The sequence below is a fragment of the Vipera ursinii genome (assembly GCF_947247035.1).
Source record: "Vipera ursinii genome assembly, chromosome: 9".
Classification (NCBI taxonomy): domain Eukaryota; kingdom Metazoa; phylum Chordata; class Lepidosauria; order Squamata; family Viperidae; genus Vipera; species Vipera ursinii.
Genome location: NC_139523.1, coordinates 9,158,273 through 9,446,630, shown reverse-complemented (window position 1 = coordinate 9,446,630; position 288,358 = coordinate 9,158,273). Strand labels below are relative to the sequence as shown.

The 288,358-nt window shown below is 42.0% G+C and overlaps 6 protein-coding genes across 12 annotated transcripts; 4 read left to right on the top strand and 2 right to left on the bottom strand.

Annotated features, from left to right (window-relative positions):
* Positions 1 to 20,693: 20,693 nt before the first annotated feature.
* On the bottom strand, positions 20,694 to 21,569 carry LOC310644257 (UPF0500 protein C1orf216 homolog; the record flags this gene model as incomplete). The annotated part of the gene is made up of 1 exon (XM_083369091.1): positions 20,694 to 21,569. One exon carries the CDS (start codon positions 21,567 to 21,569, stop codon positions 20,694 to 20,696), a length of 876 nt encoding a protein of 291 aa, XP_083225217.1.
* A 55,169-nt stretch (positions 21,570 to 76,738) lies between these two features.
* Positions 76,739 to 116,277, bottom strand: CLSPN (claspin; the record flags this gene model as incomplete). Its single annotated transcript, XM_083370104.1, has 25 exons — positions 76,739 to 77,475; positions 79,611 to 79,772; positions 80,850 to 80,932; positions 82,886 to 82,988; positions 85,511 to 85,641; positions 86,908 to 87,029; positions 87,146 to 87,310; positions 87,777 to 87,901; positions 89,479 to 89,566; positions 91,079 to 91,187; positions 93,635 to 93,849; positions 94,526 to 94,680; positions 96,164 to 96,369; positions 98,158 to 98,222; positions 98,617 to 98,816; positions 99,878 to 100,077; positions 103,929 to 104,120; positions 105,881 to 106,422; positions 108,069 to 108,177; positions 110,840 to 110,912; positions 111,105 to 111,182; positions 111,481 to 111,648; positions 112,492 to 112,853; positions 113,830 to 113,959; positions 116,239 to 116,277. The coding sequence occupies 25 exons, from the start codon at positions 116,275 to 116,277 to the stop codon at positions 77,365 to 77,367; spliced, it is 3,933 nt and encodes a 1,310-aa protein (XP_083226230.1). The 3' UTR covers positions 76,739 to 77,364.
* Positions 116,278 to 125,638: 9,361 nt separating this feature from the next.
* Positions 125,639 to 149,263, top strand: LOC310644586 (protein argonaute-4). 2 transcript variants are annotated; one of them, XR_014493315.1, is made up of 19 exons: positions 125,639 to 126,089; positions 130,986 to 131,151; positions 131,398 to 131,518; positions 132,311 to 132,492; positions 134,259 to 134,395; positions 134,493 to 134,627; positions 135,505 to 135,592; positions 136,832 to 136,979; positions 137,058 to 137,177; positions 137,534 to 137,662; positions 137,879 to 138,012; positions 138,906 to 139,090; positions 139,310 to 139,469; positions 140,255 to 140,570; positions 141,866 to 142,000; positions 142,853 to 142,954; positions 143,486 to 143,685; positions 144,658 to 147,010; positions 147,049 to 147,188. XR_014493315.1 is itself a non-coding variant. In XM_083369743.1 (18 exons), the coding sequence occupies exons 1-18, from the start codon at positions 126,071 to 126,073 to the stop codon at positions 144,764 to 144,766; spliced, it is 2,586 nt and encodes an 861-aa protein (XP_083225869.1). In that variant the 5' UTR covers positions 125,639 to 126,070; the 3' UTR covers positions 144,767 to 149,263. The 2 variants fall into 2 exon arrangements, 1 of the variants encoding a protein (XP_083225869.1); XM_083369743.1 differs by having other exon boundaries at positions 144,658 to 149,263.
* Positions 149,264 to 153,855: 4,592 nt separating this feature from the next.
* Positions 153,856 to 216,767, top strand: LOC310644584 (protein argonaute-1). 2 transcript variants are annotated; one of them, XM_083369740.1, is made up of 20 exons: positions 153,856 to 153,985; positions 189,150 to 189,339; positions 191,461 to 191,581; positions 192,450 to 192,631; positions 193,060 to 193,196; positions 194,642 to 194,776; positions 196,167 to 196,307; positions 198,308 to 198,395; positions 198,847 to 198,994; positions 200,988 to 201,107; positions 202,502 to 202,624; positions 203,598 to 203,731; positions 205,003 to 205,187; positions 206,065 to 206,224; positions 206,514 to 206,604; positions 207,052 to 207,246; positions 209,567 to 209,701; positions 210,887 to 210,988; positions 212,527 to 212,726; positions 214,211 to 216,767. In XM_083369740.1, exons 1-20 carry the CDS (start codon positions 153,961 to 153,963, stop codon positions 214,317 to 214,319), a joined length of 2,721 nt encoding a protein of 906 aa, XP_083225866.1. In that variant the 5' UTR covers positions 153,856 to 153,960; the 3' UTR covers positions 214,320 to 216,767. The 2 variants fall into 2 exon arrangements, with proteins under 2 accessions (XP_083225866.1, XP_083225867.1); XM_083369741.1 differs by lacking the exon at positions 196,167 to 196,307 and having other exon boundaries at positions 214,211 to 216,766.
* A 7,604-nt stretch (positions 216,768 to 224,371) lies between these two features.
* AGO3 (argonaute RISC catalytic component 3) lies at positions 224,372 to 267,755 on the top strand. 2 transcript variants are annotated; one of them, XM_083369745.1, is made up of 19 exons: positions 224,372 to 224,708; positions 236,395 to 236,566; positions 244,615 to 244,735; positions 246,924 to 247,132; positions 249,551 to 249,687; positions 251,658 to 251,792; positions 254,619 to 254,706; positions 255,232 to 255,379; positions 256,105 to 256,224; positions 256,438 to 256,560; positions 256,736 to 256,869; positions 259,577 to 259,761; positions 260,894 to 261,053; positions 262,005 to 262,095; positions 262,893 to 263,087; positions 264,577 to 264,711; positions 265,275 to 265,376; positions 266,305 to 266,504; positions 267,584 to 267,755. In XM_083369745.1, the coding sequence occupies exons 1-19, from the start codon at positions 224,690 to 224,692 to the stop codon at positions 267,690 to 267,692; spliced, it is 2,583 nt and encodes an 860-aa protein (XP_083225871.1). In that variant the 5' UTR covers positions 224,372 to 224,689; the 3' UTR covers positions 267,693 to 267,755. The 2 variants fall into 2 exon arrangements, with proteins under 2 accessions (XP_083225871.1, XP_083225870.1); XM_083369744.1 differs by having other exon boundaries at positions 259,559 to 259,761.
* Positions 267,756 to 272,257: 4,502 nt separating this feature from the next.
* TRAPPC3 (trafficking protein particle complex subunit 3) lies at positions 272,258 to 286,690 on the top strand. Of its 4 annotated transcripts, none has more exons than XM_083369829.1 (6): positions 272,258 to 272,906; positions 273,405 to 273,511; positions 284,432 to 284,529; positions 284,742 to 284,841; positions 285,440 to 285,622; positions 286,418 to 286,690. In XM_083369829.1, coding segments are annotated over exons 3-6 (405 nt in total). In that variant the 5' UTR covers positions 272,258 to 272,906; positions 273,405 to 273,511; positions 284,432 to 284,527; the 3' UTR covers positions 286,538 to 286,690. The 4 variants fall into 4 exon arrangements, with proteins under 4 accessions (XP_083225955.1, XP_083225954.1, XP_083225953.1 ...); XM_083369826.1 differs by lacking the exons at positions 272,258 to 272,906; positions 273,405 to 273,511 and adding exons at positions 280,585 to 280,751; positions 283,412 to 283,459; XM_083369828.1 differs by having other exon boundaries at positions 272,258 to 273,511.
* Positions 286,691 to 288,358: the final 1,668 nt, after the last annotated feature.

Genomic DNA, 288,358 nt, shown 5'->3' with positions numbered 1-288,358 from the left:
TCGAAAGCACTGTGGCCTCTTTAAGATTAATAAACTGGCTGTAGCCCAGTTTCCTTGTGAATTGGTGGCCTATGAAAGACCTGGTGAAATAATTTTTTGCCACCACTTTTTCCTTACATTTTAGCTATTTTATAATATTATAATTTTTTATTTTTAAAAATACTATAAATCCCATTAAAGATGATGGAAACTTTTCATTTGCACAAGAAGAAAAAATGTAAAGCATTGTGGGTAGAACTGGCATGGATGCACACGCTAGATTACTCAGGACTTGATTTCTCAGGATTTGAGTGTCTGCACAACTAGCCTCAAATGAGTTTTAAAAATACATATTCAATAGTGATTCCGGTGCTTTGTTATTTCCCCTGAGCAAAGCTTTCAAATAGGTGATTCTGCATAAGGCAATTCAGTGGAATTGAACTGAACTTCCAAATCAAACCTCTCAAGTAATTTACACTGAATTGGGTCCTTCAAATTTCTACAAACTTTTCAAGGAGTATTCAAGCGTTTTCCCCTTGGTGGGATCCTAAATGTTGCCACTCTGGTAGTGTCCTGGCCTCTCTGAGGCTGACACTGTAGTGATATGTGTAGTTTGCCAATGAGTTTTATCACCTCTGCAAACCCCGCCTAGCTTGTTTGTCATTTAAGTTTTACTCTTTTCTTAAGATTTGTTTAGAGTAGTTGTTGTGTAGCCGGTTCTTTGCAGGCAATAAGCGAGATGGAGGGTTGCAAACAGGAACATGCTTTATTGAAGTAAACAGGAACAGAACTGAAACAGTGGCTGCTGGCAGCTACTTATATAGTTGGCCACTAGGCGGCGGCCAATAGGTTTAAACTTTAAAGGAACTCATTCCCGCTTCAAATCTACCAATGATTTTCTTGGAGACAACAAGTCTGGCTTAGTCAGTGACCGTTACACAGACACACCATTGAGCAACCTTCAAGCAGCATTTAAACAGACACGTGAATCAGTACAAGTAAAAATCCCAATACATTATACCCCTACCCCCTAGAATGTACACACATTATTTAATAACGTAATCTTGAAGATATTTTGGTGGTCTACACGACCGTTCAGAATGCCTGGGGGTTCCAGGCAACTCCCAGTATACCTGCTTGCTTGCCAGGCTGGGTAGACCAGGACTCTTAGGTTCATGTGAGTCGAATTGACTCAAGTTCCTTTGGCTAGCCATTCCTTGTTGGCCCAAACCAAAGTCCAGTGTGGTAGCTGGGTCCGCGGAGCTGCTGCCCTGTTTGGGTTGCCCTTCCCCATCTGGAGACCCCATTTGCACTCCCGGACTGTGTCCATCTATGACCACCTCCCCGTTGTAATGACTGAATGAGTCCTTGGAGTGTGCGAACTGCTCAGTTAGGCTGCCGGCTGCTAGCTGTTGTTGCGGACCCTCTGTGGAGTCCTCGCTTAGTGACTGTTCAGCAAAACACCACTGCAGCTGATCAATTTTACCAGGCAACCACAAATTCCCATGCCCATAGTTCCGGGCCCACACCCCATCACCCACTTGCAACCCCCTTGGTGCCTTTGGACATGTGGTGTCTGCTGCTACTAGGTCAGGGTGTAACCTGTCCAGTTTTGTGATGAGTCGTCTTCCCCAGCGGAGTTCTGCTGGGCTTTTGCCCATTGCCATCCATGGTGTACTGTGCTGGCATAGCAAGAAATCAGCCAGTCTATGGTGCCAATCCCCTGAAACAATGCACTTTAGCGACTCTTTCGTTATATGCACCATGCGTTCAGCCTGCCTGTTAGTCAAGGGGTGAAAAGGAGCTGACATTGCATGCCTTATAAGGTTGGCCCTCAAGAAGGCCTGAAATTCAGATGCTGTGAACTGGGCCCCATTGTCCGAGACTAAGACATCCAGCAACCCATGTCTAGCAAAAAGCTTCCTAAGCACCTGGATGGTCCTAGCAGTAGTCATAGTGGGTATAGGAATTACTTCCAACCATTTAGAGTGGCTGTCGACCACTATCAAAAACAGCTGTCCCGGAAAGGGCCCAGCAATGTGAATCCTTGACCACGGTGTATGAGTCTCCTCCCATCAGTGGACAGGGGCCTGCGGCATCTCTGGTCTGGACTGTTGACACGTGTAACACCTGTGTACTTGGGCCTCGATAGCCTTATCTAACCCTGGCCACCAAAGGTAGCTCCGTGCCAGTGCCTTCATCCAGACAATACCCGGATGGCCCTCATGCAGACTGAAGCACATGGTGCCTTAATGAACTGAGGACAATAACCCTGTTCTCCCATAGAATGCAAGCTTTATGAGCTGAAAGCTTGAGTCTACGTTTGTAATAGCTCTGGAACTCTGGTCCCAGGCTATTTTCCAGCCCTCTGGTGTGAACCCAGGACAGCACCCTGCTTAAAATTTTGTCTGCGGCCGTTTCTGCAGCCACATCCCCAGCATGAAGGGGAAGTTCAGGCAAATCTTGAATTGACAAGATGTGAGTGGCTGGAGCCGGATCTGGCTCCATGTGTGGCAATGGCAACCAGCTAAGACTGTCTGCGTGTTTGCCGTGTTTGCCGGGTTTGTGAACCAGCCTGTAGCTGTAGGCTGACATAAAAATGCACCACCTCAACATTCTGGGGGAAAGTATTTGAGGCATCTGTCTGTCTGAGGTAAATAACCCCAGCAATGGCTTGTGGTCAGTGAAGACCGTGAATTTGTGGCTGTACAAATAATCGTGGAATTTTTTAATCCCAGCCACAATGGCCAAAGCTTCTTTGTCAATCTGAGCGTAATTGCACTCAGCCGAGGACAAGGTCTTTGAATACTAAGCAATAGGGAACTGAGTCCCATCATCTGACAAATGGCTTGGTACAGCCCCAACCCCATAAGGGGATGTGTCACACGCAATACAAACTGGTAAGTTTTCATTAAAGTGTGTGAGCACTGAATTGGAGGACATTAGTGATTTTACTGCCTTAAAACTGTTTTCCTGGACCTTGGTCCACTTTCACGGGGTGTTCTTATCTAAGAGCCAGTGTAACAGCTCTGCTACTGCGGCCTTGTTAGGAAGGAATGCATGTTAAAAATTCAGGAGACCCAGGAATGCCTGAAGCTCTCCTTTATATCTTGGCCTTGGTGCCAGTTGAATTGGCTTCAGCTTGGACTCTGCAGGATGGATGCCTTCAGCATTAATACAGAACCCCAGGAATTCTGTGGAAGGGACCCCAATTTTACATTTGTCCTTCTTCAGCTTGAGTCCTGCTGTGTGGAACCGCTGAAGAACGGCCTTGAGCTGCCTTGCCAGGACCTCTGTGGACTCTCTGGAGATGAGTACATCATCAAAATAGGGGCAGACCCCCAGAATACCCTTGATTGTACGCTCCATGACTCCTTGGAAGATTCTTGGGGCTACGCTAACCCCGAATTGGAGGTGCTTGACCCTAAAAGCCCCCCTATGTGTCACAATTGTTTGTGCGGCCGCTGTGGCCTCATCAACTGGTAACTGCTGATAGGCCTGTGCCAAATCTAACTTAACACAGTAACCCCTTGCAGTGATGCCAAAATGTGGCTAACGAGTGGCACTGGGTACATGTGCTGCTGCAGTGCCCGGTTAATGGTGCACTTGTAATCAGCGCAAATCCTGATCTCCCCATTGGCCTTAAGTGGTGTAACAATGGGAGTTTCCCACTCTCCCCCATCTACAGGCTGTAGTACCCCGACTGACTAGCTTGTCCAGCTCTGCATCAATTTTGTGTTTCAGTGCAAAAGGCACATGATGGGGCTTAATCCTAATTGGTGTTATAGAAGGATCAAGCTTAAAGGCTATCGAAGAGCCCTTGTATTCTCCCAGGCTTGTGTCAAAAACATCTGCGAATTCCTTGCATACTGACGCCAAGTTCGCCACTTGTGTCCGGTGGATTCCGGTTACTTGAATGCCCAGTGCATCAAACCAATCAAGCCCAATAAGGCTTGTTCTCTGGCCATCCACCACAATGACATCTAGGCCCCCCCAAAACCCCTTGAATTTTACAACCAAAGTGGCTGCTCGGGAATTCTGGAAGTCAGTTAGACTAATATCAGACAGCCAAAACTCGGCCCATCTCTTGCTGCGGCTGCACACAAACCAAAAAGTCTCAAGGGAAATAATGGATACAGCTAAACCAGTGTCCAGTTCCATCCTGCAAGGAACGCTTTGCAGCTCGACTTGTACTCAAAGTTTTTGTTTAAGGGGGCGGCGAGCTCCCATGCGGTAGACACTCCTGAAGCTGGAGCAGAACCCTACTCTATGCAGCCCCGGGACCCTGATACCTCTCCTGAACGACTCATCCGATTGGCGGTCCTTCTGGCGACCTCTACAGATGGCTGTGATGTGGCTGGACTTCCCGCAGGCCCAACACATGGCTGTCCTGAATCTGCAGTCCGCTCGTTGGTGACAGCCGCCACAGCTCAAAAATCGAAGGAAGGAAACTGCCTTGTAAGGGGGTCTCTGCTCCTTGTCTTGGTGTCATTGAATCTTGTCAACTTCATGGTAAGAGTTGACATCTTCTTGTTGCTCGGGGTCCTTGTGGTGGATGTCTTCTTTGTGTGGTGTGCTTTTGGCAAGCCACAACGCCTTTATGGCCCCGCCGGGGGCTTTGTCTGCCATAACCTCTTTCAATGCTTCTTGGAGCGAGAGTCTCCTTCGCGAAAAGTTTTTGTTGGAGCTCTCTACTCCTGAGTCCACAGACAAGACAATCACGAAGTGTTTCTTCCAAGTCTGTGAACTGACAAAGATGAGATGCCTGCCTCAACGCTGAGATGAACTCTGTGGCTGTCTCGCTAGGTTGGTGTTCTTGCTGTTCAAAAGCATGTAGTGTTTAATTTTTTATCACTCAGTGATACATCTTGCTCATCTCTGCTGTCCCAACAAGCAGGGTGAGAATATTGCTTGTTTCAATAGTCTGGAGTATTTTTACCAATGTTTTACTGTTATTGTTTTTTTTTAATTCACAGGCTGTGTTAGGACAGTCAGTCACACCAAGCATGTATTTTAGGAAGAAAGGGACATTCATTTCCAAGAATTTTTGGTGACACTTTTCCTCAGAACCCATCTGCCTTTCTCACAAGTACAGGTAGTCCTCAACTTCCATCAGTTCATTTAATGGCCGTTCAAAGTTATAATGGCATTGAAAAAAGTGAGTTGTAACCATTTTCACACTTATGACTTTTGCAGCTTCCCCATGGTCACGTGATCAAAATTCAGACACTTGGCAACTGACTCATATTTATGACGGCTGCAGTGTGCTGGGGTCATGTGATCACCTTTTACAACCTTTTGACAAGCAAAGTCAATGGGGAAGCTAGATTCACTTAACTAGGTTACTAACTTTATAACTGCAGTGATTCACTTAACAGCCGTGGCTCGAAAGGTCATAAAATGGGGCAAAATTCACTTAACAAATGTCTCACTTAGCAACAGAAATGTTGGGCTCAGTTGTGGTCATAAATCGAGGACTACCTGTATCCTGCAGAATTGTTAGCTCATCCCAGCAGTAGAAAAGGGAAAGAGAACAAAATAGAAGTAAAAAAAAATTAAAATATTAACTGTTGAGCCAGTAGCAGGAGAAAAAAACCCCTAGTATCTTATTCACTGTGTGATACCAAAAGCCAATTTTCCAAAGGTCCTCTCCCATCTGAATGTCAATGAAAACAAATCACACACACTCACCATTCTGTGTTTCCAAATGAACTGCTTTTACTTAATATTCTCCCACCCGAGGCGTTTTTCGCCACACGTGACAGCATTTCAAACAGAATCATTAAAGAAAGCAGGCTCAAACTGTGTTTTCATCAGATACTGTGGCCTTGTTAAATGCTCAGTGTCTTACCCATTATAATGTAGGCAAGGGAAAAAAGATAATAAAAACGCTTTGGACTGCTCTCAAAGAGGGGCTAAGGCTTCAGATGTCAAGGAGAGCTTCAGATGTCAAGGAGAAGCAATCTTGGCCTTCCCTTCTCCAGCCTGTCACCCTATAAATCAGAGGTCCCCAACCTTTTGAGCACCAGGGACTGGTTCTGTGGAAAGTTTTTTTCCTGTGGACCGGAGGGGGCCTGTTTCATGTACTGCCTGCATCCCGCAGATGCGGCTTTGTTTGCTTGCGCAGCCCGATTTCTGGCTTACCACGGCCCAGTGCCAGTCCGTGGACTTCCCGGTTGGGGACCCCTGCTATAAATGTCATAGAGTCTAATTCCCATAATTCACAACCATATGATCTTTTCATTGGGGATTAAAAGGCAAAGTCAAGCTTAAGTCCTGCTGACTTCATGGACACATTTGTGCAATTTTCTTAGGCAAAAGTATGCAAATAGTTTGCCATTGACTTCTTGCAAGATGTTTTCTAAGTGCCCTGGGATTCCCTTGGAGGGGTCTCTTCCTCTCATTTCCCTTTATTTTGTTTATAAACAACTCAAGGCAGCAGACATATCTAATATTACTTCCTCCTCAATTTTCCCCACAGCAACAACCCTGTGAGGTGGGTTGGGCTGAGAGAGAGATTGACTGGCTGACTGGCCCAAAGTCAACCAGTTAGCTGTCATGCCTAAGGCAGGACTAGAACTCACCATCTCCTGGCTTCTAGCCTGGCCGTTTAACCATTAGACCAAACTGGCTTATTGAGATGGAGAACAAATGTATCAGCTGGTCTGCAGGCTGAAGCACTACCTGCTTCTTCCCCACCTTGCCCAAAGGTTTTGAGGACAGCTCCTGAGCTTTACAAAGGTATATATTTCGACAAGAAAAACTGTTTAAATCCATGGTGGGATGACTGCATTAATTTAATACAGTCTTTCACAATCTTGACAAGTTTAAGATATGTGGACTTCAACACCCAGATTTCTCCAGCCAGCATTGCTGTCTGAGGAATTCTGGAGTTGAAGTTCACACATCTTCAAGTTGCCAAAGTTGAGCAATGTTACTCTAGAGAATAAGGAGGATGACTTTGTTGGAAGAAAGCAAGTTCTGCTGACAAAGGGTAAGAATCCAGAATATGCAGATCACATTTGGAAGACAGACACCTCCCTAATTCACTGAACCATAAGGAGGTGGAGGAAATACAACACAATCACATTTGCAAGATTCTGTTATTACAGCCAATCTCAATAAAAGCAGTTTTAGGTTTCCTATGGAGTTGATTTCTTGGTCTGATCTACCTAGGTGGGCTGATTACATACATACATACATACATACATACATACATACATACACACACACACACACACACACACACACACACACACACACATGTAGTCCTCAACTTTTTTGGTCTGGGTCCACTTAGGCGGGCTCATTACATATACAACAACATATATGATTATATATACAACAGCACAGCTCCTGAGGCTAGCCAGCATTGGCAGTTTGTTCTGGGTAGGGATGCCTGCAGGAGGTAAACATTCAAAATGGTAGCTAAGGCTGCCATCTTGACTTTTTGACATTCCCCTATGAACACCCCTGGCCCTGTGTGGGCCTCACCATGGGAGGCTGGCAGGAACCTTTTCTCCAGATGTCCTACCTACAGAATGTGGTCCACCATAGTTGTTTGAAATGTTAGACTGGATAATCATTGGTTTGATCAGGAAAGATGCTATATATTTGTGGCTGGAAACCCATCATAGGTAAACTTGTATAAACAATGTTCATCTGAATAAAGTTTTAACAATGTCCCTAACGCACCCTTTATTCCCCCTTTCCTGGAATCTTCCTCCAAACACAAACAGACAGACATTCAATCTTATTCTTGGAAGCCAAGGGGTTGCTTATCATGACAGTCACAACTTTAATAGAAGAGGTGCCAAGTTATTCTTTAGCGGCTTGAGAAAATATCCAGAATTCCCTGGTAATATTTGCATTGGAAGCAAGTACGTGAGTTGAATGTGTGAGTGAAGCCAGCAAAATGATCCCATTCTTCTCCTCAAGGAGAAATCAAGCCCTGGATGAGATCCATATCTAATCTAACTTTATCCCAGACACTCTCAGCCCAAGAACAATAAAAAGTAAAACAATCCACTGACCAAATTAGATCAACTTTTTTTTAGCTGGAGCCCCCCAGAGGGTCTTGATCTTCAAATCCTATAATCCCCACCTAGCAACACAATTTGAGGAAAAGCTGAAATAAGATATTGGAATAGATTGGTTAGATTGTGACAAAGAACCTAACCATCTTTTCAACCTGGAACAGATTCATGGAAGCTCTCCAGAACAAACTGTAGCTTTTTCTGTAGAATCAAGACCAATGATTTCAATGGGATTTCTTCCAAAATGATGAGAATGCAGCAAGAATGACTGAACCTGAGATGAAAGAGAAGCAAGGTGCCCCCCCTCTATCTATCTATCCATCATCTCTCTCTCTCTTCTCTCTCTCTCTGTCAAAACTCTGTAATCCTGTAATCCTGCAGAGGCAAACCACAAATATTCTAGGATGATGCATTGGTGAAGATGTTGGTCTATGTAGCTTATAGAAGATGTTCTTGATGGAGAGCCGGAAGGCCCATTACAAAGGCAATGATCAGATAAACGTCACTTAAGTCATTATGAAGACGGGGGGGGGGGGGGTTTAAGAAAACACCTAAAGCAGGTACTCCCCTAATTTGCATGAAGATAAAAGAGGAAGGAAGGGAATACATTCAGACTTGCAATATTCTGTTTCTTTAGCCATTCTAATAAAAATAGGCCGGTTCTTGATCTGGACTACCTTGTAGGGCTGACAGACTACCGGTAGGAGTGGGGAGAATCAGTTTCAAGTCCAAGCTCCCTGCGTGACCTTGAATAAGACCCTGCCTCTAGCCCAGGGGTAGGCAACCTTGGCTCTTTTATGACTCGTGGACAACTCCCAGAATTCCTGAGTCAGCTGGCTCAGGAATTCTGGGAGTTGAAGTCCACGAGTCATAAAAGAGCCAAGGATGCCTACCCCTGTTCTAGCCCAAGGACCAACATGGCTCAGTGATGAAGATACTGGGCCAAGAGTGGAGAGACCCAGGTTCCATTTCTCTCTCGGCCATGGCAGCTCTTTGGGAGACTTAGAGCCAATACTCTTTCAGCCTAGTCCCGTGGTGGCAAACCGTTGGCACGCAGAACCCTCTCTGTGGGCACACGTGCCGTCGCCCCAATCCTAGGCCTTCAGCTGGGTTTTATAAAACCTTTTCACTTTAGGCCTCCGCCGCCATGTGCAAAAAAAAAAAGGTTCAGTCAATCAATCTCAACTTCTCGCGGGGGAAAAAAAGAATCTCGCAAAGTTGGAATTGATTGATTGAACTTTTTAGTCCCACCCAGTCTGCCATTACCACTGCAGCTACGCCCACCCAATGGGCCACGCCCACCCAATGGGCCACACCCACCTGGCACCCGAGCATACATATGTGGGTTTTGGGTTGCAGTTTGGGTACTCGGTCTCTAAAAGGTTCGCCATCACTGGCCTAGTCTATCTCACAGTGTCGTTGTGGGTGAAAAGAAGAGCGTGGTGTATGCCACTCTGACTTATTAAAAGAAAGGTGGGATCTGAATCCAAGGATTAGATTATGTCTATCAGTTCAGGGCAGATGATCAGAGAGTAAGGAAATATATTGGCAGATCTTTGTCATATGCTGGTGAGCAGGGACCAAGGGCAAAGGTTCAGACCCACTCTGCGGTATAGATGGTGGCAGAGACTGGTATGTTTCGTTATCAAGAAAACAATTATCTCAGTTTTCTTGTTTTCAGAATTATTAGTTTATCAGAACATAAAATACAAAGAAAATGAAAACAATGTGAAACTAGGAGGAAAAGGACAAAGTGTGGGGTAGAAGGGGAAAAAGAAAAAAAGGAGGTCTTTTTTTCTTAAGGAAAAGTTTAGTGTTTTAAAATGGATGTAGAAAAAGAATTTGTTCCTTTTAAGATGAAAGACTCTGAGACAGTATAGTAAATTTTGTTAATAAAAATGATGATATTTTATAAAGATTAATAATTGTCAACAGAAATATATATATTATTTCCCTCAGCAAGAAAAAAATTGGTAAAATTGATTGCTTTATTCAAAGAAAAAAAAACATATCTAATTTTGTGCCCATTTGGAAACTATTTCTGGATTTTGTGCTTGTGATGGAAAAAAATGAAACTTTGATTTTGGTTTTGCTGATTAGATAGATTGGTTGTTATAGAAATGGTTAGTATATATATAATTGTGTAAAAATAAAAGGTTGAGGCTGTAATGTTATCTTCTACTGTGCTAAAAGAGTCAGAAGTCAACTGCCAAATATCTCCCTTTTCTGAGATAGATCTCTTCACTCTTTCAGTGGCTTCCAAGATGATCTAATAGGCCACAGGAATAACTTAGAGGAAGTACTGCAATTAAGTCAATGGTTAGATCTGAGTCCAGGGCAGAAATGTAATTTGAGGAAGTGTCTCAGATGTGACCCTCTTTATTTCTTTTTAGGAGAATGGCAGAGAAAAGGAAATTGCATTCAGACTTTCAAGATTCTTTTAATGCAACCTTATTATTTATTTATTTATTTATTTATTTATTTATTTATTTATTTATTTATTTATGGGACTTATATCCCACCCTATCTCCCGAAGGACTCAGGGCGGCTAACAACAATAACATATAACAGAAATTAAGATAAAATTAAAATTAAAGTCATCTGTGCAATAAATTAAAATTAAAAATAAATTAAAAATTGTAAACATAATTAAAATGCCTGTCAGTCCAGGTCAGCCAGGTGGAAAAGGAGTGTTTTGAGGCCGCGGCGAAAGGACCGGAGATCTTGGGCCATCCAAAGCTCAGGGGGGAGCTGATTCCATAGGACTGGCGCTCCCACAGAGAAGGCCCTTCCCCTGGGGTTCGCCAGCCAACATTGTCTAGCCGACGGTACCCTGAGGAGGCCTTCTCTGTGTGAGCGTACTGGGCGATGGGAATTCGCAACCTTATACAGGTAGTCCGCGACTTACAACAGTTAGTTTAGTGACCGTTCAAAGTTACAACGGCTGAAAAATGTGACTTATGAACATTTTTTCACTGTTATGACCTTTGCAACATCCCCATGATCATGTGATGCTTGGCAACTGGTTAATATTTATGACCGTTGCTGTGTCCCAAGGTCATGTGATCACCTTTTGCGGCTTTCTGACAAGCAAAGTCAGTGGGGAAGCAGGGTTCAGTTAACAATCGGGTTACTAACTTATCAGCTGCTGTGATTCACTTAACAACTAAAGTCATAAAATGAGACAAAACTAACAACAAATATCTCACTTAAGAACAGAAATTTTGGGCTCAGTTGTGGTCATAAGTTGAGGACTGCCTGTAATAGTATTAGCTTTTGCTTTCCTAGCCTGGTCTACCTCAAAAGGCCACCATTAGGGGATCTCCACATGCATGTGGGGCAAAGTCAATATTCATGTTATAGAGGCAACTTTCATATTTTTTATGATACATGACATGAAACTGCAAATAACACAGAGTTCTTTGAACAGTGACACCATGATGGATGTCCCATCATTTTAATGTCACTGTGGCTTTTTTTATTGATGGTCTGAATATGTGTCACTGCACATCTCATCATTCCCAGACAGCATAGCCAATCTAGTCCAGCACATCTGAAAAAATGGAGAATCTACTACTGGCACAGTTTGCTTATTTAATGGATTCAGTTTACATAGCTGCCCACTGGGTGGCCAACAGCATTAAAAACAGCCAAAGAAATGCAAACAGTAGAAAACCAGGAAGGAAAAATGACACCCCCAACCCCACAAATACCCACAACATTGCGGTCAACATTCACTTCACATACATGTAACCTCGGAGGTAAATTAATTTAGGCTTCCTGTGCTCCTCGTGAAATTTAGTGCTCCTCATAAAATGTCTACTTTGACATTCCTCTTTTCTTGAGTGTTTTTGCTGAGAGGATGCCAAATTGGAAGAAAAGATACTTTTTCAACAAGATACATATCTGTAATGAAAACACTATATTATAACCACCCACCCACCCATCCATCTTCTCTCTCTCTCATGCACACAATTTCAGAACTAAATCCTCCTGTTTTCCAAAAAGAAATGAGAACTGTGGGAATCGACTCACTCAGTTGTTTTTTAAAAAACTGACATTCTACCCACCAGGTTTATTTCCTAATTGCCCAAATATAAATTGTGTTGCTGGCTTGAACAACCTTGAATCTCCCTGGCTGAAGGGGGGAGGGGGGAGGAAGAGAAAGTCCCAAAGAGGGTTCAATAGCCAATTTAATCATGGCAACACCTCTGGCAGACTCAGTTTCAAGTCACAGGTATTTATAGCTCTCTTTTGTCCTCTAGCTCTTCTATACCTGTTAACCAACAAACAGCCCCAGGGAACTGACAGTCAGAGAATCTGAAGAATTTAATCTACTGCTGCAACTCTCTTCAGAAGCTGTCCACCATCCACCTTTTAGTCTTCTAATAGCTTTCCCCACTCAGATTGATTCACTCACAAGGGGAATACTTGTTTTTTTTAAAAAAAAAATATTCATAATTGTCAGGTGCAAACAACCAGAGCCCCTTGTGAATAGTCTTAAGCAGAAGCTTTATTGTTGGTCACCTATATTACAAGAATCTCACCAGATTAACTGCATTCCCTTGGGAAAAGTCAGATAAGACTCCAAAGATTCTGGGGGAGGTCAGCCCTGTGCCACTTTCTACAGTGCAAGGACTCTAAGCTAAGCCCCATCTTATTAATTCCCTCCAATCTAATTGAAGAGTCCATCACAATAATAGGATAATAGGACGGAGGATCCAAACAAACAGCATCAGTCATAGCACTTCCTTTTCCATGTCCACCAATACATTAAAATAAAGAGCAGCACTAAGGGACATTCTAAAGGAATGCTCAGCTATTACCCTTTAGCTAATGGCAGGTACAAACTCAGTTCATGTGGCTAGTTATTGGTTCAGTGCGTCGCGAAAACCCAGAAAACTGGGTTGAATGAACCATGGTTCAGATAACAAAGATGTTATGTCAAGACAGTTATTTAGAGATCAAGTGACAAAGACTGGGCCTGTGTGTCCTATCTTTATTGTCCAATCCTCCCTCTTGTGCTCTCCAACCCTCTGGCTTCCATCAGTCCCACTCAAGTCAAGGAGAGGCACCAGGAAAGTAGATTTTGCCCACTGGCTTTTTTCAAGATGGAAAGGATGGGCAGCTTTGAAGGTTTATAGAGTAACAGAGAGGTGGCCCCCCAATAATCAGCACCATCAATATTTTAAGGATGTCTAGGTTTGTATTGGTGGGGGGGAAGTAGGCATACATCATAGGTAGTGAAGATCTAATAAGAGCTTTCTCTTTCTAACATCTGAAGTTCTTGTCAGACTGACGGAGATTCTAAATCAGGAGTGGAGCGAGATCAGATAAAGAAGATGGAGAAATAACTGGGAAAGATTGGCTGGAATTGAACTGAGTAATACAATACATGCTCTTAAGGACTAGAATTGGGTACACATATACAGGTAATCCTCGGCTTACGACCACAATTGAGCCCAAAATTTTCATTGCTAAGCAAGACATTTGTTAAGTGGGTTTTGCCTCATTGTACGACCTTTCTTGCCACCATTGTTAAGAGAGCCATTACAGTTTGTTAAGTTAGTAACACAGTTGTTAAGTGAATCTGGCTTCCCCATTGACTTTATTTATTTTATTTTATTTATTTTAATCCCATTTATATCCCACCCTTCTCCGAAGACTCAGGGCGGCTTACAATCTAAGCACAAATCTTTGCTTGTTAGAAGGTTGCAAAAGCTGATCATATGAACCTAGGACTCTGCAACCATCATAAATTTATGTCAGTTGCCAAGCATCAGAATTTTGAACATGTGACCACAGGGATGCTGCAATGGTTGTAAGTATGAAAAACAGTCATAAGTCACTTTTTCAGTGTCTTTGTAACTTCGAACAGTCACTAAATGAATGGTTGTAAGTCAATGACTCTGTATTGGTGGTGAGAGCCTCACAGATTTCTGAGAGTGGATTTGCCAAATGCTTTGGCCACAAATTCTATCCCAATGGCAGAACGGAAGTGTCTTTCTGATAGCATTTCCTTTTCCACCTTCAACAATAAATTAAACTCAAAAGCATCACTAAGGGACATTCTAAAGGAATGTTCAGGTGCTCCAAGCAGAAGATAAAAATAAATAACCTTTTTTTGGCAGGGAAAGAAAACATCTGAGAAAATGCCAGGTAGATTTTTAGCACTGTGTTATTTTGGAGAAGTTAATCTATTTCCAATTAGCATACGTTTTCTTCCTGGTAGGTATCATTATATCAACCGTTTTTATCAACATTGCCTTTAGAAACAAAAACAGTGATCTGGCAATGTTTTAGAATTAAATATTGTGCAATAGCATTCACAGGAAATACATTATAACATTATTTAAAGCAGAGAATAAAGCCCTTTTCTTTTTCCTCTCTTTTTTTTCTTTTGCTGCCATTTTAGATGGGTTGTTTCTAAACTATCCTAAAATCCTTTCCAAATGTTAAAAGCTTTGGCAGTAACCGCACTGCATATTATATTTTCAATCAGCCCTATCTCTGGTTGGATCATGGTTATTTAAAGTATTAAAAGCCGTAAATGCCAGAAAACAATAAAAACAGTAGCACGAGTGAAAAATATTTATTTCCTTATATTATTTTCAAACTTTATGTGGATTCAAAAAATAGTTCCATCCTCTGGTAATATTGTCTTTGTTTCTTTTAAATTAAGCATACTAGAAGAATTGTCTTTTTTAACACTGATCTCTATTAAATTATAAAATATCCTCTATTACTTGTAGTCATTGATAGATAAGGCAATGCATTCAACAGCAGGCTGCTTTTGAGACAGAAGGGCTTAGTGAATTTAAGGTTTAGAGTAGTGTTTTTTAAACATGGTAACTTTAAGATGTGTGAATGCTGGCTGGGGAATTCTGGGAGTTGAATTCCACGTAACTTAAATGTTGCCGAGTTTTTTTTGGCTTAGAGTCTAATATCAGCATTTTATACATTAGTGGTGTTTTCACATCGTCTTTATTGCACAAGTGTCCCATTGTAGAATTTGGGGGAGGGTTGCCCAGGCGTATAGAAGATATAGAACCATAGACTGGGGCTGGAAGGGACCTCAGAGGTTTTCTAGTCCAACCCCTGCTCAAGGCAGAAGTCTTACATCATCTTAATCAAATGGTTGTCCAGTCTATTTTTGAAAACCTCCAGTGACAGAGCACCCACAACCCCAGGAGGCACACTATTCCATTGATTAATTGCTCTCACTGTCAGAAAATGTCTCCTAGATTGGAGATGATGGGTAGCTGAGAGAAATCATGGAGATAAACAACAAGAAATGGAATTTGTTGGTAGCTAAACTCATAAAGGAGACCTAAGAGCAGGTGGCCAGAAATCTGGAAAAAACAATAAAAAATATTTCAAATGATTCTGCCTCAGTGAAATGACTAATAAACAAGGGTTGAAAATTCATTTATAAATTCACGATTCTGACTTTGTCCCTAATAGTCCCTTATGTTTGGCTTACTAAAGCCCAGCTAGGTTCAACCTGATAACACCATTGCCTGGCATTTTCTGTCCTTTGGTCCCCCCTCCTCCTCCTCCACCTCATCATCATCAAATTGATATCCCACCTTTCCAATAAGAGCTCATGGGGTAATAGGTAGCACTCTTTCCTCTGATTCCCCCCTCCCCCGTGAAGATTGCAGAGATAATAATGAGCCAAAGCTACCCAATAGGCTTCCATTCTCAAGGTAAATTTTAGACTCTCCACAATCCTGCCCAAACAGCCTCAGGAATGCTCCAGGTCAAAGCATCCTGGCTGGTTGAGGTCAGAGAGAATGACACAAATGAGCTCTGAGCTTTGGCAGAAGCCTTAGGACCTTGGACAGCTCCCTGCAGGAAGTCACAGGATGCCCAGACACCTGTTGCTCTACCAGTATTTCTCAAACTGGCAATTTTAAGACATGTGGACTTCAACTCCCAGAATTCCCCACTCTGTCCACACGTCTTAACGCAGCTAGCTTTGAGAAATGCTGCTCTACCACAGGCCTATCAACAGCTAAGGTCTTAAGACAGCAGATCCTGGTGAGCCTAGCTATGCTCCTGCTGATTGCTGAGTGTATGCCAGCTCTTCAAGTTAGATCAGACTAAGAAACCAATGCTACAGTATGTAGGCCATGCTATATAGGCCAACACTAATTTCATTGTACAATTAAAATAACGGAATTTTGCAACTCTTAATGCGCTCCTGTAATGGCATGTGGGAAAGATTCACTCTCCAGGGAAAAGTATTGTCTTTTCCTGCTTCAGCATCACTCCCCAAAATTCTGAGTGAGACTTTTTATTTTAAATTAAAAAACAATAAGCCACAGATATAATTGCACATAAAAAACAATCAACATCCATAAATCTAATAACACTTTTACCATTTAAAGGTCCTAGCTTCCAGGAATAAATCCCAGGAATTGTAGCTGGGAAAAGCACTATGGTAGAAATCTGAGAGGCTGACTCTATCCCAGGATTCCCCAGTAAGAAGGACTGTGAAAACAATTTAGAGCAATCATATTGACATTAATGCAAATTTTCCTTCACTTTTACCAGTGCCATCTACTATACCAGGGTCAGCAAACTATGGTCTGCAAGTCAAATCTGGCCTACCACCAGCTTTGCACGGCCTACAAACTAAGAATTGAGGGGCAGACAGGTGGCAGATTGCCAGATCTGAGTCTCAGCCAAACTCTTGGGGGAAAGGTTGGGGCCAAGCCATCCTGGGCAGGAGTATTCTACCAGCAGCCTCCTTGATGGCAGGTCAGCATCTTCTAATACTGTAATTACCATGCTCCTTGGCCTGCAGACCTGCCATTCAGAGTGGTAGAAGAGAGACAGGATCTGGCCTTTTACAAACCCGGCAACTGTAAGACTTGTGAGCATGAACTCCCAGAATTCCCGAGCCAGGCAAACAGAAGAGGTTTGGGTGAACCCTGTCTAAATTATAGCAATCTCAATCTTCAAACGTAAAAAACAGTAAAAAAAATGCAATCAGTATGCCCAACAGCTTCTTTCCTAATAAGGAAACCTTACAGTACAGGTAGTCTTTGATTTATAAACATTTAGTGACCATTCAAAGTTATGATGGACCCTGAAAAATGGACTTATGAGCCGGATTCAAAGTTCTGATGTCCCGTTCTCACATCTCCCACAGTCACATGGCTACATTTTGGGCACTTGGCAACCAGCCTGCATTTATGGTCATTTGCAGCATCCCCAGTTATGTGACATTTTTGCTGAAAACCAGTGTTTATTTCTAATTCCTGGCAAAAACCATCTCATAATGAACAATGGGTTTGCTTAATGACTGCAGTGTTCACTTAGCAACCATGGTGTTTGCTGTTCAATCACAGTGCTTGCTTAATGAACAGCACCAAAAGGTTGTAAGATTGGGCATGCTCACATGGTGACCCACTATATGACTGAGAACAAGAGCTCAATTACAGTCATAAGTCGAGGAGTACCTGAATAGTATCTGCTTAGACACAATACAAACAAAATCCATGGAAATTTCACATCCAACACATTGTCCTCTGCATTCCCACTGTATAATCTTATTTCTTTTACCCACAAAACACCTTAGGTACTAGCTTATTAATCAAGATGCAATATTTGTCTCCAAATACAAATATTTTTATATTCTTTCAAAAAGCATGCATATCACTCCTGATTTGGACTCGTGACAGCAGTAATCACCCAAATACTACAATCAGTAAAGTCAGTTAACATTATTATCCTATATTATACTTTGTAATACATTTCTTCTGTTAAAAAATATAGAAAAGCAACAGACAAGTCTCTCTACACTGATGAACCATAAATGTTAAAGCTTTTTTTTCAGTTTGAGAAGGACCTCTGCAACATGAAATCCATCACTGGAAATGTACATCCGTATATTTGATTCTACGATTCTATTACTGATGGAATCATCTGCAGGAGAGGAAAATTAAAATAAACATGATGTAAAATATTTTAAATAATGAATTTTACTTCCACCCAAAAGATGCTGGGTGAAATATATAAGCCTTGAAGGTAACTGGAACCAACTGAGGTCAGCAGATGACATTGAAGAACTGGGGGATGTTGTTTTATACTAACTTTGACATAAATATCACATCCTATGACACCAAAGAAATAGCACGTAATCAAATTGGGTTTGGCCAACTGGCCAAATATTTTCATATTATACTCCCTAATTTAGAAATTTTGGAAAATGTCAAACACTCCCAGAAACTTTCTAACTCATCTTAAGAGAGGACCTGGTTTTGATAGCAAGTCACTCAGTTTGTGTTCACCAAACACCATAGACTAGAAAACAGTACTTTGTAGCTGAGTGTGTTACTGCAAAGCTACCCACAGGACTAGATATCTCTTCAATGTATTGTTAAGAGCTGAGCCAAGTTGCTTGAAGAAAGCATCATTCTGTTCATCAAATGTGAAACGTCAACCGTGTTTTACAAAGACAAATACATATATATATATATATATATATATATATATATATATATATATATATATATATATGCTTTGCAAGCAGGAAACAATATTCTGCAAGCAGCTATTTGCACTCACATAAATCTGACAGACATTTAGTTAAATTTCTGTAGCCTTTCTGGGTGTGGAAGACAGGAATTATTCTTATGAAAATAAAATTCAAGGAAATATAGCACACTTGTTTAAAAAAAAGGCAGTGGGATGTTAATATTGGGAAGTACGATTGAGAGGCACAAGGATGAGATATATGTCTCTTTTTTCCAAGAGAATGAACAGATTAAGGGGAAAAGATTTTGAGAAGGGGAAAAAGGCCACTTAGGGGAGAATGAAGCTTTTTCCTTGTTAATCTTGAAGAAAAAAGAAGCTAAAGATTGGATGGAAGGGTTGCAATTTGGGATTTCCTGGGTGGAATCCCAAACTGGGAAGCTGGAAAAGCATCTTGTAAGAAGGCAATTCCCTATGGTCCTCAACTTACAACCAGTTGCTTAGCGACCAAAGTTATAATGAACACCCCCAAAGTTACTAATTGGTTCTAAAGTTCCAACAGCTGCCCCCCCCATGCAGTCACATGACTGCATGTCAGGCACTTGGCAGCTGCTCATATTTACCTATCTGCAGCATCCTGCAGTTACTGCAATTTACTGTGTTTTTGCAAAAAAAGTGGCATTTACTTCTGGTTTGGGGCAAAAATGGCCCATAATGAATAATGGGTTCACTTAACAACCACAGCATTTACTTAATGACCATCAAAAAAGTCATAAAATTAGGTCAATCACATAGGAGACCTTACAACCATAAGGCTCCATTACAGTTGTAATTTGAGTAGTACCTGCATTATTTCTTCACTTATGCGAAAATTTATAGGCTTCAAGAGGCTACTAGACTTTCATTTTAGCCAGGGGTAAAGAATTTTTGGAAGTTAACATACAACTGTGTTAGTTTGAAAGTTACAATATTCAATACTGCTTTTTTCTTTTAAATTTAAAGAAACATACATGCAGTTTTATTTAAAATCTTATTTGGTCTCCAAGGTGGATACACTCTTGGAAAGGTTTGGTTTATTTGGAAGTAAAGTGAAACATGCTTTTGCTTTTAATTTAAAGAGGTCACTGCCCCAAATGTAGGACACAAGTCCCTCTTTCTTAAATCAACCCAGGCACAGAACTATATGTTGACTTCCAAACCTTGTAAAGTGGTTCAACATACATCAAGGATCAGCTGAGGAACAGGAGATACAATTTGGATTTGTGGGTTGGTTACATTCTGGACACATGTTGATTGGTTCACAAAATCAGCTTCAATTCAGCATCATCCCATTTTGATAAGTTGATGAGGGAATCAGATGTAGATTACCCAAATACAAGGCTGGGGAGAAGAATCCTGCCCATTCTAAAGCCTTCCAGATCTTTGGTTTCAAGATTCTTGTTTTGCATACTGATAGGTTTAAACTTTAATGGCTGAAAAAGTTGTAATCTCCAGGAAGCAGGAAGTGAGCTAGGATAGAAAGCTTGGATAGCAAACCAACTCAAAACCCATCGTTCCTGGCAACAAGGATGGAGCTAGCATGGGTGATAAATAAGACAAAGTATGGAAATGGCCAGGAGGAACAGAAATTTGACAGTTTGGGGTGGTTATGAAATAGTGGCACAGAACTACCTCTTCTGTATCATAAGTTGTATCATGATACAACTTGCCATGCAAGTTGTATCATGGTTTGAAGCATCTGACATTCTATCCACTTAGTAGCACAAGACTTGATAACTGACTCACAAAGTTCCCACTTCAAGCTTTTTTCCATCTCAGATGCTTAGCAAGTATTTTATAAGTCTATATGCCCATGATTTTTTGGTTTTTCTCCATGATTATAGGCTCTACTCATCATAGTACCATCTGCATCTCTTATTTCATTTCACTGTAAGTAGTATTTACAGTATATTCACACTCAGAAGCGATGCACCCTGGAAAATATCTTTTTAAAAAGTACATGTCCACATAAAATAATATTCCTTGGAGTGTCTATGATTAACTGATAACCTTCTGTGTTCTGGGAGGAACAGCAAACATGAGAAAAGTTCACTGGGGCAAACTGCAAACACACCATGATCGTGATGACCCTTATTTGGAAGGCCAAGCTATGAAATGAAGAGATGGAAGGGGGCCTGTTTTTTACAATTCTCCCTAAGTTGGGGTTTTAGTGTGCACCATGTCTTGCTCGACATGTCGAATAAGTTCTTTGCGGTTGTCCAGGATAGTGTCAAAGCTCTCCTGCAGTCGATTTTGCTGGTCAGCAACCTCCTGCTGGAGGCTGCGAATCCAGCGGAGCAAGGCCAGGCGGCGATACATCACTAAATGGACGTGATGTTTTTGTTTCTCCAACTTCTTCCTCTCCTGCATGGTCCTGAAAGCATCTGCCAGTACTGGGGAGATGATCTCAGAACTAGAGGAAGAGCTGTCAAAATCACCATAGGGGGCTTGCTGCTCAGCATTACATGTCCAGTCTTCATCAGTGACAGAAGGTATCTTCCAAGCATTGGTGCCACCAGTCTCAGGGCTATCAACACTTAGAGGACTGCTGGAATAATCATCTTCTAGAGGGGAGCTGGCCAGATTCCCTCTTTCCTTGACCTTCACCTGGTGTCTGGTCTCTTGTTCTGGACTTCTGACCTCAGCACCTTCAGGTGGTCTACGGATGCCCTCCTCTTCTCCTTCCTTTTCCTCCTCTAAGCCCAGGAAGTTGTCATCAGACTTTAGGTTCTGAGAAATGTCTCTAGAGCAATTCTTTGCTTTCTGTTGGTATATTAGATCAGTCAGATTCTCAGATACCTTCTTTATCCCATTGTCATTCAGTTGTTCCCATTCCTCTGGCATCAGCATCTTTGATATGGGTCGGCTCCAGTTTTCATTGCTATCGTAGGACTTCTCATCCACAAAGTTGAGGTTCTTGTCTGGATGGGAGTCCTTTTTGTTACAGTAGACCACATCCTGCTGTGAATTTTCCTGGGCTTCATTGAGCTGTGGATGGAGGGTGAATTCCGGCTGGCACATGGCAAACATCGATGTCCCCACCCAACTGGGAAAAAAGAAACCAGCAGAGAAAGAAATGTAGACGTAAAGACAATATGCAGAAAAATCCCAACACTCCTAAGTGGTCTTTCTGAAATTCATTTATTTATTTAGTTAAATTTCTATACCGCTCTATTCCCGAAGGACTCATGCTTTGGATCCCAGGCCAATCTCAGCATTTAGGCCTGTCTTAAAGCCTGGATCATCAATTATTTTTTTAAAAAAACTGTGATCAGTAACCATGTGAGCTGACTGACCTTCTTCAGGACTTTGCTCCTATAAGGACATTCTGCTTCTCTAAATCCTGATTTATTCCATTAACTCAATTAGGCAGGTTCATGCAACACTAAACTAGCAATTGACCAGCCAAGCTGAATTCACATAGCATACAGTACTGACCTACAAATTAACCACAAATTGATCCAGTGAGTTGTGTGAAGCCAACCCTATTGGTTCCTAGAGCCACCAGTGCTTCTTTTGCTGGCGGGGGGTAGGTGGGGAAAGAAAAGATAACTTCATGTTATCCCCCCCCCCAAGTAATTCACAAACTGGCCATATTTCCCTCTTTCTAAGCATGGATGACTATGTTGTATAGCCTTTTTCTGGCTTAAAGTCACAATAGTCCTCTGAATGCATGTTGGGCTGAGACTATCGTGTCACTCTAAGTGGACCCTGGATGAGTACTTTAGCTGATCTAAGTTTTACTAAAATTAAATGAATATAACACAGAGATCAAAATGAACACAGAACATAGAATAATAAAGTTGGAAGAAAACACTGAGGTCTTCTAGTCCAATCCCCTGCTCAGGCAGGAGACCTTAACTCAGGGGTGTCAAACTCAATTTCATTGAGGGCCGCATCAGCATTGTGGTTGCCCTCAGGGGGCCTGGTGGGTATGGCCAGGGTGGGCGTGGCCTACTAGGTGGGAGTGGCTAGAGTGCGTATGGCCTACTGGGTGGGCGTGGCCAGCTCTACATCGTTCGCATCAAGGGTGCCTATGGGGGCCTGGGCAGGAGTGGGACAGATCTGAGGGTCTCTGGCAGGAGGAGGGTCTCTGGGCCAGGGCCAAGGCAGTGGGGGCCGTTCCCTCACTGTTTCCAGGATGGCTTCGCGGGCTGCATGAAACCACTTCGCGGGCCGGATCCGGCCCCCGGGCCTTGTGTTTGACATGTCTGCCCTATACTATTCTGGACAAATGGCTGTCCAGTCTCCTTTTGAAAACCTTCAGTGATGGGGCACCCAATAAAGCAGGGGTGTCACACTGCCGGCCAGCGGGCCAGATGCATCATAGCAAAACGGCAGCCACCCCATTGCTGGCAATGGCAAAAAAGTCATGACACGTCACGTGACGTTGCAAGTTTGACACCCCTGCAATAAAGGAAATTATTTGTAGCTCTGGGTTGAAATGAGGGGTCCTTTGTTGCCCTCTGAGCTTGGTTGTTTTCTTGCAAGTGCTTCATTACCCAAACTAGGTAACATTATCGGTGCTAGTCACAATGACTTCCCATATATTTAATCCCCCTTTCCCCCTCTTCCTCCCATAATGGTTACCTTGAAAATACAGGCTTAATCTTGTTACCAAAATAATTTTGACAAGACTCATAAACTGACCAAACAAGTTGCTTGCAAAAGGGGTAAAACTAACTCCCTCACTGCACCCAAGTTAACCTAAACAGGCTCTGCAAGTTATGCAAAGCCACCCTTAGGCCTTTAACACTTTTGTACATTGTGCACAAACACTGGAAGGCCCACAACGTGGCAAGCAGAGATTACAGGGCTCTACCACCCTGTGTAGTTCAGCTGTAGGTCAAAGGAGGGCAGATCGGGACCAGACAGCTGGAATATAATAAGCCTGGACAAGCTGGCAGAAAGGGGAACGCTTATCAAGTCCCCGCAAAAACAGACACCCAAAGCAGGTGAAACCAACCAACCAACCAACCAACCAAGAGCCAATTCCCAGACAATCCTATAAAAGATACCAAGATGGAACAAGGGGGGGGGGGTTTCCAAAATCTTGACTCAGCATTGCTAACATCTGTGGGCTCCCCTCCCCCCCCTCCATTTTCCAAGCAGCAAGCTCCAGAAAATATTTCTTTCCTTTCCAGGCTGAGAATGAGGCTGTCCTTAAGCTTTCCTCTGTCGGGGAGGTGGGAGAAGGCTGGACCTATCTGCCGTTTTAGGACATGTGATTTGGGGGTGGGGGGGTGTCAGGCGCAGCGTCACTGGCCGTGCTACCAAACTGCAGGCAGGTTGCAGCAAGGAAGGAAGGAAGGAAGGAAGGAAGGAAGGAAGGAAGGAAGGAAGGAAGGGAGGGAGGGAGGGAGGGAGGGAGGGAGGGAGGGAGGGAGGAAGGAAGGGAGGAAGGAAGGGAGGAAGGAAGGGAGGGAGGGAGGGAGGGAGGGAATGGAGGGAAGGAAGGAAGGAAGGAAGGAAGGAAGGAAGGGAGGGAGGGAGGGAGGGAGGGAGGGAATGGAGGGAAGGAGGGAGGAAGGAAGGAAGGAAGGAAGGAAGGAAGGGAGGGAGGGAGGGAGGGAATGGAGGGAAGGAAGGAAGGAAGGAAGGAAGGAAGGGAGGGAGGGAGGGAGGGAATGGAGGGAAGGAAGGAGGAAGGAAGGGAGGGAGGGAGGGAGGGAGAAACTGGGAACCGCTCATGCTCGGGGGTCCCGCTAAAAGGAGCATTGCGCCTCCCCCTCCCCCCCCCGGAAGCCCTGGCCGCGGGCTTGGCACTCACCGCTGGAGCCTCGCAAGAATCAAGCTGGGAGGGGCGCCCGGGCGCCAGCTGGCGGGGGTGGTGGGGGGGGGGGGCGAACGGCAGGATTTGGGCAGCCGACCGTCGCTTCTGCGGAGTGAGACGCGGGAGGGGGGCGGAAATGGCACCGATGGGGAACGTCGCAAGGAAGCCCTGCCCGCTTCCTGGAGGTGCCCAGACGGGGGGGGGGGGCGGCGGGGGCGATTGCAAAGAGGGAAGGCGAGGAGAGAACAGGTGACCCCGGGAGATCGATGCGACACGAACGGCTCCTCCCTCCTTCACACACACGAGCCCAAGTCCTGAAATGATTCCCAGCAGCCTGGCTTGACGACCGACCACGCTGGCACGTTCGCACGACCAATACGTGGAGGGTGGACAAGACGCGAGGACGACTGGGTTGGTGACGTTTTGTGGTGGGAGGGGTGGGTTCGTGAGCAACATCTGGAGGAGGACTCGGCCTGGGGAATCCGTGGACTTCTGACCCTTTCTCAAAGCTGATGGGGCTGCGAGACAGGCAGCCGTTGTTCTCTGCTTTGTCAAGCTTGGGGGTGTCCGTGCTCGGAACCATCCAACACCCCACCCCCTTCAGCCAACATCCAAAGATTAATGTAGGATTGAGGGCGTTCTGAAAGCTGAGTTGGGTTAATTGAATAAACTGTGTTGAAGCTAATCACAGGCATGAGTTGTGCAAATAGGGTGGTGGAGAATGCAAAGAAACTTGAGCATGGCTGTCCACTAGTTTTAAAGTTGCCAAGGTTAGACACCCCTGCTCTAAATGTTGACTATTTTTTAAAAAAATTCCATTTATATCCCGCCCTTCTCCGAAGACTCAGGGCGGCTTAGCCTGTTTAGTAGGAGATTACCCTTGGTGATTAAATACTCTGCGTGGGGAAGAGGAGTATATGTATCATGATGTCATCAAACAGTGTCATCACACCTGTGACTTCATTGTAGCATGTAGCAGGCACTTGTGCTGCCTTGGTCCATATTTGAATAGCCATCAGTGCAAAAAAAATAAATTGCATAATAGTTGTGTTGTTGCAACATATTAATCCATGGTTAAGTGGACCATTGTTTTTCTGGGTTTGGCCATCCAACAGAACTATCAATTAACTATCCAAACTGGGTTCTCATATGCTAAACTAAGCCATTGTGAGTCAATTTATTATATGAATCTAACTAGTGGTTCAAAACAGTGGCTATCAATTCCTTCAAAGATTGTTGGATTACATTACATCACATATTGTTAACCATATGTTACTAAACCAAAAGATTGGGTTCATGGAACAAAACCATAAACCACAGTTTATAAAGCAGAAACTGAATCGCTTCAGTGTATCAAGGCATTCTGATTTAGCATCTTATATTATATATATAAATCCAACCAAATATGACTACAATGTTTGCAGTTTGGTGTAGTGTTTAATGTGCTGGCCTAGAAACCAGGAGACTCTGAGTTCTAGTCCCGCCTTAGGTTGATTTTGGGCCAATCACTAGAAGACTAAGTTTTAGTCCCATCTTAGGCATGAAGCCGGCGGGGAACTTTGTGCCAATCACCAGTGATGGTGAGTTCTAGTTCTGGCTTAGGCATGAAAGCTAGCTGGATGACTTTAGACCAGACACACACTCTCAGTCCACCATAAAGCAGCCAGCTTAGCATGTGTGAAATCTGCTTAGAACTTACGCTCAGCTTTATATGTTCAACCATGGGTTATCAAGTAAATTACAAGAAAATCTTCATCAAAGCTACCTTCTCTGGCTGGGGTTTAGCTGCAGTGCAATGGTCTACCCTCTGACATGGCTTTGCCCCCATGTCTTGGGCCTGCCCTTATTCTTTTTCAAAGCTCGGTTCACACGCGGCATTGTTTAAACCTTGGCTATTTCTCTTTCCTGACAGAAAAGTGTTAAAGCAATAGGCTTTTGTGATGCAGAAGCAGCTGAGCAAAATCTTTAGGCCTCTGCTGGGAACAATTTTGTTCAAAGGCTGGGCGAGATCGGTCAATGGAAAACAACAGCAGATGAAAAGCAGGTGGCTCTAATGGCTTGTAAGAACCTGGGATCGGGCCCCAAGTGCCCAACCTCACAATCCAGATGTTTGGGGTTTCTGCTGGAACTTCATCTCAGTTAAAATAGCCCTACTATATCAAAACTGCAAGAAATCAAAGAATACTCTGAGGAAGTAGATTCCTAAAGTAGGATGTTAAAGCAAAATATGATTGTCTTGCAGTAGCTTTGTGGTCTTCCAATTGGATTCCAGGCTCAGCCTGTCCCAAACCAGCCTTTTCCCTGATGTGTTAAAATTGCAACAGTTGTAATTCTTATTTGGCTTTCCTTGCCTGGAATCTTCAGTGGCTCTTGAGCTGTTTAGAAACCCCATTTTTAGAGCCATGTTCAGAGCTGTGGTGGCAACAGTAGTTAGAATGCAATATTGCAAACTCTCCTGCGGCCAGGAGTTCAATTCTGACCAGCTCAAGGTTGACTCAGCATTCCGAAGTCAGTAAAACGAGGATCCAGATTGTTGGGGGAAAATATGCTGACTCCGTAAACTGCTTAGAGAGGGCTGTAAATCAAAATGAAGTGATATATAACTCTAAGCGCTATTGTTATTGCTACTCTTTGTTTACATATTGCTGTCCCTCTCCCATCTCTGGTTCAAGACTAAATGGTCTTACCCAGTGTTTCTCAACCTTGGCCACTTCAAGATGCATGGACTTCAACTCCCAGAAATCCCCAGCCAACCTAGTTAACTGGGGGATTCTAGGAGTTAAAGTCCATGCATCTTAAAATGGCCAAGGGTGAGAAAAACTGGCCTTACTCTTCTGGTTTGTATTTTGCAAAATATCTATTATACAATCATATGTAAATCACTGCAGTCTCATACACAACTTTGAGATTTCCATGCCGGATGTTGTTGGTGTAGAGGGGTTGTTTGGATTTAGGAGTTAGGGGAAAGCATAAAATAAAAATTTTAAAAACATTCAACCCATCACTACCCACAGCCAGCAACATGTTTCTTTAGTCAGACAGAAATGAGAGGAAGCTCAGCATAGGATTACACCACAACAGCAAAAAATTGGATTGCATAAAGCTAATTTATCCTGATAAGTCTTTGGATGAAGCAAGAAGCATTTTGGTCCAAAGCAAAGTAGCCCCATTGTTGTTCTAACTGTAACTGAATTTCTGATTTATTTATTTTTTTAAAAAAGTTGTTATCCATCTCCCAGAGTTACCTTTCTATGCGCTGGGTGGCTATTTTAAACAAATAAACACAACATAAACAAAATTTATATTCTCCTCCCCTGCTCAGCTTCCCTGAGCTGACTGGGAAAGAAATGTTTTGTTTGCAAATGTGCCAAGTGTTAAAGGGAGATTTGGGGGTTTGGGGGGGGGAATCTTTCCAACTGCATTTTGCTCATTGCAATTTTCTTTTTCCCTCTCACTATTTATTTATTTAAATATTTATTTAAATATTTATTTATTTATTTATTTATTTATTTATTTATTTAATTTTATTTAGCTTCATCCCCACAGAAGAAGCCTGTCAAGTATCCAACATTTGTGGCCATGCATGTGACGTGAAGTTTTCTATACTTTCTGTTCTTCAGTTAGCTTCCCCAGAGCCTGGATTGATAAAATAAAAGGTCTTTTATAACAATATTGTGCTACAGAAAAAGCACATGTGTTTCTTACAAAGCACTGGAAGACACAAACTAAAAAAACCTGTGTTGTAGCTTACATATCCTGCTAAGTCAGGCTTGACTAAGCCATAATGGTTAGATTTGAGAAAAGCTACATTATAAATCAGGAGTCCCAAACTTAGGGACAAATAATAATGGTGGGATAATAGATAAACACATTTGTGGTGGAATGTAGTCCAGAGTTGAAGGAAGGAGGGGCTCTCTCTCAGGGGGGGGCAAAGATATAGCCGAGCTTGGAGTGGCTGGAGGACAAGAGAGCAAGGTTGGACAGGTAGTCCTCGGCTTATAAGCATTCATTTAGTGACTTCTTGAAATTCCTTCATTGAAAAAAGTGCCTTATGACCATTTTTCACACTTATGACTGTTGCAGGTTATTTGATCAAACTTCAGATGCTTGGCAACTGACTCACATTTAGGAGGGTCGCAGTGTCTCGGGGTCATGTGATCACCTTTTGCGACCTTCTGACAAGCAAAGTCATTGGGGAAGCCAGATTCTCTTAACAACCGTGTTATTAGGTGGCAAGAAATGTGAGGTCTAGTTCCACCTTAGCATGAAAGGCGGCTGGGTGTCTTCGGGTCAGTTACTCTCTCTCAACCCAACCCACCTCACAGGGTTGTTGTTGTGGGGAAAAGATATGATGGAATGCAGTCAGGAGGTGAATTCCTAGGAGGAAGGAGCTGCATTCTAGAGGAGTAAAAGGCAACTCAGGAGAGATATTATGTGTGAGAGAAAGAGGGTGAAGACAGATCCCCACTAATAGTTCCCAGATAGTAGAGTCCTCGGTCTGGCAAGATTTTGTCTATAGGTCTGAAACAATAAAGAACTCTATTTCGATTAATCACTGCATGTCATTCTTGGTATTAGGCCTGACAAATAGGGAAGAAGGAGCATTTGGTATGTTCACCACTTTGAATTATTTATAAAAATTATAAAGGGAGGATTTTTAAAAATCTAATACATACATACATACATACATATTTATATACATATACATATAAATATACATATAAAAGGTGTTCTGTGCGCCTTTGGCATCTAGTCATGCCGGCCACATGACCACGGAGACGTCCTCAGACAAGCGCTGGCTCTTCGGCTTTGAAACAGAGATGAGCACCGGCCCCTAGAGTCGGAAACAACTAGCACGCATGTGCAGGGGAACCTTTACATATATATACCGTAATTATATGACTATTTAGATTACCTTGCTAGGCCCCAAACATGGGACAAATCTTTATTTCCTGTTTCAGCCTAACTGAAAGCCATCGACAGGCAGTAGTCACAACAGTGACAGATCATATTTGATCTGTCATATCATATTTGATCTATTTGTCTAAATAGTTAACAAGCATTTAATACATATCTCCCTTGCTTCTCAGCTAACAAAGTGAGATAGAGCTTGTGGCCTAGAGGTAAAAACAACTGCCTAATGTGCAATCAGCCCAGGTTCGAATCTCAGAAGGGTATGGCTGACTGATGAAAACAAATAAGTTTGAAATGCATATCAGTCTCCCTTTAATTCTTTGTTAGCAATCTAAATTTTTTTTACATATATATATATAGTCATGCTCGAAATTGTTGGCACCCCAGAAATTTTTCCAGAAAATCAAGTATTTCTCACAGAAAAGTATTGCAGGAACACATGTTTTGCTATACACAGGTTTATTTCCTTTGTGTGTATTGGAACACAACAAAAAAAGAGAGGGGAAAAAAGCAAATTGGACATAATGTCAAACAAAACTCCAAAAATGGGCCGGACAAAATTATTGGCACCCTTAACTTAATATTTGGTTGCACACCGTTTGGAAAAAATAACTGAAATCAGTCGCTTCCTATAACCATCAATAAGCTTCTTACACCTCTCACCTGGAATTTTGGACCACTCTTCCTTTGCAAACTGCTCCAGGTCTCTCTTATTGGAAGGGCGCCTTTTCCCAACAGCAATTTTAAGATCTCTCCACAGGTGTTCAATGGGACTTCAGAACTCTCCAGTGCTTTCTTGCCATCCATTTCTGGGTGCTTTTTGACGTATGTTTGGGGTCATTGTCCTGCTGGAAGACCCAAGATCTCGGACGCAAACCCAGCTTTCTGACACTGGGCTCTACAGTGCGACCCAAAATCCTTCGGTAATCCTCAGATTTCATGATGCCTTGCACACATTCAAGGCACCCAGTGCCAGAGGCAGCAAAACAACCCCAAAACATCATTGAACCTCCACCACATTTCACTGTAGGTACTGTGTTCTTTTCTTTGTAGGTCTCATTTCATTTTTGGTAAACAGTAGAATGATGTGCTTTACCAAAAAGCTCTATCTTGGTCTCATCTGTCCACAAGACATTTTTCCAGAAGGATTTTGGCTTACTCAAGTACATTTTAGCAAACTGTAATCTTGCTTTTTTATGTCTCTGTGTCAGCAGTGGGGTCCTCCTGGGTCTCCTGCCATAGCGTTTCATTTCATTTAAATGTCGACGGATAGTTTGCGCTGACACTGATGCTCCCTGAGCCTGCAGGACAGCTTGCATTCCTTTGGAACTTGTTTGGGGCTGCTTATCCACCATCCGGACTATCCTACCTTTCATCAATTTTTCTCTTCTGTCCACGACCAGGGAGATTTGCTACAGTGCCATGGGTTGCAAACTTCTTGATAATGTTGCGCACTGTGGACAAAGGCAAATCTAGATCTCTGGAGATGGACTTGTAACCTTGAGATTGTTGATATTTGTCCACAATTTTGGTTCTCAAGTCCTCAGACAGTTCTCTTCTCCTCTTTCTGTTGTCCATGCTTAGTGTGGCACACACAGACACACAATGCAAAGACTAAGTGAACTTCTCTCCTTTTTATCTGCTTTCAGGTGTGATTTTTATATTGCCCACACCTGTTACTTGCCCAAGGTGAGTTTAAAGGAGCATCACATGGTTGAAACAATTTTGTTTACCCACAATTTTGAAAGGGTGCCAATAATTTTGTCCGGCCCATTTTTGGAGTTTTGTTTGACATTATGTCCAATTTGCTTTTTTTCCTCCCTTTTTTGTTGTGTTCCAATACACACAAAGGGGATAAACCTGTGTATAGAAAAACATGTGTTCCTGCAATACTTTTCTATGAGAAATACTTGATTTTCTGGAAAAATTTCTGGGGTGCCAACAATTTCGAGCATGACTGTATATACATATACATATACATATACATACATACATACATACATACATACATACATACATACATATATATATATATATATATATATATATATATATATATATATATATATATATATATATATATTTCAAATGTTAACTATTTAGATTACCTTGCTAGGCCCCAAACATGGGGCAAATCTTTATTTCCTGTTTTCAGCCTATCTTGAAGGCTATCGAACAGGCAGTAGTCACACCGGACAATTCATATATTTGTGTAAATTACTAATTCTTTAATTAGTAATTTAATTCTTTGTTAGTAATTTATATATTTTGAAGCAGTAGTCGGACACGACTTTGCAGCTAACAACAAATATAAATATATAAATGTAAATATAAATATCATTAGTTTTCATTCCTTGCTCCAACAAGTCAGAATCAAATCTTTTTGATTCAAATCTTCTATGCAGTATGAAGACCAATTTTCCCAGTTTTGAAATAACAGGAGAAAAATGCCCTATAGGCATTTAACAACTATGAAAGCCAGCTAAGAATAAATTTCAGTTTTCACATTTAAGAGAAACAATATTTCTCTCCATAGTATAAAATGCAAACTCATTGTAAGACCATTATCACATATTCTGATGGAGTTTTAACTTTTGGGCAACATAATACCATAGTACAGTAATGCTTTTGGACTAATTCCTATGAAAAATAGACTAAACTGTCAGAATGTATATAAGATCCAAACAGAAATAATGAACTGGGCTGGTTCTGTGGATCTCTTTGCTGGAGAACAATGTTCCCAGGTCAAAGGTTCTCTCCATTGAGATGATTATCACCAAAAAGGATATCTTTCCCCCAAAAAGATACAAATGGGAGACGCAGCAGAGAATCAAACATGGACCACAGGAAGGATAATGATAAATCATAAGAAATTTCAGAATAACACTTCTTAAGAACGAGGTATGAGAACTTGGAGGGACCTCCTATACAACTGGCAGCCCTGATGAAAGATCAATTCTAGTAAAGTCTTTATTGATTAGCCCTTGGGCCAAAATAAAGTGCAAAGTTCCAGCAACAAATTGTTACTAAAATTTGATAAAAGCAGTTTAAAATGGAATTTGATAAAATACAATTTAAAATGGAATTAGAATAAATTACAATTTAAAATGAAATGGTAATAAAATACAATCTAAAATGAAATTGTAATAGTGTACAATAATTGAAGATATAGATAAAATATGATAAAATTATATTTCAGAGTCACCCTTGCAATCTACCCCAATCAGTCCCACATATGCAGATCTCAACCGAACCATTTTGTTTAAGTACTGTGCTACGTTAAATGTTATTTTCAAGTTCTGGCCGGACATAAGGTAAGTTATTTTGATATGGGGATCCCAATGGGTCATTTGTTTGGTATATAGACCAAGATACCTGTCTCTCACCCTCTTATACAGGCAACAAGAGAACAATTCTATTTTATTTATATTTCACACTTCTTGACTGCCCATGCTCTGCAATATGTTCTAACTAATTGGGAGAAGGCTTATAAAACAGATCTTAACATGGAGAGGGTCTTTTCCTATAAAAACACTCCAGATAATCTTAGATTGAGATTTGTTTGGATAGGAGGGTGGCAAAATCAAACCTGGCCATAACCTAAGTAGACTTCCTGGCCCTGATCAATATGAATGTGACTGGCTCTAACTATCTCAGGTCTGGATGTCAAAGGTCCACTGAGGCAATAGATCTTGGAATGAGGAAGAATTCAAGAAACATGGGATCAGATCTGAAAACCAGATGTTCTAGGTGCCAGGCTGTTCTCCAGAGCACCTGAGAGCAGGACAAGAAGCAATGGATGGAAACTAGTCAAGGAGAGAAGCAACCTAGAACTAAGGAGAAATTTCCTGACAGTTAGAACAATTAATCAGTGGAACAACCTGCCTCCAGAAGTGGTGAGTGCTCCAACACTGGAAGTTTTTAAGAAGAGACCGGACAGCCATTTGTCTGAAATGGTATAGGGTTTCCTGCCTTAGCAGGGGGTTGGACTAGATGACCTCCAAGGTCCCTTCCAACTTATTATTATTATTATAACAAGGAGCTATCCATATGTATCCAGCTTATTTTCAAGGCTTATTTAAGTTTTCTGGCAAAGCGGGCCATCCCATCCTTTCAGGCTAGCATATCAGCCATTCATATCTTGAATGTTTTGATTTCATGATTATCAAATAAATGCCATGCCTTCATCTCTATCCAACTTCATCTTCAGATACTGAAGATCAAGGAATGAAAAAAAGGCATTTCACTTATCCTGATCGGGAAACCTACAGGGTGAAGCCATTCTAAGTCACCTCTAGATGAGATGGGCAGCACATAAATCTAAATATATACGTAAATAAATAAAATTTTAAAAAAGTTGGATTAAACAATTTTTAACTCAATTGAAGGAAATAATCAGCTTATCCAGATCCATAGGGTTTCTTGATTTTTTAAAAAAATGAACCAGGCTACTTTAATTCTAATAAAGACTCTAGGTCAGGGGTAGGCAACCTCGGCTCTTTTATGACTCATGGACTTCAACTCCCAGAATTCCTGAGTCAGCAGCTGACTCAGGAATTCTGGGAGTTGAAGTCCATGAGTCATAAAAGAGCTGAGGTTGTCTACCCCTGCTCTACATCAAGGGTGTCCAATCTTGGCAACTTTAAGACTTCTGGACTTCAGATTCCAGAATTCCCCAGCCAGCATGGAAGTTGACAACTTCAAAGAGATCCATGAAGATTGTGGCTGTAGATGATAATTTATATACCACACTGGTTGAATTTGCTTATTATCTTAAGACAAATCCAAACAAACCATGTATGAGTTGTAAATTATGGTTTACATCTTAGCATTATAGGTGAACTAGGTTACTGTCTTGTACCAAACCAAAGCCTAATCCAGTATGCAAACACATCTCAAATGTTCATCTGGTTCTTGTTAAGATAGTTATTTGTGTGTGTGCGCGCGCGTGCTCGTGTGTGCTTTTCCTTGCATTTTGTCTTACCTTTCAATTGTTTTATTAGCTGACATTTGTTCCTGCTCATATTTCTTCTCCCTTCCTTTCCTCTTGTCTTCTTTCTCCTGGATTAATTTGCTTATGCTAGCCTATGTCCTATTAGACTTATCTTTTCATCTTTCCATTTTTATTTCAACTTTACTTCTGTCTAAATTAAATTTAAAATGGATCTGCTTCTTAATTTTAAAATTATTATTTGCTGAGTGGTTTATGAGTTTCCTAAACAAAGCTTATGAGGATGAATCATAAATAGGCTGAAAAGAGTCCTCTGCTAGATCAGGGTGCAGATGTTCCCTGAGCAAAAAAAGTAACTAGTTCATCTTCAAGGGGATGCACTGATTATCCACTTTCAAAGGATTTTATAGGATTTTAAATTAGGATTGTTGGAAAAATCCCCCTACACAGCCTAGAACAGACTGGAAAGAACAGATTAGAAAAACAACAATTAAGTTTTGCCTTTGCGGTGATTTAACTAAGTAAATATGCAGAAAGAAATTTTAAGGGGACATTTCATTTTCAGTTGGTGGAAAAGGCACAGTCCATAGGAAGTAGGTTGGGAAAACTGTTCTAGACCTTTCCCACAATTCAGTTTGCAAAACATGTTCCTTAATTTGGTCAGCCCTAAGGCTAGAAAGCATAGGAATCTGTTGGGTTCAACAAATGTACTTATTCACTGAGGAGGTAGCAGGCCCGGAAAATCTTTATGGATATGCAAATTATTAATTAAATTAACTTGATTAAATCATGGATATGCAAATTAAATCAATTATGAATATAGATACATTCCATAATATGGAAAGGAAGGGAATTGGTTTCAGTTCAAGACCAAAATCTCATTTATCGGCTAGTGGAAAAAAAGAGAGGCTAACTCAACTGTCCATTGGACATTGGATATCTTCATACAATATGCTTAACCAGGATAATTAAAAGATCCAGAAGATCCATTCACACAATCAAGCTTGATTTTCACTATGAAGATGTAAAGTAGATGGTTTCAGGAAGGGACTGTTCTAGGGAATACAGGATTATTCACTTTTTTCTTCCAGACGTCCTCAATTTTTTCATCCCCTTCTCCATTCTTCCCCTTCCATATTTGCTTTGGAAGAACAATAGTACATTCCAGGATACCTTGAAATATTTGCTTTCCCAATAGAACATTTTGTACATCCCTAACTCAGTGGGTTAGGATGCTGAGCTTGTCGATCAGATGGTCGGCAGTTTGGCGGGTCGAATCCCGAGTGCCACGTAACAGAGTGAGCGCCTGTTACTCGTCCCAGCTTCTGCCAACCTAGCAGTTCGAAAGCACGTCAAAATGCAAGTAGAAAAATAGGGACCACTCCGGTGGGAAGGTAACAGCGTTTTGTGCACCTTTGGCATCTAGTCATGCTGGCCACATGACCACAGAGATGTCCTCGGACAAGTACTGGCTCTTCAGCTTTGAATCGGAGATGAGTACCAACCCCTAGAGTTGGAAACTTTACCTTTACCTTTTAATCAGTATTTGTTTGGGGATTGACTGTTGTGTAAACTCCAGCTATTGGTAAGCTTATGATTTAGTGCATTGGACAAGCACAGAAAACTGGTTAGTTTAGTAAGCAGGTTAACCAAATTGTATAAATTCATCCATCTCATAGTTTATAACTCATTTTTTCTCTCCAAGAAATTCAGTGGTATTTAACTGCCGGCTTCCAGTGTTAGGAACATCTGGGAACAATATCTAAAAAGGTTCTCCATCTAGATTTTCCCAAACTTTGTCTAACAAACTATTCAAAAACATTCAAATGGCTTTTGTATTTATCCAGTGTCAAATAGTTATGCTACACAGATATTTTAGAAAGTTTTTTAAGTTACTTGAGCAGATATTATGATGATAAGTTGATTCCTGCTACGACTTCATTTAAAGTGTACATAGGTGTAATCCTCAACTTATGAATGGACTCTTAGCAACCATTTGCACTTCTGACAGACAGCTACTTATGACCTGATTTCAAAGTTTGCATGATCACATTTTTGGGATTTGTCAGCCAGTTCATCTTTGCACTGTTTCTTGGTCACATAACTGTGATTTTCTACTTTTTTGCCAGTTCATTTTATTTATTTATTTTATTTGCTGCCCATCTTGTTTCAAGCATCTTTCCCATTGGGTAAAATCGATTTGTTTAATGACCATGTTTATTTAATGATTGCAGCATTTGCTTCATGACTGTGACCTTCACTTAGCAACTACTGCAAAAAAATTCATAAAATCAGTGCAGTCATATGATAGACAAATTCATGAAGGTTATCAAAGGCTCTTACTCTTTATGGCTATTTACTATTTGTAAAATCAGAGGCAGCATCCCTTAAATTAGTGTTTTTCAAACTTGGCAGCTTTAAGATGTATGGACTTAAACTCCCAGAATTCCCAAGCCAGCCAAGGTTGAAAAACACTGCCTTAAATGCTGGTTCCAGGAGATCAACACTGCTTGGCCTAGTGATTAAGGCACCAATGTAGAAAGCAAAATATCATAAGTTTTAGTCCCACCTTGGCAGGTAAACCAACTGGGCCAATCACCAGGAGACGGCGAATTCTAGTCTTGCCAGCATGAAAGTAGCTGGGTGATGTTAGGCCAATCACCAGGAGATGGTGAGTTCTAGTACCACCTTAGGCATGAAAGCTGGCTGGGTGACTTTGGGCTAGTCACTTTCTCTCGATCCAATCCACCTCACAGGGTTGTTGTTGTGGGGAAAATAGGAGGAGGAAGGCATGTTGGATATGATCACCACCTTGAGTTATTCATAAAATAACAAAAGGTGGGATTAAAATAATAAAATAACAAAACAAACCCTCTTGACTATGATTGCCATCATACTAGCCATGTTTGCAGAGACTGCTGGTCTGCATGCGTTGACCCTTGGACCGATCCAGCAAGACTCTTCTGATATGCTCAGTCAGTTTTTCAAGGAATTAGTCATCATTCAAAGGGGAGGTGCAGTAGGGGGACTTTGCATTGCTCATTTTCCATGCATTTCGGCCATTTGAAAGTCAACTGAAAATGGCAGTGGAGACACCTCCAAAGTGATCCCTTCTTCTCCCCAATGGGTTAAAGCTTTGATTTTCTTTTTTAAAACTTTCCCTGGACTGTGTGTAATCCAACCTTCCCCGACTGCCTCATCTGAATTTAATAAAGCAAGGAGGGGGAGTTGGAGAAATCTCCCAAAAAGCTTTCATAGAAATTAAAGTAAACAATGCCTTGACCTCCATCCCCTCCTTGCCCCACTGCTGACTTGGGCCTGTTGTTACGGTTACAGACGGTTTGGCGTTTTTTGTTTAATTGTAAACACATTTGTTAAATGCTGCCAGGACTTGGTGGTGGCTCACAAAGAGCACAGGTGAAGAACAGCAGGGGGAATGTCTCCTGGATAGAGAGAGAAAAATATCCTATTTAAATGGACACAGAAAAGGAGAAGCAACAGACACAACTGAGGAGGCCAAAAGTGGCAGCACAAAGTACTTATTAGAGCTGCCATCTTGGACGGAGCTGTGAGGAAATATGTGAATTCAGACTGGAAGTTTCCACTGTTCACAAGATGTGATGGTGCTGGAGCAGAGTCCTAAGAGCATAACCTCCAAACAATGAATTAAAAATAGAATATCTATGGCTTCATAAGAGCAGAGATTGGTTGGTTGGTTGGTTGGTTATGAGTCATCCAGCTGTTTTTCAGTTCCTAGTAACCACATACTGTAGATAGGTTTTTCCCCCCTGATCATCTATCCTTAACCTGGTCTTCCAAGTCTCCAAATGGTCTATTCATCACCACTGTAAGCGAGCCTATATATATATATATACACAAAGCTGCTTGTCATCTTTTTCTTCCCTTCCCTTCCACCTTTCCCAGCATCAGAGCCTTTTCCAGAGAGTTGCATCTTTGCACAATGTATCTGAAGTAGGATAATTTGATCCTACTTAATTTCATTTGTGCCTCAAATGAGAACTCCGGGTCAAGTTATCTGATGATCCCTCTGTTTGTTTCCTTGACTGTCCATAATATTACTACCTGTATCAGGAGTCTTCTGCAACACAGAGGTTCGAAGCATCAGGAAGCTTCTTTGTGATTTGTTTTATCTGACATGCGGCTACAAAAGGGGGAAAAAAAACGTAGAGGCCCAATTTCCTCCCTTCCATTAAAAAGGGGTCCAAAGGGGGGGTGGAAATAGGGGTGGGTGAAATTCCCCATTTCCTCTTGCATTGTGAGTTGCTAATAAACTCCAGACAGAAAGGTCTGATTAGGGAATGGTTTCAGAAATTGAAAGGCAGAAGAGAAGGAAAAGAAAGGAGTGCCTGAACCAATGCTGTGTCCCCGGCAAGGAGCGAGCTGGGTTTCACATGTAATCGTGCCCTCCACTTTTCTCCCTTGCCATGTTCTGTCTGTGCCATCATCTGTCAGGGAGAGAGCTAAAGCTGTCCTCTGAATGGGTTGCTTCCAGTCTATTGTTTTTAAAGGTGCAACTTCTCTTGGGGAGAGATTGCCTTTTCCTGTGGGAAGCTTTCCTTTCTCTGTTTCGCTCTCTGGGTGCTTGAGAACATCTTGCAGACTTCTTTGGATGGCGAGCTGATTTTATAGCTGGGGAATGAGGAAAGCGTAGTTTGTTTCCCAGCATCTCCCAGCTTTCTCTGTAGAAGACTCCCTGGCTGCTCACAGGTCTACATTTCCTAGTCTGAGAAAGGTCCAGGGAATTGCTCCCTCTGCAAGGATTGCATGGAGGCAGAGGAATCCAGGGAGGCTGCAGTTCCTACAGAAGGAATGGCACGCTGAAGCATAGCAATCCCTGCCCCTTGGATAGGCCTCTGTTGCTAGGTAAGTGGCAGAAGACTAGCACTTCTACAATGGGATGTGGGAAAGGCCTTGGGAGACAAAGCAAAGAGATGCTGCCAAGGGAAGAGTCAGATAAGAGACAACATGGCTGGCAGCTGTACGGTGAACAGGGCAAGAGGCTCAGAAGAGACCCTCCCTAGTTTTTCTGGTGGTAGAGGAGATTGGAGTGCAGGAGAGTTGTACTTGCAGACTTGCCAGAGTCTGCCAATGTAGCATGATAATAAAGCGGAATTGGTTTATTTGGTTGTGATTCTTATCTGGTTTAACCCTGCAAAGTTGACAGAAGGGCCCTGCTTCCAGAATAAAGGCCGTGTCTGGATCAAACGAGTTGCTTGAAAGCACAGAAATATTGCAAATAAACTGATAAACGAATGTTAACCCAGGTTTATTTAATTAACCTAATTAATATGTCACATTATACCCTATCTTAGTTAAATATTGTGGTTGTGTTCATCCTTGAAAAAAGGTCCTTTGAAATGGGTGGGAGCCTATCTAAAGCACCTCCTTCCAAATTGTTAAACCAGACACATCTTTTTTAGATTCACATAATTCCTTTGAGAGCTGTTCCAGGTTGTTTCCAAAAGAATATGCTGGCAACAGCCACTTCATTTTGCATTTTGATCTGAAAAAGTAGCTAAACCAACTCAGGAAATAATTAAACAAGCTATGATTGTTTAGACTGAGACTTGTTTCAGATAACAAGCTAAGCCCTAATTTAAACTTGGCTTGTAGACTAAATCACAATTGGCTAAATTTGAAGAACACATAATGCTGGAATGTGGTGACTTTGATTTGGTTTAACGTTTCATGTTCACCAAACCAAATTCTGGTTCATTCAACAAAGTTACTCCAAAGATAATTGTTGAATAATTCTTTTCACCACTTGCCCCAAACTCAGTGTCTTCCATGGTGGACCTACATTTTCTCCAGCTAACCAAAGAAAATTTGTTTGAACTTGGAGCTCACAAATACAGTGCAAAGCAATGTATTCTGACTTGAACATAAACAAAAACCTTCATTTCTAGTCAAAAAGTTATTTCTAGTCACTGTACAAAATTGGCACAAACACTAAATTCCTCTATCTTCATTTAAAAGGGAAAAAGTTTTTTTTAAAGGAAAAAAGAGTGCATAGATTGAAAGAGAGAGAAGTTAACAGTTTGTCAAAACTATTGTGTCAAAAGATCAAAAAAGTGGCCATGAACCCGCTCTGAAGCTTCACTTCCATTTTTATGGAGGTCTTTGAAAATGATTTCTAAAGCAAACCCTCTTTCATCAGATTGAATGAGAACTGATAAGAAAAAAATGCAGGAGAAAACTTCTGCCCAGCAACCGTATTTAGGGCTTCAGTTTTTAAATATGCTTTCTATCCTTTTCTCGCCATGTATACACACACATACACACAGGCACACAGAGAAAGACACATGCCGTGTTTACACCACATGCTAATCACCTAAATTAAAAACCCTGATACTGTAGCTGCACTTACCTATGTGATTTGAAATTACCTTTAACTTGTGGTAAGGCTTTTTGCAATTTAATAGATTGCACCGATCCACTTCTTAGCTCATTGTACTGTGCCAGGCCCCAAACCAAGAATGGCATCAAGAATTCTTTCAAGCTGAATTCTTTATTTATTTTTTTCACACCTGCAGGTAGTCCTGGTCTTACAAACCTTCATTTTAGTAACCAAAGTTACAATGGCACTGAAAAAAAGTGACTTATGAGTATTTTTCACGCTTATGACTGTTGCGGCATTCACATGGTCACATGTTCAAAATTTGGACGCTTGGCAACTGGCATGCATTTATGACGATTGCAGTGCCCCGGGGGCATGTGATACCCTTTTGCGACCTTCTGACAAGCAAAGCCAGTGGAGAAATCATTCACTTAACTGCCACAGTGATTTCATTTAACAGCTGTGGCAAGAAAGGTCATAAAATGGGGCAAAACTCATTTAACAGCTGTCTTGCCTAGCAATAGAAATTTATTTTTTTTATTTTTTTATTTTTAACCCCATTTATATCCCGCCCTTCTCCGAAGACTCAGGGCGGCTTACAATTTAAGCACAAACCAATGTGCTTAGCAATAGCCTTCATTCTATGTATATGCCTGCTTATTAGCCCCCCCCCCCAAGCGGCATTATTACAAAGTCAGCTTATTGCCCCCAACAATCTGGGTCCTCATTTTACCTTCCTCGGAAGGATGGAAGGCTGAGTCAACCTTGAGCCTGGTGGGATGCGAACCTGCACTAATTGCAGGCAGCTGGTGTTACTTAAGGAGGTGTTACTTACTTTAAGGCTCAATTATGGTGATAGACAAAATCTCACCAGACTGAGGATTATCTACTATCTGCATCTAAAACATATTCTGGGAACTGTTAGGGAGGGACTGTCTTCATCTTCTTTCTCTCACACATGACATCTGGGCTGCCTCTCACTTCTCTGGAATGGACCACCTCCCTCCTGGGGATCCACCTCCTTTACTACATTCCATCTTTGTTTTTACTTTACTTATTTTATTTTGTTATTATTTTATTGTATTATTTTATTCTGACTTGCATATTGCCCATCTCTCCTAGACGTGACACATACTATGAGAATGCAGAAAGTGGCTGCATTCAGTAACCATCTTAAGCATGCTGTATAAACACAAAGCACTGCCACAAATAGGAAACATGATTCCTGTCGGCACTTATGCACCCATGACCTCTGCCATTGGTATCGATCGGGTGCCCTTAGCCCCTGATAATTTGCTTCAGTTAGGCTAGCAGATCTGGGCTGGAAAACTCCAGAGCACCTCAGGATGGCAGCAAAGAGGACAATTGTAACTTTTGCTGCCACTTAATGATCATCTGGATTTGGCAGCTCTGGCATATAAGTGCATGTTTAAAGTTTTTGTGACTGACAGAGAAATAGAAATAAAAAGGATGCTCAAAGCATTTCCCTCTGGCGTCATTTTTAATTCTCCAAAATTGGCCATTGCCTTTTCTCTGGAACAGATAGGCCCCATTCCAAACAAAACTCTGGGCTGCAGCAAATAAGCATTTTTCATTTCAAAGAATAAGAATGAAGCTAAGTGGGCCTGAGGGCATTTTTGGATATCAAAATAACATTGAAAATTGGTTCACGGCAAGTTCCTCCTCTGCTTTTCAAATATTTCTAAGTCATGTAGTTGCCAAGTAGGCATCAAGAAAGGCAACTGATGGTAGTGGTGACTATGTGAACCAAACTGAGAGGTTATAGTTGCACAGAATCAACAAATACGAGATAGAAATTTCATCAAAAAACTGGCTTCCTTTTTTTTCCAGAAGGTTTCTGTCTGCAGTATATATATAAAAGACTGAAGCTCTATAACCAGATATTCTTGTCCTTGTCAGAAAAATGTCAGTACCAAGATTTTTTAAAGAGGAAGCTATGCCAAACAACAAACTTTATTACAGTGGTTTCAACCCACTTCATGCCCAGTTAAGCATGGAGTTCCTTTAGGCAAGTGGTTAACCTAGTTGCTGAGTTTACCAATTTTCTGGGCTTGCACAAAACATTAACTAAATGGGTTGGATTCACAGAGCATGCAAAACCAGAGGAAATCAAATCAAGGTTAAACTAACCCAACTTAGCAGGTGGAATGGATACTGCTGTTAGTTTTAATTGGCCTGGATGGACAAGTTGAATGGATTTAACCTTTGTGACATCCATGTAGCATGTAAAGCAAAGCCAAAATGAGATTGGGTATTTTTTTTATCCAGTCCTTATCTCCATATCATGTTCAAACGTCATAAAGCTTATCCGTTTCACCACGATCTATTATGTGTGTGTGAACACAGTCATTGTGTTTTGCTAGCTCAGAGGCTTGTGTAAACACATCCATTGTCTCCCCCAACTTGACAGTCTCCAAATGGGATGTAGCTGCCATTCCCACCAAACTCAGGTAGTGTGGCCAGGTCTCCTTGGCTTCTTATTTCTCCAGGACCTTGGAAAAAATACCTGCAAAAAATCACTAGCACAATGTGTCTTCTTCAAGGCAAAGCTTTTATAAGCCTCTCTTGAGTCCTCTTTATGCTCTAAGGCCAACTTTCAAACTTTTATAAAAATGAACTCCTGAAGAAGTTACAGTGCTCCCTAAAGAACAGCCTCGGAGGAGAAGGAAACAGCCAGTTTAGACCAGGAGATCACTTCTAATGTCATCTCCATGTAGTCTTAAAGGAGTAAAAAAAAAAAAGGTAAAGGTTTCCCCGCACATGCATGCTAGTCATTTCCGACTCTAGGGGCCGGTGCTCATCTCCGTTTCAAAGCCGAAGAGCCAGCGCTTGTCCGAGGATGTCTCTGTGGTCATGTGGCCGGCATGACTAGACGCCAAAGTCGCACGGAGCGCTGTTACCTTCCCACCGCAGTGGTCCCTATTTTTCTACTTGCATTTTTACGTGCTTTTGAACTGCTAGGTTGGCAGAAGCTGGGACGAGTAACAGGCGCTCACTCTGCTATGTGGCACTTGGGATTCGACCCTCCAAACTGCCGACCTTCTGATCGACAAGCTCAGCATCCTAACCCACTGAGCCGCGAGTAAGTCTACCTTTAAAACTTCAGCTTCTGTCTTTGCTCACTTGTTTCCTTGGTTTGGGAGAGAGGGGCTAATATCAATATAAGCAACCCCAACCATAGCTACAAACAGATTGGTGCTGTATAGGATTCCTCTCAAAAGTATACTAATAATGTGCCAAAATTACTGCTAAGCTTGTAAGCCGCCCTGAGTCTTCCGAGAAGGGCGGGATATAAATGGGATTAAAATAAATAAAAATAAAAATAAAATTTCATTGAGTCCTGTGGAAAAGTCTAGTAATATAACTGTGGACCTTCTGATTTTGTAGCCAATAACCCCAAAACTGTTCTGAAAAAAACTATGTACAACATGACAGTTTGGAGCCCTGAAAGTGAGTGCTCATATTAGAAAGTCAGATTTCAATTGAAACCCTGTGCTGGGCTTATTCGGGAAAATAGATTTAGAAAGTAGAAGAAAAAAATTCCAGAAGGCAGTGACAAACCATTTCTGAAATGTACCAAGAAAATATGTAAAAACAGTTGTATTTACATACTTTCCACCTCACTACGAAGGACATTTTAATACTTACTTAAGTGGTAATATTCAGCCTACTCTGGCTTATCTTGAAAAACAAGTAAAGTAGGATCTGATTATCCGTAGCGATTCTCAGTTATCAGGTCATAGTTGTCTCAAAAGTGTTTTTTTTCTTCAGAAGGCAACTGGACTGTTTTTTCCTTGAGGAAGAAGAAATCATTTCACTTCTCACCCAAGATCGTATGGCAGGGGGATCCTTCCTGCCATCTTTCCATCAATCCCCCATTCTGAAGGGGGGAAAAGGCACCTTTAGGATCTGATTAGTAATGGAATAAGGGACCCACCACGAAATCCTCAAACAAGGCAATGACGAACCATTTCTCTATTGTTATGAGTAAACTTCCTGGATGGGTCTATAAGGTCACCAGAGATCCAGTTCAGTTTCAAGTGGATTAGTGTTGTTATTATAAAAAAAGAATATAATGGCAAGTGGCATTTAGATGTTATACTACTAATATCAATAACAATAATTAATGCCACAATGACACCAGGTGCTAGCTTAGTTACTGGAAGTCCAATTAGGCAGGTCTTAATAGAAATATTAGACTGTGAGACCCAAAACCATTTGTTATGTTGAGTAAAAAATTCTATATTAAATATGTTGCCCTTCAGGTCAACTAGGACCTCTTCTGGTGTAAGAGCTCCTGAGTATCAGCCAATGAATGGGCTACACTACAGAACTCATCTGGTCAGAATAACAGAATTGGAAGGGACTTGGAGGTCCTCTAGTCCAATCCCCTATTCAGGCAGGAAACCCAGACAAATGGTTGTCCAGTCTCTTCTTAAAAACCTCCAGTGTTGGAGTATTCACAGCTTCTAGAGGCAGGTTGTTCCACTGGTTAATTGTTCTAACTGTCAGGAAATTTCTCCTTAGTTTTAGGTTGCTTCTCTCTTTGATTAGTTTCCATCTGCTGCTTCTTGTTCTGCCTTCAGGTGCTTTGGAGAATAGCTTGACTCCCTCTTCTTTGTGGCAACCCCTGACATATTGGAAGACTGCTATCATGTCACCCCTGGTCCTTTTTTTCATTAAACTAGACATACCCAATTCCAGCAACTGATCTTTAAATGTTTTATCCTCCAGTCCCCTAAACATCTTTGTTGCTGTTCTCTGCACTCTTTCCAGAGTCTCAACATCTATTTTACATCATGGCGAGCAAAACTGGATGCAGTATTCCAAGTGTGGTCTTACCAAGGCATTATAAAGTGATATTAACACTTCACATGATCTTTTGAATCTATCCCTCTGTTAATGCAACCTAGAACTGTGTTCGCTTTTTTGGCAGCTGCAGCACACTGCTGGATCTTATTTAAGTTCACTAGGACTCCAAAATCCCTCTCACAGTTACTAGTTTTGAGCCAGGTACCACCTACACTATACCTATGCATTTGGTTTTTCATGCCTAAATGTAAAACCTTACTTTTTTCATCACTGAACTTCGTTTTGTTAGATAGTGCCCAATGTTCAAGTCTGTCAAGATCGTTTTGTATCTTAAGCCTATCTTCTGGAGTGTTGACTATTGGTGTTTAATCCTTCTAAAAATCAAGGCAGCCAGTGGTCAAGTGAATGGAACACCCAACAAGATTTTTTAAAAAAGGGGGTCAGTTGAAAAAAATATTCAAGAATGCATGCACTGCCATTTCTAATCAAACTCTTAAAAACAGGAGCCTTCAAAACAGAATATTTGACTTTTGGAGAAAACCACAGACTCAGAAACTGATGAATAAACAAGGATAAATTCTTAGAACAAAAGCTTTTATGGATACTGTACTGCATGAATTGTAAAAAAACAGCTGCGAATACAATAACATTGATAACAATACAAATGGAGAACATCAAACAGATGGACTTTTGGAAAAGCAACATCACATTTTATTAACTTCTGAGAGATATAACAATGACGATGAAAGATATGAAAATATTGAATAAAAGAATGTTGAACACCAGCTCTCTGGCAGACAGATGGAATTGAAAGGAAAAATGACTGAACATATAAAAAAAAACCCTTCAACTATAGGGAAAGCCTTTCTTCCAAGAAAAGTAGAAAGGGACAAAAGATGCAGATTGGAGAGTAGAAAATATTGAAACATATACATGGGGTGAAATTACTGTAATTTATGAGCCCTTCAAAAATAATCATATAACATTAGGATACATTGCTATAAAACAAAAGGAAGAAAATCAATCACTAAAATGGAAAATTCTATTGGAAAATGAATCAATGAATTGCAAGCTGATATTTGAAAAATTTGAAGGAAATAGATTCAGAAATAATATCAAGGAGGCTTTACAGAAAAAAATCAAAGAGAATCAAAGAAATCTCAAAAGAATTAAAACGAGTCATGGCTGTTTTAAAGAAAATTAAATGATATGAATTTTGACAAAATCAGCAGTTTTGAACAAATCAGCATTTGCTTTATAAAAGTATTGCTGGGAAATATGACAAATACACTGTAGATGCTTGCCCCAATAAAGATGAAACATTATAATTTTGGACTAACATCTGGGATAACACAAAGTAACATAATAAAAATGCAACATGGATAAAAGAGATTGAGAAGAAAGAACATTGGCTCGGTCAAAATGGATGATATGGTCATAACATCAGAAATTGTTGAAAAGAAAACAAAGAAGGTTTAAAATTGGAATGCATCAGGAAATGTGAAGAACATCGATTTTGGCTCAAACATCTGACAACATTCTAAGAAAAATTGGCTGTTTAATTGGAAAAGTGGAAGAATGGATGACAATTGGTGGAACATTCTAATAATAAAAGACTGAAACAAGGGCATAATTGCAAGCAACTACAAATTAATCACTTGTGAACAATACTGAGGCAGTTAACTAATATATTGGCACTTTCTATTTTGAATTATAGCTTCAAAAATGCATGATATCTACCTGAACAAAAAAGATAACTGCCAAGTAAGTCAAGGACTACCTGAAGTCCTCAGCTTACAACCATAATGGGACCAGAATTTCTGTTGCTAAGCAAGGTAGTTGTTAAGTAAGTCATGCCTGATTTTATAAACTTTTTTGCCATGGTTGTTAAGTGAATCACTGCAGTTCTTAAATGAATCCCATGGTCATTAAGTGAATTGAGCTTCCCAATTGATGTTGCTTGTTGGCAGTCAACAGTAAGGTCACAAATGGCAATCACATGACCTCGAGATACTGCAACCATTATAAATACATGCCAGTTGTCAAGCACTTGAATTATGGGAGTGCTGTGATGGTTGTAAGTGCAAGGATCAGTTGTAAGTTACTTTTTTCAGTGCCACTGTAACTCTGAATGGTTGCTAAACAAATGGTTGTACATCAAGGAATACAAACAAATGTGAAGTAATTAAGGACTCCACTTGTAAAGAAAGAGAGGAAATTGTAACACATAATTAGTGGATGTTACAAAATTGCTCAGATGGACTAAAAACAACATCACAACAGAGTAAGACACTATGATTCTTTGGCATCTGAGCTAAAATTATGTTAGAGTTTTCAGAATAATATTAAATTAAAAAAATGATTGAAATATTATGGGATTTTCACATACAAATGTTAGGCTGTGCCATTTGACAACAAATGAAAAGGAAAGATTTTTTGTAGACATGGCAGTACCCAAGGACAGCAGAATCGAGGAAAAATTTCTGGGGAGAAAAACTCCAAAATACAGAGATCTAACTAATAGTATGAGTAGATTGTGGAGATTATCTCCAAAATCACCCCTACAGTTATTTGTGTTTTAAGTGAAATAGCAAACAGATTAAGCCTTTTTTTACAGAAACAAAATGTTTCAGCTATACAACTGCGGACTAAAAAAGCATTTTGCAGACACCTGTTTATATCTGACAACCACAGTTCACAAACTGTGCATGTGGCATCCTGGGGTGCTACAGAGTATTAATAGGGCTGCAGGATATTTTACTCTGCAATAAATGGAATTGTTAGTGAATTTGCTTTGTGCCCTGGTGCATCACCAGGGATGCTGTGATCCAAAGCCAACAAAGTTTGGGAACTCTGCCTTATAACATTACTGGATAATTCTTAGATTCCGGCCTGGAATTCATTTTTGTTTTTTTTTAAAAAGCACCAGTCAAAAATGGATTGTTTTGTTCTTTTTACAGTACTGTGTTAATCCTTAATGAAAGGAGTAGTAATAACAATGCCACATGCAAGTTATTATATTGTTAGCAAAGCTCAGACTCTACAATTCAACACTTGCATTTGATCTGCAATAATTTCCCATTATTTTCATGTAGAGAGAAAATCGTTTTTCTTTATTAAACATAAGAGGAAATAGATACTATATGCGTAACTGTAGGTCTCAGTTCAGCTCAGATTATATCAAATGGCCCAACCTGATTTAACAAAATGGTAGCGAACACACTATGTAACATTATGTGATTGTGGGGATGCTGCAACGGTTACAAGTGCAAGGACCATTTATAAGACACTTTTTTCAGTGCCACTGTAACTTTGAACCCAAATGGATCCCAGCCTTCATCTTTCATTTTCTATCATTCTGTTCTCCCCTTTCTCTATGGTATGTACCGGTACGCATGTATGTATGCTTTTCTCCCCTACCCTCCACATCGCCTCACCCCCACCTTTAATTGTTAAGAGGATCAGGGTGGGAATCGGCCTCCCTTTGGCCGCAGCCTCCTATGGCTGACTTTGAAGCCGTCAAGGAGAAGGAAAGACTGCCCTTCTCCATTTGCGGAAACATGGCCTTTTAGCAATTATGGCAACATTCCGCCCTCAATTCGTACTTCCTGGTGACAAGTTTGTTTCCATTAAGTTGTTCGGGCTGGGGAGTAAATGGATCTCTGTGGAGCAGCGGCTGAAATAGTTTGGTAAATTCTCTCTGCATGGGTGAAATTCCCGGCGCTACCAGGGGTTATTATCTCTGTACAGGAACTAACAATATCCTTTTCGTCGAGACGCTAATTCAGACAATGTGTTCAGACCGAAAGCCAGGCAGAGAGGGGAAGGGGGGGGAGGAACTTGGCTGCTCAGGGAACCTTTGAAAATTTGCGGAACAGACTGAAGCTCAAGGAAACTCACAGCTGATTCATTTTCCTGTATTTCCTCCTCTACCCCTTAAAAGCCAAACTAGGCTGCATCTAATCTCTCTCATGAATAAGAATGGCCTTGCCGGATAAAAACAGAATCGGCCTGAAGCTTGCCATCTTACTCAATTTGTTTAGTCCGCTCTTACTTGATTTTGCCATCTTGCTTTCATTCTTTTTTCCTCAGAAGAGATTACATATTATTTATCCTTAGTGGGTACCTCTTTCTGGCGTAAAGGAGAAATCTCACTTGACCAATAAGTATTGAAATAAACATGCCACTAGGGTGTTCCTGTCATGCACAGAGGGGAAAATTGGATGGCACTTTAAAGGCCAAAGTTATCAAGACATAAACTGTTCTGGACTGTTTGGAAACTGGGCAATTTATTTAAGACATTTTTTAAAAAAAAAGAAAATTAAGGTACGCCAAGGCATCTTATGAAAGCCAATTTGATTTAGTGGCGAAGGCACCAGGCTAAAAACAAGGCGTGTGTGAATTCTAGCCAACTGGGTGACTTTGGGCCAATCTTTCTGTCTTAGTCTAGGACAGGGGTAGGCAACCTCGGCTCTTTTATGACTCATGGACTTCAGCTCCCAGAATTCCTGAGTCAGCTGACTCAGGAATTCTGGGAGTTGAAGTCCATGAGTCATAAAAGAGCCGAGGTTGCCTACCCCTGGTCTAGGAAGTAGGCAAGGGCAAGCAAGCCACTTCTGAAATCTTGCCATGAAAACTGCAGGGACTTGTCCAAGCATTTACTGTGAGTCAACAGTGACTTAAACAGAGACCAAATAAATAATAAAATGGCTTCTTTCTGGAGAAGTCATGGTGTTAGGCAATGACATGAAACTATCTAGGAAGCAAAGAGATAGTGTGGATGAAGTGATCAGAATTTCCCAAAGTAAAACTCTCCCCTCAGAATCCCGAAAGGCGGGATTCTATGTCCCATGACAGCAGATCTTTTTGCCATCTTGAGCCAGCCAAGTGATGCTGTTAATATCCTGTCCCAAAGCCTAAAATCTGTGCAGCTTCGGATGGGGAGAAACTGACTGGCTAATCCTACAACCAAGACTAAGGTGCTGGGGATTTCAGTCCCCCAGCCAAATCTGGGTTCTTTCCATCTTTAATCTTGGGGCAACCTGGGGTTCTTTTTGGATTCATGTGTCCTGCTCGGCGAGCAGGTGGCAGCTGTGCCACAAAAACCTATTGTGCAGTTCCATCTTGTGCACTACTTGCATCCCTTCCTAGACCAGCAGGCCTTTCAGACAGTTACTCATGCTTCTAATCACTTTGCCTCTTGACTACTGCAATGCATTCCATAGGGAGCTATCTCTGAAGACCCTGTCCAGAAGCTTTGCCTGGTCTAGAATTCAGCAGTGCAGCCATGATGGGTATGATTTGGTATGCCCATGTGACATTACTACTTCATGAGATGCAATTATAGTGTGATCCAGGTGCAAATTCAAGGTGCTAGTTATCACTTATAAGAGTCAGTTTGGCACAGTGGTTAAAATACTGGCCTAGGAACCAGGAGATGGTGCGTTCTAGTCCTGTTTTAGGCATGAAATCTAGCTGGGTGACTTTGGGCCAGTCCCTCTCTCTCAGCCCAACTCACGTTACAGGGTTGTGGGGAAAATAGAAGCAGAAATGAATATTATAAGCCAGTTGCCAAGCATCTGAATTTTTATCTTGCGACCATGGTAAAAGGTAAAGGTTCCCCCGCACATGCATGCTAGTCGTTTCCGACTCTAGGGGCCGGTGCTCATCTCCGTTTCAAAGCCGAAGAGCCAGCGCTTGTCCGAGGACGTCTCCGTGGTCATCTGGCCGGCATGACTAGACGCCAAAGGCGCACGGAACACTGTTACCTTCCCACCGTAGTGATCCCTATTTTTCTACTTGCATTTTTACATGCTTTCAAACTGCTAGGTTGGCAGAAGCTGGGATGAGTAACAGGTGCTCACTCTGTTACGCGGCACTCGGGATTCGACCCGCCAAACTGCCGACCTTCTGATTGACAAGCTCAGCGTCCTAACCCACTGAGCCACCGCGTCCCTCTTGCGACCATGGGGATGCTGTAATAGTCATAAGTGTGAAAAAAGTTCATGTCACTTTTTTCAGTGTTTTAACTTTGAACAGCCACTAAATGAACCATTGTAAGTAGAGGACTACCTGTACTACCTCTTTGCTACCTTGAGTTATTTATAAAGTAATAAAGGCAGGATAAAAAAATCTAATAAATAAAATATAAAGCTCTATATAGGTTAGGTTGACAAATTACCTATCTCCAATGATTTCTGCCTGCCTGGGAAGAGCTGGCATAGTGGGCACATTACAGATCCCTATAAATAATGGCATCCATCAGGACCCAAACATCATGGTTCTTTGTCTTGACGTCTATTCTTTGAAATGAAATTTTCCTTCAGAGATCCATTTGGATCCCACCCTGGTGGAATTCCAGAAGGCTTTGAAAAGTTGGTTGTTTTTCCCAGCCTTGGGATAAGTTGGATGCAATTCCTCTTTTAAATGGCTTTTGGATTTAGTGTATGCTGTCCAAACAGATACTGATTTTTTGTATATGTCATATTGCAGATTTTATTTTGAAATGATTTGTGTCCAACTGTGAGCCTTCAAGAATTGTTTGGAGTTGGGCAGTGTCTAAATCCAAATAAATAGGCTTGTTTGAGATCTGAAATCTGAATTTTTCAGTGCAGTAATAATGGGGAGAAAACTGTACAAAAGTGTGCTTATTTACTTAAAACAATATCAATAAACTGCCTAATGTGAAGGGCAATTCTATGAAAACAACAATATCTTTTGGAAAAGTGCAAACCAAAAAATATACCTGACTTTGGAGAATATGTACAAGAATATATACAAAGTTCAGTGTGAAAAGCTTCTCAAGCTCAACAAACCAAGTTATAAAGACCAAAAAATTGGAGAAAAACTGACACCGATTGTACAGGTAGTCCTCAACTTACAACTGTTCATTTAATGACAGTTCAAGTTACAATGGCACCGGAAAAAATGACTTATGACTCTTTTTCACACTTACAACTATTATAAAATCCCCATGGTCATGTGATCAAAATTCAGATCCTTGGCAACTGAATTTATGAAGGTAGCAGTATCCTGGGGTCAATGGAGAAGCCAGATTCACTTAACATGTTACTAACAACTGCAGTGATTCGCTTAACAACAGTGGCAAGATTGTAAAATGGGACAAAACCCACTTAACAAATTTCTCACTGAGCATCTGGGCTCAATTGTGGTTGTAAGTCAAGAACTGCCAGTATTGGCTCACTCCTAACCGAAGAAAAGCACTTACAAGAGGCAAGATCAGTGCACCACTTCAACAACCTTGGGTCCCAAGTCCCTTTCTCTGATCCTGTGCTCCTCTAAGTCTAATTCTTCAACCAGAACTGCACGTCCCCTACCTGTGTGTTCTACCCAGTCAGAAATACAGAAAAGAAAAGCCTCCCCCTTCTGCTTTGCTGGAGTATTGAGCCTTAAAACCACAATTTCCATACAGCTGGAGGGTGCAATAAGAATGCTTTTAGATTTGTTTTGTCCTAAACCACAAATTAACTAGCAAGCCAAAGCTAAAGCTGCATAAACTGTTCAGAACAATAAACAAAAAGTTTCATTTCTTTCCTTGCAATCAACGCGGGAAGGCTCGATTGAATCTAAAATATGCAAAAAAAGGAAAGATATAACAACTTCTAGTCAATCTGATTTGTTGCTCGTAGAGCAGTGAAAGGGTCTCTCCTGCTATGAGCAGGGGACTTCCTAGGAGCCCGGGAGATATGAGAGGATCGCTCCCAGAAATGCTTCATGTAGTCAAGGAGAAAGTGACCCATTTGCACATCCCAATATTTAATTATTGCTCGTTTTTTGCCACTGTTCTTTTATTTTATCTTTAATAAATCCCACTGCAGCATTAGGCCTCAGTGCATGGGAGCTTTGGACTTTAACTGTGACAGTGTAAGTCATCCAGGACTATTTTTTAAGAAAGGAAAAGCATCTCTCTTCCACACCAGAAAACAATATCATACCAAAGCAGAAAATGCCTCTGAGCATAGATAAAGTCCCTTTCCTTACTCAAGGAGAAGTGGCCAATGGAATCAAATTATATAGCTTTGCTATCTGCATGGATGCCCACCAACTGAGTTTTGGGCAATCTTAAAGGGCCAGTATTCATCTAAAAAGCTCTCATTGCTTTGGATCTCAGAAGAGATATTATTTGTTGACACCACTCTATACAAATTTGAAGAAGTCTTCCACCATATTTCTCTGATCACAAATGTGAAGAATGTCAGAAGACCACATGCCCAAGCCCCTTTTCCCTGATTTAGCAGGTAGCAACATCTGAACAACCTTGTCTGTGCTCAGAAATTAAATAATTAAGTTCTGATTACTTGATTGGAAGACCATCAGAAACTTCCAGAGTTATAGGACTTTATATATCTTTCTTATATAGAAAAATAAGGGAATTTAAAAACCAAACAAAGAAACCAGAAGATGGCAGTGTAAAGGATGAGTCGATTTTGAGGAAGATATGAAGAAAAGGTCATTAAGGATTGTAGTCGTAAGTAGAGGACAACTTATATTGGTTTCTTCTCTGGACTACTTTGATGTACTTACATCAGATTTCAAACCATTTAGAGCAGGGGTCCCTACCCCCAAGTCCATGGACTGGCACTTGTCCGTGACTTGTTTGTAACCAGGCTGTGCAAGTGAGCAAAACCCCATCCACACACACACAGAATCCAGGCAGCATGCAAAACCATGCCTCACCAGTCCATGGAAAAACTGCCTTCCATGAAATAGGTCCCTGGTGCCCAAAAGTTTGGGGGGCACTGACTTAGAGCTTTATGGGCTATCCTTATCCTGGCAGCCATTTTGTATACTACGTAGTCCTCGCATGAAAGCCATTTCATGACAGCCTGTTCATATGATCTTAGTTTTCTCAAAAACTGCTTCCCACCCCCCCTCAGGCTTTTCTATTTATGGACTAGATAAGTGTGGATAGAACAACACAAAGAATAAACAGTGCACTACTGTATTTTTAAAAATGTAAAATAGGGCTTCTAAGTTTGACCACCCTTGAAGACACACACACACACACACACACACACACACATATACATGTAGATATATATATATATATATATGTATACATATATATACATATATATATACACATATACACATAATACACATATACACAGGGCTTTTTTTCTCATAGAACGTTCAGAACGGAGTTCCGGCACCTTTTTTGGATGGAACCTTGTAGGGTAGGCAAGGCGGGTTGTATGACATGTGTGAGTTCCGGCACCTTTTTCTTTTACAAAAAAAGCACTGCATATACACATACACATACACACACACACACACACACATATACATACATACATATATACATATACATATACATACATACATACATACATACATATATATATATATATATATATATATATATATATATACATATATACATATATACATATATATACATACATACATATATATATATATATATATCTTCATGACCTTCACTGGTCAGTAAGCAAAGAAAAGCTGAAGGAAGATCATATCCAAACCTGGAACCCAGTCCAGGAACCTTCTGGGAACATCCTCCCCAATTGCTTCTGGCCTTGACCCAAAATGTCAGGAGATGTATGCTTCTGAACCATGTGGGAAGATGCTTTGCTCCTTGAGGTGGGAGGTTTTCACTTGCTTTCCTGGAACTTCTGCAGACCCTTGTGGTCTTGGCCGGCTCCATGGGCCATTATAAAAAATCCAACGATTCACATTGAACTTGTAGGGGCTAAGCTGCTCCCCATTGTCCTGTCCCCAACCCGCCACCCCCCAGGTTGGCAGCTGGTTGAGTGGAGACATAATCACTCCTTCTGTTCAGAAGGAGGGCCATCTTGAGGAGGGGGACACACCCACCCTCCTTGAGTATCAATGCAACAACCCACTTGCCTTTTTCTATGCCGCGTATTGAACTTCTGAAATCGTTCTTTGACGATTACAATGTCAGTATAGCTTTTCATAGACTTTCAGACTTCTTTCTCCCCCGCCGACCCCTGCCGTGGGGCTGCTGCACACACACAGACACAAAGACACACACTTAACCACTTAACCCTGGTGACAAAAAGAGCAGTCAATGAGCTGTTTTCAAGGCCGCTCGTGCAAGAGAGCAGATCTCAATAGGATTTGGGGAACTGGGTGTATATAAATTTCCATGCCTCATGGCTCATCAATGGGAAACTTTGGGTCGAAGTCTATGCTGTGAAAAGGTGGTATGAATACAGAGGGTGGTGTTCCACCTACTTAAAAGCAGCTGCTTCCTTTTAGGAGAACAATGATTTATTCATACCCATTTGGGGAGGGTGGAATATATTGAAAAACATCCTTTGGAGGGGAGAGAGAAGGATTTAACACCATCCCTGTCCCTTTTCTCTGTCTTGCTTTTGTCCTTTGGCACCTGAGTGACAATATGATCCTGCAATTGTTTCCTAAACAAGGCCTCTAATAGAGACTTCCTGAGTAGAACAAGATGGTCTCAGGGTGAGATGAAGTGGGCTTCAAGAGCTTAGCAAGGTTTCAGAAAAGGCAACTTTAAGAGGAGGCTGATCTCTCCAAGAGGCTGCAGAAGTCCTTGAGAACAGACACCAAGGGCTATCAGCCAAGGTCTCTGTAAGAGATCATTTTATTCTATGGGATTTTCAGGGTAAGGTGCAATTGTCCCCAAAGCTGAGGCAGCAACAGATGGGAACATGCACAGACCACTAACCACACAAAGAAAATCCACATTGATCACATGTGATTGGATCAAGATTTTCTTCCTGTTCTTCTGGGTCTGCTTGGAAATTTGCATCCCAAATGAGAAGCAAAGGATACGTTGGAAAGAAAACAAATCCTTTAAAACCTGTCCATGGGTGAAGGTAGGATAGAGAACCAAGGAGAACTATCTATGAGCTTTGATACTGGACTAGATTTTTGGCTGGTCACACCATCAGTGGTGGCTAGTGATATATGAAGTTGATGGTGTCAATAGAACCCATCTGGATTTTTTTCAAGCTACTACAACACAAATACATTGGGGGTAGGTTGTTACACCATCTAGGATAGGTTATGTTTCAAAAGCAGCAAAGATTCAAAGGGTCGAAGCACTACATCTGTGTGAACTTAGTGCATATATATAGACAATTGATATTGCTTATCACAGCACATCCACAGACCCAGAATTAGCAAAAGAATCCATGATAGCATTACCATAGAGCACACCTGGCCTAACCAAATACACCAAGATTGAAATATTTAGAATCATGGACCTCATCAACCTTAGCCTGCATGCTTTCAGTTTGATGGACAAATATACCAACAAATGAAAGGAACACCCAAGGGATCGCTGCTTTCAAGGCTCATAGCAGAGACTTTAATGCAACACAGAGATGATACCTTTATCATAACAACATAGAACCTATAATGGAGACTTTGCTGATTTTCTGGCTGTGACAAAGCAAAAAATATCTGTAATCTAGACATATAATATTGTGTTTATAATAATATTTCATATTTTATATTTTAATTCTTGTGTTTTATCAAAATGTCATGTGAAAGTGCCATACAATACATAATAATGTCATTAAAAACATCTAGAGAAAACGAATAAAACTATGAACATCTTCAAAGGAATAAAATTCACAAGGGAAGGAGAAAACAATAATATGCTACCCTTCCTGGATATCTTTAGCAGCAGAGACAATGATGGCAAATTAGAAACACACAAGTCTATTGTAAAACTATCCCCACCAACCAAGTGCTCCACTACCAAAGCAACCACCCAACCTCCCACAAGAGAAGTTGTGTAAGAACACTATTTAGATAAACATAAACACACTGCAGCAACCCTGAATACCAGGAAAATGAAACAGATCAACTATACAACATCTTCCAACAAAATGGATTCCCAGGCAACTTGATCAAAAAGTGCCTGACCACTCAACCCACTACAGCATAACACAAGCTGTGAAAAGAATAACATACATCAAAAACATACATCAAAACATACATCAAAATAGCATACATCAAAAACATCTCAGAAACCACTAACAGACTATGATGATCACATGGCATCACTGTAGCAACTAAAGCCCTCCAAAACATCCTAAGTAAATCAAAAGACCCAACATCAAAGAAGAAAAACCTGTCATTACGCTGTATATTGGGGACAACACCTAACAGCCACTATACAGGACAAACAGGCAGAAGACTAGCACCAACTAGCAGTCAGAAGACATAATGAAAACTCCTTAATTTCACAACCCATGGATGGACTTAACAATGGTTTCTAGTGAGAAACAGCCTCCCATCCACAAACTCTAGAGAATTCATGGAAACCTGGTACTCAAACAAATCAGCCATCAACAGGCACATAAACAACATCTAAATATCATTCAAGAGAGACAATCAAAACTCCAAAAAGACCATAACATCTCATCAGCAATCAACACTCAGATAAGCAGATATTCCTAGATTAAAACTAGGTGAACAGTCAAGAAGTAAACAATACCCCAGTCAAGGAACAACCAACTCAGACAAACAAGCTAACAGCCTAATCAAGCAGCCACCAAGAGCATTCCCACAAACACTTGGCAGGGCAAGAAAACAAGCAAGCTCAGAGAGCACTAAAGAGGCTCCATTGCCTCCTACAGTACTAAGCTGTATTACAATATCTTTATCACGGTTCATGAAATCATCTTTAAAAAGAATCCCTTCACCATCAGCACACCAATTTAATAAATAATAAAAAGCACCTTTAATGCTCAGAACTACAACAAAAGCTCTAATTTTCACTGCATTGAACGCCAATTCCCCTAGTTCTCCACGGTAAAATCTCTTCTACTACAGCACACACAAATATAAAAATACAACCATGAGTCTTACTTTTGCAGTCTTCCGGCGAAGATCTGAATAGCCAACAACTTCCAATTTCCATACGACTGCCCTGAAATTCCTAGCAGGTAATCTTCATTTATAAAGAACTGCTGTCCAATATCCTTTCTGATGAGGAAAAGTCTTTTTATTATAATTATCCATACACTGTGTGATTTATTTTCCCAGAGACAACATATCCAAGACATTAAGTCTGACCTGTTTCTTAGTAAGATTTTTATTGCTATTCAGTCGGAGAAGCTTTTTTTTTAATTTCAGCATTGGAGGTATTAATTCAGCAGCCGCTATTTGAAACTTAAGAGCTTTCCTACTTTTTAGGTAGCCTTGTATTCCTCTCTTTCACTTTTTCATTCAGATGCTTCAAGGCAAAACATCTCTTATTTGTATCCAAAATGTTTTCATTCCCCCAGAAAAGGAGACAGCATATTTATCCAAAACAGCCCCATGTTTTGGAATGTCTCATATCTGAGCATGCCAGTTGGGTGTCCATGAGCCAGTCACTCTCTCTCAGCTCAACCCACCTCACAGGGTTGTTGTGGGGAAAATAGGAGGAGGAGGGAGTAGTATTTTGTTTGCTGCCTTGAGTTACTTATAAAAGTAATATAGGATAAAAAATCAATTCAATATCCAAAGTGGCAGCTTCAATCATGTGGTTGCAACCATTTTTTAAAAATTCTCCACAGACACTCCTGCTTCCTGGACCGACCAAGGGAATTCCCAGTTATTTACCTCAGCTCTTCTTGGTAAATCAGTCTGGCAAATGAGTCCATTTTGGGCTGAGGGATAGCTTCTCCTTTCAAAAACAGGCATACTTGTATTTAGTCCATTCCTACCTAAGTTAAAAAAATAAAACTGTGATTCTGCAGAGAAAGGTATAGAGAGGTTTGGACTGCAGTTCTTGTGGCCTGTTTCAGGCTGAGCTCACATCTGGAAAGTGAGAGAGACAGCAGTTGCTGTGGGGAAGCATTCAGTCCAAAATGGAAGCCAATTCGCCTATTCTCAATCAACTATAACAATTTTCACCTGTAGGCCCAGCAGCTCCAACACACTAATGGTGGTTAAAAGGGATGGAAAATTTACAATCTCAGGGAGGACAAGAAGTGCAGATGGTGGAATAAGTTGGTCTTAAAAAGAGGGAAAGGGGAAGATTAACTGTTGAAAAACAAATGGCATTTGAAACTAATTCCAAAGGGAATTGATGAAGAGATTCTGTGTCTTGATAATGCTGCTAATTTTAATAAGCTATAGGCAGAAACACTACTAATTGCTCATCTTTGATAGTGATATTGGTTAGTGTTTATATTAATGGTTTTATTTTATTGCTTTTAAAGTAACAAAGGAAAAAGAAATAAAACAATTATGCAGATAAGTATTTTCTCAAAAGAAAGCAACAGGTGAAAAGTGCTTTAATAAAAGTTACAATATAATTTTATGTTACAATTCCAAATAGTAAATATAGAAACATATACATCTAAATGTAATTATTTTAACTGTTCTTAATTTTTGTAATTGTTGTATTGTTATTTTAAAAAACCTTGTGAACCGCCCTGAGTCCTACGGGAGAAGGGCGTTATATAAGTCTAATAAAGATAAAGATAAAGATATTCAAATAAAATGTACCACCCATTTGTATGACTATCATTCAACCTTATTGTATTTTGTAGAAATGAGTTCCATATTTCATTATGCTTGTCCATGCCAAGTTCTATGTCTATAGGCAATCTGCACCTAGGTGGCCAATAATCAGGTCTTTTATTCATTGAGCAAATGGGGCCAGTCACATATTGATATTAATGTTTTAGAATGGCTGAGTGACAAGTGAGCCAGTTTGATATACAGGTGGTCCTTGACTTAGGACCACAAATGAGTTGTTTAGTGAATTTTGCTCCATTTTATGACCTTTCTTGCCCTAGCTGTTAAGTGAATCACTGCAATTGTTAAGTTAATAACATATAAAGTGAATCTGGTTGCTATATTGACTTTACTTGTCAGAAAGTTGCAAAAGTTGATCACACGAGAGGGCGAAGGTTCATTCTTCAAGCTTGTGGGTTTGTTTCCAAATGTTTAGTTACCAGACTAGGTAACATCTTCAGCGGAGTTTAGGGATCACATGTCCCCAGGTCACTGTAACCGTCATAAATATGTTGCCAAGCGTTGCCAAGTCACAGTCCTGTGACCGTGGGGATGCTGCAATGATTGTAAGTGTGAAAAGTAGTCATAAATCAATTTTTTCAGTGCATTCAAACAATCACTAAATGAAAGGTTGTAAGTCGAGGTCTATCTGTACTGGTTAAGGCATCAAGCTAGAAAATGGGAGACCATGAGTTCTAGTCCTGTCTTGGGGACAAAGCCAACTGAGTGACCTTGGGCCAGGCCTAGCAAGCAGGCAACAGTAAACCAATTCTGAAATCTTGCCAAGAAAATCACAGGGACTTGTCCAGGCAGTCACTAGGAGTCAACATTGACAATAATAATAAAAATTAGAAACTCCCTGGAATGTATACAGTATAATAAAAGTCTTACCATATCTGGAGTGCAGCACTCTGGATAACCACTAGATGTTAGCAGAGAGATACAGAACACTTTTCATTCCCTGCCACCATTGAGTGATCATCTGGATTTTTGAATCTAGATATACTGGCTTTAGAAAATATCACTCTGATAATTCTTGGCCTCTTTCTATAGGCAGGATATCTCCTGTATAGCATGCTTATTAATTTCTATACTCATTTATATTGTTTCTAGTGCAAGGTTTTGTTTTACTTTTTTGTCTTTTTGCTGTAAAGCCTCAGCAAGCATTCTGCAACTGCTTGGAAGCCACATCATTTCCTTCATTCTTTAAAAAAAAAAGGTATAATTCTCTAACCACATAAGAACCATCCGGACAAGATTTAAGACCATTAAAAACATTTTAAAAATAACTTTCAAAGCCAAATTCAAGAGATGTGTCTTAGTATCACTTTAGAAAAGCCAAGATTGTCAGCCGGAAGTACTTATTCTCAAAGTAGGCATGGCTCCAGTTTGAGTGAAACACATTCCCCCCCCCCCCGCTCCCCCTCTTGGCCAAAGCCCAATCTCTTTTCTATGGATTGGTCATGACCTCCACTTGTTTTTCCTTCATTAGCATTAGTCTAAAACACAGTTTCTCAAAGCTGGCCCCTTTAAAGTCTATAGACTTCAACTCCCAGAATTCTCCATCCAGCCTTGCTAGCTGGGGAATTCTGGGAGTTGAAGTCCACACGCTTTCAAGGGGCCAACTTTGAGAAACACTGGTCTAAAACATCACTTGAAAATGTGAAAGTGTGGTCCATATTTCCCAGTTTTTTAAGGAGAAAAACAACAGCAGGTTTTCATTCCTACCAGGATGTTTCCAAAAGTTCAGCCAAGCAACACTGACCCATCTAATGCATTGCATAAGGAGACACGTTGGTTTCGTGAGTTAGCCAGACTGACTTCTTCTCTTCGCCATCATCACCTCAGCACACACCGGAAAAAGAAGCCCATCTCTCCAGATGCATGACCATAGTTCTTGGCTCTTGTAATATACTTCCCAAAAACAGATGCAATAGGAGGGAGCAAGATGAGAGAATGGGGCTATCATAACAGGCCAGATCTGGCTTTTGATGTCCTTGTCTCAGGAGAAAAAGCTTTGCTACAGGATCATTTGAAGACTGCTCTGACCCTCAGCAAAAGCACAACGCAGAACACATGTCTTCTCTTGCTTTAATTAACTTTGGTTGAATTGTTATTTCTCCTACGATTGCCTTTGTTCCCGTGACATGAGTTAATTTGGTCTCTGCTCCAAAAAGTGCACGTCTCTTTTCATCCTACAGCTGAACCAACTATAGAGAAGAGCTTTTCCCAACTTGGTGCCCTCCAGATACCTTGAACACCAATGGAAACATATTGAGAAAAGTATGCACGGAAATACATATACATTTTATGACAAAGGCACTAACTGGACAGGTTCACAGATAGAAGAACTAGAAGAAACAGAAATAGAAACAGTTGTCTTGTTGACAATGTTTATTGTACTACTGATGGCAGGGAAGAATGGGACAATCCTTGTGCTAAATGCATGAGCCTAGTAGAAGAGCAGGAAGAAGAGAGGTGATTGATGCATGGCTGATTATGTGCCAACAAGCTGGTGTCAACTCTAAGTGACCAATTGATTTTCTCCCTAATGATCCATCCCTAACCTGGTCTTTCAGTTTTTCCAATGGCTCCCCATCACCTTTCTAACTTGGTCTCTCCTCCTTGTTCTTGGTTGTCTTCTTCTTCTCTTTCCTTCCACTTTGCTATCATTGGAGCTTTGTCTAGAGAGCTGGGTCTTCACATAATAAGATGGATGGACAGACAGACAGACAGGCCATCAATTTAAGACTGCATAGACGGAGCTTTTCATGATTACCTGTCTTTAACCTGGCCGTTCAGGTCTTCAAGAGTGTCCCCATTGCCAGTATAACTGAACCCTCCACCTTGCTACTGACCATCCTCTTCTTTTCTTTTTCCACCTTTCCCTGCATCAGAGCTTTCTCCAGAGAGCTGGGTCTTCACATAATATGTCCAAAGAAGGATAATGTGATCCTAGCTAGAAGAGATAAGAATGCCTTCTTAAATGAACAGTGCAAAGAAATAGAAGAAAACAATAAAATAGGGAGGACCAGAGATCTTTTCAAGAAAATTGGAGATATGAAGTTAAAGTTTCATGCAAAAATGGGCATGATAAAGGACCAAAATGGCAGGGACCTAACAGAGGCAGAAGAGATTAAGAAGAGGTAGCAAAATTACAGAGAAGAACTATACAAGAATGAGCTTAATGTCCCTGATAATCACAATGAGGTGGTCACTGACCTCGAGCCAGACATCCTAGAATGTGAAGTGAAGTGGGCCTTAGAAAAGCTGAGCAACAACAAAGCTAGTGGAGGTGACAGTATTCCAGCTGAGCTATTCAAAATCTTAAAAGACGATGCAGTAAAAGTTCTACACTCAATTTGCCAGCAAATTTGGAAAACTCAACAGTGGCCACAGGATTGGAAAAGATCAGTTTACATTCCAATTCCAAAGAAAGGCAGTGCCAAAGAATGTTCAAACTATCGCACCATTGCACTCATTTCGCATGCTAGTAAAGTTATGCTTAAAATCCTACAAGCTAGACTTCAGCAGTATGTGGATCGAGAACTACCAGAAGTAGTTGACTATTGTGTGGATCATAACAAACTATGGCAAGTCCTTAAAGAGATGGGTGTACCAGACCATCTTATTTGTCTCTTGAGAAACCTATATGTGGGCCAAGAAGCAACAGTGAGAACTGGACACGGAACCACTGATTGGTTCAAAATTGGGAAAGGAGTCCGGCAAGGCTGTATACTGTCACCTTGCCTATTTAACTTATATACAGAGCACATCATGAGAAAGGCAGGGCTAGATGAATCAAAAGTTGGAATTAAGATTGCCGGAAGAAATATCAACAACCTAAGATATGCAGATGATACCACTCTAATGGCAGAAAGTGAAGAAGAACTAAAGAGCCTCTTGTTGCGAGTAAAGAAGGAGAGTGCAAAAGTTGGGTTGAAACTTAACATTAAGAAAACCAAGATCATGGCATCTGGCCCTCTCAATTCCTGGCAAATAGATGGGGAAGAAATGGAGGTAGTGACAGAGTTTATTTTCCTGGGCTCCAAGATCACTGCAGATGGGGACTGTAGCCAAGAAATTAAAAGACGCTTGCTCCTGGGGAGGAAAGCCATGGCAAATCTAGACAACACACTAAAAAGCAGAGACATCACCCTGTCAACAAAAGTGCGTATAGTCAAGGCTATGGTCTTCCCAGTTGCAATGTATGGCAGTGAAAGTTGGACCATAAAAAAGGCTGAGCGCCAAAGAATTGAGGACTTTGAACTATGGTGCTGGAGAAGACTCCTGTGAGTCCCTTGGACTGCAAGGTGATCAAACCGGTCAGTCCTAGAGGAGATCAGCCCTGACTGCTCTTTAGAAGGCCAGATCCTGAAGCTAAAACTCAAATCCTTTGGCCACCTAATGAGAAGGAAGGACTCACTGGAGAAGAGCCTAATGCTGGGAAAGATTGAGGGCAATAGAAGAAGGGGATGACAGAGAATGAGGTGGCTGGATGGAGTCACTGAAGCAGTAGGCATGAGCTTAAATGGACTCCAGAAGATGGTAGAGGACAGGAAGGCCTGGAGGAACGTTGTCCATGGGGTCGCAATGGGTCGGACACGACTTCGCAACTAACAACAATAGTCTATGTATCTGTACTAAAAGTAAGCACTCTTCTGCCTTTCAGATCTTTTAGACCAGAAGTGTCAAACTGGCGGCCCATAGGCCGGATGCATCACGTGCAGGCCATACCCACCCTGGCTCCACTAAGGCAAAATATGTTGTGATATGTCACGATACGTCACATGACGCGACCAAGATTGACACCTGTGTTTTAGATTATATTTTCTTCACCATTGTCCATTCTGACCGGGGTACTGAAGTCAAAATATATAGGCCCTGTTTTTTAACATGGAGAATTTAACGTGGAGGGTTTCTATAACCTTTTCTGCTAATGCTCGTTGACGGTTCCTTTTGCTCCATAAATTTATCCAATTACTTAATGGCACAGATAGCACTGTAGCCTTGATTGAAAGCAAATGTGGCTTTTCCTCAACTCAAGCCAGATGAGATACTTCAACCACCTTGCCAAGACAGTTAACCCAAGTTCCGCTTTTGTTTTCAGGAAAAGAAACTGACAAAGGAAACCAGGTAGATCTTAGGAGGGCCTCCTGGATTGGTGAAGAAGTCCGGTTCTCGCCGTCTCCTCAAATCAGGCTTCAAAAGGCAGAGCCCCCTCAAAGTCAAACTCAATCCATGTCAAACTCAACAATATGGAAGTGATTTGTCATTATTATCTTCCAGGACATTTTTTTAACTTCTCAGCCCAGTCCATAGCTCTGGGATTTTGTGGTGGGCTCCTATTCAAGTACTAAACAGGCCTGACTATTTTTTGTTTTTTAGATCAGCCAAGGTTAGCTAGATGCTGCCACCTAGCTGGGCCAAATGAAGCTACAATGAAAAATAACATGCAACTCGTTTTTGGGGAATCTGTGCACTTCATTGCTGCTCTCACCCTGAGACTGTTGCACCAGATGTTCCGGATAAGGTTTGGTGATTCCTTTTAATTAATCACAACTGTTCTCATTTGTGTTTGGTGTTCTGACTGCTGCATTTGCTGGCGGTGGAAGTGCATGGACCATGGCACCACTTCCCTAAACCAGGTGGCAAAATTCTGTCTTGGACTCTCTAATTCTTTCTACACAACCAAAAAGTCTGAACTTTATTTTGTGTATAAATTTCAGCTGAAGACACCCCTCTGAACAAGTTCCAGACTCCTTAGCTATAGACTTTTAAACCATCCGTCTTTTTTCTTCTTTTCTTGGAAGCTGCATTATAGCAATATTAAAGTTGGTTCTCAAAGCTAGGAAGAGTGCCAGAAATTAAGGCAAGATCTTGAATGAATTATAGCATGTGAATTGACAGCTCTCTATCTCTACTTATTTCTACCTTACAATTTTGTGGTGAACAAGTGTAGGTTTCTCATTGTGTATTAGTCACAAACGGATAAACACCAAGAAATCCAGATATTTGCTCAGCTCTAGTTTGTGGTTGGGAGTAATCAAAATGAACTAATTCAAATTTTTTAAAAAGGAGTGTTGATTCCTACCTTCTTGTCCGTTGCTGCTTGAGCTGAAATCCTCAAATGAAATAAGAGTTGGTAATGCAAATGCTATGTTCGTGCAATGCTTTCTCAGCCTGTCCTTAATGGTCTCCCTCTGGGCCAGAAATGTCTAGCAAACATGGACTCTTCCCTACCTCTAGTACAATTTCAGAGTCCAGGTTGTCTCAGACTTACAATTATTCCTTTAACGACCATTCAAAATTACAACAGAACTGGAAAAAAAAGACTTACAACCGGTCCTCACATTTATGACTGTCACAGCTTCCCCACAATCCTGTGGTGAAAATTTGAGTGCTTGGCAATGGGTGTGTATTTATGACAGTTGCAATGTCTTGGGGTCATTTGATCATCATTTGCAATCTTCTCAGCCAGATCCCAACAAAGTCAATGGGGGAAGCCAGATTTGCTTAACAACTGCATGGTTCATTTAAACAATTGCACTGATTTGCTTAACAACCATGGCAAAAGTCGTAATATTGGGTGTGGCTCACTTAACAACCACCTTAGAACATAAATTCTGGCCCCAATGGCGGTCGTAAGTTGAGAATTTCCTGTACTAGGTACACCTTTTACTTACCTGTTCCTCAAGGTTGCAAACTATGGATGAAACTTCCTTCTTGTTCTACTCCCCATCTTTCCTTGCTTACCTCCTCCTTCCCCACAACCTGCTCCTTTTCTCAGCTGTTATCAGGTATTCAGCTAAGGAGACAAAACAAGCAAGCAAAGAGGAACAATAATTATTTTCCATTGCTAGCGTATGTGTACCCATGTTCCCCTCCCTAATAACAAGTCCTAGCAGTCAGAATAATGCAAGATATATTTGCATTTTTGTCAAGGGTCCAGGCACACTTGCAGCCCACAAGCATCTTTCTAAAGCGCATCTGGTTCCTAAGCTTGGGTTGCTGTATGCCAGCTCTGAAGGTTGGTGGTGATATAATGCTGCTATCTAGTGGCCAAAGAGGGGAATCTCCATCTGGCCCCCATGGGAAAAGAGAGGTGTTAGTCTAGGGTAGCCCAAAACATCTGCTTGCCCTCTTTCAGTCTAACCAATGTTTTACTTTAAGGCGCAACTAGTTCATGAAAGTTTACACCTTAAAGTCCAACTTGGTTAGTCTTGGTTAACAAATTCTTGATTGTCATCTGACATTGTTTAGCAGTTGTTGCCAGGATGTGGGGCAGTCTCTGCAGGCCTTCTAACCTATTTCCACTTTCCCAAGGCTGGATCTGTGATGAATGTCCTGTTACTAATCTTAGTTCTTTTTATATGTAAATTTATTATGCTACTCTAACAAAATACATGCAACACTGCTGATGAAAGAATACAACTTCAGGAGGAGGAGGATCTGGAAAATTAATTTATAAACAGAAGCTTTATTTTTTAAGATACCGTATCTCACCTTTTATTCAGAAGCTCAAGCTCAAGGATCAGGACCGTAGATTAAGTTATAGCACAGAAGATTTATTCAAGAATCTAGTCAACTAACAGTCAGCACTAAATTAGTCCTAGATAAGGATCAATAGACTTGGATCATTTGTGGCAACGTAAGGACTCTTAAGTTGATGACATATTTAACACCACGCCCTTTTAAAAAATATCTTCTGGGTCGCTTTTAATTAATCATCTTTCTCAGATTTGTGTGTTAGCTAATGGCAGCTGGTTTTACTCCAAGGGGAAGCCATCACTGTGGCTGTTCTACAGGTAATCCTTGATTTATAAAGCCCCAAATTTCCATTGCTAGTTGTTAAGATACTTCTACTATCTTTCTGGCCACAGTTGTTAAGTGAATCACTGCAGTTCTTAAAATTAGTAACACGGTTGATAAGTGAATCTGGCTTCCCCATTGCCTTTGGTTGTCAGAAGGCCACAAATGTTGACCACATGACCCTGGGACATTGCAGCTATCATAAATACATGTCAGTTGCCAAGCATCCGAATTTTGAACACGTGACATGGGGATGTTGCAACGGTCATAAGTGTGAAAGTGTCAGTGGCTCTTTAACTCCGAACAGTCACTAAACGAATGGTTGTAAGTCGAGTTGTATTCTTTCTCCAACTTAATGGACTCCTATCTATAGCTTAGAATCAACCTCTGTGCCATTAGATGAACTGTAGTCTACTAGAAGCTTATGATATAATATCTTTTTAACCTTTCAGGTGCACCAACACTTATTTTTCCAAGGCTGACTCTAACGACAGCTAGCCAAATGCTAGGTTTGCTGCCAGCTTCAGGCGAGAGTGCAGAGAAAGACATCAGCCTGTTCAATTTCAATTTTCCCTTTTATCTCCAGGCCATTTATTAAAACGCATGCACATACTGGGAGTCACAAAGGGCCCCCTTTTGACACTGCGTTAACTTTATCAAGGCTGCAGTACAGGGCAGTGATAAATTGAGCTGCCCTTTGGTCTGTCATGGGGAGATTAATACGAAGAGCTAAATGGACTTTACATGGCTAGGAGGCCAGGCGTTCTGTAGTCATTGGAAGTCAGGGATGGAGGAAGCCGTACCCTGAAGCATGGAGTTCTTCTTTGACACACAATCTTTTCCCCTGTCCCTCCAAAAGACAACTTCTGGGGCCCACCTTTCTGTGTATATTTAATGCAGTCTGGATACGGCAAAAAAAACCAACCCTTTACTTGACTAGAAGAATAATGTATAATCACGCTCTCCTATAAATTAACCAAACATGGCTCAGGAAAGATCCAATAATGGGAGAGGCGGTACATTTTCAGATGAATCCAGTGGGGATTTTCAGAGACTTTGGGATCCAGTGAGGCAGGTCCATGTTTGAAACTCAAGAACTTTTTATTATCGAAGTAACAGGATTGCATCTAGGCCAGAGATGTCCAACCTTGGAAACTAAGACAGGTGAATTTCAACTTCCAGACGTTCCCAGCCATCCATGTTGGCTGAAGAATTCTAGGAGTCAAAAGTCCACAAGTCACAAAGTTGCCAAGGCTGGACACCCCTGATCTAGGCTCAAGGGTCTGGGAACCACAACTAATTCTAGAGGTATCACATACTCTGTGTGTGTGTGTGTGTGTGTGTGGATAGATAGATGATAGATAGATAGATAGATAGATAGATAGATAGATAGATAGATAGATAGATAGATAGATAGATAGATAGATAGATATAGATAGATAGATAGATAGAAATAGATTAGATATAGATTGATATAGATAGATATAGATTGATAGATAGATAAGATAGATAGATAGATAGATAGATAGATAGATAGATAGATAGATAGATAGATAGATAGATAGATAGATAGATATAGATATAGATATAACTGGTTTTTTGAACATTCTATTTTTTCTTGGACTTCCACTTTTCCAATCCTACCGTTTTCCTATTAGATCACTAGGTTCTGGAATTTAGAGATGAAATAGACTTTAGGCATTGTTTGCTCCTTGGAGAAAATCAGGAAATAGCCATCTGATATGATTGATTGTTACTTATATTTGTAATTTGTAATCACTGATTTACCTTCAGTGATCAGATTCACACATTATACTATCCCATGATGTTGCTTGCTTTTGGACCAGCCTGTTGTGTGAACCTAGTCCTGGTGGTTTGTAAGCAGTGATTTATGGTTTAACATGAGTAAATCTATGGCTTATTCAATTCATGGGTTTTTCGCTTATTCAGTTGTGGTTTATTCCAATCCATAGGGTGATTAATCGTGAGAATTCAGCCATGTGGGTGAGAAAAGGCCAAAAACTCCTGCTAGCTAGGCATAAGACAGAAAGACTGCAAACTTATAAGGCTGCACAAATATCCAGCTCAGAGAGTCAATGGTGATTCAGTCCAGTCTTCAAAGCAGATTCCCAAGTTAGCAGAATGCAAATTAACTTGACAATCCCAGCTAAACTAATAATTTGGATCAATGTTGACCAGACATCCTCAATGGAGGTTGCTAAGGTATCTCCTGATGGGGCAAGAAGTGTGAGGGAAAGGAGCAGAGCCCCATCAGTGAGGAGCAAATGTTGCTGACACCTTAGAAAGAAGACAGCAAGGGATGGTGGATAGAAAACCATTAAAGGAGAAGCATTATTCAACAGGAAGTTGATGAAAATCAACTACTTTTCCTATTACTTGCATATTTTATCCATCACTAATTTCTGAAGAGAAAGCCTGACAAACATGACAAAAAACAGGGATTGATTTTTATCAATGAGGGGATCAGGTTATCAGGTGCTCCATTCTGTAATTTTAAGAGAAGATATATTGAAGAATATCTTTGAACAATGGATCCAGAAGTTAATTTTAAGAGCGTCTGTCCAGTCTGATAGATTAAAGTTGTTATGGAAGAGGAACAAATTTTACCTGACAAGATTGGGACTAATCTGAATTTAAAAATGAAAGGCTACAAGAATAATGTGGAAAAAGATGCTACATTGCAGATATAAAATAAACCAGCAGTCTATACAATTAAAATGGATATACAAATAAAGCAAGAGAGTGATCTGGATAATTTTCCTATATTGGATTTACAAAAGAGGCTTGTTAAAGCTTTGAAGAATTTTGTGAGAGAGCACAAAGAACAAATCAAAATAAATCAAGTACTAGGACATTATTTAAAGGGACTAATGTACAACAAGATTGTTAAAAATAAGACGAAGGAGTATAAAGTTGTTCTTTTTTATCAAAGTTACAATAAATATAGGTAGTCCTCAACTTACTATGGTTCATTTAGTGACTCAAGTGATTCACTTAACAACCGTGACAGGAAAGGCAAAATAGGGCAAGGCTAACTTAACAACTGTCTCCCTTAGCATCAGAAATTTTGGGTTCAGTCAAAGACTACCTGTATTTGTTATCTCTGGTAACTTTTAATGACACCAGGATTGAAATGACTAAGTTATATGGAAGAGATGGGACTGGGAAGAAATCATTGGTTGCATTTTAAGAGCAGGCAATAAATTACTGAAATTGTTTATACTTGTTGCAATGAAGCAGGAAACTATTTATTTTTTCTTTATAATATTCTCATTTTTTTCTTTTGTTTCTATTTTCCCCCCCTGTTTGCATTAGTTTTTATCTTTTAAACCGTCACGCTTAACAAAATTACTGTATTAAAAAAATAACTAAGAGGTAATGAAAAGAGCTGGCATAGAGGGGAGCAAGCGAGCTTACTACTCCGAGAGCACGGCCAGCCCGCTTCCTCTTCTCCTCCACTCTGGAGCCATTTTTCACACTCTGAAAATAGAGATCGCTTTTAGCCTGGGTCCATCTGGTTTCTCAAATAGCCTGTCTCTTTGATAAATAACATAAATTAAATTAGACAAGACAAATAAATAGGGTTTTAACCCCCTTTTGCTTCCCCCCTCCTCCCCTTTCCCAGCATCTACCTTCAACTCTCCCTGGATGGAAAACAAGAAGCAAATAGAATTCAGCAAATGCCTCCAGCCCCCCCCCCCCCGAAAGGCCATCTCACCGTTGCAAAATTTGAGGGTGGGATGATTGCAAACGTGTCTGAAATGTTAACCACTTAACACAGACCGCAGGACACCCACATACCTTTTAAGCTCTTTTTAAGTGCTGCTGACAAGGCCAACGAGTTAGCAGAAACCCAACTTTCTAGCGTTTCCAGTTCCTTACCCTGCAAGGTTGGTTTTTTCCCCCCAGCAATTCTCCATACTTGGTCATCATCTCGCTTGCTTGCTATCTCTCTGCTGTTGTAGCAAAGGTTCACTGAGAAAGGCTATATCCCAGCACAAGGAGACTGGGCCAGTCTTCCTAGGTTCCAACCCACTTAACTAACCAGCACCTCTATGTTTAAGAGCAGTCTACCCCAAGGATTAGTTCAACACAGTGCAACTTAAATCCCGCAATGTCCCAAAGGTGCTTTTTCCAAAAGGCAACTGGACTTTGTGGTTTTTTTTCTTTAAAAAAGTTTTTACTTCTCATCCAAGAAGCTTCTTCAATGAAAAGCAAAATCTTTTCAACGGAAACAATAATCAAGAAAGTCCAGTTGCCTTTTGGAAAAAGCGCCTTTGGGACAACCATGACCTGGATGATTGAAAATCTCCATAGACATTGAGTCCCACAAGCTATATCCATCCTCCAACAGTTTTGGGTACACCCTCCATAATCCCAAGTTGATCCAAATGTATAATCAATAGTATAAGAAAACATTATTAAATGCCTGGAGAGTCATCTTCAATATTTATACCATTTATTTTCAATGAACTAAAACTGGATTTGGCCCTGCCTGCTTTTTCATCTTGGCATACCATTCAAAGACCAACGCACCATTTCAATCAATCAGAATAGAGCTGGAAGGGACCTTGGAGGTCTTCTAGTCCAACCCCCTGCTCAAAGCAGGAGACTATACATTTATTGGATGGCTTGCCCAGAGTGTCCTCTAAGGGACTACAGATTCAGCCACCTTGCCTGCACACTTCCCAAAGGCAGAAAGTTATCCTTGAGTGATCCACCAGGATTCTTGACCATTATTGCAAAGCTTAGGGATAGAGCTCCTAATATACAAGACAGTCAATAGTTAATTATGGTCATTTATTGGCATCTAAGGCCTGGGCGGCTAAGGAATTCTGGGAGTTGAAGACCACAAGTCTTAAAATTGCCAAATTTAGAGCCCTGATCCAAGGCATGCATTTATGGGTTTCTCAAACTTGGCAACTTTAAGACTAAGACTACACATTTTAAAGTTTCCAAGTTTGAAAAACACTTGATTTATATTATATACAGGGGACGCGGTGGCTCAGTGGGTTAGGACGCTGAGCTTGTTGATCAGAAAGTCGGCAGTCTGGCGGGTCGAATCCCAAGTGCTGCGTAACAGAGTGAGCGCCTGTTACTCGTCGCAGCTTCTGCCAATCTAGCAGTTCGAAAGCACGTAAAAATGCAAGCAGAATAATAGGGACCACTATGGTGGGAAGGTAACAGTGTTCCGTGCACCTTTGGCGTCTAGTCATGCCGGCCACAGGACCACGGAGACGTCCTCGGACAAGCGCTGGCTCTTCGGCTTTGAAACGGAGATGAACACCGGCCCCTAGAGTCGGAAACGACTAGCACGCATGTGCGAAGGAACCTTTACCTTATATTATATACAATTTAGCTTGCATAAAATGTTACTTTGTTTTGGTTCAGTATCTTACCTGAGCTAGCCTTGGGGCTACATAAGCCATGTTTTCCCAGTGTGTGAATCCCACTACTAAATTGTTTAATTCTGTTTGAAGTAATTTGGTAGCTGGATTCACACATAACACACCACCACAGTGCCTTTAGGAGCTGGCTTAAATCTGTTGCCTCATTCCAGTCATATTGCTTATTCAACAAAGATTGCTGAAGAAACCGTGGTTCTTTCATTGTATTAACCCAGTCATTATCTCTTTAGTGATCGCTTGAGATGTATAACACATTAGATAATTAAATCAGGATTCACCAAGATTGTAACACATTTCAAAGCAGTAAGTGGCACATGGGGACCGAGACCATGCATGTTAAGCCTTTTGGATGGCTCTGTTTCATAAAGACAGGTCAATTTGTGACCCTATCATTGTCTGTTGTTTCTATTGCTTAGGATGGTTTATATATGTTTACGATTGGCTGGAATTTTACCTGTGCATGCTGCGTAGGGTTGCAGCTAATAAAATGATGACACGATTACATGAACAAATGAGACTGACACCTGGAACAGACTTACTTTATCTGCAATCATTAATGCTTTTTGTCAGGAAGTCTTACCAGAGATCAAACGATGAGAGCCAATGGGCACGTGAGAGACATGCATTTCATTTTTAAGGCAAGGGGGGAAAAATGCCAAAGCACAGAGTTGCATGCGAAGACCTGTCAACAACTCTGGAAGCAGCAGAGTCCAGTGAAAGCCTGTCCTGCTGTGTGAAGGCACTCTGTGTAACGTTTTATTCAACTCAACATCAGACATGTTCTTTAACATCAAGGAATGAGGGGTCCCAAGACCTCCGATTGCTTTCCTGCTACATGGGTGTCCACAGGGACAGGATCACACGAGCAACGATGGGTGCCAGATTCTCACCACCCAAATCAGCAACTTGCATGCAAGTAGCCTTCGATCACAACTGAGGCCAAAATTTCTGCTGCTAAGCAAGACAGCTGTCAAGTGAGCTTTTTTTCCCATTCCTTTCTTGCTACTTATTAAGTGAATCACTGCAGGTGTAAAGTTAGTAACATGGTTGTTAAGTGAATCTGGCTTCCCCACTTACTTTGCTTGTCAGAGGGTCGCAAAAGGTGACCATGTGACACTGAGACTCTGCAGACGTCATATATATGAGTCAGTTGCCAAGCATACAAATTGTGATCACGTGACCATCGGGAGGCTGCAATGGTTCCAAGTGTGAAAAATGGTCCTAAGTCACTTTTTCCAGGGCTGCTGTGTGTTTGAACAGCCACTAAATGAATGGTTATAAGTTTGCAATAGTGGCAAATATCTGCTTATGGTTACAAGTCAAGGACCACCTGTACTTGCCTAAGATGTCATCAGTGCTTCTCAATCTCAGCAACCTTAAGACGTCTGGACTTCATCTTCCAAAATTCCCCAGGCATCGCTTGCTGTGGTTGAGAAACACTGATTTGCACAACTGTGCCCTTTTGGGCAATGACCGCACATCACAGGGGTCACTGTTTTGAGCTCCCCATGGCTTTTCATGGACACTGAGAAGGCTTCTAGTGCAAAGCTTTGCACATTACAAATATTCGGGACAAAGCGGTACAGCAGAGAGTTATTTTACGTTAGCGCACTCATTGAAATAAAATGGCATCTAATATCTGCTTTTAATTCCTTGGCCCAGATAAGGGCGCTCCTGTTTCTCAACTACTCCTTCTGACACCTGAAAATGAAACAAAGGGAGAGAAGGGGAAGGACTGAGCACCATCCACGGCAATCCACTTTTGTTTTAAGATTGCCACCAGCAGTGGGATCCTTGTGTAAATTATCCTAACTGTTTCCACTGTTGGCATGACAAGTCAAACAAAAGCTATTCATTTGCAGGGGAAGGGATGAGCAACTGTGTCCTCAGCTCCAGTTCAGGGCAAGAAAACAAAGAGGTGGGTGGACACCTGGTGTTTCTCAGAATAATCAGGATGCCAGGCTGAAGTTAGAAGCAATAGGTATTTCATTGGAATGAAAAGAGAAGAGTTATTTTATTTTTTATTTTATTTTTATTTTTATTCCATTTATATCCCGCCCTTCTCCGAAGACTCAGGGCGGCTTACAAGCTTAGCAGTAGCCTTCATTCTATGTATATGCCTGCTTGTTAGGGCTTTCACACACACCCCAAGCGGCATTATTACAAAGTCAGCTTAATTGCCCCCAACAATCTGGGTCCTCATTTTACCTACCTGGGAAGGATGGAAGGCTGAGTCAACCTTGAGCCTGGTGGGACTCGAACCTGCACTAATTGCAGGCAGCTGGTGTTACTTAAGGAGGCATTAGCCCACTGCTCCACCAAGGCTCTTTATCTGATGAAGCAGCAGATTGATGGCTAACATATGCAAGGAGAAATTCAGCTACTCCCCAGGACCCCTTCCATATTGGGCTCCTCTTCCAGGAACATCAATAGGACGGCATGCCATCTTTTCTGAAAACTCACTTCTGTAGCAAGGAATGCATCCAAATCCTTTAGTCCTCTCTTCATTTCCTCTCATGCCCCCACAAGAGAGGCAGATGTCTTTCTCGTAGGAACACACTTAAAATATATATTTTCCCCCCAACGATTTGAGGGGCCCAGAAAGTGTGGCAGTGAGGTCATAACACCAGTGGAAATGGCAGAACTTCTTTTTGGGGGATTTTTGAGGATGGGGTGGAGTGTTTTAGACCAGTGTTTCTTAACCTTGAAAACTATAAGATATGTGGACTTCAACTCTCAGAATTCCCCAGCCAGCCATGCTGGCTGGGGAATTCTGGGAGTTGAAGTGCACATATCTTAAAAGTTGCTAAGGTTGAGAAACACTGTTTTAGACTATCAAAAATTTAATGTACTATTTTAACTTAACGAACAGTAGGGGGAAAATCACACAAAGGATTTTGGTGTGTAACCTTGGAGGATTTGCGGGTAAAAATAAGAGGGCTCAGGCAAATGCATGTTCCCCAACCCCCCTTACCAAAATTGCAAGTGCCTGCTTTTATCCTTCGGTATGCTGATGCCATAAAGAAATGAATTGCAGCCACAAATGGAGGGTAACACCCACCTTTCTCTTAATGGGAAACAATGAATGCACCAAGGTTGGGGCATTATCCAAACTCACATTGCAGCTACCTTGTTGAAAGAAACAGATGTGGGTCTGATCAATGGATAGTTTGCTGAGGAACAAAGTTGGAGATAAACAATACTATATCTTCAGATGATAGTTCCAAATGCATATACAGAAAAAGAATTCCATTTTCTACACATATCAAACTGCATGTATCAGCTTCCTTTGAAGTCTTTATTTCTGGCATCATTTCTTCTGCTTCTTCCCACAATTAACAAATCTGCTTATTATGAAAGCCTGACTGCAGGGCCTTATGTGGATGTTTGTGTGTGTACAAATATGATTCATTTATTTAGTGCTTACAGAACAATTTGCAATCTGGGATCACGGCCAAGAGACTCTGGAGGAATTGACCTTAGACGAATTAACACAGAGTTAAGTGACGAACCAGGCACAGTCCTGCTGAAGGAATGTCTTGGGAGGAACACCTGGAAAAAGTAGCCAGAGGTTTGCTGTATAATCCCATTTATCCTCCAGATTTCAAATGGAACATGGTTGTAAACATTTCACCCAGACTTTCTTTTCTCTCTCCATTTTTATATGCTTTAAAATGTGCATATTACATAAAGAGAATTATAATTTTAAAGAAGTGGATGCTGCCCTCCTTCTGTTTTGTTCTTGACTCAAATTCAAGTTCCTTGTTTATTTATAAAAGATTAAAATGCCAGCGGGAGATGGAAGCACAGGGAACAACAACAAATATATATACTTTCCAAAATACCGAGCGGGGAAAAAAGTTATATATACATATATACACACAGCCTCCACGCTGATTTTAAAGCCCAGATAGGGAGATCGCAATGCTTCAAAGTTGGCCCCAAAATAAAACACTGTCTTAAGAACGTGACTTAGGTCGAGTAAAGTCCCAAAGAAAAAAAAAAGAAATAATTAAAAAAATGAAGGCTCAATTAGTGCTGGAGTCAGTACTGTAACGAGAGAGAACAAACAAAATTATTTTTTCCTGTTTCCCAACTTATACCTGAGGTTTGGGGAGGAATAATAATGTGCCATATGTTCTACAATGTAGATATTGCCCATCCAGCATACTGTAGATTTGTGCGTTGTCTTTACAGCTCTGCAAAATCCAAAATGTGGCTGGATGAGACCATGCAAACTGGCTTTTTTTTTTTTACCTCTCCAAATACTGGAATATACTTCGGGTTTCTTGAACTGACGTGCTGTCAAGTCGCAGTCGTTTAGGAGAAGGCAGAGAAACAGGAGGCAGAGTTCTTCTTTTGACCTAGAAAAATGGCAAGAAGTAGTTAGTTCCAAAGATTTCTAGATCCCCAGAATCTCATTCATTCAATGAATCACTCAGTCATTGGCTACCACAAAAGAACCACCGTGTTCTTACGTAGTTAACAGAAGGATCTTTACCTATCTTGACTCTGAGCTTTTTATTTGCCTCTAGTCAGCTGACCAACTGCTCTCTCCAGCTCTGAATAACACTACCCAAGCCTAGTCCAAAACATTAGAGAATTTCTAGAAGCCTGACAAATTAGCTATCAATTCATACATAGATACAAACAATATCTATTTACTATATAAGCGAGACAATCAACAATCCAAAAAGGGAACAAAAAAACCAAAACACCTCCCCACCAGCAATCAGCACCTGGATGAGCATAGATCAGGGGTCTTCAAACTTGGCCCTTTTATGACTTGTGGACTTCAACTCCCAGAATTCCTCAGCCAGCTTTGCTGGCTGAGGAATTCTGGGAGTTGAAGTCCACAAGTCATAAAAGGGCCAAGTTTGAAGACCCCTGGCATAGATGAACTTCAAGATTTACATCAGAACAACCATCAAGTAACCCAGGGGTCTCCAACCCCCAGTCCGTGGACCAGTACCAGGCTGTGGCATGCCAGCAACCGGTCTGCACAAACGAGCAAAGCCCCATCTGAGAGATGCAGGCAGCACACAATACCACACACCCTCCGGTCCGCGGGAAAACCTCTTTCCACGGAACTGGTCCCCGGTGCCCAAAAGGTTGGGGACCTCTGAAGTAAACAATATTCCAATCAAGGAATTGCCAAACAAGCCAACAGGAACACCAACCCAATCAAAGAACCTCTAAGACCACCGCCACCAATTCTGTCAGAGCAAGCCACTAGAGCAGGGCTTTTCAACCTTTTCACCCATTGTACCACTTTTAGGATATGGCAACATCCGAGGACCACCAGTCGCCTAGCAAGGTGTCAAAAACTTGATGACCAAAAGGAAAAAAAAAAGTGATGAAGTACAGGTAGTCTCGACTTACAACAGTTCACCTAGTGACTGTTTGAAGTTACAATGTCACTGAAAAAAGTGCCCCCCCATGCCACAGCTGAGCAAGACACCTGCCTGCTCGCCTGGCGGCGCTCTTCCTCCTGTCCGAGGTTTTCATTGTTGTGAGCATTTCTGTTGAGGATTGGCAGCAGGGGTGGGGTGGGGGGGGTGTTTGGTTTTTATTCCCCCCATCTGCTGGGTGGTTGCAGCAAGTTTTGGTCACTTCACATGACCCCAGGACACTGTGACCGTCATAAATATGAATCAGTTGCCAAGCATCTGGATGTAAATCACAAGACCCTGGAGATGCTGCAACATTCCAGCTGATCGGCACTTCTTCTGGGCTCAGAAGCGCCAGGATCAACGCAGAGCTCCAGCTGGATCCTGGCGCTTCCGCTGAGCCCTGACAGCCCTGCAGCTCCCGCCATCTCTCGCTCAGGCTTGTGCGATGCTACCACCAGTTCAGCTCATTCCCCTCTCCCGCTACCACTTTTCTAGGATGGTCGCGTACCACCTGCCAGGTGCCAATGTACCACAGGTGGTACCCGTACCACTGGTTGAAAAGCCCTGCACTAGAATACAAACTGAGAGAAAACCCCAGTCCTTAGTAGCACTGATTATGTTACCTAGTTTGGGTAATAAAACTTCTGCAAGAAAGCCACCCAGCTCAGATAGCATCAAGAACCCCTCACTATTCAAGCCTTACAACACTGAAATAACTTTTCACTGGCTGGCTGGAGAATTCTGGAAGTTGAAGTCCACACGGGCTAAAATTGCTGAGGTTGAGAAACACTGGCCTAGAGGGAGAGAAGTGAGGAAAATGGATGGATGGATGGATTTCACAAAGCAGGGTTAGGCAACCTTGGCTCTTTTATGACTCGTGGACTTCAGCTCCCAGAATTCCTGAGCCAGCATGGCTCAGCTTGGAAACCTCTCCCCTTTCCCCTCAGCATGGCTGGCTCAGGAATTCTGGGAGTTGAGGTCCACGAGTCATAAAAGAGCCAAGGTTGCCTACCCCTGTCCTAGAGGGATGGATGGACAGATATAGAATAAATAAGAACAAAACACACGTTCAGTAACAGATTCCCTCAAATCAATCAGATTTCTACCTGGGGTTTGGCTTTCTCCATCGCGTCCTCGCTCTTAACTGGGGACAGGGTCTGGAAGACAAAGTTTCGCGAATTCCTGGGGGCATTCGGGTTGAGATCAGACATGGCTGCCAATTTCTGCAAGACGGCTCGCGGCTGATTCAACAAGGATCCATTCTTCAGCTGTCAGGTGAAAGAAAAAAGTTATCTAGGACTTGTATTCAAGTAACACGACTGCACATCGCTTCAGCCTTCAGGAGCGTAGACAGCCCTCTTTCTCCCGTCTCACAAGCACAGTAAATAAGGAAGAGCAGCACTTCAATTAATTTCTCCCTTTCTTAATTTACACAACCCATAATGGAAACATGTCAGGAACACATAGGTTGTGCAGGAGTGAAAGAGGGAGCAAGTCCATTCATTCATTTAGCTTGGTTTATCTACCCCAGGGATCTCCACAATTGGCAACTTAAACACTTCTGGACTTCAACTCCCAGAATTCCTCAGCCAGCCAGAATTCTGGGAGTTGAAGTTCACAAGTCCTCAAATTGTCAGGTTTGAAGACCCTTGGTCTACCCTTAGGTAAAATAAAGGTAAAGGTTCCCCCGCACATGGGTGCTAGTCGTTTCCAACTCTAGGGGCCGGTGCTCATCTCCGTTTCAAAGCCGAAGAGCCAGCGCTTGTCCGAGGACGTCTCCGTGGTCATGACTAGACGCCAAAGGCGCACGGAACGCTGTTACCTTCCCACCGTAGTGGTCCCTATTTTTCTACTTGCATTTTTACGTAGTTTCGAACTGCTAGGTTGGCAGAAGCTGGGACGCGTAACAGGTGCTCACTCTGCTACGCGGCACTCGGGATTCGACCCGCCAAACTGCCAACCTTCTGATTGACAAGCTCAGTGTCCTAACCCACTGAGCCACTGCGTCCCTTTGGTCTACCCTACTAGCGGCAATTCTCCAAGGAGTACCTCCTGGCTGAGAGATTATGTGACTGGACAAAACAGGGTTGAACCTGGGATATTTTTCACAGGGAAGTGCAAGGCTCAGCCCCAAACAGACAAGCTTCCCCATACAATCAAGGCCATCTGTGACAGCCCAACCCCTGGCTTCCCCATACAATCAAGGCCATCTGTGACAGCCCAACCCCTGGAGGCAACCTGGTACCTATCAACAGAGGAAGAAAGCCCGCCTCTATTCTAAAGAAAGCTTGCTACTGGCGATATAAATTTAAACCAGGAACCGTCCATCCTCAGATGACACTAACCTGTGGTTTGCTGCCAGGCTGGAAACTTTCAAATGGATTTCTGGGTAGTGATTTAATTTCCTGCACAGTTACGGCAGAGGGTGCTAGGAGAGCAAAGGAAAGAAAAGGGAGAGAGAGAAAGGAAAGCTTTTCAGAAGACAAACCAACAACAGGAAAAGTTGCATTGTCTGCTTCTTTGGCCATTCAGACAGTGTAGAAGCAGAGAGATTTCGGGTGTGGGGAAGCTGCTTCCCATGTTGGCACTCACAGGTCAGTCAAGGACAACCTGGATTCGGAAACCATCCTTGACCATTTCAGACGTGCTTTGTGGACAGTATTCCATTTTTGATGGGTTTTGCCAAAACTCAGCATTTACTTACAGTTTTCAGTAAAACTGGGGCGTAGTGAACCACTGATTTTCTTTAAAACCACTGTATGTCACTTTTATTTTATTTTTATTTATTTTAATTCCATTTATATCCCGCCCTTCTCCGAAGACTCAGGGCGGCTTACAAGCTTAGCAGTAGCCTTCATTCTATGTATATGCCTGCTTGTTAGGGCTTTCACACACACCCCAAGCGGCATTATTACAAAGTCAGCTTAGTTGCCACCAACAATCTGAGTCCTCATTTTACCTACCTCGGAAGGATGGAAGGCTGAGTCAACCTTGAGCCTGGTGGGATGCGAACCTGCACTAATTGCAGGCAGCTGGTGTTACTTAAGCAGGCATTAGCCCACTGCTCCACCAAGGCTCTAAACCTCTGAATATTTTAAATGATTTAATGACTTTTGGTGGCTGTTCTTAACATTGGGGGATGGAAGCAAGGGATACAGAGAAAAGGATAATGATCTAAAATTAGTATGGATGAATCACATTTATTTGGCTGGAACACACAAAATAACTTTTGAAATTATTTTAAAACCTACAAGAAAACCAACATTTCTTGTCCATCTCTCTCCCTCCCCCACCTCATGTGTGTGACTCAGCCTTACTAAGTTTAGATAGTTGGCCAAGAGACAGAGGAAAAGTTCAGAGTTGTTTATTCATTTTTTAAAAAAACTACGGCACGCTTGTTAAAGTTTCTTTAATTTTTATCTGTTTCCTGGATTTCCAAGATCATCTCTTCCCCTCAATTTTTGAGCAGCCCAATGTAAAGTTCCTGTCTGTATAATTTATATTAATTTATCTATTAATAATCACCCATTTCCAAGAGATTAGGAGACAATCTCAAAATATTTTTCCGTGACAAGTGTTGATTCTGTGGAATTTCCTGACTCCAAGAATCTACTCAGCTCCTATCTTCTTATGTTTCAAGGGCACATATTGGTCTCCCCTTCAATTTTTATTTTTTTTATTAGTTATTTTATTACCACCGCCACCACCACCCTTGTGTTTCAATTATTATCTTTTGTTTTGTGGTTGATGTTATAATCTGCTAGGTGTCTCTCAATCATGGCAGGTTAAAAAAAAGTCAAATCAATCGATAAAATGGCAACTGGAATATAGCAATGATATTTTGCAAGTGCACAACTGAAATTCGGCGATAAGGAAGATCCAGTGGCTATAAAGAGATGGATTAAGCACGTGGATTGCCCTGCCTATTTTAAAATCACAGAATATAGTCCTTCCCTGTTAAGGTGTAACTCTGTCATTCACAAGAGCCTTGGTGGAGCAGTGGGCTAATGCCTCCTTAAGTAACCCCAGCTGCCTGCAATCAGTGCAGGTTCGAGTCCCACCAGGCTCAAGGTTGACTCAGCCTTCCATCCTTCCGAGGTAGGTAAAATGAGGACCCAGATTGTTGGGGGCAATAAGCTGACTTTGTAATAATGCTGCTTCGGGGGGGGGGGGGGGGGGGCGAAAGCCCTAATAAGCAGGCATATACATAGAATGAAGGCTATTGCTAAGCACGTTGATTTGTGCTTAGAGTGTAAGCCGCCCTGAGTCTTCGGAGAAGGGCGGGATATAAATAAATAAATAAATAAATAAATAAATAAATAAATAAATAAATAAATAAATAAATAAATAAATAAATAAATAAATGTGAAAAGAAGGATACCTTTCTTTTGTAGCAACTTGTTTGTGACCTTTTTGGCCAGTCTCATGAACTGGCTATCCTCATCCACATCCTCTTCCTCTTCCTCCTCCTCTCCTTTCGTAGACTATGAATAAGCAGAACTTTTATTAGGCGACATAGCAAGAAGTAAAGAAAGAGACAGAAAAAAAATACTACGTTGAACAAAATGACTGTCTACTAGTCGGCACCAGGGTCTGTGGGAACAAAGCCATTTTTTGGCTACCCATGAGAGAATGGCAAAACATCCCACTCTCAGACAAAACACTGTCCATCATGTTTGAATCTTATTTATGCTCTGCAGTTGTAGATTTAAACACACAGGTAGTCCTCAGCTTACAGCAGCTCATTTAGTGGCTATTCAAAGTTACAACGGCACTGAAAAAAGTGACTTATGACCATTTCTCACACTTACGACCATTGTGGTATCCCCACGGTCATGTCCTCAACATTCAGACACTTAACAACGTACTGATGACAACTGCAGTGTCCCCAGATCGTGTGATCGCATTTGCGACCTCCTGCTGAGCAAAGTCAGTGGGGAAGACAGATTCCCTTAGCAACCTTAACAACTGCAGTGATTCACTTAACAACTGTGGCAGGAAAGGTTGTAAAATGGGGCAAAGCTGACTTAACAAATGTCTCGGAAATTTTGGGCTCAGTTGGGGTGGTAAGTCGAGGACTGCCTGTATTCACTTGTAAGACTTAAACAGCCACCCGTTTTATGTTTAATAACCTTGGGTGGCTCATTAGAACAATAACAGTGCCAAAGGAACAATAAACCCAGCATCAAACAACTCTTGACACCCTCAAAATATTCCCTCATATATTAATATTCATATTTATTGGGATCCAGTCGAGTCCCAGTGCTAGAATATATATCTCTTATATGTGTCTTGAAAACATATACATCGCGTCTAGTCATGCCGGCCACATGACCACAGAGACGTCCTCGGACAAGCGCTGGCTCTTCGGCTTTGAAATGGAGATGAGCACCGGCCCCTAGAGTTGGAAACGACTAGCACGCATGTGTGGGGGAACCTTTACCTTTACCTTACACCTAAAACAGCCAGGTTGCCATTATTATTGTTTGGACAAATTATGTGAAGACTTAGTTCTATGAAGAACTCTCATTCTAGGAAAGGAGAATGTACCGTATGAGGACCAGTGATAAGTCACTGTTTTCAGGGCTACTGTATCTTTGAATGGTCGCTAAAGGAATAGTTGTAAGTTTAGGACTACTTGTAGAAGATCTAAAGACCAAGGTGAAGAGAGAGCATCCTGGACAAGGTATATCTATGTGGTTGTTATATGACTTGATGGCATATAATGAAAGAATCAAACAAATATTATTATTGAAATGCAGTACCTGAATACCCTTTGAATTGTATATTATCACACACACACCCTTTTTTTTGCTTTAAAAGCTATTGCTATGCAGTTGATAGATCAACTAGGCCAGTTTATTAAAGCCTTTGTGAATTCCTACAGAGATCTTACTCTACAGTGGCTGATGGAATCGTATACCTCATCAAACGTATATTTTACTAGAATATCTAGGAAATATATTAAGAAGAAGGATCTGATCATCTCACGTGGGGGCACTCTGCAGGAGAACCTTCAAACTGGCGACCATCCAGGCTAACTGGGTCTATTTTCTTAGTTCAAATCTATGTTAGTTTTCTCTCCAGACCATAAAGGAAGCTTGGCATACTACTATATCCACCAATTTACTTCCACAACAACCACCCTTGTATGGTAACTTCTCTCAGTGCCCAAATCGTTCAAAGTAACTGTAAAGTTATTATTCTATTATTTTATTCTATTCTATCATCTGCTAAGCTTTCGTGGCTGACTTCAGCTTGGATCTTCCCAGTTCCCAGGTCCAGCCTGAGTCTCAAAGGCTGCATTTCCTCCCCTCTCTCAAGAACTGCATTCCTGCAGGAATAGTCAGCAAAGAGTGGGTCCCAAAAAATTTTTAAAACAAAAATTTAGTGCCATCATTTATTTTCTCTGTTGTTGACCTCCCACTCTTGTTTCTCTCATGTGATAGACTGCTGGGGAAGAAACAGGTCCGTCTGTCCCCCCCCCCCCCCCACTATCTAAATACTTGCTAAGAGCTTTTGGAATCAGGCTAAGAATCACATGAAATGATGCCAAGGACTATTTTGGGTTTCTAAGCCTCTGGCCTAATCTGGGGACTACAAGTAGTCCTCAGCCTATGACTACAATTGAGCCCAAAATTTATGTTTATTTATTTATTTATTTATTAATGGGATTTATATCCCGCCCTATTGTTAATTGAGTTTTGCCCCATTTTATGACCATTCCTGCCACCAGTTGTTAAATCAGTCAGAAGGTCGTTAAAGTGAATCTGACTTTGCTTGTCAGAAGGTTTCAAAAACTGATCCCATGACCTTGGGACTGTCCCAATAAATACATGCCAGTTGCCAAGCATCCAAATTTTGATGACGTAACCGTGGGGATGCGGCGAGAGTCTTAAGTGTGAAAAACGCTTTTTTTTTCAGTGCCGTTAACTTCGAAGAGTCACTAAATAAGCGGCTGTAAGTTGAGGACTGCCTCAGCATGAATTGTTACCATGTGCCTTACCTGTTCTCGAAACCATTGTTCCCGTTCAAAGCGCTCCTTCCTCCACTTGGCCTCTGTCTCTTCCAGGTGATTCTCATTCTCATCCCCGCTGTCAGCATCCCTGCGAAAAGCGTCTCCCTCGGGAAGGTCATCTGAGCAGAGACAGGAAAAAGGAAAATAAGGTCTTGCTCCCTAAGTCTCAATGTTCGTTTTAGGAGGAAGAAAGGGTAATTTGAGAAAAAGCATCTGGACTCAAGAGGTCCACGACCAGGGCAAAGTGATAATGGATGTAGGGTGAAAAAAGGAATACACACACAGACACACATATATAAAGAATACACAGACACAGACACACACATACACACACACACACACACACACACACACACACACACACACACACAAAGAATACACACATACACACGTCAGGGCAGATAGGAGCTGTTAAAATGAAAATCCTTTCAAAATTTAACATTTAACTTCCTTTAGAATTTCCAGACAAAACGTGAACATTATGGCAGAAGATTGAAAGCTGACCTGACTAAGGTCTGGGCATACGGAGAATATATTAAGAGTCTGACAATTTTTTAAATTATACACTTGTTCAACTTAAGAACTTTCAAAGGATAGCTGCATTAACAATGTCTTTTCCGAAACTATGTTTCAGATTTTGAAAAAAAAAAAAAGGAATTAAGGAATATAAGGAATATACTAAGGAATGCTACTATTCCTTAGGACAGTGTGAGAATCCAAATCAGCCATCGTAAGTTGCAGTACAGGTAGACCTCGACTTATGATCACGATGAGCCCCAAATTTCCATCGATAAGTGAGACAATTGTTAAGTGAGTTTTGCCCCAGTTTATGACCTTTCTTGCCACAACCGTTAAGTGAATCACGGCAATTGTTAAGTTAGCATGGTGAAGTGAATCTGGCTTCCCCATTGATTTTCCTTGTCAGAAAGTCACAAAAGGTGATCATGTGACCCTGGGGCACTGCAACCTTCATAAATGCAGGCCAGTTGCCAAGTGTCCGAATTTTGATCACGTGACCGTGAGGATACCGCAACAGTCATAAGTGTGAAAAACGGTCGTAAGCGACTTATTTCAGTGCTGCTGTAATTTCGAACGGTCACTAAACGAAACGTCAAGGACTCCTTTCCCTTGCTCAGAAGACCTAATCAATGTGACATTAAGCTGGGCTTCTCCAAAACAGCCTTCCAGATGTGTTCAGGTCACTATTTCTAGAATTCTGGAAGCTGCAGTCCCAACACATCTGGATGGCTCTAGACTCCACGTTAAGGCTACAATTCCGTGGCCTTCTAGAGCCTTTGGGATTTCTGCAAAACCGGTGAATACGACATGGGCATATTGGGAAGCTTCTCAAAACTTGATGAACGCCAGCACACTGCTCATCATACCTATGTTCTTCCATCGGAACTTCCTCATCCTCCCAGGACCATCGTTGTGAAGGTCCCCATCGAGAAGGTATCTCTCCTGATACAAGCGCAACTGCCGTTTATCGTCATCAAGCATCATCTTCCTGGAGAGAAAGCAGGCCAGGAAAGGGAACTTGACCTAGTTTCTATTCAGAATATCTCCACAAAAACTGAAGCCCAACCATAGATAAAGTGCACTGAGAGAGGGCCAGATACTTACCTATGGATTTTGTTTACTTGATCATGAAGTTCTCTGTCTGCTGGAAGAACCTCATCAAGAACGTCTTCTTCATACTCGTTGAGTTCCTCACCATCATATTCATCTTCACTTCCCCCTTCACTGCCTGACAGCTCAGCCTCATCTTCCATGAAATCTTGTAAATTGCTAAAGGGGTGAGGGGAGAAGAATGCAAGTTGAGTTCAAAAGGAATTAAAAGCAATATTACTACTGGGGTGAATGAATGTAAGCAGCAAGCTGGCAAGGATTTCCAGTAGAGAATATTTTCTTTCAGTTCTGCTATTAGAAAATACTTACAAGCAACGCAAAGAGTTGCGCTGAGATTCGTAGGTGGAGAACTCATTTCTAATTCGGTAAAATATAGGAAGACAAACGGAAAGTTGGAAGCGAAGTCCAAGCTGAGATATAGTCGGGTTGCCACAATAAAGCTTTATTTGAAATATCAGTTCTGCATTCCTTCTGCATAAAGTTTAATAGGTTTCTCAGACAAGCTGTTTTTAAAAGGTTCCTTAACCTATTTTTTTCCATTTAGTTTTATGCAGTTTCATTCTGCTTTAAAGAAGGATTGAAGATTAAATCGACTTTGCCAGTAAGGTTAGAAGGTGTTACTTACAATTTATTCTTCCTTCCTTCCCTTCGTTTCAGTACTTCTTCTTCATCATCATCAAATTCTAACTCATCACCCCCTTCTTCCTCCTGATCATTCTCCTCCTCCTCTTCCTCCTCGCTCTTTTCATCCTATGAATCAGAAAAAATATCAACTTCATGAATTCTTGAAGCGTGGTACCATATTTTTTTAATATTCTCCACTATCTCTGTTTGTTCTTTTCTTTAAGACAATTCTTTTTCCTTTGAGTTCCTCAGAGTTCCTCTAAGTTAATTTAATCATACTCCTCCTAATGGAAAACTATGATTATATTAACTGGAAGCAAAGGAAAAAAGATGTAATTTCATCACAGGTTTTGTTAGGAGGAAAAAAAAGAGAGCAAGTGCCTGGGATTTAGCGTTACTCAGAAACACGGGAGTTATGTGTTGAAAGCTCAGATACCAAACAGGTAGCAGAATGTGGTAGTGGGTAGGGAAGCTTCCAATTTGCTCTTTTCCAGTACAACCAAAGGAATGATATAGTAGTAGTAGTAGTAGTAGTAGTAGTAATAGGCGCCTTGGGTGCAATCCCAAAACAACTGGAGCACCACTTGAACACCATTGGCATTGACAAATTCGCCATTAGTCAATTGCAAAAGGCTGCCTTACTAGGAATTGCTTGCATCCTGCGACAATATCTGTAATACCATCAAACATCCACATCTGCCTATCCCAGCTCCTTGGTAAGGACTCAATAGGTAGACAAAAATGCCAAATCATCTGAACATCTGGCTGACTGTGCGATGAATAATAATAATAATAATAATAATAATAATAATAATAATAATAATAATAATAGTTGGAAGGGACCCTTGGAGGTCATCTAGTCCCGGCCCCTGCTCAGGCAGGAAACCCTGTACCATTTCAGACAAATGGTTGTCCAATCTCTTCTTAAAAACTTCCAGTGTTGGAGCATTCACCGCTTCTGGAGGCAGGTTGTTCCACTGGTTAATTGTTCTGTCAGGAAGTTTACAGGAAGTCCTCGATTTACGATCACCATTAAATTTAATATTTCTGTGGCTTAGCAAGGCAGTTGTTAAGTGAGTTTTGCCCCATTTTACAACCTTTTTGCTACGGTTAAGCGAATCACTGCAACTGTGAAGCAAATCATGTGGTTGTTAAGGGAAACCAGCTTCCCCCATTGACTTTGCTTGTCGGAAACCAGGCCAGCCGGGAAGGTTACAAATGGGGATCGCATGACCCTGGGATAGTGCAACTGTCGTAAATACACCCCAGTTGCCAAGTGTCCAAATTCTGATCATGTGACCATGGGCGGGGGGGGGGGAAATGCTGCAATGGTTTTAAGTGTGAAAAACGGTCACAAGTCACCTTTTTTTTCAGTGCCATTGTACCTTTGAATGGTCGCTAAATGAATGATTGTAGGTCAAGGACTATCTCTATGCAAAATAAGAGAGAATAATGAGCATTGACTTAATATGAATTATCTTGTATTTACTGGGCATTAAAGTTGCTTAGTGCAGAATTTTACTTTGAGGATCCTGCCATTACCTTCTATTTTGCCTGAAAATGGGTGAAAACAGGAGCATTTAAACTGACCGGCTGAACAGAATATTGCAATTGTTGCTGAATTAGGACTGGAAACCAGGTTTGACTGGCATGCATGCTTTATGCTCCGTTTGGACATTGCTCCAATTGTGCACAGTACTTACTTCTTCCTCACTGTCAAAAGGGTGATCGTCGGTTAAAAGCTGGAACTCCCCAAATTCCTCTTCTTCCTCTTCCTCTTCTACCTCCCTGCTTGAAAAATAGATTTTTTAAAAAAGAAAACGCAGCAGGAATGTACCTAATTGGATATGGCAGTTTAATTGCCGAATGCTTTGATTTAAGTAACCACAACAGAACATGTAGAAACAAAATTGGATGCGCTGATTTTTACTTAACATGCCCTTTAAGTTGGTATGCCACTCAATAGGAGCTCAAGGAGATATAATCTTTCATCTAAAGCATAAAAAGAGAGGGAGAAGTCCAGAATGTGGTTGCTACTACTGAGAAGCCCAGGTCTAATTCGGTAGCAGCCATCATGACAGACTCTCATAAGGCTGGCAGAAAATGGACAGATTCAGCAGGCAGTTCATTCTGGCCTAAAATTGTTTAGGTGTTTGTTGGTAAAACTAGCTTCTTGAAGTAGCTTTGAAACGCATAGTGTTGATTTGTTGTTGTTGTTAGTTGCAAAGTCGTGTCCGACCCATCGCGACGCCACGGACAACGTTCCTCCAGGCCTTCCTGTCCTCCACCATCTTCTGGAGTCCCTTTAAGCTCACACCAACTGCTTCAGTGATTCCATCCAGCCACCTCATTCTCTGTTGTCCCCTTCTTCTCTTGCCCTCAACCTTTCCCAGCATTAGGCTCTTCTCCAGCGAGTCCTTCCTTCTCATTAGGTGGCCAAAGGATTTGAGTTTCAATTTCAGGATCTGGCCTTCTAAAGAGCAGTCAATACTGTTGATTAAAGATCCCTAATAGTTTATACCAGGGGTAAGCAACCTTGGCTCTTTTATGACTCGTGGACTTCAACTCCCAGAATTCCTGAGCCAGCATGGCTCAGCTTGGAAACTCTCCCTTTCCCCTCAGCATGTCTGGCTCAGGAATTCTGGGAGTTGAAGTCCACGAGTCATAAAAGAGCCAAGGTTGCCTACCCCTGGTCTATACAATGCATTCCCCTGACATACATTTCCCATACATAGTTCTCAAATAAAGGTAAAGATGCTTTATACCAATACAAGCAAAAATCACAGGCGACTGAGCCAAGATCTGCCTCCCTTGAGAAGAACTGAACTGGGCAAAGGAGCTACACAATCTTGCCTACTACTCAGGGCAGAATGAGAGAGCGCATGCATACTCTGGGAGTTACAAACAAAATAAAACGACCTGTTCCAAGGCCAACATCCAGAGGTTGGCATGACAGTGATGCACAATCCTTTCATTGCTGTAAACCAGTTAAAGCTAATTTTCTTAATCTTCCTTCTGGTAAAAAAAAGATGAGCATTAAGAAGGGGGGGGGGAAATGCTACCCCTTGATCGTGATCTGGCCCAAGAGGAATCCAATCCTGCTAAAAAAGCTGTGATCTTCAGAGGTAAGAAAATTTCACCTGATTGGACAGATTTTTCTTCCCAATCCAAACCTGAAGCACCCGATACGCGCGTGCCTCACTAACCCGCCTCCAGTTACTTGAACTGCAGAAGCAGCTTTCATCATCCCCCTCCCGAGGACAGTTTGCAAAGCTAAATATTTTGCACGTCTCCAAGCCTTACCTCTCAGTTGGAAAGGAGCTAGAAAAGAGAGAGAGGGGTTCTGCTCCTGCTTCCTCCATCCTCCTCTTTTTCAGTTTAGCAGTGGCTGAGGACGCTTGAAGGGGAGAGTCTGAGAAATCAGAAACGAGAGGTCTAACTGCAGATCAGAACCTAGACAAACTACGCCAAATTTTGCTTCTTCACGCCATTTTAAATAGGATGGGGACAATGTTGTGCTACCCCAGAGGCAGGCAAGGCCTAACCCGAGTCACTGTTCCTGACCTCCGATTTCTCCTCTGACTATTGTATCAAACATTAGCAGCATAGTTGAATGTAAGAGACCCGCCGAAGATTCCTAAAAAAAGTAAATTTCCAACTCTAGGAGACAGTGCTCTTAGCCAAGGGACCCAGTCTTCTCCAAAGACTCTACCGTGGTCATGTGGCCAGTATGACTTATAAGCCAAGGTGCATGGAAGGCTGTTACCTTCCCATCAAAGTGGTACCTATTTACCTACTCGCATTTGCATGCTTGCTAGGTGGGCAGGATTTAAATAAATTTCTAAAAAAAAAAGCTAAATAGTTAAATAAGAAAAAAAACAAAACCCGTAACCCACTTTTCAGAAGAGGTAAACCCTAACCCTCCATACATAATGTGACCCTACCCCCTTCACATTATGGTCCAATCTTCTGAAGATCTTGCCCCTCCTCAAATCCCAAGGGCCTTGGCCACCAAAAAATTGCCCCCTACTCTAAAAGAAACAGCTTTCACACCGAATACAGCAGAGCGTTTTGAACTCAGCTTTGCGGAATCCCAGACTTCTGCAAAAATTGGATGTGGCTCCAATTGAGACTAAACTGGAAGGGTGGGGAGAAGTTGGTTCAAACACAACCAGGGGTTCCAACAGCAGTATTCCGAAAGCACAAAAGAAAAGGCGGGGCTTGGGAGCTGGCATTCAGAAGCCCCACCCCCCTTCCAAGGACATTTGTGCTCATGACGACTCGCTACCTGTGTCTGAACGTCAAGTTGCAAGGTTCTCAGGTTAATGAATTTATTCAACTAACCGCTTTTGTGGGTGGGAAAACAAATGGAAAATCCTTGGCATAGGAAAAGCAAAGAGATTAAACACTCTCAGTTCAGTCGGCTGGAAAAAAACGATGCCGACCGGTAGCCTTAAGTGCTTCCATTATTAAGGATTCCACTTCTAAAATGGCTGATGCCCTGGAACCAGCAAAGCTTCTTGAGTACTGCGTTACCCATTTGGCACCCGAGGGAAGAGCCAGTCTGACCCAAGGACCAAATATAATTTTCACACAGGGATTAGAAATGTAGAAGTCCCGTTCATCCCTTCCCTTCCCTTGCAGGTGTCCCTCCCCTGGCCTGCATTTGGGTTGACAAAAGGAGGGTGCAGGATTTAGCACCTAGCCTGGTGAAGATGAATGGAACAACTTCTTGGTTTGGAGAGGATTCTCGGAGGTTTTCTAATCCAATCCTCTGCTCAAGCAGAAGACCCTATATCAGTGATGACGGACCTTTTGGAGACCGAGTGCCCAAACTGCAACCCAAAACCCACTTATCATCGGGTGCCGGGTGGGAGTGGCCCATTGGGTGGGCGTGGCTGCAGTGTAATGGCAGACTGGGTGGGACTAAAAAGTTCAATCAATCAATTCCAACTTTGTGAGATCTTTTTTTTCCCCACGAGAAGTTAAAATTGATTGATTGAACCCTTTTTTTTTTGCACACAGCGGCAGAGGCCTAAAGCGAACAGGTTTTATAAAACCCAGCTGAAGGCCTAGGACTGGGGCGATGGGGCGCGTGCCCACAGAGAGGGCTGTGCCACCTGTGACACGTGTGCCATAGGTTCGACACCACGGCCCTATATAATTCTGGACAAATGACTGGCTAGACTGTTTTTTGAAAACCTCCAGTGATGGAGCACCCACAACTTCCCGAAGGCAAGCCGATCCGCTGATTAATTTTTCCGTTGGGAAATTTCTCCTTAGTTCTAGATTGGAGCTCTCTTCCACTCGTTACCTGCCCTGCTCTTAGCTGCTTTGGAGAATAGATTGACCCCTTTTACTCTGGAAGCCGGTGGTGTCAAACTCGCCACATCACGTGACATGTTGCGACTTTTTCCTCCTTACTGGAGCTGGGGCGGGCACGGCTTCTGCGAGATGCATCTGGCCTGTGGGGCCGGCAGTTTAACACCCCTGCTGTAAGCTATGTTACCCTTAAGTCTTTTTCTTTATTAGAACAAACATACTTAGTTCCTTCAATCGTTCATTGTATGGTTTAGCCTCCAGACCCCTTACCATTTTTGTTGCTCACTTTCTAGGGCAGGGGTCTCTTCAAACTTGGCCCTTTTATGATTGGTGGACTTCAACTCCCAGAATTCCTCAGCCAGCATGCCTGGCTGGGGGATTCTGGGAGTTGAAGTCCACCAGTCATAAAAGGGCCAAATTTGAAGACTCCTGTTCTAGGCTCTCAACACCTGTTTTATATTGTAGCAATCAGAATTGGATGCTTCTTAATTACAGCAATCATCCCTCTTGTGTTTTGTAGAGGAGACACCAACTTACCCTGAGATGGAAACTTTCCAGAGCACAGATTGAGCAATTCCTCCATGTCTGACTTCCTGCCACTGCCTGGGTTAGGAGAATGTTGGTTCTGCCCAGAATACAGATCAAACAATTCACCCATGTTGGCATCCATCGCATTCTCATCCATGCTGGCCAAAGGTAGACGGCTCTTGCAGGACTGATACTTGTTCCGGTGATGGCCAACGTTCAAAAACCTGAAAGACAAGACTGGCTTTTATAAAGACTGTTTCCCTTGAGGCTAATTCAGATAGTTTTTCCAATACAATTTGTATGAGCCACGGTTTATTAAATAGAGCACAACTGCTGGCTATACTCAAGATAAATTAGCAAACCATCAACAAATGAACACTCTAGTTTTTGAACTTGGAAATCCATATAGAAAGGTGTTTCCCAACCACAGCCATTTTAAGATGTGTGGACGTCAACTCCTAGAATTCCACAACCACCAATATTCCACAACTAGCAGTATTCTGGGAGCTGAAGTCCACACATCTTTAAACGGCCACAGCTGGGAAACACTGATATAGAATAATGTGACTCAGCGTAAGTTTCAGGGTTTTTTTAAGTAAGCCCTTTTAAGGCAGGCCAGGGGAGGAAAGTCTGCAAGGATTTCAGGAACGCGACGTCTTAATATTAAACAGAACATTAAACAGAATCTTTTAAAGTCTGCCAAATTATCCCTCTGCCTTTTCTTATACTGAACAGAATCAACAGAGGATTATTTTGAGTTTATTTCTCTTTCTCAAGAATTTTCTTTTAATGGTTCCTGCATAGCTTCATCATTCGCATTGGTCCATGTCAGGAAGCTGGTTTCTCTGTATAATCTTGCATATATTTTTAACCTATGCTTTGTGTTGTTCTGCTACATACCCATCTGCATCAAGCAACTGACTCTGCGTGTCATCTTCTAGGGAGAACTGAAACCTCCCCGCAGTTGGAACTGGGCTTTTCTCCTCAGGTGTAACATTGTAGAGATCCTGGGAATCTTCAATGGGCAACGATGGCTCGGATGTTTTTCCTGAACTCTGTGCAGATCCCAAACAAAATAGAAATTCATGAGTACAGGCCAGATCAGAAAGTAAACAGGTAAGGTGAGAGGCAGAGATCAAGAGAAGAATGGCAGAGGAAAACTGCAATTACAGGTGGTCCTCAACTTATGATCACAACCGGGACAAGAATTTCCACAGCAGCTAAGAAGGCGGTTGTTAAGTAAGCCATGCCCAATTTTACAATCTTTCTTGCTATAGCTGCTAAGTGAATCACACAGTCGTTAAATGAACCTGGCTTCCCCCACTGCCCCTACTTGTTGGAAGCTGGCTAGGAAAGTCACAAACAGCGATCACGTGACTCAAGACGCTGCAACCGTCGTGAATACATGCCAGTTGCCAAGCGCCTGAATTTTCATCACGTGACCCTCAACCGGTTGCAAGTTACTCCTTTCAGTGCCGTTTGTAATTTTGAGCAGGCATGAAATCAATGGTTGTAAGTTCAAGACTACCTGTATGTAATTAACAAAAAAAAAGATCCATAGAATAGCAACATCTTCCCAGGTCAAAAGAATCACAGAGAACCTGTTCACAAAAATGTAGGTCTTCTTATCAAGGAAATTGCTGTGTTCAGCCCTGGACTTTTTAAATAATTTCTTAAGAGGAATGATCTCAGCTACCCTGAAAACATGGCTCTCTCAGGGCAGGGCTCAAAACGGTAAATGATGCCCAGCACTGCAGCCCAGATATCTAAATCCATTCCGTTGGGTTTGTTTATTTATTTTTGCCTGCTGACAATTGGATGATCTATGTTGTGAGGATAAGAGGACAGCAACACCACTGATCATTGACACTTTTGCTGGTATTAAAGGAAGGGGTGTCAAACTGCCAGCCCGTGGGCCGGATGCATCATTGCCAGCAATGGGAAAAAAAGTCATGATACTGTCACGACACGTCGCATGACGTTGCGGGTTTGACACCCCTGTATTAGAGGAAGGGGCAGGGAGGTGGGGGGTTCAAACCGCATCTAAAAGATGCACAACTTATTTTAGAAACTTTTTAAAAAAAAGGTAAAGGTTCCCCCACACATGTGTGCTGGTCGTTTCTGACTCTAGGGGCCGGTGCTCATCTCTGTTTCAAAGCCGAAGAGCCAGCGCTTGTCCGAGGACGTCTCCGTGGTCATGTGGCCGGCATGACTAGACGCCAAAGGCACACGGAACGCTGTTACCTTCCCACCGTAGTGGTCCCTATTTTTCTACTTGCATTTTTACGTGCTTTCGAACTGCTAGGTTGGCAGAAGCTGGGACGAGTAACAGGCACTCACTCTACTACGCGGCACTCGGGATTCGACCCACCAAACTGACGACCATCTGATCGACAAGCTCAGCATCCTAACCCACTGAGCACCATTTAAAATTCGCAAGGCTGCCTTGATCCTTTCGCACTGTGTGTCTTTCTACTCTTGTTAATTCCTTTAGCCCCTAACTTTAATTCTGTAAAGACTAACGCAACCATGGCTTGCCTTAGAAGCTGAGCTGATGAAGCTTGTCTTGAAGAAGCCCGGAGAAGGAGAGCGAGCCGTTCCAATGGCAGAGAAAAAGTTGCCTCCACGTCCCATTTGCTTGTTACATGGCTGATAAGAGGGAATCATGGAGCCGATGAGCTCAAAGCTGCTGTTGTGGCTGTTCTCCTTTGCCAAGGTTGGCAACAAAAACGAATCTTCATCATCTAAGAGAAAGAAAGGGGCGAGGATAGAAAATACGATCAGTTTTAGAGAAATAACAGAAGTAAAGAGTTGCACTCTGCACTTTGGGGTATACTCTTTAAAGTCATTCATAAAGGAATAACCCAATCAGTGGCACCTACAGGGATTCAAAGGAAGTCTAATGAAAGAAGCACGGGTAGTCCTCAAGTTACAACCATTTGTTTAGTGACTGTCCAAAGTTACACCACCACTGAAAAAAGTGACATCTGACACTTACGACCCTCGCAGCTTGGTCATGTGAGCAAAATCTGTGCACTTGCCAACTGACATGTATTTCAGACAATAATGATCATGATGATAATGATAATGTTGGAAGGGACCTTGGAGGTCATCTAGTCCAACCCCCTGCTCAGGCAAGAAACCCTATATCATTTCAGACAAATGGCTGTCCAGTCTCTTCTTAAAAACTTCCAGTGTTGGAGCATTCACCACTTCTGGAGGCAGGTGGTTCCACTGGTTAATTGTACTAACTGTCAGGAAGTTTCTCCTTAGTTCTAGGTTGCTTCCCTCCTTGGTTAGTTTCCATCCATTGCTTCTTGTCCTGCTTTCAGGTGCTTTGGAGAATAGCTTGACTCCCTCTTCTTTGTGGCAACCCTTGAGATATTGGAAGGCTGCTATCGTGTCACCCCTCACCCTTCTCTTCATTAAACTAGACATACCCAATGTCCCAATGTCATGTGATCACCACTGTGGCCTTCCCAGCTGGCTTCCAACAAGCAAAGTCAATGGGGGAAGCCTGATTCGCTTAACAATTGGATCAAAAATGTATAACATGGGACAAAGCTCACTTAACCACTGCCTTACTTAGCAAGGGGAATTTGAGGCTCAGCTGTGGTTGTACGTCTCGTCACATTGCCACACAAGCCCCACCCCTTTCCCAATGGCACTGTGACATCACATTCATTCCCCAAAGGAGCAGACTTTACACAGGGACAACAGCTCTCAGCATTCTGATGAAAGAAGCAAGAGGCGACAAATTCTGCTGAACTATGGTTAATTCCCATCTTAGTGGCTTAGACGGTTGTGGGAATCCAGACTTTTTGGCTTAGTTTACCATTCAATCAGGCAAACCCATAAAACTGATTCATTCGGGTACTAGATCAATCACGTATGTGACCAGAACTATTAATGAACTAGCAGGCTAGAATTATCCAAGACAGCTTCTTAGGTTCCTAAAGTCTCCAGCACATAATTAACTGCATCTCACTTGACTTATATCAACTCAGAACAGGTGAATCCTTGCAGTCACAAGCCTTTTATCTTGTGCTTTATCATGCTTCTTCATCCTTCCATTATTTACCGGAAAACGGTTCTGTCACCAAGACCTGCCCAAGGATTAAGTCCTTCGGTTTCACAAGTGCAACTGGGTTCAGGACATGTTTTGGAGGAGGACCTTGAAGCCTGTCTGTTTAGAGAAGAGTAGCTGCCTGGTCAGATCAGCCCCTGGGTTGACTTCCCCTCTCCAAAATATAACCCCACGATTTACCCACAGTTCTACTCAAAATGACAAAAGCCCTACTAATGTACTCCACACGTTATATCGTATCTTCAGGTGATTCTAAGATAGCAGTTTTATAGTTTAAGGGCCGAGGACAGGGCCTTCTTCTCTTTTTTAATGGATGTGATCCACCCACCCTGAGCGACAGCTGCGAAAAGCAGAATTAAAAAGACAGTAAAGAAAAGATCTGCAATACTCGTCTTCTTCATCAGAAAAAGGGTAGAAAGAAACAACACAGGGGCCGATGTTCTACCTTGCTTCTCTGCTCTCTTGCTCAGGGCTTCATCCAGCTCAACCTTTTCACCTGCCGAGAAACATCTGCCAAAAAAAAAGCAGCCCTTTAAGGTATCAATATGATTTATCAGCATAAACATGCCATCTGCATGATTTATTTTAAACATCTCTTACTGATTAGTTTTCTCACCATTTCAACTTCTTGAAAAAAAATGCACTGACCAATTGTTCAATGCAGCAAGTTAACTTTATAAACAAAGGAAGGTGCTTAAATGAAAAGGAGTACAGAGAAAGAGTTACACCTAGGTAACATGAGCAGCCAATAGGTTTTCTAGATAAATAAATAGGAACCCAGTTCATCGAGATGTTATGGGAAGCGCTCAACAGTTACAGAAGGTATTGACAATTGGCTCTCACAAGATAGGTTTGGAGTGTACATTGAAAGCAGCTACTTTTTTTCTGGATTTTTTCAAAGTACCCTATTTTTGAAGAATTGTCTTTAAATAGGAGCAATGTTGACTCTGTGGAGGAAGGCTTTGAAACAACACTGCAGGGCAAACCAACTCTAGCTGCTTCATCTTCATCAGCTGATTCTTTGTCCGTTTCTTTATCAGCCTCAAGACGGTGGTCCCCCAACTCTTCATGTTCCTCCTCCATCTCTCCAAGATCATCTGGGTCCTAATGGGAGACACACAGAGACAAAACTCCATAATGAGCGAAGCAGAACCACAGGTAGTCCTTGACTTACAAACATCCGTTCAGTGATCGTTGGAAGTTACAGCAGTGCTGAAAAAAAAGCATAACAGAATAAGATAGTTGGAAGGGACCTTGGAGGTCATCTAGTCCAAGCAGGAAGCCCTATACCATTTCAGACAAATGTCTGCCCATCAGTGGCTTATGAACCTTTTTCACACTTATGACAGTTGCAGCAACCCCATGATTCAAATTGGGATGCTTGGCAATTGGTTCGTATTTATGCCTGTTGCTGTGTCCCGTTGCTTTCTCTTTCATATGCAACCGCTGAGCAGGGCTGTGAGTTGCATTGGATATAATCCTCTCATCCTCAGCTTCATCTCCTATCAACACTTACGTGAGGAGGAATGTATAGTTGAGATACGGAATAGCCATTCTATAACTTGGCGTCCTCCAGCCACATAACCACAAATAATGGCCTGCCCAGCTTTATTAGTGGCAGAGGAGGCATTTCAGTATTGCTCAGACCAAACTTCTGTATCTTTAGATCTCTGCTTCTTGAGGGTGAATCCCTTTTTGATTAATCAGGGCAGCTCTGCGTATGGACAGCAGGGATGGGTGAGGTTTCTGACTGCAAAGCTACCCAATAAATAAGCCTATAAGGCAGGGGTCTTCAAACTTGGCCCTTTTATGACTTGTGGACTTCAACTCCCAGAATTCCTCAGCCAGCAAAGCTGGCTGAGGAATTCTGGGAGTTGAAGTCCACAAGTCATAAAAGGGCCAAGTTTGAAGACCCCTGCTATAAGGCATCCCCCACACTCATTTTCAGCGCTTTGCTCTGGACAGCTGAAGCCTTTAGAAGTCTTCATTATTTAATTATGGCTGGAGGGGGAGGTATTTATTTCAAAGAACTTTTATCTTTGGGGCAGCAAGCCAAGAAAGAATCTCTCTTCGTCAGCATGCCAATTATCTCCGTTCCCTGGCGGATTTCTACCAACTGTGTGCAAAAAACTTGCCAAAGGAGGCAAAAAGAAAAGGAAAGAGACCTCCTGATTGGCTTCTTCCTCTTCGTCCTCTTCCTCTTCCTCCTCCAATTCATCTGACATCTCCTCCTCCTCCTCCTCCTCTTCCTCCATCACCTCCTCGTTATCCAGTTTGAACAAAGCATGCCGCTTCTGGCGTTCTTCGGTCCTGCGAAGCTTCATGGCTGCCTGCAGCTTAGCCTTCAACATCTGCAACTTTTCACCTGGGTAGTCAGGAAGACAGGTAGGTTGGATCCCCGCATTAAGGCCTGTGCAACACACCCTTTTAGTTTATGGCCCCAAGCCATCATTTCAGCAAAGCTGCACGCAACTGAGCTACAAAGCGATCATGGGAGTGCCTGAAAAGGGAAAGGCATTTCACAAACTGACTGCAACAGCCCTGAGCTTTGTTTTCCAAGGCAGTTAAATCAATCAGTCAACACCTTATGCTTCAAAGCATTCTCAGGGCGGAGTTGCTCTCCAGGCTTTAGAACAGGGGTCTTCAAACTTAGCCCTTTTATGACTTGTGGACTTCAACTCCCAGAATTCCTCAGCCAGGCACGCTGGCTGCGGAATTCTGGGAGTTGAAGCCCACAAGTCATAAAAGGGCCACGTTTGAAGACCCCTGCTTTAAAACAAGACCCAAAGGGTTCTGTATTCTTGGGGACAAGATGACCCCTGCAATACTTACCGTATTTTCCGGCATATAAGTCGACTTTTTAACCCATGAAAATCATCTCAAAAGTTGGGGTGTCGTCTTATTCGCCCAGTCGTCTTATACGCTGGAAAATCAGCGAGCCTGGGAAGGCACGCCCTCCCCTCTCACTGTGGAGGAAGCAGGGCAGGCTGGCATCTGGCGGGAGCCGGCAGGGCAGTCCTGCGCATGCGCAGCCGGGGAGTGCGCGCGTGTGCAGGACGGCCCTGCCGACTCCCGCCCGATGCTCTTCCCTCTTGAGGCAGCATCGCTCCCTGGCTCCTAAGAAGTCCTTGGGGATGCTGCCTCAAGAGGGAAGAGCGTCAGGCGGGAGCCAGCAGGGCAGTCCTGCACACACGCGCACTCCCCGGCTGCGCGTGCGCAGGACTGCCCTGCCAGCTCCCGCCAGACGCCAGCCTGCCCTGCTTCCTCCACAGGGAGAAGGGAGGGCGTGCCTTCCCGGGCTCGCTGATTTCCCGGCGTATAAGACGAAAAATCTTGAAAATCATCTCAAAAGTTGGGGGGTCGTCTTATACGCCCAGTCGTCTTATACGCCGGAAAATACGGTAATACTGACTAACAGAGAAAGACTTATTAAAAAATACATGTATGGCTAGTCCTCGTTTAATGACCAAACTTGGGACCACCAATTTGGCCATTAAGTGAAGCGGTTGCTAAGTGAAACCGCAACTGTGCTTATGATCACACTTTTGGTTTTCCTTTGCTGTATGGGCCTGTGAAGGTCATAGAGGCAAGGACTGATTGTAAAATTAGTTTTTCTGAAGTTTCTATTTTTTATTAGAAATTTTCAGTATAACAAGATGCACAAAACAAACAAGAACAAAGATAGAAAATAGAAAACGGAGGAACAAGAAAGAAATTAAAAGAAAAAAAAGATGAAAAAAAATATAATTTTACCCTATGTCCTTCTTTCCATCCAGCAATGATCATCTTAAACGTTTCCCCAAAACTTTGGGTCATTTTTAATAAGATTACTTTTTCATCACCCTCATAACAGTTGCCAAATGAGGCAGTCACTAAATAAGGAATACCTGCACTGAGACAGGCTTGAAATATTCTTTCTCTTTATGGAATCTGCATGTTGATGGCAAAACAGTTTTTCCTAATAGATAAATAGATTAAAAAACCCCTTTCTTGATGAATGAAACAGAACTATAAAAAAACCTTTGGGTTGAAAATTTTCAAGTCAGAAAAAGATTGCGTCAAGCAGGGCTAGACTATTTCTATGGCACCGTCTACAAGCATTCAGACTCGACCAAGGCAAGTCAAGGAGACAGCCAACACTTAACAAGCCAAAGCAAGGATTCTTATTCCAGTGAAGCTTTTGTAACGACATAGAAATGATAGGGCTGACAGACTTATTTATGTAGCCAATGCAAATGAATCAGCACCAGTTTAGACTGCATACCTGCTTCTTTGTTTATTCAAATGCCAGAATAAATCTGGCCAAGATCAGTTCAGAATTTGCTCCAGCTAAACTATTGGCTTCCTTTTATCCCACTTGGCTATTGTTATCATCTGCTCTGTGAAAAATAGCATCAAAACGAAGATCAACTCTGGCTTGCAATTTTATTTTTTAAAAAATATATATATTGTGGGTTTTGAATTTGTGATCGTTGGTTTTACTTGCAAGCTACCGGTGACATTTGTATGAACAATTATCCCATGTTATCATTATATAAATACTGGAAGAACAGAACAGAACAGAATAGAATAGTTGGAAGGGACCTTTGAGGTCTTCTAGTCCAACCCCTTGCTCAGGCAGGAAACCCTACACCATTTCAGACAAATGGTTGTCACATCTCGATACATGATAAAAAAAAAATCCAGATATTGCCATTAACATTAAAAAATGGAAATTAACAGCTTCCACAATGTCCTCATGATGCAGTTACTTGCCCCCAAATTACTAGATCACCTTTCATATGCATCGGTAAAGGACAGTCAAGTCATTAATTAAATCCATCCATATCCTTATGGTTTTTGCAATGTGTCCAACACAGCTAGAAAACACTTTTTCTGTTCAGGACAGAGAAGGGCCAAAGCTAACAAACGGTCCCTACGTACTCCAAGCAGCAGGTTGCAAAGGCTAAAAGTATAGCTCGTACCAGAATTATGAGCTGACTTCTTGATGGGATGCACTTGTACTTAGGCCAAGGGGCTGCAGGTGGCCGCCTCTCATAGCAGTTCATGTGATTTGATTCATCATTTGGGATTTGGCTTGTCACCTACTTAAAAATGTCCTTAAGCAGGAGTTCTAGACAATCTTATCAACATCTACCAATATTGAGATACAGCCAAAAGTAATGAATCATTCTGAGGAAACAAACACATAAGACTTTGGGAAGGCTTTTTTTAAAATACTGGTAGTCCTTGACTTACGACCATAATTGAGCCCCAAATTTCTGCTGCTAAGCAAGACAGTTTGGCAAGTTGGTTGTGCCCCATTTTACGACCTTGCCCCAGTTGTTAAATGAATAATTGCAGTTCCTAAGTTAGTAACACGATTGTTAAGTAACGGCCCTGGGACCCTGCAAACATCATAAACACGTGCCAGCTAACATGCGTCCACATTTTGATCATGTGAACCATGAGGATGCTGCAACGGTCATAAGTCACGTTTTTCAGCACCACTGTAAACTGGAAGGGTCACTAAACAAAGGGTTGTAAATCGAGGACTACCTGTAATGTTTTTAGGATGAGATGAGCCTCCTAGAGACACCGCCCTTCTTTATGAAGGTAATTTACAATATTTGAATTCAAAGTTTAATCAAACAAAAGTCTAGTAGGCTAGTCAAAAGTGTTTCCATGTTCACCTAGGGGTCCTTCAACATTTAACTTACTAATACATATTAAATTCCTTTCTCTCAAAGGTACCCCATGTTCTAAAATAAACTGAATCTTTCTCTTTCATTTGCAATGTCAATCTATCCATTTCTGCACAATCTGATTTTTTTAATTAACTCTTCCTCCGTTGGTAAATCTTCCTTTTTCCAATGTTGAGCGAATACAATTCTTGCTGCAGTTAATATATGGAAAATTAAATATATACACTCTTTCTCGTAATTTCCTACAATTATGCCTAACAAAAATAATTCTGGCTTTAGAGCATGTCCACCAAAGATGGTGCCTGGTTTTTGTATCTGACTATTCCTATGCTGGTGGCTGTGTTTGCATGACACAAATGAGTTAGACTTCACGTTTTATAAGTTCCTAGACTGCACAGAGGTGAAGTCCAACTCACGCTGAAGGGAGTTTGTTTGATTCACCGATAAATGGTAGGGCTCCCTTTGTATCAAGCATCCTGGTACCAAGAGAACCAATCCTTTACATTAAACCTTGAATCTGTGCTAAGCATACCTGGTTTAGTCCGGGTTGCATCCTCTACCATCTCTGTGGCCAGCGTTACTGGTACCACGTCTGCTTTCAACTCCTCTTTGCCATCATTCGTCATTTCTTTACGAATAATATTCAAGCTCACCGTTCGTTCTGTCTTTGGTTGGGCTGTGTGAAATGCATGCTTTACAAAGCGTTCTTTCAAAGCTTCCAGTTCTACAAAAACCACACACAAAAAAAATATATATGCAAAAATAATTTTACTAGAATCAGCTGTACGATAATTATAACTTTTTCAGTTTTTAAAAGCCAATTCAATACTGGATTTGCCCATAACTCAATTCTGCAAAGTTATCTGCTAAGTTTCTTTATATTTCTGTTGCAGATGGGAGAAAACAATTTTTTTCTCTTGAACAAATTATAAAATACCACAGATCCAACATCAAGACCCAAGATAAAAGATGCTCAAACATTTTTTTCATTTAAGAGTAATCCTGTTGTTTGAATGATACCTCAAATGTCATCCTTCACCTACTAAGGATCAAATTTATCCTAACTTCTGCAAATTAAGAACTGCCCAAGTCAATCATAATAGGAAGTGTTTGCAATAGAAAAAAATGTGTTTTTTTCATTTCCTTCTCTGAGTTTATTGTTTTAAATGTGTAAATTGGAGAAAACAGCTCTCAACGTCTTAAAATATTCTGAAATATCCTGATCATAAAATGAGTTTTGGAACTATTCCCTTGTTGGGACAATTTCTGCTGCTTGATTTTGAAAACAAACAAACAAAAACCTTCTCTTTTGCTTGACCCCAGGAAGGCAAACAACAAATGTAAGCCAGAGAAAAGAAGTAAAATCACAACTCATTGGTGGTTATTTATGAGAATTATCTCTCTGCCTTTTTAGTCGATATTTTTTTCTGTTCTTGCTTTTGATTTAAACTGTATATTTAAGTTCCTCGTGTTAAAAGGAATTTATTAGAGGTAGTCCTTGAATTACAACAGCAATTGGGGCCCATAATTTCCATCACTAAACAATGCAGTCAATAAAGCAGAACCAGGCTTAGCGATGGGAATCCCCGGGCCTGGTTGCTGTCATTAAGTCAATGGCAAAGCCAGCAGGAAGTTGCAAATCCCGGATGCAGGCAGGTAAGTGGCTGTTGCTGAGGGAGGAAGTGCAACAAGGGTCAAAGAGTGTGTGTGTGTGGGGGGGGGAAGACTTACCCCACCATCGTGTGAATTTCCCCACCAACTTGTGGCTTCCCCACTGGCTTCCTGGGGAAGCTGGCAGGGAAGAAGATCACAAATGGTGATCACATGATTGTGGGGTGCTACAACCAATCATATGTGCAAGTGGGTTGCCAAGGACCCTGACTGCAATCACTTAACCAAGGGGGTTGGGATGGCCAGAACACCAAGGACCGGCTGTAAACATTGGTTGAGCACCACTGTAACTTCGGTCACTGAAATTGTAAGGGAAGGGTCCTTGCTGCTCTCTGAGCTTGCTTGTTTTCTTGCAGATGTTTCATTACCCGAACTAGAGAACAGCATCAATAGACTGAGGACGTTACCTAGTTTGGATAATGAAACATCTGCAAGAAAACAACCAAGCTCAGAATACACCAAGGACCCCCCCCTCGCAACCCTGAGCTACAAATATTCTCCTTTATTGGAAGTTGTAAGATGAATCAATGGTTGTCAGTCACGGACTATCTATCAGATTCTATCTATATGTGAGCTTGGTAAGCTGATTCGACAAACTATGATATCATCTTTGATAAAGGATCAATTGCTGCTGCTATAATTCAGTACCAAAAAATGAAGAAGCAAAGAACAGCAGACAGTTTAGGGGGAGGAAATGCCACCCAAAATGTCTTTCGTACCTCAGAATAAATTGCACGGAGGGGCTTCTACACAAAGAGACTTAGCACAGCTATATACATAGCAGCAATCTAACCAGGTTCAGGGTTACCCTACCTCTGTTGGGTTCAGGTTCATCAAGGTCAATAAACGAGTCCGTGCCAGAACATAGCTTAGGCTTAATACTCAGATCCACCCCCAGCTTCCGTAGCCGATCCAATCTGGCCCTTTTTATGTTGTCACCAGGAATTTCCACCAGTGGCTCCAAGTCTTGAATGGGTTCTTGGGGTAGCACAGGCACTTCTAATGATTGCGCCTCTCTTTCTTCAACTATATCTCCTTCCAGTCTCTCCTCCAGTGCTTTGATGGACTCAGACGGAACCTCATTAAGATCTCCTTCTTTCTTAGAATTTAGATTGCCCCTAACTTCTGTTTGGAAATCATCATTCTGCTTATCTCCTTCAGAGCAATCTCCCCTCAAATGTTCCGTTTTCTCTGCAGAAGAGCTGCCGGCAGCCAAAGGATTTGCAAAACCTGAAATTGGCAGATCCAACGTTCCTGGCTGGAGAGACCGTTCTTTCCCATTGTGATGGCAGCTGACACTGGAATCCCCCGTCACATGATCTTCTCTGAATACGTTGGGTTGAGTTTTCATCGATCTGTTTACCAAGACAGGGATAAATCAGCAACGTCGTCCTTTCCCTTGAACTCAGTCAATTCAAAATGGGAGACAAGCAAGCCCAAGGTATACAGAGCATAAAAGAAGGGATCTATATGAAATAAATAACCATAACTTGGATTATTGCAGTGTGCTTTACGGAAAGCTGACCTTGAAAACCACTCAGACGCTGCAACTGGTGCTGAATGCAGTAGCACAATTAATGTTAGTATTGTAATGAAATATGTGGATGGATCTTGTGGGAGGAGGGGAAGAGTTGCTTAACAGGGCTTAACAGTCAGACAAAGTTAGGAAGGATGCATCATAATGGATCAGAAAGTTAAAAGTGGCAAGGGGAAGTTTGTATCTTCAGATTTGCAAGGTTCTGTTCACCTAGCTTTACAATTGAGTAGATTTAGCTCTGCTAATGATGTTTCCTGTCTGGTTTACCCAGGAGGATTAACTCCAATGCTCCATGACCTGCTCTAGTTACTTGTTCCATTCAAGGTGCCGGTTATCATTTATAAAGACCTTCATGGCATATGGAACATTTTTTTCTGAGGAATTGCTACCTCCCATAGTTTTTATCTGTCTGGCAGGGTCAGGCAGAGGTGATGCTTTCTGCAATTACATTGCCCCCACCAGACATTCATATGGTTCACATCCAAATGATATCCCAGAGATCTTTAAAAAATATAGTCGTTCTCTCAAGTTTCACGGAGGGCAATTGTGGAGCCCAATTAGTGTTTCATTTTGCGAGATATTGTTACTGAAATGCACTAGTTCCTTTTTATTGCTCTATTGTTTTAAATTGCAACTTGCTCCAGACGCATCCTCGCATCAACGCAGCCTCCAAATCCAATCCAATCTTATTAGGCTTATATTTATATTTCTGACAAAATTACACTTCATAATTTATAAAGCAGAAACACAAACTATCCACTTGTGCACAGAATTCCGAAACAAAGAAAATGTCAATCAGTTCACTGCAACACCAAATTAGTAAAACTTTCTCGCTCAGAGTAAGTGATAATTATAAACATAAGAATACTCCAAATGGGAAGATTTTCATATAAATAACACACTGATTGGGGTTACAGTTATTTTATATTCTGTACATAGTATGGTTTGAATAACAAACTCTTGAATTAAGAAGGAGTCAAACCCCAATAAAATATGAAAATTCAACAAGATATAAAAAATCAAGAAGAAAACATTATCACAGCACTATATAGCACATTATTTAAAAGGGACAAGGACAAACTGTGGATTCTGAATTAAAGAAATTCCTCTTCGGGTTTATCCAGTTTTGTCCAAGGAAAACAAAGAGCACTGAGAAAGTTTCTCCCAATTAAAAACTATCCATATTTGCTTATTTTATACAGCATTCTTGGGATGTTTTTGTTAAGCCAAAAAGCTGAGACAGGCAGCAAAACTCAATTCTTAACATTTAAAATCTTTTTCAGACATCTCTTCCATTTCTGAAATTGCAGCAAGCATATTTTCATATCCACAAAATGTAGAAATATATATATATATTTTTAGAAGCTGAATCGTGCATCCAATTGGAATGCATGCTGTACCAACAGTGTTGGCAAAGAACGGTGAAAAGTTCAAAGAATACGAATAAAAGGAAATTGGACTTACTTCAGCAAAGTCATTGCACTTCCTTGGAAAGAAGGACGAGGTTTATGCTTGAAGAATTCCTGCACACTTTTGGCCTCTGGCAGGTGATAAGGTAGTGTCATTGCAGCTTCTACCATAAAAAAAGTAGAAGGAAGTCAACCCAAGCAAACCATTAACTGCATTATTATCGTATCATAAGATCACTTTTAATCAAAGAAAAATGCAAGAGTACCAAAATTATGAAGCTGATTTTCAGCATAAACCAGAGAGCTCAGTAGATTACAGGCAGCCCTTGACTTACCATCTCCAGAATTTCCATTGTTAATCAGTGTGGTGATAAAGCAACTTTATGGCAGTTTTTACCACGATCATTAAATAAATCACATGGCTGAAAACCACAAAGAGCCAAGAAAATAAATAAATGGACAAATCAATCCACATTTCAGGGACAAATGATCGGGCTCAAATCATAGTCGGTCCTCACTCTGCAACCATTCAAAGTTTTAATGGAGCTCCAAAAAACAACAACCCGCCTTTGAATGTCTGGTATCTGTTTGGCCTCAACTCCAAACGTTACGTCTGGAGGAAACCAGGCACCGCTCGTCACCTGCCCAATATCATCCCAACAGTGAATCATGGCGGGGGCAGATCATGCTGTGGGGGGACTGGGAGACGAGTCAGGGTTGAAGGAAAGCTGAATGGAGCAAAGTACAGGGATATCCTCAATGAAACCTGTTCCACAGCACTCAGGACCTCAGCCTGGGCCGAAGGTTCACTTTCCAACATGACAACGATCCTAAACGCACAGCCAAGACAACACAGGAGTGACTTAGGGACAATTCTGTGAATGTCCTACCTAGAGCAAGGGTCTTCAAACCCAGAATTCCTGAACTAGCCATGCTAATTCAGGAATTCTGGGAGTTGAAGTCCACAAGTCATAAAAAAGCCAAGGTTGCCTAACCCTGGGCTAGGGAAACATTGCTTAAGCCAGGGGATCTTCAAACTTGGGCCTTTTATGACTTGTGGACTTCAACTCCCAGAATTCCTCAGTTAGTGTGCCTGGCTTAGGAATTCTTGGAGTTGAAGTCCACAAGTCATAAAAGGGCCAAGTTTGAAGACTCCTGTCCTAGAGTGGACCAGCCAGAGCTGAGAGTATTTGCAAGGAAGAATCGCAGAAAATTCCCCAATCCAGGTGGGCAAAGCTCGTTGTGTCATACCCACAAAGCCTTGAGGCTGTAATTGCCGCCAAAGGTGCTTCGACAAAATACAGGGTGGAAGGTCTGAATACTTAGGCCAATGTGATATTTCAGTGTTTTCTTTTTAGTAAATTTAAGACATTTCTAAAACTCTGTTTTCACTTCATCGTTAGGGGGTCCTCAGTGTAGATTAATGAGAAAAAAAGAAAAGAATTTCAATAACTGCAGAATCAGGCTGCAGCATTAACAAAATGGACAAAAGTGAAGGTATACTTTTTGAATGTACTGTATTATGTATTATTATTATCTAAGATGGCGGCGCCTGGAATGGCTGCGGCTGCATTGGCTCTTGAAGGCGAATAGTTTTGGGAGGGATAGTAAGGGCTATAGGCCACATGATCAGGAAGATTTTAATGTGTTTGAGCAACATGGTGGAACTAAGGTAACATATGACATACGACCGACAATCTTTGCTGGCATGGCGAGTTTCTAGTTGTTTTGGAACTGTTGGTGAGACCGTTAAAAGTCGTTGGCGCTGTTTGAATTTGTTCTACCAGCAGCAAGATCTGACTGCTGGCCCAGTGATAGATTCTATTGCAAATCAGGGCTGTTTCCAGAGGAGGCAGAGGAGGAGAGGACCTGGAGCTTATGGAGCGAAGGAACTGGATGAGGCTGTCGGCAGGCCCAGAGGAAGAGAGGCTTTTGGAGGAGTTGGTGGCGGCAGCCGCGTGCTCCAGGGGCGAAAAGAAGCAAAGCCTCTTAAAGGAAAAGGTGGAAGAGTCAGCATCAGAAAAAGGAAAGAAGGCGAGGTTGTCAGAATACAAGCGAAATTGAGGGCTAATCCACATGGAGCCCCATTTCCATCTGTCCTGTTTGCCATCGTTCACTCCCTAGAGACTAAAATGGACAATGTGAAATTTGAGCTGGCCACGAACAAGAAGGAGGTGGTGACCCTTGGAGAGCTGTATGCAACGAAATAGGGAGGGTCTTCTCAGGGTGCCGCCGGTAAAAGATTGCCGGCGGATAACACCCAGGGGGAGGGCTTTCTCAGTGGGTGCGCCTACCCTCTGGAACCAGCTGCCCGTGGAGCTTAGGACTGCCCCCGACCTCCGTTCATTTCGCCGGGACCTGAAGACCTGGCTCTTCGAGCTCTCTGGCCCAGGCTGAGAATTTTAATTTTAATTGGGGTTTTTATTTTTTCAGGGATTGGTTTAATCTTTTAAAATGTTTTTAAACTTTTGTATTGATTTTGTTTTAAATACCCTGTAAACCACCCTGAGTCCTTCGGGAAAGGGCGGTATAAAAATCCAAATAAATAAATAAATAAATAAATAAATAATAAATAAATAAATAAATAAATAAATAAATAAATAAATAAATAAAAAAAAGATCAGAAGGAAGGGCCAATGTGGACATAGATTGGAGGTCTGTGGGATCACAAAGAATCGAGTCCATCTTGATTCAATTTGATGCGTTCTCTTAGGTAACACATGGCTTGACAACGGAGAACTTTTTCGGGGCATAATTGCAGTGCTGTATGAAAATTGTCCCTGGGCTGTCTTAAAAGCATTACAGGCTCTCAGCTTTTTTATATACCTCTAACAAGTCGCTGACTCTCACTGTGCAGCTGCTTGTTTTCTTCTTTCGTCAACTTGGTTGGTTTCAGCTTCTAAACAAAGAAAGGAAAATCTTGTAATAAATAACTCTTTTAAAAGCATATTGCGAAGGATAATTAAAAATCGGACAGGCAGAAGATGAAAGATGCCTCTGCTGCCACACGACTCTCTACTGAAGTTGAACAAAAACCGGGCAGAAAATTCAGCCATGTACAAGTCAATATGGGGGGGGGGGAAGTACTTACCCTTTTTCTAGATTCTTTTAAAAGCGGCCCCTCGATTTCATCCACTACATGTTTGTAATCCTCACTCTCTAAAAATAGCTGTTTGAAACCAAAAAAGGGAATGTTAATTTTCATCTCGTGCTTGAGGGACTTGATGGGATTCTATGTGAGACTATGGACAAAAAATAAATAAAAAATTACTCCAACACAGCCAATTTGCCTCTTGGTTAGAGATTCTGGGATATTTTTTTCCTAAACAGGTTCCAAAGCCTGAAAATAATAATAATAATCGGGTCCTTGAAAAGGACTCCGGTGGACAAAAGCGCCAAATCCCCTCTAGACATCTGGCTGTGTGATGAACAACAACAACAATAATAACAACCCTGATGCAACTCACCTTCTGTTTTTTTGTTTTCACTTTCTCTGCAGGTTTTATTGACATTTCCAAATTTTCAACTTGAAAAGAAAAGTCATCCTCTTCCTCCGACTCCTCCATGCCATTGTCAAAAAGCTCTTTATCTGTCAGCAAACACCCACTGTCGTTAAAAGGAAAGTCTTTGGCATTCTCCTAAGAACATTGGAAATAAAATACAAGAGATTCAATTTCATAAATGCGTTTTTTTGAACCTGCCCCTGCCCTGCATAAAATGAACTGCAACACCTGTAATTCCTAGCTGCACACCTTTCAGATCTGTTAAATTAAAGTCCTCAAAGAGTTATGTTAGAACCCACTACTAGAAAATAGGTTGGGGAAGCCAGCATGACAGAAAATACCACAAACCTTTATAAAAGGTTACACTGGCACAATGAATCATTCCACACCTCCCCATCAGATGTTTTATATAGAGCCAAACAAATTAAACAACCTGGCCACTCATGTGAGGACACCCCTAATCCATCCAAATCTCAGTCTCTTTTCAATCATTTATCACGCCCTACGTCACAGTGGATTACAAGCAGTGGGTTTTGTGAGATCAATTACATATGCTGAACTGGGAAGACTGTGTTAAAGTGACTCCTGTTTTTCATGTTTCGATGTGCAGTCTTTGCAGTTGTTACTTTTGTAAATGGGGGCGGGAACATCTGCATAAGCCATCAACCCTCTTGCAAAGAATAAAGTAGGAGTAATTTAGAACAGGGGTCTGCAACCTTGACCACTTTAAGACTTGTGGACTTCGGCTCCCAGAATTCCTCAGCCAGCTACGCTGAAGTCCACAAGTCTTAAAATGGTCAAGGTTGGAGATCCCCGATTTAGAACACAGGCAAAGCGTTTCTGTGCCATAAGCAAGACAAATTGTTAAATGGATGCTCATCCTTTGCATCAGTTCGGTCTGGTGTGCTCTGGGTCGTGTTCCATGCTACGAAACGACGCTACGGGACTCGGTCATTTTCTTACTTCCCATCATACCTTTTGTTCTTGCGGCTTTTCCTTCTTTCTTGCTTGCCTTGTGGTCTTCCTCTTCTTCTCTTCCTTCCTCTTCCTTTTCCTTGAGCTGCTCTTTTCTTTAATTTCTTTCCCGTTCAAGCTCTCCTCGTCCCTCTCAGGAAGTTGAGGCAACAGGTTCTCAGCATCGCTGTCGTCACTGTTCACCCCAGCCTTGTCTTTCTTGCCCTTTACAGCCAGCCGATTATATCTTTCCTTGGGGCTTTCCACATGGCTGGGTGCAGCCTTGAGTTTCTCAGGGACACCCTCTTCTCCTTCACTATTGCTGTCAGCGAGCACCCTCCTGCATTTGACTCTCTTACGTGTGCAGATCTCTTCGTCCGAATCTGCCCCAAACACACACGACACAAGGCTCACTTATCACGCAAAGCCATCCTTTTGTTTAACCCTAGTTTGCCATTTCACACAACCCACTAAACCGTAATAAAGCTGGCATATTTATTTTATATTTCATACGTCTCAACTGCCCAATCTTCCTCAGGGAGGGGCTCTGGGCACTGTACAATTTAATCAAAATAATAAAACATGACAAACTGAATAATTTAAGATTAAAGATTTTTAAAAAGGTAAAACATGATAAAATTGAAAAAGGTGGAGAATTCCAAGATGGGGAGACGAGGAGTTGTTAATACAAGTGTGTGGGGGGGGGGGGAGAGGGAGATGTCATGGAGCCCAGCAGCTCCATAGTTGTGTAGACCGCTGTATCCTCCATGCAAGGTTACACAGCCAAATTCTGACCCCTTTGCAGAAGGCCAAGGGATCGGGGTATTTCCTCACCTCCGAGGGCAAGATGTTCCACAAAGCAGGGGCAGCAGCAGAAAAGGCCCTCTTCCTAGATCCAGCCAGTCAAACTTCTTTGACTGACGGGGCCTGTAGCATACCTTCTTCACAGACTGACTACAGTTATTTTATCTAGAGGTTACAGAAGAATTAACAACTCCCATATAAAAAGAACCACTTAAACTTTGTAAGGTGGCAAAAATACTTGGTGGCCTGCCCTGAGAAAAAATACGTTCTCACACACAAACAATATTACATAACATTAGATTATCAAACTAAATTGAAACAATATTCTTGTGCAGCGGTCCCCAACCTTTGCGGCTTGGCAATTTGGCTGCTGGGGAGAGAACTGGGCTGCGTGGGTGGTGAGCCGGTGTGCAGCTTGACTCACGCAAGCGGTGGACCGGTGCGCACGCACACCGGCCCACCGCTTGCGCAAGTTGAACTCACGTCAACTGGTTGTGAATATGCCATGGCCCGGTAGTGGCCGTTCTAGTGAAATTGTACCCAAAAGATACAGACCTCCTTCGTCAACAGATGCAACTCCCTTGCTTATCTGGGACCAGAAGCTCATTTCACAGCTGCCTTGACCGCTGTCTGAATCACTGTCAGAAGTATCTTGAGTTCTCACATCCTGGGCATCCAAATGGAACTACAGTTCAGGTACATTGGTAAGTATGAAAAGATAAGCACATGTAATATCCAGCATGCACCAGGGATTTAAAAACGAAGGCAAATACGCCATTATTCATTTCTTGTCAGACTCAAGTTCACATTATTCCATTGGGCATCACTACTCTACACTTTCCAAATGAAGCTACAAGACCCGATTACCCAAGACTAACTTTGCTATATTATCAGGTTCATTTCAGATTTCAAATTGACTCCAGAAACCTCTGCCTCAGTTATAAAACTGTACTGAAATGTGATTGCAACTCTACATTGCAAAATTCAAAGGCAAGGTTCACATACATCATGCAGAATCTTAATGTCATTTGTTTCTGAAAACCAAATCACTGTAGCTTATTCACTAAATCATTGCTAAATGAAAGGCTTAGTAACTGTTGTAAACTTTAGCAGTTAGCATCTACAGAGCTCATGGCTCATTAACAAAAGGAGAGTCAATTAGCTTTATTCTTCATTATTTGTGAGAGGGCCATTCAAATATTTTTCATTATGATATCGTCCAAGAACAAGATTTAGAAACTTACAGTCATCTAGTGCAGAGGTCCCCAACCTTGGCAACTTTAAGACTTGTGGACTTCAACTTCAACAATTGTTGAAGGAAAAGTCTTGATCAGTAAATTGCACTAAGTTGTTCTATGCTTAACCATGATGTTTGACTAACCTAGTTAACTGGATTCACATACTACAGTAAACCATGAAACATGGTTTACATACCAGTGACACAGTATGCTAACAAAAATAAAATATAAAAACCCAGTCTATTGTTTGGGGACTGAACCAACATCTATAGCTTTTATATTCTCTGGACATTATTTAACGGCAGCTGTCAAACCAGTGTAAGGGTTGGATTTATTTAAAATTATATTCTATCAGTATTGGAACTAGAAATTCCCTACCTTTGCTTTGAAATAAAATGTCAACAATTCTAATTGAATTTTGTGTATGCTCCAGCACGTGTGGACCGTTCTTTTTTTTAAAAAAGGAGAAAAATCAGTTCCATTCATTCATTGCATTACTGTAATCCAAAGCAACTTTACAGAACCCCAAAAGAAGTTTGGCAAATTTCAGGCCCAGATCCCTACATCTTCCAAAATCTCAGTGTCACCACAAGATTCATCGCAGGCTAGGTTAAGCCAAAGCCTCAAAGAGCTGAGATTTATATAAAAGCAATTTCAAAAGTCTCCGTGCTGATCACCTTCCCCCACTGATGATCCAACAGAGGAAAGATAAAAGAACGTTACCAATGTCACTATGAAATCTTTTTTGGGGAAAGTGGGACATAAACGAAGGCAGCATTTCCAGTCCCTACTATTTATCAGAGGGACCATTCTCACGGATCATGCTGGCTAATACTTTCTTCAACCCTGATTCACTTACTAAGCCTTAGTTAGTCTTTGCAGCTAGGTTGCCTAAACCTGCCTTCCAATTCGCCATTGCTAATTCACCCCTCCTGCTAAGCCAACGGTTCCCGATTTTGTCCAGTATAACTTGTGAACCTGGCTCTTGAAAAATGCCTTTTTTCCAACACGTAAACACACACACACACACACCTTCATCCCCGTTTTCTCCAACCCGGCACGCAGGAGACCAGGTTTATCAAAAAGCCTAGAAATCAGGGGTCTTCCAACTTGGCCCTTTTATGACTTGTGGACTTCAACTCCCAGAATTCCTCTGGGAGTTGAAGTCCACAAGTCATAAAAGGGCCAAGTTGGAAGACCCCTGTCCTAGATGGCACGGCCGAGTTGGGGCTCTGCTGCTGAGACCAGGTTTATCAAAAAGCCTAGAAATCAGGGGTCTTCAAACTTGGCCCCTTTATGACTTGTGGACTTCAACTCCCAGAATTCCTCAGCCAGCAAAGCTGGCTGAGGAATTCTGGGAGTTGAAGTCCACAAGTCATAAAAGGGCCAAGTTTGAAGACCCCTGGCCTAGATGGCATGGCCGAGTTGGGGCTCTGCTGCCGCCTAGGGGCCGTCTGGGGGGCTGCCCTAACCGCGGGACCCATCTATGCGCAGCACGTGCAGCCCGGCGACTTTAGAAAAAACACCAGGATGGCCAGAATACCTAAACGGGGCGCCCTTGGCATGCCGGGATATCGAAGCGCAGGCGCAGTGCACGCCGGGAGCCGTAGTCCTGGCTCTCTGAAGAGCCTTACGAGGGAAGACGCCCGACAGCCCAGGCAGCTTCTCCTCCGACGGTTAACAGATAGCTCGTCCCAGCCCCGCGCCTGACACAGGCCAGACTCACCTCTTTCTCCTTCTCCATCGCCGCCGCCGCCGCCGCCATGATATCGGCCTCCCGCGTCGGCTAAGCTGAGCGGCAGGACCCCGGAAAGCGCCAAAAACTCCGGCTGCGTTTGAGTCTTCGCGCTCTTGCTCGGCGCTTGGCTCCGCCCCTCCACCCCCAGCCAGTCACAGCTGGCCTCCGGCCTTATGGAGCCGCCCCTTTTAGTTCCCATTGGTCGACAGCTTGAGCCGGCGATTCTCCGGACCAATGATCAAACCGTGTTTCCTATAAGGAACCGCCCCCGTGGAGGAATTTCTTGGATTCGTAGGACTACAGGAGTACAATGAAGGCGTCTTCGTCGTTTTTTAAATCTTTTTAGGCATAAGAAAAACGTTTTAACTTTTTTTTCTCCTCTTGATAAAAGAACTATGTTTATTTATTTATTTAATTTGTATATGTTATGTTAAGCCCGGCTACTGTGCCATCGCATCCAAGTGGAGAAGGAAAAGTAATGCAAAATCCGTATTTTTCCTCTTCGAAAGGTTATGGCAATTCTCCTATATGTTACCCCCGCACTCTAGGGGCCGGTGCTCATCTCCGTTTCAAAGCCGAAGAGCCAGCGCTTGTCCGAGGACGTCTCCGGGGTCATGTGGCCGGCATGACAAGACGCCAAAGGCGCACAGAACGCTGTTACCTTCTCACCATAACGGTCCCTATTTTTCTACTTGCGTTTTTACGTGCTTTCGAACTGCTAGGTTGGCAGGAGCTGGGACGAGTAACAGGTGCTCGCTCTGTTGCGCAACACTCTGTATTCGACCTGCCAACCTGCCGGCCTTCTGATTGACAAGCTCAATGTCATTGAGCCACTGCCTCCCTTGTAAGTCTCCTATAGGGCAGTGCTTTTCAACCTTGGAAAGTACAGGATGTGTGGACCTCAATTCCCAAAATTCCACAGCATGCCGGAGCTGGCTGGGGAGTTCTGGGAGGTTAAATCCACTTATCTTAAACTTGTCAAGTTTGAAAGACGTTGCTAAAGAACATCCAAAACTGCGAAGGACTCTGAATTGGGTCTCTGTGTTCATCTACTTTCAGCAAGATGTCTCCACTAATGCTAGAATGGGTAAAATAAAAAATGGAATATAATTGCCTAGTTATATTGTAAAATGGACAGCTGTGGGCACACACTTGCTAGCTTAATTTTCAAATACAATGTTATTGATCTTTTATGTGCCTCAAACTGGACTATTAGATCCAGCTAGTGCCATACCTTCGGTAAGTATAAATGTTTTTTCCACTTATAAAAAATCCTCTTACTATACTCCCCAGCGGCTTCATTTTTCCCCCCAGGTCCTTTGCTGGAATACAAATATTGCCCCTGCTTTTCCTATTCATTGACTAGGATATTTTACTGCACCCTCCTGCTTCGGGTTAATGCATTAGCAGAAATATGTGGTATTTCTGTGAGGGATGAGAAGTCCTCAGCTATCAAATGTGCTTATCCCCATTGTTCTATGGCAGTATTTTTCAAACTTTGCAATTATAAGATGTGTCACTGGGGAATTCTACAGATTGAAATCTATACATCTTAAAGTTGCCAAGGTTGAGAAACACTGTTCTAAGGGATGGTGAAGGAAGGCAAATGTATGCATATACACACACCTGCACATATACGTACATTTTAAAGACTAATTCTTTAACAGCTTATGTGTTGCAGTATACACTGTCAAAATGTACATACAAAAAGGAGACATTCTTCATGACTTTGTTAGTATATTGTGTTCAGTATACACTGTCAATACATGTCTCCTTTATGTATGCACATTTCCAGTGTTTCTTCTACAATAATAAACATATTATATACCAATAATCATGTGAATAATTACAACAGATCAGAAACCACATAAAATGCCTTGTCTAACCAGTGGCAGAAAGTGTAACATACTAATAACATTTTATTCTAAATAAGCATGGAAAATGGGGAGAAAGGAGTAAAAAGAATAATCATATGACATTTCCACAGATGCTCTTTGAATCCCTCCATACTTTTCTGTTCTCATCCATCTTGACAATTATCTGATTTATTTCTGGCTCAACCACAGCATATAAAAATCACCACCTTATTAATAAAAGCGTCGAGAGAAGCAGGCCAGCAAACTTTCCACAAAGGAGAAATCCATCCTTTGAATATAAAATGCTCCCTTCCAGTAGCCAACTATTTAGCTTCTAAAGATGGAAGCAACGTCACGTACAGATGTCTGTAATCATCTTGATCATATACAAGTTGTCCTCAATTTACAACTATAAGACCAGGATCTCTATTGCTAAGCAAGGCGGTTAAGTGAATTCCACCCAATTTTATGACATTTTGCCACAGTTGTTAAGCAAATCACTGTTCAGTGAATCATGCAGTTTAGTTAAAACACATTTGGCTTCCCCAGTTGATTCTGCTTGTCAAAAGCCAGTTAGGAAGGTCGTAAGTGGCAATCACATGACCAAAGGATGCTGCAAGTGTCATAAGTACAGGATAATTGCCCAGTGCCCAAATTTTGATCACATGACCATGGGGATGCTGCAACTGTCATGAGAAAAACATAGCTGACTTTTTTTTTCAGTGCTATTGTAACTTCAAGCAGTCACCAAATGAATGACTATAAGTTCTTCCTTGTCTAGATCAAACTTTAAACTGCCAGAATGAAGCCACTGCCTTGGCTTTGTTGCTGACCAAAAATAAGTCATTATCGGTATGCTTTTGGTAGTAGCCAACATAGCAGCAGATGGGCTGACTCGTGTCTCTCCACATTCATACAGCATGTTGTTATCTGCTAATACAGGAGTCCCCATCCTTCGGGCTGCAGCCCAATACCGGGCCGTGGCCTGGTCAGAACTGGGCAGCGTGAGCAGCTGGCGGTTGCATGCGCATGCAGCTCAACTTGCGTGAGTGGCGGGACAGCACACATTAGAACACTGGCTTACCCCTTACACAGCCTGGTTCTCCTCTCCCTTCCCCCACCAAGCTGCCAAGGTGTAAAGGCTGGGGTCTGCAGTGGTAACAGCCTCCATCTGAGCATATTGGTTTTACAGTTAGGCACTCCAACCCTCAACCTATTCAGGGTCCTCTAACTAGTAAAATGGAGGTCAGATCTTTCAGCCATATCCTCCTTTAATGTTGTTCCTTGCTTGGTGGCCTCCTTCCTCCATCTTTTAATTCAGTTTTGTTCGTGTGTACCCTCAAGAACATTTGTTCTTTCCATAAAGCTATTCTTAGATTGGAGTTGGTGGTCTTGGGGAATATGTCTATATATGAAAGTCAATCTGAGTGTCCAGCCTAATTATTATCTCAATATGTAGAATGGAATAGGAGACAAAACAGGGAGCAAAATTTCTCCTTTTCTCTGTCTTGCTTTGAGTTTCTTTGTTGCTCATTTCCAGACTTAGTCTAGGGCAGGGGTAGGCAACCTTGGCTCTTTTATGACCTGTGGACTTCAATACCCAGAATTCCCGAACCAGTCATGCTAACTCAGGAATTCTGGGAGTTGAAGTCCTCAAGTCATTTAAAAAAAGCCAAGGTTGCCTACCCCTGGGCTAAGGAAACATTGCTTAAGCCAGGGGTCTTCAAACTTGGCCCTTTATGATTTGTGGACTTCAGCTCCCAACATTCCTCACCCTGGCTGAGGAATTCTGGGAATTGAAGTCCACAAGTCATAAAAGGGCCAAGTTTGAAGACCCCTGCCTTAAGGCAAGAGAGCAAAGGGAAGTAAGCAGAGAAGTGGGGTTTGCTCCCTTCCACCATGTTCTTCATCGCATGGGTGCACATCATAAGACTAAGACTGCATGGAACCATTCCCTTGACTCTTCTAAAAGTTGCCACCAAATTATAATTTTGAACTTGATAGAAAGAAAAAATATAAAAAGATTCAGGACAATCCTGAAGTTTTATTTACTTTAAGTTAAATCTTATTTTAGCCCCGACTCTAGTCAGTGGCCCTATTTATGATTTTACATGTTGTGTGCACTAAATCAATTACTGTTTATTCAATAAATCATGATGAAACTAACTATGGCTGAGCACAATATGCTAACAAAGTCATAAAGAATAATCCATCCAACCTCTGATTTATTTACAGACAGGCATACTAAGTTTTCCCCTAAGTCTGACTATAGATCAAAGCAACTAGGAAATGATTTTTTTTCTAAATAAAACTTTAGAATGTACACTTTCAAGTGGCTTTCTCTTGGGAGAAATGTGGAAGTTGCCAAAAGATTTTGTAGTTAAATAAATAAGAGAATATACAAAGGAAAGCAGTCTATAGATCCTTCTTGAAAAATACTTTATTTATTGGAATATACATGTCATATTCGGTTTGTCAGCAAAGGCAAATTAGCTGTGATATTATTAAGTTTTTCTACAGAAACCAACAACTTGTCTTTGCTTGCTTAAGAGCTGACAGCACTATTCTTCAGAAAAGGAAAGAAAAAATTTATCTGCTTAAAAGCAAATATTTGATTAGCATTCTTTGTCTGGGCACTCTTCAGATATTTTGGAACTACAACTCTCAGAATTTATAATCAGTAAATCTGCATTAGAGGAAAATACAAAGAGAAGATAGATGATATCCATCTTGTTACATCAGATTTATTCTGCATTCTAAGGTCCTATAAGGACAGAAAATGCACATATCATGTGAAGTACTAGTACCACTTTATAAAACCCTAGTAAGACCACACTTTGAATACTGCAGCCAATTTTGGTTACCATATCACAAAAAAGATGTTGAGTGTCTGGAAAAAAATCAGAGAAGAGCAATGAAGATCATCAAAGGGCTGGAGACCAAAACGTACGAAGAATGGCTACGGAACTTGGGATTGGCCAGTCTAAAGAAAAGAAGAAATAGGGGAGACATGATAGCAGTGTTTTAGTATCTGAGGGGCTGCCACAAAGAAGAGGGGGGCAGGTTGTTCACCAGAGCACCAGAGGGAAGGACGAGAAACAATGGTTGGAAGCTGATCAAAGAGAGAAGCAACCTGGAATTAAGGAGAAAATTCCTGACAGTGAGGACAATTAACCAGTGGAACAGCTTCCCACCAGAAATCGTGGGCGCTCCATCGCTGGAAGTTTTTAAAAAGAGACTGGACAATCACCTGTCTGAGATGGTATAGGTCCTCCTGCTTGAGCAGGGGGCTGGTCTAGAACAGTGTTTCCCAACCTTAGGAACTTGAAGATGCGTGGACTTCAACTCCCAGAATTCCCCAGCCAGCATAGCTGGCTGGGGAATTCTGGGAGTTGAAGTCCACGCATCTTCAAGTCCCTAAGGTTGGGAAACGCTGGTCTAGATGACCTCCAAGGTCCCTTTCAGCTCTATTCTTGTCAGAATCCATTAGTATTTCATTTCTAACTATCTCCTCTGAGCTAACCCCAAATCTCATCTCCCCCTGGATTCTGCCATTCCCAAAGGAGAGAGGGAACAGGCATGGGGCTTTATGGCTTTCACTTCCTCTCTTAAATGTAACCTTTGTTTATTCCATCTGCCTGCTACCCATCACAATATAATCAATTGCATTCTCACTAGGCACTCCCTCATCTTACAGGAAACTAGAAAAGGGGGTGGAAAAGGGAGGAATGAAACTCTCCTGGAATCTGGTTTGTTTCTCCGAATGAAGTGTGAGGGGGGTGGAAATGATCCTGCTGCAAACGGACTGTTATCTCTCCTCTCCCATGATGGGCTTACCACCTGGAGCTTTGCTGATCCAGAACTGACTGAATGAACTGTGGGGTGGGGTTTGCTTGGGGACACTTTAAAAATATCAATCTGTGAGGGGATTCCTCAGATCCTGTCTATTATGCCTGCTATCTCCTATCTCTTAGTAAAAGTCCCCGCTTGGAAAATCTTGTCTCCAAGAGGCCTGCTTTCTTAAGATGTGGGTTGAGGTGGGTTCTGACAATTCTATTGTATTATTGTATTACACAAATGTCTTTTCTTTGTGAACTGTCTACAAATATGGTTTCTCTTGTGTTTTCTCTGATAACAGTGCCTAATCCACAGTGACAGGAATGTGGTACAAAAAACAAATTGAAGGTTTTAATTCTCTCCTGGGCAGGAAGCTCTACTGCATTGCAAGTAACAGAACACCAATATATTGTCTTTTCCAAATTATATTTTGTGGCACATATTATAGCCACTTCATATCCGCAAGAGCCTCCATGTCGTGCTGAGCCAACAATAAACAATTCACATTTGTTATGTCTCATTCAAGGTGGTGTATACTGTATAGCATTTAATGCTGTTTCCCCAAAACAACTGTGAGGAAGGCTGACTGTCCCAGCTTCCTTCCATAGTGGAGGATGGTGTGACTGCCCCAGCTTCCTTCCATAGTGGAGGATGGACTGGAACTTCTATCTTACTGCTCCTAATTCAGCATTTCATTCCTATACCACACATTTGACTTGGCATTGTTCACACATTTGACTTGGCATTGTTCATACAACTATTTTTTTAGTGACTGTTCGAAATTACAACAGCACTGAAAAAAATTAACCGGTCGTTGTACATATGACTGTCATAGCATCCCCAGTCATGTGATCAAAATTCAGGGGCTTGGCGACCAACATGTATTGCACCATCCCAGAGTTGCATGATCACCATTTGCGATCTTCACAGCCAGTTTTTTAATAAGCAAAGCCAATGGGGGAAGCCACATTTACTTAATGTCTATGTGGTTCACTTAACTGCAGTGATTCACTTAAGGCAAAAAATGATGTAAAATCGGGCATGAACCACTTAATCACTTTGCTTAAGAAAGGAAATTCTGATCCTAATTGTGATCAAAAGTAGAGGACTACCTGTATATGATCGAGACTGTTACGATCATTAAGTTTCAATGTATCCTATTTGTTACCAGTTTATCAAAAAAGATGAAGTATTCCATATAATCCAGAGCTATTTAGAATAAATGATGATAAATATCTCCATTCACTTTAATGGAATCCAATATCCAGAAAGCACAATTGTGGTTGGGCAAAGATCCTGGCATGAGAAAAAAGGAGAATTCCCAAGTGCCAGGAGGAATATTTTGGGACTCCTCCCTGTTTTAATTTCAGTGATTGCTCTGCTTTGTGTGTCAAAAACTTTGGCATGTAATAGCATCCACAGGATTAGTAATCATTCATCAAAAACATTCCAAAAGCTTAAAGTTAAATATGCAATATTGTGCTAGAGTTTTGTTTAATTATTGTTAGGATTGCTTTGTGTAGTTTGACATCAAAAGAAAAGAGATCTTACGTTGGACTGCATACCTTGCAAATATTAGGTGCCATTGTTTATTAAATCTCAAGCCTTATTTGATGATCCAAGGGTGAATTGTCAAGAGAGGGAAAACTATAAAACGTTTGGTGAGGGTAAGCTAGGATGGACCTTATTAGTGTAAGAATTGGACCCCCTCATGGAGATATAAAAATTAGGCAATACTCCAATCTAGAGCGGGCAAAGGTGCTCCAGCTCTGAATACAGCTAATCCTCCATTTACAACCATCCATCTAGTAACTGTTCAAAGTTACAACTGCAGTAGAAAAAGTGACTTACAACTGGTCCTCACACTTATGACCATTGCAGGATCCTCTGGCTCAGTCAAAATTTAAGCGCTTGGCAACCAGCATATATTTACAATAGTTTGTGACCTTCCCAGCCACCTTCCAGCAAGCAAAGTCAATGGGGGAAACTGGATTTGCTTAATGACCACATGATTCACTTAAGATTTGCAGATGACTGGGGCTTTTCAAGAAAAGATTGGACAACCATTTGTCTGGGAAAGAATCCTGCCTTGGGCACAGGGTTGGACTAGAAGACCTTCTAGGTCCCTTCCAGCACTTGTTGTTAGCTGCGAAGTCGTGTCCAACTCATCGCGACCCTATGGACAACCTTCCTCCAGGCCTTCCTGTCCTCTAACATCTTCTGGAGTCCATTTAAGCTCACGCCTACTGCTTCAATGACTCCATCCAGCCACCTCATTCTCTGTCGTCCCATTCTTCTCTTGCCCTCAATCTTTCCCAGCATTAGGCTCTTCTCCAGTGAGTCCTTCCTTCTCATTAGGTGGCCAAAGTATTTGAGTTTTAGCTTCAGGATCTGACCTTCTAAAGAGCAGTCAGGGTTGATCTCCTGTAGGACTGACCGGTTTGATCACCTTGCAGTCCAAGGGACTCACAGGAGTCTTCTCCAGCACCATAGTTCAAAGGCCTCAATCCTTTGGCGCTCAGCCTTTCTTATGGTCCAGCTTTCACTGCCATACATTGCAACTGGGAAGACCATAGCCTTGACTATACGCACTTTTGTTGACAGGGTGATGTCTCTGCTTTTTAGTGTGCTGTCTAGATTTGCCATGGCTTTCCTCCCCAGGAGCAAGTGTCTTTTAATTTCTTGGCTGGAGTCCCCGTCTGCAGTGATCTTGGAGCCCAGGAAAATAAAATCTGTCACTACCTCCATTTCTTCCCCATCTATTTGCCAGGAATTGAGAGGGCCGGATGCCATGATCTTGGTTTTCTTAATGTTGTTTCAACCGAACTTTTGCACTCTCCTTCTTCACCCGCAACAAGAGGCTCTTTAGTTCCTCTTCACTTTCTGCCATCAGAGTGGGTTTACACTATAATGGAGTTAAAATGGTCAAACATGGGAGGCAAAGGATCAAGACCAGGGGTCTTCAGACCTGGCCCTTTTATGACTTGTGGACTTCAACTCCCAGAATTCCTCAGCCAGGCATGCTGGCTGAGGAATTCTGGGACTTGAAGTCCACAAGTCATAAAAGGGCCAAGTTTGAAGACCCTTGATCAAGACGCACAAGGGAAGGAGGTGGGGAGTTGAAGCCCTCCCCCAACAGCTGGGGAATTCTGGAAGTTGAAGTCCACCCACCTCGTCTAGGGAATTCTGGGAACCCAAATCCACCCATTTTAAAATTGCCAAACACTGGCGTTAAGTCCATCCATAAACCTTTCAGTTTAGCCTGCCGGAATGGGCGAGCGCTTCGCGGGGTCGCCGGTTTTTCTGCTCGGGAGAGGCCATCGCTTCTGTGGGTGGGTGGGTGGGAGGGAGGGTGGGAGAAGGCGGCAGCGCGAAGGCGTCCATGAGGAAGCGCGCGCACCCCGGCACACCCCCCCCGCCCCCGAGACGAAGCGGCCGGCGCGCGCGCGCCCGTGGACCGCTCGCCGGCCTCTCCTTTTCCTCGTCACGCGGGGCCGAAGACGAGGGGTGAGAGGAGGAGGAGGAGGAGGAAGGGGCGGGGCTGACGCGCGCCCGAGTTGACAGGCTTACCAGCTTTGCCTGCGTCCGGGCGCGCGCGCGCGCGCGCTGGGTGCGGGAGAGGTGGGGGGGGAGGGTGGCGAGGTGAAGCAGGCGCAGGCGCGCGCAGGCGCAGCTGCAAGGGGGGGTCCCGAGCTCGAGGCAGCCGTGGCCGGGGGTCCTCCGCGCTCAGGCGGACGCACGCGCGTTGGGAGTTTGGCTCCCGCTCGGCCGCCTCTTCCTCGCTCGCTCTCGGGGCGGAGGCGCGCGCGTGCAGGCGAGCGTGTGAGGCGGACGGAGGAGGAGGAGGAAGAGGAGGAAGAAGAGGAGCCGCCGCAGCAATCGCCGCCGACGGTCCTGTCGGAATCGAGCGAAGGAGGCCGGGCGGGCGGGCTGGTTCCGCCGCGGCCGCGAGTTGTGTGTGACGCGGGACGCTCCTCTCCGTCCCCGCTTCCCTCACTGCCGACCCTCCCCCCGAAGCCAATATTCCCGAAATCAAGAGATACGCGGCGGCGGCGGCGGCGGCTGGAGCCGCGGGGCCCGTGGCGGCGGCGGCGGCCGGAGGGGACCGCGGCGAGGCCGCCGCCGCCATGGAGGCTCTGGGGCCAGGTGAGAGGCCTGCAGGTGTGTGTGGGGGGCGGGGCAGGCTCCTCGGGCGGGAGCTCCCGAGTTGGGCCCTTTTCTTCGCCTTTTCTTTGCGGGTGAGGCTCGAGGGGCCTCGGGTATCCTTCCCGTCGAGCCCCGGAGGAGAGAAAGGCGCTGTTTCCCTTCCCTCTCCTTCCAGGGAAAGGAGAAGGAAAACCCGCCAGCAGGTGCTGTGGGCTCGGGGCTCTCCGGGCACGTTGCCTCTGCTCTCCCCGAGGCCATGTGGCCCTCCTTCACAAAGGAGTTCCCCTCGGTTTGCTGCCTTCCGGGCGGCTGAATACCGGCCAGTGTTTGTAAACACACAGCACGTGACGCCTTTAGGAGCTGCTGAAAATCTGGCTTGCCTTCTGGGAAGGTTGGAGCAGCACTTGCCCTTTCAAAACTTCAAAACCACGACAACTATCATTTGTGGTCCAGGCCGAAGAGAGAGCCCGTAATTTAGTGTAATCCAGAGTGGGCGATGTGGTGATTCCAAGGACTGCTCAGTGCCGTGTGGATATAGTGGACAAAGGAAACGTTTTGTTCACCTATTTTGTTACTTCGTGGCTTGAGTGAAACCTGGTTTTTTTTTTAAAAAAAAACACGGTTGCCGGGTTTGCACAAGATGCTAAACTGGAAGTCGTGAAGTTTTATGGACCTGCTTGCTAAGCCCAAGACAGACAAACCACTTAATAGCCTAGGCCAGGGGTAGGCAACCTCGGCTCTTTTATGACTCGTGGACTTCAACTCCCAGAATTCCTGAGCCAGCCATGCTGGCCCAGGAATTCTGGGAGTTGAAGTCCAGGAGTCATAAAAGAGCCGAGGTTGCCTACCCCTGGCCTAGGATGATGTGTGAACTGGGTTTCTGCTTGGATTATTTAGAGGAGGGTGGGTGCTATGACCTAACTTTTGTAGAACAGGCTGCCTTGTGCTTTAGTGATTTTCTAATCTGCTTTTTGTTACCTTGAGGAATTTTTAATGGAACACCAAGAAAAAAGGAACATGTTTTGAGAATATAGAGGCTTACTTTATTTTGTTCAGTTACTTATGCTTTAACTTTCCCCCCTATTTTCCAAGAGATAATATTTCAAGTAGTATTGAAGGGGATATAATATCTTTGGTTATGCCTGTATTGCAATACTTGTTAAAAGAACTAAAAAGTAAAAATGACCAAAATTCTGATTCGTGGTTAGAATAAGAAGTTGCAGAAATGTAAGGTAAGAGTGCAGTAGTTTTTAAATATAACACTTGTTGTGACTCTAAGGTTAGGTACAATAAGTGCAAATATATGTGTGTATATAAATTACATTGGTGGTGATACTTGTGTACAACATGCTAATTATTAAATATAACAAATCACACTGGCTTGTGGCCACTTAGTTTGGCATAGCCATTGTTATTTTTTAGCATGTCATAAGCAGATTCTGGGTTCAGTGATTCTAATGTCTAGGGCTATCATCTCATTCTGAGATGATTTTGCTTGAATAAATGCTCAGGTTCTGACCTTAATATCTGTAATTTTGTAAAGGCTCATTGAGAGTAAGTTATACATTTTTGTTTCTTGCTCCTGGTCAGAGCAGGAATTAGAGCTTCTGTGGTAACTGGAGAATATTTGGAGATAAGCTTATTATTATAGCTGATCCTTTTTCTTCTTTTCATTCGCACCCCATCTTCCTTGAAACTCTTGAAGCTCCCACACAATTATTCTGCTAACTAATGTGTTTGAGATCTAAATCTTAAGCAAAGACCAGAGGGTGTGGCTCTGGCAGTGAAAGGTAGGGAGTGGTGGTCTATGTGGGTTTCTTATTTGGGAGTGCCAAGATTCTTTGAGGAAGTAAGACAGCAGCTGCAAAAGCCCTTCTGGTCTTGTGCCAGACTTTGTAGCCTAGCTAGGGTTCTGCAGTTCTTTCACCTATTCCTTTTAAATGCCAGGTAGATTTCTGGTTATTGTTCTCGGTTCTATCTTTCTAGAAATGGGATAGATGAAGTGAAAACTTTATTTGATATGTTTGGAATAATACCCAGCCACTTGGGAGCTGTTTCCCATTACTACATCACTGATGACAGTGGTATTTTGACCAGTCCCAAAAAACCTAAGCAGAATCAAACCTGGTTGGTATTTGGGTGAGGGGATTGCAAAGAAAATTGGGAGTTGTAGAGTGGGAAATTCTTTAAAAAAAACAAAAACCTATCAAGAAGACAGTGACAAACTGCTTTCTTATTATTAAATCGTGAAGCATCCATGTAGACCCTAGCTTGATTTGAAGATGACTTTACTTACAGGAATAAATAGCAATACACTTACTTGCCTTTACCCTTTTCCAAGAAATAGTTTTCCTTAAGTATTATATTTATATTTTGAATTGAAATTATCCCTAGGGCTAATAGTCTCCCTAGCTCACAGGTCTGCAACCCGCGGCTCCAGAGCCGCATGCAGCTCTTTCAGCCAACTCCTGCGGCTCCCAGTCCTCTGCCATGTGCAGTCCAATAAAAAAAAAGTGGGACTAAAAAAGTTCAACCAATCAATTCAAATATGCAGAGTAGGTGCATAGTTCACCTTGGCTCCACTCTTCAGTCAAACCCTGTTCTGTGCATGCGCGCATGTACGCACATGTGCACACATTTTTTGCGGCTCCCAGTTTTTTCTTTTGTGAGGGAACCAGTTCCGAGTGGCTCTTTCACTGTTTCAGGTTGCTGATCCCTGCCCTAGCTAGTGGTGGGAATAGTTTTGATTGTGATATTTCTGGAAAATTTCAATTTTTATGTCAAAGCTTCTCAATAGACATGGCAATTACTTTTGCAGTGAATGGCAAGAGTATATGCTGCCAGCATGGTCTCCCAAAGCATCAAGGTCATGCACTGCCCAGCTAAAGCAAGCAGGCTTTTATATCAGGTAGCAGTAATAGAGACAGGTGATCACTTCAGTGACAGTGGCAAAGGCATCGTTTTGTACTGTGTGGGAAGGAGTAATGGTAAATGGCTCCTGTATTTTACCAAGAAAACATAGAATACTTTAAAACAATTTAGTTGTAAATACTATTTTAGTAGTTTTGGACACAAATATTGCAGCACATCATCTGCAGCCCCCATATGGGTTTTATTGCAAATGTATTTAATACGTTTGAGTTTGAAGAGGTTTCTAATAAGGTTTGTTTGACATTCAGAACTCACTGAGCAGCAAGAAAAATTACTACATATGATAGACATATTTTTTTATAAGGAAACAAAGGGAACAATCACTTGTTCAGCAACTGTTTAAACTTAAGGTAGTGCTGACTTGAACAAAATGGTACTTATGACAGATTCCTCAAAGTTCTGGCCATCAGCGCATCCCCATGATCATGTGATCACAAGCCAGGCATTCAGTGACCAGCTCACAATCATGATGTTGCAGTGTCTTGCAATCACATCATCACAATTTTCAACTGTCACTGCCAGCTTCCAACAAGCAAACTCAGTAGGGACATCAGCGGGAAATCACAGTGATCCTATGATGTTGCAGTATTCACTTAATGACAGCAACTGGAAATGCTGTCGTTAATCTGAATCCACGATGTCATGCTTTATGTGATAGAAATTTCAGTCCTAATTGCCATCATTAACTAAGAACTACCTATATTTGACAAAATTTGTTCCAGGAATGGCACCTCTATTGTGACAATCGTTACAGGATATGGATGTCAAAATATTAAGATACGTATTAAGAATAGAAAGAGTTGATAAGTGTACCTGTATGAAAATATTATGATTTGACAAAACCTGTAGCAGTGTGAGTGGGTACTAGAGCATCTGGTTTAGATGTGGTATTTCTACAAGAACGATTTTGTGTGACGTGCATTTAAAGCGAGGAATAAAACTTGGCAAAATTAGCAATTACTGATTACTAATCTTGGAAAAAATATAAATTAGGAGTAGTTAAAGCAGCGGTCTCCAACCTTTCTGGTTTTGCAGATTAGCATGGGGGGGGGTTATGCATTATTTTGGTTTTATATATTATTGTGAATTGCCCAGAGTTCTGGTTTTAATATGGGTGGATGTGCAAGTCTTATAAGTAAATTTTGCAATTGTAAGTCTTTTCAACAAATGGAACCTTTGCAGAGATCGTAACAGACAATAGATCTCAATTTAATTTTTAAGAAGACATTGGACCACCATTTGTCTGAAATAGTATAGGGTTTCCTGCCTAAGCCAAGGGTTGGATTAGAAGACCTCCAAGGTCCCTTCCAGATTCTATTCTATAGAGAATGTTAAAAAATAAAAAAGGGAATGTTAGAAAAATCAAAGCTGGACAAAGCTGTTGTGGCTTAAAGAGAGAACCATTAAGCTCTTAGATTTATGCAGATATTGAAGGTACAGTTTATTAAAGAAGGGCTTGAGGAAACACCAAAAATCTTATGCTATTTCAGCTGAGATACAGAAGGAAAAAGAAACAGCAAGATAGCATTGCAGAAAAAAAACAACAGCAGTAGAGTTTCAAAAAAAAGCTACTAATGATATCAAATGGTAATGTTCGGCAACCAGTGTCGTATGGGGATATTTTTATCTTGGGGAATAAAAGATGGGAGACACTAGGAATAAATAATCTCTATTTGTGAATAGAATATAATGAGTCAACAAAAAGCTAGCTGTGGGTATATCAATGGCTGTCTTGTAACCTGTAAGCTATCTGTTAACTTCATCTGTATATTAGATTTGTCTGTCTTAATATTTTCTATGTTGTAACCAACCTAATAGGATGTATTGAAGCTTCTTCCTGGGTATGTAAATGCAAACTACTTCGAAATGGGATATGACCTAAATCTGATTTAGAATTGTTCAAATGTTTGGAACATTGCAATTTTAGTATAGGCTCACGTATCAAACATGCTTCTATTTTTCCAGGGCCACCAGCCACTCTTTTCCAGCCGCCGCGTCGGCCTGGCCTGGGAACAGTTGGAAAACCAATTCGCCTCTTAGCCAATCATTTCCAAGTACAGATTCCTAAAATTGATGTTTATCATTATGATGTGGATATCAAACCAGAAAAACGTCCCCGGAGAGTGAATAGGTAAGATGACTTTTATAGTTTCAAGTCTAATTTTAATGGTTCTCTGACTGCTGACAGTTGGTAGAGTTCTAAATAAAATAATACATTGGGCATACGTGGATCATTCCTCAGCAACAGAACTGATGACAATCTCATAAGGTAGAGACCATTTGTATTTGAACTAATTCATATTTTGAAAATCAAATCAAGAACCTTAAGCTCTTATACCGTTAAATTGTTTTCATTTCAATTTACGCCACTTTCCAGGGAGGTAGTAGATACTATGGTGAGACACTTCAAGATGCAAATATTTGGGGATCGACAGCCTGGCTATGATGGCAAAAGAAATATGTATACTGCGCATCCTCTGCCTATTGGAAGGGACAGGGTAAGTCATTCCAGTAATAGCCTTCAGAGTTTAACTTAGTGATTCAATGCCATCTTTCCTAAGAATGTCCTGTTTCATTCAAATAATGAAGTTATCAAAATAGAAGTTTTAGATCTGAAAAAGTCATCGCTAAGCTGCAATTCCCAGCTTTTGCAGAAAGTATATCCAATGCTAAGAGAAACTGAGAATTGTACATTTGCGACACCTGCAGGGTCAGTGATATCCTGACTGTTTTAAAGCAATGCCATGTAAAGAATAGCAATGTTCGGAAATGCCCAGCTAGGCAGAAAAGAGGACTTAAGTAGGGAATTAGCCTTGAATCATTGGTCAGCTGCAAGAGATCCATGTCTCCCCCAACTCCATAGCACTTTGTCTATCTGCTATCTATAATAAAATAGCTAGTTTGAAATATGCATGTGTGGATCTGGTTGCTTGCACCTGACAAACCGTGATAAACTGGATCCTTCGTGTTGCATTGAACCTATTAAATAGCATTCAGTATTTTTTGCTTTTTCATGCCCGAATTGCAGTGTCCTACATTAAATGAAGCATATGGATTTGTTTTAAAGTGCATGAGAACTATCTTTGAACTATAGCTTATTTTTATTCTAGGGAGGAATGATCTGGGACTTTGATGGGTATCTGCTGTAGCCAAGTAATAATGAGATTAAACTGAATTCAGTCAAGGATCAGTGGAAAACAAATTGAGCTCATGAAGAGTTTCAATTTCAACAGATGATCTGTACAGTTAAGAGAGATTTGCACAGTTAATCCTCACTGTTGTGTCTTCAGGTGGATATGGAGGTCACGCTCCCTGGCGAAGGGAAGGACCAGACCTTTAAAGTGTCAGTTCAGTGGGTGTCTGTAGTCAGCCTTCAGTTGCTTCTGGAAGCTTTGGCAGGACATCTGAACGAAGTCCCAGAAGACTCTGTGCAGGCACTAGATGTTATCACACGGCATCTTCCCTCTATGAGGTGAGTATCATTCATTCATTTTTCTTGGGCTATAGTTTTCTTAGGAGATGTTGGTTGAATCTTTTGTGCATTTTGTGGCCCATTGCGACTCTTGTGGTGTTCCTCCCCTTCAGAACTGAAGTGTAATCGCAAGCAATAGACAGTTTTTCTAAGGGATATATTTATTTTCTGCTCTCATTAAATGTTTTTGTTTTTCTCATCTATTTTTCACTTGGAATATAGGAAAGGTATGGAACAGCAGTCACTTTTTAAAATAACATTTGAATAAAGAGTCAAATCAACTTTCTAAATACAGTTTAAATGAATTGTAACTGTCTTTTCAATCACAGTTTAGGGTATTCTAACTCTTGCAGCAAGCAAGACAATTTATACTTTACAAACTAACTTTTTTGTTTGATGCCTTCAAGTCAGTGTTGACTCCTGGTGACTCTGTGGACTAGTCCCTTCAGTTTTCTTGGCAAGATTTTGGAAATGATTTGCCTTTGCTTTCTTCCTAGCACTGAGAATGATTGGCCCAAGGCTACTGATGCTTGCCTTCCATGGCAATTAATATATATTCCAAAATTTGTTGAAGGATTTCCTTAGTCTCCTTAGTGACTTTTGCTTAGATTATTTTACACACACCATAAATCCTTCTCTATCTCTGAAGTTTTAAACTAAAAGGTAGCACTTTATGTTACCATTTTCTGAATGATAGTTCTAATATCCATTCAATACACATGTGCTTTAACTTAAACTGATGAAGATGATGAAGACTATCATCTTGCCAAAAGTGCTGTGATGGAATATCTTGGTCCAGAACAAATTGTTCTAAAAATGATCCAACCCTGAAATTGACTGTTCCATGATAGAAGTATTTGCTGGAACATTTTGTGCCTCCATAGTACTGAAATAACACTCTTTACAGGTAAAACTAGAGTTTGAATAGAGTAGAGGCAGGAAAATGCAGTTAATCCTGACCACCTTGTTTGCTAGTGATAGTTACTTTATCAATAGGCATTCACTACGACCTTAGTTTTTGAATTTATATAACCAAAACATCTACACAGAAAACTTAGTAAAAGTGGAATAACGTGCAGAGGTTTTAAGTAACAAAACGAGTGGAGAAAAATGAAATCTTATGATACGTAGGCAGAAACTATTAGCCCTGAATAATCTTAATGGGTGCACTATACCAACTGTGTGTTGGCAGGGGAGAAAAACAAGGCTAAGTGAAATGGAGTGTCTTGAAAGAAGCCAACTGTTGGGCATACACCAGGGATGTTAAACTCAATTTCATTGAGGGCCGCATCAGCATTGCGGTTGCCCTCAGGGGGCCGGGTGGGTGTGGCCTGGGTGGGCGTGGCCTACTGGGTGGGCGTGGCTAGAGTGCGTATGGCCTACTGGGTGGGCGTGGCCAGCTCTACATCATTGGCATCAAGGGTGCCTATGGGGGCCTGGGCAGGAGTGGGACAGATCTGAGGGTCTCTGGCAGAAGGAGGGTCTCTGGGCCAGGGCCAAGGCAGTGGGGGCCGTTCCCTCACTCTTTCAAGGGTGGCTTCGCGGGCTGCATGAAACCACTTTGCAGGCCAGATCTGGCCCCCGGGCCTTGTGTTTGACATGTCTGGCATACACTATCTCATAGTATTTTGTTACAGTTCCCACTTGTCTGATTTTTTTTAATATTTGAAATATTTTGTACGGAATACCTCAAATACTCCTAATTTGTAACTTCTTGTAAATTTGTAAATTCAGAGAAATCTGAATAGATTCTCCCATTCCACCAGGTACACTCCCGTGGGGCGTTCCTTCTTCTCTCCCCCTGAAGGATACTATCACCCGCTGGGAGGAGGTCGGGAGGTCTGGTTTGGCTTCCATCAGTCTGTCAGACCCGCCATGTGGAACATGATGCTCAATATAGATGGTATGGATGAAATCTGTTTGCTTAAATTATCCTAAATCTCTCCTACAACTCTCTTCTCAGTATTCCGTCTCCTCTTTTTTTATTATTATTATTTTAGTATCAGCAACTGCTTTCTACCGTGCTCAGCCTATTATCGAATTCATGTGCGAGGTCCTGGATATTCAAAACATCAATGAACAAACAAAACCCCTTACGGATTCCCAGCGTGTTAAATTTACCAAAGAAATCAGAGGTAATACTTGTAAGATCGTAAGTTATCGTGTATGTCAAATTTTGGTGAACAAAAATTTTTTTGATTTCTGAAAATTTTGCAGTATGCTTCCACCCTTAGAAAATTATAAGTTGGGCTGGTTTGGATGGTGTTCAGAGCGAACATTTTTAGCAACTGCTAGAGTCTCTTCATCTCCCAATATCACACATTTAAAAATAAAAGAAAGACAAGCTTGTGGTTGTACAGATGGATGTTTTGTCATTGTGTGGATATATCTCTGACATCCCCCGTTTGTCTTTTAGAAAAACAATATTTTGTTTTTCTTTGCTGCAGAAAATATGAGGGATGGCAATTATAGCTCAAAGCCAGCTCTGTACCTTTTAATTTGTTGGTTTCTAGCCTTGCCAATGTGTTCAATATTAACAAAATAATTAACAGTATTCAACAAAATAAAAAAAATATTCAATATTCAAGAAAAAAGTAAAAATTCAGAATATTTAACGGGCAAGTTGTTCAAACCTCACTACAATGTCAAAATCCGAATTAACTACTTCCCCCAAATTTCTGACTACAGTATTATGACACATTTCTGTAGTATTTTCACTGGACAAATTCTTTTTTTTTAATTTTATGTTATGAGATTCTTTTTTTCCCCATGAGCTTGAGGATGAATAGATTTTGGAAGGAACTGTTTAATTTGGGTTGATTTTTATTCTATCCACTCTGAGAATTTTAATTTGAACAATCCAGATATAGTGGATTTGCAACATCTAAATAGAAAATAAATGTAGTCCTGGAGAGCCCAGTAGTTTGATTTTATCTTTGATCCTTCTCAATGTATCATATTGGCGTTTGCTTATTTGTGTATGTGTGTCTTTGTGTTTCACTGGATTTATAGGTTTAAAAGTGGAAGTTACTCATTGTGGTCAGATGAAAAGAAAATACAGAGTTTGCAATGTTACTAGACGACCTGCAAGCCATCAAACGTATGTATGCCCAAGGCTTTTTTTTAAACAATCTTGAAAAGTCTTTCTGTTTCTACTATGAAAAAGCATTTTATAAACTGAAGGTCTCACACAACTAAATATTTCATAAGCTACATATTTCGGAATTCTACAAAAATAACAAACTCTCTCACCATTCAGCATACGGCCAAAAGAGGGACTTGTGCCTTGGCAGTATGTCCGTGAAGATTCTCAGTCATCCAGGTAGAGTTGTCTAGAAGTTGAGTCCTGGCAACCGGGTTTCTTTTCTTACTGGCTTGAAACATTTCACTGCTTATCCAAGCAGACAGACTGAAAAAAAGTACTTGGATAAGCAGCGAAACATTTCAGACCAAAAAGAAGTCCAGTTGCCAGGACTCAACTTCCAGATGTTTCTGTTTGTGTTGCTTTGCGATGGAAATTCAGTCCCAATTACCATGGTTAAGTGACGCCTCCCTGTATTTCCATAATTAATTTTTTTTAATTTTAATTCCATTTATATCCCGCCCTTCTCCGAAGACTCAGGGCGGCTTACAATCTTAGCAGTAGCCTTCATTCTATGTATATGCCTGCTTATTAGGGCTTTCACACACACCCCGCCAAGCGGCATTATTACAAAGTCAGCTTATTGCCCCCAACAATCTGGGTCTTCATTTTACCTACCTCGGAAGGATGGAAGGCTGAGTCAACCTTGACCCTGGTGGGATGCGAACCTGCACTAATTGCAGGCAGCTGGTGTTACTTAAGGAGGCATTAGCCCACTGCTCCACCAAGGCTCTTATGTACAGTGATGAAGAAAATTTGATATCTGGCAGCCATGCATGCTTCTTCAGATGAGAGAACCTACACATAAGCCTCCTGATATCACCACACAGGCATTTAGCAATGATATGGGACTACGTAGTCCTTCATCTTACATGCGTATTTCTACTATAGCCTCTTTTAATTTTAACTTTTAGTTGGACCAACATTATGCATTTTTTTCTCATGCTGTTCCTGTGAATTGAAATTCTAAATCTGAATTTTAAAATTAGGATACTAAGATCCCTTCAATGGGGCCTGATAACATATATTTGGAGTTCTCCCTTCCCAATCATACCACCGATGCATCTCTGATTATTTTCAGTCTTTATTAATTTCAGAATAGTTGAGAATCCAAAATAGTTGTCCATCTTCTTATATCATAGGCAAACCTCTTTCTTGTGAAATGAATATATATTTAATTTATATTTCTGCTTACAGGTTCCCTCTGCAGTTGGAAAATGGGCAAGCTATGGAGTGTACAGTAGCTCAGTATTTTAAGCAGAAGTACAGTCTGCAGCTGAAATATCCCCATCTTCCATGCCTCCAAGTAGGGCAAGAGCAGAAACATACATATCTACCCCTTGAGGTAAACACCTAGGTGGTTCTATTCCTCAGTTCAGTTCTGCTGCACAGGCTTGTTCACCCTGTATCTTTTTCATTCTAGGTATGTAATATAGTTGCAGGACAGCGTTGTATTAAGAAGCTAACAGACAATCAGACATCAACTATGATCAAAGCAACAGCACGATCTGCACCTGACAGGCAGGAGGAAATTAGCAGACTTGTGAGTAACTGCTTTAATATCATAAAAATAAGATGGAGTAAAATGGTGGCTGGAAGATGCTTATCACTATAAGATCTTTTCTTGCATGAACTTTGCAAACCTGTTTCCTGTGACCCAAGATTTATGAGGTTATGACACACCCAGAATGTGGTATAGCCAGGGCATAGAAGATGGGATAATAAACCCCACCCCTCCATCCTTTTGGAACAGTTCACAGAATTCAGAGATAACTACAATGAAAAATAGCAGCAACTAAGGAACAAACAGTGGACTTCCGATCGAGCTACACTTACTCAAATGAAATATTCACAGGAGCTGTTGTGTCTATATTTAAGAAATGTTCTCTGAATCTCCAGGTCAAGAGTAACAGTATGGTTGGTGGACCTGATCCATATCTGAAGGAGTTTGGTATTGTTGTCCATAATGAAATGACAGAACTGACAGGCAGAGTATTACCTGCACCCATGCTGCAGTATGGAGGTAGGGTAAGTACTTCATAATGTTCACCCAATCTAGATTACACAACAGACCTCATGTAAGGGCTAATGCGTACTTTTAATCCTGTAGACTCACTATTGGCAGCTGATTAAAATTTGAGGCTGAAAATGTAATGGACCATGGAAACAGAGTAGAAAGGGTTTGCCTGTGCATTAGTTTATACGCTTGTCAAAGAACAGCAGTTTGTGTTTGATTTTCCTTAGAACAAGACTGTTGCTACACCAAATCAGGGTGTCTGGGATATGAGAGGAAAACAGTTCTATGCTGGTATTGAAATTAAAGTGTGGGCTGTTGCCTGCTTTGCACCTCAGAAACAATGTCGGGAAGATTTGTTGAAGTAAGTACGGTAGTTTCTTTTTTTTAGAAGAAGATTATGTTTATTTGATTAAAGTGATGTTTGGAAAGCTTTGAGTGGTGCACCTTTAAAAGAGGTTAAATATTGGTATCAACAAGATGATGATACACAAAGCATCTACTTTTCTTCACTTTCTGCTTTCCCCAATCTGATATCTTCAAGACCTGGAATCTTTTTAATTTATTTATTTTTTATTTGATTATGTACATCCTGCCTTCATTATTTTTACAAATGACTCAAGGTGGTGAACACATCCAACACACTTTTCTCCTCTTTTCCCGACAACAACAACAACCCTGTGAGGTGAGTTGGACTCCAAGAAGATCCAATATCATCTTTGTTATAAGTATAATTCTCAGCCAACATAATTGAAGCCTAATACAATGGAAAGTAATTAACAACATTTTAATTTGGGATTATCAATAGAACTTGCTTACTGTAATCAGAAATTTCAGAATGAGAACCTAAAAAGTGCACACATACCTGGGAAATCACAGATTGCCTTATCCAGTATTAATACTTACAGCCCAGAGTAATTGGTTATCCTCATTTTCTGATATCCAGAGTTATATTAACAGTATTCAAGGAAGTTTAGTCTAACCCTGTTTATTTCAAACCTAGCAACTTTAAAATATATGGACTTCAGTTCCCAGAATTTCACAGTCATGCTGGCTGAGAAATTCTGGGAGTTGAAGTCCGCTCGACTTAAAGTTGCCAAGATTCAAAAATACTGAGCTAGCTTAATGATTGAGAGATCTGTTTTCTAAGAATCAATCCAATTCTTTTATAAAAATCATTTCAGGCAGATAAAAGGGATCACCTTCACAAAGTTAGGCATGTGCCAGTACTATCTATGGCTTATTCTGTGTTTCTAGGAGTTTTACTGATCAGCTGCGCAAGATCTCTAAGGACGCGGGGATGCCAATCCAGGGCCAGCCGTGCTTCTGTAAATATGCACAAGGGGCAGACAGTGTGGAGCCCATGTTCAAACATTTGAAATTGACTTATGTGGGGCTGCAGCTAATTGTAGTGATTCTTCCAGGAAAGACACCTGTCTACGGTAAGAAAGAGACCATTTGACAAATACATAATATAATTATTGTAATGAAAGAATGCACAATTACATTCTGGTGCTTTTGTTTTGTAATAATAACTCTTTAAAATAAAGGATATTTGCCTAAGTCATCAGCTCAAGATGCTGGAATGGGATGGGAGTAGGGATCGGATGGAGCATTTAAAAAGTCTTCCGGGTTCTAAAAAGCCAACTTCTTCTTTGCAGCTGAAGTTAAACGAGTTGGGGATACTCTCCTGGGCATGGCCACCCAGTGTGTTCAGGTGAAGAATGTGGTGAAAACGTCTCCCCAGACTCTGTCCAATCTTTGCCTGAAGATCAATGCAAAACTTGGTGGAATAAACAATGTCCTTGTACCACATCAAAGGTCAGCTTCACCCTTGGGTATCCTTCATAAAAAGCACATGGCTGAGTTTTATTGAGAAGCAGAATGATGAAAACACTCAAAATGAAAATACATTGAGAATTTTGTCATTTACCTAATTGAAATTGCCCTAAAGTTTTCTTTAGTTATAGAAATATAACTATAGAAATATAGTTATAGAAACATATGATGCATTTAGAACTTATCTCTAAATAATTTTTTTTAGTTCACATGTTTACTTCTACTATAATGCCTTGTACTAGATAAGAGTTGTCCATATACAATGGTCTCCACATTAGAAAGTAGGGGTATATGAGAGTCCAGTGTAGGATTTCCATTTGTCCCTATAGTCCTTGAGATTTTATCTTTCTTTTCGTAATTATTGTTTTATACTAATACATTCTTCAGATTGCTTGTTGACTGGGCTGACCTGAATTTTTTTATTCAAGGCAGGGACAAATGGTCATTGAATTCTCCTTTTCACTCCAAGGCAAAGTAGGGATTAATTGAGTATTAACGTTAATTGTTTGATGCAACAGGGAGCCACACAGTGACATCGGGGTATATTTATTGTTTGCCTTCTATATGTTAACTATGAAAGAGGTAGAATATTGAATTGTGTGATATAAAAATAAGCACTAAACTTCTCGGCACTAAGGTACAACTGAAAAACATGTAGGAAAAAAAATAAAATGGATAATTAGAACAGCATAGAACAATTTTTTAAAATGATTTGTTGTTCTTTTTGCTGGTTCCTAATTAAAATGCCTTTCTTTTCAATTTCCCAGGCCCTCGGTATTCCAGCAACCCGTTATTTTTCTGGGAGCAGATGTCACTCACCCGCCTGCTGGAGATGGGAAAAAACCTTCCATTGCTGCTGTAGTCGGAAGCATGGATGGCCACCCCAGCCGCTACTGCGCTACTGTGCGAGTGCAAACATCCCGCCAAGAGACGTCCCAAGAACTGCTGTACAGTCAGGAAGTGATTCAGGACCTGACCAATATGGTGCGAGAACTGCTGATCCAGTTTTACAAGTCCACTCGCTTCAAGCCCACACGGATCATTTACTATAGAGGAGGAGTATCCGAAGGGCAAATGAAACAGGTATTGGTCTTACTCTAGTAATTCATACTCTGAACTGGGCTCCCTTAGGAAGTCCATCCCCTTTTTTTAAAAAAAATCCCATTTATATCCCGCCCTTCTCCGAAGACTCAGGGCGGCTTACAAGCTTAGCAGTAACCTTCATTCTATGTATATACCTGCTTATTAGGGCTTTCGCCCCCACCCCAAGCGGCATTTTTACAAAGTCAGCTTATTGCCCCCAACAATCTGGGTCCTCATTTTACCTACCTGGGAAGGATGGAAGGCTGAGTCAACCTTGAGCCTGGTGGGACTCGAACCTGCACTAATTGCAGGCAGCTGGTGTTACTTAAGGAGGCATTAGCCCACTGCTCCACCAAGGCTCACTCCTTTGCCAGCCAGCCTGAAAAGAGGTTTATGCCAAGAATGCACTCAACAGAAACATTTAATCGTCCAGTTCGAAACTCTTCTTGAGATACCTGCGTGTATCACTTATTAGCTCCATTGCTGAAGTACAGCTGCACAGAAAACTGACAAGGGTTGCAAACACTTAAGATTATCCTAATAACAATAACATGTCTAAAACCATTGAATTTTAGATGATCTGATAAACTCTTGCTGTATTAATCCTTAAAGAGTGGCTTTGGTGTGGATCCTAGTACTGCCAGTGATTGACTGCATTTGGGGTACTCCTATTTACGGCCCTTTTCAGACTCCTGTGGAAACGTGGCTGTGCTATATGATGTTTTGGCTGAAAGACAGCATTTGCTTCCAGTTTCTGGCAAAAAAAAGCTCCCTGGTGAACAATGGGTTTGCTTAATGACTGTGGTGTTTGCTTAATAATCATGGTGTTCACCGAACAACTGCCACAAAAAAGGTAAAATTGGGCACAGTCACATGATGACTGGCTTAACGACCATCACAATTTATGGCCATAATTGTGGGCTCAGTTACAGTAAGTCAAGGACTACCTGTATGCTGGAAAAGCAGATAGGTTGTCTCTTTATCCAAACCAGCTGAATGTTATATGTCAGTGATGCATCCCAATCCTAAATTAAATTAATATCTAATCATTAGCATATAGCACTACGTACACAAGCAGTTTTCTAAATGTACCTGTCTATTTCCTTCCTGACAAGTTTGCAAAGTCATATTTTACTCTGAAAGTTGTCATGAACTTACTTGATATGTTCAGCAACCAGAACCTGGCTTGGATTCATACCTATTCTTACTTAATAGTACAGCGGCTTCAGTGGGACTTCGTGAATTGCCTTGTGCAGCCCAGATCAGCAGCTGATTTCAACTTTTAACACTTCTAGGTAGCTTGGCCTGAGCTTATTGCAATCCGGAAGGCCTGTATCAGTTTAGAAGAAGACTACAGACCAGGAATCACCTACATTGTCGTGCAGAAAAGGCATCACACAAGACTCTTTTGTGCAGACAAAACTGAACGGGTAGGTGACTACAGAGGGAAAGCCATCCTATTAAATTCTGCAGCTTTCAGGAGATGCCAAATGGATTTTCTTAGAAAAGTGCCTGGTGGGGTAAGGGTGGTGCAAATGAATTTTTATATGGCTAGATACTGATGGGGCGTTTTGGTGGTGGTAGGGAATAAGTTTACACATTTTGCATCAACAAAGAAGTATAATAATTTAGCATTGATTCTAAACGGTCAAATGTAATACAGCTACAAGAAGCTAAAGTCTAGCTGAAAACTTGGAGGAGGCATATTTGTAGGCATCCCTCAGCACTCTAATGATTCCTAAGAGAATGAAATGTGCGGGATCCAGGTAAGTCAGGTCCATTTCATTTCATCCTGCTTATTATTGGGAGAAGTTTCAGTTCAAAGTATTTCAAGTTTGACACTCCACTTCAAGTTGCAAGAGCTGTTCCAACCGTAAGCTAATATTTCAAATTTAAATTTAAAAATATTTTGTGCATTTCCTTTTGTCGAGCCATGCATGCTTCTCCTTGCTGCCCATTTCTTTCCCTAAATTCCAAATGGCTACTACAGGGCGATTGCACTTGGATAATGTGAAAATTTGCTCACTTGGATGTTGCTTTAAGTTTATCTGAACCTAGCTGACTTCAGGCAAAGCTGAAGAGTTTCATTTTTAGAGGAAACTGTTCAGTTGCTCATTGGAGTCTTGATCCTTAATCTTTAGTAGCAGGGTAGTGGTAAGGTTCAAGTGTGCTACACAGATTTATTTATTTACTCAGTCAAATAAAATATAATGATGAATTCTGCTTGTTTTGTTGACATGGATGCTGTTTATGAAGCATTATGGCTGTGTTGTCTACAATAGGTGGGGAAAAGTGGAAATGTTCCGGCAGGTACTACCGTGGATAGCACCATCACCCACCCATCTGAATTTGACTTTTACCTCTGTAGCCATGCAGGAATCCAGGTAATCATCATATAGACGGCAGTTGCTCTGTAGCATTTCGCGGTTCGTGCACGGGTGAAACCGGCTTTGTGTCAGTGAAAGGTTAACCTTGATATTAAAATGTGCATAGAACAACAATGGCCTTAAGCAGATGTAGTTTGGCCCTGAAAAGTCAATGAGCGTTTTATTCTGCATTAATGAACAGCCTTCACCCCCTAGGTCAGGGGTAGGCAACCTTGGCTCTTTTATGACTCATGGACTTCAACTCCCAGAATTCCTGAGGCAGCTGACTCAGGAATTCTGGGAGTTGAAGTCCATGAGTCATAAAAGAGCCGAGGTTGCCTACCCCTGCCCTAGGTTGAAGAAGCTGCTCTTTTGTTCCTCTTGCACAGAAACTCTGTAACTTGGGGGGGGGGTGAAAGAAAGGAGACCTTCCTGGAGAAGAAAAAGAAGAGCCTTCTTCGTTCCGAGGCTACTGCCTACCTCACGCACGGTATGTCTTGTCTTGAAAGAATTTCAGGGGTGGATTGACTAGCCTTTATCTGATTTCAGGGAACCAGCCGTCCTTCTCACTATCAAGTCTTGTGGGATGACAACTGTTTCACCGCAGATGAATTGCAGCTACTGACATACCAGCTGTGTCACACTTACGTTCGATGTACGCGGTCTGTCTCCATCCCTGCGCCTGCATATTATGCTAGGCTAGTGGCATTCAGAGCAAGATACCACCTTGTAGACAAAGACCATGACAGGTGAGCAAACCTTGGAGAAGAACCTTCAGGGTTTAGAGTGCATCCTGGGTAAGTGGTAAATCATATCCAGGCCTGCCCTTCCTTTCTGGAGTTGGTCTAAAGGCAAAGCTCCTTCCCCTGGTAACAGTTTGAATTTCAGAGGGAAGTTAAATATTTTTGGTGGCATTAGTGCAGTATTTTATTGAACAACTTGCAACATTCCTGCCTTCTAATTGTGGATTCCATTTAATGTGGCAGTACGTTGGCTAGAATAATTAAGACTATCTGTCTATCAACATAATCAACTACCAAAAAAAATAAAAGACCTTGAAGTTGCAATAGCAAAGCTTGTTAGTTTTGCTAAGCCATTATGCTAAACTACTTCAAACTTCTACTCTCCCGATGTTTCGGATATTTCAGAAGAAACTATAGTTTAGAGATTAGATCCCTGCGTCACACATAAGAGGTAGGGTTTATTTTTAACCTCGTTTATACAGGTAGTCCTTGACTTGGTTGGGACCATAATGGAGTCTGCCCATCACGATCGCAAGTCGTGACAGTTGTAAAATGGTCAGTCCCATCTCCAATTTTACAACCGTTTTTGGGGCAGTCACTAAAGGGCTTTTTTTTCCAAAAAGGAAGGCAAATGTTTGTTTTCAGCAAAACTAGTAAAATATGACCATGGGATGCTACAGCCGGCCATATATATGGCCTAGTTGCCCAGTACCCAAAATTCATGTGACTGGGGGCAACCATCGGAACTTCGAATCTGGGTCATAAGTAGCCCCAAGATACTTCTGTTTTAACTTCAAACAGTCATCAGTCAGGGGTTACCAGTATATTGTAACATGAATAGAAACTACCTCTGCCCAGTACTTAGAAGTGGCTTTTCACACGGAAACAGTGGCAACCTGCAAAGGGTGGAGAGTGGTTGAGGAGCATTGTCTTTCTGGGTTGGGATTATGTGTTAAATCCTTCTAACTTCTTTTTCAGTGCTGAAGGCAGCCACGTGTCAGGACAAAGCAATGGCCGTGACCCTCAAGCACTAGCCAAGGCAGTGCAAATCCACCACGACACTCAGCACACTATGTATTTTGCCTGATAGGACTCTGCAGCCACGTGGCAGGAGTGGCCTAGTTGGTCAGGCCACCAACCATCCATAGTCAAGGCTCGTTTTTAATGCAGGCTGCCCTCCACCAGCAGTTTGGGACAGTTGCACTGAATTGATTCCTGCAGCTAACATCTTGTGCAGGCACAATTGAGCCATTTTTATTTTATTCCTTTCTGCAAACAGAAATTTCATAAATGGTCGTTGCATTGAACTGAATTTTTACCTCAAAACGCAAAAGGCTGATCCTCTTAAAAAACTTTTTTAAAGGACTTGGCACGAAAGGTTTTTATTGAAATATTTTGCTAATCAGTTAAATCAATTTACGTTACCTCTTCATCCCATGTTAAGCTTGTCAAGAAGATTAATTCCTTCTGGGCTTTGATATACTGCTTAGTGAGTCTCCAGATACGGCAAAACAGGATGCCACTGTTTTTTCTGTCTGGAGCCATATAGACTTGATCAATGAATTTTTGGTGTAAGACACCCTTCAACAAACATTAATTTTCAGAGGTATGGCTGTTCTGTTTTTTAATTTTTCGCTTTGTCAAATTTTGCTAGTTCCCTTTTTGTAAATCTCTGCAGTCCTGGGCTGCAAAGCAATTGCACTATAACTGCGAATTCAGCTTGGTGGTACTTCTGTGAATGCGTAATGTTAGCAGAGAAAAACCCTCTTTGGCAGCTCTAATACAGTTGTTATTATTATTATTATTATGGTTACAACTGCCATCTTTTGATTCAAAATGCTGAACTGCTTCCCCTTCTAAAAATAGGTAACCAGGTTCTGAACAATTAGTTGTAGTATTTTTCAAACATCACAAAAAGTGCCCATTTTATGCTGCTATGTTTGACAAATTGAAGTCATTTTTAATACTCTTTTTCATAGAAGGTTTTAACTTTGGCAATAATTTTTTTTAAATAACCTGGCAGTAGCTTTTCTAGTCAGAATCCATTCTTGGGTAGATTGACTTATCTTTGCTGAAGAAAAAATTAATTACTAAAAATGGATCAGAAGAGGCTCCCTTCATGCTTTTTACAAATGATTATTTTTAACTGTTTTATAGTCACCATTGGTCTGTCTACCCCTTTTTATAAGCTTGGAAAGTGGGTGTTGTGTATCAGAAAAAGGCTTTGCCAATTTGTACAGTTGTGTATTGTGTGACAGTAGCAATCAAAGACTTTTACCAGCAATTTAAATCCTGTTTCCTTTGATGATTTAGGTTTCTTGCATGTACAGCGACACTCAGTAGCATGTGTGAAGTGTGAAGTGTAATGTTGATCTTGAACGTTTTTTATTAGGATTCTTATTTTGCTCGATTCTCTTCCACTGAAATGTGTTAATACCAAAATTAGGATGGGAGGGGGTTGTGCAGACAATAATAGTGTTGTGTTGAGACTAGCTTGTGAGTGTTAGCACACAATGCTTTAAATTACTAGTTTTTGACTGAGTTGATATGGCCACCTCTGTGAAAGACTGGGATTTGGCCAATAACTGCACTCTGGTCTTTTAATTGAAGGGTGGTGTCACATAGTCATGTGACCTTGTGAGTTTTCAAATCCGGACTTACAAGTTGACAATATGATACACCATTTAGATCGGGGGTGTCAAACTGCCGGCCCGTGGGCCAAGATGCATCATAGCGAAACCGTGCCCACCCCATTGCCGGCAATGGCGAAAAAGCCACAATACGTCGCGGCACGTGACGTTGCGAGTTTGACACCCCTGATTTAGATTGTCCTTCAGTCAGTTGAAATAGAGCTTCTAGTAACTTGGAAAATACACATTTCCAAGAACATTATTCAGTTGTGTCAGAGTACACTGAAGTTAGTCTTCAAAAAAAAAAGTTTTATATGCTTCTTCCAGAGCTGTCTGTGTGTGTGTGTGAGAATGAGTGAGTGACTGCGGGAAAGGGCATATGCAGTGTTTGTCCCCATTCAGAAAAAGAAGTGAAGCAACTTAGTTCTGACATCCAGAACTGAGATATTAGATTGCTTAAGTATAGGTAAGGGTTTGTTTGTTTTTTCCTTGAGAATACCTCACTTGGATAATCAATATCAGGACACACAGGGAGGGAGAGTGGCCACTTGCTTTAGTTCGTCGTCTGCTTTTCTTTTCACGTTCAGGGAGGAAATGCAAGAATTTAACTCCTGCTGACCCAAACAAACGGAGATCTGAGGCACCTTGACAAGAGTGTAAGCACCTGTTTTTTAGAGTGTAGCATTTTTTTATTGCACTAGGTAAGGACATGGTGAGAGAGAGAGAGAGAGAGAGAGAGAGAGAGAGAGAGAGAGAGAGAGAGAGAGAGAGAGAGAGAGAGAGAGAGAGAGAGAGAGAGAAGTGGATATCTACACCACCTGGATACACCAGTAGCTGCCCTGGCATCTAGTACAGGTGGAGAAAAGGGATATATGTACCCACCTGTCTACAGGTGAGATCTCCTTTCAAATGCCCGCCAGGCAACATGAAAAAAAAAAGGCTTTCCAAAAAGTTTGTATACCATCAGCAACAAAAAGCTGCTTTTGCTCCCACGTCCAGAACAAAATTGGGAAGTAGGGCTAGAGGAGGAGTTAAACCTCTTATCCTATCATATGCCACAAAAGCAGATTTTGGGAACGAGGCGGGATTCCCCCCTCACCACCCAAATAATAACAAAAAAGAGCGATTGGATGAAAACAGGCATTTTAAAAGGCTCAGTTAATCTTAGTTGAGCCCAAACTGTGAAAACAGGAAGCTAAGTGAGTCTGGGAGGAGTTTTCTGATTGGCTTATTAGGAAATAAGGCTGTATAAGCTATATGAAATAGTTGTGTTTTTTGAAAATTTCTATCATAGGAAAAAAAAAGAGGTTTTGATCATATTGTTCTTGTGTATTACAGCCCACAACCCACAGTGGTCTTTTGAAGTCATCTGTATTTCAGAGTCATACCTAAGCAGGATTCTTTTTTTACTGAATTATTATCAATGAATTTTATCATCCCAAAAATGTTGTTGAGAAAACTTTCTTGCCAACTTTTGCACTTTCTTGGAATTTTTCATGATTTCCCCCCCCCCTCTTCCTTCTTGTCTCTGTTGGAAAATTTTCCTGTGCAAAAAAAAAAAAAAGTTCAGTCATCTCTTATTTGCTGAACAGTCCAGTGATGTCATTTTGGTATGTTTCAGATCTGAAAAATTCTGTCAAAGCAGATGAAAGATCTTCAAACTAATAAAGGGAAGGTCTTGTCGATCTTTGGGAGACCTTTTTGACTCATTGGGACTGCTGCTTCCCCCCAGGATGAACTGAATGGTTATGCATGTGTCAATCAATGGGAAGATGTGCATTTTCTAGCTATAGTTAAGGTTTTAGGGTTTAGTTTGGTTGGGGTTTTTAATATTTCCTTTCAGCCAGTCTTCTCCAACTGTGTCGTCTTTGGTTGTTTTGGGCTACAACTTCTAGAATTTCAACTTGGTTGAAGACTCTTGGTTTATATTAAGCCTGCTGGCTCCCTTTTTTTTTTGGCTGTTATGTCATGGCAGATTTTCAAATGTAGCAAATTTGAACTGTGGGCTGGAGGGGAATGGGCTAAATTGGGCTGTACTTCTTGGTGTTTATAATCAAATGTGGTTCCTTCTGTAAGTCTTCTGCCTTTTTATTTTGTTTTTTTGAGCACTCTTATTCCAAAGAGGCTCTAAAAAAGGTTTTGCTCTGTAACAGAGTCTTGCTTACTTCTGTGACTTGGGGGCATTTTAAGAAGGGCATCCAAGGAGACTTCAACATCAGATGCAGAAGATGTTCCGTGTTTCTAGGATCCCGGGAAGCCTTTTTTTTTTTCCTCCCTACAGCCCTAATATCAAGAATCTGTGTGTGACGAGGTTAGGGTATGGCTCTCCTTACGACAGGCCACCTAACCTCCAATCAGTTCTTCCCACTCCCGCCAAGAAAACGACTTTTGTTGATAATGCTGTGGGTCCTTTCCCCTTTCTTGCTCGATAGCAAGGCAGTTCCTCTGTTTTCATTTTTGTAAAACAGAGTCCTGAGGGCATTGCATCAATACTGCTTCAACTGCAAGGTTTTTTTTCCCTTGTGCAAATTGAGGAAAGATCGTACGTGAATATCACTTAAGGGTTTCTTGATACCTTGCTATTGACACTTTCGTGATATTTCTATGTCTAGAGCCTGGACTTTGTACGTAAAACTTGTTGGCCTATTGTTCATTTTCGACTTCCGATGTATTTTTCTTTTTTTTCCGTTTGTTTGTTTCTATATTGTTAGACTTGTAATGTTATAAATTGTATTTTATTAAATTGGACTGGATGTATGTCTATAGCAATACGAGGTACTTTTTCTTTAAAAGAAACTCTGGGACGGGTAGGTTAACAGTACTTCCCTCCCCCATTGCGATATGCTGGCTGTGTATAATTGCAATGTGTTTTTTTTTCATTTTTTAGCCTGCAGGGATTTTGTGTTCATGTGTCCAAAAAAATAAAGGCATTTGTTGCCAAATGTTTTTTCTTCGGTGTGCAATAAAAAAAAGCTTGTCTTTTATTTTTATTCTAAAACCAGTGTGCTACTGATAAGATTCATGATAGAAACAAGTGGCATGAAATGGAATTTTAAATAATATTATTTGGATGCCTTCTGGCTGTAAAATAATGATTGAGAAGTTGTAATTTAGAATATTTAAGAACCAAGGGACATACTGGGTAAGAAGCAAAGAATGTTGCTAAATATAAAGTAAACATACTTATGGCAGAAACCTTGACTTTTTGATGGCATTTGAATCAATGGTAAGGTAAGGGGATAATTTTTTTGTTATGGCTAACCTCAGCTATGTGACCTTGGCAGTCAAAGTAGATTCTAAGCAGAATTTACTCAGAAAAGGAATTGCAATAACCAGCATATTAATCTCTTCTCTTAGTTCATGAAGTACATGTACACAATTCTAATTGTCCCATATTCAACTGGAAAATAAATTTATTTGTATTATATTTTACATTCACATATTACATCTCTAGAGGAGAAAATTTACCTTAGGCAAGATAAGGCCAAGAAAAACCTTAGAATTGCAGATAAAAATGAGTAAGAATTAAAATATATAATAATATCAACAGAAATCAACAACCAGTCTGATGGGGAAGGGACGGGGTACCATGATCTTTTAAATGTGCTTTAAAAAGATTCTTTTGCCCCTCCTCCTAGTAATACCAATGTTAAGTTTTAAACTAATCATAATGAGAAATTGCAGTAGCTTGATAGCACACAAAATGAAATCCTCCTTTACCCAATGCAAAATTATATATAGTACCACATTCTCACCCAAACCTGTTTTTTTTTCCAGCCAAGATTTATTTGTGACTACACCTGTTGGTGTTACCTACCCATTTTTGGCACTTACGCTATGTAAAATTAATTCAAAGATTACAAAAAGTCAGGATGGCAGCGTTGATGCATGTTCAAAGTCCTGTTGTTTTTAAATGTGACTTAAAGCATATAGAACAGAGCAGGGTGTCAGTGGCCACTTGACTTTTTTTTTCTCTTCCCCCTACTGAAAAACCCTCTGGGCACCCAACAAGTCACGGTAACCCTCTCCCTCTGGAAGAACTTATCTCTCTTTTAAAATATGTTTTACTGATTTTTAATATTCAGCTTAATATTTAAACATTGTGTTGTCTGGGTTAGTGTTTAAAAAACTTAACAATTTCTATAATTTTATAGTCCATATAATAGCTTTACTAGATTTCCAATAATATTCTTTCTTGCCAACCTTAACATAATACAGTTTTTATTTAAATAAATGACAATTAAATATAGACATTTTTCTCATGTTTCTGCAAATAATAACCATCAATATAAAGCTTATTTCATTGATCATCTTGATTGCCTTGTCATAAATCCTGTTTTACATTCTTATTTAAATTTGTTTTTCCCACAATATTCAAAACATACTTACTGGTTAAGATTTTCTCAAAATTAGTTACACTTAAGTATTTAAGATTAGTTTAAGAGGGCTGAACCCCTCAAGTAATATAGTACACCGCCTTCTTTCTTTTGTGTTTGGTTTTTTGACATGAGAACTATAAAAATGTTGGGATGGTTTATCTAAAAGAAATGTTTTCTCTGTTTTGTCTTTTCCCCCCCTCTTATTTTTCTTTGAGATATGAGAAATGTAAAAGTGTGATGGCTTGTATGAAAAAAAATGGAAGACCTTATCTCTTGAGTTGAGGTGTGTCCCAACATGATGAAGATGACCAGCCTTGTCCTGTTCAAGAGAGACTTTGTACTTTTTTTTTTACAGCATCTATGGGCTTAGTTGTAGGGGCTAACATCTTTGTTTCTCATATTGATTCTACAGATAGATTTTATGATTTCCTCCATGTTGCTTTCCTGATGTCGCAAGCTCCCTAGTGCATAGAGATGACCAAAAAACAAATGTTCCGTCAACAGTCTAAATCAGCTGCCTGATTAAAGCTAGCCCAGAGTCACTGAGAGGTGGGCAGCAGAACATATGTGATTAACAAACAAACTTACGTGCCAGCAATGTTTCCAACGTGGAAACTCGCTCCAAGAAATGCCTGGTACTGTACAGTACAGGAGAAGCTGGGGTGACTTCCTTGTCATTCCCTCAGATCTTCATTAAGGGGTGCCAGCGATGGATTCCTTTGTTGGCAACAGGAATGGGGGGCGGGCGGGGAAGAAGGAGGAAGTCCAGGGAATCTGGTTGCCTCAGTGGTGAAATAACCAGATCTCTCTTGCAGCTGTTAAGGATTCCTGCAGTGTGGGGCAAAACCACTAGTAGGACTGTAGTGGGGCCCAACAAAGCAAAAAAGGTGAAGGATTAGAGTTTGAAACTAGGTGTTTTGAAATAAGGTCACTGGATCAGAATAAATTGAAATGGATTACCCGCCACCCTCTTGTGCTTTGAAAGGACCAAAGAACTCACTAAAATTAGAGATGTAGAAAATGGGGGAAAAATGCCTTTACTACCTAGGGTTGAATGAAGCTGTAGAGGTTAACACTTCCTTTTTGATCACCTCCTGGGTCATCCTTTAAGTATTATCTGCCTACAGGTATTCTCACGACCCTTTGCTTAGTGACCATTTGAAGTTGCAACGGGTTTTAAAAAAGTGATTTATGCCCTTGGACTTTTGACTACTGCAGCATCCCCGTGGTCAGTTGATCTAAATTTGGGCTTTTGGCAACCAGCATGTATTTACAATGGTTGCAGTGTCCTGGGGTCATGCAATCAATCGCCTTCTCCCTTGGCTTTCGACAAGCACAACCATAGGGCAGGGCTCTTCAAACTTGGCCCTTTTATGAGTTGGCTGAGGAATTCTGGGAGTTGAAGTCCACAAGTCAAAAGGGCCAAGTTTGAAGAAGCCTGCCATAGGGGGAAGCCAGATTTGCTTAACAAATATGGTTTGCATAACAATTGTAGTGATTCATTTAACATCCAGAGCAAAAAATGGACATGACTCACATCAACAAGCTTAGCAAGGGAAATTCTGGTCCCAGTTGTGACTATAAGTAGAAAAATGTCTATATCCTAAATTGTATGAACACAGCACTGTATGAAACTCTACATTATTGGGATGTCCAGAGAACAATCTCTTTAGCTTCAAAACAATCTCTAGATGCCTGGTTGACTGATTATTTATTAGAAGTCAGTGTCAGCTTTTAGAATAGTGTTTCTCAAGCTTGGCAACTTTAAGATGGGTGGACTTCAGCTCATTGTGAAGTTGGTCCACATGCTGGTTGGGGAAATCTTGAAATCCAGCCATCTTAAAGTTGCCAAGTTTGAAAAATAATTGGTTTGGAAGGAAGGAATTGCAAAACAAATCATGAATTGTTAAGGGCAAAAGGGTAAAGAATAAGTAAGAGGGAGCTGATGCAATCCTCAACCAGGAAGACAGGTGAGAAAATTAAAAACGAGACACAATATGGACTGAGACACAATACGGACTGACGAGAGGGGAAGCAATGTCTGTTTCGGAGAACAGAAGGGAGCAGAAAGGAAGATGAATCCTCTTGGTGCGAACCCATGTTTTTCAAACCCACCCCAAAATTCCTTCCCAGAGTCAAATTTGAAGCGCTGCATAGCCCAAGAGAGCGTTTTTTTCAACTTCGGCAACCTTAAGATGGGTAGACACATCTCCCAGAATTCCCCAATCACCTTGCGAATTCTCCAGGAATTCTGGGAGCTGCAGTGGCTGAGGTCAGAAAAAACGTTTGGGTAAGCTCATTTGGAATGGAATGGAATAGAGCTGGAAGGGACCTTGGAGGTCTTCTAGTCCAGCCCCCTGCTCGAGCAGCAGAACCTATATCATCTCAGACAGGTGAATGTCTAGTCCAGGGGTCGGCAACCTCGGCTCTTTTATGACTCGTGGACTTCAACTCCCAGAATTCCTGAGCCAGCATAGCTGGCTCAGGAATTCTGGGAGTTGAAGTCCACGAGTCATAAAAGAGCCGAGGTTGCCTACCCCCTGGTCTAGTCTCTTCTTAAAAATCTCTAGTGATGGAGCGCCCACAATTTCTGGTGGCAAGCCGTTCCACCGGTTAATTGTCCTCACTGTCGGGAAGTTTCTCCTTAATTCCAGGTTGCTTCTCTCTTTGGTCAGTTTCCAACTCTCGTTTCTCATCCTTCCCTCTGGTGCTCTGGTGAACAACCTGCCCCCCTCTGCCTTATGGCAGTCCCTCAGATACTGGAACACGGCTATCACGTCTCCCCTATTTCTTCTTTTCCTTACTAACCAGACCCAAAATTTCTTCGCCTCACCACGGCTTCCGATTCCCCAATTTTTTGCCCGAGGCTGCTCCCTCCCCAAAGGACAGAAAGGAGGCTGGCGACATCCTCTCCCGGTCCTCTGCACGTCGTGCCCCGCATGCTTTCCTGGCGCCCTCGGCGACAGGAGCCTCCCGCTGGCCTCGGAAGTGTCGGCTCTTTCGAGACTTCCCCTCGTTTCCTACCTCTTGGCTGCTCTTCTCGCCTCCTCCTCCTCCTCCCCGCCCCTCCCTCCTTTCCCAGCCTGCGGCGGCGCTGGTTGGACGGGCTGCTGCGCAGGCGCAATCCCGGCATCCCGGGCTGGTCCCGAGCAGAGGCTGCGGCTGCCGCGGCGCCCGAGTCCCGGTGCGCGCTTGGACGCGGCGCTTCGCCCCTCCGCCGCGCGCCCCCTGCCCTCTCCCCGGTCCGGCGGGGCGCCGCCCGCGTGGATGGGATGGAAGCGGGTCCCTCGGGAGCAGGTACCCCGCAAGGAGCCCGGGAAGGGCCGGCCAGCGCAGAGGGGGAGCGTGCAGCGGCAGGCGGCGGCGGGGTGGGGAGGGGGATGCAATCGCTCAGGGGCGCTTCGGGAGCCCGTGCAAAGATGGGGGGGCCGAGGTGGGGGGGCTCTCGGAAGGAGCAAGAGCAACGCCGGGATTTTGCAAAGGGCAGGCCAGGGGGGTCTCCGGGCTTTGGAATCCGGGAGGAGGCTGGGGGTGGGGGGCGCGAGGGGCGCGGGCCAGGGTTGCGGAGGGCGCCCGGTGGGTCGAAGAACAATGGAGGCGAAATCGGCGGGGTGGGGGTGGGTGAAAGAGTTTTCGGGGCTGGGGGGAGCCAGTGCAAGGCTGGGGAGGGGGGCTGGAGGCGAGGCGAGGCCTGAGCTGGGCGTCAGGAGGGGGCCCAGGTTTGGAGGGGGAGCCTCCTAAGTTCTAGCGGGTCGGGCGGGGGAGGGGCTTTCGGCGAGCCGAGGAGGGAAGGGGCTGGAGGGTTAGGGGAGGCTTGCCAAGAGGAAGGGGAGGCCACCTGAACCTTGCCAGGGGGGCTTACAGAGTGCCGGGAGGGGGGAAGATGCTCTGGGGCCGAGGGGCTTGTTAGAAGCCCGGGGGGGGGGCTGCTCTCTCGAAAACTCTGAACTTGAATTTGAGGGGGGAAGCCCTCTGAGAGAAAGCGGGGGGGGGGGTTTGAGACTGGCTGAGATTGTGGATAACAGGGGGACTCGCCGGAAGGACGATGGGCTGAATAAACAAGTGCTGTGCAGAGACAAAATTTGGGGCAGCGGGGAAAGTGGGGAGACATTGAGATGAATCGGAAAAGATGGGGAGGGAGCAGGAATCAGAAATGTGGGTGGGGGGAGTCGTTTTAGCTCTGTGGAAAGGCTGGGGGAAGTGAGAGGGGGGGCTCACCGTTTGCCTTTGGGAGAAGAGACTCTTGAAACATCAGATTTGTGTGGGGGGGAAGAGTAATGTGTAGCGATGCCTCTGAGTACCGGGTATGCAAGGAGACAGGATTTATGGGGCCGCAGCTGTTTTTGGGAAGCGGGGTGCAACTCAGGCAACCATAGAGCAGACTGGGGACAAGCTTGGATGAGGAGAATAAGTCTTGGCTGGTATGTGTGTGTGAGTACACAACCCTTAAGCAGGACACCTTGTTACTCATTGCTCCTTCTGGGTAGTGGAATGAAATAGAATCTCCCCCCCCCCCCCCGTTCTTGAGGGGGAAATCCCAAGGAGTTGTGACTCGCTTCACAAATCCCACCAGAATGTGGCATCTCTTCACCACCATCTTTGCACAGGACACCACGGCCACCCCTGGCTCTGGGTGACCCTTGCCAGGTCCCTTCTTGCCTCCCATCTGCCATAGGTTATGAGGACCAGGGTCCTAAGCCAAATGGACTTGGCATTCAACAGAACCCAACGGAGGCTCCAAGCTAGAATGAAATTTATTGTGGGATCCCTTAACTCGGAGGATGAACCCGGCCAGCTGTAGCTCCGAACCCTGTCTTAGTTAGCAGCCTGTGCAGCGTTTTGAGTTTAGTGTGTTATAGGGATCCGCCTAATCAATGTACAGCCTCGTAAGTGAGGGCACCACTTTCACTGAAATTGACATCCCCATCGGGAATTCTCTGAAAGTTTTGGGGACCATCAGATTGGGAAGCCCTGAGAATGTTGCTTCCAGAACTTCAGCAAGCACATGGTGGACCGTAGTTTTCAAGGAGAGAACCAAAGTGGTTAAGTGAGAAGACAAGAGACTGACTCACCTTTGGAGGCTCTTTCCGGATGGAGGAAGAAATAGATGTTTGAAAGGTCAATGGAAGGAGGGCACCGTGGTTCCTTGCAGGCTTGCTGGAGAAATATCAAAGATGCTTCTCTGCCCAACTTGCATCAGGGCTGTGACACGGGTCTGAAAGGGGTATGCAGATGGGCAAAGGTTCCTGTTAAGACAAGAGCAGCTGAGGCGGTGGGGGGGCTGCTTCTCCTCCTCTCCCCGTCCCCCCAGTAGTAGAGCAAAAGGGGCTTTGCAACTCTCATTATAAGGGGAGTGTGAGTAAATCTAACAGAAAGTAATTGGGATGGAAAGCAATTGTGACTTAAAGTGGGGAGAGGTAAAACGGGAGACACAGGACAGGAGCTGGGCGCGAGCACTGGGGTTTTTCTTTCTTCCTCTTTGTTTGCCCGAGCAGCGACTGGTGTTGTAGGAGTATTTCTTTTTATCGCCTCTGAAATAAACGGAACCAGCGTCCTTCAGATTTCCTTTAAAGAAACTCTGCCCCCAGCATTTCCAAGCTGGTGAGGAAAAGATGAGCACATGTGCTTTCTGAAACTTTCTCAGAAGAGGATTTTTAATTGTTGTTTTAATTGTCTATGGAAATTCTCAACCATCCAGGTTAATATGGTTGCCCCAAAGGTGCTTTTCCAGAAGGCAACTGGACTTTTTTGGGGTTTTTTTTCCCTTTTGAAAATGTTTCACTTCTCATCCAAGAATCTTCTTCAGTTCTTCAGAAAAGCACCTTCGGGTTAATTGTCAGTAGTTCAACCTACGGTTTTTAGGCTCTTAGTGGAATTGGTATATGGGGGTGGTGGGCGGTTTTGAGAGATTTGTGAGAAATTTGCAGAAGACTTTGTGATTGTCTTCACCAGAGGCCAATTGGGATGGTGTCTGTGGGAGTCATGCATTGCTACTTTAGGTCATAATACTAGCTGCTTGGTTTTGCCTCAGTGTGGTATGTAATGGCCACTCTGGTGGTTGTAGCCTATTGTGAGAACTTTACCAGTTTAGATTTATAAACTTATTTATGGCTTAAAGCAGAGGTCTCCAACCTTGGCAAACTTTAAGACTTGTGGACTTCAATTCCCAGAATTCCTCAATTCTGGAAATTGAAGTCCACAAGTCTTAAAGTTGCCAAGGTTGGACACCCCTGGCTTAGAGTGCTATTTGTGAGCCTTGGCCAGTGGTGCCTTAGAAAGCAAATCATGGTGAAAGTGAAGCAAAAGACGCTATCCCTTGTGGTTTCCAAATGTGGTTTTCAGCTTAGTGTAATGGGTGAACTAGGCCATTCTTAACAACTCTTGCTTTTGAAAGTTTTCAGCTGCTCAGCAAATTGTGTAAATGTGTCTTGCATTTCAAGCACAAACAATAGTATTGGGGTACCTTAAGATTAATGGGGTCCATGTTTTGTACTTCTGCATTATATACGATGGGTTTGGTTACACGGATTAAAGTGTTGTGTGTGCACTTGGCTGTTGGTACTTTACATGTTGTAAAGGTAACTGATTATGCCTCATGCAATAAACTATTCTCAAGCCAAGAATGGTTTGGAATCGGCTGTGGCCGGATGCCTTCCCCAAAGTGTTGGTTACAGTACCCAGAATTTCCTGTTGCTACTAACCAGTCTTGCTGGGGAGGATGGGAGATGTTATGTAAGGTACATGGAAGGCAGGAGAGTTAAGAGTAACGTATGTCAGACTCTGAATCTTTACAGTATTACAACTTCCTAAATTGAATGTGTGTACCATCCCTTCAGGAGTAAAATGCCTGGCTTCATTGGGATTAGCATGGAGCAAGAAATAAATACATCACTTTTAATAATGTCATTGTAATCTCGCTATCACAAGCATTCTAAAACTTTGTGGCATTGCGGTTGTCTATTTTGGTTTGTGTAAACAATGCCTGAAGTGGGGTTGACAGTGCTCCCGCTGTGCATAGCCAAATCTGGGTAGACTTTTTTTATTTTAAAGCCACGCTTCCCTCAATCTAAGTTGCTTCAGACACCCCAGCCTTGAATCACAGTTTGAGAATCCCTGGTAAATGTGGAATAGAATCACATTTCTTTCAGGTTTGTAGTGAAGCTACAACTAGGGATATGTGGAACTTTTGGGAAAAATCATGATATGTTACTTTTTGCAGACTGACTAGTCCAGTAGTTAGTCCTCATCTTACGATCACAATTGACTTCAAATTTTATGTTTGTAAGTGAGACATTTGTTAAGTTAGCCTTGCCCCATTTTATGACCTTTCTTGCCCCAGTTGTTAAGTGAATCACTGCAGCTGTTTAATAACCCGGTTATTAAGTGAATCTCACTTGTCCGTAGACTTTGCTTATCAGTAAAACCCTGGAAACTCCAACCGTCAAAAATATGAGTCAGTTGCCAAGGTGGCTGGATTTTGACCATGTGACCCTGGGGATGCTGCAATAGATGCATGTGTGAAAAATGGTCACTAGTCATTTTTTCCAGTGCTGTTGTAACTTTGAACAGCCACTAAACGAACGGTTGTAAGTCAAGGACTATCCGTATACTTCAAAATGTATTTTAGAGACTGGTAGTAAAAGATACTTTATTAAAAAGATCATTCCCTGACTTCATTCAATTTGATGCTTATTTTCAGGGAAGAAGGATATAGAACAGGGGTCTTCAAACTTGGCCCTTTTATGACTTGTGGACTTCAACTCCCAGAATTCCTCATCCAGGCATGCTGGCTGAGGAATTCTGGGAGTTGAAGTCCACAAGTCATAAAAGGGTCAAGTTTGAAGACCCCTGATATAGAAGCTACCGTACGTCGACTTTCCAGAGTTTTAACTACTGGAGGTAAAGGAGCTGGTAGTCACTTGGTATACTCTGGTGCAGGGGTCTTCAAACTTGGCCCTTTTATGACTTGTGGACTTCAACTCCCAGAATTCTGTCAAGGAGAGAAGCAACGTAGAACTAAGGAGAAACTTCCTCACAGTTAGAACAATTAACCAGTGGAACAACCTGCCTCCAGAAGTGGTGAATGCTCCAACACCGGAAGTTTTTAAGAAGAGACTGGACAGCCATTTGTCTGAAATGGTATAGGCTTTCCTGCCTGAGTAGGGGGTTGGACTAGATGACCTCCAAGGTCCCTTCCAACTTTATTATTATTATTAGTCATAAAGTTACCAAGGTTGAGGACCCCTGGTCTAGTGATTAAGATGCTGGGCTTTAAGCAGCGAGTCTGCAAATTCTAGTCCTCCCTTAGGTACTAAAGCTGGCTGAATACGTTTGGCCCAGTCCCGCTCTCCTGACAGAAGGTGGGAGCATTGCATACACTGCCTTAGGTTGTACAATGCACTTACAGCACATTGGCAACAACTGGAACAGAATTTCTGTTGCTAAGCATGGTGGTTGATAGGTGACTCCTGCTCAACTTTTTTTGCATGGTTGGTAAGCGAATCACTGCATGGGTTAAGTCAGACATGTCAAACTCGCGACATCATGTGACATCGCACAACGTATCGGGATGATTTTGCCATTGCAATGCCCCCATTGCAATGGGGTGGGTACGGCTTCCGCATGACGCATCCAGCCCGTGGGCCGGCAGTTTGACACCCCTTGGCTAAGTGAATCAAAGGGCCGTTAAGCGAATCCAGCTCTTCCCCCCCCACCGGTGATTTTGCTTGTCAGAAGCCAGTGGGAAAGTCCCAAATGGTGATCACCTCAGCCAGGGATTCTGCAACTGTCTTAAATACATGCCAATTGCCAAACATCCAATTGTTGATATGCGACTGGGGATTCTGAGGCATTTGTAAGTATAAGGACAGGCTTATTTCACTGCCGTTGTAACTCTGAAGGGTTAGTTGGGGATGACCTGTATGCTCAGGTTGTAAATCTAATAAGTAAATAAACTCTGGTTAGAACTGTTGATCCAACTGAACAATTCAGCTCAATTTAGAATCTTGGATTTGATTTTCCGGTATAGGATGGAAGTAAAATCGAGATGCCTCCAAAGTCTTTTCCAAAAGGAGGAATGGACTCAAGAGGTCTGAATGATCCCTCTGGATCAGATAGGCCAGTTGATTGCATTGAAGCTTCATGCAGCCCCAATATGTAGTTCAGGATCCTTTTCCACCTTGGCTCTTGGCAAATTTTCCAAGGCAGAAAAAAGGCATTGCATCAGCACGATGGTATTTTAGGACCAGGGGAATCTGCTTTATCTCCCAGTGTTGCTGGAGAGGCCCATACCAGCTTCCCCTGACATGGTGCCATCTAGATCGGTGGAATTTAATTTCCATAGCTTCCCATTCTATCCTGCAAACTGTAGATAGTGGAAGTTAAAGTCCAATGAATCTGGAGGGCATCGGGCTTTTCACTACTGTCTTAAAAATGTGTTTTAAGGATTAGTATGAAGATAGATGATTTAGTAAACTTGTCTTCAGTTCACCGCACCACAAGGCTATAGTTGTTCAACCTCCCGTCTGTATGCAGATTTGTCACTGTCTCGAATGAGGCCAATCACTGTTGTATCATCTGCAAACTTCAGTACTTTAACAGGGGGATCCTTTGAGACGCAGCCGTTGGTATAGAGAGAGAAGAGAAGTGAAGAGAGCACACAGCCCTGGGGGTGCCCTGTGCGAATTGTACAGGTATCTGATGTGATTTTGCCTAGTTTCACCTGCTGCTTCCTGTCTGTTAGAAAACTTACGATCCACTTACAAGGGTGGTCAGGCACGGCTGGCTGAATCAGTTTAGTTAGAAGAATATCTGGAAGGACGGTAAAGAATGCCGAGCTGAAGTCTACACAAAGGACCCTTGCATAGGTCCTTGGAGATTCAAGATGTTGTAGGATGTAGTGCAGAGCCATATTAACAGCAGCATCTGCTGATCTATTTGCTGGGTAGGCAAATTGCCAGGGGATCTACTAACTGTGGGTCTGTGACGGTTTTCAGGTGGGCCAGCACTAGCCTTTCCAAGGTTTTCATAACTGGATGTCAGAGAAACCGGTCTGTAGTCATCCAGCTCCTTGATGGAGGCTTTCTTTGGCACTGGGGTGATAGTAGATAGTAGAGTGTTTGAAGCAAGAAGTAACATTTTATGTCAGCTGGGCAAACTCTACTTTCTGACCTGATAACTGATCTATGGAACTCATGGATGCAGGAATGACATAAAATTCTTTGATTCAAAACACCAGGTGGAAAATGGGTGCAATTGCAATAAGATTAACAATGTGTAAAAACATGTAGTCCTCGACTTAAGACCACATTTCAGACCAGGATTTCTGCATTTGTGAAGTGAATCATGCGGTCATTAAGTGAATTTGGCTTCCCCCTATTGACTTTGCTTGTCAGAAACTGCCTGGGAAAGTGATCCTGTGATCCCAGGAATGGCGATCACATGACCCCTGGACGCTGCAAACGCTGTAAATACATGCCAGTTGCCAAGCACACAAATGTGATCATATGTACGTGGAGCTGCTGCATTGGTTGTAAGTGTGAGGACTGGCCGTAAGTCCCTTTTTTCAGTGCCGTGGTCACTTTGATTGGTCACTAAATAAATGGTTGTAAGTCAAGGACAATCTCTAGATGCAAAAGTTAAAGTTTGTCTAAAAATAGAAGAAAAACAACCATGGCAACTTTAAGAAGAAAAAATAAAATATCAGGCAGATCTAAAGCCTTGGTGGAGCAGTGGGCTAATGCCTCCTTAAGTAACACCAGCTGCCTGCAATTAGTGCAGGTTCGAGTCCCACCAGGCTCAAGGTTGACTCAGCCTTCCATCCTTCCGAGGTAGGTAAAATGAGGACCCAGATTGTTGGGGGCAATTAAGCTGACTTTCTAATAATGCCGCTTGGGGTGTGTGTGAAAGCCCTAACAAGCAAGCATATACATAGAATGAAGGCTACTGCTAAGCTTGTAAGCCACCCTGAGTCTTCGGAGAAGGGCGGGATATAAATGGAATTAAAATAAATAAAAATAAATTAAGATCTCAGGGCTACTACCACTGAGAAGACCCTCCTGGGAACTGTTGCACTGTGTCTTAAAGTCTTAAAGTTGCCAGGTTTGGGTCTAAGGGTAAGGGTATGTGAGTTACTTGGATGAGATTACTTGTTATTCAACCCAACTACTATATAAGAGACTTTTCAAGGGAAGGCTTTCAATCTTCTGAAAAGATTGAATCTTTGTTCGAATTCTACTTTCCTAGGAGAAAAATGTTGATTTGATTTTTAGGCGGTGAGAATATTGGCTTTGAAGAAGGAATTTAATTTTAAAAGCACATGGGGCAGGAATTTGTTTAACCCCCCAAATTTGAATCTTTTTAACACTTCTTGAGAATTGTACCTGGTTGTTTATTCATACTCTAGGGAAGAATTTGCACAACTCATTAAGGTAACCTGATTTACTTGGGTTTTGCTTAGCCTAGTGTGTGAATGGAGGTGTTTTGATTTGCAAACCATCATTCAAGATTTGTGATATATTTATAGTTTTTATATTCCACTTGGAAGGTTGAGAGTTCAATCCTAGATAGCAGATATTTCTCTCCTAGGGTGCGAAGAAAAAATATCTGTGAACTCCGCGTGATGTCAGGCATCTGGCTAGTAAATAGCTCAGCTCCATCCAATCACCTCGACTCTAACCCAAATTAAGGGATTACGGGGTCAAAAAAAAAAGAAATTCCATCTTTTTGTTTGGGGTTCAAAGATTAAGCACATGGAGTTATTTTATCCCCAATCCCTAGTGATAAAGGTTTTGCTAAGAAGAAATCATTGGCCCATGGTTATGGGAACTTAATTTGATTTTTTCCTAGTCCATATTCAATACTTTACATTGTGTTGGTTCTCCAAGTGTTTTGTATGAAGCTTTATTTGCAAGTTAGTCTCATCAGTAACATCAGTGCAATACCGATGATGTTACCTAGGCTGGTAATGAAATGTCTGCAAGAAAACCACCAAGCTCAGAGAGCAGCTAAGATCTCACAAAATGGAAAGAATCAGGAGAGGCTTTCCCTTTAGAAAAAAACTAATTCTTGCTTTCTGAGACAAACCAGAATCATTAATCAGGGTTTGTTTTTGGCTTTAGAGTAGACTGTGGCTTGTGTTTAGTTTGAGCAAACTGTTGCTGACAGTGTCATAGCTGGTTTAACTGCTCTTCCTGGCCAATGTGCTTTTTCCCTAGTATATTTGGATTTGCAAGGATTCTTGTGGTTTCTTATATCCGAAATGTCAAATAATATAACATTATAATTTTGAACAAAAACAAATTAAAAATGCATCTAAAAATAAACAGTCCCCATTGCTTAAAAACAAAAACTGTAAATTACAATTCAGGATGCAGAACAGAATTGATGTGAATAAAAATGTCTTTGCTTGCTGGTGAAAAGCCAGCTGTGCAATTAGCTCGCTCACCCTTGGTCAAGAATTCCAAGGGAGGTACATAGCAACCACTACCAGCCCCCCCCTTTTTTTTTCTTGTTTTCACCTTAGGTACTCCTAGCTTGATGGTGATGTAGAGCAGGGTTTTCCAGCCTTGGCAACGTTAAGGTGTGTGGACTGCCATGTTGGCTGTGGAATTCTGGGAACCGAAGTGCACATATCTTATTGGTGCTGCAGTTGGGAAACCCTGGGGTAGAGAAAGTTTTCCCCTGAAGATAAAACCTAGGATAGAATAGAGCTGGAAGGGACCTCGGAGGTCATCTAGTCCAACCCCCTGCTCCAGCAGGAGACCCTAAACCATTCTAGACAAGTGACAAGTGTCTCTTCTTAAAAATCTCCAGTGATGGAGCATCCACGATTTCTGAAGGCAAGCTGTTCCACTGGCTAATTGTTCTCACTGTTAGGAAGTTTCTCCTTAATTCCAGGTTGTTTCTCTCCTTGATTAGTTTCCATCCATCGTTTCTTGCCTTGCCTTCTGGTGCTTTGGAAAATAAGTTGATCCCTTCTTCTTTGGGGCAGCCCCTCAAATACTGAAATACTGCTATCATGTCACCTCTTTTCTCTAGACTAGCCATATGGAAGATTGCTTCATATGGGAAACTGATCTTTTAAATATGCGGGTCCAAAATAATGTACATTGACTGTAGATTTGATCCTCCAAAAATGGTGATTTTCAGAAAATGCACCGGAAGGCAGATGACATTAAAAATATTTCTTTTTTAAAAAACAAGTTTTATTGGTTTTTCAGTTAAAATCTACATATTTAGAAAGCATCATGATGACTGGGTAATCACAGTAACAGAGTTTTCAGTACATAATTCAGGTTACATTATCAAAACATCCTTCTCAATTTCCCTTAACATTTCATACCACCAGTTTAAACTAATAAATTTCTAGAAGTAGCATGGTCAGTTGAAAAATTTGTCAATTCAATTTCATTGAGATATATCTATGTCCTGTTATTAAAGTTTACCTAATTTTAATTATATTATTCACATTTAGCCTTTAACATCCCAAATAATATTCACAAGCCAAATTTCCCTTATTTCATTACAGCAAAAACTATAGCATCTAACACGTACACAGTGGCTGAGTAGCTATGTTCTACCTAATAAATATCATCTGTTTCACATCCTAATACATCACACATTACTGACCAGGACCGCAGCCTATGTTTATCAATCTAGAACTATTTATACACAAGCAGATTCTGTTTTAAATTTTAGCTAATTCTTAATTCTTGAGTAGAATAATCAAACGTTAAAAATATTTCTGATCATCCTCGCGTGAACTAGAACTTTTCCAAACAGATTCCTAGAGATCAGTTTCATAAGCAGGCTTTAGGCACTGTTGCATTATATCTACTTTCCAAGCTTAGGGGTTCTGTAGGATATGGTTAAGAAAAAAAAAGTCAAGATGGCAGCCACAATGGTGTAATCAAAGCTCCACAAAGCACCTAAAAACAAAAGCCATTCTCCAAACGCATTGTTGCACTGCTGTAAATGTCTTTGATCATAGCCCGCACGCGCTCCTTCTTCCAAGGATCAGAAAGGTGGGTTGTTCTTGTTGTTTTTTCCTTTTAAAGCAGCATTCTGAACATGTTTTAACTTCCCATCACTTGGAACTTCCTGGTCGGTGAGGATGGGACTTGTAATCCAGCAGAAGTGAAGCACTGGCTTGAACGCGGCTTGGCTAGAGAGTTGCTGAGACCTTAGTAAACTGGCTTTAGATTCCTGCTTAGGAAAAGAACTCGATGAGTGAGTTTAGCACTAAAACCCTACTTCTCGGGGAGATTATTTCACCCAGCGTAGAAGGAAAGAAATCCCCGTGGAGGATAAGGCTATTAATAGCTACAGGACTAGACTTAGGAGCTATATTTTGCCCTGCGTATCCTAGACGGTGTGCTTCTGAATGCCCATTGCTCCAAAGTGCCATTTTCATTCATTTCTTTGTGAGTTAATTTCTGTTGAGGCCGCCAGCTGCCTTCCCTGGAAACCATGATGGTCTGGGCAGGGGAAAGGTGAGATATATTTTAAAATGCTCAAATGCTTCTCATCCTCTTTGTGCCTGGTTAGTTGAGATTTACCTGAATTTTCAGCTGCTTCATTCACTTGCCTCATTAAAAGCCCATGATTTTTCTTTCCAGCAGCCATTCAAATCCACATCTTGTTGATCTGACCAGTTGTTTGCTTTTAATCATTTCACATGTGGTTTTAACACTTTTTAAGCACTGATGGTGGAAAAAGCTGCTCTTGGTGGTTATCCTGCTACAGCATATGGGGGGGGTGTAATTTAAATAAAGAGAAACGCTCCCCCATTTGCAGTTGGCCTCTTTCCCCCCCAATAAAATGACTATTTTGAACAAAATTCCTGCATTATCTAGTTTCAGGACATCAGAGTATAGAAAAATGGAAGGGTCCTTGGAGGTCTTTTAGTCCAACCTATCCCGTTCTGGAGAAATGGCTAGTTTATTAGCTAAAACCTGTTTACAATGGAGAACGTGTAGACTTCAGACGAACTCGTAGAAACAGGTGCCCGAGACAGGCACCAAAGTTGGTTCTTGTAGGGAAGCTGCTTCTCTCAAAATATGTTTCGAAGTCAGCGGGCTCCTGAAATCTCACCTCAGCTCTCTCTCTCTCTCTCTGCAGGATAATGTGTGGGTGCGCGCGTGTGTCTGTCTCTGTGTGTGTTACAGCTCTTTCTCTCTCTCTGCAGGATAACGTGTGGGTGCTTGCGTGTGTCTGTCTCTGTGTGTTTAAAAAAAATGGGATTCTGTCCTTGAACACACACGTGCAAGAGCTAGAAATGTTCCCAGCTGCTTGCCATTCCTGGGGAATTGGGTTGTTTTTTTTTTTTTTGCAGGGCTGGGCATGAGATGTGCAGCCCCATCCTGCGGGACTGTTTTGTGTTTGGTGTTTTGGTGATGGGAAACTTGGCCTTTGTGTGAGGTTTGGCGGAGCAGATTGAGGCTCTCATGTGATTAACGGCATGTGTTAGCTGTGGGCTAGTTCTTTTTTTTTTCTTTTCTTTCCCCTTTTCCTTTGGGACCCCTACGTTTTGCCCTCCCCCTTCACATAATTTATTGTAACAGCAGGACAGTGTGTGGGAGAGCCGGCTTGGACGGGGAGGAGAGGGCTCCTTTCAAAAAGCCCACCGTGAATAGAGTCTCATTCTGGTGTCTGGAAGCATCCATGCATCCCCCCCCTCCCTCTTTCTCTTCTCCCCACTCTGGATTCTGCTGGGGGGGGCGGGGGAGGGGAACCGCAGGATCTAAATCGAGGTGTTGGTTTCATGTCTTCCTTCATGTGTCTCTCTGTGGGTCAGGAAGAGATGTAGACCTAGACCTGGCTGACAGGTGTTGAGGACAAATCCCCAAGGTGCTTTTTTTTTTCCTCTCCCCAAGGCAGCTGGACTTTCTTGGTTTGTTTTTTTTTTTTGGTTTTTTTTGTTTTTTGTTTTGCTTTGAATACATTTTGCTTCTCATCCAAGAAGCTTCTTCAGTTCACGGATTGGATGAGAAGCCAAACATTTTCAAAGAACCCCCCCCCCAAGAAAGTCCAGTTGCCTTTTGGAAAGAAAAAAAAGGAGACCTTTGGGACAATCATGACCTGGATGATTGAGAATCTCCGTAGAGGATGTTGAGGGAAAGGCATGGAAGGAGGCACCGGGTTCAACCCTCGCGTCTGCATCTCCCGTTCCTGGGCCCGGCCCCTCTTGAGTGGGAAGTTAGAATTGGCGTCTCCCTCTGAATGGGAAAAAAGAAATCCCAGGTCCTTCTGTGGTGGCTGCTTTGCACATCCATTATGTGGCAGCAGAAAAGCCCCCCCCAAGGCCCTCCCTCCCCCATTTCCCCTCCTTTGAGGCTCATCCATTTGCATGACAAAGTGGGGACTTAGGGTGACTTTGAGGTGGGGGCTGGTGGGCGTGCGGGTCTCCAGGCAGAACAGGAAAGGGGGAGTGGGGTGGAGGAAGGTTCCCTGAGATGGGGGGCACTGACCAGCTTGGATTTGTAAACCGGTCTTAACAGAAAGGCTCTTGTCTCTTATGTTAAATCATAACCCTGTTTACTGTCTGTGGCTAACCCTGTGAATCAAGCTGATGTAGTTTGCAAGCTTAGGGCAATATTGCTCAGCCTTAGGAACCTTTAGATGTGTGGTCTTCGCCTCTCAGAATTCTGGGAGTTGAAGTCCACACATCTCAAGTTTCCTGAAGTTGGGAAACATTGGCTTGGGTGTGTGCGTTTGTGTGTGTGTCATTATTTTTATTCAACAAACCATGGTTTCCAAAATGTTGTCTTTCCATAATAGATAAAATCAGTTGGGTCCATGACTCAGTGAAACTACAACCTTGAGCTTTGTGGCCCAAGTCCTCACCAGATCAGCTTCTGCTTACTTTCCAAGCCCACAGAAGATGGAGACTATGGATTTGTTGATGGGATTGGCTTGTAGTTGTTCAGTAAATCATAATTAATCCAAATCAGTAGGGCATTTTGTGTAAACCCAACCAGTGCTTGTATCCACAAGCTTCTTTGGGGCCAACTGCCAATTTTTCTAATGTCCTTTGGATCCTTCATTATGGCTGCCCAGTTTACAGACTGACTACTGAGGCCTGGAGGAAATGGAAGGAAGGCTGGACAACAGAAGGACACTACACAAAATATGCCAGTGCTGGTGCCGTTGTTGTCATCTTACTCTTATTCCAAGACTTTTCTGCCTCTCTAGAGTTGGATCTTGAGCTGATTGGCTGAGCATACTTCTCTGCTTTAGGAATCTTTAAGAAAGCCAATGGCCCTTTGCTTAATGTTGTGAAGTAGGAACAGTGTGTTCTGGTTCTAGCGTGTGAAGCACAGAGTTGGTGAGTGATAATGTGGAATTCATTATCTTTTTTTTTAATCGCAGAGGCTTTACTGTATTTTTCCCAATAGATGACCCACTGAGAGTCTCTTGATTGTGGTAGAATATCATTCAAATACCATAAATGGGGGGGGAATCATTTGAATGGGTGAGATTTAAAATTTTTGACAGCCAGCAAAGATTTCCCTGGACTTTTAACTTCAAAATTTGATTGTCCCTACTTTCCTTGATGGTTGAGAACACGCTGCAAGTTTTTAAAAATGGCATTTTAATCTTTGACCCGAAAATCCTTCTATACAAGGTGGAATATCTTGATTTTACAGGAAGTGGGGAAGCCAGTAATCATCTTGATCTTCTTTACTGCCTGCTTTCAAGAATTTGTCATATTTCTGTAATGAATCTAGACTTGGTCTCTTAAGAATCCATGGCTAGTTCTCCCTCTGAAATCTAATCTTCCTTGGAGCTCTCTCCATCACTGACACTTGATTTTCTGACCCCTTCCCTCCATGGATCACGTTCTACATATATTCTAGAAGACAATGCTGCCTATTTTACAAGGATGGGATTTAACTGCCCAAGAAACTTTCCCCATGTATGTCCATGGAGATTCACAATCATCCAAGTCATGGTTGTCCCAAAGGTGCTTTTTCAAAAGGCAACTGGGCTTTGTTTTATCCTTGAAGATGTTCTGCTTCTCATCCAAGAAGCTTCTTCAGTTCTGACTGAAAGGTGGAGGGAATCCTTCCATCCTCCACCATTCAGTCAGCACTGAAGAAGCTTCTTGGTTGAGAAGCGAAATGTCTTCAAGGGGAAAAAAAACCAAGTCCAGTTGCCTTTTGAAAAAAAAAAACACTTTTGGGATTTTTCCTTGTAGTTTTTGAAGCAGCATGTCCCGAAAAATTTCATCAGTGGGGATTTCATGACTTGAGAAGGTAAAACCTTCAGCCTCCATCCTTCTCCTCCTCCTGTGTGAAGCCAATTTCGGTCACACCACGTGTGCGTAATGCGTTCATTTGTGTGTCTTGTGTTTTTGGTCCTAGAAGGAGAGTTTGACTTCATAGGTTGTTTTCTGTATGTAGGAATTGTAATAATCTGGCCTTGTAAGACTGTGTTACATATAGGTATTCCTTTCCAATCACTTCAGGAAATAAAAGCTGAATAACAATATCTGAATGCTTTTCTTAACTGTTTGGTGTACTTTTCAAAATAGAAAATGTTTTACGCTCATTCCTTTCCCTTTTTTCTAAAGAAAAAATGAAAAAAAAGGACCAGAGATGGAAGGGGTGATGACTGAAAAACTCCTTACCCACTTCCAATTTTTTTTTTTTGGTTTGGCTTCACATCTCTAAGGATGAGCACAATCCATGAAACCAGGCAATGCTGGCTTATTCAGCAAACTATGCTTCAGTAAATGACTAACCCAAGTCACTAAACTGGAGAATACTACAGCACATGAACTGGCTAGTAAATCCTTTAGTACAGACTCTTGAATAAAATCCGTATTAATGGAAAGAACTCTTGAATGATTGATCGATTGATTGATTGATTGATTTTTATGCCACCCCCCTGCAGGAATTCAAGACAGTTTATATGGGAATATCCCCTCAATTTTTATCCACCACCACAATCTTGTGGGGCAGGATGGAGGCAGAGGGGTGTGTGGCTTTGCTAAGCATCAAGTATCTTGTTAATTGAGAAGTGTGGAGGGAGAAGCCTTGGGTTGAAATGCATGAACCCTGATCTATAAACGGGAGGAGGCAGCCAGCCATTGTATGTGGCTTGAGTCTTGTCTGCAATCAAGGTTTTATTCCAGATGAGCTGTGTTGGGTTCTTGATTGACTGAGCTTAGATGCAAATACTTCATTGCAAGTAGACCTTGACTTTTGACCAGTTGCTTAGCAATCATTTGATGTTAGATCCTAACTGGAATTACAGACCAGTTCCAAAATTCGGGCACTTGGCTTGATGGCTTCACTTCGGGCCATTTGCAGCATCCCACAGTCACATGACCCTGTTTCAGGATGGCTTTGCCAGAATCTACTTCTGGTTTGTGGTGAAACGGTGCCATAGCAAACCCAGGGTTTGCTTAATGACCATAGTGTTCGCTTAACAACTGCCACAAAACAAAGGTTGTAATATCAACCAATCTATAATTGTCATGACTGTAAGGGGCAAAGCTCCATTACTTAGAAGGTTCAGGACTGCTGAACATCATCACAGCATAGCATGGACCAAAAACTCAACAATTCAGCCCCGAGCCACCGATGTTTGCCCCTGTGGTGTCTGAGCTGTGCCTGGGAGCCTTCAGCTAAATCATGCTAGGCTGCTTAAGTGTGGAGATTTGTGATTTACTGCTAGGGCCTGGTTGGGGAAGCTTGATAGATGGGCTGGGCTGAGGAATAGAGGCTGCCACCAAGTCACTTGGTGAGCTTTGCAGACTCAAGATGGATCTGAACTTGAACCTGCCTAGTCAGTGCTTTGTCCGCCAGCCCAGAGAGGGAAGGTGCTGAAGTTGGATAGGGGATTATGCGATTGCAGCTTACTATCCATTCAAATCTAGTTTAATGAAGAGAAGGATGAGGGGTGACATGCTAGCAGTGTTCCAATATCTCAGGGGCTGCCACAAAGAAGAGGGAGTCAAGCTATTCTCCAAAGCCCCTGAAGGCAGAAACTCAATTCCCTCCTTTGTCCAAGGTCCAGATAAAACCTTAATTTAGTTGCTACATCGCTCTCCTCTTGGCTTAGCACCTGTCCAGGTGGGCTGGAAGGATGATTACAAAGATCAGAAAAATCCTCCCCAACACACACCCACACCCTCACAAACACACTCAGTCCTAAGGCGTGGGAAAGTAAGAAGGAGCTGGAGTATGGATCTCTGGCAAGGTGCCCAATTTGTAATTTAATCCCTCTAGTCATCCTTTCCTTGCCTATGGCACAGCTGTAATTCTTGCCCCCCCCCATTTCTTGTGTCCCTGATGGACACCCCTTTGGGCCCTGCATTGATTCCTTGACTTGATTAATTAATCTTTCAGGAGAAAGCCTGTCTGAATGCTCCTGTTTAATCGGCCATTTGTGTGGGGGTCTCGACAACCCCCTTAACCCTGAGAGCAGCTTCTCCTTGCTCCTCCTCTGCGTCTCACACCCACTGAAACATCCAGACCTGTCCAAGCTCAGATTTATTTTGCAAGAGAGCAGCCCGGCTAATCCCCCAACTCGTGCAGCAGGAGGGTGGGGGGGAGGGGGACGAGAAGAGAAGATGCATTGAAAAGGCTGAGCCCGCCGGCCATCTATGGGAGTTTGGTCCCCATTGTGAGTCTCTCGTCTGCAGCTGCGTCTTGTCCATTCATCCCTGCCCGGCCAGTGTGGGCTCTGACGCGACGGGAGCTCACCCCGACCGTGTTCTCAGCCTGGCTGGGTGAGCCCAGAAGAGGCCCTACTGTGTTTGGCTCAGAGCTTCTCCAGGCAAGCCTGCAGAAAGGCATGCCCACCATCTTATGCCTTTTGTTCCCCTGCCAGTCCCGGAACAAAGTCCCCTGCTCAGCCCCATGGGATTGGTGGTGGAGGAGGGCAGCCTCGCTCGAAGCCAAGGGAAGAAGAGCTTTTGAAACGAGAGAGAACCTTTTGTTTTATGGAGGGACTTCACCCGTCTTGTCTGCTGCAGATGAAGAAATTGTCTGGATTTATTCTCAATCCTTTCCTTTCTTTGGACCAAGCGAGAGTCCCGCTGAAGCAGACATTCGAAGAATGGTCCTTATTTTAAGCTTCTGCCCCAGTGCAACCAGTTTTACTTTTCCTTCCCCATTCCTGCCCAGAGACCCACTGTTTTTCCTTGAGTTTCAAGGCAAAAGGAACATCCCAACAAAATGAAGGAGAGGGAAAAATATCCACCTTTTTTTTTCTTTGTTTCCCACTGTGGATAAAATTGAAAATCTGGTAAAGATTGTAGGGAGAGAAGAATCCTTTGTAATCTGGTATCAGGAATGTATCCTCTCCAAAGCCACTTTGGAAAACAAATGCAGACAAATTGATATGCACCTTCTCGGTTGGATATCTGCTCCAAATTACAGGTTGGGCTTAAAAATGCCTTTTCTGAAATCAGCAGGAAACCTGGTTCTCTTTTATGTTCTTTAAAGGCTTCGTGCAGGCAGTCCTTGACCTTTTTAACCACAACTGGGACCACAATTTCCATTGCTAAGCAAGGCAAAAGTGAGTTGTGCCCAAGTTTACAGCTTTTTTCCCCCAGCATGGTTGTTAAGCAAATCACTGCAGTCATTAAGTGAATTATGTGTCTTTAAGCAAACCCTGCTTCCCCCCACTGACTTTGTTTTTTGAAAGCCGGCTAGGAAGGTCACAAATGGTGATCACATGAGCCCAGGACGCTGCATCTGTCCTAAATACATGCTGGCTGCCTGGATTTTGATCACCTGACTGGAGATGCCGTAAAGGTTGTTGGTGCAAGGATTGGTCGTAAGTTACTTATTTCAGTGCCCATTCCATATATATATATATATATATATATATATATATAAGCATCTGTATGCTGCCTGTTTTCTAGATTCTAGGCAGCTCACAATCACAATTCCACCTATTCATCTATTGCAGGGGTAGGCAACCTTGGCTCTTTTAGGACTCGTGGACTTCAACTCTGGCTGGCTCAGGAATTCTGGGAGTTGAAGTCCACAAGTCCTAAAAGAGCAAAGGTTGCCTAGCCCTGATTATTCTATCCTATTCATCCATGTGACGCTGGTTCATTACCTTATCTGCTAAGCTTTGATAATATTGCAAGCACACTGCGGAAGAAGACCTTTTCACTGCCTCATTAGACTAGAGAAGACTAGAGAAGGCGGCAAGGAAAAGTTTTCCATGTTAGAGGAATTTGAGTGGAGGCCATCTGAATAGCCCCCACCTCTAACTTCCTAGGGACGCGGTGGCTCAGTGGGTTAGGACGCTGAGCTTGTCGATCAGAAGGTTGGCAGTTTGGCGGGTCGAATCCCAAGTGCCACACTCTGTGTAACAGAGTGAGCGCCTGTTACTCGTCCCAGTTTCTGCCAACCTAGCAGTTTGAAAGTATGTAAAATTGCAAGTAGAAAAATAGGGACCACTCTGGTGGGAAGGTAACAGTGTTCCGTGCGCCTTTGGCATCTAGTCATGCCAGCCACATGACCACGGAGACGTCCTCGGACAAGCGCTGGCTCTTCGGCTTTGAAACGGAGATGAGCACCAGCCCCTAGAGTCAGAAACGACTAGCATGCGTGTGCAGGGGAACCTTTACCTTTACCTTTTACCTAACTTCCTAAGGGATGGGAACTTCCCGGTGTGCCATATTCTCAACTTCAGCTATTCCAAGAAGGGTGGACTTCAAGTCCTAAAATCCCCAGCCAGCATGAGGAAAAACCTGTTTTAATGTATGCATAAGTATGCAAAATAAATATTTTTTTCCACATTTGGGGTTCCAGGTAACACTCCACATGCTCTGTTCCCAAGTTATCCAACTGCTACTGAGTTGCTTTCAGTGTTAGTCAGACTGCAGACGGAGAATAGAAGACGGGATTTAATTGTTCCCTGTGCCAAAGATCTAATTGTTCCATGCGCCAGTGATTTCTCAATTGTGATTTGTTTCCAAGCACTTTCTGTAAGTGGGCAGGGGGTTTATAGAGCGGGGGTGGGGGGGGAGATGCTCAGACAGCTCTCACATACAGGTTTTTTTTCCCCAACTCAATTCCACTGGATATTGAACTGGGAGAGTAGATGCCCGGGAAAATGGGAACGCACCATCAGCTCAGAAATGGAACATTTTGTTTGTCTGCACCTCCAATCAAAACCTTGGTTAAAAAGATGGTAAATGATACAAAAGGACACCTTTCTGAGATCCTGGAGAGTTAGAATGTGCTGGAATTTCTGAGTTTGGTTTTATTTATTTATTTATTTATTTTTATCCCATTTATATCCTGCCCTTCTCCGAAGACTCAGGGCGGCTTACAATCTAAGAAGCACAAATCAATGTGCTTGTTTGAAGGTTGACATATAATGAGAAGCCAGGCATTGTGATGTATAAACAAGATCCTCAACCTTGGCAACTTTAAGACTTGTGGACTTCAACTCCCAGAATTCCTCAGCCAGTAAAGCTGGCTGAGGAATTCTGGGAGTCGAAGCCCACAAGTCTTAAAGTTGCCAAGTTTGAAGATCCCTGATATAAACCCTAGTTTGTTATGTCAATGGAAGACTCAACCATCCAGGCCAAAAGTATCCAAAAAGGTTAAATCATGGCAACTCAACTAAAGCTTATTAATCTGAGATATTTTGTTACTCATCCAAGTAACTTCATCAATCAGTTTGTGAGCTTGGTGTGTTTATGGCTTTGCATAGTAAGTAGCTGTGGCTTAGCCAGCGAGCTATGATTTTTTAAAAAAATGATTTAGTAGGAAGCTAAGTGTAGATCCTATGTCTGAATCAGACATATCTCCATGTTTGTAAAAAATAATAATAATGTTGAATCTGAAGGTATAGCATTTTACTGAAAATTGATCTTAGGAGAACTTCCTCCTTCAGCAGGGATGTCTTTCATTCCCCAATAAGCAATAACCCACCCTCCCCAGGGCTGTAATTAACTGCTAGGAGATGATCTGATGTAGTGGAGGAAATTAGCCTGTGGAGACAAACATCTGTCTTACTTGTCAAGCAGCTCTGTCACATGCATTTCCATCCTTGAAGCTTTGTCTTTGGCCTTCTTGGGTTCATGGAAAAATCTCTACCATCTGCCTTGACTCAAAAGGTAGGCCCTCTTCCTTGAAGACCACAGTATTAGACGACACAGTATCAACAGGAGAATCCTTCGTGTTTTGGGGTTCTGTAACCTCCAAGGACTTGAAATGGATACTTAACTTCAGAACCATCATTAAAAAGGCACAACAAAGAATGTTCTTCCTGCATCAACTTAGAAAGTTCAGACTGCCCAAGGAGCTGTTGATACAGTTCTACAAGAGGAATTATTGCAGGGATCCTCAAATTTGGCCACTTTTTAAAAGACTTATGGACTTCAGCACCAAGAATTCCCCAGCCAGTTTGGTACAACAACCAAACAGGACAGGTACAGATTTCAGTGAATAGTTAGGACTGCAGAAAAAATAATTGCAACCAACCTGCCTTCCATTGAGGACCTGTATATTGCACGGGTCAGAAGGAGGGCTGAGAAAATATCTACAGACCCTCACATCTTGGACACAAACTGTTTCAACTCCTCCCCTTGGGACACCGCTACAACAGGGGTCCCCAACCGCCAGTCTGTGGACCGATACCGGGCTGCGGCATGCCAGCAACCAGTCCGCACAAATAAGCGAAGCCCCATTCGCGGGATGCAGGCAGCACACAAAACCACTCCCCCTCCGGTCCGCAGAAAAACCTTTCTCCATGTAACCGGTCCCTGGTGCCCAAAAGGTTGGGAACCTCTTTGCTACAGGGCATTGCATGCCAAAACAACTGGACACAGAGATAGTTTTTCTCCCACAGTACTGTCTTACATATATTTACCCATGTAGTATGGCTGTATTGCTATTATCCTTCTCATCTTTTCTACTACCTTCTCTCACCGGCATCATTATGATTATTATTACTCTGTTGATTTGAATGTACAGTGAGCTTCTGCAGCGGAGACAAATTCCTTGCGTTTCTAATCCCACTTGGCCAAATAAAGTATTCTTGTTATTGGAGGAGGACCTTTTTTTGGAGGATAACTTTGAAGACATTGCATCCTACCTGCTTCTGATCAGAATATAAGAATTTAGTCTTGTCTACTCCATCTAGTTCAGCAGTCTGTTCTCCAGCCAGTTGCACAAAGAGGTCCATTAGTCTCCCAGCAGATGGCCTTCAGAGGCAGTCCCACTGACACCAAGGTTAATAGGGTAGCTATTGATTCCTATGAACATGAATTTGAGCAAACTCTGGGAGAAAGTGGAGGACGGGGGCCCCCTGACATGCTATGGTCCGCGGGGTCGTGACAAGTCAGGCACAACTTTAGTGACAACAAAATTGATCTCCGTGACTTCCATGAATCGGTCCCAACTTTTTTGAAGCTGATTATACCAGTAGACAGCACCACATCTCGTAGTAAATGACGATGTTGCAATCCTTATATTTTGGGGTCTTTGGTGCTCTCTGAGCTTGGCTGTTTTCTTGCAGACATTTCATTACCTAACTAGGCATCATCATCATCGTCATCATCGGCACTGATTATGTTGGGAAATGTCTGCAAGGAAACAACCAAGCTCAGAGAGTACCAGGGATTCCACAGTTCAACCCTGAGCTGCAAATATCCTCTTCTATTGGAACTATTATAGTGCGAAGACTAGCAAATTGCAGCTCCAGGGTCACAAGGATTTCTCAAAGCCTTTGGGGTCTGCAGGTTTCCTTCCCCCAAAATTCCTGCCACATTATAAGTTCATTGGAATAGAAATAATCTAAGCAATAAATATGGGATCTGTAGCTTAATTAGCTTTCAAGTAAATTAAATCATTTTGATAAGTTAAAGACCACAGGTTCCAAATGTACACAAAACTGCATTCAGAAATGGAAACAAATGCATTAAAAAAAATAGCAAGTATTCAGTTACCATTCAGATTTTGGAAATTGCTTGTTTTTCCAATGGACTTCCAGCAATAAAGAGAGAGAGAGAGAGGTTTGTGTACCAAATCTGGTTTTGCTTATTAATTTCAGCGTATGATTTATTTCTCTTCGCTGCATGTTTCCATAGCAGAATACTAGACATCTGCGTGTTTTTCAGAGTTCCTAAAATTCAGTTTTTTTGTAAAAATATTTGGTTTTGCCATTCACGACAATCTGTGTGGTCCATAAGATTTGACAGTTTCTAAAAGTTATTGCTGGGAAGGGCCCCTAAAATGGCAATTTGGGAAGCCAATCAGATTCCCATAGAGGCCATTGTTTATTTTCCCTGGCCGTTGTGCCTCTGGGTCCCATGGACTTGGTGGAGAATAGCCCCTGGCGTGACCCTCAAAGGCTTTAATGAGTGGCAACACTGCTAGGGTGGTTTGATGTTTCCAACATTTCTGCCCTTTTTGTTCCTCCCCCTCCCTCCCCCATAGGAACTGAATTGTGTGGAAGGAAAATTTTACCCTGCAGTGTCCCCACACAGTGTTGTAGCTATCCAGTATTCCATGTGCCCCGTAGCTTGCGCGAAGAGAATTCTTTGACATTCTCCAAGCATCGCTCCCTGGAAATGAGGTCAGAGACCATTTCAGGTGATGTGGCGTTGCGTGCGTTTGCCAGCCGTGCGCTAGGTTAGTGCTGGCATTGTTGCTCGATTCGTCACGGCTGTTGGTTCCTGCCGAACCTCTACAGCTACTGAATCCCAGAAGAGATGTAAATGAGTAGCATCAACCAGAAAGCTTGCCTGGGATTGTCAAAACGGCCATTGGAAGGGTCTGTTTTGACCATTGTTCAAAAGCAGCGTACATTTTTCTGCAGTAGGTGACAGAAGAAAGATCGCATCTTAAAGCTTGCTCAAATGACCTACCGCTGAAATCTGCAGTTGTCTACACAGAAGCAGGTCATCTCTAGAAGCTGTGCCCATGATTGGAGGTTTAGTGGGAAAATCAGGCCTGGTCACATTTGCCTTTGGCAAGAGCCCAAAAGAAACCTTGTTTGCTACTGAGGGTAAAGGTGGAAAATCAGAGCTGGCCAGCAGAAAGAGCTCAAAAGCTTCCCGCTTAAAAGCTACATCTCCCTGGCCAATAAAAATCTGGCCATTTTCTGTGGAATGTCCTTAAAACTCTATTACTCTTTGGAAGGGAGCAGGAAAATAGTCAGTAAACACTTCCAGAACATTACAGCCAGTAGGATATGGTGATTAAGATGTTGAACTGGGAGTGAGGAGACCCAGATTCTGGTCCCCCTTCACCCATGGAAGGTTTCTTGGGGATTTGTGGGCAGAGAAACCTATTCCCAAGAAATCTTCCAGGCCAAGTACCAGTATGAGGTAGTGATGAAAGTGCTGGACTGTGATGGGGAAACTCAGATTCATGTCTGCCTTCAGCTGTGGAAGCTTACCATCCCTTCCTCTCAGTTCAGCCTACTTCACAATGTGGTTGTTGTGAGGGAGGAAACAGGACTTGTATTATGTTTGGATACAAACACATGCTGGAGATCTTAGGGCAGAGTTCTCCAAACTTGGTCGCTTTAAGACTTGTGCTGTGCTGGCTGAGGAATTCTGGGAGTTGAAGTCCACAAATCTTAAAGCGGCCAAGTTTGAAGACCCCCTGTCTTAGGGCGTTGATGTGCAAGCAATCTCTGATCTCTACAAAAGTCTGCATTATTGCTTTCTCCTACATTTTGCCACCTATGAATGTTATCCTTGGACGGTTGGGTCACCTGATAATGCCAGTGATCCAAAGGAAAATAAACGTTACAACTGCTTAGGAGAATCGTGGCAAATGATTGATTAGAGAATCAGGACACAGTCCTGTACCTGTTTCTCTGGAAACAAGTCTCATTGTCTTCAGCAGAAGTGTCTTCTGCATAACAACGTAGATGATAGTGTGTTGTTGGCTTGGTTTTGCTTTAGAGTGTTGGTTGCACCTAATTGTTGTACAGATAGTTCTCAACATATGATCACAACTGAGTCCAAAATTTCTGTTGCTAAGCAAGAGAGTTGTTAAGTAAATTTTGCCCCCTTTTGCCCACGGTTGTTAAGTGAATCACTGCAGTTGTTTAATTAGTAACACTATTGTTAAGTGAAACTGGCTTCCCCATTCACTTTGTTTGTCAGGACTCTGCCACATCAGCATTGTGGTTGCCCTCGGGGGGCCGGGTGGGTATGGCCAGGATGGGCGTGGCCTACTGGGTGGGCGTGGCTAGAGTGCGTATGGCCTACTGGGTGGGCCTGGCCAGCTCTACATCATTCGCATCAAGGGTGCCTGTGGGGGCCTGGGCAGGAGTGGGACAGATCTGAGGGTCTCTGGGCCAGGGCCAAGGCAGCGGGGACTGTTCCCTCACTGTTTCCAGGATGGCTTCAGGGGCCACATGAAACCACTTCGCGGGCCGGATCTGGCCCCCGGGCCTTGTGTTTGACATGTCTGCTTTAGGGTGTCATGTGAACTGCAAAGGTGATGTTTTTTTTTTTGGAGGGGGGGAATCAACTGGTATTCAATGACTTCACAAATGTGTTGGGAAGCCAGAATTTAATAATCTTGCACTTCAGATTTACTAGAAGTTAAATTTTGGAATCCCCAGCCTGCATGGCATTGGCTAGGAATTCTGGAGGTTAGAGTCCCAACATGCTTTGTAAAAGCTCTTGGAGTGTCCACACTAAGTTCCTTTTCTCTTGGTATTAACCTTAGCTGAATGTCTTCCTTCCCAAGTTCACAAGGCAGCATCCTCTGAAGAAGATAGATGACAATCATTATGGTTTCTCACTTCCAGTATCCTATCAAACCATGACTAGCAATGTCTCCTCCAGCCATGGGCATCTGTTCCTAACCACAATAATGCCAATTGTGATATCTCAACCCAAATCTTTCCTCTTTGCAATGCAATTTCAAAGGAATGGAATTTGCATTGTGATGCGTGTTTTGTCACTTACCGTATCTTTTCTTGCCTTTCTGTGGATGTTTGTGCTTCAAAGCATAATTTCTGACTGAAGTTTGTGCTTCAAAGCATAATTTCTGACTGGTTTGTGTTTCAAAGCATAATTTCCATTTTCCAGTTTTAGGGCCAAACGCCAGACTGTATAATTCATCTTCCAATAGAAGAGAATATTGTAGTTCAGAGTTGAACTGGGAGGTCCTTGGTGCTCACTGATCTTGGTTCTTTTCTTGCAGATGTTTCATTTCCCAACTGCCAGCTAACATCATCAGTGCTGCATTGATGATGTTACTTATTTGAGTAATGAAAGGTCTGCAAGAAATCAGCCTAGCTCCATGAGCACCAAAGGTAAAGGTAAAGGTTCCCCCCGCACGTGCGTGTTAGTCGTTTCCGACTCTAGGGGCCGGTGCTCATCTCCGTTTCAAAGCCGAAGAGCCAGCGCTTGTCCAAGGATATCTCCGTGGTCATGTGGCCGGCATGACTAGACGCCAAAGGCGCACGGAACGCTGTTACCTTCCCACCGGAGTGGTCCCTATTTTTCTTCTTGCATTTTTACGTGCTTTCGAACTGCTAGGTTGGCAGAAGCTGGGACGAGTAACAGGCGCTCACTCTGCTACGCGGCACTCAGGATTCAACCCGCCAAACTGCCGACCCACAATTCACCTTCCATACTCAACGTGTAACATCCGCAGTCTTATTTCTGTTTCATCAAAGGAGGTGGCAATTTTTGTTTGTTCCTTACCTGCAGCCCACTTCTAAAGGATACACAATTAAGATTTATGTCATACAACAATCTGTCTTTGCTGACCTGTGCTTTAATTTATTTTTAAAATGTCAGCCTTAGAATAAAACAAACAGCCCGTTGCTAAATAAATCCCCCCCCCCTGCAGAAGCTGCCTCTTTCCGCCTGGCCTCCCATTCTCTCTGTGTTGGGCCATCCTTGCTAAAGCTTGTAAATCACTTTGGATCCTTGGAGAAGCAATGCAGTGTGGGGTGAGGAGAGACAGGAAGGTGGGGCAGGCTGGCCTCTGGATGACCTTGGATGGGAATGCATTTCTCATTCAATCCACTGGGGAATCCAATGGGAAGGTGGGAAGCTCGTGCTCATGATTAGGAAGAATCCATTATGGTCTGAAATTGCCTGTCGATAATCAGAGCCCATAAGAGGCAGCAATTGTTCCTTCCAAGCTCACCTCCTGGAAGGGAGGGAGGGAGGGAGGAAGATGGAGGGAAGGAAGGAAAAAGATGAGGGAAAAGTGAAGGAAGGAAGACAAGAGGACAAGGAAGGAGGAAGGAAGGACAAAGGGAAGACAAGTGATGGAAGGAAGATGAAGGGCAGGAAGGAAAAAAGACAGGAAAGGGAAAAGGGAAGGAAGGAAGAGAAGAAAGGGAAGACGAGGAAGGAATGAAGGAAGAAAGGGAAAAAGGGAGGGAGGGAAAGAAGAAGGAAAGCTTAAGTTATGAAGCCATAAAATTGTTGGTTAGCTTGGGCTTAATCCCTGTTTAAATGCAGCTGCTGAGATAAAAAAAACAAAAACATGTTTGATGGTGTAGCGTGCCTCTCAACCATGGCAGCTTTAAGATGAGTGGACTTCAGCTCCCAGAATTCCCCAGCTAACCTTGTCATCTGGGGAGTTCTGGGAGTTGAAGTCAAACAACATCTTAAAGCCAAGTCAGTTGTGGCATTGTCAGAAAACCATCATTACGTGCAGTCTAGAAACTGGTCGGCATATATATCATGCCATTTCCAGCTTCAGGTTGAATTTGCAACAAGGTCCCACCCGGGTTAAATGCAACATCTGTAAAAGAAATGCCGGGTTTGGATTGCGCACTCAACGCCCGCCTTCTTGACTTTTTTGTTTGACTGCCCATAGGTGGAACAGCCACATTAATAATGCTTTTTTTTTTTACACATTTAACAATGTTCCTTCTGACAGAAAGGAGGAAAATTGGAATGTAGTAGATTAAAACTCTTATTTGTTAGATACCTTCTTGCAGAGCATTTAGAATAAAACTAGACCCCTTCCCCTTCCCCACCACTTCCATTTCCCTTCCCTCTTCCTTCCCCTTCCTTTCAATAGCACTGAAGCAGCCACAAACAACTTCCCCAAATTTCATTCCCTCGGGAATTATGGGGCCTGGATTTTGGACACATTCCTTAAGTTAGCCCTTTGGAGGTGCCTTGATTTGGTGAAATTGTCGCCTTGTGATGCACTGTCTTGTCCAGTTCAAGTCATGCCACAAGAGTTTTAGTAGTATATAGATAGTGGCACTTTAATGCCTACGTGTTTGATGGAGGAACCTGAAAAAACAGTTTTATATCAGAATCTGTCATACAGGGAGTGCAGAATTATTAGGCAAGTTGTATTTTTGGGGATTAATTTTATTATTGAACAACAACCATGTTCTCAATGAACCCAAAAAACTCATTAATATCAAAGCTGAATATTTTTGGAAGTAGTTTTTAGTTTGTTTTTAGTTATAGCTATTTTAGGGGGATATCTGTGTGTGCAGGTGACTATTACTGTGCATAATTATTAGGCAACTTAACAAAAAACAAATATATACCCATTTCAATTATTTATTTTTACCAGTGAAACCAATATAACATCTCAACATTCACAAATATACATTTCTGACATTCAAAAACATAACAAAAACAAATCAGTGACCAATATAGCCACCTTTCTTTGCAAGGACACTCAAAAGCCTGCCATCCATGGATTCTGTCAGTGTTTTGATCTGTTCACCATCAACATTGCGTGCAGCAGCAACCACAGCCTCCCAGACACTGTTCAGAGAGGTGTACTGTTTTCCCTCCTTGTAAATCTCACATTTGATGATGGACCACAGGTTCTCAATGGGGTTCAGATCAGGTGAACAAGGAGGCCATGTCATTAGATTTCCTTCTTTTATACCCTTTCTTGCCAGCCACGCTGTGGAGTACTTGGACGCGTGTGATGGAGCATTGTCCTGCATGAAAATCATGTTTTTCTTGAAGGATGCAGACTTCTTCCTGTACCACTGCTTGAAGAAGGTGTCTTCCAGAAACTGGCAGTAGGACTGGGAGTTGAGCTTGACTCCATCCTCAACCCGAAAAGGTCCCACAAGCTCATCTTTGATGATACCAGCCCAAACCAGTACTCCACCTCCACCTTGCTGGCGTCTGAGTCGGACTGGAGCTCTCTGCCCTTTACCAATCCAGCCACGGGCCCATCCATCTGGCCCATCAAGACTCACTCTCATTTCATCAGTCCATAAAACCTTAGGAAAATCAGTCTTGAGATATTTCTTGGCCCAGTCTTGACGTTTCAGCTTGTGTGTCTTGTTCAGTGGTGGTCGTCTTTCAGCCTTTCTTACCTTGGCCATGTCTCTGAGTATTGCACACCTTGTGCTTTTGGGCACTCCAGTGATGTTGCAGCTCTGAAATATGGCCAAACTGGTGGCAAGTGGCATCTTGGCAGCTGCACGCTTGACTTTTCTCAGTTCATGGGCAGTTATTTTGCGCCTTGGTTTCTCCACACGCTTCTTGCGACCCTGTTGACTATTTTGAATGAAACGCTTGATTGTTCGATGATCACGCTTCAGAAGCTTTGCAATTTTAAGAGTGCTGCATCCCTCTGCAAGATATCTCACTATTTTTGACTTTTCTGAGCCTGTCAAGTCCTTCTTTTGACCCATTTTGCCAAAGGAAAGGAAGTTGCCTAATAATTATGCACACCTGATACAGGGTGTTGATGTCATTAGACCACACCCCTTCTCATTACAGAGATGCACATCACCTAATATGCTTAATTGGTAGTAGGCTTTCGAGCCTATACAGCTTGGAGTAAGACAACATGCATAAAGAGGATGATGTGGTCAAAATACTCATTTGCCTAATAATTCTGCACTCCCTGTATTTATGTTCCTTATTTATAGGTATAGGCATATACATAGAATGAAGGCTACTGCTAAGCTTGTAAGCCGCCCTGAGTCTTCGGAGAAGGGCAGGATATAAATGGAATTAAAATAAATAAATAGCTCAAATCGTCAGCCTGCATTCCTAATATTCTTGCCTCCTATTTTTTTTCCCCCACACTGGCAACCCTATAAAATAGATTAGGCCGAGAAAGTGTGACAGGTAACTTCTCTGACTGAGTGAGGACTAGGACTTAGTCCTCTGGTTTCTGGCCTTAATCACTTCATCATACTGAGTCTAACATGAGCCAGGTTTTTCTGTATCCAAGTCCTTTCCTAACATCTGGGTCTATACAGTCCCAACATCTGGGTCTCCCAAATCTCCGTTCTCTCTACTTTCATTAGGAGCTTTGCAACTTTTCAGGATGAAATCAGGCCTCTGGACTGAATGAACAAGTTTGCAGCGTTTAGAATCCCAGTCTTGAAATGTTCTTTGCTTGAGATCTTTCCTTCTCTTTTGATTTAGTGTAGCACATTTTTCTTGCGAGTTTGTTTATTGTGATAGTTTCTGTTCTCTTCCATCCATTGTGTCTTTTCCCTTCATTTGTGCTGAGCATTCATTCTTCAGTCTTCTGGACTCTTTAAGTGTGCATGTTTTACAGGCCAACAAGGTGCATGCATTATATCTTTCATAGCACCACATATGAATTTGACAGCCCTAAAAATAGCCTCTGAGAAGCCTGTCCTTATAACTCAGCTTTTCTCCTGCTTCTTCCTTAGCAGAAACCATGTGTTTAAAGTTTGGCTATTGTTTGGCAGGATAGTCAGAGGCCCCAGGAACAGGGACACGGTAGGAGAATGTCTTTTCCTAGTCAAGAGCCATCCGGCAGAACAGTCTAGCTGAGGAAGTTCATAACAATGGAGCAGAATTGGCTTTAAAAGCAATTATGTTCAGCCTTTTTTTTCTGGAAAACTTCCCTTTTGCCCTGGGCTCACTGGAATTCTTAACTTTGGATTCACTTGACCGTCCTGCCATTATGCCTTCTCTTTGATCTGGGTTTCTTTTGAAATTGAGTAAAATCATGCAGTTGTATTTTATAGCTTATGCTGGGAAATATAAGAATCAATGCAGATATTCAGGCTAAAAGATCAGGTAGAGTTTTGTTAACTGCTTGCTAGCCTGGTCCCAGCTTAGCATTGGAAAAACAGAACTATGATTTTGGACAGGTTCAAAATGTGTGGTGTGTTGAACTAGCAAAAGAGGTCAATAGATGCACTTGGGTTTCAATTAGATCAGGGATGTGGCTCAGGAATTCTGGGAGTTGAAGTCCACGAGTCCTAAAAGAGCCAAGGTTGCCTGCCCCTGAATTAGATCAAGTAAAAGCCAATACAGGTAGTCCTTGACCTACGACCATAATTGAGCCCAAAATTTCTGTTGCTAAGTGAGACATTTGTTAAGTGAGGTTTACCCCTTTTTCCGACCTTTCCTGCCACAGTTGTTAAGTGAATCACTGCAGTTGTTAAGTTGCTAATACAATTGTTAAGTGAATCTGGATTCCCCATTGACTTTGTCAGAAGGTCACAAAAGATGATCACATCACACGCACACGCACACACACACACACACACACACACACACACACAGGTGAGTCAGTTGCAAAGCATCTGAATTTTGATCACGTGACTATGGGAATGCTGCAACGGTCGTAAGTGTGAAAAACAGTCATAACTCACTTTTTTCAGTGCTGTTGTAACTTTGAACAGCCAGTAAATGAACTGTTGTACTGTTTTTACGTATGTAGGTAGTTCTCGGCTTATGAACACAATTCGGTCCAGCATTTCAGTTGCTAAACAAGGTGATTGTTAAGTGAATCATGCCTGATTTTTTTTTTGCCACGGTTGTTAAGCAAATCATTACAGTTTTTAAGTGAATCACACTCAGATTTAGAGCATTTGGCTTCCCTCATTAACTTTGCTTCTTGGAAGCCAGCTGGGAAAGTCGCAAGTGGTGATCACAAAGCCCTGGGATTCTGCAACTCTGGTAAATGCATGTTAGCTGCCAATTGCCTAAATTTTGGTCACATAACTGTGGGGATGCTGCAGCAGCCCTAAGCACAAGGACAAGTTATAAGTCCATTTTCAGTGCCATTGTAACTTGGAACGGTCGCTAAATCGAGGACTATAAGTCGAGGACTACCAGTATCTGATCTGAGAGTTCCAAGTTACAGCTGGGAAATGATAGCTCTCCTCCACTGGCTGAATATACGAATATGTGTAGGAACATTAGGGCAAAAAATAACGTTCGACTTTGTGATCCTTTTATAAAACAGGCATGCATCTTCTTGTATAGATGGATGATGTAAAATTAATAATTTAGTTAAACGTAGTCTTAAAATACCTTAAAAAAACGGCTTATAGGACTTCGGCAGGAGTGTTTTTCCAATTTCCTCAGGAGTTCAGGCGCTCCTTAGTTAACGACCACCCATTCAGCAAGTGTTCAAACTTATCATCGTTGAATGAGTGATAGCCTCTCTCCCCAAAAGTAAGGCCTACCCTGAAAATAAGCCCTAGCTTGATGGGGGGGGGGGGCGCTCATATAAGCCTTATCCCAAAAATAAGCCCTAGTTTTGGGGCGAGGCACACCTACAAATCAAGCTAGGGTGGGGGTGGAGGGTGGATCTGCCCCACATGCTCCGCACCTGCTTACCTTGCAGCCAGGCCTCTCCTCGCTGGCCCACTTCTTCTCTGGCATCTTTTACAGCCAGGCTTGCATTTCATAGTCAGGCCTTTCCAAGGCCACTGCAGCCGAGAATTGAGCTTTGGATTCAATCCATAACTCGGTTCTGCAAGTGATCTGCAGCCGAGGACTGAGCTGTGGATTGAATCCATAGCTCGGTACTCGGCTGCAGAGGCCTTCTGGAAAGGCCTGACTTAAAATGCAGGCCAGAATGCAGCTGCAGAATGAAGCTGCTCCTTCAGTCAGAAGAAGTGGACCTGCTGGGTGGGGCTGTCAGTGCCAGAGGTGAGTATAAAAGACACCCCCCCCCCAAAAAAAAGACCTGGTGCCTCTTTTGGAGGCAAAACAAAATTAAGACCCGTTCTTATTTTCGGGGAAACACGGTAGTTACGACTGTTTTTTGGAGTTCTAGGTATCCCAGCTTCCATGTGGTCATGCAGTCATGATTTGAGTGCTTGGCAACTAGCCCCACAATCATGTGATTGCCATTGGCCACCTTCCAACAGCTTCTAAGATTCATTGCTCAAGCCTATGTACAAGAATCTAGTCAACCAAAGTTCGGTACTAAATTGGTGCCAGATAAGGGTGAATGGAATGTTTGTGGGAACATAAAGATTCCAGACTGATGACTCATTTAACTCTGCCTGCTCTTTCCCTACAACTTTCCCCCCAAAGGCTACGCTACTAAAATGTTACGTTGAGTAACATTTCTCTGGGAGTTTACAGGCAGTTTGAAGGCTGATGTTGAAAGGTGTAGGTTTGTTTATTATTAACGTACTCTTTGAGGATTAGTGGTAGGAAGGAAATACTATTTCCTTTCTTTCTTTAGCACGACAGCTGTGGTTTCTTTTTTAACGTGTATTTCAAAAAAATACAGTAGAGATCAAAAAGGATCTGAAGAAGTTACCAAATCTGTTATGAAAATGAACAGAAAGGAGCTACTTTCACCTTGCATTAAATAGGCACTCCAAATCAAGATGACCTACACTGGGCAGTCCTTCAGGTGTGGTTGATTTACAATTCCTAACTCCCTCAACATTGGTGAAACATTCAGCAACATCTGGAAAGCATAGTTGGTCTACATTTAATCCACACTGAAGGTTTAGAGCAGGGGTAGGCAACCTTGGCTCTTTTATGACTCGTGGACTTCAACTCCCAGAATTCCTGAGCCAACTGGCTCAGGAATTCTGGGAGTTGAGGTCCACGAGTCATAAAAGAGCCAAGGTTGCCTACCCCTGGTTTAGAGTAACAGGTAGTCTTTGATTTATGAATACAGTTGTGACCAGAATTTCTGTTGTTAAGCAAGGCAGTTGGTAAATGAGTCGTGCCCACTTTTTACAGCTTTTTTTTGGCCAGAGTTGTCAAGCAAATCATTGCAGTTGTTAAGTGAATCACGTGGTCATTAAGAGAATCTGGCTTCCCCCATTGACTTTGCTTGCTGGATGTTAGCTGGGAAGGTTGTAATGATAACCACATGATTCTGGGATGCTACAATTGTTGTAAATAAGTATCAGTTGCCAAGCACCCAAACTTTGATCATGCGACTATGGAAATGCTGATTTGGTTGTAAGTGTGAGGACCGGTTGTAAGTCACTTTTGTTCAGTGCCATTGTAACCTTGAACTGAAAACGAATGATTTTAAGTCAAGGACTATATGTAGAGTTCCCCCATTTCTATCCAGGGGGATTGGATTGAAGCTAAAACCTTTGTATGCAAAACAACATTTGCAATGGAGGTAGAGTTTCTTTTCACATCTGTCTTATCCACGGGTAACTTAAAACTAATCCAGTTTTCTGAGTCATGCAATACACTCAATTATAAACTAATTACATCGGTCTAGTTTGCTTTTGAAAAAAAACCAGAAGAAGCTAAAATGTGATTTGAACGCTGCTTGTCTTACAAGCTTGATTCTTCCCCTCCCCCGATGTCGTTGCAAGGACAAGACATGGCTCAAAAATAAAAAGGAATTATGTAATTTTCTCCCCAAACGCTTTATAAGAGAATCAATATGGGATGGCATTTATTTTCAATAAATGTGGAGGAAAAGCCATGAGAAAAATGGGGTTGACAAAAGGTTAACATAAAATAAACAGAGGCTTCGGGGTTACATCCAAGTATAATCCTGTATTTTGATTTGTGTTGTGCCAATCTGATACCTCTGGAGTTCTTGTAGACCAGGGTGGGGTGGGGTAGGGAGGAACTCTGATGCAGACATAGAAGGGTGATTGGGGGGGGAAACACCTTTTCCGTACTGAAACGTGGTACATTGAATGCTCTAGAACAGGGGTGTCAAACTCAATTTCATTGAGGGCCGCATCAGCATTGCAGTTGCCCTCAGGGGGCCGGGTGGGTGTGGCCAGGGTGGGCATGGCCTACTGGGTGGGCGTGGCTAGAGTGCGTATGGCCTACTGGGTGGGCGTGGCCAGCTCTACATCGTTCGCATCAAGGGTGCCTATGGGGGCCTGGGCAGGAGTGGGACAGATCTGAGGGTCTCTGGCAGAAGGAGGGTCTCTGGGCCAGGGCCAAGGCAGTGGGGGCCGTTCCCTCACTGTTTCCAGGATGGCTTCGCGGGCCGCATGAAACTACTTCGCGGGCCGGCTCCGGCTCCCGGGCCTTGTGTTTGACATGTCTTCTCTAGAACAGGAATGTCCAACCTGGGCAACTCGAAGACTTCTGGACTTCAATTCCCAGAATTCCACAGCCAGCCATTCTGGAAGTTGAAGTCCACAAGTCTTCAAGTTGCCAAAGTTGCCAAATGCTGGGTGGGGAATTCTACAAGTCTTAAATTGCCGAGGTTGGACACCTGTTGTCTGGACGCTCTAGATGTCTGCTGGTTTCTCACATCTCTCTTATCTCTCTCCATGTCCTTTTCTTTCTTTCCTCCACTTCTCATTTTTCTTTCTTTAGCAGTTGCTGCAGGCACTTACCTGCCACCCCTCCAGCAGGTATTTCAAGCTCCTCGTCGGCCTGGGATAGGAACTGTTGGGAAGCCCATCAAGCTCTTGGCCAATTATTTTGAGGTGGACATTCCTAAAATCGATGTCTATCACTATGAAGTTGACATCAAGCCGGACAAGTGTCCACGCAGAGTCAACAGGTAAGGCAAGTATTAGCATTTAGCCATTTCTTCTTCCCTCCAGCCCTCACTGGGGGAAAAAAAAAGCACACTTCAGGTGAACATGTTCCTCATGTTCTAGAGTAGGGGTGTTCAATCTAGGCAACTTTAAGACTTGTGGACTTCAGTTTGGAGAATTCTGGAAACTGAAGTCCACAGGTCTTAAATGTCTATGGAGATTCTCAGTCATCCAGGTCATGGTTGTCCCAAAGGTGCTTTTTCAAAAGCAACTGGACTTGCTTGTTTTGCTTGAAGAACTGAAGAAGCTTTTTGGATGAGATGCAAAATGTCTTCAAGCAAAACAAGAAAGTCCGGTTATCTTTTGGAGAAGCGTCTTTGAGATACAGGTCTCAAAGTTGCCAAGGTTGGACTCCCCTGTTCTAGAGGAAGAACCTGTGGGCTGGGAGGGGAGAGGCAGAGAAAAAGGCATGTAGAGCCATCTCTTCCTGTCTGTTGCCAAGTTTTGAGAAATCCCATTTTTTTGGCCGAGCTGTTTCAGCCTACCTGGTTGCTTGGCCCTGTTCAGCTTTGCTGTGACTGGAACTGCTGTTCTTGCTTAGGTTGGCTGGGAGTAAGATGAAATTTTTTGATGCCCCTTCTCCCGTTAGGCAGGGTGTTTTATGTCCCTTCTCCTCCCTCATCATCTCTGGTCATGCCTTGGTGGCTCAGGAGAAAACAGAGCCTTGATCTTCATCTCCGGTCAGTTTACAGCAGCTGGGTGGAGTTGGCTGTGGTCCCAGGCTTTTAAAATAGCTGCTCTTAAGACAGCTGGGCTGCCATTTAAATACCCTTCTTCCTGTAGTTTTAAAGTTGGGAGGGTCACAGTTGCAAGGGGAACTTGTGCAAAAGTATGAAGCTACTCACAGCTTTCCAAAGTCTTAGAAAGTTGGAAGGGCCATGGATGTCTTTGATGCCAAGTCTCTTCTCATTGCAAGACTCTACAGCAGGTCCTTGACTTAGGACTGTAATTGAGCCCAAAATTATGGTCATAAGATGTTACGATTGTAAGTTGAGGCATTGTGTCACCAGATTTGAAATAACTTTTTTTTTACAAAGGTCGTTAAGTAAACTCCGCAGGCATTAAGTGAATATATTTTCCCCAATGGATGTTTTTTTTTCCTTTTTTTGTTGTTGCAAGTAAACACAGGAAACTGGCAAAAACATTGCAAATTGCGCACAGCATCACAAATTGTGCACAAATTGTAAAGGTGAGCCAATGGGCCAGTTGTCAGGTGGTTCAAAATGCAATCAAGTGAACGTGTACAGCTGCTGTAACTCTGAAAATGGGTCATAGGTAATTTTGGGGATGTTCATCACAATTTGGAATGGTCATTAAGTGATCGGTCATAAGTTGGGTCAAAAAAAGGCAACTGGGCAACTGCAATTGCATCAGGTAAATTGCATATCCTTCTTTGTTTTTTTGATACCCCCTGTGCTGAAAAAAACAGTTTCCCAACCCAATATAATCCAATTTACTATATTAAATATATTTGACTATGATTGTATTACACACTGGTCGACGGTGCAGACTTTATAAATTCAGTGTGCTTGTGTTTGTGTTTGGCCTAGCCTCGGGTTAGGCAACCTTGGCTCTTTTATGACTCGTGGACTTCAACTCCCAGAATTCCTGAGCCAGCCATGCTGGCTCAGGAATTCTGGGAGTTGAAGTCCACGAGTCATAAAAGAGCCAAGGTTGCCTACCCCTGGAGCCAGTTCACGCACAACAGGCAATTGTGTTAATAAGCCTGCTTTAGATCAAAGCTCTTAGTTTCTCCCCTGCAACCAATGACTTGAGAAATTGGGATTTTACCTTCGGCTCTCAGTTCTAATCATTTTAACTGGGGTTTTATTTTCAGGGATAATTTAATCTTTTAATTCTCTTTTAACTTTGTATTTTATATTGATGTGTTTTTAAAATGCCCTGTAAACCGCCCTGAGTCCTTCGGGAAAGGGCGGTATATAAATCTAATAAAATCTAAAATCTAAATCTAAATTTTAGCTTCCTAGCAGAATTATACTTAAGTCCGTCTTTCTAGCTTCTCCTTTTTCTTTCCTCCTCTCCCTGTCCGATGTCTGTCTGTTGCTTTTTTTTTATTTTTGCAGGGAGGTTGTGGAATATATGGTACAACACTTCAAACCTCAGATCTTTGGAGACCGGAAACCGGTGTACGATGGAAAGAAGAACATCTACACCGTTACAGCTCTGCCTATTGGAAACGAAAGGGTAAGAAAAGAAAAACCAAAGGCAGACCCCTTTCAGATGCAGAATAGGTTGTCTAATGGTACAAGACGTTCTGAATGTACTAGAGCAGAGATCCCCAACCTTGGCCGCTTTACGACTTGTGGACTTCAACTCCCAGAATTCCTCAGCCAGCCAGTGGCCAAGGTTGAGGACTCCTGTACTAGAGCTACTTGGAACTCAACGTTATTCTGGTGTGGTCAGAACACTTCTATAAGTTATGAATTCAAAATGTTTTCCATTAGGGGGGAAAAAGAGGATGGAACAACCCTTAGTGTTCCTGTTCTGAAAAGCAAAAAATATTTGCACATGTGAGGTTCCGGTCAGGATGATATTATTATTATTATTATTATTATTATTATTATTATTATTATTATTATTATTATTATTTATTAGACATATACCACCCTTCTCCCGTAGGACCCGGGGCGGTTCACAAGGCAATTAAAACAACGTTACAATACAAAACTTAATAACAATTAAAATAGATTAAATTTTCCTTAATTAAAATCTAAAACCCCTATAACTCTGATTAAAAACCCAATTACAATAAGTTAAAAAATTAAAATCATAGTTAAGATGTTAAACCAGGAAGAGATTGACCCAGCCAGCCGTGGAAACTCAACTCTTAAGACTGCTCATTCTCAGACCAACTGACCTCACAGGATGATTGTTTGCAGTACATGGCTGCGATTCAGAATGAACAGATTTTTGGTTTTGTCAAGAGAGTTCTAGGTTTAAAATTTGGATTGTTCCAGGAATATGCAAAGCAGGTGACAGCACGTTACATTTTTGGATTAAGGGAAGGAAACCAAAATTCAAGAGTTCGTCTTGTTTCCTTGGTCCATTGCAGGTTGATTTTGAGGTGACAATTCCAGGGGAAGGCAAAGACCGAATATTTAAGGTTTCCATTAAATGGATGGCCATTGTGAGCTGGCGGATGCTCCATGAAGCTCTAGTGAGTGGGCAAATCCCTGTTCCTTTGGAATCTGTCCAGGCCCTTGATGTCGCCATGAGACACCTGGCTTCCATGAGGTAAAATCTAGTTCTTTGATATGTTTGAAAAATGAATACCAAGAAGGTACTCATAACTAGCTTGAGACATGTCTCACTTCCCTTCAGTAATCCATTGATCTAACATCCCTCTTACGTAGTAATTTGGGGTGGGGGTGGGGAGACAAAGATCAAGAACCTCTTCATAAGATCATTTCGAGGAATTTTTAGGGGAGGAAAGGACAAAATAAGAGTTCTCACATATACATTTCACTGAATGTGATAAAACCACCAGTATTATATAAATGTTTCAGTAATTTCTAGGTATGGAGGACAGGATCTGGGCTTTGCATCTTCTTAGAAGAAGGATGAGAATGATATGGATACTGTTGTGCCTCAATTGAAATCAAAGTCGTCGTGAGCCTTCATGAGCTGGTAACATGGTTCCTTCTTTCTAATGATCTTCCCAGATACACTCCAGTGGGGCGTTCCTTCTTCTCTCCCCCTGAAGGATACTATCACCCGCTGGGAGGGGGCCGGGAGGTCTGGTTTGGCTTCCATCAGTCTGTCAGACCTGCCATGTGGAAGATGATGCTCAATATAGACGGTAACCATACTTACACATCTCTGTTTGAAGGCATACCTACAGGTAGTCCTCAGCTTATGACCACCATTGAGCCCAACATTTATGTTGCTAAGTAAGAAATTTGTTCAGTTTGAGTTTTGCCCCATTTTACCACTTTTCTTGCCCCAATTGTTAAGCGAATCACTGCAGTTGTTAAATTAGTAACGTGGCTGTTAAATGAATCTGGCTTCCCCATTGACTTGGTTTGTCGGACGGTCTCAAAAGAGGATCACATGACTCTGGGACACTGCGGCCGTCACAAATACGAGTCAGTTGTTAAGCATGCAAACGTAAATCACGTGACCCTGGGGATGCTGCAATGGTCATAAGTGTGAAAAATGGTCATAGGTCATTATTTTCACTGCCGTTGTAACTTTGAACGGTCACTCAATGAACTGTTGTAAGTCGAGGACTACCTGTGTCAATAAGAGTCTGTGAGAAGCTCAGAGTTCTGTACAACCTTCCTACATTTAATGTGGTCCAGATGTGTTATTCAATCTCAGTAATTTTAACATGTGTGAACTTCATCCTGGGGAATTTCTAGGGAATGCTAGTAGTTGAAGTCCACACATCTTAAAGCTGCTGAGGTTAAGAATAACTCTTAGACATCCATTTCCATAATTCCCAATGAGCGAAATTCAACACATCTGGATAATGTTGGATGAGAGGATGCTCCAATGCGCCTTCCCACTCATATTTCAGGTTGTATTGCGATGTTTTATCTTGATAATCCCAATGCAGAGTTGTTTGACAGCTTGTGAAAGGTCTCCCTTCCTCCTTTGGGAGGAATTCCTGAAAAGACCAGAGGAAAAAAACATTCAATTCAACAACTTCAGTAACATTTCGTGTTCTTTGGAAGGCTCATAATGCTTTTAATATGCATTTTAGAGTGCTTCAGGGGTAAAGTTCTTGCTTTTGATCTGCTAATCAAGTTATGTGTGTGTTACAATCCCACGGGAGCAAAAAAACAAAACAAAACCTTAAAGAGAATGTCATCCCTTATTTTTTGGGGAAAAAAAAAGATTTTTGTAGAACTTGTAGTTAAAAACAGATAAGAGATCCTGATGAATTCTAGAAGATATCGTTGATTAATTTGTCTAGAAGTTAAGAGTAGGCTTTGGTTCCATAGCCATTAAGATTACAGAAGAATAAATTATACATCTGTTACTAAAAGGCATAATTAAAAATGTTGAGTGACTAGAGGAAGAACTTTCATTGGGAGCATCTTGTTGGTATTAAAAATTTGAAAAGGTGTAGCAAGAGAATTAAGGAGCTTAATTCTTATAAGGTGTTTGGATAGGAATTATAAAATTGTAGATACGCTGCAAAAGCCAAGAGTAGTTTGTCTGGTTAGTTTGAACAAGGGTGTTTAAACGGTTGCGAGAAATGATACTGTTGTGATTCACTTAACACCTTTCTCTGCTTAGTGTCTGCCACGGCGTTCTACAAGGCTCAACCTGTGATTGAATTCATGTGTGAAGTCCTGGACATCCGGAACATTGATGAGCAGCCAAAACCTTTGACTGATTCTCAGCGGGTTCGGTTCACAAAGGAAATCAAAGGTAAATAATAAAGTCAGGGAATTTTAACGAAAACCGCAGAGACTTGGCCAGGCAGCGGCCAGGAATCAGGACTGATTTGAATGCACCAACAACAACAAAAATTGGAGACTGATAAAGCCTTCCAGCTGAGATTTCTGCTCAGCGTTTTCTTAAGCTTGTACAAAACTTGAACTATTGCGTGCAGGTAGTCCTTGACTTATGACCAGTTAAAGTTATGACTTACCTGGAAAAAAGGAATGATGACCCAGTTCTAAAAGTTGTGACAGTCCCTCCCTCCACACAGACACTTGAATGCACTTCAGGCATCTGCAACACGGGCTGCATTTGCAGCCTTTTGCTGTGTCCCGCAGTCATGTGATCAAAAAAAGGTCATAAAGTCGGGTTGATCATGTGGGCGACTCGATTTATGACCATCACAACGTAAGACCATAATGGGCAAGCTCCTTCACGGTCATATGTTGAGGACTACCTGTGGTGGGAGGAACAGAAGGAGGAAAAGAGTGAGAACAAAATTGCTTCTGATTCTTAGCCATATGGCGAGATCTTTCAAAAGAATAGCTGGGATCTGGGGAAAACCACAACTTTTCCTTTGCAAAGGAGGGGGTGAGTAATTCTTGGAACCTCACCCAAGATTTACACCAGGTCTTCCTCTTATATATAGGCATAGTTTTAGTACAGCAATGGAGCTCTTCCAAGCTGTTGCCTTTCTTCCTTCCCACTTAAGCAATGGAAGCTTAAACATTTTAGCAGTGGGTAGATGGGGGAAGAAATTAGCATGAGCAATAGCACGTAGACTATATAACACCCCATAGGCTTTATAGCAGGGGCCCCCAACCCCTCATCTGTGGACGGGCACTGGGCCACGGCATACCAGCAACCAGGCCACGCAAACAAGTGAAGCCCATCCACTGGATGTAGGCAGCACACGAAATCACGCCCCCTCAGGTCCGTGGAAAAATCTTTCTCCACAGAACTGGTCCCTGGAGCCCAAAAGGTTGGGGGCCTCTGCTTTATAGCACTCTCTAAATGGTTTACAAATGATAGCATGTTGCCCCCAACAATTAAGTCCTCATTTTACTGACCTTGGAAGGATGGAAGGCTGAGTCAACCTTCAGCCCTTGTCAGGATCAAACTCTAGGCTGCGGGCAGAGTTTGCCTGCAGTACTCCATTCTAACCACTGTGCCACCAGGACTCAGATTATGCTGGTATCTGCTTGAATGGAAAGGCCTCTGTGTGAGAATAAGTGAGCAGAGGTAGATAGTACAGAATTATACCGTGTTTTCCCGAAAATAAGACCGGGCCTTATACATTTTTTTTGGTGGGGGGGGAACCAAAAGACCCATTAGGTCTTATTTTCAGGGGATGTCTTATGTCTCCCATGTACAACAGGTGGCGAGCGCGTGGGGGCGGGGCGGGACGACGTTCGGTACAAACAGTGGGGCGTGGCCTGCGCATGGGGTGGAGACGCAGAGCTTCGAAGTGCGGTGGCGATTGGGCCAACCTCGGAGCGTGGGGGCGGACCTACTACCGGTATGAGAGAGTTCGGGGGGGCGTGTGCCCTTCCTGTGCCAGGCCAGCCCCTGCAGTCCTGGGGCGGCCGTGCTGGGCGGCGGCGGAAAGGGCACCGAGACGGGTGTGGCCAGGCTGACACTCCTCTGGGCGGAGTGGGGGGTCTTTGAGTCGGGGATGCTGGAGGGCTGCCATTCCTGGCCCGGCCTGCCCAAGAGGTGAGCGGGGAGGCAGCAGCCCAGGGCCAAAGCACTGGGGGAGCCCCAGAGCTTTGAGGAGGATGCTGAAGCGAGTGAGCATCCTGCCTGCAGTGCCTGTGCCGGCTACCCCTTTTCCACCAGAGCTGGAATGCCATTGCATTTCAATAGATGCTGGCCTTACCCTCTGGTGGGCCTGGGCAGCTGCTGGAGAGAAATGGGCCCGTTTCAGCACCTGGAGCCCTTGGGGGGGGTTGCCTTTGCCACCTGCTTTCCAGCTCCGTTGCATTTCTCTGCCGCCGTGGAACTGGAGAGCTTGGTGCACCACTGTGCAGCTCCCCTCCCTTCCCCAAACATTCCTTCACTAGCCTGCTTTCCAGCTCCGCCATTTTTTTCTGCCACCGCGCGCCGTTTCCAAACACCCCATAGGCGCCCAAATACTTTTCACCCGGACGGAGAAATGAGGGAGACTGGAATCTTCGTCTGCTTGCAAATGGGGCGGTTGGAAACGGAGCGAATCCCTCAGTTTCCAACCGCCCCACTTGCAAGCAGATGAACGTTCCAGTCTCCCTCTGGGTGAAAAGTGCGCGGTGTGTCCAGATTGCCTGCCTCTCCCCCCCGCCTCTGTCTCCGCGCTGGACTTGCCTGCCCTGCTCCAAGGGGCCGGTGGGGTGCAGCAGCTGCCAGACACCGTTGGCACCTGTGCGTTCGCCGCCGCTTGTGCTGGCCACGCCCACCCCGCAGGCTTATTTTTGGGGTAGGGCTTATATTAGGCCCACCCCCCAAAATCAGGGCTAGGGTTCATTTTCGGGGTGGGTCTTATTTTCGAGAAAACACAGTATGTATGAAAAAATTATGCCACAGACATTCCCTGTTCCACCCACCCACCACCATCACTTGCCTATCAACCAGAAATGTAGCCGTGTTCCTGATTACCTTTATTTTTTTTCTTGTCCACCAATTTGTGTTCCATCTCTTTCTTTTAAACTGACATGAAGAGTACTGGCGCTGAACTAAATTAAAAATTAAGATTAAGTTGCATCTAAGTCTGCAAGGCTTTCTTATCGTGTGTCTGATCCTGTGGAACCGACAGCGTTCAGAAAGCTTGTGGCACATTCCTATAGTTTTTTCCACAAGCAGTCTTTCTTGGAAAGGGTCATTGGAGACTGAGATACCTCTGTCCCCCCCCCCCAAGATAAGCGTGTTAGGAGTTGGAACTGTGTATTTTTTTTAAAAAACTGATATTTATTTGGGAGATTTATTTACTTTCTCAGTCCAAAATGAACTTTATGGGGAATGTATTATACAGTTGCTTAGTTATCTCTTTATAGTGAAATGATTCACGAGCAACATGAATTCCAGAATAAGCATTTTAAAAAAAAATCTGTATACAGATTGTAAAATAAGCAAGTATGAAAAGATTTTTTTAATATCTAATTATATCAACTGATGGACTCTAAAAACTTTCTGTTAACTTTGCTGTCATAATCCAATTTTAATGCATGTAGTAATAATTGCCATTAGGTACTGAGGCAAACATGTTGAATATAAAAATGATTAAGAAATCATTCTTTTGTGAGGTATTCTAATACAAGAAAAACTTGTAATTTCAGAGTTTCATGCAAGAATGAATAAAACAGGTATTTGTAATTGTTGACATCAGAACCCCACAACTTCTATTCATTAAATACTCCCTGGATTGTAATTTTAATGGAGAATCTTATGTGCTAAAATAGATTAATTAAAATAGAGTGAAGGAAAGGGGTAGCTTTGAATGGAACTAAAACTACAATTCTTTCTAAATTTAATCTTCTCTTTCACTAGGTTTGAAAGTGGAAGTTACTCACTGTGGACAAATGAAGAGGAAGTACCGCGTCTGTAATGTCACTCGGCGTCCAGCTAGTCACCAAACGTAAGACAGGAGCAGTTGAATGAAGAAACATATACAGTTAGTCCTTGTTTAGTGACCACAGTTGGGACCGTCAGGTCAATTGTTAAACAACACGAAACCACAACTGTGCTTATAATCTTCCTTTAGCTTTGCTCTGCTTTACAGTCCGGTGAAGGTCATAAATGCAGGTGTTGGTTGCAAAGTTACTTTTTAATCACCCTCATATCTGCGAGTGGTCGCTGTCTGAGGCACTTGTATAATGAGGATTACCTGTATCAGAACAGGAACTCTGCCTTTTGCATTCGTGTAAAGGCAAATACAAAAGGGCAAGCTTGTGGTTTGATCCCATAATACAGATGATGCCCTTTAGATGTCCTGGTGGGTCTCTTCGGAGGCCTCGGAGCCGGGAAGATGAATCTCTCTTCGTGTCAGGGCATTGGTTTGCTAAGGGCGTCTTGTTCTGCTTGCACAGGTTCCCCCTGCAGCTGGAGAGTGGACAGACTGTGGAATGCACTGTTGCACAATACTTCAAACAGAAGTACAACCTGCAGCTGAAGTATCCCCACCTGCCCTGTCTTCAGGTCGGACAAGAGCAAAAGCACACTTATCTGCCTCTCGAGGTAAAAGCCTCTGCGTGGGATTGGGGTGGTGGTGGTGGGGTAGCTCTGGACAGGGAGCGTTGGGGACAGTCCCCGCAAAGGACGTGCTGATGTAGTCGCACTCTGTTCTTTGCTCTGACCCTTTTCAGTTTCATGGGATGGAAATGTAGTCCAGATTCCCAGGAGGGGGGGGAGGGGCTGCATTCCAGAGGGCCAAGAGAGAGCAAAGTTTAGAGAGTTGGTTGGGAGGAAGCGGCTCAAGGCAGCTCCTCCTTAGACGTTCTCAGAATCTACCTTTAGCGATGCAAGCAGTTGCTTCAGTTTGGCAAGATTTCTGCCTATAGAGATTGTTCTCTGTGCAGCTATATGGTCACTAAGCACTGGTACATATACATACACACACACACACACACACACGTGTGTGCGTGTGTGTTAAGTATTTTAGAATACCTTGCTAGACCCCAAACACGGGACATATCAGTCACCCTTTAATTCTTCGTTAGCAATCCAAAAAAAAAATTTACACACACACATACACACACACACTCACACGTATAAAATTTGGATTGCTAACAAAGATTTCTCCCATATTTGGGTCAATAGGGTGCATCAAAAAATACTCAAGATACACACACACACACACACACACGTAGTCCTCAACTCACAACTGTTTAGTGACTGTTCAAAGTTACAATAGTACTAAAAAAATGACTTACGACCATTTTTCACACTTATGATGTCGTCATGTGATCAAAATTCACAGGCTTGGCAACTGACTCATATTTATGACAGTTGCAGTGTCCCAGAGTCATGTAATTTGTGACCTTCCAACAAGCAAAGTCAATGGGAAAGCCAGATTCACTGAACAACCATGTTACTAATTTAATAATTTAACAGTTGCAGTGGCAATTTAACAATTTTTTATTTATTTTTATTTTAATTCCATTTATATCCCGCCCTTCTCCGAAGACTCAGGGCGGCTTACAAGCTTAGCAATAGCCTTCATTCTATGGATATGCCTGCTTATTAGGGCTTTCGCCGCCACACCCCAAGCGGCATTATTACAAAGTCAGCTTAATTGCCCCCAACAATCTGGGTCCTCATTTTACCTACCTCGGAAGGATGGAGGGCTGAGTCAACCTTGAGCCTGGTGGGACTCGAACCTGCACTAATTGCAGGCAGCTGGTGTTACTTAAGGAGGCATTAGCCCACTGCTCCACCAAGGCAATTGCAATTGTAGTGGCAAGAAAAGTCATAAGCTGGGGCAAAACTCACTTAAGAAATTTCTCACTTAGCAATGTGAATTCTGGGCTCAATTGTGGTTGTAAGTTGTACATGTATATAAATACACATACTTGTCAGTTTGGAAGTAGTAAATAAGATACATAGCAAGGAAGATGAATGAAATATAGAAGATGAAAGTATAATAATAATTGACTGAAGTACAAGTGGATAAATAAACCAGAATCTTCTATTAGTATTTTTGTTGCTGCAGTTGATCCTGTCAAAGTAACTTGTGTAGGAGGGTGATGCTTTCTGGAACTAGATAATACTAAGCCATCATGTGATATATTGGATTTTGGCTTAGCATGTGTGAATCCAATCTTCGTGGTTTGTAAATCCTAATTTGTAGCTTGAGTGTACTGTGTGGGCTTGAGGAACACTAGCACATCCAGCAAAGTAAAACTAAGCAAATCAACTCTGAATGTGATACGCTGTCCCAACTAGTTTTGTTTTACTCAAACCAGGGTTTGGCAAATCAGGACGATGCACAAAACATGAAATTGTCATTGTTTTCATCCCCTTTTGAGTTCAAGGAAAGGTGGTAGTTTTAAAGCAGGGGTCTTCAAACTTGGCCCTTTTACGAGTTGGGGACTTCAGCTCCCAGAATTCTGCAGCCAGGCCTGGCTGAGGAATTCTGGGAGTTGAAGTCCACAAGTCATAAAAGGGCCACGTTTGATGACCCCTGCTTTAAATGAATACCTGGCTCTTTCTTCCTTGCCCATTTCCCCAGGTGTGTAACATTGTAGCTGGCCAGCGGTGCATCAAAAAATTGACGGACAATCAGACGTCTACCATGATCAAAGCTACAGCACGATCTGCTCCAGACAGGCAAGAAGAAATTAGCCGGTTGGTAAGTAGCTCTTCCTTTTGTGGGAATGATGCCAGCGTGAGAGGGGACCTTCTTTGTGCCAGTATGAGGGTGTAAGAAGCTCAGAGCACCGTGCTGTTGTAACGTAGAAGGAAGAGAGTGCAGGGGTTTAATTCTTGGCTGTGGCTAATAACATACCAGCTGTGTACAGTCCAGCGTACAAGCGTTCCTGACTTTACAACCATTCATTTAACTGCCGCTGTTCTGCTGAAAATATGACTTATTACTAGTCCTCACACTTAAAATTGTTGCAGTGTCCCTGCAGTCATGTGATCAGATTTCAGGTGCTTGGCTACCAGCATAGATTTACAACCATTGTAGCACGTGATCCTCACCTGTAACCGCCCCAGGGGCTTCCGACAAGGAAAATTGATTGGGGGGGGGGGAGAAGCCAGATTCACTTAACAACTGCACGATTCACTTAAGAATCATGTGATTTTCTTAATAAGTGCAGCAAAAAAGGTTGTAAAATCAAGCACAGCTCACTTAACAAACACGTCACTTAGTGATGGAAGTTTCAGTCCCAATTGTCGTAAGTTGAGGACTTGCCTGCATTCTGTCTCAGCTTCAGCCTTTCTTTTGTAGGGTTTAGTATTAATGCAGGGGCTACAAGGGTGATAATATAATGTGTTGGGTAGGAGAAGAAAGAGATGATCCTTTGGATGCTTATAACCATATATGGATAACATGTTGGGTCCTCAGTTGAGGATGTTGGCTGTGTTACCCAAGGTTGAGGGAGGTTATTGTTCAATAAGATGTCTTCAGTTTTCCAGCAAATCCACTCTAATTGCCTAGCCTTAGTTATAGTCTTTAACAACGTCTTGCAGAAGTGTTGAGACATCTGAGAATTAGATCATGTGGAGCAGAGGTGGGGAACTGTGACCCCTATGTCTTGTGGACTTCAAATCCCAGAATTCCTGAGTTAGCATGGCTGTCTCAGGAATACTGGGAGTTGAAATCCATAAGTCGAAAGGGCCATAGATCTAGAGGACGCCCATTTCAGCAAGGCTGATTTAAATAACCCAAGAGTCTAGGACAGGGCTCTTCAAACTTGGCCCTTTTATGACTGGTGGACTTCAACTCCCAGAATTCCTCAGCCAGCATGCCTAGCTGAGGAATTCTGGGAGTTGAAGTCCACCAGTCCTAAAAGGGCCAGGTTTGAAGAGCCCTGGTCTAGGAATTAGCCATCTCTTGCCCTATCCCCTAGAGCAGTGTTTCTCAAAACTGGCAACTTTAGGATGAGTGGCCTACAATTCCCAGAATTCTGGGCTGGCTGGGGAATTCTGAGAGTTGAAGTGCACCCACCTTAAAGTTGCTAAATACTGCCCTAGATAGACTAGCTTGTTTGAAAACTTCAGCCTCCCTTTGTCTTGCAGATGAAAAATGCCAGTTATAACCTGGACCCATACATACAGGAATTTGGCATCAAAGTGAAAGATGACATGACCGAAGTGACTGGGCGGGTCTTGCCAGCCCCGATTTTACAATATGGAGGCCGGGTGAGTAGTAAAGAACTTCTGGGCTGCTTTTAGTCACAAGCACTATTGAGGCGTGAGATGTGCATACATTTGTTAACTCATATCAATCCATCCTTCAGAAACTGGAGTAGCACGTGGCTTTCTGAGTATCTTATTTATTTTATTTTATTTTATTTTTTAATTCCATTTATATCCCGCCCTTCTCCGAAGACTCAGGGCGGCTTACAAGCTTAGCAGTAGCTGTGATCTTAGAAAAAAGAGGGGAAAGAAATTTCTGTTTCTCTAGAAGCAGTTTTTTTAAAGGATAAAATCCATGCAAAACTTTTCTGCAATAAATCACAGAATCATAGATCTGGAAGAAACCTGGGCTGTGGGAGCCTTGAGCCGTTCAGAACTGAGCTGTGGAAATGGCGGTCAAGTATGTGCTTATCCCCACTTGCACGAGCAGGGGGCCAGTGCATGCTCCATTTGTGCAAGCAGTGGGTGTGCGCCCCCGCTGCTTGCATAAATGGAGCTGCGCACACGCTTGCCTGCCGCTCACATGGAACCATCTCCTCCCCCCTGCTGGTCCGCAAAGCCAGAAAAATTGGGGACTCTCTTTAGTCCACCTCTCTTAGTCAAGGCAGAAGTCTTATACTATCCCAGTCAAATGCTTGTCCAGTTTATTTTTGAAAACCTTGCTAATGGAACACCCACAACCACAGAAGGCAAGTTATCCCTCCCCACACAACCCAAAATCCGGATCTTTGAGGTATGGATTTTGTCAGGCACAAAGGAATAGGACCACACGATAAGCTACAGATTTTTTTCTCAAGCCTAGACACAAGAATCTAGTCAACTAACTAAACTGGGGTTAGGTAAGAGTCAGTGGGATTCAAGGGGGCTGGACGTGGATCATTATGGCAACATAATGACTCTAGGCTGATTGCTCTCTTGATGCCGCCACAGGCTCTGCCCCTTCTTCTCCTACAGGTTTTTTTTTCCCCTCCCACAGAATCGTGCCATCGCCACGCCCAATCAGGGGGTCTGGGATATGCGAGGGAAGCAGTTCTACAATGGGATCGAGATCAAAGTGTGGGCCATCGCGTGCTTTGCCCCTCAGAAGCAGTGCAGAGAAGAAGTGCTGAAGTAAGTGAGTGGAGCACATGGGAGGGCAGAAGAAATGAAAGAGCCCCTAGAACAGGGGTAGGCAACCTTGGCTCTTTTATGACTGGTGGACTTCAACTCCCAGAATTCCTGAGTCAGCATGGCTGGTTCAGGAATTCTGGGTATTGAAGTCCACAAGTCATAAAAGAGCCAAGGTTGCCTACCCTTGTCCTAGAAGGACCAGAAAGAGTTGTCAGCATAAGCCAGGCCTGGAACACCCCCTGTTTTGAAAAGCTGGGCAGATACTACTAGTCGGAAGAGGCAGGTTGAAGCAGCATAAAAAGGTGGCTTGATTCATTGCAAAGGTGTCAACCATGAGAGAGTATCTAGAGGCAATTTACTGTAACTCTCCAACCTCCCTTGCTGCCCCCATTGTCTTTCCCAGCATGACAAAACAAAATAGTAATTGCAATAGAAGACAATATTTGTAACTGAGGGTTGAACCGTAGGGTCCTTGAGGCGCTCTGAGTTTGGCTGTTTTCTTATTACCTAACTAGGTTACAGCATCAGTGCTGATTCTGTAACCTAGGAGGGTAGTGAAACATCTGCAAGAAAACAAGCTCCAAGAGCAGCAAGGACCCCACAAACAATAATTCCTTTGTGACAGCTTTGGGGAAAATTACAGTTCTTCCTGGAATGTCAAATGTTGCAAAATGACTGGGTTCTTACATGGGATGTCCAGGTTTCCAGATAAAACAATTGTAAAATTAAAGGTTTGTTGATTTCCATTTTCCTTTTTTGAGATTTAAAAGACATTCCCGAGGCACGGTGTGCAAAAGCTTACACTTTGCTTATGCACAGGAGATTCCAGGTTGAAACTGTAGGTTCTCCAAATAAGGATCTGTCTCTGGTTGGATTAGATCATGTTCAGCTGAATAGAGAATGATTTGCTGGGAACAAGGTTATTTTCTGCCTTTCCCGAAAGAGAGAGAGAATTCACAAAGTATTTTTTTTATACAAAGTATAGGAATATTAATGTAATACTTTTCTACTTTTCTTCCATTCTGGCCCCATTCCTAAGGCTTAGTGTTTCTCAACCTTTGCAAGTTTAAGACATGTGAACTTCAACTCCTGGGCTGGAGAATTCTGGGATTTGAAGTTCACACTTCTTAAACTTTTTAGTTATACCAAATAGCAACCGCTAGCCATTTCTATAGCAATAACCCAAGCTGCTTCCTTCTGAGTGGTGGCATATCAATTGTGAAAAATTCATCTGCCCTTTTCTGATCTGGCTTTCTGTTTTCTTTGGATAGGAACTTCACGGACCAACTGCGCAAAATTTCTAAGGATGCGGGGATGCCTATCCAGGGCCAGCCTTGCTTCTGTAAATACGCACAAGGTGCTGACAGCGTGGAGCCCATGTTCCGACATCTCAAAAACACATATTCAGGACTCCAGCTCATCATCGTCATTCTGCCGGGGAAAACACCGGTGTATGGTATGTCATCAGAATGGGTGTCAGGAAGAGCATTTGAGAAGTGTAGTCTTTATTTGCTACCTGCCTCAGGAGTGGGCAACCTTGGCTCTTTTATGACTCGTGGACTTCCAACTCCCAGAATTCCTGAGCCAGAGTCATAAAAGAGCCAAGGTTGCCTACCCCTGGTAGTGTTTCGGAGTGCATCAGTCTTCCCCAACCCGTTTTAGTCCTCTGGCACAAGGCAAGATGGGGAGTTGTAGTCCCGTCATGGGGGAAGGTAGATGTAACCCATGTTCCCCAACCTTGCAAACTTACAGATAGCAGACTTTAATATCCAGCATTTCCCAGCTCCCCTTGCCCTTGATGAGGATTCTGGGAATTAGCCCATTCTCCGGAAATAGTCAAGGATGCTTCACATTAAGCCAGTATTTCTCAGTCTTGACGACTTTAAGATGAAAGCTCATCATCAGATTCTTCATCATTTCTGAAAAAGTCTGGAGCTCTTCCAGTCCAGACTTAGCATCAAGCAGAAGGGAGCAAAGGGAATTGCCTATAAACAGTGTTTTTCAATCTTGGCAACTGTAAGATGTGTGGACTTCCAAAACTCCCAGAATTCCACAGCCAGCTTGCTTTAGCTTGCTGGCTATGAAATTCTGGGAGCCGAAGTCCACACATCTTAAAGTTGCCACGGTTGAGAAACACTGCACTAATCTAACCAACCTTGTAGTTTTGACATGTTTGGAAAGCTCAAGAACTCTCTGTTCCTTGTGGGACTTGGATTTTATTCTCCACTGTGCTAATTGAGGTCTTCCTAAAGGCATCTGTGTGGGCTAAACAGGAATCCTCCTTTGGTGGAGGCCACTCTCTGCATCTCTGATGCTCTGTTCTTTCCCTGCAGCGGAGGTGAAGCGTGTAGGGGACACTCTTCTGGGCATGGCCACTCAGTGTGTGCAGGTCAAAAATGTGGTGAAGACTTCCCCCCAGACTCTTTCCAACCTCTGTCTCAAGATCAACGTTAAACTTGGTGGAATTAACAATATCTTGGTGCCCCATCAGCGGTACGTATTGCTCGGGGACGAAAGGAGACCACCTTCTTTGTACTTTGGTGGTGTTCTCTGTCTTCGTCTTTGGAGCCCGAGGAAAACCCCCAAGTCCTTTGCGAAACTGATCACGGACTCCTGAACTGGTCATAAGCAGGCCTTTTCAGTGCTTTGTTACTTGGAATGGTCGCCAAACAAATGGTTGTCAGTCGAAAACTACCCGTAGTATCTCTACTCTCAGTCATCTGTGAGCCATCTTTGGCAGTCCTTTGTGTTAAAACGCCTGCTTCATTCATGTTGCTCCTAGATCTGCCGTTTTTCAGCAGCCAGTTATTTTCCTGGGAGCTGATGTGACTCATCCTCCAGCTGGTGATGGAAAGAAGCCCTCCATAACAGCTGTAAGTTCACTTTTCCCAAGTTGCGGTCATGAACAAAGCAAAGATAGCTCAGCTTTGGAATTCTGGTGGAAATGGGGTCTCAGCAGAAGACCTCGTTTTAGGATTCCCCTCTCCTCCCCTCCCCTCCTCTCCTCCCACCAAACCCCACCCCACCCCAAAATAAAAATTATTAAGACTGTTAAAGCAAGGGTGGGACCTCATGTGTCCCTAAGGACCTCCTCCTGATCTCCATCTTTAGTATATAGGCAATCACAATGTAGTCAATACTCCATGTTTCAGCATGGTTTGTCAGTGCTTTATATAAAACACTGTTTTCCCCCTCCTCCTAAACTCCCCTTCCCAAGCCAGCCAAAAATGCTGTATAAAGCTTTGAGAACCGCCTAACATCTGTTGCCTCCCATTTTCACTGTGAGCAAGTTACAGACGTTGCCTCTTGGTTGACTGCAGGTGGTGGGCAGCATGGATGCCCACCCAAGCCGCTACTGTGCCACGGTCCGAGTACAGCGGCCACGCCAGGAAATCATTGAAGACCTTTCCTACATGGTTCGAGAACTCCTCATCCAGTTCTACAAGTCCACACGCTTCAAACCAACACGCATTATCTTCTACCGGGATGGTGTGCCGGAGGGACAATTGCCACAGGTAAGGAAGACTTCTCCTTGCCGCCACTTCTTGAGGATCAGGTGCTGCACAGGACGACGAATTTTGTCTATGGAGATTCAGTCAACCAGGTCATAGGTAAAGGTAAAGGTTCCCCCGCACATGCGTGCTAGTTGTTTCCGACTCTAGGGGCCGGTGCTCATCTCCGTTTCAAAGCCGGAGAGCCAGCGCTTGTCCGAGGACATCTCCGTGGTCATGTGGCCGGCATGACTAGACGCCAAAGGCGCACGGAACGCTGTTACCTTCCCACCGGAGCGGTCCCTATTTTTCTACTTGCATTTTTACGTGCTTTCGAACTGCTAGGTTGGCAGAAGCTGGGACGAGTAACAGGCGCTCACTCTGTTACACGGCACTCGGGATTCGACCCGCCAAACTGCCGACCTTCTGATCGACAAGCTCAGCGTCCTAACCCACTGAGCCACCACGTCCCTTCCAACCAGGTCATAAGTTATTCCAAAGGTGCTTTTTTTCAGGAGGCAACTGGACTTTCTTGTTTTTCTCTGAAGTTGTTTCGCTTTTCATCCAAGAATCTTCTTCAGCTCTGACTGGATGGTTGGGAAGGGAAGGATTTATACTCCTTGCATTCTCACAATGACCGGCTGTCTGCAAGGAGTATAAATCCTTCCAATTTCCCACCATCCAGTCAGAGCTGAAGAAGCATCTTGGATGAGAAGCGAAACATCTTCAAAAGAAAGACAAGAAAGCCCAGTTGCCTCTTGAAAAAAAGCACCTCTGGCATAAGGAGGAGTTTAGCTCTCTGGTCCACCTTGGATTGGTAGACACACTTCCCTTCTTTAGCACAACTTCCAAACTCTCATGGTGCAGCTACAGGTAGACCTCAACTGAGACCCAACTGAGTCCAAAATTTATTAATTGGTTCAGTGAGTTTTGCCCCATTTTGCAACTTTTCTCCCCGCCTTTGTTAAATAAATCACTGCAGTTCTTAAATTAGTAGCACGGTTATTAAGTGAACCAGGTTCCCCCATTGACTCTGCTTGTCGGCGGTTTGCAAAAGGGGACCACATGACTCTGGGGCACCACGACTGTCACAAGTGTGAATCAGTTGCCAAGCATCCGAATGTAAATCAGGTGACCCTGGGGATGCTGCAGTGGTCAGAAGTGTGAAAAATGGTCAGAAGCCGCTTTTTTTTCCAGTGCTGTTGTAACTTTGAATGGACACTAAGTGAATTGTTATAAGTCAAAGACTACTTGTACAAGTAATCCTCCATTTACGACCTCAGTTGGGCCCAGAATTTCTGTTACTAAGCAAGGCAGTTAATGTTGTGATTCCTTGCCAGCCAGTGGATCCGGCAGCTGAGTCTGAGGAATCAGGTGAGGAGGAGGGGCCTGGAGTGACATTAGAGGAAGGCTCTGAGGAGTTCCAAGACTTACAGTTGGACGAGGAGCCTGGCCCCTCTACTCACACTCAGGCTGAGACACAGCTATACTGGGAGCCTGAGTTGGACAGTGATGAAGCACATTTGGGACAAATCCAGGATGCACGAAAGCGCCGGCAAGAGAAGCGAGTAGGACAGAGGAATACAATGGGGCGGCTCTAAAGGCAAAGGAGAAGGCATTAGGAAGCCACACCTTGGCTGAATAATAAAAGGGAAGGTGTGGGAGGTGCTGGTTGCCAAAGGCAGACGTTCATGTTGAGGATCGAGTTTCTGTGGACTGTGTTTGTTTGCCTTGGACATTGACTCAGGTCTGTGAAGAATAAAAGGGGTCGGTTTTTTCTTGCGGTTCCTGCCTGCTTGTTGGAAAAGGGGTTTCTCCTTGTGAGCATAACAAGGACTCACGTAGGCTGAGTGGATTAAGTTAAGTGGATTTTATGATCTGTTTGCCCCGGTTGTTAAGCAAATCACTACTGTTGTGAAGTGAATCTGCGGTAGCAAATCCAGCTTCCCCCGTTGACTGGTTTTTTGCAATTGTCCTAAAAAACACATGAGTTGCCAAGTACCTGAATTTTGACCATGTAACTCTGGGGAGGTTGGAAAGGTCATCAGTGCAAGGACTTTTTTTTCCCCAAAGCTGTTGTAACTTCCAACGGTCACAACTTACAACTGGTTGTAAGTTGAAGATCCACAATCATGTTATAGCTGGATCTTCCTAATTTCTAATCTTCAGTGAACAACTTCTGGGCCACCAGGAGCTGCACAAGTTGCCAAGGCTGGACAGTCCTACTCCGTACAATCTCTCTATGTCCTTTTGAGGGGTGGGCGGCTACAAAAGAATACTCAAGTTGGGCTTCTCATGGTCTCCTCTACTCATTATGTAAGTATTATTTTCCTTCCTTCCTTAGATCCTTCATTATGAACTTCTGGCCATCCGAGATGCCTGCATTAAACTGGAGAAGGATTACCAGCCGGGCATCACTTACATTGTGGTTCAGAAAAGACACCACACTCGCCTCTTCTGTGCAGACAAAAATGAGAGGGTGAGGCTCACAAATGAGCATGGTGTGTGTGTGTGTGTGTGTGTGTGTGTGTGTGTGTGTGTGTGTGTGTGTAGAGTTTAATTGGGTTTTTGCCTTGTCGTTTTATTTCTGAAAACTGCCGGCGTCCCCTGAGTGAGTTGGTAGCTGTATAAATTTTCTACATAAATAAATAAAATTCTGCAGTTCAAAGGCTGCTTAGACAGCTTACCCTTGAGCATCAAGACTTGTCTTCAACTCTTTTCAAAGTTTAAATCGGTGGTGCTAAAACATGTTTGTGTATGTGTGAGATTAGTGTGTGTCCTGGCTATAATGGAGCCATGTGCTTGTTTGTGATTGGACTGGTGCTGTGCTTGGATAGAACCACAGAGTCTCTCTGTCGAGCAGTGAAATGATTTGAGCCCAGGAAAGGAACTAATTCGGTCAGATAGGTTAAGAAACACTGATTTAGATAAAGCTGAAGTTGCAGGATCACAGATGTAAAAGCTGTGAGAAAGCCTTACCCCCACCCCCCACCTGACCCCCCAAACCATGCATTATGATAGATAAACCACATGCCCATACAGGTAGTCCTTGACTTACGACCGCAACCGAGCCCCAAATTAACAACTTCAAGACAGTTCTTAAGTGAGTTTTGCCCCATTTTTCTTGCCACAGTTGTTGGGAGAGTCACTGCAATTGTTAAGTGCGTAACACGGTTGTTAAAAGTGAATCTGGCTTCCCCACTGACTTTACTTGTCAGAAAGTCACAAAAGGTGAGGACATGACCCCAGGACAGTGCAGGTGTCATAACTATGAGTCAACTGCCAAGCGTCCAAATTTTGATCACATGACCATGGGGGGGGGTGTGTGTGCTGCTGCTGCAATGGTTGTAAGTATGAAAACCATCATAAGTGCCTTTGTGACTTCAAACGGTCACTAAATGAATGGTTGTAATTCGAGGACTCCCTGTAACTCAAACTGCAGTGCGAAATTGTACAGTTAAAGGTCCTGGCAATTTTTTTATGGAAACCTGGTCACACTTTGTTTGGTATCCTTTGCTTTTTCTATTGTGTTTAACTTTATTTTCTCTCTCCCTCTCCCTCTCTCTTTCTCTCTCTCTCTCTCTCTCTCTCTCTCTCTCTCTCTCTCTCTCTCTCTCTCTCTCTCTCTCTCTCTCTCTCTCTCTCTTTTTCTCTCTTTTTGCAGATTGGCAAAAGTGGGAACATACCAGCAGGAACTACAGTTGATACGAACATTACTCACCCCTTTGAGTTTGACTTCTACCTGTGCAGTCATGCCGGCATTCAGGTACTTCTTTTTAGCAGCTTCCTGGCAGGGAGGGGTAAGGCAGCCTCCTTCCGGATGGAGTAGACTTCACTTCCCAGCATTCCCTGCTCTGGCTGCAAATCCTAGGGATGGAAGGCCACAATTTTTTTTGGGGGGGGGGGGGAGGGGAGCAGCCGAACTGAATTAGTGAATGAAACAAATCAACCATAATCTCAAGAAGACATTTCAGACTGCCACCGATCCTCTGAGGGGTTCAGATAGTCCTTGATTTACGACCATTTGTTTTTGCAATTGTTCCAAGTTAACGATAGCGCTGAAAAAAGTGACGATTGGTCCTCGCATTTAGGACTATTACAGCATCTTTATGGTCACGTGATTGTGATCCAGGCACTTGGCAACCAATCATGTGTTTACCATGATTTCAGCATTGCAGGTGGCCATTTGCAACCTTCCATCAAGAAAAGTCGGTGTGTGGGAGGGGGGGACCTGGTTTCACTTAACGACCGTGATTTGCTTAACTCTGGCAAAAAAAAAATCATAAAATTGGGTGCGGTCACGTGATGAATCCCTTAATGACTTCATCACTTAGCAATGGAAATTCCAGTCTCAGCTGAGGAGTCTTTGTAGGAGCAGAATTTGTATCATCTGGAAGACAAGATCGGGAAATCAGAAGATCTTTGCTGTGGTAAGGAAGAGCAACAGCCACAGCAGCCAAAATCTTGTCCAAGGATCAAAACACAGAGCCAATCCCAGAGACTGGAAAGAGCAAGCACAGAGAACAATTCCAAGTTGGATCAAGCCGAAGCATTCCCGAGATTCACCGGATTCACTGTCGCACAGCTAGTTCCATCCTTTTTTGCATATGCCAGGGCTAGGCAACCTTGGCTCTTTTATGACTCGTGGACTTCAACTCCCAGAATTCCTGAACCAGCATGGCTCAGCTTGGAAACCTCTCCCTTTCCCCTCAGCATGGATGGCTCAGGAATTCTGGAAGTCCACGAGTCATAAAAGAGCCAAGGTTGCCTACCCCTGGTATATGTACACAACATCACCACAACTGAACCCAAGGTAGAATGTGCGTTGCAGGAACCCATGGTGCTTTTGTCATTTGCTCCCTCTTGCTTCCAACCCCTGCAGCCGATCCCTCTAGGACCCATCTTCCAACTAACCCTTTACCCCAAAAGGGCACCTGCAGTTCTTAAGTGAGTAACATGGTTGTTACGGGAATCTGGCTTCCCCATTGAATTTGCTAGTCGGAAGGTTGCAAAAAATGGTCAGATGACACTGCAACCGACATAAATATAAGTCAGATATGCCAAGTGTCTGAATTGTAATCATGTGACCATGGGGACACTGCAATGGTAGTAAGTGTGAAAAAAAGGCCCTAAGTCACTTTTTTCAATCCATTGTAACTTCCAGCGGTCATTAAATGAACTGCTGTAAGTCGAGAACTACCTGTATATATATTTCTGTCCTTCAACACCACCTAAGCATCCTTTCATTGTTGTGCTGGTAATGTTTCTTGACTCTTTCATTCCATTTCCTTCCTTCTCCTCTAGGGTACGAGCAGACCCTCCCATTACTACGTGCTTTGGGATGATAACCGGTTCACAGCAGATGAGCTTCAAATTCTTACCTACCAGCTTTGCCACACCTACGTTCGTTGTACCCGCTCTGTTTCTATCCCAGCACCAGCATACTATGCCCGATTGGTGGCCTTCCGGGCACGATATCACCTTGTCGACAAAGAGCATGACAGGTGAGTACCGTAGCTCAGGTGTCTCCAACCCCTGGTTCGTGGCCCAGTACCGGGCCGCAGCATGCCAGCAACCAGGCCGCACAAACAAGCAAAGCCCCATCTGTGGGATGCAGGCAGCACACAAAACCACAACACCTCCGGTCCACGGAAAAACCTCTCTCCACGGAACTGGTCCCAGGTGCCCAAAAGGTTGCGGACCTCTGCCGTAGCTTGGACCTTCCACCATCCCCCACGAAGATGCTTCTTGCAGAGTCCAATGTCCACCACTGGATGGAGCTAGTGAGTTAGAGGTTGTGTTCCTGGTGTTCTTGGAGTTGGGTTATTTTCTTGAAGAAAATGTCATTACCAGTACACTGATAACATTACTCAGCCCGGTAACAAAAAGTTGTCAAACAATATTGCCTCTTCTTTAGAGAAGAGACAGGTATGGCAGCTAAATCGTGGCTTGGAAGTTGTTATTTACATTGGGGGGAGGGGAGGGTGCATGAGTGGGAAATTATTAAGTATCTCTGGAAAGAAATTATATTAACAGTACGGGTAGTCCTCGACTTATGATCACAATTGAGCCCCAAATCTCTGTTGCTAAGTGAGACGTTTGTTAAGTGAGTTTTGCTCCATTATACGACCTTCCTTGCCACTCTTGTTAAGCGAGAGTGCAGTTGTTAAGCTAGTAACACGGTTGTTAAGTGAAACTGGCTTCCCCATTGATTTTGCTTGTCAGAAGGTCGCAAAAAGGGGATCGCATGACCCTGGGACACTGTGACCGTCATAAATATGAATCAGTTGCCAAGCATCCATACATAAATCACATGACCCTGGGGATGCTGCAACGGTCATGAAAAATGGTCATAGGCCACTTTTTTCGGTGTCGTTGTAACTTCAAACAATCATTAAGTGAACTGTTGTACGTCGAGGACCACCTATATTTTCTCTTAATCAAAGATAGGCCTCCTCTCCGCTCACAGAATTGTTCAGCCCTCCCTCCCAATTCACCAGCCTGTTGTCCAAAGGCGGAAAGCCACCTCCAGCCTGGAAAAGTTCTTGTCCCCCTAGTTTGTCTCCAGCACCCTTTTAGACTTTCGGAGGAGGAAAAGAACAAACTTTTTATTTAACACAGGTGTGCAGTTTGTCTAGAACGGAGCTCCCCAACCTTGGCCCCTTTATGACTTGTGGACTTCAACTCCCAGAATTCCTCAGCCAGCAAGGCTGGCTGAGGAATTCTGGGAGTTGAAGTCCACAAGTCATAAAGGGGCCAAGGTTGGGGAACCCTGGTCTACAGCAGTGTTTCCCATCTATGGCAACTTTTAAGATGCTGGCTGGGGAATTCTGGGAGTTGAAGTCTTAAAAGTTCCCTGGAATAAAGCTGTGCCATTTTGGCTGACAGTGATTTCCCTGCCAAGAACAATCTGCCATCCTCATCCCTTTTGCGTTCTAATTAATGCTCTTGTTTCATCCCCCATTCCTTTCCCTCTTGCCCCTTTTAGCGGAGAAGGCAGTCACATCTCTGGCCAGAGCAACGGCCGAGACCCTCAAGCTCTCGCCAAGGCTGTGCAAGTTCATCAGGACACTTTACGTACCATGTACTTTGCTTGAAAGCCCAACATTTTTACCTCACTCCAGAAAGCTTTCCGATTTGTAGGAGCCATAGAAAGAAAAGAAAAGAGAAAGAAAAGAAAAGAAAGAAAAAGAAAGAAAGAAGGAAGGAAGGAAGCAAAAGAAAGAGAAAGAAGAAAGAAAGGAAGCATTGGAGCACCTTGTGGTTATCCAATGGGGAGATCACTGCAGGCCGCGGACAAAACATTTCTAGGAAACCACCCGTGTTTTCCAGGGTCAGTGCAGGAGAACTGCTTAACTGGATGGACACACCTTTGTAGTATTAAAACGAGAGACTTTCTGTTTTTCAGGCTTTCCAGTTATCTGACCAAACAAATGCAAAATATTGAAACGGAGGGAAAGAATCTGTCTTTCAGTTTAAAAAACAAACAAACAGGTTTTCATCACTGGGATGGTGGGCAGGAGAGACAGGAGACACAATAGTAGACTTCTGACTGTGAAATAAGAAGAATTCCAGTTCTTTTAACGCCCCAGTCGAAATGCTGTTTCTTATTGGTTCAGGGTGGGGTGGAGGGGAGGGACTTGTAGAGCCTTAAAACAGATGACTAGATTTTATAAAAACTAATATTTTAGGATACAAAATGCTTTAATTGGCGAAGAAGAAAAGAAGCCAGTAGTTTATAGATGAAGTTTAACACACTTACCCCTCCTCCACAGAAGAAAAGAAATGAATTTTTCTCCCCTTTCTGTTTAATAATGGTGTAAGGTACCCGCAGCACTTAACCAACAAAAGGAAATTTGTCTTCCGTCTGTTTAAAAAGCGAGTTGGCTGCCACCCTTTTAATGCGGCATAAACACACTGTGGGCGAGTGCCTTACTACAATGCTGCAAAACGTTGACATTTTTTTTTCACCCTTCAAACTGAAAAGGAAAGGAAACCCAACCAATGCTCTTGATTTGACTTGGTGTGGTCCAGATCTCTAGCTTGAAAGTGTCTGGGTTCGGGGTTTTGTTGCTGTTCACCAAGCATACCATTTCATGTTAGCTCGCAGCCTTGTGGTGGATTAAAATTCTGTGCACTTTTATCCTGACATAGAAATTTGGAGAACTGCTGATGATAAAACCTGCTTTTTTTTGAAAAAAATATGATGAATTGCAATGGATTGAATTGCTTTTGATGTATTTTTTGTGTGGTGATTCCCCCCCCTCCTTTTTAATTTAAAGAACGCTGCGTTTCTGATGAACAGGGTGTGTGTAAAAGGAAGAAAGTTTTTGTCTGCCCTGCAAGCACAAAAAAAAAAGAACTCTGCTATCAATTCACGTCCTGATTTTTTTAATATATGGATGAAATTTTTTATTATCAAGTATTTTTATACGATGCCGAGTCTATTGCCAAAACTTACACTCAAATTCTCAGTGTTTACATCATCTTCCTCCTTTAATCTCTCCACGTTTGGGAATATTTTTACAGCTCACCAAGTAGACCGCTTGGTCACCACAAAAACTCAAATTGGAATTATATCAAGAAGATTTACAGGTGGCTGAGTTTCCCCGGGAATGGCCCAGCCACTTCAGAATCTTTGTGCTGTATAGTGAAGGAATTACGATTTCATCTATTGCAGTTGTGTAACTCCAATGTCTCCCAAGCCTTCTGCTGATTTTCTATCTAGCATGACAGGGAAGGTGGACCTAAACCAAGCCTGCTTCTCCAGCTTGCTTTGAGATCAGAACATTAAAACGCACTTTGCTTATTGTCTATAGAAATGGCTCCTGATTTTCTAGGGATAAAACAAACCAGTCCTTCTACCCATGGCTGAGAATGCCTGTTTTCCTTCCTGCAAGAAACATCTTGAATAGGAAAGATAGGAAATATCCTGGCCTGTGCTGACCCTTTGCAATCTGATTTTGGCTGTTTTAGCTCAGAAGGAAGCCTGTTGCCATGAGTTGTCTCCAAATCATATTGTCGCTTCAGAGTTTTATCTTTGAATGCCAAAGGGAGCTTTCAACATCAGCCACAGCATCAGATCCCATCTCTGCCATAGAGCTGTACGACTCCCTTGTAGTTTTTGTCACACACCCCCGCCCTTTGTGGGGTGAGACTTGTGGACTGTGTGCTTCCAACTTCAAGTTCAGTGTTAGATTTCTTCTCCTTTTTTTAGGCCTTATCTCTTCTCCCTCCCTCCACCACCACCCCGCCTTCCCCCACTTCACCACATCCCACAGGGCAGAATGTGAACCCATCCGAAAGCTATGCAAACCAACAGGCCACTCAGAACAGAACCCAGTTGGGTGCTTTGCAGTTTGATTGTGAGTTTGTATTCTTTATCCACAATGCTAACAACTGCTGTGGGAATGCACCAGCCTGACAGTGGAGGTGGAAACTTCTGACATGGTGCTGTATCTCAGATGGCCTCTGAGCAACTTGTCTGTTGCTCTACTTAATGTGGATGGAGCTGGTTGATCTTTCAAACATGAATAATGTAGATTGTGGGTTCAGTTTTCCTTCCTTCCTTCCTTCCTTCCTTCCTTCCTTCCTTCCTTCCTTCCTTCCTTCCTTCCTTCCTTCCTTCTTCCCTCCCTCCTCCATCCAACTTCCTTCCTTCCACCCTCCCTGCCTCCCCCTCATCCATCCAACTCCTTCCTTCCTTCCTTCCTCCCTCCCTCCCTCCCTCCCTCCCTCCCCCTCATCCATCCAACTCCTTCCTTCCTTCCTTCCTTCCTTCCTTCCTTCCTTCCTTCCTCCCTCCCTCCCTCCCTCCCTCCCTCCCCCTCATCCATCCAACTCCTTCCTTCCTTCCTTCCTTCCTTCCTTCCTTCCTTCCTTCCTTCCTTCCTCCCTCCCTCCCTCCCTCCCTCCCTCATCCATCCAACTCCTTCCTTCCTTCCTTCCTTCCTTCCTTCCTTCCTTCCTTCCTTCCTTCCTTCCTTCCTTCCTTCCTTCCTTCCTTCCTTCCTCTTAGCTCCTTTGAATTCTTCAAGGTTGGCATTGTTTTGCCCTGGGCACCTGCTCTCGAACTGAAGCATCAAGATCGAAAGCCAACATTGCTTAACCAAGTGCCTGCACGGCGAACTCACCTACCAGCCTTCATCCAGTCCCTTGTCTGTGATTATTGCTTGCCTCTCCCCTTCTCAGCTTTTGCGTGAAAAGGCATTTACAAAACAAAACCAAACCAGAATAACATTTTGAGTTTTTCTTGGTGTCTCTTCGCCCCGTCTGCCTCCTTCTGCCTGGAGTAGGTTCTCATTTCCGACACCAGCACTGAGATAGTAAAGTATTTTTGAGCAAGAATAAATGACTTGGGCATTTGCAGAACGGGGAGCACGGGGGGGACAAGAGAATCCGAAAGAAACTTGGAGCTTTGACAAAACCACAACAGCCAACGCTTTAAAACCAACACCAAACCTCCAGGACTTGAATTGTTACCAGTGGACCCCCTTTTCATTTTTTTTTGCACTCCACAGTTAGGTTGCTGCTTTTAATGGAGGGGTCTGTGGCATGATTAAGGGGATGTAAATGGCAAGCGCTTTCCTCATCCAACCCAACCCCACTTCCTCACCTCCCCCCACCTGGTGCATGCAGAGTTTTCACAAAGTGCCGTAAATAATGTGTAATTGCTGCAACCTCTTTGAAACCATATTTTCTAAGTTTGGGGCAATTTGCCCCCCTCTTTTCTTTTTTTTTTCATTTTGATGTTTTAAGAACTGGGCTAACCACCCCTGCATGTGCTACGTAACACAAGCTACCTATCGCATTCCTGCTTCGCTCGGGCAAAAGCTTCCTCTGCCTTTTGGAGACAGAAGTGCACCCGAGAGTGCACCCCAAAGAGGAAACGGTTCTCTGCTTCAGCTTCTCCCTCCGTCACTAAGTGTGGCTGTTGCTGCTGTCGTTGCACAATGCACGGGTGTTTTGTGAGATCTGCAAAACTAATAATAATAATAATAATAAAAACCTGTTTCGGGATATTTTGCCTTGCACCTTAACCTGTATTCCTTGTGATATGCCTTCCCCCCACCCTCCTCCTGCGGTTGGAAACGTTGCTGACTTCTCACAGGTTGTGTGGATGAGGGACGGGGAGGGGGGCGGGCGTGAATGCACCATACAAATGTAGCTGTCGATTGTTGGATTTTGTGATGATTGTTTTTACTTTTGCCTGCACTGCTGCTTGTTCCGAAGGACTGCTTAGATCTGAACAAAGGAAAAGGGAGTGGGCAGATAAGGTTCCAAAAAGCAAGAAGAAATGTAAAATAAGGCCCGATAGAAGATTGGAATCCAGTGGTTTGAGCGGTGGGCCCTGGTCCCACATTCGAAGCTGGCATCGCAAGGACCTGGATTCAGAACTAGCCTGAATTCCTTCATCCTGGATGTTTACAGTAAAGATGGTGTATCTCAAGCATTAGGTCAGTATTTCTCAACCTCGGCAGCTTGAAGAGCTGGCTGGGGAATTCTGGGAGATTAAGTCCGTATCTCTTCAAGTTGCCGAGGCTGAGAAACACTGATCTAGGTTTGTGATAGTGGTAAATATCTGTAGCTCGGGTGTAGGAGGAGGGTGGAGATGCCTTCTCTTGAGCTTATGGGTTGGTTTCTGAAAGTTTCGTTGCCAGGATAGGTAACGTCTTAAGCGGAATTTCGGAAAGGTCGGTGTTCTTCTGCTTAAAAGGGCTTCGTGTGTGGTTCCATCACATTTCCACCTACTGACCACCCAAAGCCCTTCTAAGTAGAAGACCATCAACAGTGACATTCCTTAAACTCCGCTGAAGATGTTACCTAGCCTGGTAACGAAATGTTCGGAAACCAACCCCCACGGGCGGAGAACGCACCTCCACCTAGGTGTGGCTGGATTCCAACGTACATCATCTCAACCCCATTATCTACGCTGGGTGGGGATTATCAGAGTTGGAAGCCAGCAAGACCTGGAAAGCGAGAAGTTGCCCCCATTCCCAACCTAAGGAAAAATTCACTTGAGAAGTTGTAAGTGGAAGCATGGGTGTTTTTTGTTTTTTTTAATTTGGTGGTTGCTTCAGAACCTTCCCCAGTACTTTTGAGTTCTGGTCAAAATATCCGTAATTGGATGCAAATGCCTTTCTGAGCTCTTGTTCTACAACTTTAAACGGTGCCAGGAGCTTTTGTCTGAAAGAGCAGTTCCCCCCCCCCCCAATCTGTTGAAAATTGTACAAAATGTTTTTTTTCTCCCTCCTAAAGACTGTTCTCAAAAGAAAAGTTACTGATGCTTTCTTATTTTTTCTTTTTGCTTCTTTGTTTTCTCCTTATCGTTTTGGGACCAACGAAACAAACCACTGACCATAAAAAGCTGACATTGTAGAAAAGATGCAACTTCCAGTATTTTTTTTTCCTTCTCTCCCTCCCTCCTTTTTATTCAAGTGTTAAAAAGCATCTTGGCAGCCCAGTGCAAACTTGTTGTGCTGGTTCTATCTTGTGAGAGCCACGCAGCAGAACAGCAATAATAATAATAATAAAGAAACAAAACCCGTATCACACATGCGCATGTAATTTTGCACTTCTAAATAATTGTGAAAGTTTTAAACTGATGGCAATTCTAGTCTATGTTCAAAACAGTTTTTTTTTAACCTGTTACAAGGAAGCGTGGATGTGTAAATACAGAATGTTCACAAAACACATCTGTCTGTGTAGCTTTGATTTGTGTGTGTGTTTGTGTTTATTTGAAATTGAGCATTGCATGTTCTGTTTTATTCACTGGGTTTAAACTATTGCTGCATAACCTTGATTGACAGTAGTAAACTGGGCTTTATTTGATTTTTTAAATAATAATAATAATAATAATAATAATAATAATAATAATAATAATAATAATAATAATAACAACAACAACAGCATATCTTTCTATAACCATCATAAATGCAACAATAAGGGGGTGAAACAGGACATAACAAAGGGAGGAAACAATGCTATATTGCAAAACTGTGGAGGGTTAGTTTTATTTTGTTTTAACTTTCTTCTAGGACAGTTATTCCATCCTAGTGCCTTTTAGCTATGCTAGGATTGCAATTGGCAGAAGCTTTGTGCTGGCTGGGAGTTGTAGTCTCATGGTACATGAGGTGCAGCTGCTTGGTGGCAATAGGTTCAGGACAGCATGGCTGGCTCAGGAATTGTGGGAATTGAAGTCATAAAGGGGCCACAGTTGTGCACCCCTGGTCTAGCATATCAAAGAATATTTCTGCACAGTCTATTCTTTGGGTGTCTATGTGTGACCTTTGCATCAGGTGTTTTCAAATAACCTTGTTTTCTTTGGAATGTCTGTAAATTATGCTCTGTATTAAGTAGGCGCTCCCCTGACCAAGGACTTTTAGAGAATGAAAAACAAGTTGTTTGGCTCTCTTGCAATCCTGAAAATTGAAGCCATTTATAAAATTCATGTATTCAAAGAGAGCTGTATTCTTTAATCCAGCTCCTCTGGTAGTCAGATGGGGTGTAGTATAAATCAAGAGGCCAATAACTCTATGAACTATAACACTGTAGATCAGAAAGGAGTTGCAAGATAGGCTTTGTTGAGTTACTAGTATTGTCTCAATCCACTTGACCAGGCATTCTGGGAGTTGAAGTCCACAAGTCATAAAAGGGCCAAGTTTGAAGACCCCTGTTTTAGAATGATTGCAACCCAGAGAAGAGAAAATGGGTTGGTACTGTAAAGTTTCGTTATTTCCAGTGAAAAATCTTCCATTCCCTTCCTCCTTCCTTCCTTATTTGATCCTTCTCAGAAAATCTGTTTTCTCCGAAACACATCATGCTCCACTGAGCAAATACAAGAAAACAATCTAAATAGAAGAGATGCAGCATATGGACATTTTAAACACAAAGATAGCATAAAAAACCCTATGATGTAATATTCTGAAAAGCAATAAAAGGGTTTCAAGACTTCATATCAAACTTTTAAGGTAGGTCAAATCAAGAAAGAAAGATTGCAGGATTCCAAGAATATTATTTTATTGTTGTACAGCATTGTTCCTTCACCTCAGCAATTTAAAAATGCGTCCCAGACAGATGACTATCTTAGTTTCTGTTTGAGAGTGTATCCAATTCTTCATGCCCCGTTCTTACCCATAAGAAGCTTTTTCAAAAATTCTGTTGGGATTTTCCTGAAACTTAAAATCTTATTATTATTTTTTTAATTCCATTTATATCCCGCCCTTCTCCAAAGACTCAGGGCGGCTTACAAGCTTAGCAGTAGCCTTCATTCTTTGGGTCATGCACTCTGGATAAAACACAATAGGACTTTTTGCGTTGTTGTTTGATGCCTTTTCAAGTATTTCAAGAATGCTATCATTTTTTTTCCTAAAGGCTAACATTCCTATTTCCTTGCATCACCGCTCCTAGTGCCTGGTTTCTAGGCCCTGATCATGTAATTTCCCCCTTCTCAATCTGTTCCAATTTCTCTGAATAGTTGCTCTTAAAATACAGTGCTCAGAAGGGAGGGTAGTACAGCAGTCTGATCAAAGCAGAATAAAATGGAACTCACAACTCCTGTAATTTAGACATTGTCCTTTCTGCTAATGCTAATTAATGTTAATGTTAAATAGAAAAAAACACTCTAGTTTTGCACCCACTCTTACTCATAGTTGGTAACCCAATATTACTCCAAGGAATAGCAACCCCTTACAAAACAATCAGAAGATTCAGGAGGAAATTTGACAAGCTAGAAGACTGGGCAAAAACCAGCAAGGTGAATTTTCAGGAGTATGATATTCTCCTTGGTAGTTCCCTAATCAATACTCTGATATTGATGTATGGTCAATACTCTGACCATACAAGAGCATACAAGTTTAGTTGTTAAAGCAGTAGGATAGAAACCAGGAGTCTGTGAGTTCAAGACCTGCCTTAGGGATGAAAGTTAGTTGGCTGACTTTGGGCAATGAGAACAATCCGTGGAACAACTTGCCTTCAGAAGTTAATGCTCCAACACTGCAAGTTTTTAAGAAGAGATTGATCAATCATTTGTCTGAAATGGTATAGGGCAGGGGTCTGGCTGGGGAATTCTGGGAGTTGAAGTCCACAGGTCATAAAAGGGCCAAGTTTGAAGACCCCTGGTATAGGGTTTCCTGCCTGAGCAGGGGGTTGGACTAGAAGACCTCCATGGCCTAGCCCAGCACAGCACAGCCCACTTCACAGGGTTGTTGTGGAGAAAATAGGAGGAGGAAGGTATTTTAGACATGTTACTGAGTTATTTGTAGAAATAATAAAGGTGGCGTATAAATAATAAGGGACGTGGTGGCTCAGTGAGTTAGGACGCTGAGCTTGTTGATCAGAAGGTCGGCAGTTTGGCGGGTCGAATCCCGAGTGCCGCGTAACAGAGTGAGCGCCTGTTACTCGTCCCAGCTTCTGCCAACCTAGCAGCTCGAAAGCACATAAAAATGCAAGTAGAAAAATAGGGACCACTACGGTGGGAAGGTAACAGCGTTCCGTGCGCCTTTGGCATCTAGTCATGCCGGCCACATGACCACGGAGACGTCCTCGGACAAGCGCTGGCTCTTCGGCTTTGAAACGGAGATGAGCACCGGCCCCTAGAGTCGGAAATGACTAGCACGCATGTGCGGGGGAACCTTTACCTTTTATAAATAATAAACTACTCCTCCCCAAAATTGGCAGGGCAAACTACTGCATATAAACAGAGAGCAAACCCCACACTGACTTGCACTGATGATGTTACCTACTGTAGCTGAGTAATGAAACATCTGCAAGGAAACAACCAAGTCAGAGAGGAAGAACTCAATGATATAAATTGTTAAAAGAATACCATCCAGGGGATGCTGTTTTTTGTTAAAAAAAATGGGTTTTTCATGAAGAATATGTTAATAATGGGTTTAATAATGTTTTTATTTTTACACCATTCAGTATTCCATGAATGCATCAATTTTAATTTTTAATATGGTAAATATCAAATGCAACCTATACAAAAAATGGGAAGGGGTCCAGGGAGGAAAAAGTTTAAGAAACATCAAAATAGCACCTCCAAAACTTCTCCAGCCTTTCCATTCTCTGATTCAGTGGTAATTTCTTTAACACTGAAAAAAAATACACCTGTGCACTTCATTTTTGCTTCCTAAAGCTTTAGATTTGTCTCTTAATTAATTTTATTCTGAGGCTTTCAGCCCATTTCTTTTTCCAAAATTGCTTTGATATTTCCAACTTCCAGAGTTAAATCTCTCCTCTCTTTTCACTTAATCTGCAGATTGGATCAGTATTCCGATGCCCATCCTAGTCACTGATATTACAAAAACAACAACAACAACCCTGAATTGAGGTTGGAAGGGATGGTACACAAACTACTGTACATTTGGTTCGTGCAATGTGTTAAATTGGCTTGTTCCATCCAGCTATGGTGAGAAAAGAGAAGCAATTCCGTTTGTACAATTCAAATTCTCGCAGAGACAGCTAGGATTAAAGAAGCAAATGTTAGTTAAAACCACTGCTCATTTAACTTTTGGTATTGCTGGTCATTAGTTATTGCCTGGCCTTAGATTCGAACTCGCAACTCTCCACCACTGGATCACTCGCCAACAAAATGATAAAAAAAAAGAGCCCGCTTCATGCTCCTTTGCGAGAAGCCCCGCCTCTTCGTCGCTCTTGGAGGAGCGGCCCAGCAACAGGCTCGCGCGTGCGTAGTGAGCTAAGCGAGCGAAGCGCGAACTTGCGCGGGAGGAAAGAATTATAGAGAGCAGAAGTCTCAGGTCGAGGAGGGACTTCCGGCGGCCGGAAGCGAAGTTAAAATACGCATGCGTGCTACTCGGTTTTTGTGAGGCGAATGACTCATGGACTTCAACTCCCAGAATTCCTCAGCCAGCATGATGCCTGGCTGAGAAATTCTGGGAGTTGAAGTCCACGAGTCATAAAAGGGCCGAGTTTGAAGACCCATGGAGTAGACCGTCCCCTCTTCCCTTCCCCCTTCCCCCACCCTCGCAGGCCCGCAGGAAGGCTGAAGAGCAGCTGCTAACCAAAGAGTCGAGAAGGGAGGGGTTTCCGGAACGAGCGGGGGAAAGAGTGGGGTGGCGCATGCGCGCCCCCTCAAACGCCGAAGACCGCTCTCCTCAGAGCTGGGCTCCTTCGGGTCCCTCAGTCGGTCAGCGGCGGAGCAGCGGGCGAGCTGGGCTGCGGGCGGCCACGCAATTTCCGCCTGCTTGGCCACCTCCGGAGCCCGCAGCTGAACGAAAGGCCGGATTGGGCTGAGGCAGGAACAGCAGCAGCAGCAGCGCAAGAAGAAAAGGCGACCCGACTTCGGGCGGCGAGGCAGAGGAGGAAAAGGATCCGCCGTCTCCACCGCCGCCCCCTCAGGCCCGGCCGGTCCGGACCGGGACGGCGCGAACTGAGCAGGAGGAAGAACCGGAGCGCTGCCCTCCCCCCCCCCGCATCCGACAGAGCGGCCGCGCCGAGTCCATGAATGGAAATCGGCAGCGCAGGTGAGGCGGAGGGGTTGCCTGGGGCGGGGGCCTTGGGACCCGGAGAGGAGATGAGGAGGCCTCATTGCTCCCCGGAAAGCGCAAGAGGCCCCTTGTGGACCCCCCCCCCCCGGCTTCTCCTAGGTCAGGGCTAGGCAACCTCGGCTCTTTTATGACTCGTGGACTTCAACTCCCAGAATTCCTGAGCCAGCTGGCTCAGGAATTCTGGGAGTTGAAGTCCACGAGTCATAAAAGAGCCGAGGTTGCCTAGCCCTTGTCCTAGGATTATTAGCCTTCGTGTCTCGGCTGCTCCTTCAGAATGGAGGCAGAATCGATACCGACCACCAAAAAGGACTGTCCAAAAGATCTGCAAATGACTTGGGAGAGTCCAAAGGGGGTCAAGTGAACGGCTGGGGGGTTAATGAGGGGTCGATATAAGGCAGGGGTCCTCAAACCTGGACCTTATTATGACTTGTGGACTTCAACTCCCAGAATTCCTCAACCAGGGTCCACAAGTCATAAAAGGGCCACGTTTGAAGACCCCTGATATAAGGGATCGTAAATGTTCTCATGAGAACAAGGGGTCACTAAGGGGTCGAAAATAGGAAGGAGCATTTGGTGCGTTTGCTTCCTTGTGTTATTTTAATGGTGGGTTTATAAATAAATGACTAGGGTCTGATTGTTTTAGGGTCTCCACTACCTAGTCTTGCAGGTGAGGTGCCTGGTGTTGGGGCAGAGTTACCCAGGGTCGGATAGACAGCTGCCGGCGAGAATGGCCTTGGAAGTGTCTTTATTAATTACTACTGTTAATAATAGTACTATTAAAGTCGTATTTATTAAATTATTTTCATATGGGGGTCAATAAGCAATCTGAAACTCTATGAAGGGGTTGAAGAGTTGAAGCAGTCCTGACTTCCCAAGCTGGTGCCATCCAGCTGTCTGATGCTAAATGCTTATGGGAATAGCAGTATGGCCTTCCCCCGCTTCTGGAGGACATAGGTGGGGGAAGGAGCTAAAGTGAGAGAGTGGATGAGTAGACTTTGAGGATATAGGGCAATGGGGATTGTGCATAACAGTTGAGAAGGGGGTGGAGTTTCATGCTTACATTTGGACTGGGAGAAAAGGTGACTGTTCAGGCTTTGTGGGGCAGTCCTTACCTGTTAAAGGAACATTGTATTGCTGTGAAATAGATGACCGCTGTACATCTCCTTTTTATTAAATGGCAAGTTCCATTAACTATGGACCTGCAGACTAGGGACTGAAAGGAGGTGATCAGGGTTTTCTTGTGCTTTGGAAGTAGCATTGTTTTTCAACCTTGCAACTTAGAAGTGGGCAATAGAGTTCAACTCCCAGAATCCTCCTCCAGTATAGTGTTGAAAAGCACTAGTATACCCAAACACCAATCACCAAGTCTTGACATGTGTTAGCTCGTCATCATTTCAGTAGCATGAAGATGAGGTATTTTTGTGGCCGTGAGGATCCCTGGATATAGTAATGGTGAGGGGCACTTAGTGTCTTACCATTATTCTAAGGATGAGAACTGAAATATTTATAGAAGAAACAGTCTTTGTGTTCTGAAAACGATACTTTAATATATGCTACAGCTTCTTATAGCCTGTCACCTGAAATAAAAGATTGCATAAGATGGTTGATTCATTGGGAGAAACCTACTTATTCCCCCTGAAAATTGCATTTTCTGTTACACATTGGCAGGCATAGGTATTGGTCAACCTAGTGTAGTACATTTAAATATCAATACTATACTAAATACAAAGGTTGCTGAAATTCTGTGGAATCATAAAAGCTAATTTCACTTAACTGAAATAAGATGGAGAAATTTGCTTAAATGCTTTAATTTGCTTAAATGCTTGCTCAAAATTTAGGAATAGTTTGATTAGCCAACTTGAGAGATTTTGAAATGAGAATAAATCTGTTCTCTTTCTGATTCTTAAACTTGCTTAGAAATAATGTACCTATTATTGGATAGCTAGAACTACTTGACTTTTGATTGAGTTTTGTAGACCTTATAAATTTCAATGTATAATGGAATAAATGAAAATGATGGCAACTGATTTCTTCAGTTGTCACTTTAAACCAGTTGTTTAATGAAGAGACAGCAGCTTTCTTTTTAAGTTATCAACATGACTGCTGACATAGTTGCACAAAAACTGAAACTTCGTAGTTATTCCTGCAGTTACAAATCTTTGGTACTATTTAAATCGCATAGTCCAGATTAGTTACTAGCAACATTGACTAATAGAGGAAATATTTAGATTTTCAATTGTGATCATCAGTCACATCATTTGTTTTCAATTCATGATCTTGATCATGGATTTCAGTGTTATCCTTTTCTGCAATGATAGATGGATTTTTAATATTTGTTCATTCACAGCAACTAAACTATTTTGAACTTAATTATCCTTATGATATGATACATATTTAGTGTGACTATTGGCAGCTAACTGGGAGTCACACTTTGAAAAATGTGACACTGCACGACCTCGTTCAACCCATTAATCCATAAACAATACTTTACAAGCAGCAGTAAGCCAAAACCAACAATCCATATTATAATGTAGCATAGCAAATTGTATGGATCAGGCCACAGTCTACTGTATTGAGTAGCCACTGATATCATCCTGGAGCTGGGCTCGGCAACCTTAAACACTCAAAGAGCCACTTGGACCCGTTTCCCAGAGGGGGAAAAAACACTGGGAGCCGCAAAATGCGAGGGGGTGGAGGGGAGCTTTATAATTGAAGCGTTTAATTAAAAAAGAAATAGAGGCTGCTGTGCATGAGTGTTCTCTCTCTCTCTCTCCCTCCCCCCCCTCTCTCCGATCTTCTGTTCACCTGGCAAGCTGGCTTCACATTCTTATTGGGCTGGCTGTCCTGCCCTGCTTTCTGCTGCTTCCTGTGGAGATGCAGCAAAGGCAGGAGTCCTGCCCAATAAGCTTGTGAGCAGAGAGAGAGAGAGAGAGAGAGAGAGAGAGAGAGAGAGAGGAGAGAGAGAGAGCGCAAGTGCGAGCTGCATGTGGCTCCAGAGCCACGGGTTGCCGACCTGTGTCCTAGAGGAATAACCTTTGCAGTATATATGTTGGATTTTTGTTTTCATACTTTAGGACATTGCTGGGCCACATCCAGAATTTGATGTTTAATTTCCTAACTGGATTTGTGTCTGTCCTTCCTTCCTTCCTTCCTTCCTTCCTTCCTTCCTGCTGGCACATGGAGAGTCAAAATAGTGCTAGAGCCCTCTTCATCCTCTTCCAAAATGTAAAAATATAACTATAAATATAATTAAGATTAATCAACTATGTAGTTTTATATCTGTACAACTGGTATTATGGACATATATAAATCTATGTAAAATAGTGAAATATATAGTCATCAATATAAATGTCTAAAACACTATAAAAACAGTAAAATCTATAGGTATTTCAAAGGTGAATTTTAATACTGTGTCTGTAAAACTATGTTGCAAAAATTTAGGTGGAACATAGATGCGTCCAGAAGTGTAGAGACTGAAACCTAAAATAACCAAGAAAAATAAAAGAGTGATGGCCCTTGCCTAATCATACTAATGGCTCCAGTGCTCATGAGTATGAATTATGGCAAATGGGTGTAAATGTTAGTAAAACATGCTTAATATATGTTGAAAAACAATAGAAATTGTTTAATGTTATTGGGATTGTGACTCTGTATCTTGGTGAGTTTCTTGGGCTGCTTAACTAAGCAACCCTTAACACAGCAACCTTCCTGTGACTAGAAAAAACCCCCACAGTATTATGATTTTATATACATAAATAGTTACAAGGGATTTTCTATCCAAATTTCCTTTATGCAGAGGTTTTCACCATTTCTTTCAAATCCTCATTAGCTGCTATTATTACTGTTCAATTCTCAGAGACTGCTGGGGCAAGTCCCCGTAATTTCTTGGCAAGGTATTTCAAAAGTGGTTTGCATTGCTGCCTCCTAGGGCTGAAAGAAAGTGGCTGGTCTGCAGTCACCCAGCTGGCCTTGTGCCCAAGGCAGGACTAGAACTCACAGTCTCCCAGTTTCTAGCTGATGCCTTAATCACTGCACCAAACTGGTACTCGGCTAGTATTATAGCCTTTAATGCTCCCAGTAAATCCACAAAAGTTGCACTCTGAAATAGGTTGGCACCTATATTGACATAGTATATTTTAAACATCTCAGCATTGGTTCAAGCTTAATGTTAAGCTGTAAATGGATCTGGTTTACTAATAGATCCCTCTGGCTGTATTCACATGACTTGTCCACTGTGATTAATCATGGTTTTTCAGTTAATCCAGGTTCAACAATACACAAACAAGTTGTATTTGCATAACACAGTTAAATGTAATTTCCTAGTTTATGGCTCAGTGTTTGGATTCCAAACAGCCACTGAATAGAGGATCCTCTATAAAATTAGTACTGAAGATAATTAAGAATGACTGATAATGTGCAGTAGTTCTCAGATGAATCTTTGCTTATTTCAAAATAGCTTCTACAAGCTCCTTGCTAGGTACAAGAGAGTTTTCAAACACCAAAGATAATGTTTTGATTTCTTACCTTCTGTCCATCACGTATACAAAAACTCTTGTTTGCAGAAACTAATATCTGAAAATGAACTTACATCTGTTCTGGGGAAATGGTTGGTAAAGTTATGATAATGGAGTTTCCCTCTCCTCCCCCATATTTTCCTTGGTTACTGGATTGTGTTTCTGTGCATTTGAGGCTATGATTAAATGCCATATGAACACAGGTAAAATTTGATCACACTGAAGTGTGAATTTGAGTCTTTTGGACCTTAAATAAGGAGGAGTCTGAATAAGATAAGGCCACTAAAGGATTCAAGTCTAAGCAGTATTCACTGTGCTTATGAATACAACTGTTATTGGAATAGTTTGCAAAACAAGGCTCTGTATTTAACTTTCTGGGGAGTTTTATGACTCACTAATATAATTACTCATGTATGTTAATAGTGCATTTTAAAGTAATTTAGTTGGTAGCCTAATAAGGTTTAGAGAAAGGTGTTTTTGGAAAAGATGTATATAAGAGAGATGAAGAAGCACAACAATCAAACAAGAAGCAAGATAGATTTAAGAGGAGTTTAACATCTTCTTTTGCCTAAGTAACTCTGTTAAGTAATTTTCTTATTTCTGAGCCTGCATTATTTCTGGGTCAAAAATTAGCTTCCTGAAATATTACTGTAAACAATTCAATGTTTTGGCAAGGGAGATATAGTGGCACAGAATGATGAAATCTGTTGTTCAGGCTTTATATATTAAAAAGTAAATATACTGTATACATTATACCTAGGGAAAAAGAACTATAATGTTTGTATCTGTCAGTATATCATTGTCTTCTCTCTTTAGGACATTTTTATCTTTCTGTTGGAGTGTTGTTGCGAAAACTTTCCTCCTTAGTGGCTGCTGTTAAATGGAACAAAAGTGTTATTATTCAGATCTATTCTTATAACCCTGGGATATGCCTGAGGTCTATATTTTCTTCTCTTGATTAATCTGTATTTATGATCTCCAACATGAGTGGCTACATTCATCACATTAAGCCATAATGTTTCTTTTTGGTTTAATATGTTCTGGGAATTCAATTACCAGTATAGATTTTAATCCATGGTTAATGACTTACTCTGTTTGACCTTTTTTAAATTAAAGATTTTAAATACTATAGTATTTAGTAAAGTATAGTAAATAGTAAAAGTAAATAACTCATCACCTCTCATAAAGCTACAAACACCTATTTCTTCTCCCCATAACCCATCCCTTCTACATGAAAAATCATAAATCATCAATTTTTCAACCCCTAGTATCAGTAATTTGTAAAGGGGTTCATATTCCTTTCTTTTACTTCAGATGTCTTTTTCGCATCACAAAGATTCCCAAGTCATAGGCCTCTTTAGTGTAAAGTCATTAGTGTAAAATCTTGGTTTGTCTTTTGTATTTCCTTTTTGATTTTCAAAGCGTCTATTTTGTAACCCCACTTTTTAAAAATGCGTATTTCTGATTCCATTATTTCTGAATTAAGCAAACATTATTTGTTAACATCTTTTAGACATAATCTGTTCACAGAAGCATGGCAGAAACCAGGCCACGCAAACAAGCGAAGCCCCATCCACAGGATGCAGGCAGCACACTAAACCACGCCCCCTCCGGTCCATGGAAAAACCTCTCCACAGACCTGGTCCCTGGGGCCCAGAAGGTTGGGGGCCATTGCTCTAGTTTGCCTTCTGAAACAAGAATGTGTGGATAGATAGATAGATAGATAGATAGATAGATAGATAGATAGATAGATAGATAGATAGATATAGTTTAATTATAGGTTATATAATTACATTACTGTAGTAATAAATAATAATTATATATATATATATATATATATATATATATATATATATATATATATATATATATATATATGTGTGTGTGTGTGTGTGTGTGTGTGTGTGTGTGTGTGTGTATGTATATATATGTATTTTCTCCTCAATAAATATAATGCTCTACATGATAGTATGAGCAGTAGGGCCACAAAGTAATTTTTTCTAATGGGATTGGTTTTAGATTTTTTTAAAATCCTGCCTTCATTATTTCCCCCAAAATGTGAATTGTCGCTCATATAAATTGAACTTGTGAGTCATTTGGCCTCTTGTGATCCTGTTTCTGCTTGTTTAACAAGCTGAGTAATTTTCAGGTTCCTGCTACTATACCTTTATATCCAGCTTTTCTTCCGTGGTGAAAGAGTGTTATTACAAATGTTATCCAAGCATTGCTTAGTTCATGCAGATAGAAAAACAAGATGAAAGCTGCCTTCTATATTTCTGTTCTGTTGTGTGTATAGCATGAATTCTTTGTTAATTGTCATTCTGCAGCTTAACCATATCTGAAAGATGGTTAGGCTATAAAATATGTCCTAGGTATTCAGCACCCTCACCTACATACAGATCAGCTTATATTATTTAGGGTAATAATGGTAATAGAGCACAGTAGTGATCAAGGAGCATTAAGTTTGGCATATCTAAAACAAAGGAATGGTGTAGCAAATGAATACGCTTGAACAAATAAACCATACTGCATGTTAGAAAAGGGAGTGGAGCTGAGTGTTGTTTATTAGCTTGATATTTTTTTTTAAAAAAATCACGGGTTTGATGAATATAGTTGGTGCAGTTACAGTGGCTTATAAATTGTCTTGTAAGTTGACAAAAATAAAGATTGCATAACCTAACTTTTTTTCTCCCACACATTGTTTGCTTTTGTAGAGTGTCTAGTTAGCCAAATGACTTGTGTGCTGGCATGCTTAGCCAAATAAGTTAAAAACATAGTGGCTGCACAGTTTAACAGTATGTTAAACTTCATTAATTTTGATTGTCTTTTGTTTTTGTTGGCTTGGCATGTTGAACCCAGTGTCATTATTTTCTGGTTTTGTGGATAATATGATTTCAGAAAATTAGAAAACTCAACCAGAGTGCCATCCAAAGAATGATTTCTGACTTGTTGCTGTTAAAGTAGCCTGGGGTTGTTAACCAGAGTTTATCCTGTTGTAATATTCCTAGATGATTTTGGAAAGACAAACCAGGACCCTTGTTTAAAGTGGTACACTAATCAAATAATTCTAGCTCTCTTTGCTGACTGGGAAATTCTGGGAGTTGAAGTCCACAAGTCTTAAAATTGCCAAGGTTGAAAAACACTGCACTGTAATTAATATTCATTGGGACAACTTCCAGGAAAATATGTGCCGGGGTATAGCTGCAGCCCCTGAATCTCATACAGTGAGAGAACCAGATTCATTGTCACCATGATAAAAAAAATGTTGAGACTCTAGAAGGAGTGCAGAGAAGAGCAACAAAGAAGATAAGGGATGTATGTGTAGGCTAACCCGTATAAACAGTGGAAACGAGACATGTCTACTCTACCAAAGAGAAAGCCTGGGGGCTGATATGATAGCAGTCTTCCAGTACTTGAGGGACTGTCACAGGGAAGAGGGGACCAAGCTATACTCCAAAGCACCAGAGAGCAGAATAAGAAGTATTGAGTGGAAGATCACTAAAGAAAGATCCAACCTAGAACTAAGAAATTTTCTGACAGTGAGAACAGTTAGTGGAACGGCTTATCCCCAGAAGTTGTGAGCACTCCATCTCTGGAGGTTTTTAAGAAAAGATTTGTCCCGAAAGGTTTAGGGCAGGGGTGTCAAACTCAATTTCATTGAGGGCCGCATCAGCATTGCGGTTGCCCTCAAGGGGCCGGGTGGCTGTGGCCTGGGTGGGCGTGGCTAGAGTGTGTATGGCCTACTGGGTGGGCGTGGCCAGCTCTACATCGTTGGCATCAAGGGTGCCTATGGGGGCCTGGGCAGGAGTGGGACAGATCTGAGGGTCTCTGGCAGGAGGAGGGTCTCTGGGTCAGGGCCAAGGCAGTGGGGGCCGTTCCCTCACTGTTTCCAGGATGGCTTTGGGGGCCACATGAAACCACTTCGCGGGCCGGATCCAGCCCCCGGGCCTTGTGTTTGACATGTCTGGTTTAGGGTCTCCTGTTTGAGCAGTGGGTCAGACTAGAAGACCTCCCTTTCTGACTCTGTTACTGTGTATTCTGTTCTTTAATAGTTTCTGTAGAAAAAGGTTGTATTTAGCATAACATTCATTTCTACTTTGAGGGATTTTTATGTATTTTGTCCTGTTATTTTTATACTTCAATTTGGGATGGCTAAAATTGGAACAAACTAAGTTTAGCATGAATGTTCTCTTATTAGAGGATTGTACCCTTTGAAATTATTTGAAAGAATTGTGTTGGAGCTTAATATCTTAATATCTTAATATCTCCCTGATACTAATTAAAGCAGCTGTATGTTTTCCAGGGTCAAATGGAAAAACTCCCAGGCTGTTTTAATTAGGAGCTGAAAAATGCTGTGCTCCTGAAACTTCCAAAGTATTTTTCCCAAATCATTTCAAAGAGCAGTATTTCAATGTTTTGTAAATACAGGTGTAGACTTAACAAAGACAATGTTTGTCTGAGTTGATACTTTTCTTCTAATTAGAACTATTTAAAGTTCTGGTAGTTTAAATTGCTACATTAATAAATATCTATAGAGTAGATTACAAGAACTCATATCGTAAAACCATTTTCTTAAATGACATGATGTTGGTTTTATCTGTTAACCTCTTGTGATTATTAGAATTTTCTGAAAGCTCTGTGAATATATTGCAGTATAGCCTTTGAAACCATGAACAGTACACCCTTTACAATGAATTTACGTTACTGCTTTTTACCATGCTTCAGTAATATTAATAGCTGAAACCAATAAGTTGGAATATGTGCAAGTTCTATTATGTGTAGGCGTATGAAAGTGGTGGTTATGGTTGATTGTGTTGCGTCTACAAATGATGACATTTGTCTTATGAATCATTCCAAGAACCGCAGAGTAATGCATAACTCTTCTTTTAATTTCTTTCTTTATTTTTCTTTTCATTAATGACTGGCACAGATAGTGGGAATGAAAATGTCACTATCAGGTGCAAATGATCTTTATAAGAAGCATAGCTCCGACACTGGACATGACACAGAAAATTGAGAGTGTTGATTGTGGATAGTGAAAATATCTTGGGAGATAAATTCCTGGTGTGTCCAATCATAATTGGCCAATTCTTCTTTTTTGTGGATGGGTATTGCTTTTGCACTTGTGCTTGCACAGTTGTGCTTGAAAAATATTTGTGCTGGCAGAACAAATACAAATTGGATTAAGTTAGTTGCTAGTAGGACTGGGACCTAGTAGGCCTGGGACTGGGAGTCTAAACATTTTCAGTTAACTACTTTGGAAAATTATGTGGATCACATCATGGTTATAAAATAGGGTAAGGGAGGCTAATTAATATTCCTATTCTAATAAAGGCAGCTGTATGTCCTCTAGCACAGAGGTCCCCAACCTGTGGTCCACATCCTGGTACTGGGTCGCAGCCTGTTGGTGACCGGGCCCCAGGAATAGCTGGCGAGCCCTGCCCCACTTGCGCTAGCACCACTGCGCGGGCAATAGCGGCCCTATTTGTGCATGTGTGGGCGCTAGCACCGCCATCAGCATCATGCAGGTGCTGGTGGTCTGTTCGTGCATGCACATGTGCGCCAGCGTGTGGACGTCAGTCTGCACACCATGGGTGCAAGCATCCCATTTACCCATGCGCATGCATGCTGTAAAACGCTGGCTGCACTAGCATGCGTGCGCATGTGCCTGTTTGTGCCTGTTTGTACGGGCTGCACGTGTGTGCACATTTCCCTGCAGCTCCCTTTCCCTCCGGGTTGCCAAGCTGGAAAGGCTGGGAAACTCTGCTCTAGCACAACGGTCCCCAACCTTTCCAGTTCTGTGGACTGGCGGTGGTGGCAGTGGCAGGTGGGAGGGGATGGCTTCGTGCACATGTACACCAGTTATGCAAATGGAGCTTCCCATGCGTGCCCACCGCTTGTCCAGCCCAGTTCCTAATGGGCCACGGACCAGTAATGGAGACCCCTGCTTTAGCAGCAATCAGTTCTTAGTACTTGAGAATTGAAACTGCCCACCTCTCATTTATGTACTGCTGTACATGTATTTCTGCTATTTTATTTATAAATTCAGTAGAATTATAAAAATACAGCAACCACAGATTAGGGCAGAAGATATCTGAAATTAGCATTTGAATGTCTAAGCTTCAGATCTAAGGACAGATTTGGGGAAACATAGAGACTGATAAGGGAAAAGCTGTGCTTTTCTAAACTTGAGATAAGTATGCCCAGAATTTTGATGGATTAGGAGAGAAGGACTATAAAAGCTGTTTTATATGGTTATAAGATTTAAATTCAATATTTTTTATTAGGTATAAGAGATATTATTTCGTATGCATGGAAATGGCTGGACTGAAAATTATAAGCAACAAAATGAATTCACATCAGAATTAATTCAAGATATGGCTAATTAGAGAGGAATAAAATATTATAGATGGTCCTCAACTTACAACCATGCATTTATGACCATATAAAGTTACAACAGCATTGAAAAAAGTTACTTATGACTGTTTTTCACACAAGCGTCGCAGCATCCCCATGGTCACATGATCAGAATTTAGATGCTTGGCAACTGGCATGTATTTATGATGGTTACAGTGTCCTGTAGTCATGTAATCACCTTTTGCAAACTTCTGATAAGCAAAGTGAATGGGGAAGCCAGATTCGCTTAAAAGACTAGTTACTAAATTAATAACTGTGGTGATTTACTTAACAGCTCTAACAAGAAAGGTTGTAAAATTGGATAAAACTCACTTGACAACTGCCTTCCTTAGCAACATAAATTTTGGGTCCAATTGTGGTCGTAGGTTGAGAACTACCTCTAATATAAAAGAAGGAGAAAAATTCCCTTGAATCCAGTTTGATTAATGCTTTTTTAATGTCAACAATGCCTTGTTTCAGGATGATGTTTTTTTTAAAACTTTCCAGTTTAATCTACAGCTTGGAATTTTCTGATGATCTTCCATTTACTACTAACCAGTTCTAACTGCTTAGCATTTAGGAAATCACCCAAAATTAGGGGGGCGGTTTCTATCTGTTGCAGATGGAAATTAGTGCAATATTTGTGCAAATGTATTGGGAGTAATTCTGAATGTTTCTTCTAGCAGTTGCACCAATATCACTAAAACAGGTTCAGCATCCATCTCTAAGTTTTATCCTTGTTTTATTTGCAGGAACCGTTGGGGCTCAGCCCCTACTCATGGTGCCCCGACGACCTGGCTATGGCACCATGGGGAAACCTATTAAACTGCTGGCCAACTGCTTCCAAGTTGAAATCCCAAAGATTGACGTCTACCTCTATGAGGTGGATATTAAGCCAGATAAGTGTCCTAGGAGAGTGAACAGGTAAGCTGTAATGGGTAATGTTATTTTAGCTTACTAATATTGATTAGCTGATGAAGTGAGATGCTTTAGTAAGTAGAGCTTATCAGCACTCTTGTTTGATGATAGTGTTTTTATGTGTTTTTTTTTTAAAAAATAGCTGATGCGGAGAACATATTTTTTATTCTTGGATTGAGGAGTAAATTTATAACTTGAACATACATTGTTTTACATAGACACCCACATACCGGAAAGGAATTAAAATTCATTTGAAAAAATGGCATATGTCTTTAGCATTGACAGAGCAAGTAGAATGTGGCAAAAGTGAGTAACATCTTTGTTTTTAAGAGTCATTACCACTTTAAGTAATTTGGGAATAAGTAGAATTCAAAATGAAATTAAACACTTTTGAAAGTTAACATTCATCATGAATCTGGTTTAGTCTCTATATAGAACACTTTTTTTGTACTGAAATTATACTGTGGGCTTCTAAGAAATGCCATGTTTTCACAGTAGTGCTATTAGAGCAACATGGATTTTTTTTTAAAAAAAAATTTGCTTTACTGGATGATTTTTATTTCTTGGTAGGATAGTAAACTTCAGTGTCATGGCTTAGTAAAAAATGCTTGTTAATGTATTAATCAGAATACAAATAGTCAACCACTTGCGGATTAGATTTGAATAGGCTGAAAACCCTGCTGGATCAGACCCAAGGTATATCTAAACTGGCATTCTGTTTCCACAGTGGTCAAAGAGATGCCTCTGAGAAGCCCAGAACATAAGAGAATAATAACCTCAAAACCTTATTTTTCAGCAACTGGCTTTGAGAGGCAAATTACCACCGTTACTAGCAATACTATCATGATCTTGATTAAAGATCATGAACTGCTTTGTATCCAGTGAAACTATCCAAATTGGTAGGTGTTACAGGAGTCCTATAATAGCAGTTTTCAGTGCTCAACAGTATACAGTTAAAAAAATATCCGTCTTCAGTCAACTACCATTGTGCAACTTATTCTATTTTATACAAATACTTTCCATTCACTTTCACCATGCCATCCATGTTATATACATTATTCCAACTTGACTATTTTCTGTACCAAAGAAAATCAAAACGCAGGAATTGTTCCAACCATTTAGACATTTTTGTTGTTTGTTTCTGCATCTTCTGCAATCTTACAGTTTCATTTTAACTAGCACAATGTCCCATAAACAATTCTAGTTCTAGATTTATATTTTATTAAATGCTTCATTAGAACTGGAAACTGGAAACATGGGTAACTTTTTACATGTATTAAAGGTTTTGAACCCATAGGTAAGAACTCTGTCTCTTGATCTGTAAATGGTGAAAATAGGTAAACTCTAGTTTGATTTCAAGAAAAAGTAACATTTTGAAGTCCCTTGAATGGAAAAGTTTTAATACCAGACGTGTATCTTGTTCTTCCTATTGAGGGATCCTGTAATTTATCCACTAGGCAAGTAATTTAGCTTGGGTAAATTAAAAAGAATTCAAACTGGTTTTGGTTTCTACAATATCCATAAGATGTGAAATCATGGTCTTGCAGCTGACTGATTTCATACTTGCTGAGGAGTTTCATCAGCTATTGTTTATATACTATGCAGTAAGATATTCCTTAATGCTTCCTTTATTTTTGCTGTAAGATTGATCTGTGTTGTTTAAACACTCATCTTTAGAAGATAATGAAAATATGTGTTTTGCGACTTCAGTGAATTTGGTGTGTCAAAGAAAAATTGATAGAATTGGGTTTAGATCCTGTGATCTTAGTCCATTGAGGCCTGTTAATTTTAAGGAATGGTGTTATATAATTATTACAAAGAATATAATTTTAGTTGTAAGGTACATGTACAGGTGAAACTCAAAAAATTAGAATATCGTGCAAAAGTTCATTTATTTCAGTAATTTATTTATTTATTTTATTTATTTAGATTTATATACCACCCTTTCCCGAAGGACTCAGGGCGGTTTACAGGATATTTAAAAGAAAATCAATACAAAAGCTAAAAACAATTTAAAAAGATTACATCATTCCCTGAGAAAAAATAAAAACCCCAGTTAAAGTTAAAAAATTCTCAGCCTGGGCCAGAGAGCTCGAAGAGCCAGGTCTTCAGGTCCTGGCGGAATGAACGGAGGTCAGGGGCAGTCTTACGCTCCGCGGGCAGCTGGTTCCAAAGGGCAGGCGCGCCCACTGAGAAGGCCCTACCCCTGGGTGTTACCCGCCAACAATCTTTAACCGGCGGCACCCTGAGAAGACCCTCCCTGTGGGAGCGCACTAGACGAAGGGAGCTTGATGCTGGCAGCAGGTGTTCCCTCAGATATCCCGGACCCTCGCCATTTAGGGCTTTATAGGTCATCACCAGCACCTTGAATCTCACCCGAAGGGCAACCGGAAGCCAATGCAGCTCGCGGAGTAGAGGTGTTACATGGGAGTATCGGGAAATCCCCATCACAACTCGCGCGGCCGCATTCTGCACCATCTGAAGCCTCCGAGTGGTCCTCAAGGGCAGCCCCATGTAGAGAGCATTGCAGTAGTCTAAACGGGAGGTCACGAGCGCATGAGTGACTGTGCGTAGGGCATCTCGGTCCAGATAGGGTCGCAACTGGCGCACCAGGCGAACCTGGGCAAAAGCCCCCCTGGTCACGGCTCCTATGTGATCTTCAAAATTGAGCTGTGAATCCAGGAGGACGCCCAAGTTGCGAGCCCTATCAACGGGGGGTAACACCTCACCCCCCATCGTTAGAGATGGAATAATCTGGTTGATCCGAGATGCCGGTATGCACAGCCACTCAGGATTGAGACGAAGCCTGTTTCTCCCCATCCAGACCCGGACCGCTTCCAGGCAACGGGACATCACGGCGAGGGCATCGCTGGGTTGGTTCGGGGTGGAGAAAAAAAGTTGGGTATCATCAGCCTACTGATGATACCCCACCCCGAAACCACGAATGATCTCGCCCAGTGGCTTCATATAGATGTTGAACAGGAGGGGCGAGAGAACCGACCCCTGAGGAACTCCACAAACGAGAGGCCTCGGGGTGGATCTCTGCCCTCCCGTCAACACCGACTGCGAGTGGCCCAGGAGATAGGAGGAGAACCACCGCAAAACAGTGCCTCCCAATCCCAACCCCTTGAGACGCCGCAGTAGGATACCATGGTCGATGGTATCGAAAGCCGCTGAGAGATCTAATAGGACTAGGACAGAGGAACAACCCCTGTCCCGAGCCCGCCAGAGATCATTCACCAGCGCGACCAATGCCGTCTCCGTGCTGTGCCCAGGCCTGAAACCCGATTGGTACGGGTCCAGATAATCAGTTTCATCCAGGAACAGAGGAAGCTGATGCGCCACCACACTCTCAACAACCTTCGCCAGAAAGCGAAGGTTGGAGACCGGATGATAGTTATTTAAAACAGCCGGGTCCAGGGCAGGCTTCTTGAGGAGGGGTCTCACCACCGCCTCCTTCAAGGAGGCGGGGAAGACACCCTCCTTCAAGGAAGCAGTTATTACTGCCTGGAACCAGGCTCGTGTCTCCTCCCGAGCCGCATAAACCAGCCAGGAGGGGCACGGGTCCAACAAACAGGTGGTGGAGCTCAGCCTCCTCCTCATCCTGTCCACATCATCAGGGGAAACAGGATCGAACTCAGTCCAGATAACATGCTCAAGACCGTCCGATTCCTCCACGTCAGACTCTGCCCAGTCAGAGTCCAAACCGGCCCGGATCTGAGCGATTTTGTCCGTCAGATGATGACTAAACTGCTCGGCCCGCCCCCTCAAGGGATCCTCCCTCACCTCCTGGTTAAGAAGGGAGCGAGTCACCCTAAACAGGGCGGCCGGGCGATTATCTGCGGATGCGATGAGGGCAGCGAAGTAATTAGCCTTCACTGTCCTCATCGCCGCAAGATAAGACCTTATAAAGATTCTTAACTGCAATCGGTCATATTCGGATCGGGTGGATCTCCAACAGCTCTCTAGACCCCGTCTCCGACGCTTCATCTCCCGGAGCTCCACAGAAAACCATGGAGCCCAACGGGATCTGCGCCGGGTCAGGGGTCGCAAGGGTACAACACAGTCAAGTGCCTCAGCGGCCGCCCTATCCCACACATCACCCAAGGCATCAACTGGGCTGTGAGTGAGGGCGATGGGTATAGACCCAAGCGCCATCTGGAACCGTTCCGGGTCCATTAGGCGCCTGGGGTGGAACCACCTGGTCGGTTCCGCAGCCCAGCAGCGGGGGGTAGCATAACGGAAGTAATGCAACTTAAAAGGGGAAACTAATATATGAGATAGATTTATTACAGACAAAGCAAGATAGTTCAAGCCGTGATTTGTCATAATTGTGATGATTATGGCTTACAGCTCATGAAAACCCCAAATCCACAATCTCAGAAAATTAGAATATTGTGAAAAGGTGCAATATTCTAGGCTCAAAGTGTCCCACTCTAATCAGCTAATTAAGCCATAACACCTGCAAAGGGTTCCTGAGCCTTTAAATGGTCTCTCAGTCTGGTTCAGTAGGAATCACAATCATGGGGAAGACTGCTGACCTGACAGTTGCGCAGAAAACCATCATTGACACCCTCCATAAGGAGGGAAAGCCTCAAAAGGTAATTGCAAAAGAAGTTGGATGTTCCCCAAGTGCTGTATCAAAGCACATTAATAGAAAGTTATGTAGAAGGGAAAAGTGTAGAAGAAAAAGGTGCACAAGCAGCAGGGATGACCTCAGCCTGGAGAGGATTGTCAGGAAAAGGCCATTCAAGTGTTGGGGACTTTCACAAGGAGTGGACTGAGGCTGGAGTCAGTGCATCAAGAGCCACCACACCCAGACGGATCCTGGACATGGGCTTCAAATGTCGTATTCCTTTTGTCAAGCCGCTCCTGAACAACAAACAACGTCAGAAGCGTCTTACCTGGGCTAAAGAAAAACAGACCTGGTCTGTTGCTCAGTGGTCCAAAGTCCTCTTTTCTGATGAGAGCAACTTTTGCATCTCATTTGGAAAGCAAGGACCCAGAGTCTGGAGGAAGAGTGGAGAGGCACACACTGCAAGATGCTTGAAGTCCAGTGTGAAGTTTCCACAGTCTGTGTTGATTTGGGGAGCCATGTCATCTGCTGGTGTTGGTCCACTGTGCTTCATTAAGTCCAGGGTCAACGCAGCCGTCTACCAGGAGATTTTGGAGCATTTCATGCTTCCTTCCGCAGACAAGCTTTATGGGGATGCTGACTTCATTTTCCAGCAGGACTTGGCAACTGTCCACACTGCCAAAAGCACCAAAACCTGGTTCAATGACTGTGGGATTACTGTGCTTGATTGGCCAGCAAACTCTCCTGACCTGAACCCCATAGAGAATTTATGGGGCATTGCCAAGAGAAAGATGAGAGAGATGAGACCGAACAATGCAGAAGAGCTGAAGGCCGCTATTGAAGCATCCTGGTCTTCCATAACACCTCAGCAGCGCCACAGGCTGATAGCTTCCATGCCACGCCGCATTGTGGCAGTAACTGCTGCAAAAGGGGCCCAAACCAAGTACTGAGTACATATGCATGCTTATACTTTTCAGAGGTCCGATATTGTTCTATGTACACTCCTTGTTTTATTGATTGCATGTAATATTCTAATTTTCTGAGATTGTGGATTTGTGGTTTTCATGAGCTGTACGCCATAATCATCACAATTATGACAAATCACAGCTTGAAGTATCTTGCTTTGCATGTAATGAGTCTATCTCATATATTAGTTTCCCCTTTTAAGTTGCATTACTGAAATAAATGAACTTTTGCACGATATTCTAATTTTTCGAGTTTCACCTGTATAGATAAATAACATTTTAAAACTTTATATAAAAGGGCTCTGTGCAACATTAAGGTTTATGCTCTATGTATTCTATATTTATACTGTTAGTTTTATATTCACTTTCTATTCAAGACTGACCTCTCTCCCTCCATTTTTTCCACCACAGCTCTTGCGATTATAGAAGAGATTAATTATTTGTTTACTGTTTATCTTGAGGTTTCAAGGTGAATAATATTAAATACAAAAGTGTTTGCTGTTCCACAATGACTTAGAATATTAACCTTTCAAATGCTGTAGACCAGTTATCTGTCATCAATACCTTAGAACCTGGAGAGATTCAGAGAGCACTTAATCTCAAGTGATCTTGAAAAACAGTACAGTAATTACAAAAGTCAGCATGAATCCATCACAAAACAATCTACCTGTGTGTTAGGGAAAAATTATCACAGTAAGGGTTCAGCTGTAGAACCAATTACCAAGATTGTTGGTGAGCTCCTTCTGGATAGCTTTCTGATAGGTATGCTTTAATTTGAATTCTCGCTGTGAGCTAGAGGTTGGATTTTCCTCCTCTGTAATTCTATAAACTACTGAGAAATCATACTTTGCATGACTTAGTGTCAATAACTGAAAACATTCAAGGAATGGCATCTCTGGCGAACTTCGATGAAGCTGCAGGCTTGAGTGAAAAAGGCAGGATGTACAAAAGTATGAGGACCAACAGAACTTTCTCTAGCTTAGAGGTTTAAATCCAATTTTCCATTGCAGGAGTGAAAGTAGCATTAAATATCTTTTTAAACCTGCTTTGTTAACTTCAAAATTACCGTTTTTCAAAGATGCTTCAGAAGCATCAAATGGTCCACATTGCTATAATCTAACTGAATAGAATCCACTGCAAGTGTTTTGCTTGTATTAACACCTTCATTAACTTCCAGTTTGTTTCAAATGCCAAATGGCAGATCTGTTTTTATAAAAAGCCATTTGCTTTTCAAGCTTTATAAGATAACTTTTCTAAAGAAAATGACATGTTGGCTATATATTTTAAAAAATTGATATATGGGTTTTTAGGTCATTGTCAGAGAAAGAGTATTATCAATTCAGAGCTGACAGGAGATGATGTTCATCACTGCCTTTCAAGGATGGCAAAGGAGACTGCCATTCCTTTATAACAGGGATCTCCAAACTTGGCAACTTGTGGGCTTCAACTCCCAAAAATCCCCAGCCACAAGTCTTAAAGTTGCCAAGTTTGGAGACCTGCTTTATAGTAGCTATTAAATCTCCGAAGACAAAATAGAATGGGCTCCATAAATGATGTGGCAGAACAGGAGTCTCCTAGAATCATTTTGAAGTAGTTAATAACCAAGTATGAGTGGAGACTGAGTCATATCACCTAATCCTAAAATGCAGCGGTTGATATAAATCTCCTGAAAAGATGAACAGGCCTCCTACTTCTCTTATATGTCTATTCATGATGTGGTCTACCACCAAAGACCAATTACTTCTGATCTCTCCCCTCCCCCATGTGATACAAAAGTAGATTGAAGTGGGACCAAAACACTAGATTTATCTAGCCGTTGGGACTGCTTTGTTCTGGTGTGTTAAATGCACTAGACTAGTCAATAAAATTCACAGCATTAAAATTGCCTTTCCTTCTGACAGGTTATTTCAAAATTATTTTAAATATTTATTTTTAAAATCTCAACTCTTTTTAAAATTGATTTTTCTTTAAAAAAAATCAATATCTAATAATCTCTAATCTGAAAGCTATACCAGGGATACAAAGCACAAAACAGCAGTTTTAATGTGGTAGGGAAGGAATAAATGATCGGATCAGGGTAAAGATAGTTTCTAATCTACCGACCCTGAAAAAAATATGTTTGTGTTTTAGAGGAAGCCAGACAGCTGAAGTTACTGTAATAAAAAAAGATTATGTAAATAAGCAGCTTTGCATAAAGGAATTCAAAATTAGAAAGCACAGAGATAAGATATGGCTTGTCTAGTATTTAAACACATGATACAAATTATTTTTATTATTTTTACTGCATTTCGTCTTTTCAAACTAAAAAGCTATGTTAGGGGTACTGAGAATATACCTGTAAACTTTTTCCATTTCCCTTGTGTGGTGATTAGATTGTTTTATTGTTAATGACGTAGTACAACTTCATTCTCAATTATTATATTTAATGTAATGAGCTTCTTTTATTTATTCTCTCTGAATGCCATGCAGTTTAAATGTGCAAATATACTTTTTTCTCTCTTTAATTTTCCTAGGGAGGTAGTAGATTCAATGGTGCAGCATTTTAAAGTGACAATATTTGGTGATCGTAGACCAGTTTACGATGGTAAAAGAAGCCTTTATACAGCCAATCCACTCCCCGTAGCAACAACTGGGGTAAGATAGTTATATGGTTTCCTTATTGGTGACAGATCTAAAGCTATAAGAAATTGCTTCAGTGTTGTTTTCAATTGTTTGCTATATATTTCAGTTACTACACATGGGGAATTTATTCATTTCTTTAATTTGACATTGGTGGTATATGTGATATAATTTGACTGACAGCAATTTCAGCCACCAATTTCAGCAAATTGATAGTTTACAGTAAAAGCATAAAAAGGGTAAGGGATGTCTATGGCAGGGGTGTCAAACTGGTGGCCTGTGGGCCAGATGCACCATGTGCAGGCTACGGCCACCCCGGCTCTGCAAAGGCAAAAAACATTGTGATACATCACGACATGTCAAGAAGCTTCTTCAGCATTGACTGAATGGTGGGGAATGGAAGGATTTATACTCTTTGCAGATGGCTGATCATTTGCATTCTTTCTGAGGGTTGTTGAAGCCACTTGGAGGTTTATCTGTGTCCTCAGGGTCACCTGAGTAGTGCAAATGTGTGTGGAGCCTTCTGGATTATGCAAAGAAACATAATAGAGAAAGAAAGTAAGAGGGGGGAAGGAAGGGAGAGAAAGAGAAAGAAAAAGAAAGAAAGAAAGAAAAAAATAATAGACAGGGCTTTACTAGCACTTAACAATCTTTCTCTGGATTCTGAGAGAGACAGCTGAAGGATTTGAGATTAGAGGAGAGGCAATGGGACTGCCGAACAGATGCAGTTGGTGGATTGAAGGGAGGCCCAGCCAATCTCAATGTATACATGGTTGTACTTTGACAATAAAGGTTCATTCATTGTCAGCAACAGCATCGTGTATAAGGCATAGAGCAGACAAGGTCAGGCCCAAGCCCAAAGACAACAGACAGAAATCCAATCAAGTCCAATTCTTTATTTGCTTGCACCTAATGGACAGAATCTTGCGAGACTAAAGCTATAACCTTCTAACCTACTGGATGTATCCAGAGTGATTCTAGGATGTGGCTACCCCAGACTTCTTTTTTCCTTCCCCATCCAGCTGAAGACTTCACAGTCTCTTATTTTGGGCTTTTCTCTGGAATGTGCTGCCTCCTCCCTGGGGATGCTTATCTGTGGCCACAATTGTCCCCTGCCCACTTGTCCAGGTGCACATTCCCTCACTGGGCAGTATAGTGTAAAAATGTTTGATTTGAAGAGCCCCAGATTCTAATTCATCTTCAACCAGAGAAGTTCACTAGGTGAATTCGGCCACTTACGTTTTGTCGGCCCAACCGGTCTCATAGACCCGTTGTTCTGGGGAAAATAAGGAAGTACACAACCCGATTGAACTCCTGTTAAAAGGTAGGATCCAAATGAAAGAAATAAATGTATGTTGGACAGACTCGAAGTGTCGTACATTAAAAATTCACTATGAATAGTTAAAATGCAAAAGGTATAAAAATGAAATGATCCTGTGGGAAAGCAGATAGAAAGCAATTTCAGCCATTTCCTCATCAGTCACCCCTTGGTGAAATCACAAAACACTAATCCGTGGCTTGTTCAGGAAGGCAGGTTTTCAGTGTCTTTTCTGAATGCCACAAGGAAGGGTCACCCAGACCTCTTGGAGAATGATATTCCAGAGGCAGAAGTATCCACAAAGTTAACTACTATGGGTAGTGTGCAATAAAACACTGTTAAAAATATAAATGACTATCAGAAACAATTACATTAATTAAACTTTAATAAACCTAAATTAAGCTCCTGGAGATATCACAGTTCTACCTTGCTTAAACCTATACCATCTTTTCAACATTTGCCATAGTAAATGAGGTTACCTTTTTGTAAGGATAGATTGTGGAATTCAAGTTCAATGATGTGCAGATACAGATACATTTGAATTTGTTTGTGTCAAATATGTTGATTTTACCGTTGAAAAGAGGGAATCCTTTGTTGTAATAGGATCCCGGATTCCTATCTAAGGCTCAGCATGGTGTTTTAAATATTTCCTTTCCATATTTGAATTTAACTTGTTGCCATTTCCTTGTCTTCAATTGTCTGGAATTTTTTTTCTCTGAATAGCCATACGTTTAACACTTAGGGAATTAAAGCTGCTTTAAATCCTGTAGTTGAAATTGATTAGCAAAGAAATGAAAGTAAAATTTATAAGCCAATCTCTTGACTTTTCACACTGAGCTTGACCCTTTTTTTTAACTTCCTCTTCCATGGTTTTTCTCCCAATAGGTTGATTTGGATGTAACATTGCCAGGAGAAGGTGGCAAAGACCGTCCCTTCAAGGTATCCATAAAATTTGTTTCCCGGGTAAGCTGGCACCTGTTGCATGAAGTTCTGACTGGACGAACCTTACCTGAGCCTCTGGAATTGGACAAGCCAATCAGCACTAACCCTGTTCATGCTGTTGATGTGGTGCTACGACATTTACCCTCCATGAAGTAGGTTTCCTGCTGTGCTCTGTGCTATTTATTTCTATAGTTAATTTTTTTTTTGAGGAGTTTTGCTTTTAGACTTGCTTGCAAGGGTTTGGGGTGCATTAGTGAAATCCTTGAAAGTTTCTCAGTTGTGTTTGTTGTGCAGATTAGTTCCTGGAGAAATGAATAGGAAAATTCTTGAATAATTGGAAAGTTTTTCCACATTAAGTGAAGATCAAGGGCAATGGGAAACTTGTGAATTTGATAAGTGACAGAGAATAAAACAAAGTGACAGACACTAAGGCAGGAGCAATGCCAGCTGTGTTGCTTGTCTTGTGTATTAGGTCTGTAGCTTGAAATTACAAAATCTCTGTTTTTAAAGCAATTTTATATGAAGATCTATTTTCAGGAACCGGCTGTTTATAATGGGAATTGGTCTTTGAAAGTTGAAAATTTGAACATTTATAAGCTACCTGTTTAACTTCAGTGCCTTCAAGGTTCAATGTTCTACATGCCTGGTTTTCACAACCTCAACATTCCCTTCCCCCCAAAAGGAGACAAACCCTTGTAGGTGGGGAGTATTGAGGGAAAAGTAAAACTCCAGACTGAATGGTATTGGGGAAAGTGAGGTGTGAAACGCTCTTTTTAAAAAAATCTGTGATGAATTCTTCAGATAATTCAAGCAAACTATTTTTTCTTAGAATGTTCTCTTTCTCAGTTTTGAAGAAAAAAAAGATAATAAATACCAGGTAATAAATCAAACCCTTTGTGTGGAGCCCTTCAACAGATTGAAGGTGCTAAATCCAGCTATTTTTCATTCCTGATTAATAATTAATTCTATTTGTATTAGATTTCAGCTGTTATAACTCCTAGTACAACAATAGAGCATCAGTCTATGGACAGCTCTATCAGAAGATCTTGTCTAAAAGTGATTTTCTATTTGCAAACTCAAAATGAGATCCTACAGTTAGCAAACCCTTTTAATTTAAGTGACAATTTTGAAGGGCTTCCTTTTGCTTTACAGGTAGTTCTCAACTTAAGATCACAATTGGGACTGGAACTTCTGTCCTAGGTCAGTGTGGTGATAAAGCAAGTCAATATGACCAGTCCCAAATTTATGATCTTTTTCACTATGGTCATTAAATGAATCACCCAGTCATTAAGTTAATCTGTCTTCCCCAATTGACTTTGCATGTCGGAAGCCAGTGGCAGTTGTAGAGAATCAGGACCATTCATAAGGTTGCAGCATAGATGATTTATTGATACCTATGCACAAGAACTTAGGCACCTAATGGTGCTCAGTAACGGTCAATGGAATTCAGGAGAGACTGGACTTGAATCACTTGTGGCAATACAAGCACTCTCAACTGATGATGTGTTTAACTCCCCCCCCCCCCAAAGATCTTCCTGCTCTTCTACAGCCAGCTGGGAAGGTCACAAGTGGCAATCATGTGACCCTGGGATGCTGTAACTGTTGTAAATGCAAGCCAATTTACAAAGCACACGGATCATGATGACATGACCGTGGGGATGCTGCAGCAGTCGTAGGTGCAAGAACTAGTGTTAAGGGACATTTCTCAGCATCTTTGTATCTTTGAATGGTTGATAAAGGAATGGTTATAAGTGAAGGGCTGCAGGTAGCCCTCAACTTGAAAAAAAAAAGGTGAAGTTTTCTCCTGTCTAGTTGTGTCTGATTCTAGGGGGCGGTGCTCATCTCCATTTGCAAGCTGAGGAAGCCAGTGTTGTCCAAAGATGCTTTGGTGACCATGTGGCCAGCATGACTGTATGCTGAGGCACATGGCATGCTGTTACTTTCCCACCGAAGTGGTACCTCTTTATCTACTCACATTTGCATGCTTTCAAACTGCTAGGCTGACAGGAACGGGAGCTCACCCTCTCATGTGGTACTTGGGTCTCAAACTGCCAACCTTTGGGTTGAGAAGCCCAGCATCTTAACCGTTAAGCCACTGTGCCCCTAACTAACCATTCGTCTAATGATGTTTGGAACTTACAGTGGTCTTGGAAAAAGTAACTTATGACCCATCCTAGAAGTTACCATTCTGGCACCATCCCTGCGATGATACATCAAAAACTGTAGTAAAAGTGAGCATGACTCACTTAAAATTGCATTGCTTGGTGGTCATATCCCAATTGTGGTCATAACTCAAGAACTACCTGTATTCTCTTTATTTTTTATTATTGTCTATTGTTTTATTATTATTATGAGCCACCAGGCATTCATGTAGTTAAGGGGTGTCAAACTGCCGGCCCACGGGCCGGACGCATCACCAGCAAACTGTGTCCACCCCATTGCTGGCAATGGGGAGAAAGTTCCGATACGTCGCGCAACGTCATGCGACGTCGCAAGTTTGACATGTCTCATGTAGTTTATGATGACCTGTGAAATAGATCAATTAAAAACTTGGTTCCTTCCCTACATAGGTATACACCTGTAGGCCGTTCCTTTTTTTCGGCTCCTGAAGGCTATGATCATCCATTGGGAGGTGGCAGGGAAGTCTGGTTTGGATTTCACCAGTCTGTTCGACCAGCAATGTGGAAAATGATGCTAAATATTGATGGTAACCACCAATTCTGTTTGAGAAATGGCAGGTGGGGGGATTTATAAAAAATTGATGTTTTGTATGGATATGAAAATGAATTTAGGCAGGCTTAAACGAAAAGGCCTTCTGTTTTACAAATCTCAGTTTTCTTTTATAAATTTCCCATGCTGGTTTGGGAATTCTGGGATGGAAGTCCACATATCTTCAAGTTGCCAAGGTTGAGAAACGTGGAATTAGGGAAACAAAATAAATATTATTTTGTTCTGTTAGGAATAACAGGTGTGCCTTTGTCCAAAGAAATTGTAAATGGAGGTAGGCAAGATAAGAATTTATGTTGCAATTCTGAAGCATATTTTCATGCTTGAACCTCAGATTTGCTTGATTATTTTCCTCTAATTAACCCATGGAAGAATAAACTGCATCTACACTTCAATAATGTAGATTTTTATTCAGATTCTCTTGCTTGTACTTTGGCCATGTTGGTGCCAGGCAAGATCCCAGCAGGAATTCTAGACCGCTCACCAGGCTGGCATCGGGATGTTTTGGCTCCTGGTGGTTCTGTTTCTGTGATATATGACACCTAAACTATAGGCAGATCATTTAAAAGAGTATTACGCTTTCTAATAAAGTAGTTCTTTCTCTCCGGTTCTCTCAGACCAGCACAAAGGCTAATTAGTTTTTAAGTTGCTCTCTCCAGACAAAAACTTTTACCATTACTCCAAAATTTAAAATTCCTATGGAAATGTTTTTTATTGATTGGTTGTGTTTATGTCTAGCCTCACCAGCAAAATTCCAGATTAAATTAATTCTGTTTATTTAGAAATTTTCTGGACCTAAACTTCTTTAAAAAAAAGATTTCCAGATTATAGAGTGAATATTAGGTCCGATAAAAACAAAAGACATTTGAATCAGTTGAAGAATATTGAAAAGCAAAAAGAAATTCAAGCATCCTGAAATACAGGTGGTCCTTGACTTATGACCAGTTTCTTAGCGACAAGTTATGATGGACCCTCCAAAAACTATTTATCATCCAATTTCAAAGTTATGACGAACACGTACAGACTCATCCTTGCAGCCAAGTGATTGCAGTTTGGGGCGCTCGGCACTTCACTTGCCATTATAGTCATTTGCAGCATCCTGGTTATGTGAATGCAATTTTTGATGTCTTTTGCCAGTTTCTGGCCTATACTTTTGGTTTCTGGCAAAACCTGCCCATTGGGTAAAATGGATTCATGAAATGGATGTCTGCTGTGTTCACTTAATGACGACTGCAAAAATGTCATAAAGTTGGGTCTGGTCTTGTGACTTGCTTAACAATCAGAGTGACTTGGGACCAGGTTTAATTACAGTCTTAAATTGAGGACTACCTGTATGTTAAAATTGCTTTGGTCCAAAAACTGGAGCTGGAAAGAATGCAGTGTGTACAGTCAAACATTGGAGTTGATAAGAGAACGAGGAATCTGCTTAGTACCAGAAAGGTCAGTATTTATTCATGACATAATTTAAGTGTGCCACTCTAGATACAAGTCAGGTTTTTTACTTGGTGATTATGTCAGTGAAGGAAACTGTTCAGGTGGCATATGCATCTTGTTTATAATTCTCTCACAGCTGAACATATGGAAAAATTCCCAGATTTGCCCTATCTGATGTCATGTTTTCAACCTCATCTTGTCTCAATACCAGCCTCTGAATCAGAATAAATTAGAGGAGAAACAAAAAAACTCCTGGGCATTGTAGGAGGAAAGCTGTGTTAGTCTGTCAGAAGGAGTCTGATAGCACCATTTCTAACTAACAGATTTTATGAAGGAGCTTTTGTGAACTGCAACTCACTTTTAATAAAATGTGTTAATCAGAAAAGGCGTTAGCAGTCTGCTTCTAAAAAATCCCTGGGATGAAATGTAGCCCCTCCAGTTGATGAGATCCTTTATCTTAGATAGACATTGTATGACAGCTTTGAAGACCATTTATTTCCTTAATTTTTTTTCTAGTTTCTGCCACTGCCTTCTACAAAGCACAACCTGTAATTCAGTTCATGTGTGAAGTTCTTGATATCCACAACATTGATGAACAGCCACGACCTCTGACTGATTCTCACCGTGTAAAATTCACCAAAGAGATAAAGGGTGAGTAAAAAATCAAATAATGTAGCACTTATCCACGCCGCGCTAATCTTATTGCTTTAGGAGGTGCTTGCTTAGATCTCAGACCTCCTCATTAATCAAAAGCATACAATGGGGACATTATCCTTGGTGCCACATAGTGACTTATTAGCATGGCATCCGTGTGATGGGCAATGGATTTGTATTCTTGAAAATGTGTCATCTCCCAGTAAATAATGAAAGGATTTTTTCCAGCTGTCTGGACTGTAGAGATTTCAGTCTGCGTGGCCAGAAAGGCTCCATTGCCAGAATTGTGTGCTACGTCTTTATCTCTTGCTTTCTAGCCACACTGTGGATCATCTCTGATTGATTTTAACTACTGTATTCTTTCAGCTGCCATAGTGCAGCTTCCTGACAAAACTAGGTTGGTTATATGCCAGCCAAAAAGTCACATTACAAATGTAAGACAAGTACTATTTGAAGACATAGGGAGCATCCAGATTATAGTTAACCTTCAAATAGTACTGTTTGAGATATTTCTACTCGTTTCATTTGCTACTTACTTCAGTCAGCTATCAAAACATTTGTCTTGCGTGGTATATAGGTTGTCCTCGACTTACAACTGATCTCTTTAACAGTTCCACAACTCCAGCGCCACCCCTTCTGGGGTCATGTGACTGTATTTTGGGCATTTGGCAACTGGCCCGTGTTCATGGCTGTTTTTTTTTTTATTTTATTTTATTTTTAATTCCATTTATATCCCGCCCTTCTCCGAAGACTCAGGGCGGCTTACAATCTTAGCAGTTTGGAGCATCCCATGGTCATAGGATCACAATTTATGACAGTTTTGCTAGAAACTAGAGCATTTACTTCTACTTTTTGGCCCAGCCCATAGTGAACAATGAGTTTGTTTAACAACTGCCAGGTTCGCTTAACAACCATCACAAAAAAAAAGTTGTAAAATCAAATTGGTCATGTGATAACCGGCTTTACAATCATCAGGCTTATTTACGATCCTAACCTGAGGATTACCTGAGAGATCCAGAGTCAGATCCCATATCAGCCATTGGAGGCACATTATTCCCCTCAGGCCCACCAACTTTATTGCAGATTGTTGTGGAAAAAATGGGGAGTATTATCTATGCCATCTTGAGCTGGACAAAAGGCAAGAAGTACCAGTAAATAAATTAAAATATTGCCGTATTGGAATTGGAAGAAAGACATCCCTTTGTGAGGACATGTTTTGTGTGTATCTGAAGCTACTTTGGCTATTTTAAATCAAAGGATGCATATGCATATTTTAAATTAGCAGTAGTGAAAAGTATTACTCTTTATCCAGAGATGGTAAAGTGAGACATGTTCTTCTGGTACTTGTCACTGCTTCAGACAAAGCAGGTTTGCTGATAAGCCTCCATTTCAGTTCTAATTATCAGTGCTGTGCAGTGGCATTCAGAGTAGCAGCTGTAGTTCCTTTATGGCAAGCATCAGCAGTGTTTTTCCTGGGCAGTGTGCCACAGTGTAATCTTGCATGAAGAGGGATGAAAAAAAGGAAAAAAGAAATAAAAGGCCCAAAATGTTGCAAGTCCAGAAAAATGTTATATTTTTGATAATGCATCCCTCTTTCCAAGGTCTTGCATCATCTTACTTGAAATCTTTATAATTTATAATCGAATTTCTATACCGCCCTTCTCCCTTCTCTTGCAAAACTGTAGCCATTTTATAGATATGTGTCCAGTTGGCTGGTGTGGATGCTGTCTGGGCCAATTCTGCTCTATGAGAAGAGGAAACACAAATATGGATTCTTAGATTTGGATCATATTTGCTGTTTCATTTCCTTTTAGCATTCACAGGCTATGGCTTCCTTCCACACTGGAAATGGACAGACTTTTGAAAAGGAAGGAAGTCATTGTTCTCTGCAATGTGTTCACTCACTCATACTCATTTTAATTAAAAATTAAATGAATGTCCACAAAAAGGTTTTGATACTACCGGAATTGGACCTCTTAATGAAACATGGTTATCTCCCAAAAGTTGTATTCCTTGCATAAAGGAGATAACAGGATGCCTGTGTTTGTCTTGATATTTTTGGAGCTTTATTTTCCCAGATATGGCAAGCAGCATTAACAGGAAAAAATGCCTCCAGGTGTTGTCTGTGTTCTTTGTGGTGGGAGAAAGAAAATGCCATTTGATGACATAAAAGTCAACTTGTCTTCTTAACCCGCTGGGTTTTCCTAGATATCAGAGCCTTTAACTGGGTCAGCTTTTGGAAAAATTCAAGCTAACACATTAACATTCATTAGTTTTTGGATTTGGCATGCTTAGAAAAGATACATTTCATTTGCTATTGATCAGGCTAACTGTCCCCCCCCCTTTTTTTTGTAAACCCTGGGGACCTCCAAAATTGGGCCATTGAAATTTAGTAGAAACCACCAATTAGTGGCATTTATTTCTAATAAGAATAACAATAGTGTGTTAATCCTTCTGATTAACACGTCAGTCACAGCGTTAACATAGCAATCTCATAAAATTGAGAGAAAAGAGGAAGAACCATCATTCTATTTTATTTTGGTGACATCAGTGCTTGGGGCTGAAAAAATATGCAAAAGGGAAATTTTTAAAAAGCAAACAAAACACAATTGTAAAATATCACCCAGTCCTGTTTTGTGGGAAGGTTTAGGAGCCACAAATCTGTGGGATTATATTAGGAATGTCTAACCATTCTTCTTTTTTCAATGGTATATGTAGAAATTATAGCAAATCTTATGCAAGGGATGAATAAGTTCTGTTACAAAACATCTTGTGTCTGTATAAGCATTCTCTGACGTCAGTATTTTCTCTCTTTTCATCCAGGTCTGAAGGTTGAAGTGACTCATTGTGGAACGATGAGGCGGAAATACCGCGTCTGTAATGTTACACGGAGACCTGCTAGTCATCAGACGTAAGTGCATGGCTAAACTACACAGTTAACATACGTGGCTACAATATACTATACAGGTCATTCTTGATTTACAACCCCAACTGGGACCAGAATTTTGGTTGCTAAACAATGTTAAGCAAATGCTCGTGACTAAATCCAATTTTGTGACCATTTTTACCATGGTCGTTAAGTGAATCTTTGTGGGCATTAAGCAAATCACGTCGTTAATTGATTTCACTTGTCAAAAGCTGGTTGGGAAGCTGACATCATGATCACGTGATTGCAAGATGCTGCAACTATTGTAAATGTTAGCCAATTGCAAAGCACCCAGATTGTGATCATGTGACTCTACTGGTGGTGCTACAGTCTTAAATGTTGAGAATGGGTCGTAACTTAAGTCACTTTTTCCAAGACTGTTGTAACTTCGATTCATTATTAAATGTACAGTTGTAGTTCAAGGACTACCTGCATATAGCATGGGAGGAAAAAGATCCATGGATCCACAGACCTGTGCAAATTAACTATTATTTCAATTCTACTTTCCAGATTTCCATTGCAGTTAGAAAACGGTCAGACTGTGGAGAGAACAGTAGCACAGTATTTCAGAGAAAAGTACAACCTACAGCTGAAATATCCTCATCTTCCTTGTCTACAAGTGGGACAGGAGCAGAAACACACCTATCTGCCTCTTGAAGTAATGTATTTGATATCACAATCCCTCAAACATTTGAAGACCCCAGAATCTTTCATTTGCAGATTTGAAAATGTTATTATTTTTTTAAAAAATAATGCATACATTCTGTATATGTGAGCTTTCCTGTGAACTAAAGATAACCATGAGTCTAAAGCACTCTTTGCTCATGAAACTTTATATTCTAATGTATCTGTTAGGTTTGTAAGGAGTCACTATTCTTTGGGCCCAATGTCAAGTTAAAAAACACTGGCTGTAGAAGCTTAATTACTTAATTTCGTTGTGAGTTACACAATGACAATAAAGACAATATTCTTTCAGGATTTTTTTAAGTATAGTAGTATCTCACCACTTAAAAGACCTGAAAGACCAAGCTAGGGATTAATCATCCTGAAGCAAATCTATATGGTTGCTAAGGATTGATCCAGGCCTGATGGTACTTAAATCAGTTAAGCAATACTATCCAGCCAATTCACAAATGCTTCTCAAACCTGGGTGCCCTTCAGTTCCTAGACTTCTCAGTCAAGATCTTCGTATTCCCTGGGAAATTCTGGCCGTGAAGCATACATACGCAGGATGCCATTGGACAGGATTATTATAGCAGGTTATTTTGGTGGAAGTGGAGTTTCCCCCGGTATATAAGAAACATATGGCATGCTATTCACAATTGTATAGCTCCATCGTTTGTTCATTGGTTATCATAAGATTAACACGTGATATTTTTGCAGGTTTGTAACATCGTGGCAGGCCAGCGATGTATTAAGAAGCTTACAGACAATCAAACGTCAACGATGATAAAAGCAACAGCCAGATCTGCACCTGACAGACAAGAAGAAATCAGCAGACTGGTCAGTTTGTCTTTGAATTAGAAAAATAGATAAAGCCAGCCAGAGGGGTCATTGAGGATCCAGTGTGCTTGTCCCCATTTGTCTCCTCACATCCCAAATGTCTCCTCTCTTTTTTAATCGTATCAGTTTACTATTGTACAAGTACTGAAGTCAGCCACTGTAGAGTTATTATCACTTAGCTGTTGTCCCCTCTTTATCTCCTCTTTATTTCAGGTGCGAAGTGCAAATTATGATGCTGACCCATTTGTTCAGGAATTCCAGTTTAAAGTGCGTGATGAGATGGCTCATGTGACGGGGCGAGTGCTCCCAGCTCCGATGTTGCAATATGGAGGGCGGGTAAGAAACTCTTCTCTGGATTTATTCTCATATAATTGGGTTTGTAGCTTTGGACTGTCTTGGTTTTTTATTTCATTTCTCTAGTCCCTGTCTTAACTTTATGCATCTGTGGCATGACATCTAGTGCTCATTGTGTAAACTGCAAGTATACTGATATTTCTGTTTATTCCTTTAGAATCGAACAGTGGCAACACCAAGCCATGGTGTATGGGATATGCGTGGGAAACAGTTTCATACAGGTGTGGAAATCAAGATGTGGGCCATTGCTTGCTTTGCAACACAGAGGCAGTGTCGTGAAGAAATACTAAAGTAAGTCTATTGTTCAAGCTATGAGTTGCTTCCCGCAGGCCTAAATTGATGAATTTTGATACCATGGCTACATTACAGATTCTCTGCTTTTTGGTTTATCCTTGATCTCTATAAATACTTTGCTGTTCAGAGAAAAATGATTGATTATGTGGCATTGAGTTGTGGTTGATTTCTAGCAACCACATATATAGATTTTTTTTCCATGATGATCTGTCCCTAACCTCAGGGGTCCCCAAACACTGGTCCATGGACCAGTACCAGGCTGCAGCATGCCAGAAATGGGGCTGCACAAACAAGCGATGGTCCATCCGCGGGATACAGGCAGCTGCAGAAAAACCTCTCTCCACGGAACTGGTCCCTGGTGCCAAAAAGGTTGGGGGCCACTGCCTAACCTGATCTTTCAGCTCTTCCAACAGTGCATTCATTGTGCTGTAACTGGGTCTATTCACTTTGCTGGTGCTCATCTTTTTCTGTTTCCTTCCACCTTTCCCAGTCTTTTCCAGAGATGTATTGTGTTCAAAGTAAGAGAATTTGGCCCGTCTTTGAGGTCAAATAAGAACTCTGATTTGTTTAATGAACCATCAGTTTGTTTTCTTGGCTGACCATGATATTCTCAGGAATCTTGCAACACTAGCATTCAAAAGAGTCGATGGTGTTTCTAGTTTTCTTTGATACTCTGTCAAATGCTAGTCTGTGGCATATTTCTTGATTATTTTTTTTGGTTCCTATACTGTTGATGGTTGCTCCTAAATGGCAGAAACTGTCAATCACTTCAGTAATCTTTATTGCCAATTCTTTGGCTGCTTATTGTACCTGTGTTCTTTAGTTTGGTCTTTGTGTGTAATTTTACTCCCATTTCTTTTATTGTGCTGCTTTACTTTTATGACTAGATTTTTTTAGTATTTTTGTCTACCAGAGTAGTCACATCAACATATAGTGCAGGTTATTGGTGTTTCTTTAGACAGTTTCTGAACCACGGTCATCCTCTTCCTATCCAATTTCCCTTAACTTATATATTCAGCATATACTGCAGGTTGAATAAATAAGGGGAAGGTATACAGCCCTGCATCTCACTCCTTTGCCAATCTGGAGCTACTCTGTTTCGCCAAGTGCAATCTATATTGCGGATTCTTGAACTATATATAGGTTTTGCATAAGGACAATGAGATATTCTAGGACTCCCATTTTTCTAAGCACATTCCACTGCTTGACATGATTAATAAAACCAAAGGCTTTTCTATAATTAATGAAGTACATTCCGACTTCTTATTGTTTTATTTGGCTTTCTCAATTACCCACTGTGCATCGGAAATCTCTCATGTTCTTTCACTTTTTCTAAAATGACTTGAACATCTGATATCACTTTTCTGTGTGTGTGTGTGTGTGTGTGTGTGTGTAGGGCTCTAATCGGCATTGGATGATCCTAAGCGCTGTTTTGCTAGTCTGTGCAATGAAAGAAATTGTACAATAGTTTGCACAATCTATTAAGACACACTGTTTTGGTACTGGAATGTAAATTGGCCACTTTTAGTCTCCAGATTTACTGGCATAGCTTGCTTAGAAGCTTCTAGTACTGGAGATACTTATAAACAGGAAACATCTTCTATCTTATCTTGAATGTTGACACGTCTCCTGTTCATAATTTCAGTATATTCCTTCTGACTCCTTCAGCATATCCATTTAAGGTCTGGAATCTCTTTTTGATTTCAGAGACATTTTGGAAATCTTTCCTTGTTTTTCCATGTCTGTTTCCATTTTCAGTGTTTTTACAGATGTTATTGCTTCTCATCTTTTTAACAGCTCTCTCAAACTCTTTCTTAAGTTCCCCCCCCCCTAAATTTTTAATCTTTCTGGCTTGACTTTTCTACTTGGCAATTTCTGCGGTTCATTCTGAGATTCAGTTTGCTGACTTCTGTTTCTCCGTCTTTGGCAATCTCTTTTCACATTCGTCCATAACAATTTCCTTCAGTTCATTCCTCAGTTTATCTGGTTTTCTCTCGAGGTTTGGGAATCCAAAGCATCCTCCTTGAAAATGGTGGGTATATGCTCAAAATCCCATTGAGTTAACTGGTTGATTTTCTTCTTCTTTAGCTTAATTTGGAACTTGACCATGAGCGGTTCATGATGTGTTCCATAGCTAGGACCTGGCCATGTCTTTGATCCTATAACTGAGCTCCTCCACCTCTTTTTAGCAATAATATAGTCGATTTGATTTCTGTGTTCTCCAGTTGATGATGTCCGTGTGTAGAGATACCATTTAGGTTCTTTTGAAAATAGTGTTAGCTGTGAAGCATTCATTGGAGTTGAGGAAATTGATATCAGTCTCCTGCGGCGTTTCAGTTTCCTAAACCATATAATCTGACTACATTTTCCTTCTTAATAATTTCAACTCTCATTCCAGGCTCTAATAAAAAACCCGAATGGAATATTATTATATAATTATAAGTAATACTATTCTTGTTATTCAAAAGTACATTGAGTGGTTAATACTCGCCTGTGATTATCATCTTTGGCTTCAAAACTTGCTGAAACTCATTCTCATTAATAATGATTACAGCCTTCAGCTCTGGTTATCACTCTCTGTACACTAAATAAATGACCCATTAACCCTCATTTTTAGAGAAAAGGGGAACAAATATGAATGACCTCTATGTATGTTGATGCTGGTATACTTACTCCTTTCATCCAGTGTTTATTTGTCCCCAAGGGGTTTTACAGATCAGCTGCGCAAAATTTCTAAGGATGCGGGGATGCCAATCCAGGGCCAGCCTTGCTTCTGTAAATACGCACAAGGTGCTGACAGCGTGGAGCCCATGTTCCGACATCTCAAAAACACATATTCAGGACTCCAGCTCATCATCGTCATTCTGCCGGGGAAGACACCAGTGTACGGTAAATAAATATCCAAACATTTTGTATGAGTTCTGCTTGTTTTAAATTGCCTTGAGAAGATTTGAGAACAAAAGTAAATAATCTTAGAATAGTAGATTCTGTAAGAAGCTAGGGTTGAGGGTAACAATGGAAATGCAAGCTTTTCATGATTCTTGTTACATGATGGGAACTGAGAAGAGAATAGGCTTTGGGGTAAAAATTTTCAGGAGGTCAGTGAAATAAACCACTTGTTTGGAAGATACTTCTGTGAGAAAGACTTGGCACCATGTGGGATAAAGTAAAACTTTCTGCTAGGTTTTGTTCTTTGCATCATCCATTTCTACTCTCTAATATAAATGTTAAAGCTTTCTCGGATAATAATTGGCAACGTTTCCTTAATGTTTTCAGAGAATATTGTGTGGATAAATGATAACAGCAAGGAAAAAGCAACAATGGGAATAAATGTTTGAAAGTAGCCTGTGTTTTCAGGACTTTGTTTATATGAAGGGCTTCTTCTGAAGACCTCTGGCTTTGAGAGCTTTGAATATTTTTATGAGGGCTAGAGGGGGGGGACTGGTTGGGAATTTTCTTCTTCTATTGATCTCCTCATTAAACTAACCCTTGCTTGGTTTTGTTTCATCTTACTCCTCAAAACCTGTAAGAAATATTAATCCTGACAAAATGCATAGCAATAGAGGCAGAACTTGACTAGTCTTTCGTCCCTGCCATTTTTGTCTCAAGATTATTTGGACTTTTCTTTTGTTTTTCAGAAAGGGATTGTGCTATTTAAACTGAGAGAGTTGGTCTGCTTTTTCATTTAGATCAGGGGGTGTCCAACCATGGCAACTTTTAAGATTTGTGAACTTCAACTCCCAGAATTCCCTAGCCAGGCTAGGGAATGGGGAACTCTGGGAGTTGAAGTTCATTGGTCTTAAAATTGCCAAGGTTAGACACCCCTGATTTAGATCGAGACCCATGATTGAAAGGAAGATAATATAAACTGTGATTCAGCCCATCTGGAGGACATCAGCTGGGAAAGGTTAATGCTGACTGGCCATGATTTTCAGTAAGCAGATACAGTACTGCAATGTTAGATTTTAGAACCATTCCTTAGAACTTGGAAGATTCTTCACATTAATGCTTATTTTTTTAGCGGAGGTGAAACGTGTGGGGGACACACTTCTGGGGATGGCTACACAGTGTGTTCAGGTCAAGAATGTCATAAAAACGTCTCCTCAGACCCTCTCAAACTTGTGCCTAAAGATTAATGTAAAATTGGGAGGAATCAACAACATCCTTGTACCTCATCAACGGTAAGAATCCTTTCTTAATGTGTCATAGAATTCGAATTGCCATGTTTTGATGTGGCAAGCATACACATTTTTACGTATGCAATAAATACCGCTGTGACGCTTGGTTACTTTAGTAGTCAAAATCACGTTGGTTGCTTTGAAGTGTTTTTTGATGATCAAGTAGGATTTTTTAAAAATGGTACAGGTAGTCCTTAATTTATGCCCATAATAGAGCTTGCCCATAAGGTTGTGATGGTTGTAGAATGGGTCACTCGAGTGACCAGTCTAATGTTGCGACCATCTTTGGAGTGGTTGTTAAATGAATATGGTGATCTTAAAGCAAGCATGGCGATCATAAAATGAGCCCATTGTTCATTAGGGGTGTTTTAGCCGAAAACTGGAAGTAAATGCTGGTTTTCAGACAAAAGCATCATAAAACACAGTCATATGACTTTGGGATGCTGCAAACGGTTGTAAATGCCGACCATTTGCTGAGTGCCTGATGGTCACATGACCATGATGTCAGCGATGGCCATCGAAACTTCAGAACCAGGTCATAAATACCCTGGAAGGTCCGTTATATCTTTGAATGATTGCTAAGCAACTTTTCATAAGTCGAAAACTGCCTGCATGCTGCTAATAAATTCTGATTGCAAATCTGAGAAGATGCACATTCAGGCAAGGAATGAATACTGTTCTTTGGTGTTTACTTTAGCACAAGGGGCATTCTCTAGAATAGCAGATTATGTTCTTTGTTTCACAAGTAAATTTAATTTGTGTGTGTGTGTGTTTTTTCAAAGAAACTAAATTCTGTAATATGCAGTAATTAGCCATGAGATTTGTTTCATTCCTGGCTACACACTAGGAGCATCTGCCTTTTTTTCCTTTCGAATGTGAGGTGCATATAATCCAGGGCCTGCTGTCCATCGCTTAGATATTAATCCTATGGTTGATTTGTCCCTTTTTTAAAAGACCTTCTGTGTTCCAACAACCAGTGATCTTCTTGGGAGCAGATGTTACTCATCCACCTGCTGGGGATGGAAAGAAGCCTTCCATTGCTGCTGTAAGCTATTTTTTTATAGTTCTCTCTCTCTCTTCCTTTCCCCCTCCCCAAAGAATGAATGAGAAATCTGAGGAACTTGGATTGAGACAGAATGAATCTGTTTTGTGGTTTGATTGCTTTAAACCCGTTCTTTGTGTCTCATGGGTTTATCAGCCATTCTTTCTGCTTAACTTTTCATTGTGTGCAGATTAAAACTGTCTCTGGTAAAGGTGGATGATTTTTGAGGGTTACTTGTAGTTTCTACACACCTGGATTCTGTGAATCATTGTAGTTAACTTTGCTGTCCATTTATCTTATTAAGGGAGAGAAGAAATATACCAAAATAGGCAGGCTTTTGTTATCTGATGTTAAAGCATGTGGTAGGTGTGTAATTCTCCCTCCAAATAATTCTGATAAATATTTAGATAAATAAAAATACTCTTATTTTGAAAATAAAACAAGTAAGATGCTAGATTAAGACTGGAAAGTCCCAGATTCAAGCTCATTTTGAGCCTTAAAAGCTCACTTATTGACTTGAGCCAGTTCCTGTGACTTCATCCTATGTCTCTCACAATTGTTGCAAGGATAAACTTGTGTGGGGGTGTATGCTAATTATAAGAGAAGATCAATTCAAAACCTAACAAAACATTCTAAAAAAAACCCCAATTTAATTGACAAGTGTAAGCAACAGCCATATGAAATATTATATACTTATTAACTAAGCAGCCATAGAACAGTTGGTATTAAAGAAAGGACATTTGAAACATGGCCGCTATGGAATCCTCATGTATTGTCATGTATCCCTGTTTCACTGTTAGGTTGTAGGTAGCATGGATGCACATCCAAGCAGGTACTGTGCCACAGTGAGAGTCCAGAAACCCCGCCAGGAGATCATCCAAGACTTGGCCTCCATGGTTAGAGAACTTCTCATCCAGTTCTACAAATCAACACGGTTCAAACCCACACGAATCATCTTCTATCGTGACGGAGTTTCAGAAGGACAGTTTCGACAGGTCTTAATATCCATTTATATCACACTTGCATCCTGCGTAGTTAGCGGGGTATTTCAAACCAACTAACAATAAAATTCAAACACTTGTTCAATGGGAGAGAGCCAAGGAACTTAAGTTTTGCATTCATAACAAGAAAAAAAAATCATAATGAGCTCTTAAACATTTATGAAGACCCTTACTGATGATGACCAAATCCCAGAATAAACATATTGTCGGCATCATTGCCACAAGAAGGTCTTTAAAATCTGTCAAAAAAGGCATTGCTTGAATGATTCCTGTGTAATCCACTACGGCCATTGTGGAATAGGGCTGGTCCTTCCATTGATCATTGATCACTTTCCGTGCCCCCAACATTAGGATCTTCCTTTTGAACATATTCGCCTAGACTACTGTAACGCTCTCTACATGGGGCTGCCCTTGAGATCCACTCGGAAGCTTCAACTGGTGCAAAGTGCAGCGGCACGGACACTTTTGGGAGCCTCCCGATACTCCCATATCACACCTCTCCTCTGTGCGCTGCACTGGCTTCCGGTTGCCTTCCGAGTGAAGTTCAAGGTGCTAACAATGACATACAAAGCCCTACATGGCATGGGTCCGGACTACCTACGGGAGCACCTTCTGCCAATGTCAACACCCCACCGCCCTGTGCGCTCCCACAGAGAGGGCCTCCTCAGGGTGCCACCGCTCAAGGAATGTCGGCTGGTGGCCCCCAGGGGGAGGGCATTCTCAGTGGGTGCGCCAGCCCTCTGGAACTGCTTACCAACTGAAATCCGTATGGCCCCAGACCTCCGCACCTTCCGGCGCGACTTAAAGACTTACCTATTCCAGCAGTCCGGCCTGGCCTGATAGCTCTAATTGGGGTCCCAGTTTGTTTTGATTATTGTTTTTCAGTACTGTTTCATTATGTTTGCCTACCTTACTCTGTACACCGCCCCGAGTCCCTCGGGAGAAGGGCGGTTTATAAAAACAAACAAACAAACAAACAAACAAACAAACAAATAAATAAATAAATAAATAAATTTGGTTTGCTGTAAATGTTTGGATTGAGTTCAGGTTCAAGTCCCACTTGAGCATGAATTTTGCTGGGTGGCTTCAGATCTGTCACTATCCTTTAACCCAACTTAACTTCACAGGGATGAAGTGGAGACCATGTATGCCCTTTGCTCATGGAGGAAAAAGGTGGGATAAACATGTAGACATGATAATATGCAGAAAAGTTTAAAGACTTCCAGTTGTAACACAGACAGCTTAGTCCTACCTTCTTCTTTCTGTTGCCTAGCCCAGTGTTTTTCAAGCGTGGCAACTTTAACATGGGTGTTGAAGTCCACCCATCCTAAAGTTGCCAAGCTTGAATAATAGTGCCGTAGAATTTTGTTGAGGCTGAACAGGTATAAATATGGTGTGTTTGTTTGTCAGAACAGAAATCTGATTTATCTTTCCATGCTTATCTCTGTTCGAGTAAGCTAAGCCTTTTATTCCTCCTCTGTAGGTGTTGTATTATGAGCTGCTGGCAATTAGAGAGGCTTGTATCAGCTTGGAAAAAGACTATCAGCCTGGCATAACATACATCGTGGTTCAGAAGAGGCATCATACAAGGCTGTTTTGTGCTGATAGGACAGAAAGGGTAAGACTTGTCCCATTTCCAAGCAGCTTTTTTCCAAACAAGAATTGTAGTCGTCATTCTTAGTACAGATATAGAGTGGTAGAATCTTTGTAGCATTTCATACTGGTTGCCATTCTTGCAACAGTTCTTTGAAATAGATAATTGCTCTTACCATAAATCCTAGGGGGAAAAAATCCCAGAACTGTAATAATGACTCGAGTAAGATTCCTGACAGAGGCTTCCTGATTAGGTTCTGTTAAAAGGTTTTAGCCCCTCATCTTCAAGTTGTCTTTCCTCAATCTGTATTGGATTGCAGGTCTCCAGATTGCAAACTAATATTGGCTAAAGGTGGCTCAGATACCTGTGGATGTAGCTTAAGTTCTTTGGTTTGTATGATTAACTTATAAATAGCATTGAGTTTAATCAAGTGATCACTTTTCTTAAATGTGCACAAAAACTGACTGGCAGTTGCTACATGGAAGGCATAATGCTTCTCAAGATATTTTTGCAAGGTAGGCATTAGAATCTCGGAATTGGGAAATATACACCTTTTTAATTTAAAATTGAATTTAATTATATTCTAGGTTGGAAGAAGCGGAAACATCCCTGCTGGAACAACAGTAGATACGGATATCACACATCCTTACGAATTTGATTTTTATCTCTGTAGCCATGCAGGAATACAGGTCAGAAACGAAGCATTCGGTTCCCGGACCAACACTTCTAGTCATGCCTATCCAAATTTGGTGTCACAGAGTGGATGAGCACAAAATCATATTTGTCCAGTTTTTGACTGAGAAAACTTGAATCAGCAAAGACTGACCTAAAGTGAAATTACTATTTTATCATTCAGTTATTTCTGCAAATATGTACTTGTTGGTTATAATAAGCATTAAAACCTTGATTTGCTATTAAGCAGAAGCTTTCTCTTGTCCAGGGTGATGATCTCTAATGGAATCTATTCTCTAGTAATCCTGAGAAAAAAGATGTAGTCACTTGAACATAACACATTTATTTCTATCCAGTTGTCTTGAGTTGTACTTAAATGGTTATTCTGAAATCACAGATAGAGTAAACTCTTCTGTATTTCTTAGGGATGCCGATAGCTTTTTGAACAGCATTCCGTGGTGTATAGTCATGCTGGACACATGACCACGGAAATGTCTTCAGACAACGTTGGCTCCTTTCGACTAAGAAACGGAGATGAACACCATCCCCTAAAGTCAGAAATGACTACACAGGGGAAACCTTTACCTTTAGATAGTTTTTGAGTCCTCTTTTAAGTTCCAACATATAAGAAGAGACCCAGACTGTATCAGGGCAGCTAAAATATATCATGAGAGCCCTTTCTCAGATGGCTTGGAATCATTTAATTGCCATGCCTGTCCTAATAAATTCAAAAAACAGTTGCACTTCTGGAATGTTACAGAGCAGTGTACCTCAACCGTGTCAACTTTAAGATGTCTGGACATCAACTCTGCTGGCTGGGGAGTTGAAGTCCACTCATCTTAAAGTTGCTGAGATTGAGAAACATACCGGTAGTTATAGAAATATGATGTCAAAAATTAATGAATTGAACTACTGGAACTACCGCCATTTATTTTTCTCTCTTAGGGTACCAGCCGCCCCTCACACTATCATGTCTTGTGGGATGACAATTGTTTTACTGCAGATGAACTTCAGCTGCTAACTTACCAGCTCTGCCACACCTATGTGCGCTGCACACGATCTGTGTCTATACCTGCACCAGCTTATTATGCTCACCTGGTAGCATTCAGAGCACGATACCACCTTGTGGACAAAGAACATGACAGGTGAGAATGACTGCTTGTGTTGCTCCCTCAACTGGCTGACTACCTAAAAGCCAACGTTTGGTTCTGTTTTCCAAAATTTTCTTAGCAACATTGGCTTTTAAAAAGTATTTCTTGGGATAGAAGTAGCTCAGCTTCATTGCACATTCTTTTAGTTGGGTTCTGTGGGCTTTGGGAAATCAGTTCTGAAACAAGAGATTATGTCTTCCATATAGCAGTGTTTCCCAACCTTGGCAACTTTAAGATGGGTGGACTTCAACTCCCAGAATTTCCCAGCTAGCATAGGGCATTCCACAGTTTGCGTATGAAGAATCCCTCACAGTCTTTCCTCTATTACACGAGTTTTCCTGACAAGATATGTGGATTAAAGGAGACTGAGATGGCCAACATAGCAGACTCTTACTGTGAAAATAATTTCGGATTCCATCTGGCTTTTTTGAAACAACCTTTTCTTGTTTCCCTTGAAATATTTCACTGCTGCCCCAGCCTTGAAGTCAGGAATATTTAAAGGGCATTTCAAGATTAGAATGCTTTTGTAAAGTTTGCACGTTATAAGTTCAGAACAGTTGGTTTTAAGCTTCAGATACTTCAAACATGAGACACTTTGCACAGGTTTGCAACCTACTTAAAAAAAATCATTGTGTACATATGTGCCTGTAAGGAGGAACTGCTCATTCAGAACCCCATCTTACATATTAACAGTATTATATGAACAGTTTTCCCACCATGTCTGCCAAGAGCCACCTTAAATACAGATTTCGATAAACATTTATAGATAGCCTAAGGGATTATTTAGAACTCTGGTTCCAGGGATTTATTTTGCATTGTTAACCTACCCAGCAACGATTCTATAATTGAAATGCCACCTTTGACGTCTTGTGGGGAAGTTAAAATGGAAATTGGGTAAAAATGTTCCTTCTGTTGGCGAATGGATGTGAAGTCTGTTTGACACAATCCTGGAGATCTTTGACTTCAGAGCTTGACCATTTAGAAGCCCAAGAAGAAAGGAGAGCAGAACTGGTGCCTTGCAGTTCCTTGGGTATTTGTTCATCCTCTCTTCCCTTCTTCTCCTCTTCCTACAGTGCCGAAGGAAGCCACGTTTCTGGACAGAGCAATGGAAGAGATCCCCAAGCCCTCGCTAAGGCTGTACAGATTCACCAAGACACCTTACGCACCATGTACTTTGCTTAGCTATATATATATATATATATATATATATATATATATATATATATATATATATATATATATATATATATATATATATATATATATATATATATATATATATAAAAAATAGAGATGATAGAGATATAAAAAGGAACCTATTCACGAAAGAAAGAACTGCAGAATTGAGTCACATACAGTGTATGTTTCCAGAGCAATCGGTGAATGGGGGAGGGATCACCTCTGCCTTGCTGAAGCTGATTTCTGTTTTTGTGGGGGACGGGGAGCAGGCCTTATCCTTGTCCCGAGGCAAGGAAGATTGTTTACTTCACCAAGAACACGCCACTTATTATGCAATACGAAACCAGCCAACTGCTTTCAGAGCAGCTTCCTATGCGAAGTGCTGCTGTCGTCATCTTTTCCTTTGTGCATTTGGGTCTCTGTGTTTCTTTTTTTGGGGGGAGGGGGAGGGGGGAGGAGTCAGAGTCTAATCCTTTTTACGCCTTTACCTCAAGTTGCTCAGCAGCACAACTCTTTTCTGCAAAAAAACAAAAAACAAAAGAAAAGAAACCCCACAACAACACAAAGGGTATTAGAATTTACAGGAGCAATGCAAGTGATGTTGAGGTGGGAGTGGGTGGGTGGGTGTGCAAAAGTGTTTTTATCTGTTGTACCCTCGCGGGTTGCGCACGGCTTCCCCTCCGTGGTTGTCTGTGCTTGAATGCGAGCAGAACCAGTGTTAATTTGGGTGAACGGCCCCATCACAATTGTGGGGAAGAGTGTGTGCACTTGCAGTTAATACTTCCCTGTGTAGTTTAGCCAACTGCTGCCTTTCATGTCTGTCTGCGTGTAGCTTGGGAGTCGCACCACTCAATTTGCTTTCTATCATGGAAAAAAAAAATTCATCATGTGCTTCCCCCCCAGAAGTACTGATGCAGCCTGGCCAGATTAATGATGTTGTTGCTTTCTACTGATCCAGACGTTCCAGCTAATTTTCCCTCTTGTGTGTTGTGCCTGTATCTTCCAAGCTTCTTGCAACATCGTATTTCCCTTCATTTCGCAGGGTGGCACATCGTGCTGAAGTAGAGAGTTATTTTTGTTGTTGTTGTTGTGGTTTTTTTTTTTAAAAAAAGAGACAGATTAGTTGAGTCGCTTCCTCTCACTTTAATGTGACCGCGCATATCTGTATGTGTACTTTTTCCCCCCTCTTTTATATTTATTGGACAAATAATGCTTTAATTTAAGTGGATGTGTTGGCAACCTGGGGTTTTATGTTTAGAGGCGTAACTGTTTTGTTTAAAGAACTGACAGCCTGTTTTTGCTACGTTTTTAGTGCAATAAGTCGTTAAAGGAAAAATAATAATAATAATGTGTCCTTTTTTGCTGCTGCAGCATTTTACATCTTTCATGATGGAAAAGTGGACATACCTGCGCTTTTAAACAAACAAAATTAGCCTCAATTTTGAAAGGAAAGCCTTATAATAGGGGATATTTTTTTTTTATCAAAAAGGCAAGCTCCTTCATGCTGCTCTTCGTCTCCGGTGTTTAATGCTGCCTTGTAACCCAGGACCTGTTTGCGGAATCTTTATTTTATGACTATTTTTTCCTCTACAGCAAAGCCTTTTACAGAAGTCTTAACTCTTGTCCCAGTGAAATCAGGCCAAGCCTAAAATGCAGGTGGGTGGGTGGGAGTCTTAAGAAGCTATTTTTTGATTGTGTAGGCTTTTTGTTTTGAAATTGAGAGCGCTATTTTGTTTGGTGGGATGCATTTTAGAAATGAGGTCACTAAATGTGAATCTGGTAGGTGGGCCTCTCTCTATTTCATTCCACTTGATAGCTGAAGCAAAGTATTTTATTGTCAGAGGTGAACATTTTGACTCAATGGCAGGGTTTGGGAAAACATTTTGCACTTTGTAAACACGTGAACTGCATTTTTGTCTGTTTTATTTGCACTGGTTTTTACATCTGCAGCGATACGTACTGCAGATGATTCAATTGGGCATTGTCGAATAACCCAGCCCTGCTGAAACAAACCACGCACTCTCCACGTGAAAACCATTTGACTGGTTGACGTATGTTTACTTACCTCCGTGTTGCGTTTAAAAGAGCCCACTCTTTGCCAACCTTTTGTACGGGGAGCTGGTTAATCTGAGTCCATTTTGCTCCCCCAACCCTTTTCCTTTATCCTTCTGCCATGTTTTACAGGATGGGTTTGTTGGATTTCTCTAGGATGGTGTTTCAAAGTGCATTACCACACCTGGTGGTCTAGCAGAGAAAAGGGCACAATTTGAATGCACTTGAACTCACTTTTGGTTGGGGAAGCAGCTTGCTTGGCTTACAAGTGAACTGCAGGCCTCAAAAGTGTCCTAGCTGAGGATGTGTTAATATACTGCACCTACCTTTGCATTCCCAGCATGACTGCAGGGAGTTCAGCACCGGGAAGAACCTATGAAGTTCAGGCTATGGGAGATTCCTTCACATTTGCCTATCATCCCTTTGCCCAAAGAAAACACGCCCCATTTATCAATCTAGGCTGTCCGACCTCACTGGAGCTCAATGCAAGTTTTGTAGTACCAATAGAAGAGAATATTTGGAGCTCAGGGTTCAAATGCCGGGTCCTTGATGCCCTTTCTGAGCTTGGTTGTTTCCTTGCAGACATTTCATAACTCAGCTAGGTCACATCTAGTTCCCTCCCTCTCTGGCACTGATGATTTTACCTAGCTGCATCATGAAACATCTGCAAGGAAACAACCAAGCTCAGAGAGCACCAAGGAACCCACAGTTTTATGCTTCTGGGTGAACGTATGGTAAAGTGATAGCATGTTTTCATAAATGCTTACATTGACCTTTTTTTCTGTTTTAGAGATTGCTACTCTAGTGGGAATTCATGCCCCAAACAGTTTTCCAAATTAGCTTTAGCTTTTTAGAAGCACTTTAAAAAGCTTATTTTGGACACTGAGTTTTGCTTCCTTTAAAAAAAAGTTCTTCACATCTGGATGCAGTATGATAGGTATTTCTTATTCTGTTCCTGCTGTTAAGCAAATTAGCTTGCAAACCTTGCCTGTCAGTTTCCTCCTTCCTGCCAAGTCAAAGGCCATCGGGAAAGCATCTTTTCAATTCATGTAGAGTGCTAAAGCAGTGAAATGGTTTTCATGCGGAAGGGATCTACTAATTTAAGAACCAAACCTGGCAACATCAGAGTTGTGAAACTTATCTTTGTAAAGTGCCGATAGACATTTTTAATACAATATCAATGTATTGGCATTGGGTGCCACACTTCTTACAATACTATAGCTGCTATATTTATTTAAATGGAGGTGGACAATGATTGCACGAGGCCAGAGAAGCAGGAATTCAAGCTTGTGCTTAAGATGTGAGATTCTGATTTTCTGTTTTCTAATGGTATACTATAACAAGGGGTGCTGTTTTAACCAAGATTATGAAACAGACAGATATTATTCTTTTGTTTTTAAAAGACTTAAGATATTTTTTTGATGTTGCAATGGAGCTGGGTGGGTGGGTGGGGAATAAATGGTACCTCATCTGTGGTGGCAGTTTCCAGTATATTTTTCACAGGAGTATATGGACTTATTTTTGTACATGTTCTTAGTTTTAAAAGCTTTCTTGAATTTTAATGTGCTTTCATGGAAATCTTAGCCTATAGAGTCTTAGAGCTGCCTGCTCAACCTGTGTACAACTGGGAGCGTATGGGTAAGTGTCTTCTACATCCACTTTGGCTTTCTTTTTAGTATGCATATTTTTGCCGAAAATGGTGGCTCTAGAACCCTGTGGATCCTTCCTGTATATGCAAGTGCCTCTGTCTCCTGTCCTCTCCCCAAACCCAACCCAGATACTTGAGAAGGAAGATCCACCAAGAAAATATAGCTAAAAAAATATGCTCTAGGGGACAGGGGTTTTCTCTCTGTGCCATAAGTCTGTCGGTCATGCACCGTCTCCACTTATTCCAGCTTAGCTGCATGAAAAAGGATCTTTTCTTCTTTTCTTCTGATGACTAAAAGGTCAGAAGCAGAAAGGGAAACCAAGGAGATCACATCAGCCAAGCATGATATTACCTAAACATGAGTGATGTGTACTACCAAAAGACATGCATCCTAAAGCTCCATTCTGTAGGGTCTTTGGGACATGGAACTTGAGATAAATAGGTGTCTGTGAAGTTGAGTGATTTTTTTATTTATTTTTTTAAACATAGATGAATAATGCTACTAATAGCCGGGGGCACCTGTATCAGCTGGTTTGGGTGGTCTGTGCCCAAACTGAAGCATGCATATTTCGGTTGTTTTAGTTTCTGCACATAGCAAGATGGGGCTATTTTTGTTTGAGCCTCCCAGAGTTGCATTTTAAGATGGGCAGCCTTCCTTAAGGGATTAAATGAAATGTGGACTAAAACGGGGCTGATCCAGGCAGAAGTGTGTGTGAGAGGGAAGAACAGGAAAAGCCCAGCTCATTTAGCAGAATGGTGAGGGGGGAGGCATTGAAAGATTGGGTGGCAGTTCAGGCCAGTAAAATAGGCCATTCTAGACAGAGCCCGCAATGGAGAGATTCGGGGGGGGGGACACAGGGAGGGCATGGGGATGGGAGATCTTGCGCTGGGACCTGCTGAGGGACCAAGTACAGGAGGGAACAATGTACACCAGCTGTGCTCTACCTGCCCTGTCTAGATTTCATTTCATCCCAAACCCAGAATAATCCAAGTGTTTTGGGATTTGGTTCTGTTGACTGTGGCTGACCTGAAATGGTTGGGCAAAACTCGCAGAATGTGTTGGTTTATTCTAGGCTTGAAACAAAATGTGTTTTTTTTTCCATTTCATGCACCTAAAGTCTATTTTATAAGCCTTTTAGATTGCATCTCAAGACAGTTTCCTGCAAAAATGCATTAAAATTAAAATGAAGCTGTTTCAAGATGTTCTTTGTCTTTATTTTGTATGTCCCTATTCTGTGGATCATCCCTGTGGATCTGTTTGGTTTCCAGAGGATGTTTGAGGACTTCCTCAGGGACCTGGGAAGCAGCTATGCTAACCTGGGGGTACTATTCTGTCAACCTCTAGAACAAGGCGTTAGCAGGGATCTTTGATGGGATTGTGCCTCAACAACTTCTCTGCTGATCTAGTAGGTTTCTCTGAAATGTTGAGGAGCTCTGGGAGATGAAGCAGCAGAAGAGATGCCTGGAACAATACTGAAAAGCAATGAAGAGCAGTTATGAGTCAACATGGCTATCAGGTCAGGTTCAAACCTATAGCATAGTTATACTCTGTGCTTCTGTGGTTTTCTTCCAGCAATCTTAATTTAAGGCTTCCTGGACCTTTTAAGGGAAAAATGGGCTGGACGATCAGTTAGTAGGCTGCTATGATGAATTTGCAAGGCATCTGGAAGGTAAAATCACATTTTCTCAAGGTTGATGTCAGCTGGCCGTATCCAGTAGTAAGTTATTTGGGACCAGTTCAGCCCTGTTGATCCCAAAGAAGTGGATTAATTCCTCTGTGATATCACTTGTGGACTGGATTCATTTGGTGAAAGCTACCAGGGAAATACCAGGTCTGAGTAAAGGCTAGTTCATCCTTGGGAGAAGAGCACCATTGCCTCTTCAAAGGAAGTGGCATTACCCCCTGTTGCAAGGATACATTCACTTCCACCTCTCCTTGAAAAGCCATTATTTGACCCAGCTACTTGTATAACTATTGGTGGGAATCCAATGTTCTTTTCTTTGTTTTTGTTCAGGGGATGAGGCAGAGGGCAGTTAATGGAACAGAGACTGCTCTGATTGTTCCTGATAATCTGTGGTGATACTGGGATAGGGGAGTGCAACATCACAATCTCCTTTGAAGGTTAGGAGTAGGGGGCACTGTATTATATAGTTCTGGCTGGCTCAGTTGGTTTGGAGGCTTAGTATTCAGGCCCTAAGCTGCGGGGAACTGTGGGTCATCCATCAATACTGGGTGAAATATCAATACTTACAATATATTTACCCACATTGCTGTTGAGATTCTGTCTTGGTCCCTGGATGGTATTAAGATCTGAATGGAGAGAAATCCCAGCAAAACCAACAGCTTCTGGAAGTAGTGAGTAGCAAAACAGGGTAGCAGGTTCTTAGTTTGGGTGGTCCCTTGGATTCAGGGCGGAGGTACAAAAACTATCCATATGGTGTAGTAACAACAACTTGCACCTAAACATCGGCAAGACGAAAGAGATGGTGTTAGACTTCCGGAGAAAAAAGGAGGAACCTGCCCCACTTTACATCGGGGAGGACTGTGTAGAGAGAGTTTCCTCCTTTAAATTTCTGGGAGTCTACCTGTGTGAAGATCTGACCTGGAAAGTTAACACAACTCAGGTGGCTAGAAAGGCCCAACAGAGGCTTCACTTTCTTAGGGTCTTGCGGAAGAACAGGGTAGAACAATGGCTAATGACCCTCTTTTACCGGTCTACTATAGAGAGCGTCCTCTCGTATGGTATTGTGGTTTGGTATGCTGGTCTGACAGCCGCGGACAGGAAAGTATTACAGAGGGTAGTGAGCACAGCACAAGACATTGTGGGCTGTTCCCTGACACCACTAGATGACCTCGCCAGGGCTCGCTGCCTTGGAAGAGTGAGGAAGATTCTCAGGAATGACTCACACCCTGGACGGTATCTCTTTACTCTCCTACCATCGGGTAGGAGATACAGGAGTATAGCCAGCCGTACCAACAGGCTGAAAAACAGCTTTTATCCATGGGCTGTTAGGCTTTTGAATGGGATATAATCTCTGTGAACTTATGCAGAATTGACTTGGGAGGCCGGTGTGTGGTGTAGTAGGTTCACATGGTGTAGGATGGAGGGTTTGTTGTCACTGTTGGGGGGAGGGAGCACGGGGAGAGGCTCAGCTAATCTCAATGTACACATGTTGTACTTTGACAATAAAGGTTTATTATTATTTATTATTACTCAAGGAGCAGTTGGAAGCCATGGCCAGAGGGGTGTTGCATAGCTTCATGTTATGCGTTAGTTGCAACTGTATCTGGTCACTCAGGCCCTTGTCACTTCATGTTTGGAGTATTGGAGCTACCTGTGGTTCCCCTTGAAGACCATCCACATTGAGGAAATCCGGGTAATAAAAGGCACAGCTTGGTTTGCCGATGTCAACCTTTACTGCAGGAGCTGCCCTGGTTAGCTCTCAGCTTCCAGATGCAATTCAAGATGCCGGTTATCTTTATGGTCCTTTATTATGTCTTAGGAACTGGCCATACAGTTTTTAAACTGCCTACTCAGCATAGAATCTTGTCTGTCCAATAAGATCCAGGATTTACTAGTTCTTACTAGGAGTAGTCAACATGAAAGGCATCCTGAAGACAAGCTTTCTTGAGCAGGGGCAGGTTTCCTTAAGAGTAGCTTATCTTTGGAGATAAGAACAGCCCTATTCCTATTAATATTCCAAGGAGTGGTGATGTCTGGTTTAAATGAAATACATGGAGGAAATGCATGCTGCTTAGTGACTGTTTGATTGGAGCAATATAAATCCCTAGGTAATAAATATACAGGTCATCGTCTTACAACCATTCATTTAGCAACTGTTCAAAGTTACAATGCCACTGAAAAAACAGCACTGAAAAAGTGACTTATGACTGGTCCTGGCACTTAAAATTGTCTTGGCATTTCCATGATCACATGATCAAACTTCGGGCACTTGGCAACCGGCATGTATTTATGATATTTGCAGTGTCCAAGAGTCATATGAACATAGTTTGTGATCTTCCCAGCTGACCTCTGACAAGCAAAGTCAATGGGAGAGACTGGATTTGCTTAACAGCGGTGTGATTCACTTAACGACTGCCTTGCTTTGCAGTTGAAATTCTGGTCCCAATTGTGGTTATAAGTTGACAACAACTTGTATTCTTTGTGTTTAGGGATGAGGCATTGGATAAGCTTTTAATCTCCTTGTAACCTTGTGGAAACTGCTTTTTTTGATTATTGTGTTGTCTGATTTTTCCACAAGTTGCTTTAGAAATTCATTTTGTGTGTGCATCGATGGGAAAGCTGTTTTTCTAATCTGTGTAAACCCAGTTCAAACCCAAAGCACTCATCATCTTCAGTTTTCCAGATATGGCACTTTAAATTGACATTGATAATAGGGCTAGCTGTTTGTATGCAGGATGAGTCAGGGCAGGACCAATCCTGCCAAAACTTCTGCTTCCTATCCATAGGCAGTTAGCACATGCGTGTTTGCTGGATTGATGCAGATAATGGCTGGTCTGCATAAAAATTGCAAGTCAAGCACTAGGCACAAGTTACTTTTTAGATATGCAATGTGTACTTAACCCGTAAACGTTTCTGCCAAGTTGGACAAATAGCTCCTTGGACTGCTTGCAGATATACTGATACATATTTATCAATAATGCTTAAAGATGAAATGCCACCATCAGACAGAAATGAAACGGGATAACACAGGGGCCTCTGTTATCACTTCTCCATAGATATGCTGAGGTCTTGGTTTTGCTGATAATATTGAAGTTAGAACTCAGTAACCAGTGGGAATCTGAGAAGCAGACAACCGAGGCTTACAGATGAAGCGGGAGAGCTTTGGAAAAGTAAACTAAAGAGCCACTTCTACAGGAGGTTAAAAAAATAAAAAGGTTGACAGAAAGGAAATGTCTGCCTGGTGTACTGCTAGTTAGGGGTAGGCAACCTTGGCTCTTTTATGACTCGTGGACTTCAACTCCCAGAATTCCTGAGCCAGCATGGCTCAGCTTGGAAACCTCTCCCTTTCCCCTCAGTGTGGCTGGCTCAGGAATCCTGGGAGTTGAAGTCCACGAGTCATAAAAGAGCCAAGGTTGCCTACCCCTGTGCTAGTTCATATCCATATGAAAACTATGTCTGAATTACCTCTGGCCTGTAGATCACTCCAAGACCTGTTTCCTTGCAGGATAGTTCTGCCATGAAGTGGTAGGTTTATTGAAAGCAAAACAGTCCTCAAAGTGCCTTTTTAGAAGATGGTGCTGTAGATGATTTTTGTTGTTGTTCCCAAAGTTGTTTGGGGGGTGGGTAGGGGTTTGGGGGGCTGGGGTGGGGCGCGGAATCAAAATGTTCGGTGAAAACATGCCAAGTTCTTCATAATATCCCTTGTGGTGCTTGACACTACATGGCGTTTTCCCTTAAACCAGGACCAAATAACCATGGGCCATAATAATGTTTGGGAAAAGGAATGGTACTGTTAGATGATTAAAACTCCACTGTGTGGATTATACTTTAGATACTTTAGGATAGGTCAGGGGTAGGCAACCTCGGCTCTTTTATGACTCGTGGACTTCAACTCCCAGAATTCCTGAGCCAGCCATGCTGGCTCAGGAATTCTGGGAGTTGAAGTCCACGAGTCATAAAAGAGCCGAGGTTGCCTACCCCTGGGATAGGTTAATTCAAAATACTGTAAGCTCTGAAAGGTCACTTCAAAGGTCATCAAGAGTGAAATTGGGGGTAAGCAAGATACACTCCTGAAGTTTTGTGTACCTCAAAGCGGGTAAAATTTTGAAAATTCCAGCTTTTAGGTTTTTTTTTAAATTATTCTAACGATTGCAGTAGCAGATGTAATGGCAAAAATATTTGCCTTTTCGTGCTGAGTATGCCTATTAACCCTGAGACATTATCTCTTTTTTTACTTTTCCTATACTGTTTACTTTTGAGGTTTCTATTAGTGAGGAGGTAATTAATACCGTGCATCTCAGTAGCAGTGTAGTTCTGCGGAAATAATCGTTAACAGCATTGTGTTCACACTCTAAAAGTTACTTGTAAATGCCTCAAAATCAAACCAAACCAGTAACAATCTTGATATCAGGAGCATATTTTTCAAGAAAAATCTTGACTTCTATTTTGTTTAGATTATTGGTTATTAATGTTGTGTGTTTATGCTGTTTTGTTTTTTTTTGCCGGAAATTTAGCTAGGCTGGGGGTTGGTCTTGTTGAAATTGCCCTTTTATAAATCAGGATTGTTTGGGCAGGCAACCAGGGCAAAGAAAAATGTATTCTAAGTCCATGTAATATCAATCTTCGGCATTCTGGGACACCTTTGTATTCAGCCATCATTGTTAAGATGAGACAGATTCTGTCAGTGCAACACTGAATTGTAAAAGAAACCAATTAACTCTTTGGGCCATTGTCAAATGCTTAAGCATAGCAAAATAGAAAACTTTTGGATTTCTGGTGAAGCAGCCTACTTTTGTTTATGATTATACCACTGTTTAGCAAGAGTAAATGTGGCCTGCAAATATATCTACCCACTGCTCAGCCATGTTTCTCCATGCCCATAATGCCAATTTTCTCCCTCCTAGGGAAAAATGGACCCAGCTCCACTATTTTTTTTTTCTTCCAGAGTCATGAAAGCTTTGAACTATTGCAAGTATCATTTTGGCCTGTTGCCTTAATCCACATGTGTGTTGCCCATTACTTTCTGCTATTTTGTATTTTTTTTGAATAACCTTATGTAAAAACAATGTATTAATAATAAATTGTTCAGTATGCACTGTGATGTCTGAGTTCAGAGTAATTCGACTCATATTGTTGTGAATGGGTCAGTTACTATACTTTCTCAATGATCACTCATAGTTGGTTATTTAATAGCAGGTAGGATATGGTTTTATATTAAATGAACATAAGCGTTTCTGATCACAATATCCAAAGGACCAAAATGCTAACACACATTACTCGGTGATGAGATGGTGAAGTCCAGACTTTTTATAAAGATGTTAAAATAATGTATTGTTAAATCAAGTTGACAGAAGAGGGTGATTACGCAATATTAGAATTCTAAATGTGCAGTGTCTATTTCAGTGATGAACTCATGTCAAAATAAGGTTGCAACCCAATAAATTTTAATACATTCACATTTAGTCAATTCTGTATGTTTAAAAAATAATTTCTGAAGCATGGAGCTTTTTTTCCTGGTTTTAGTTGGTGCTCTCGTGTTGAGTCATTCTTTTTGCAATCATTACATTATTACAAGCATTACACTTGAAAAGGATATCTAAACCTGTATTCTAATTGGGGATATTTTAAATTAACTTGCAGCTGTTGGCCTTCCAGTTGTTGCTGGACTACAGCTTCCAACATTCCTCACAAACTGCAGCTGGTGAATACTTGAAGAAGAAAATTAATGCCAAGCCTTTATCCCTAACTGATCTTTTGTAAGTGACAGAAAAAAGAGAGATAAAATTCATCTTATCTGGAAAGGTTCCTTTGGAGGGTGATGCTTTTCTAGAATGGTGGAGAAGCATCTGGCTTTAAGGTGTAGAAAAATAGACTTGCCATCCTCTCTTCTAGTTGCTTAAAGCAAAATTGGCTTCTTCCTGTATTTCCAGACCTTATACTTGCTATTGTCTGTATCTTGCGTAGATATGTAAGACTTTTTCCCCAGAATTTCACCACACTTTGAAATTTGAGTCTTGCTTATAAAACTCGGGCACCCAAGTTGGCCTAGAGCTGGAAAGAGACATGCAATGTTTCTTTTTTTTCACCACTATCCCAAGAACTTCAGGCAAAGCACAATGCATTTTATTGAGGATGAAACCTTTATAAAGGGTACAGAAACAAAAGATACATACACTCAATATATATGTGATGAGTCAAAAAGCAACAAATCAAAAATAAAGAGACATTTATTAGATTTGAGAAAAGACAACTTTAAAATATGTTGCACCTTCTACTTTCCCACCTGGATTTGTTTCTTAATACTTGCAACTTTATTCAAGGGCTTCCGACTATAGCCCTGTTGCTTGATTGTTCCTGAGAGGGCTGGTTTTTGAACATGAAAGGAATTTGTTTTGGTTCACAGGAAAAACATGGTTTCCTTAACTTCAAACGTGGCATCGATGCCATGCTAAAAATGCTGATATCACTTTTGTTAAAATGCTAAGAATGAAGCCTAAAATTCCATATAACATGGAGAACTGAAGATAAGTAAAAATGGAGGCATTTTTCTACTTGGCAATTCATAACTGGTAATATTCCAATTTGCCTTCCGGAAGGAAACCAGCGATTGCAAACTTATCTATCCACACATATGAACATAAGAAAAACAGACATCTCCATATCTTGGATACTAATCAGATCCACATCTTCTTTACTTTCAGCAGTGGTCATGCATTAGGCAACTATGACGGACCTTTTTAGACATCTGTGAACATTGGTGTCCTTACGGGGTGGTCAAAACTCGCAAGATGGCACTCGCTAGCAAGCAGGGGTGTCCAACCTTGGCACTTTTTGGATGTGTGAACTTCCAACTTCCAGAATTCCCAGCCTGGTTGGGGAATTCTGAGAGTTGAAGTCCACAAGTTGCCAAGTTTGAACACTCCTGAACTAGTGTATAGCTGAAGTCCCCCCACCCCACCCCACACGCCAGTGTGCAAGTCCATTCTATATTCAAAAGGACATCATCTTTGTTAACTTTTCCTATATACTTTAACCACAAATTAAACATTGTGGGAAGAGCCCGTTTCCCAACATTTCGCTATCTGCAGGGTAAGTCACAAACTTTTTAACCTAAAAAGAGTTCAGAAACACTGACAACAAACATTTCCGCTCAGCCATCAATGCTCTGGAAACAATATTGCCAATTCCCCTGCTCGCATACCATTTCTGAAAGATAATTATTCAAATAGATTAACAATTGAAACACTTTTACGGTTAATAAAACAGACTTAGATTTTAGGAGAGCAGCTAAATAATGACACCTGCTGGGGCGCAAGGAACATCTAGATCTCATCGATGGGGACCCCGAAACTCGAGAGTCCCTGCTGCCTTGGGATAAGCTCGCGCGAGCATGCTGGGAATTGTAGTCTCGTTGCCGGAAGCCCGCGCAGGCGTAGTCAACAACCCGCCTTCCGCCTCGCTCTCGCGCAGACTCCCGGCATCCTTCGCAGACTAAGCTTACCTGTCTCCAGCTGCATGCTGGGAGTCGTAGTCCTGCCCTGAGGAAAGCGACAAGGCGAAGGCAGGGCTGCTTCCTTCTCCCGGAGTTCCTCTTCCCGGCCGGGCGAGAGGCTCGGAAGCGGCAGCGGCAAAATGGCACGTCAGGGCAGCCGAGGAGGCGCCGAGAGCAAGAAAATGGTAATGGCCGCTGTCGGGGCCTGGGGAGAAAGTTGGGGGGCCGGCCCGACGAAGGAAGGCGGGCGTTGGGAGTTTGCCTGGCGGGCCTCGAAGGAGGGGAAGTGCTATGTTTGTAATGGCCACCGTGAATAAATGCTGTACATCAGGGTTTCCCTGCGAATGTCGGTGCCTTTGCCGACCCGTGAAAAAAAGGTGGTGGGGATGAGCCCGGAGGGTGCTAAAAAAGTGAGGACGGGACCTTAATTAGCTAAATAGAGAAAGGTCTATCTGGTCAAAAGAAGAAATATCAAGCATGAAGTCATCATATCGTCTTATATGTTGTATTATGTATTATTAGATTTAATAATAGTGCACTGTATGATGTTATGAATATTGCTTGTATATAATAATATTGTCATATATTATTATAAACATCCATATAGGATTGACTTATGTGTTGCATTAAATATTAATGTGTAGTTACAAACATGTAATATTGTCCTACATGATATTTTTTTATTTTTTATTTTTTATTTTAATTCCATTTATTTCCCGCCCTTCTCCGAAGACTCAGGGCGGCTTACAAGCTTAGCATTGTCATTGTCATTATCATTGTCCTTTGTATTATTATCCTATTATACTGTTACAAACACGTAATCATAATATTACATTTTGTCTTTTCCCTCTTGATCCTGTATGCGTTTTCTTATTTATGGAATTGGGGTCCCTTTTCTGTTTTTAATTCTAATTACAGTTATTTTCATTATCAGTTATAAGACTGTATACCTTTGCACATCTAGGTAATTAGGGTATTTTAATGATTAATTTTATTATTTATTATGTCCTTTCAATCTCAACAACTCTCTGTCTCTCACAAAAAATTAGCAAACAAATTACAATAAAATCAAACCAAAAATTACACTAGGAAACCTAGTAACTTGATGATATAGTTAGAAATGCTGATTAAAGTAATAGGCAAGTTTCCCTAACATTTCTGGTGCACAAGATCATTTTCATAAATAGTGAAAAGATGAACAGTCTGAATGGTTCTGAAATACTTTTAAAATGATAAAATATGCTTTTTTGTAATTATAAAATAAAAACAATAACCAGATAGACCAAATCTGAAAGACAATGTTGGCAGGATGTACGACTGCCTAAAACGTTTCTTAAAAATAAAGTCAGAACTGAATGTGCCTCCCAAGAGTTACTTGGAATGCCCCTGTTTATTTTTTAATCATATTTATAGGCAGCTAAATCCCTAAGGACTCTAGACTGTTTGCAAGAGACAGTATGCAAGGAACAATAAGCATGAACACATAGAATACAATAAAATTAAGCAAACCAAACTAATCAAACCGAGATGAAGTCAAGTGTCAAATGCCATCTGGATCAGGGGGCAAAAGAGTGATCGAAATGCTTGAGATGTGGCAGCTTCCCATATCAAAAAACTGCAATATTTAGGAATTTTTAACGTACTTTAGAACGAAGACAAATCGAGGTAGACATAATGTAGATGATAAATTTTTTTTTGCTTGGTGTAGCAAATGTAGACCAAGATATGTTTTTCTATTATCCTAGAAAATAGTAGGCCATGGAATAACAGGTTTAACTTACAGGAAGGTAGTTTGCAATTGAATGCAGTGAAGAACTTTCTTGACAGAACAGTTTCACCATGGAACCAATAATGTTGCACAAAAGGGAGCTTCCCTTTGTTGGATATGTTCAGACCCAGATCAAATGTTTTGATTTGGATTCCTGTAACGAACAAACTATCAGTAGCCTAAATGGCAGCTTTTGAGTCTATGCCACCATTCGATTTTTTGCTCCAGAACAGTGAACCTTTGTGAACATTAAACATAATTTCTCTCTTTTTAATAGCTATGGATAGGCAAACTGTTCAGAAATGAACTGTTAGCTATTGAGCATTCTCCATTCTGTCATGTACTGTTTTTTTTCCATCTGCCTTGTCAATGGGTTATTAAAATATTTGTTACTAACCCCTCCTTTATTTTTGTCTTGTCTTCTACTCTGCAATTATCAGCTAGGTTACAGCTGATTTGGGCACCCTCTCCAAGCTTTCTAACTCTACAAAGCAACTTTATGTAGCTTTACAATTCTAATTCTCTAAAGCAGCTTTGGCCAGTCTGGCCTCTACTATTAACCTTCAACTCTCTGTATCCTCTGATGGCTATGGTGCCTCTGGATCCATTTGATACCAGAATTCCAAGCCGTAGCTTGCAGATGATCTTGCTTCCCCCCCTCCCCCCCACTATAATAAAAGCAGTATTGTGGTGCAAGCTCTACCACTGTGGGATATAGTGGCATATGCAAAAAAATAAAAAATGGGTGAATGAGGCTTCTGCCGTGCACTACTTTTCTCAGCCGGAATCCCCTTGTGCTGCCTTGGTGGATGCCATTGGTTGCAAAATATCTAAACCAGGCAAAACACAACCACTCAGAAAAAGAGGTGTTGACTGTTGGATTGCTGTCCTCAATATTGCTACTCTATAGAAATAGCATCATGTTGAATGAACTTCATATATGACTTGACGCACTCTGTCTTGTGTTTTGGCTTGGTACGACCATGTGAGAATGTGGTGTGGTTTTTATTGTCTCACTAAACTCTGATGTCTTTTTTTTCCCTCCCTTTCTGCTTGCCTGCCGCTTTCATTCTGTAGTATTGGTATTTGCCATTCATTTCACCTTCTGCATCTATGCATCTCATGGTAGGTTTTAGGTTTCTTAATCTGAAAACTAGACATTTCTGCTGTATAAAATGGGATTTTAATGAAGTCTTAAGCAGGGTGTACTAACTAATGTACACAGCTGGCCCTTTATGTACCTCGACATTTCCAGCTCTTAATAGGAAGGCATTTGTGTAGTCAAGAACCGATGGATTGGTTATGCTCTTCAAGTTTAGAGATGGGGGGGGGGGAGAAGATACAGCAAGTATTTTTTTCTTCTTTGTTTGTTGATGGTGTCTACGTTTCTGCTGAAAGTTGATTAGATTTGTGGTTCCTTTGAGTTTTCAAGTGTAATATTATTGAAACAATGAAAATCAAAAAAAAAGTCCTCTTGTACAGGTTGGACACTTGGAATCTCGGGGGTTTTTTGTTTTTTGTTTTGGTCAGTGACCATGTTCATCTTGAAAGCAAGGACTTCAATTTTGTGAAATAGTTTGCTCTGAAAAGTTCCACTGATCCAATGTTTGAGCCAAATTATTGATTAGGTCTGGCCACAGGGAGCATGTGACTCCGTTGTTCCAGTAGCTTCATTGTCTCTTCTGTAGAAATGCCCCTGATGTGCCAAATTCTATCCTCCCTCAAGCAAGCATTGATTAATGAACACAGGAGCAGTTATTACTCCAAGAATATTAGGGATTGGTTTAGAATGTGTGGGCTGTCTCTTGGTAGCCAACTTCAAGCCATAGCAGAATTGCAGATGCTAAGGAAAAGCAAAAGTCTCCCCATTTTCTATTTCTTCTTCATTTCTTTAGGACAGAGTTGTTTTATTTATTCTTCTCACCCTCGTTCAAAACCTATGGCCCATGCAAAATTCATACTCTTCGGTATTCTGGTAAAGCAGGTGTTCGTGTCCATTTTTTCTTGTGACAGACTAAGCTGTGCCTGGATCAGCCCCTAACTATTTGCACCCTTTTTTTGTATGGTATATGCTAAAAATGTTGTGAATTTGTCTAGAGCTCGGAGCTCTTCACTTTGACGTATGGGGCTTTGGTCACTCAGCTGTGTAAGGACTACGAGAATGATGAAGATGTCAACAAGCAGCTTGACAAAATGTAAGTAACAAAGAGGGTGTTCTCAGGTTAGAAATGTCAGAAGCCCCTTTTCTGTGGGTTGTCCGCGTGCAGAATAAATCTAATTTCCCCCAATCCTTGAAAACAAGTGAGCATGGCTTTCATTTCTAAAGCCTCTGAGTCTTTCTCCTCAGTCTAATCCGCTCCGTTGGGATCACAGTTTCACGGTGTCTTGCTTTTGGCTGCTTTAATAGGGGCTACAACATAGGTGTTCGACTCGTGGAAGACTTTCTAGCACGATCCAATGTTGGGAGATGTCATGATTTTCGAGAAACGGCAGATGTAATTGCAAAGGTGATGCCTCTTTTTGACTGTTTGGCTTTATTTCTGCATGCTTGTTGTTTGCTAGTGTTGGTGATAAATCATCTTAGATTTTCTTGAACTTATAACTATGTACTATGAACACAGTTTTCTCTGCACAAAACAAATTTCACTCCAGTCTTGTTTTCAGCCGTTTTCTGGAATTGTCTCTATCTTTAAATAAAACAGAAGTGAAACAATAATAATAAACTAAAAGTGTTTTTTATTATCAAAGCTGGATGTCTTTTTTTTTTTACTAAGAAGCTAAGTAAGATCAGATAATTTTGTAACAGGAAAAAAAAATCAGAAAAGCTTTTCTCCTATTTAAAAATGTAAGGCAATGTCCTAAAGGTTACCACTGTTTTCAGAAGAGGAAGGCATCAGACATAATAATGCAGAGATTACTTATCGAAATCAGTATTTTCTTGTCTAATCTGGTGTGTGGAAAAGAATTTACTTAAGTATGTTACATTGAGGAATTGCTGGGGTTTGTTTTGTGGTCATTTGCTCGTTGATGTGTAAAAAATGGTAGCTTACTAAATCTTTCACACTTTGAACCTAGCTCTTCTCTCATATCTGTTTCACTTGATAGGTAGCATTTAAAATGTACTTGGGTATCACGCCAAGCATCACAAACTGGAGTCCGGCAGGTGACGAATTCTCTCTTATCTTGGAAAACAATCCACTGGTGGATTTTGTGGAATTACCCGACAACCATTCCTCTCTTATTTATTCTAACCTCTTATGTGGGGTGCTACGGGGAGCCCTGGAAATGGTGAGAACAAGGGGAGTCCAGTTGAACCAAAAGCTCTGGGTGGCTGCTTTTAATGGAATGCATAACTACGAGCCTATATGTTTTCTGCATCCTGTGAAAAGTTCAAAATAAATTGTGGGAATTAAGTTCATGGGTTTATGTTAACGAAAAGTATCAGCAGTGTGTTAAAGTAATGGGTAGTATTCATTTGGTAATATTAGATTTCTGTTAGGGCTGTGAGTCTGAGAACATCAATTGAATCAATTTAAATATTTTCTTACTGTAACTTTTCCATTTAAAAAAAATTCTGTAAAATTTCCTCCATATATGCAGGTGCGCTTTTGTTAATAAAAAGGTTAGTTTGCAGGCTGTTATCCTGTAGCATTGTGAAGGCTGAAATAGCGTTCTCATTTCTTAGGACTCGAGTACTGGGGGTCAGCTCTGTGTATTGTATTTATGGGACATCTCTTTTAAGGATTCTAAGTGTTTCACAGTCAAAGCCTACAGTATCAATGAGGGCGACTCTGGAAGCTTTTCGTCATACGTCCTAAGAACAGTTTTTGATAATGAACTCCATCAAGGGGTTTCCAAAACCCCCAATGCAAAAGGGGAAAAAAACCAAACATATCGCTTGCAAGACAGGAAGGTCGATAAAGGCAGTGCAGTAAAGGCTATAAAGTGGGAGAAGGATGACTTTTCACAAATAATGGGACGTATCTTGGCATGAATACCTGTCTTCTTCAAAGGGGTTTGACACTTTAGGGAACTGTTGTAGGTAAATATCTCAAAAGTGTGGACTTTCCTCTCTCATCATAGGTACAGATGGCTGTGGATGTCAGATTTCTCCTGGACACCTTGAAAGGGGATGGAGTCACAGAAATAAGGATGAAATTTATCAAGCGGATCGAAGACAATCTCCCGGTTGGAGAGGAGTGAGTCTTGAGCAGACTTCATACTGGATGAAGTAACTGAACCTGAGCTTTATTAGCATATAGTACCCTGCGTACTTTGAGACACTGACTGGTTAAGACGTCGTTTGAATTATTCTGTTTTATTTCCACCGATTTCTATTAAAAGCTTTTGTAGGAAGTAGAACACTTTTCATATTCACCAGAAACACAAGGCACCCTTTCCTTGTTACCACGCTTAGCTCCACGCAAAAATACAGGATATTAAAACTCTGTAATTTTGAGCATTGGAATAATTCTAGATGCCACTTTTGTTCTGCAGCAGGTGAAGAAATCCGGCATTGTGACCACTGCTTTTGTTGTTCAGTTTTTCTTCAGGGGGAAGCTATTCCTGATAGCACAGAATTCATTATATGATTTGAAAGAATTGAGAGCTCCTAGTGGATTTGGACTTGTTCTTTTAGTTTTGCCATTCAACCAAACACTTAAATTCATGTTGAAACAAGAGTCGGATCCATTTTGACAGTCCTGATGGAAGTGTGTCATTAAAACTCCACAGAATCCCAGTTGGTTGGCCATTCCCACTTTCGTCTTTTGTCTTCCTACTTGGTTGGCCGAAATAGTTTTAATGAACCGATGACGTAGGGCTGAAGTTTCAAATGTTTATATAATGTCAGAAAAATGATACTCACTCTGAGTTCCTCTTCTTTACCACATCTTTGGCTTCAGTAACTTAATTGAAGAGATGTTCAAACCAGCTTGTTTTCTAAAAGTTTTAGGCAAAGCGCCTTTCAAAATTGTTGCCGTTAGGCATCCATACTGAGAGGATAGAGGTGGTCATAGCCTGTTTCGTGTGCATTCAGGTTTTTCTTAAGAAACAAGGGCCCTCAAGATTGCAGAAAGAAGGGTGTAAACCGCCTCGTGTGGTAGACTGATCAATGTACCAAATGCTGAATGATTGATAGGAATTTGAAGAGTATCTTAGGGAAGCTTAACAGGGAACGTTCACTGAGTTTGTCATCATGTGCGTTTTATGAGGGTCTAAGCTTCCTATTGGGTAGAACAGCCATTGTTGCATTTCGAGGACAAATCTGTACTAAACGGCAGAAAACGTTTGAATGGAGGACCCCGTGGAGAATGCATGCATTAAACGTAGAAATACCTGCCACACATGGAAGAGGCACAAGAGGCTTCTACTGACCTCTGTCCTCTTTAAAAAAATAATGGAATCCATTATCCCACGCAGATGTTGGTGAAAAGATTGCAGTGCTTCATCCGTTAGAGAAATTAATTGGTGGTTGGGAGACTTTATGATTTATTTGTGTGGGCATCAATCAACTGAACGGCATTTTAAAAGTTGGCAAAGGGAGCTGTAATTATCCAATGACTTGGTCTTGTAAATAACACTCTGGGTAATGTACGCAGCGGGAGAACGAAATGGCTTACCCTAATGGCAAGAAAACGAAAACCAAACAGTTGCTTTCCCAAGACGATGGGGCCATTTTTAAGGATATCTTGGATCACAATTTCCCAGTGCTTTTTTGTCATTTTTCTCAGTTGCAAAGAAAGTCCTGTGATGTCGACCCCGAGTTTTGTCAGCTTTGTAGAAGTGTGGAGGCAATAGAGAAGCATGATGTTATTTATTTTTATTTTTTTAATATGTCATGAAGGACGAAAAATTGAGCGTTCCTGTTTCGGAGTCAAGTCATTCTGATCGTCGGAGGAGTCTAGCACTGAGAGAAGCATTTTTGTTCCTTTTTGTGATATTTTCGATAGTTTTAAAAAAATTACATTGCCCTATTGCTGATTGGTAAATATTGATTAGTTAGATGCAGTTTACACCTTTTTA

Bases quoted from the DNA above. Each gene is read 5' to 3' on its own strand.
- AGO3 (XM_083369744.1), top strand. The intron at 255,380-256,104 runs GTAATGTATTTG...ATATTTTTGCAG, and splicing joins ACACCTATCTGCCTCTTGAA to GTTTGTAACATCGTGGCAGG. The intron at 266,505-267,583 runs GTGAGAATGACT...CTCTTCCTACAG, and splicing joins GTGGACAAAGAACATGACAG to TGCCGAAGGAAGCCACGTTT.
- LOC310644584 (XM_083369740.1), top strand. From the start codon at position 153,961: ATGGAAGCGGGTCCCTCGGGAGCAG. The intron at 194,777-196,166 runs GTAAATAATAAA...CATGTACAACAG, and splicing joins GTTCACAAAGGAAATCAAAG to GTGGCGAGCGCGTGGGGGCG. The intron at 212,727-214,210 runs GTGAGTACCGTA...TGCCCCTTTTAG, and splicing joins GTCGACAAAGAGCATGACAG to CGGAGAAGGCAGTCACATCT.
- TRAPPC3 (XM_083369826.1), top strand. From the start codon at position 280,707: ATGGCACGTCAGGGCAGCCGAGGAGGCGCCGAGAGCAAGAAAATG. The intron at 284,842-285,439 runs GTGATGCCTCTT...TTCACTTGATAG, and splicing joins CGGCAGATGTAATTGCAAAG to GTAGCATTTAAAATGTACTT. The intron at 285,623-286,417 runs GTGAGAACAAGG...CTCTCATCATAG, and splicing joins TACGGGGAGCCCTGGAAATG to GTACAGATGGCTGTGGATGT.
- LOC310644586 (XM_083369743.1), top strand. The intron at 132,493-134,258 runs GTGAGTATCATT...CCATTCCACCAG, and splicing joins CGGCATCTTCCCTCTATGAG to GTACACTCCCGTGGGGCGTT. The intron at 138,013-138,905 runs GTAAGTACGGTA...CTGTGTTTCTAG, and splicing joins TGTCGGGAAGATTTGTTGAA to GAGTTTTACTGATCAGCTGC.